The sequence below is a fragment of the Mytilus galloprovincialis genome, chromosome 4 (genome assembly GCF_965363235.1).
Source record: "Mytilus galloprovincialis chromosome 4, xbMytGall1.hap1.1, whole genome shotgun sequence".
Taxonomy (NCBI): domain Eukaryota; kingdom Metazoa; phylum Mollusca; class Bivalvia; order Mytilida; family Mytilidae; genus Mytilus; species Mytilus galloprovincialis.
The window spans coordinates 96,699,912-96,988,269 of NC_134841.1; the positions used below are offsets into that span (position 1 = coordinate 96,699,912).

At 32.0% G+C, this 288,358-nt stretch overlaps 5 protein-coding genes and 1 long non-coding RNA gene across 18 annotated transcripts; 5 read left to right on the forward strand and 1 right to left on the reverse strand.

Moving 5' to 3' along the window:
- The first annotated feature begins 7,440 nt into the window (after positions 1-7,440).
- Positions 7,441-43,201, forward strand: LOC143073528 (anoctamin-8-like). Of its 8 annotated transcripts, none has more exons than XM_076249151.1 (15): positions 7,441-7,606; positions 8,549-8,578; positions 20,438-20,687; positions 23,991-24,223; positions 25,189-25,305; positions 26,920-27,047; positions 29,860-30,021; positions 30,423-30,711; positions 31,378-31,433; positions 34,468-34,542; positions 35,578-35,907; positions 36,401-36,598; positions 37,096-37,227; positions 39,693-39,803; positions 40,091-43,201. In XM_076249151.1, exons 1-15 carry the CDS (start codon positions 7,510-7,512, stop codon positions 40,907-40,909), a joined length of 3,027 nt encoding a protein of 1,008 aa, XP_076105266.1. In that variant the 5' UTR covers positions 7,441-7,509; the 3' UTR covers positions 40,910-43,201. The 8 variants fall into 8 exon arrangements, with proteins under 8 accessions (XP_076105266.1, XP_076105267.1, XP_076105270.1 ...); XM_076249155.1 differs by lacking the exon at positions 8,549-8,578 and adding an exon at positions 15,494-15,533 and having other exon boundaries at positions 7,494-7,606; XM_076249156.1 differs by lacking the exon at positions 8,549-8,578 and adding an exon at positions 15,494-15,528 and having other exon boundaries at positions 7,494-7,606.
- A 3,218-nt stretch (positions 43,202-46,419) lies between these two features.
- On the reverse strand, positions 46,420-179,174 carry LOC143073530 (transient receptor potential cation channel subfamily M member 3-like). Of its 6 annotated transcripts, none has more exons than XM_076249161.1 (27): positions 179,019-179,174; positions 138,716-138,808; positions 107,182-107,261; positions 97,703-97,868; positions 96,512-96,728; positions 94,270-94,394; positions 92,368-92,539; positions 84,514-84,697; positions 81,821-81,944; positions 80,768-80,837; positions 78,782-78,882; positions 77,220-77,354; positions 75,905-75,955; positions 75,461-75,592; positions 73,710-73,724; positions 72,433-72,609; positions 71,975-72,072; positions 71,454-71,682; positions 70,074-70,235; positions 67,652-67,882; positions 67,127-67,255; positions 56,625-56,873; positions 55,206-55,380; positions 53,360-53,486; positions 52,897-53,087; positions 52,126-52,258; positions 46,420-50,888 (listed from the first exon to the last, which is right to left on the reverse strand). In XM_076249161.1, the coding sequence occupies exons 2-27, from the start codon at positions 138,791-138,793 to the stop codon at positions 49,487-49,489; spliced, it is 4,953 nt and encodes a 1,650-aa protein (XP_076105276.1). In that variant the 5' UTR covers positions 138,794-138,808; positions 179,019-179,174; the 3' UTR covers positions 46,420-49,486. The 6 variants fall into 6 exon arrangements, with proteins under 6 accessions (XP_076105276.1, XP_076105278.1, XP_076105277.1 ...); XM_076249163.1 differs by lacking the exon at positions 179,019-179,174 and adding an exon at positions 158,635-158,653; XM_076249162.1 differs by lacking the exon at positions 179,019-179,174 and adding an exon at positions 152,170-152,261.
- Positions 58,299-61,041, forward strand: LOC143073531 (putative G-protein coupled receptor 139). The gene is made up of 2 exons (XM_076249166.1): positions 58,299-58,539; positions 59,709-61,041. The coding sequence occupies exon 2, from the start codon at positions 59,792-59,794 to the stop codon at positions 60,986-60,988; it is 1,197 nt and encodes a 398-aa protein (XP_076105281.1). The 5' UTR covers positions 58,299-58,539; positions 59,709-59,791; the 3' UTR covers positions 60,989-61,041.
- An 8,440-nt stretch (positions 179,175-187,614) lies between the features above and the next one.
- On the forward strand, positions 187,615-201,782 carry LOC143073532 (uncharacterized). Its single transcript, XM_076249167.1, has 5 exons — positions 187,615-188,019; positions 192,254-192,541; positions 194,543-194,842; positions 195,805-195,910; positions 199,105-201,782. The coding sequence occupies exons 1-5, from the start codon at positions 187,959-187,961 to the stop codon at positions 199,178-199,180; spliced, it is 831 nt and encodes a 276-aa protein (XP_076105282.1). The 5' UTR covers positions 187,615-187,958; the 3' UTR covers positions 199,181-201,782.
- Positions 201,783-204,210: 2,428 nt separating this feature from the next.
- Positions 204,211-208,133, forward strand: LOC143073533 (uncharacterized). Its single transcript, XM_076249168.1, has 3 exons — positions 204,211-204,590; positions 205,800-205,946; positions 206,197-208,133. The coding sequence occupies exons 1-3, from the start codon at positions 204,371-204,373 to the stop codon at positions 206,652-206,654; spliced, it is 825 nt and encodes a 274-aa protein (XP_076105283.1). The 5' UTR covers positions 204,211-204,370; the 3' UTR covers positions 206,655-208,133.
- A 1,932-nt stretch (positions 208,134-210,065) lies between these two features.
- LOC143073534 (uncharacterized) lies at positions 210,066-219,628 on the forward strand. Its single transcript, XR_012977522.1, has 3 exons — positions 210,066-210,308; positions 211,201-211,347; positions 219,452-219,628. It is a non-coding gene; the product is annotated as an uncharacterized LOC143073534 (long non-coding RNA).
- Positions 219,629-288,358: the final 68,730 nt, after the last annotated feature.

The window sequence follows — 288,358 nt, forward strand, 5'->3', positions numbered from 1 at the left end:
CGTAACTACAATCCCCTTCCCTTTCATGAATGTGACCTACCGAATTATTTACCGGATTTGTTATCACATAAGCAACACGACGGGTGCCACATGTGGAGCAGGATCTGCCTACCCTTCCGGAGCACCTGAGATCACCCCTAGTTTTTTGGGGGGTTCGTGTTGTTTATTCTTTAGTTTTCTTTGTTGTGTCATGTGTGCTGTTTTCTGTTCGTCTTTTTCATTTTAGCCATGGCGTTGTCAGTTTGTTTTAGATTTATGAGTTTGACTGTCCCTTTGGTATCTTTCGTCCCTCTTTTATAAAATATGTACGAACCTGACATGTGAAATTACATTTCAGTAATAACTGAAGCTAATACCCACAATCAAAGAAGGAATCAACAGTTCAGTAGCCTCAGCTTCGGTTCTGCATGAAAAATACTGATATTGTTCTATTGAAATTTGCCGTTTTTAAATTTTGGAAATCATTTTAATTTAAGGAATATCTCCTTCATACAAAGCTCTGATATCTTGCCATGATTTTGCAAAACCTTGGGTCTTTTTGGTTTGACCAGCTCTTAATTCAATGTTATATACATTACGGGTTTTCAAGTATTTCCTCTTCGGCATCAACATTTGTTTTAAAACTGTGTTCTGAGACTACTAGAACACAGAGATTGGTCACGTTGAACGCATCTATCCCATCGAACCTGATATTAATGATACAACAGTTAAGTCTGCCTCATAGATTGAATTAATCAGGCAAAGTTGGCTTTAGAAGTTGGCTTTAGATGAATTTGGCTATCTATTTTATGTATTTTTGACATATAGCTCTTCAACTGTTTCGGTACTTATACATCTTCGGATTTCAAATGTTTGGCTTTGAGCGTTTCTGATGAAGGTAAATCCAGAAAAGCGCTTCAGACGCAAGAAATTATTAAACGTGTTGTTTTCAATTTTTGATTTACATCTAGAAATTGACAATGAGGGTAGATTGAAAACAACACTTTACGACAAAATATAAGGTTTCAGCTTCGCAATTGTGAAATTTCGATTTCTTTGTAGCAACATTCCAGGAGCGTCTGCATATCATATTGAATATGTATCTCCAAGTTGATACGATATTCAAGGGGTTGTATTTCCTATCATGATTTTCTTGATAGAGAGTTGCTGTTCACAAGAAAGCTGTCAAACCAGAAGTTTCAAGTGGTGAAGTAAATTTTACGGACGCAATCTTGAATTGATTTCCCAAGAATGACTTGTATACGTAAACACTCTAAAGACAAAGCACAGAAGCAAATATGAAATACAAGAAACCAAAATATGACCATAGCACAATAAAACAATGGCGGGATGTAAAAATACTAAGTCATGCCAAATAACTCATCATAGATACCAGAATTACAATTTTGTATTTGCACCAGACACGCGTTTCGTCTACAAAAGATTCATCAGTGACGCTCGAATAAAAAAGAGTAAAAAAGCCCAAATAACTGAAATACGAAGTTGAAGAGCATTGAGAACCAAATATTCCTAAAAGTTTTGCCAAATACAGTTTAGGTAATATATTCCTAAGGTCAAGGATGTAACTAAAAATCGACTAAACAATACAGATAGACAAATAAAAAAGACACTATAAAATTTAATTAAGATGATAAACAACGTCAGTACCTTCAACCGTTACTTCAAGACTGTATTAATTTTGATACGGAATAATTATTAACAAGGTCTTGGTCGTTTCTCCAATTTCTAGTTCTGGAGCTATATCAATGGAACCCAATCAAAAGAGATTGGATTGTAAATGGAAAGAACAACATTTTGACCATTGAAATATTTGGCCTCATGCATCATTGAAATTACATTTATTGTCGAAATGTGCATATGGGGCGGTAAAATTGGTACCGTTATTACTAGCACTGGTCGATATTTCTATTGCTGGACTGTTAGACATCAGTCATTTAGCCAGAACTTAGATTCGGTATTGGTATGAACTTATTTAATTTTTTTATTGAAATTTGCTTTTATATTTTGAAATATTTTCAATAAAGTAGTGTATTTCCTTCATGTAAAGCTCTGATTTCTGTTCCAGATTTGGCAACACCTTTGGTCCTTTTTGGTTTACTATCAGCTCTTCCAAGTTTGTTGGGTTTGGTTTTTTTTTGTCTTGTTTTTTTTTTTTTAAGATTTGGATCATTTTAAAATATCATAATAACCAGTATCTATAAAGAAAGCAATAGAAAATCTTCGAGATTATTGCAATGACAGATATCTTCTTTCAATGATTATATAGTCATAGGTATTTATTTGTTGATTGGTAAATTTCCTTTTTTTCAACCGTTACGTGTTCTGTGTTAAATTCAAATCCGAAAACCACAAATAACTTCTCTCGCTCAGCTCTCCATTCATTCATCGTCATGCGATGGTTGATGTGATTAATGCATGTGTCTCCGGCAACAACAAAACAAGTAAATCATTTCACTTACTCTTAATTATTGTTTTTGAATCTGCCAAATTATTCTCCTATTTATCTATTCTGGAATCAGGATCTATTTGAAACTTAACGGACCATATATTTGACACTTGAATGTCTGTTTCTTAGCCATATGTGATTTATCTGGTTCTTTTGGGTACTTGTTACACAAACACGATTTTACTCGAACATTCATAGATAACACGTCATAAAAGATATGCAGTAGAATACTAATAATCTTTTGCTCTGTTCTGATATCATAGATCTTGGAACGATATATCCGGTTATACTCCGAATACTGGTATCAAAACTGAAGCCTATCAATCCCTCTTTGTGTTCGTGTTCCATCAACATATATCGCTTACGAATTCATATTATACGTCCATGATTATAAAGTATCGGTTGTCTGCAAAGCATTCCAATGTAACCCCTTTCTTGGTTCTTATGGTCGGTAAACTTAAGTCCATAAAAGTCTGCAGATGTCATTCTAACAAACTTACTAAAATTAAATGCATATGGTAGGAAGGATTTGCGATCTCACGTATTGGTGGTTGAATCAATAACATTCTTCAGCTCTATCCAATGATATGATTTAAAATCAAATCGACGTGTTACGGCTTACAACGCAATGGCGTTTCATTAGTCTTATGTCCGATGTTTCATGTTATCTTTGTTTTTACCATTAAGATTGGAATTTTCCTTAAACATAGGTATATAATATGTAATTATATATAGCCCCATTCATTTGGCATGTGTATGCTGCTAATTTTTGTCCCGAATTCTTTTACAAACTCATACTTCGAAACTCATGATGAACATAATAATGTTTGTTTTCTATTCGTCACTTTTCTTCTCTTCTTACAATATTCGAACCTTTCAGTACTTTTATCATTTTTAAGTGTTATTGGTCCAAACCCATAGATTGAGCTGTACTCAACTATCCTTAATCTTAAACCGTTTCCCTAATTAATTCCTAACCCTTTACGTATAATACTATTGAACACCCCTTCGTACTTTGTTTGGCCTTTTAAATTTTTTTGAATTCGAGCGTCACTGATAAGTCTTTTGTAGACGAGACGCGCGTCATGCACAAATACAAAAGTTCAATCCTGTTATCTATGATGACTTAAAATACTTATTAACCATTCCCCTACTAATCGTAGGGGTCCCTAAAGTAAACGAAGGCAGTATTTTGGTATAGAAAAAAAAATCACAAAATACTGAACTCCGGAAAAAAAAACCCAAAAAAAACAGAAAGTCCCCAATCAAATGGCAGAATCAAAAGCTCAAACACATCAAATCGGAATTGATAACAACTGGCATATTCCTGACTTGGTACAGGCATATATATTCTTATGTAGAAAATAGTGGATTGAACCTGGTTTTATAGCTAGAAGTGTACACCGATCTCGGGGAACACTTGTAAATAATGTCGGTTAAATGCTCAGCCTTTTCTATGCCTGTTTCTGCAACTTATCATAGTCACCACCATACTTGAAGAATATTAAAAAGCTGGTGTATCCAGGTTTAAAATCTTTATAGAAAGCAAAGAAATGTTTTATTTAACAAAAGGTGGTAAACAAAGGCAATAGTAGTATACATCTGTTCAATAGTCATAAACCGATTTAACTGAAACAAATCTGGGTCACAAATCAAAACTGAGGGAAGCACATCAATAATAAGAGGGAAAAAAACAATCGAAACATTGAACTGCTACAAAAACCAACACACCAACATAAATAGAAACAGACTATTTGATAACAACTGCCATATTCCTGACTTAATACTGGACATTTTAAGAAAAAAGTAAACCTAGTTTTATAGTAGCCAAACCTCCCGCTTATGTGACAATGTTAAAACTACTGCTAAAATGATAACATTATAGGCTGTGACTATTATTCTAATATTACGGTATAATAGTCTCAGTTATAGGTGATGATGAATACAGTACAAATGAATTAAATGCAATTTTAACACTCAGGACTAAGAATTATATGAATAAATAATATAATACTACATTTTTCAACATGTAAATTTAGTGAAAAATTATTAAACGTCAGTGAAAGAATCCAGAATTTTCATAAATGGGGAGGGACACTGACTGCCTAAGCCTGAGGGGGGCCCTATCCGGCCAGTCAAGCCTCAGTGATTTCCTATATATATATAATGAACCACTTTTTTTCTTTTTTTTTTTATGCACCACAGGCACTTGTCTCAGAAAAAGAAATTCCTATATACCTTAATATAACACAGGCACTTCAATCTTGTCTCAAGAAAAAATTCCTATATACCTTAATATAACACTGGTTAAGTGCCTAGTTGTGAGATGCACTACATGTAACTAACTGTTTAAAATTGTGTTGTTTCAGTCATGACTTTTGCCATGTGTGCATTATATTTTTTTATTAAGTCGATTTGAAAATCTCACTAGAGATTGTGTTAATGTAGTTTATTGAATATCGACTCTAATTAAAACTTTGAATCTTGAATCTTGAAAAACCCCATTGCATTTGTAGCCGGAGGGGTTTTTACGTTGAATATTTCTGTGTCAACTTTTACATATTTTACCCCAGACCTTGTAAAGAGTAGGTATCGGAATCCTGAGTCTCTGATCCTTCACATGTGGCTTTGTACGACTTAAGATCACTTAACATTATATCAACAATATTATAAAGATAAAAGAATTCAAATGTAAATAAGTTAAAACTCACAGAAAAGTGACAAAGTATGGTGAGGTCTGTGCAAGACCACCAAGACTGACGATAGACATTTTGTTCTTTATATAACAATGTCATCTTACAGTTAGCGGTAAGGTTGCACCAACCATCAAGCTTTCTATATGTAAAGCTATAAAGCAGAGTGACTAGTGTCGACAAGCACTGTTACATAGCTTTTCTTTCACAAAGCACCTACCGTAAAAAGTCTATATAAGCTCTCTAAATGATTTAGCAAATTTACAACAAATGGAAGTTTTTAACGACATTGACTAGCTTTTTTTTTTTTTATTTTTATTCAATTCTTCAACATATATATACAACAGATATATTACATATTACACAAAAATATCACAAAGCAATGTTTTAAGTATAATCACATATATATAATCAGCACAATAATTAGAAATTAAATGTTATGACACCTTCGGTTTCTTGTACCAGAATATTATTTTTTAAAAAGTGTTTCTCAAAAACATTTCTCATACATTTTGCATCACACAAATATTCATACAGGTAAGTTATATAATGTTTTACAGTGTATTTAAATAGTCTAATAAGATCAACATTACTGTTTAAATTTTTAAGTAAATTCCTTCTTCTGAAGATACAATATCTCGCTACAGATAACATGAAATTGACAAAACTTACATTTACGCCTTTGATAGATCCAAATAAACCAAACATAAATACCTCTTCATACACTAAATTATCAATTTTGTCAGAATCAACATTATCAAATAAAACTGACAACTTCTGTTGCATAAACAGATGAAATTCTACTAATTCAGAACATAATAGAAATAAATGAGTGATATTTTCTACTTCCTTTTCACATACATCACATACATTGTAATTTATAAGTTTCATAGTCATAAGTTTAGAATTTGTGAAAATACAATAATGTGCTATTTTGAAATCTAGATCCATTAAAATAGATGGTTTCCAATAGAAATTAACGTTTTTCCATACTTTACAAAGATCATTCTCTTCAATCTCAAAAACTTCTGTCCACTTTTTATAGCAAATAGGATGCTGACATAGTTTACTAGTAAGTAACAAATACAGTTCTTTTGTCGAACACATAGAAAACTCTGACAATTTATCTTTGAAAATGACATTAATATTTATAGAGCGAGAAACATTTCTCCTATGAATATTTTTATGAATAATTTCTGTCCATTCTTTAGGCAATACAACTTTTAAAGTATTATATCTTTTTACAATACTGTTAATATCACAATGATTAGTTACATTTTGTATCATCTCAACTATAGCCATTTCTGGTAAAAACCCCTCTATAACTTCATAACATATATCTTTTACTTGAACAATTCCAGCATTTATAAAATCATACCATATAACAGTTTTTCCATCGAACAACACATTTGGATTACAAAATAAGGGTTGATCATATACATTTTCAGTGCTAAGATCAAATTCAATATCATCTTTTAAGGGATCAGCTTTACAGCCCTTGCACGGTCGGTGCAAATTTTCCAGTAGTAATCTCAGAACTAGTTTTACAAGAGCAAGATCAATAGAAAAGCTCTATAAGTAATTGATAAGTTGCAAATTTATCAAAATCTGTGAATATCTTCAACAAATTAAAGCACAATAAAGTAAATAGATATTATGACATGTAAAACAATCATTTTTATCAATAATTTATATCAACAGTAATATTTAAATGTTCAATTTCACAACAGTCTATTTTCAAAGGAAGTAATGTTGTTTTAAAAACTGGCTCTCCGCCACACATTGTTAAGAAATTATAAATATTCGGGTGTTAATTTTTTCCTGCATCTGGAAATTTTTCTACGACTCGATATGATTTGTATCAAAAGGTAACAATCAGAGGCAGATTTAGGGGGGGGGGGGGCAGGGGGCCCGCCTCCCCCTTTTTGGGAAAAAAATTTGGTTGCTTATATAGGGAATCACTGAAGTGTGACTGGAGCGGGCCCCCTCTTAGGTCAGTCAGTGGGCCCCCACTTATGAAAATTTCTGGATCCGCCACTGAAAATCTTCTTTAAGATAAAAAGAACTTCACTTATATTAGAAAGTTTGAAAGGGGCCCCCTTTTGAAAGATACTATACAAATCAGAGGCACTTGTCTCAGAATTTTTTCCCCCTTATATACCTTAATATAACAATTTGCCAGTTAAGTACCTTGTTTTATATTAAGTTATATATATTTTCTGAGACAAGTGCCTGTGACACAAATCCTCGGATTTACAGACTTTCAAATATTTATATTTCCCGCATTTTTACTACTGGTCATGTGACTGTTCAAAATGGTGGACTGAAGGAAAACGAAACTGAAAGTGTTGCAATGTGAAACAGATAAGAATGAGTGTTGCAACAAATATTAGTCAATCAAAGTGGCAGTGTGTTTCATCTAAGTCATCAAAGACTTGCACAAATGAAACAAAAGTGCAAAGACTACGTAAGTCTCATTTCGATAGTTTTATAATTTATTACATGATAATTAGGTTCGTCATAGCAAATAGACAGAAATAGCTGTTGTCACCTCAAAAACTACTCTGGATACAGACTTATCTGAGCAGTTAGGGGGATAAGGACAAGCTATCACTAAATATATTGCAGACTAAGTCTTTCAAGACTAATATCTTATTTTATACTTGGTGACCTATAGTTGTTAATGTCTGTGTCATTTTGGTCTTTTGTAGGTAGTTGTCTCATTGGCAATCATACCACATCTTATTTTTTATATTTGGTGTATTCTGAGACTTATAGATACATGTAACACAGAGATTGTTCACTAACATTTTCGAAATAAAACAATGTCTTCCTGCAAAGTTAACTACATTATTTTAACATAATGCAAAGACAGGTAATTTCAAAAAGACTGTAGGAGATGAATTTGAATTTCACAGCTGTGGAGAGTTGTCTCATTTGCAATCATACCACATCTTTTTTTTTGATATTTGGTCTGAACCTTTTCCATTAATAATACAATACAATACAATATCTTAAGAGAATCTATAAATTTAGATTATTTTTACATCTCTGCAGGAAGAAACAAAACAATTAATGCTCATTCAAATCCAATTGGTTTGTGTCCTGAGTATAAAGTAATTACGGAGACTATTCTCACATTCCTGGTTGGTAACAAAACACCATATCAGTCTTTTTCAAAATGTATTGATAAATATTTTTCCTGGTCACATTCAGTAATTAGTAGAATTAAACTTTTATGCAAATGTGTCCACCCGACAATACTGAAGTCAAAATCAGTTTCTATATAATTTTGAAATTAAGATTTTTTAACATGTACTGGCACAAATGCTTTTTGGTGTTGTTCTTTTCAGATTTTGTGTTATTATTCTTATGTGCATGTTTCATTGTATAATACACTTCCTTTTAGGTAATGGTTACCGAAAACTATCACAATCAGGTATGCCTACATCATATTATGTACATGTATATGAACACTTATAAACACATCTTTTGTGTACAACTCTCTCTGTGTATCTCTAAAGTGAAAATAACTGGAATATATGTGTATCTAAATAAACTTTTTCTATGAAGTTTAAGATTGGAATTACTAACATGATAAGCAGTGTTCAGAAATTTTGAAACTTCCAGTGAAAATTCACATATAGATCTAATTGTTTTGAATATTATGGTAGTGGGAGGAAAATGATACAATGATACAGGAATGATATAGTTTCTTTTGATTGATAATTTCCATGTGAAGGAGGTTTCAAGATTTTTGAGGGCTGTTGGTTCACCCGCATCAATAACATTAATATCATTACATCTGTATATATACCTGGTATGTGTATGATGTTTATGTGTTGCCTTATATTTGGATTAACACCAATGATGATTTTAGGGTTTATATTTAATACATGTAAATTGTGAATTGTAGGTTATACAGATGTAATCTAGGTTCCTCTTTGTGTATTCATTCATTCAAAATAATTTTGTTTAACTGTTTATATTTACTGACACTTTGAAATTTACATTAGAAATTATGGATAGTAATTCTCTTTTCATAAATTGGATCCGATGTCTGAAAAGTGAAACGCTGGTTTACCAATAAGTGTTATAACTACCTACATGACCTACATTTGTACCTATTTACAGTTTTGATACGACCACAAAAATTTTTTTGCGGTCGTATATTGGTATGACGTTGGCGACATTTACTAAAGTTATTGTGCGAAAACCAAGAAAAATGCTTATTTGGGCCCTTTTCTGCCCCAATGTTCAGGGTTGGCATTCTGTGGTCGTATAAAGCTGCGCCCTGCTGAGCATCTTGTTTTTTATTGGATAAGTAAATTTTCTTTTTTATTTTAACAAAGTGATTTTAACACAAATTTCTATCGTCGTCCGAAGACACATTGGTTTTCACACTATAACTTTAGTTTAAGAAAATAGAAATCTATGAAATTTTAACACAAGGTTTATAACCACAAAAGGAAGGTTGGGATTGATTTGGGGAATTTGGTCCCAACAGTTTAAGAATAAGGGGCCAGAAAAGGGCCCAAATAAGCATTTTTCTTGGTTTTCGCCAGAAAAGGAGTATTGTTTTGCAGATTGCTTCAAATAGGTATCACATGTATATAGATAATTCCCTTTTAAACTTTCTGAATTTACAGTACTTAATCAAAGACATTTAATATGTACTAAACTTTCATTAGTTTTAAAACGTAAAGTTATGTTTTTAGTGAGTCACTTAAGAAGAAAACGGTCAAGACAACAATAAATACCACAAGAATCTGTAGCTAACTATGATGAAATTGTGAAAAATCTGTTTGTTCCAGCACCACTAACAAAGACCGTCTTGATTCATCCACAATTTAGTCATTATGGTTTAAGTAACAAAAAAAAAACAAAATAATATAAAAATCATAATTAATTGACAGTAATTAAAGAATAACACTTAACATGATGTGTCAGTTATTTTATGTTTAATTAAACTATTTAAGATATTCATTCAAATTTGAGCAGATGCTCATATGAGCAATCTGATAAAATGCACATGTGAAACAAAAGCTCATATTATTGATAATATGTTTAACTTTGATATTTAAGTTACAGTATGATATATATGTGAATTACAATACTTGTCAAAAATATATTTATTAAGTAAACAATGGTTATTGCTTTGGGAAAGTACAGCGGGCGACTGCCAAACAGTGTCTATGCATTATCTCATGAACTGTTCAACCAAAAGCTTTTCAAATTTTGATATGTTGTTATTTAAAATTTCACTTAATTGCAAAAAGAAAGCAATGTTTACCCTTCACTCTTTGCAAGTACTTTGAGTTGAGTACAAATAAATTTCAAGACAAAAGTTTAAATGACATGTCTTCAATTACAGATCACCATTTCCAGACTTGAAAACTTATTTAGCGAAATTTACTAATTTAAGACAGAACCTGTATTTTGTGTAATCTGAGCACCTTCTACAGAAAAGTAAAATAACAAAAATACCGTACTCCAAGGAAAATTAAAAACAGACAGTTGCTTATCAAATGGCAAAAGCTCAAACACATCAAACAAATGAAAACAACTGTCATATTTCTGACTTGCTACAGGCATTTCCTTAAGTAGAAAATGTTTTTATATCTAGCTAGACTTCTCACTTATATGACAGTCCCATAGAATACCATTATATATTGACAACACTGTGTAAGTAAAACAGATAATAGGTAAAAATGTCAAAAATTGGGGAACAGCAGTCAGCATTGTATTATAATCATAATCAATTTAAAAACAAACAACTTCGTCAACAAAGTAAAACAAAATGGCATAGAGTAACACTCTAAAGACAAAGCACATATAATAAAAAATTTGAAAGACAAGAAGACTTTTTATACAATAGAAGAAACACAAGAGGGTATACATATGGTTTCCATTTTTAAATCCCAAAAGTGTTTTAAGCTGTTTCAAGAATAAGAACAAAATTTAATGTTACAACCATAAATATTTTGTTTTCTCTTTTGGTTATATTTTCTGCTTTTGTGGTTTGTATGAGAGAACTTTCAAAGAATGTGTGGACATCTTTCCTTGACTTTGATAAATATGGTTAAGATTAAAGGTATACGACTTTGATAAAAGTGGATAAGATTAAAGGTATATGACTTTGATAAATGTGGTTAAGATTAAAGGTATACGACTTTGATAAAAGGGGTTAAGATTAAAGGTATATGACTTTGATAAATATGGTTAAGATTAAAGGTCTAGACTTTGATAAAAGTGGTTAAGATTAAAGACTAAATTAAAGATTATATGACTTTGATAAATATGGATAAGATTAAAGGTATACAATTATAGGCAAAAGCGCAGATGTCTGGGTTTAGTTCAGGTATATCAAAGTTGAAAGCCAAAAAGTCCTTTCTTGTTACTGGTGAAAAAGGCCAAACATTTTTTCCCCAAACAATAATCCAAAGAATAGTTCTTGTTGAAATATACTGTTGTAATACTTTTCAAGTTCTTTTGATATAATCTGATACTTTATATCATTTCAATTTTAATTAAATCTCTGACTGAATGATTGATTGTTTTTTTGGTAAACCATCTAGGGGGGAAATATCTCAATACATAATCAAAAGGAAACTAATTGAAACAGAAATCTAATGAGTAGATCAACCAAACTGGGTTATTCTGGAATGAGTAGGTCAGGAAAACTGGGTCATGGAATGAGAAGGTCAGGCAAACTGGGTCATGGAATGAGTAGGTCAGGCAAACTGGGTCTTTCTGGGATGATCAGGTCAGGCAAACTGGGTCTTTCTGGGATAATAAGGTCTGTCAAACTGGGTCTTTCTGGGATGATCAGGTCAGGCAAACTGGGTCTTTCTGGGATGATAAGGTCAGGCAAACTGGGTCTTTCTGGGATGATCAGGTGACGGTCAGGCAAACTGGGTCTTTCTGGGATGATCAGGTCTGGCAAACTAAATCACCCTAGGATGAAGGGCCTGTTAGTGAAAATTTGATAATCTCTAAAAAGATGTATATTGCAATAATTGCATACTCATGTAAATTCCGAAATTTTTGCATGCAATTAGTACAGAAAATGTTGAACAAAAGTCTAAATTATTCAGAATACTTATTATATATATTAATTATTGTAATGTCACGAAATGCTGCATACAAATAATCACTTTTAATGCTATCAAAAATTTTGAATGAGATTTTTTTTCTCTCTTTAAACTGTTCCTGTCACAATTTTAAAGAATAATAAAAAAACATCTTCAATATTTTTAAATTTACAATACATTGTTTTGAACAACAAAGTACATCTAAAAACTCTTTTTAAAAGTGGTTGACTCTAGATTGAAAAATCTCATTTTGATTGGAATTAAGTACTGAACAGTTTTTCTGGCTTGAATTGTTTCACATTTTTCATGTTTGGACCTTTTATAGCTGACTCAATTATATCATGTATGGTAGTTTTTCTTCTTATTCATGTCATTGTTGAAGGCTGTACAGTGGCCCATAATTGATTATAGCTAAGTAAACATCCACTTCATTACTGAAATTGTATGTATTCATTTATAGTTTGTCGTTTCATTAGCAAACATAGTTTAACATACCACATTTCCTTATTTTTATATGACCGCAAAAATAAAAAAAAAATTTAGTCCTAGATTGGTATCACGTCGTGGTTGTTATCATCGTCAGCATCGTCGTCGTCATCAGCGTCGTCCGAAGACAGATGGTTTCCGGATAATAACTTTAGTATAAGTAAATAGAAATTAAAAAAGATTTAACCATTATAAATGATTATAACCCCAAAAAGAAGGTTAGGATTGATTTTGGGGGTTATGATCCCAAAGGGGCCCAAAACAGTTTCAGTTGTGTATAAGTATTTCAATTGCTCTGAAATTGTACCAAAATGTTTATTACCATAAGTAAAAGGTTGGGGTTTATTTTATGGGTTATGGGGCAAACAGTCTAGGAATTAAGGGCCAAAAAGGGGCCAAAAACAATAATTTTTCTAGTTTCCAGACAATAAATTGTGTTTAAGTGTATAAATCTCTCTGAAATTATACCACAAGTTTCCATACTACAAAGGGATGGTTATGAGGGGTTATGGCTCAAATCATTTAGCAAATAGGGGTAAAAAAGGGGGAAAACAAGGGTTTTTCTGGTTAAAGGACAATTTAGACAATTTAAAAGCAGTGTAAGGGAGGTAATCCAATTCCATTTAAAAAATACTGTTATATAAATATGTTTGATTACCTTCCTTCCACTGCTTGAAAATTATGTTAACTCCTTGTAATTTTTTCATAGCTTTTGAATGAAAAAAGATTCCAGATAATTGTATGATAATTGTATGATTAATCCAGAGTAAGTCACTGGCGTGACACAGGGCATGGTAAAAAATCATGTACGCTTTCAATACACTAGTAATTTTGGATGCATTCAACCTGTCAATCATAATTGTATTGTGTGCACAACGAGGTTTAAGCATGAATTGAGCGTACGAGAAGCGTACCTAAGCGGATATTGGGCGTCCAAGTAACGTATTTTAGCGTATGTCTGGCTTTTCTATTGTAGATGGAATGCATGCTTTGAAGGAAAAAAGTCTCTTGGACGTATTTGAGACGTGTTACGGTCGTATCTGGGACAATAATCCCTGCTTTCAACATGTGTGGGAGGTTTAATTATGGGGTGTTTGTTACAAACACACCCGCATACGTTTTAGTTAAAGTCGAACGAGCTTGAAGCGTATACAACAAACCCTAAACGTATCTGAAACTTATCTGTAGTGTTTCAACGCACTTGTAGCTTATGTATTATGTGCATGTAGCATACAGGTATACGCTTGGCAAACACTTGAGCTGAATGCTGCATAAAAATTTCTTGGAGTTATAGTTTAGGAACTTGTTGATTTCTTGTAATTATGGAAGTTGAAGGCTTGTATAACATTCAATCAGAAATATGTCTGCCAACTGGAACAAAAAACATAAAGATCAGATTCTCTTTTGTTGCCTTATTGCACAAAGTCCAAAAAATCTTTGCATAGGTTCATAACGACAACTGCAATCACATTTCAAAGTCATGGATGTCGACATTAGAATGAAACTAAAAAAATGAAACTGAAAAAAATGAAATTGTTATTGTAAAATATGAAGTGCCATGAAAGTGTTTGCTATCATTTAATTTAATTTAACAATTTATTTATTTAAACGATGATTGTCAACAGCCCAAGGGCTACTACTGATTATAGTATACCAGTATTCTGTGTCATTGTCTTCTATACTAAATACAAATGACCTTGTGTCTTTCGACTATTAAAAGTGCTTCAGTTTTTGCTGCAACTTCATGTACTAGGAATGAAGACAAAAATAAAATAATTTGACAAAATTGAACTGTTTTGTATGTTAAGTAATTTGTATCATTAATGATTTGCATAAAGAATTCATTTCAGTGTTCAATATTCCCGTATTTATTCTCTGTACCTGAATGAATTGATCAACATGTACTGTGTTATTGTTAGAACAGCTGTGTCAAGGAAGAATCTATGATTCATATTTCAATTTATTATTGAATAAAAACTTACTGTGTACATGTGTAGCTGTAAAGGATAATATCTTTCGTGTGCAATTTTCTAATTTTACAAAAACTTTCGTTGATGACCATGTTGAGTAACAAAAGTGAAAGTAAGATTGTTTACTAACATTTTATTTGATCAGTGTATTTAGTGATTGTATTATTGACTTTTGCCTCTGTAATTCCTATATGGTAATCTCCAATCTATAAGAGCTATAAATGTCCATGATAGAAGGTTGCATCTAAATTACTGGTTGAGAATGGGAAATAACTCTTGCTTATGTAAAATTAAGTAAAAGAAACAAAAAATTTCTAAAGATGTAAATTTGATTGTCTATATATTAGATATTTTTGACCTAATGAGGTGTTCTTTATTAATTTACATTTGATTTGCAATGTGAAAAAAAGATTTTTTGAAATTTACAAATTAAAGACATCTGCTAAAAAAGGTTTAGATTTCAAATGTGATTATCAAGTCTATCAAATAATGATTTTGAGATATACTGTTTTCGGTCAATTTATATATTAGTAATTATTATTATTTCAGCAGTCCTAATCTTCTGACTTTTATCTCTGATTATTTACTGCATTTCTCAGATATTGTTTATCAGATGCATCTAGGACTTTATCTTATGTTAGGCCTGCATGTCTTCTTTTGAATGAGCCTGATCTGCAAACTAGATAATCTGAACAATATACCGTATATTCTCTAAAATATAATGCATTTATATAAGTTAACACATAACACCATTTTTATACTTTAAACTTTTTTAAAGTGCAAAATGTTTGTTACTAATTTCAGAAATTGAACCTGGGTTTTCCTCATAGTTGAAGGCTGTAAGGTGACCTTTAGTTATTTACATGCACATCACTTGCACAGCATTTAGATTTTAATGAGAAGTTGTCTCTGGCAAGAATGCAACATCCCCTTATTTGTATACTGTTTTATTTTGAAATGCACTGCCTGATACATATGCACAGGCTATTGATATATCCTTTTCGGTATTACCGCAATCTCACAGCAATGTCACAGACAACAGTCCAAAAGTACACTATAATGGTATTGGTCAATATCTACTCAGTAAAATCTAGGGAACGGTATCAACTAACAATATATATATATTGTCTATGATATCAGCTAATGATTTATATACTGTAGACTCATTTATTTTCATGGGTACCAATTTTCTTGGTTTGAGAAAAACTTACACTTTCGTGAATGTTTTAATTTTGTGATTTTGCCAAAGACTGCATACAAGTCATTTGAAAATTTGCAACTCATTGAACATTTCAATGGCTAACCTAACTGTACCCATGAAATCTACGAAAATTGGTTTCGAACGAAAATGAATAAATCGACAGTATCTTTAGTATGCTACCTATGTTATACAGTCAATGAAAATAGAAAACTGTTTAAAAATCTGAATATCCTGTAAATGGCCAATTGACATCCAACTTTGGGAAAATATCTTCTACTCTTTGCTACTGAATTCTTATTAGTTTTTTTGTAACAAAATAGTACTTCATTTTTGAATCCTTTTCATACAAGACAATATTTTGTAAAATGGCTTTAATATCAAGATAAACCAATACCCAAGGACTAATAACAACGGTAGAGTTTGTTAATGAACAGAGGCAACTATCCATTAGAGTTCAACATTACTTTACTTGAGAAGTGATGGCACTATATATATTCATATATATTATACACTGCCCATTAGTATTAAGATGATGGAAAATGTATCTTGTAATTATTGATTATTTGTGTTCTCTAAATTTGATAAATGAATAAGATGTTCCAAAAGTTCTTCATACCGCTAAAGGATACTTCAATTTTTCTTGTTTTCCGATACTAATTAACATTTAAACACTGAATATGCTAAAGGATACTTCAATATTTCTTGTTTTCCAATACTAATTAACATTTAAACACTGAATATGCTATAAGTACTAAACAGAAAGCCTATTAGAAGGAGGATTACTGACAACAGAAAATGTCATTAATTTTACATTAATTGCATGGTAGCTAAAGACTGCCATGACATTTCAGCTCAGAACCAATACAGTTCTGCTTAGAATAGGTTAAAATAATTCATAATCAGTATTAATGTTTTCTGTCTAGCACTTGTTTTCAAATTTTACCGTGGAACTTTATTTTTCTTGTGGGTACTCGCTCAAATAAGGATATATTTTTTAAACCATCAGAAGATTGATGGCAATTCAAAATATATTCTTTGTATATGGTTGCTAGGATTATGGAAATATTTAGAAACTGTCTGAATTTTGATTGTCATTTTACAGATAGAACTACGTATCAATGATTTCACTTGAAAAGCACGAAGTAATTATGTGGTTAAGTTTATAATTGAAGAAATCTACAAAATAAATTCAAGGAAACTGAAAATGAAAAATAGTGGTAATTAATATTTCTTTTTCAATATATTTAATTCATGGAAACTTGACACATTGGTAAAAAACTATCAGTTATTATTAGTGAAATTTTGCTTTTAAACTTATGACATTTGGAAAAAGCAATTTGAGGCAAGACAAATATAGAAGCCATTGAACCTTAAATGACAAGAGAATTGAATAGTTTTCGGATCACTTTCACAGAAATATACCAATATAATAAATTGTGTAATTTGTTTGAATTTGCGGAAAAAATTGTAGTGCTTGAAAGATGGACATTTCAGAATTCCATACTATAGTATGACTGCTAAATATGGAGAAAGGATAATTGATATGGTTGGAACAATATTTACAAGTAAACGTTATTTATTTTAGAATTTTGAATGTTTGAATCAATTTATCTTTCATAGATAATAGCATTTGTATTCTTTCCTGAATAATAGCTATTTATGTGCCTTTTAATGACAGACATAATATATATGTTTTTCTATTTTTCTGTTTGCCTAACAATGTTTTTCCTTTAATTGTCTGCCTAAACAAATCCGTCAAATTTTATACATTTTTTGCTTTACTCTATATGTTTGAAATATTTTAGATTTTTTTTGTATAGATTTAAGTAGTCTGACAGTCTTTTCTTTTGTACTTGCTGTGGCCCAAGACTTTGGAAAGCAGTCCATATTTTAAAATTGTGACTGCAAAATTTAGTGTTGAAATTGTATTATATCCATTGTCAAGCAAATAAATTATACAGCAAGTCCAAAGAGACTGTCAGATGTCAGAGAAATCTTGGACTACAGTTAATTGACTTGAGTTCTTTAGAATTCATCAAAGGAGTAGGTCCAGTAAGACCCCTTTTTGGCCCCAAAATATAGAGGTTTTACAAAATTGTTAAAATGTAAACTTTTAGTTATTTATTGGACAGTAGAATGCTTCTGCTACATAAATATGGGCTGTTTTTGACAATGCAATGCACATATATCGGGTACTAGCACCATTAAGTCATGCTAAATTACTGAAATCTTCACAATTCTAGCATTTTAGTTAAATTTTAGACGGCTTTCGTGTGAAACGAAAGTGGCCGCATTTGTGTTCATCCTTAATATTGAAATGTAAGTTGTATTTTATGATAATACATAACATATATAAAGGTTGAGGATGAACACGGATGCGGCCACTTTCATTTTTGACAAAAAACATCTGAAAAGTGACATTTTTCGGCATATTTGGTATTTTTTTCATATTTGAGCTTGAATCGGGTTGTTTTTAATGACTAAATCAGTTACAATCTTTAACATAAACTAATTGATTCAAATGAAATCGACACTTAAGTGTTTAAAAAGTGGTCAAAATCTTTCGTAAGATAAACCTGAAATTTGAGGTCAAAATTGGTGCTTATCGGACCTACTCCTTTCCTTTCTTTAAAGTTCTAACGTTACAGGAATTTAATGGTTCAGCTTGAATTAAGTAAGTTATAACATGATCGAGGCTACCCAAATTGCACCTATTTTAAAGGTTTTTTTACCTATATTTATTTATGATCTAGACAAAAAATTCAATTCTGTGTTTATTTTGTATCATTATTTACTATATAGTTCCACCAATTTAATTTTGAATCTGTAGTGAATCATAGAAAATGGGTTTGAACTGACCTACAAACGATCCATGATTCTGTAAAGAGGAGTACGCAAATTGAATCCATGCTAAAATTCACATCCTAAAAAGTCAAAACAGATCTTGTTTTATTTCTTCAAATATTTAAAACATTTTGACATTAGTCCATGCTTACTATTTATTTTTTTTAAGACATGGATGCTTGTAACATATTGTATTTGCTATTTTTTAAAAGAAGACTTTTTTGTGGAGGTCACATGGTGATTTATCAGTACATTTTACTTATTCCAATGAACACTTAAGTTGATATAGACTGAAGGTTTTGGTATAATTCGATATATTTACCTATGTTGAAAGACCTGCATATTTTCAAATCATAAAAATACAAATTGTTTATTCTCTGGGGAAACTTTTCACTGCTATTTGATAAAAAGGTGCAATTTGGGTACTTTGTGTGCGTGGTTCAGTTGCTTATTTAAAATAAATTATTACAGTTTTACTTTCAAACATTTTCATTTTGTTATAGCAATTGGTTATTGCTAAACTATAATAACCAAACTTTCTTTACTTATTGAACACATGCTACAACTTAAATTTGGACAACAAAATGTTACTGGTTTCCCTGATAAATAGAAAAGACGAATAAAAGGATGCATGGATTTAAATAATTCAATTTTGTATGTATAATGTCTTATAGCCTTTATTTCTGAATAAAAGGCAATATGAATAATTTGAAACAATTTTATCACATAAAGATAAAAGAAGATGTGGTATGAGTACCAATGAGACAACTCTCCAAGTCACAATTTGTAAAAGTAAACCATTACCCTGCACATATATAAGACAGTTGTCATAGGTATTCTTTTATGTAAAAGTTTTTAAAATGAATTTTATTGAGAAAATGTATTATTTTAGAAATTATGAAATAATTGTATGACAAATATGAATTTAATTACTCAGGTACATTTTGACATATTGCCTGTATATTTTTGCTATGAGCAATGTTTTGTTATTTTAATTGCCAATTGTCATAAATTAATCTGAGCAATATTATGTTTTAATTAGAATTATAAATGTAATTAACTTGTATCTCTGTAATTGACATTATTCATAACCTTTGGACATTTTTGAACAATAGTATTAATACTTAAATTATCCCAATTATCAAAATTATCCATGTCTGTCATTTTATGAGTAGTTTATGGCATTCACCTAAATATCAGGGTCGAACAGATATTCATCAGTGTAGTCTCGATGGTATTATCCAGCCAACCAGGCTCAACTACTTCAGGACAAACCTGTACTGAAAAGACAGCTCAACACAACTGAAACTGTTCAAGCCAGACTTTATAAGTTCAACATTAACTTAGAAAATTTGGAACATTTTGGACTTCAAACTTAATGTGCTTTTGGACTAGTGACTAAATTATAACCTGAACATTTGGATTTTAATTATTTGTTTTGACATTTTCATCATTTAAATTAGATCTATTAGTATAATATAACTTACTGCTTAATTCTCCCTTGTAAATTAAGTTTACAACTAATCTCAGTATCCTCATAAAAGGGAACATTAGAGTTACGAGATTGTATAAAATAGAAATCTACCCATGATGCAACATTGTTTGTGATTTAATCTATTAAAAGATAGATTACCATATACCATTATTGTCCTGATGTGAGTTCTCTAACAAAATCATAAACTTTAATACAATGTATCTTTCAGCATACAAACTTTTTGGGAAAAAATTGCTGAAAACCAGTCGTCTAGTTGCTTCCACACAAGTTTTGACCAATAGTGCCATACCAACTGATGATTGTGATGTTGTTGTTACATTTCCCTCAGAACCAGACACTAATGTCCTCATGTGGTTATTGGACAAACTAAGGGAGAGAACTCCAGATATCATTGTACATGTAAGACATCACAGCAACACTAAGGGACCAGTTCTTCATTTGACAGCTACACATCAGAGGTAAATACTACATATATCATTAGTTCTTTGCTTTACAAAATACTTTGCATATAATTCTCTGTTTGGAAAGGTGGTTTCAGGTTAACATAATTATAAAATCTATTTTGCTTTTTGCACCTCGAGTTTCCAAATAATCTAGCAAATAAACCTTCAAATTGACAGGAATGGACATTAATGTCTTGTTCCATAAGACATGTCTGTATTTTTTTTCAAACAATAATTTCTGGACCTCCATATCTTTTTTTGCAAATGTGCAGTGTCTGTCCTTCCATCCTTACGTCCGTCCCTCAGTCCCTTGTTTATTAAGCACATCATTTCCTCAGATTACCTTTCATATGTTTGTCAAAGACACACAATTTATGTTACATTTATACTGTTTGTCCTGTCTGTCTACAACTGTTCCTGTACAAAAATCATAGCTTAACTGTTTAAGTGCTGTTCAAACTTGGTTCTAAAAAAAGTGCACAGAACCAATTTGTTCAATCTTTTTTTGTATGTAAATAACAGACTCATATTGGCAGAATGATATCTACAAACATTTTTAATTTCAATGATGTGTACACATTTCATACAACTTTCTTGAACAAGTGTACTTCCATAAATACTTTCACTTTCTATTTATTTTCACCATGGTAACGATGTGACTTAAAGACTTAATTTCCCAATTTTGTACTTCAGTGCAATTTTCTGTATTTTTTTTATCCTTATAATGGTGCCCTAGGCAGTGAGATATGTCAATCTCATTACATTTATAACTGCAGGAATCCCTTAAGTGTTTTTTGTTTTCATTGATTTCACACTTAACTTAGTTTAGAATGAAGGATTTTATTTTGGAAGCAATAAACAGTTACAAAGTTTTAGACTTGTGGTTTCACTCTGTGAATATATAAAAAAAGAAAAATATTGTGCAATAGAATTACTTCAACAGATCTATGCAAAGCAGAAAAACATCTAACAAAATACTCACACCAGAAGTGGCAGCCAGGGTATTTATAGCGACAAAAAGAAAATGTATAGATCTAAGAGTACTTATCACACTGGTGCTCTGAATGTTTTTTTTTATTATTAAAAAAACCCTTTATTTTATAAAGCCTATAATTATGCATAGAATGTAAATTTGTGCACTTAGTGAGAAGTTGATGAAAACGATCAGAAAGACTGCTCTTTCCCTTGCCAATAGATACTATTGAGCATAGAAATCTATGACCATGTTTGTTCTTCCTGGACACTGTGAAAGCTGCTTACATCAAACACAAAACACAAAGTTGATCACACATAAACCAGATGCTGCATATAATGATGTAATCAAGACAGTTTAAAAGCTCAGAATGGATATTGACGAGCTGGCTTTTAGATATGTCTATAATGGTTATTGACGAGCTAACTTTTAGATATGCCTATACATTATACATATTTTTTACATCAGATACTGTTCATTGCCCAATCAACACCAATATTCATACAGATTTTTGCTATTTATCTGACATGAATGTACATCACAAGTCCCATGATAGTTTATGGATACAACAAATTAGATGCCATTGTTCAAAAGTGAGTGTTGTATTGCCAAGGTCAAGAGTTGCAAAATTTATGGTCCAGTTTCTAAGATATCCTGGGATAAGGTTGATTAATATGAGTCTTAAAAAGAAGAGGCGAAACCAGGATTATGAAAAGGGAGGGGCAAAAGAGGCAAAGTTAAGAGTGGACTAACACTTTAAAAACTTATGCATGAACCAAATATGTAGGCTGTAGATCAATAAGAGGGGACTAAGCACACCTTGTCCCCATTAATCTGCCTAGGAAAGTCTAATTCAATTTTTTTTCTAAATAAAAAAAGGTACTTAGAGCAGCACAATATCTTCAATGTTCAATAGCAGATAAAACTAAATGATCATGTACTACAATAATATATTGATTAAATCAAGCAACAAACATGAAATCATCTTTTTTGTTGACAAATCAATTTGATGGCCTTTTCATAATGAATTGAAATAACAAATTCCACTGGAGGCTAATAATAATTGTGTTTTGTAAGGTTCTTTAACCATTTATCAGCTATAAAACAGTATGCTTGTAGTGTCTCCTATAATTGATCACCATTAAATCTGTACTGTAATATTCTTCATCCTGAAGAATCAATAAACAGTCTAATATCAGCTTCAGTTAACTTTGTATGGGAGTTAAACTGGGTTTATGTATTGTTGATGTAACACAATGTATACCAGGGGAATAAAAAGATTACATGTAATCACATGGGGTACTGAAATATATGGCATTCAACACTAAGGGAGACATTATATGTAATCGTTTGGTGTTAAAAGATATATTGGCATTCAATTGTAAAAGAGTCAGACTGTTTTATTGTTTTGTTAAGGGTAAACATATATTGAAAAACTGGCCATACTTCACAGCAGCTAGTCCTCATTTTTTGTCCATGACATGTTGGATCAACTGGTATTCTATGACTGTGTTGTAGATTAAAATGATATTTTATATTAAAGAATCTAAGTGACTACAAATACATTTATAAAAGAAAATAATTTAAAAAGATTGCTTGCTTTTGAGAAGAAAAATATTATTTTTCTAAATTCAATTCAAATTTTTATTGTCATTACAAAATAGCATCAAAAGAACTATTCAAAATGTATATGACTGTATGCCTCTTCTAACACTCATCATACAAGTGAGGTATAATGTCTTAGACTTAGATTATCCTTGGGCATTTTGTCTAGTCATTTCTAGTCTGCTCTATGGTCGGGTTGTTGTCTCTTTGACACATTCCCCATTTCCATTCTTAATTTTATTTTTATAATATAAAAAAATATTGATTAAACAGATTAGAATCATTGACTCAAAGCACTTAATGGTATATATGTATGTAAATACAAGTAAACAATTGGTATTTTACTATGTAGTGATGTTACACTATTGTTTCAGATAAGGGTGAGGGTTGATACCTATTAAAACAATTAAACCTACTGCATTAATGTATGCACCTGTCCTAAGTCATGAATCTGATGTCTTTTGTTGATGTGGTTCATAAGTGTTTCTAGTTTCTTTTTTTTAATATAGATTAGGGCATTGTTTTTTTTTCATTTGAAATGCTTTACACTAATCATTTTTGGTGCCCTTCCAAGCTTACTGTTCAGTGTGAGCCAGGGTTCCATGTTGAAGACCATATTTTGACCTATATTGATTTACTTTTACAAATTGTGACATGGATAGAGAGTTGTCTCATTGGCACTCATACCACATCTTCTTATATCTAGATATTCACAATCACAATTTTGTTTTTATTTGTAGTCTTTTGAAAGTTGCTGAGGAACTAGGGATCAGGAAGCCACTGAAGGAAGAATATGGAGGGGGAATGAAGGAATTTAACTATGAGGACCATGAATGTTTTTCTGGAGTTAGTGATTCTGAGTTCTTTAGTAGTCAGGAAAGACAGAGCATCATACATTACATGTTAAATAATTTAAGGGCCAATGAAGGGGAAAAGCTGGGAAATATAACATTTCTAGAAGGGCAGTCTATCAGTAAGTGAAAGAAAAGAAAACATATTGAGAGAGATAGTCCAAGGGAAAAAGATTTTCTAGAAAGAACGAGCTAAATAATTAGAATCTAAATCATTCCCTTAAAAATAGACAACTCTAGTTTCTATTATAAGGAGACTGTCATTATTAGAGATCTATGAATTAAGCTAAAAAAAGTTCCTTAAATCATCAAATAAGAATGTTTTACTTTTATCTCTTTTTTATACTGTTAATATGGACTTTTTAATGTAACAAGACACTGTGATACAACATTCTGGGTTGCGTTCAATATTGTAGCGGCTACATAGGGCTATGTAGATTTATGACTATTGAACTTGTACCTAGCCTAGCTGCTACATATATATTGATAGCAGCTAGGCTAGCTGCTCATTCAGTAGACAAAAATTCTAGGTAGCCTTACATAGCCGCTACAATATTGAAAGCAACCCTGTTGTTGGTGTTGTCAACATCCAGGTTCAGTCTGAGGTTAAAGTTTCTTCATAATACATCAATGACTTGGTCAAACCTTCACAGAATTTTATGGAACTATGACACATGCCTGTTTATGATTAAGTCTATGTTAGGTTATATCCAAATAAATATTTAGAAAAATATTGTTATGTTATTTAGACATCACTAAAGGAGTTTGGTAAAGGGTTTCAGTTTGCCTTAATTTAAAGTCCAATGTTTTGAGATTTAGAAATGTTTTGATTTGATGATTAGATATTGTAAGAAAGTGAACTTAAACATATATTTTTGTCAAACTTTTATTTCAAAGGTTTGACATTTACATTCCAAATAACACAAATAATTGATAGAAGTTACTTCAAGATTGAATAATAGGATCTCAAGAAAAATCAATATGTCAGAAAATATAAAGTTATACACTAACTACATGTACAGTATGTTAAAAAATCAAGATACATTATAATATAATAGTAAATTTTTGTTTGATTTTTTTATTTCAGTTCCACTTTTAGAAACAGAGCAAGTCATATCACAAGTCTTCCCACTACACAGTACAGATGATCTGATGGAATTAAGAGAAACATGGATGCAGAAATTCTTCAGCAAGCAACCTCTTGGTAAAGAAAAAGATATTCTGACTTATACAAGTCTGAAAATGTATTTTTGGAAATTAGTTTTATGATCCGTCCAAGTAACAAAAAGGAGCAATAAGTTTTATATAACTAAGTGGCTAAGTTTTGATAAATAACATGTGTACATGGATTTCTTTTGAAAGCTTAAGCAAGTCCTTTATTTTATGCAAATATTAAGGAAATGTAATGAATTATTATCTTACAGTACTCTAATTTGCTGACAACATTTTGTATGACTAATCTTAAGAAACTAGAAATTTAAAATTTGATAACCAAGCTGCACAAGTGCAAGCTTAGGAAGAACTGTGTTAAAACAAACATATTTTGAAGGAAGACTGACAAAAAATTTCTTAAAACTATTATCATCAGAACTCATTACAAACTAATAACATAATTTTAACCATACATTTAGGTGTCATACCACCAATTACTCCCTCAAATTTAGAACGTATGTGAAAGTAGGCCTACTCGGACAAAAAATAGTGCATTTGATGTCATTGTTCACCTAAACTAACCAACAAATTTGCAGAAATGAAACTTTCGTTGAAAGAGAAATATATTAAGACCATTTTGAGCCAAATTTTACCTGTCTAGGAGTTTGCATTTAAAATTGAGGATTAATGCGCTCCATGGTATACTAATTTAAGATTTCCAGAAAACCAGAGGTCATTTTTAGTGGTACCTCCTTTCGGGAGCTCTCTTCTTTCTTATATGATTTTGAATGTATGTTGAAAATTGGCATGCAGAAAGGTGACACCTGTACAATTCAGGATATACCTAGTTTCTATGAAGTTAAACTTAAGGTAAAATATTTAGAAAGCTGTGAAAATTGCAAACTTTGGTTGAACAGATAGGGACTTTTAATTGGTGGTATGACACATTTAGAAACACTTATTTTCAAAAATACATATAACACAGAAAGTGTAACGTGTGTAAAGCTATAAAAATAAAAAAATCTTAATCATGAAATGATAACCGACTAAAAATGAATTAATGCATAAATAAAATAATAACACTTCTTGTAATTGATATGCATCAGGCAATTTTTGCATAGATTTTTCACTCATATCATCAATATAAAATTTCTAAATTAATTTGTTTCTTGTTTGTACTATTTCCTATTTCCTATATCGTTTATTGATGTTTAAAAGATGGTTCTTGGAAACTAGATATTGATTTGATGTTGTTTAATATAAAACTAGATTCAGATCACATTTTAAACTGACATTTTTATTTCAATTGTGCATATTTATATAAAAAATCTATTTGAGTTTTATTTCAATAAGCATTTGAAATTTTCCTGTGTAGATGGATATGAATATAAGGAAATGATTGGAATATCAATGAGAGAATTATCCATAACAAAACTTAACAATAAACAGGAAAGAATATTAACATTACAGAAAACCTCTAAAGATTGAACTTTTAGATATACCTTATTTTACAGTAAAAATAATATTAACAAGGGAAGTATGATATTTTTCCTGTGACAACATTATGCATAGATTTATATTATAGAGATATTAAAACTCTAACTATTCAATTTACAGAATATTTATTTTAATTTCTATGTATATTTATTTTATTTTTTCACTACAGATAAGATATGTAATTATTTTGGAGTAAAGATTGCAATGTATTTTGCCTACCTTGGACATTACACTGTAGCCTTGTGTCTACCAGCACTCATTGGATTTCTTATCTGGTTCATTCAAGGGGAAGATGAGGTTTGTATCTAGCAGAAATAAATGTAAACTACAAATCTTATAGTTTTTTGGGTTTTTTTGTGGTGCCTTGGAAACATGAATATCAGTCAAATTGAAAGACTTTGTTGATATAATTATGAGACTTTGATACCTGAAAATTCTACAAGTTCTTGGAACTTGAATGATGCATAATTAATTATAATACATTACAGCATTATTTTAAAAAACATATCTAGTTCTATCATGTCTATCACTTTGTTTTGTGACATTTTTATAGTAGCTTTAAAACGTATCATTATCTGACATGCCCTAGTAAACTATTGCTGTCACTTTGCACCAAATGTTTTTTAACTTTTCATTTAAAAATATGGAGATGTGGTATGAATTCCAAATGGGACAAATATTCACCATACACCAAAGGACAAGGATTCGAACGACCATGGTTAACAGCTTGTTTCACATGTGCAGGCTTGCTTCTCTGGTGCTTTTTATGCATTACACATTTCCCTCACTAGGTAAAAAAGATGTGATATGATTGCCAACTATTAGACAACTTTTCACCAAAGACCCCCCCCCCCCTTAAAAAAAAAACAAAAAAAAACAAAAAAACCAAAAAAAACAATGATGATAGGATACTATTTCATCTTATTTGTATATATCTTGTATTCATATTGTTTTTTTTTTTTTTTTTTTGTTTTTTTTTTTTTTTTAAATTTGATCATACTTTATTGAAAGTTTGACATTTGTTAGTGGATACATCACATACCGGTACCTTATCCCGGCCTCGTTAACCATTAGTAGCATATACAAAATATAGTCAATTTGGTTAGTATTTGTTAGTTTTTTTAACTGTAATATATACATTTATAAATCATTGTAAATTATAATATATCCAACTAAAACATTATCAATACAGAATGATCAATAAATCTGAATAGATAAAAAAAAAATAAAATATAAAGAATAAATAAATAAAAATCACAGAAATTTGGAATTTTGGAAAAAGGAAAAAAAAAAAAAAAAAAAATATATTTTACTTACAGCATTCATAATGTATCTTGCAGGATTTATTTATTCAAATATTTGCGTACAGGCAATAACTAAGAGGTAGATACATGTAGTTATAAACATCGACTAAAACATCAAGCATATATATATATAAACCAACATATAACAGTATCAAATCATTAAACATAGGTGGTGATGTGGATAAGGAAAGAAATGTACATAAAAATAATTCCGGTACATGATGTACCAATTTTTTGATAATCAACCTAGTCTTCTAAAATTGGAAGAAAGGGGTCCCAGCAGATATTGGCCATATGAAAAGGTTTTCTTTTAAAAAATAAATTCTTTTCTAATGCCAGAGATTCTTTGAGGTAGTTTTTAAGTCCTGTAAAATTTACCTTTTTTTCACATAGTTTTGTTCTGTAAATATAGAATTTTGTCAGGAGTATTATTAAGTTTTTTATCATATTATTTCCGTTGTTACCTAAATTTCCAAATAAAATAATATCTATATTAAATGGAATCAATATTTGTGTTTGGTTATAAATCCAATCACCAAGTTCAATCCATAAATCTGAAATTTTATGGCATGTCCAAAATATGTGCTCAATATCTTCAATAGCTTCATTACAGAAAGTACATTTATCTGATTGTTTTATCTTAATTTTAAATAAAAATTCATTTGTGCCAATGATTCTGTGCACTATTCTGTACTGGAACCAATGAAGTTTAGAGCTTTTTGTGGTGTAGAAAGACATATTATGCACTTTTTTCCAATCAAAATTTTTATTTAATCTTAGAGACCATTTATCTTCACAACTAGGCCTTGTACTACTTTTTTCTAAGAAAACATTATACATATCTTTTGACCCTTTATTTGACAAAAAAAATGTTCTAATATTATTTGGTAGAATTGGTCCATGAACTTTATTAAGATTTTCTATAGAGATATTATGTTTAAGAGAATTTTGATATGATTTTATTGCTGATATAACTCCATTATAAACTAGAAAGTTAGATTTAATTTCATAAATATTTTTGCATTGCTCAAACGACATTAATTTACCCTCATTATCTACCAGATCATTAATCAATAAAATACCGTTATCAGCCCAGTCTTTATAGAACACACTTCTGCTACCTATTTTAATATTTCCATTATTCCAAAGTGAATCTGTTAAAAATTCTTCTTCATTTTTTGGTTTAAGTTTATTTAGCATTTCTGTCCATGCTTTAAAAATCTCTTTCCAAAAGGGGTTTTTACATTTGTTTGGTGGGCCTAGAAATACTAGTTTTTCAATATCAATATTTTCTGTGCTTTCTATAAGCTTTTTGAGTTTTGTATTGTTTTTTAAAAAAAAACCAAAAAAAAACAAAAAAACCAAAAAAAACAATGATGCAAAACTGTGTAACCTACAAGTCACTACACAGCCCTCAACAAGAGCAAGAACAAAACTCATACCCAATATGTATTAAGTAATAATAGAGCACAGAATAGCAAATTTAATATTGTACCTTTTATTTGGCTTGAATCAACAGATTGTGAATATACCCTGTTTTACACTTCACTGTGAATTTAAGATCTACACTGACCAAGGACATGTCTTGTGCCAAAATATCTGTCCTTTGATAGGATACTATTTCATCTTATTTGTATATATCTTGTATTCATATTGTTGTACAAATCTTTAGACTTATTTAAAACTTACAATTAATTGTACAACTTACAAAAAAACGATTAGTTACTTCCTAAATTTGCATAATTTCCTTTGCTTCTTTTCTGCCATGCTAAGCTAATGGTAGAATCTCTTTGTTTTGTTTTTAGGGAGCAGACGACTTGGATTTATTGATATTTGCCTTATTTAATGCTATATGGGCTACATTATACTTAGAACACTGGAAGAGGAGGAGTTCTAAGCTGGCCTATGAGTGGGGAACATTAGATAAAAAGGATGAGTTATTAGAAGATCCAAGACCATTGTTTACAGTAAGTAAAGCATGCACATTACAATTGTTTAAAGACTTTCTTGTTTTACTCCAAGGATGACAAGAAGTGAATTATTACAAGGACATAATTTTCTTGTTTAGAAAAAAAAACACAATTAGTTCGCATTCAGGCATGATGTTCATTTTAAAAAAAAAAGAGCGAAACAGCTGATACTTGAAAGCTTGAAAGAAATAATTTATCTATATTGCATATAAATTTGCATTGCAGGATAAAATCAATGAATACATTTATTTGTACTCTGACAAAAAAAAAAACTAGAGACAATATCTTTACAAGCTTCATTTTCCTTTCCTTATAATATATCTGTAGAAATACAGATATTGATATAATCTATTTATCTATGTATTGTATTAACATTATCCTATTTATATTTTTTAAAGGGAGACCTGAGAGAAAGTCCAGTTACGGGCAGACAAGAACCATATTACCCTCAGTGGAAGAGGAATTTATTTCGTTATTTTGTTTCCTTGCCTGTGGTCCTTCTCTGTTTACTGGTTGTCTTTGTGGTCATGTTACTGATCTTCCAGTTCCAGGAATGGATCAACAGGAAAGTAGCAGTAGACAGTTACCCAGGATTCCTCACTTTCGTTCCTAAGATTCTATTGGCTATATGTATAGGAATATCTGATGAGATATACAAGAAGATAGCCTTTTGGTTAAATGACATGGGTATAACAGATATTTATTTGTTTTGCAATATGTGTTTCTTAATTTTTTGTCCAGTAAAGTTGAGTAAAATTAGATTTGGCGATTTTAAGACTAATTTTGGAAGGTTTTTTGCCTATTTTATGTGCTTTCTATACAAATATTCACCCAATCTGTAATATTTCAGATAATAAAAGAGATAAGTGCATTATGTTTTTGATTTTCAGTTGTAGTTCAATGAGCCAAGGTTGTATGCAAAATTTTAGCAAAATCTGCAACATAGCCCATTTACTGTTTTCTGACCTTAACTGACACTATCTGATTCTATCTAACTGAAGATTAGATTATCTCACTAATGGTTAATTTATATGATCTAACTAATGTTCAACTAGAATTATCTAACTAATGTTTAACTGAAATAATCTAACTAATGTTTAACTAGAATTATCTAACTAATGTTTAACTGAAATAATCTAACTAATGGTTAACTAGAATTATCTAACAAATGGTAAACTGAAATAATCTAACTAATGTTTAACTAGAATTATCTAACAAATGGTTAACTGAAATAATCTAACAAATGGTAAACTAGAATTATCTAACAAATGGTAAACTGAGATTATTTATTAAAACTAATGATTATATGAAAGTATCTAACTATATCTAACTAATTGTTTATTTGTATTTAAGAAAACTACAGAATGGATGAAGCATATGAAAATCATCTCATCACAAAATTAGCAACTGTAAGTACAAAACTTAAAAAAAACAAAGGTGACCAAAACATTTCATGAATACAATACAGCAAACATTTACCTCTTTTGACTTACAAAAAAGGTTTGTAATAGAGTGGTATAAAATTAAGAGCAACCCATCAACAAATAGTAAAAACATATAAAGGCAATGAACTTTTCCAATATATCTTATTTACCACATCAAATATAGTCACTAAACAACAGTATTTGAATCAGATTTTAAATATGTAAGACTAAGATCAATGTCCGGTCTCTAATCGACTTCCGTTCTTCAAATTGACATCCAAATCTGACGTTATAATAAAATAACATTCTAAATTGACGTTCAATTTTATGCCTATCTAATTGATGTCCATTGTTTTGCTTCTCTAATAGACGTCCAATTTTTATACGCCCGTCAAAATTTTTGACGGGACGTATTATGGTATACAAATGTCCCGTGTCCGTCCGTCTGTCCGTCGTACCGTCTGTCCGTCTATCCGTCTGTCTGTCTGGCTTAAACATGTTGCACCGTCACTTGAGAACAACTTATCAAAATTTCATGAAACTTAATATAGTTGTTTTTTATAATAGTCAAATGATCTGTATACTTTTTGGTGAAAATAAGATTTAAACTTTTTGAGTTACGGCACTTTGTAACTAAAACAGGGGTGTGTTTTTTTTTCACATGTCGCACAGTATCTCAAAAACAATTCTTGATTATTGCTTAAAACTTTACACACTTCTTAGTTATATTAATCATAATATCTGTATACTTTTTGGTGATGATTCAAAATTTCATTCTTGAGTTATTGAGTATTTTGTAAAAAAGGGGGAGGGTTTTTTTACATGTCGCACTGTATCTCAAAAATCATTTATGATTATTACTTGAAACTGTACACACTTCTTTGTTATATTAATCTAAAGATCTGTATACTTTTTGGTTTGATTCAAAACTTTTTTTTAGTGATATTTAGTTTTTTGTAAAAAAAAAACAGGGTGGGGGGGTTTAACATGTCCCGCCGTGTCTCAAAAACAATAAATGGTTATTGCTTAAAACTTTCTCAGAAACTATTGATGATTATTGCATAAAACTTCCACAGAAGACATCGGGCGTATCATGCGCTCATGGCGCAGCTGTTTATTTTACATGTTGCGCCATATCTCAAAAACAATTTATGATTATTGCTTAAAACTTTACACATGTCTTTGTTATATTAATCTAAAGATCTGTATACTTTTTGGTGATGATTCAAAATTTCATTTTTGAGTTATTGAGTATTATGTAAAAAAGGGGGAGGGTTTTTTTTACATGTTGTGCCGTATCTCAAAAACAATTTATGATTATTGCTTAAAACTATACACACTTCTTTGTTATATCAATCTAAAGATCTGTAAACTTTTTGGTGATGATGCAAAATTTTATTTTTGAGTTATTGAGTATTTTGTCAAACAGGGGAGGGTTTTTTACATGTCGCTCCGTATCTCAAAAATAATTTATGATTATTGCTTAAAACTTTACACACTTCTTTGTTATATTATCTAAAGATCTGTATACTTTTTGGTTTTGATTCAAAATTTAAAAAAAAAAAAAAAAAAAACAGGGTGGGGGGTTTCACATGTCCCGCTGTGTCTCAAAAACAATATATGGTTATTGCTTAAAACTTTCTCAGAAACTGTTTATTAGGTTTTCTAGTCAACGTCCATTATGGACACAGAATACAAAACTGAACTGAAACAATAGCAGTGGAAACATTTAGACCTTAAAACATATTATGTGTGACAAATAACATCTAAAAAAAAATCAATAATTCATTACATACTAGAATAAGAATGTAAACAGGTTGGGATATCAATTTCAAAATTTTATAGTTTACTTAAAAATTAGGAGATGTGGTATGATTTCCAATGGGACAACTAACCACCAAAGTTCAATTAAAAGGGAATGTGATCAATTATTGGAAACCGTACGCCTTTTAACAATGATAGAAACCCATACCTCAAAGGCTACAAAAGGCCATGACATGAATAATGTACACAATTCAAATTAGAAAATTACCAGTCTTAATCATTAAAAAAAAAAAATTCCGAAAAACAGATATGTTTCACTCCAGGTGTAAAACTCAGAAATTTGTTGAAATATTTCTTACAGAGTCCAAGTTATAATACTTTCAAAACAATTGGCTGTACTTCTTTATATATTGTCTATTGTTGTAGACCGAATAATGTTCCTCTAAGATTTCGTTGGGTTGCTTTCTCATTTACGTACACTTACATGAATGTAATTTATTAATATGAATAGGAAATACACACTATTGTGTAAATCGATTGGATTAACTTTTTATAAAGATAAATATAAATATGCATTTTACCTATTTCGAGTTGAAAAAATCATTATGGAAAGTAGGTATAAAGGTTTGAATATTTAGTTGTCATTATTACCATACAAAACATGTACATGTATAAGTATAAGTTCAAGTCCAGTAATTTATTATTTATTGATATTGGACATCGATTAAAGACAACTACAATTAATCGGTCATTTTGGCATTACATGACGTCACATAAAACGTTGTTTAGGGTATCAAAATATTTGATGTCGATTTGTGAAACGGAAGTCGATTTGAGGAACGGACATTGATTAAAGCCGGACGCAGATCTGAGTCTAACATATATATAATCAGCAATCAATTTGGGTCCACACTATAAAATTAGATATTTTGTGTTCAGATGAAAGGGAAACCATATTATGTGGAAATGGTATGATACTTTTATATTGTGAAAAAATGAGCAAAGTTTAATCAAATATCAATTAATCTTATTATTTGTCATCTGTCGTTAATTTTGCAAAAATGTAAAGGGTGTCTAATTCTTCCTACTGTCCATTTGAAACAAAATTGTCAAATGACTCTTAATCAGAGTTATTGACTCTTGGTCATTCATTTAGCAAAAAAATAATTAAAAAAATGTATATGCTTGCCAGAATATCACACATAAAGAATTTGCTCCAATAAATTTATTGAATTAACAATATTTTCTGATATAGTTTCAGTTTGTGAATTCTTTTCTGTCACTGTTTTACATTGCCTTTTACCTACAAGACATGGACAGACTCAGAGATGTAAGTAACTTCTACTTTATTTGATTAAACACTTCCTTAAACTTCTACATGTTTAACAAGTGTTCATTTGAATGATATTTTTGCATGATTTTTACACGTTTTTTTTTTTTTTTTTAAAGAAATGTAATTTTAAAAAGATGTACTAGCATATGGATATAATTTACCAGTATATATTTTGTGATAAAGGTCTTCCGTGATGTTGGCTCATTAAATGAGTTGTTTTCAGGCTTTATATTATGTATAATAAATGATATTTTGTAATGTCACTTCTACTAAGAGAATGAAGGCTGAACTTTGGGGAAGTATTTCTGAAATGATAGATAAAACTAGTTTGCTGATGAACAAATTAAATGCTGTAGCTTTGGGAATACTTTTGATATAATTTGCAGTTTGGCATTTTGAACTGTTTTCCATTATAACATTAGCGCTAAACATCAGTTTTTACATCAGAAATATGAAAGTTTTTATTGTATGACTGAGTAGCAGAGGACACTCATAGAATTACGGTTTTGAGCTTTTTAATTTATCAGAATGAGTGCAGAATTTTTCTTTTTAACCTTTAAGGGAAATTTTAATTTTTTAGACCATTCTCTTGGTTATAAGATCTTTGTCTATATTCAACTTTTACCATTTATTTTGTTATTTTGCAAAGTTTTGTATGCTTAATATCTTTAACTTGAATACATTTTTACATCTGTATATATGGGTGGTAAAGGCAAGATTTCATTTTGAAGTGATTTTTTTATGTTTAACAGATAATAAAAAAAATCTTGTATTGTATCTATTGCTGTAGAAATCTCTAATACTTAAATGCAGAAATTATTGTGATATTTTTATTATTGCGAAAAAATGCTACTGGGTTATAATAGCAATAATATAAATTTGCATTATGAACTTTTTTATACGAACTAAACAGAATTTTTCTCAATATTGCACAAATTAAAATAGCATTTTAGTCTAAAATGACAAAAACAGAATCATAAATCCAGGCAATAATTTCTGAATTTACAGTATACAATGACTTACTTCTTGTAGCAATTGGCAGCTATTTTGATAACAAGACAGATATTGGGTAATATTAAAGAAGCTCTATTACCTTATCTACAATGGCAAGCCAGACTTTGTAAAGTTGGTTATGAAATGGTCAGTGAGCTGTCTCCTGGCAATTCTTCTAAGGGAGACAACTGTCAAGATGAGCCCTCAGAAGGATCAGAAATAAGAAAAAGGACTATCACCTTTCAGGATAGTTCAAAGGAAGAAAATACAGATATCCCAAAACGAAAACCAGGAGACAGAAGACACAGTATATATGTTAAAAGAAGTTTAAAGTTAACTCAGGCTGAGGTGGAAAGTGAAATGAAAAAGGTGAAAAAATATGTTATTTGTCTGATGTCTGTTATAAATAAAATACTGGAAACACTTTTATGGTTAATTGGAATTTCCCTTTTTTACATGAGGAGTAAGGCTTTAAAATTCCTGAAATGTCCAGGACATTAACAAAATACAAAGCAGGCAACTTTGAAAATGAGTCCAGAGATCAACAGACTACTCTATATACATGAAATAGGGAAATAATTTGCAAAAACGTTGTCATCTTACCACAAAATGTATCCTTGACAAACACTTTACTGTTCATTTGATAATATTGAAGAATGCCATAGCAATAACTAACAACAAACACAGTTAAAATCTAACTGCCTTTTCTACGGCCTATACCATTTATAAAACTAGAGGTTAGAATAACCTTGAATTCATTGTTCTTATATAAACTCAACCATCTTCTCAAATTTGTAAATTATCCAACAATAATAATAAACTTCTTTTGTGTGTGTCTGAATTGGTAATGTTTATTTTACAGTATGAAGACACCTTAGAAGACCATTTAGAGATGTTGATACAGTTTGGATATGTGACATTATTTTCCTCAGCGTTTCCTTTGGCAGCGTTGTGTGCTTTGTTAAACAATATCATAGAAATCCGTAGTGATGCATTCAAACTTTGTATGCATCATCAGAGACCATTTGGCAAGAGTGTAGAGAGTATTGGGACTTGGCAGGTAATTGTTTTTAATATAAACAAATCTGAAGTTGTCTAAAAGGACTATAAACAAAGTACATCAAAAAAAAAAAATCTTTGAATAAACCATCATAATTTCTACTTCAGACACATGTTTTATATTTGAAGTTATTTCCCCTTCCAAATTAAGTGTCAGATCCAGAATTACCTGTTTAATCTTCGAACCTTTCTGAGAGGCAAGTTTTTTTTATGCTTATGATTATAGCTTCTAGTTATTGACCCCAAGTTATGAATTTGAAGTGTTTGTAAAATAGCTGTCATTTTTTTGTAACAGTTCCAAACTTAAATGTCTTACAGTAAATAATAACTTACAGTTTATTTGTCTATATCTTTTAAATCTATCCATCAAAATAATGAATGTGTTGAGAAACCTTGAAATTTTTGTACAAAAAAGTTCAAAAACCCATTTATTTACATTCTTTATCATACATTTTATAAGACCTTTTATTGATTAACTGTCTATCAAAAATATTGAAGGATGCTTTGGAACTGATGGGAATAATAGCTGTTGGTGTAAACTGTGCTCTGATTGGTGTAAGTGGACAAATTGGTCGTCTGCTTCCAGTGACAGAACTGTCAACAACTATAATTATCATTGTTGTTTTAGAGGTATGGAGTAACTCTAGCTGTTTTTATACGACCGCAAAAATTTTAATTTTTCGTCGTATATTGCTATCACGTTGGCGTCGTCGTCCTGCGTCGTCTTGCGTCTTGCGTCGTCGTCGTCGTCGTCCGAATACTTTTAGTTTTCGCACTCTAACTTTAGTAAAAGTGAATAGAAATCTATGAAATTTTAACACAAGGTTTATAACCACAAAAGGAAGGTTGGGATTGATTTTGGGAGTTTTGGTCCCAAAATTTTAGGAATTAGGGGCCAAAAAGGGCCCAAATAAGCATTTTCTTGGTTTTCGCACTATAGTAAATAGAAATCTATGAAATTTTGACACAAGGTTTATGACCACAAAAGGAAGGTTGGGATTGATTTTGGGAGTTTTAGTTCAAACAGTTTAGGAATAAGGGGCCAAAAAAGGGCCCAAATAAGCATTATTCTTGGTTTTCGCACAATAACTTTAGTATAAGTAAATAGAAATCAATGAAATTTAAACACAAGGTTTATGACCACAAAAGGAAGGTTGGGATTGATTTTGGGAGTTGAGGTGTGAACAGTTTAGGAATTAGGGGCCAAAAAGGGGCCCAAGTAAGCATTATTCTTGGTTTTCGCACCATAACTTTGTATAAGTAAATAGAAATCTTTGAAATTTAAACACAAGGTTTATGACCATAAAAGGAAGGTTGGGTTTGATTTTGGGAGTTTTGGTCCCAACAGGTTTTTAGGAATAAGGGGCCCAAAGAGTCCAAAATTGAACTTTGTTTGATTTCATCAAAACTTGAATAGTTGGGGTTCTTTGATATGCCGGATCTAACTGTGTATGTAGATTCTTAATTTTTGGTCCTGTTTTCCAATTGGTCTACATTAAGGTCCAAAGGGTCCAAAATTAAACTTAGTTTGATTTTAACAAAAATTGAATCCTTGGGGTTCTTTGATATGCTGAATCTAAAAATGTACTTAGATTTTTGATTATTGGCCCAGTTTTCAAGTTGGTCCAAATCGGGGTCCAAAATTAAACTTTGTTTGATTTCATCAAAAATTGAATAATTGGGGTTCTTTGATATGCCAAATCTAACTGTGTATGTAGATTCTTAATTTTTAGTCCCGTTTTCAAATTGGTCTACATTAAATACCAAAGGGTCCAAAATTAAACTAAGTTTGATTTTAATAAAAATTGAATTCTTTGGCTTTTTTGATATGCTGAATTTAATCATGTACTTAGATTTTTGATTATGGGCCCAGTTTTCAAGTTGGTTCAAATCAGGATCCAAAATTATTATATTAAGTATTGTGCAATAGCAAGAAATTTTCAATTGCACAGTATTCAGCAATAGCAAGAAATCTTCAATTGCACAGTATTGTGCAATAGCAAAAAATGTTCAATTGCACAGTATTGTGCAATAGCAAGAAATCTTCAATTGCACAGTATTGTGCAATAGCAAATATTTTCAATTGCACAGTATTGTGCAATAGCAAGAAATATCTAATTGCACAATATTGTGCAATAGCAAGAAATTTTCAATTGATTGGAGTTATCTTTCTTTGTCCAGAATAGTAGTTGAATCAACTTAAATCATTGTTTTATACAATGCACAATGTATATTCACTTTTACTACCAACTGATAAATTAAAACACTCTTTACCATTCAGTGATAACAAGCACTTTTTGTTACATTTTAATATTTTATGATGTATTTAAATGAGTAGTTATTGTTGCAAACTCCATTAGAAATTTGAATTGAGATCAGTTTTGAAAAAAAGGGAAAGGGGGATGTGAAAAAAAAATGGTGGGGGGGGGGGGGGTTTAATTTTTCTCATTTCAGATTTCATAAATAAAAAGAAAATTTCTTCAAACATTTTTTTGAGAGGATTAATATTCAACAGCATAGTGATTGCTCAAAGTCAAAAAAATTATTTTAAGTTCATTAGACCACATTCATTCTGTGTCCAAAACCTATGCTGTGTCAACTATTTAATCACAATCCAAATTTAGAGCTGAATCCAGCTTGAATGTTGTGTCCATACTTGCCCCAACCGTTCAGGGTTCAACCTATGCGGTCGTATAAAGCTGCGCCCTGCGGAGCATCTGGTTTCTTTTAAGTTAAATTATATAAAAATGTCTATCAGGACAAATAATCATGAAAGACATTATTGGCCATGGCTATAAACTTTTTGTTAAGATATGGCAGTTCTGGGATACGGTTTTTAGACGAATCTGTCATGTGACTTCCATCACTATGTGACAAAAATGTATGCGTCGTCCCTTCCAACACATGCTGAGCAAACGGATGAAAAAGTTTGATTTAATACTGCACAAAAAATTTTGGATATTAAAATCTAATAAGATGGTCACCCTCCCTCAGTTGTACAGGAATCAAGACTTACCCAAATTACCGTACAAACTGAAATAGATGTGTATATGTGTTCTGACATGATTAACAAAATGAATATTTCTTTTTTTCAGCATGTCATTTTAGCATTAAAATTATTGATAGCCTACGCCATTCCTGATGTACCAGAAGCCATTGCTACCAAAAAAGCAAAATTAGAATTTCTTAGAAGGGAAGCACTCAAGGTTGGTGAAATAGTAATGCTATTTTAAATCTTTTACAATATTGCATTATTTTTTCTTATCCTAAATGTCTCAATTTATCAATCAGTTTGATTTAAATACATATTCTATGTTTATTGCATCTCAGCATATACAATGTAAATGAAAAAGTTAACATCAAAATTTTGTTTTGTAACTTGCATAGAAAAACTGTTGCCTGATAATATTTAAATGAATTGCTTTCAGGATAATATTTTGAATTTTATTTTGAATTTTATTTTGAATATAAAAATATTTGAATGTTATTTCAGAAATTAGAATCCCAAACTACCAACAGTGGTTCTGGAATAGTGCACAGTTTACCAAGACAGATATCCAAAAATAATATTACTCCGCTTGGGAGAATTGATTTTAAAAGCCAAGCCTCATCACCTCCTACTACATATACAAGTTTAAAAATTAATTTATCTAATAATCCATCTCAGAGAAATAAAACGGATAATAAATCTAATGCCTCTGTAGAAGACACAATGGATAAAACAGATCATTTGACATCAAATAAAATCTTTGCAAAAGTAAATCCAGTTCAAACTATGCCCAAAAAAGATCTGATACGATTTATCACTAATCCATATGCAGCGAGTGAAGGGAAGAAGAATCATATAAATGATTCAATGTCTAGGAGCAATGTTTCAGGTTTAAGAACTGGACATAAAGTTATCCCATCGACAGAAAGTCAACAAGGTGCAAACCAGAATACCAACCCCAGATATTTATCAAGGTCGTATTCCGTTGACAGTGACCACATTGAAAAGTACATCGATCGTAGTACAGGTACTATAAATAGACAACAATATATGCCTGATGAACAAATTCAAAAATTGATAGCCAATGCTGAGAGGAGGCGTTCAGGGACATATGTGTCATCTATGACAATACCTTTAAATTCTACAACACAGAGAAAAACGATCTTTTCTGTAGTAAAAACTGGTCAGTCATCTCATGTAGTTCCATCAGACAGACATTTAAAGCATGATCGGGAAGAACATAATAAAACAACAGATACAAAAGGTTATCATTCAGTTAGATCAGGAAGAATTGACAATGTAAACAAGGAATCCAGCTTATGATCAGTGGTATTAAAAGTCAAATCATATCTTTTTAAAGTACTGAATACATATATGTATATTTAAATACATATTTTTTATTCCATATATTTATTTATACATTCAATATATCCATTTTACATTTGAAAAAATATACATTTATATATTGTAATTGTGTTTTATGATATTGAGACTAACATTTTTTTTTATATATATGTTTTTGATTTGGAATTTTGGGTGTATGATTGTTAAAGCTTTTATCATTTTGTGTATGTGGTCAACAAAAAGTAATCTCAACCTTGCAGTCCCAAAGAAAATACAATTTTGAACTCTCAGGTATAGTCAAGGTTGACATATTAACAATCACTATCCAGTTAACAAGGTGTATTGCTATATATTAACAGTACAACATATACCCTGACTTAAATCAGCTGGGGATTTTACTCTAAATGTTTTTTTCATATAAATAAAGATATTATACTATATAGGCAAGACCATTCATCATTTGTGGGTAGCTTAGTGCTACAATTATGCTGAGGGGAATCCCAGTAGTGTTAATTACAAATTACAATAGAGTGGTATAATAAACAAAGGTTTTATACATACATTATGTGTTCGTTGCATTTTACAAAGATTCTGATTAAAACAGAGTTTTGCAGTAATTTCTGTAAATATGTTTGATGTGCAATACAAGAATCTCCGGTTTTTTATTAACTTTTTGTTGTGTGTTGTTTCTTACTTAAATCTTTAACTGAAACTTATTGAGTGTACTAACTTTTTATGTTGAAATCTGCTTGATATTATGTTATTGTTATATTGTTGTGATATTTTATGTTGAGCCATTAACGGTACATAAAGATTTTTTTTTTATATTTGAAGTTTTTTTGGTGATCTTTGTTATGTTGATTTTACAATTCTTGTAAATCCAAGTCTTCCTCATCAAACTTAATCTGAAGTTTGTCATGTGTCAAAAACTTTACCTATTTTGAATGACCATATTTTAATTTGAAAATAGACAGTGTTTGTTTTCCAATTGTAATAGTTAGAAGTCCCGGGATGATAGTTTTTGAGTTGTATCAAGAAAACCTGGAAAACAGATTTCATCCTGTTTATTTCGTATGATAATAAGTACAAGCAAATTTAAATTATAAACAGAGTTAACCCTAACCCAAACCGATAATTCTGTCTACTATCCCAAACAGCTAAGCCTGACCACTATCTCTAACAGCTAAGCCTGACTGCTATCCCTAACAGCTAAGCCTGACCGCTATCCCTAACAGCTTAGCCTGACCGCTATCCCTAACAGCTAAGCCTGACTGTTATCTCTAACAGCTAAACCTGACCGCTATCCCTAACAGCTAAGCCTGACTGTTATCCCTAACAGCTAAGCCTGACCACTATCCTTAACAGCTAAGCCTGACTGTTATCTCTAACAGCTAAGCCTGACCACTATCCATAACAGCTAAGCCTAACATCTATCCCTAACAGCTAAGCCTAACAGCTATCCCTAACAGCTAAGCCTGACTGCTATCCCTAACAGCTAAGCCTGACTGCTATCCCTAACAGCTAAGCTTGATCGCTAACTATAAGCCTTACCCTAACATCAACACTAAAGTATATTGTCAGTACAAGAACAGTAGAGTTCAATAACATTATCTAATTTGCCAACATACAGGTTAACATCTGTTCACGTGTCTGCCAATGTTCATTCATAACAATTTCCTCTGGGATTTTCTAGCTTTTTAATATTTTGCACATAGCTTTAAAGTCATGCAATGTGTTTTTGTTTTTATTTTGGTCAGTTACATGTACAACAAATTTTAACATTTTGGTATTTGATACTAAGATAGTTTACTTTTGTAAACTTATTTTCTTTTCTTTCTTTTCAGCCAATTTAATAGAGACACATTTTTGTAATTTTCTGATTTTGTTGGTTTGTTTTGATTTGTTTGATTCATTTTATAGAGAGAAAAAAACGACACAAAAATTAGTTTGTTTACAATATCCTCTGATGCTTATTCACACCAATCCATAATCTTTCATCAGTGTATTATTCTATCTGCTACAAGTTTTAATTTTATTTTACTTTTACACAATGAATGATATTAATAATTTAACAACATTCTAGATCATTTTAAAAACTAAAATTTCTTTTACTATGTTTTGCATTTATTTTTTTATTACTTTTGTTATGTAGTTTTATAATGTTGATCTTTTGTTTTATCTGTTTGTTATACATGCTTTTATTGTTATTCATGTTTGATTTGTTAAATAATGACATATATATATAAATTAATAAAATTAATAATATACATATCTTACTTTTCATATTGTTGCTGATATGTTTATGACAAATTCTATGGGTGGTCTCCCTTTATAAGATGAAAACCTCAATAAATTAAAAGGCTAAAGTTGTACCCTATATGTTTTATTATGGTTAAATTATTTTTTTGCAACCTTAGAATAATTATATAATTTCAATACCGTGCAGCCTTTTAAACCTATGAGGCACTCTTGTTATAGACGGTCATTTAAAATTTGTGTGAGGTCTGCTACTTTTGAAAACCTCACACACTAAGCTTGTATGTTTGCTATTGTTTCAACTGTGAAGAAGTTGGCATTAAGGAAAAAGTAGTAAATTACAACCAGGCAATAGCATAAGCAATTTGTGGAAGCACACCACTAATTCATGGCCTATTGCTTTCTATGTAAAATTCCTCAATTTCAAGCAGACACAGCTCTTTTGTTTTAAGTTCAAATAAAGTGACAATCATTGCATGTCAAAGCAACACTTATGAGTCATAAGCTAACTGTATTTGGTATATTGGGTCCTTGGACAGTATATGTTGGTGATGTAGGGTTCAACTGACCTTGATCTCATTTCACAAATCACTGATTAATGTTAAAAGTTACATGATTACCGGTGGTTCTGTTTCTCAGACACTATCAGTAGTATGACTATTAAGTTGTCTATGGAATGATTGCAAGGCATGCATTTGTCTGGCAGGTAACATCTGTCTTTGATCTAGTTTCCATGGATCATTGGTCAATGTTAGGTTATTGTGGTTTAGTGTGTTTTAACAGATTTCCACTTTATTATATTAACCCGCTCACCCTCGTGAAAACCTTTGTTAAGGCGACATTACCCATTAAACAAGGAATTATTTAAATATGAATAATGATAAATTCTGGACAGTTAATAAGAAATGTATGCTGCAAACTAAACAAAACTAAGGAGAATCAGGTATGCAGGCATTGCTACAATTCAGATTACTTTCCGTGATATTACAGTACATAGTAACTAACTCCATTTAACAATCATGGATGGCTAATCCTGCTAAATTTGGGTACTTTTCATCATCCATTATCAATTTTCAATCATCTCATCATTTGAAATATGAAAAATAATGGAGAATGTGTCTGTGGGACACAGTTGATGCCTCCGCTTACATATCATATATAAAGTTAAATAGGGACATAACCAAGACCAGTAAAAGTGATTCTACACAAATTTGTACTTGATCCGAGTTTTGTGGTAATATGTATTGTGTATAAGTTTCTTAATATTTGGTTGAGGAAAACCAAATATAGAGAAGAGAAACTAAAAGTTTAGCAATTTTCCATTTATAAAGGGACATAACTCTAGAGCGGTTAAAGTGATGTCACAAAAATTCAAACTTGATCTATGTTTTGTGGTTATGAGCATTGTTTAAGTTTCATAACATTTGGCTGAGGAAAACTAAAAATTCAGCAATTTTTCCATTTATCAATGGGTATAACTCTTGAATGGTTAAATTCAAACTTGATCTATGTTTTGTAGTAAAAAGCATTGTGTAAAATTTCATATTTGATAGAGGCAAACTAAAGTTAGAGAACGAAAACCAACTTTGTGTTGCACGTACATGGATCTGGCATGTGAGTAACTGCTAGTTTTCCTTTGTTTATGTTTACCATTGTCATTGAGTTTCTTTTGTTACCTATTCTAACATCAGAATCAGAATTAGTTTCTTTTGTTACCTATTCTAATATCAGAATCAGACTTAGTTTCTTTTGTTACCTATTCTAACATCAGAATCAGACTTAGTTTCTTTTGTTACCTATTCTAACATCAGAATCAGACTTAGTTTCTTTTGTTACCTATTCTAACATCAGAATCAGACTTAGTTTCTATTGTTACCTATTCTAATATCAGAATCAGACTTAGTTTCTTTTGTTACCTATTCTAACATCAGAATCAGACTTAGTTTCTTTTGTTACCTATTCTAACATCAGAATCAGACTTAGTTTCTATTGTTACCTATTCTAACATCAGAATCAGACTTAGTTTCTTTTGTTACCTATTCTAACATCAGAATCAGACTTAGTTTCTATTGTTACCTATTCTAACATCAGAATCAGACTTAGTTTCTTTTGTTACCTATTCTAACATCAGAATCAGACTTAGTTTCTATTGTTACCTATTCTAACATCAGAATCAGACTTAGTTTCTTTTGTTACCTATTCTAACATCAGAATCAGACTTAGTTTCTATTGTTACCTATTCTAACATCAGAATCAGACTTAGTTTCTTTTGTTACCTATTCTAACATCAGAATCAGACTTAGTTTCTATTGTTACCTATTCTAACATCAGAATCAGACTTAGTTTCTTTTGTTACCTATTCTAACATCAGAATCAGACTTAGTTTCTTTTGTTACCTATTCTAACATCAGAATCAGACTTAGTTTCTATTGTTACCTATTCTAACATCAGAATCAGACTTAGTTTCTTTTGTTACCTATTCTAACATCAGAATCAGACTTAGTTTCTATTGTTACCTATTCTAACATCAGAATCAGACTTAGTTTCTTTTGTTACCTATTCTAACATCAGAATCAGACTTAGTTTCTTTTGTTACCTATTCTAACATCAGAATCAGACTTAGTTTCTATTGTTACCTATTCTAACATCAGAATCAGACTTAGTTTCTTTTGTTACCTATTCTAACATCAGAATCAGACTTAGTTTCTATTGTTACCTATTCTAACATCAGAATCAGACTTAGTTTCTTTTGTTACCTATTCTAACATCAGAATCAGACTTAGTTTCTATTGTTACCTATTCTAACATCAGAATCAGACTTAGTTTCTATTGTTACCTATTCTAACATCAGAATTAGACTTTTTGTAAACTGAGTTTTACTGTACGTTTTGCTCTGTGTTGTTTATTTCACATAGCCTAGAGGTAAGGTTGGGAGGGTTGAGAACCACATGTCATGTTTGACCCCACCACATCTTTGCACCCGTTCCAAGTCAGTCTTGTGTCTTTTTATTTTTTTTAAATTTATTAGTTTGTTTCAGTCAGTTAAGGGTAGCATCCATTTTGCTGAACAAATATACATTATTGTTTAGGGCCCATCTGAAGCCCAATTCTTGGTGCAGCCTTTTCTCTGAGTTGAAGACCTATTGGTGACCTGTTGTCTGCTCTTTAGTCTGGTTCTTGTCTTATTGACTTATTCTTTAATCTACTGACAAAACAATAATAAAACAAGGTAATAATATTTCACACTTTTATTTGCTAATCCAGTTTGTTCGTTAGATGATAAATCTGATCAAAAATACTTGCATAAAAATTTCCTCCATTCTAAATAATCACAGGTATTTTTAATAAATAAAATCAGGGTAGCACTTTCATGAATATTTACATCATAATAATACATGTATACACAATTACCGGTATGCATAATCAGTATTTTAAACAATGCTGATTGGTCATTACAAGGTCAAACAAAATTAACAACAATGCTATAATGGTTAGGTACGAAGGTCATTTTCTGTTCATTCTCGATTAACAAACATGCTCCTGAGGTGTTCTTTTCCTGTTTTTCTGGGTTCTAATTCTGATATTTATCAAGAGATCAAATTCATGTGAGAGAATCCTTTTCTTATTACTGTACAGTAGTTCATAGTTTAGAAATAAAATCAAGGTGGTTATTAAATCAGATCTTAGTATTGTATAAATATCAAGACATAACTGGGTCAAGAAAATAGTTTAATATGTATAATTTGGAGAGCAAAATTGAAGTAATAATAAATACAATTTATATATCACAATTAAATTAATTTACTTTAGAATCAATTAACTCATTTATTCCCCAAAACTGGAATTAATGGATGAAGACATTTTTATTCAATGATGTAAAGAGCTTTCATTGGAGTTAAAAATTTGAAGAAAAAAAAAACTTTCTTGTATATTCAAAGACAAAAAATACAAATATAAATATAATTAATAATATGTATAGGTAAAAATCTATGATTACAAGAAGTTTATTTTTAAAGACCCTTAGTTCAACAGACAGCAGCAAAAAATATTACTAATGTACAGGATAAAAATTATTGACCAGTTACATATAGCTTTTTTAAAAATCTGGAAAAATATATATATGAAGATATAAATAGTGTAACAAAATAAAATCTTAGTGTTTGTATTTTTGAACACAATTTTATACAATTTCACAACAAATTGATCACTATACATGCACACATTTAACATGAATAAAATAAAATTAGGGTAATGAAATCTATTACCTATTGTATCACAAAGTGTAACAAACCCATTGTCTATTTTATTTATCACAGTTTATTAAATTGTCATGTGATTTATAAAACATATAATTATGTACTACAATGTATATGAAATCTCATAGAAACTGTTTCCTTTTAAATTTAATTTTACTTCAAAATCATAACTCGCACTTTGACTCTTTCTATCGATTCAACTCCTTCTTTTTAAATTCCAATACTTCATCTTTTTGTCAATAAAACTGGTGTTAAAGAACTGCCCTAAGCTCATTTGGTACAAAGCATGAAAGCACTTTGAGCTAAAAATGTGCTGTCTTTCAGTCAAAATGTTGCAATGACATCACAAAAAGATAAATCAAAATACATTTCACATCCTCTTTAAGTATTATGATACACCTTAATATTTTAACATTAAACTCATGTCACAAGTCTAAACTATATATCAATACACATTTTACGGTATTAAATTACTTTAAAATTTCTTTGCTCATCCAGCTGGTTTCTTCTGTTTCACAGTGAGACAGGAACAGAGACTCACATAATTGATTATTTGTTCCATGCTTGTCAAGGACATATTTAATTTTTTCACTTTGTTCATTTAGCATTCTGGTTGTTCACAAAGCATTCAATTTGTTCACAAAGCATTTAATCAGTTCACAAAGCATTCAATTAGTTCATAAAGCATTCAGATTGTTCACAAAGTATTCAGTTCTTTCACAAGCCATTTAGTTTGTTCACAAAGTATTCAATTATTTCATGAAGCATTCAGATTGTTCATAAAGCATTCAGTTTCAAATGAATCAACCACCTCTACTTCTAACTTTTTTAGAAATATCCCTAAGCCAAGTAATTTTGTTCCTTTTTGTTTTAATGAACAGAATTACCTGACATTCAAAATTACTGGCCAGCATCTAAATGAAATGCAAATCACATGATTTTTTTTAGGATATGTTCTCTTAAATATACAGATCACAAAATGTTAAATGAACCACCTGTAGTGGATGCATGAAGGCATTGTAAAACTAACTTGTGAAAAAAAACTCATAACCTTAGAATAAAATATTTCATGCATGTTCAGGAAAACAAATTTTAGTGCAACAAATTGTAATGACTTACCCAGAAATAAATAGTAACAACAATAATAGACAACACAATATTCTTTTTTCTTGTAACTGGTATAAGAACTTTATGTGAAGTACTACTTAATAGCCCTATATTAAAGTATGATATATTACCAAATGGTAGGATGGGTATAAATCATTTTATAATGGATACAGAAAACCAAGCCTTGTTAGTTTCAACTGCTTTCCTGAAGAAAAACTGAAATATTATGCCTTTAATAACATGCATAATACATTGAGATTCTCTATTTTTTGGCAAAAAATAAAACAAACAAATATTTAACTTCTTGGGCAATGAGATTCAGATAAAACAGCATCAGCAAAACTAATGTAAAGAAAAATGAACACAACAGGCTAAATAACTACTAAAACGAGGCAAGACTTTCTTGCATTGAGGACAAGCTCTTAGTACTGGGGGAAACTAACCTTCTGTCTATGGCATCCTGATTTGTGGTCATGATTTCAACAAACTTATGAACAGAATGACCAAGCTTATGTATTGCAATTTAATAATGTTTGATATACTAATATCTCAACAAAAATATCCCACCATTTAGGAATTAGATGATATTGAAAACAAGACTTTTTATGTAAAAGGAAAATAAACCCAAACAATCTGACCTATACTTTATCATACTTTTCTATCCCTCTTTACTGAAAGTTTAAACCAAACCAAAGCAATGGAGATGGGTAAAAAAATGATTATTGCATTATAACAAAAGAATGTATCTTATATTGTAATGCTGATACATAAAATATAGTTTAAACAAAATAACTAAACAAAACCAAAATATCCCTTGAATGTTAAACATATTCATTTACATTTTATACAAAACAAATAATTATTATATTACCATATGACTGTCTAATACAACATTAATTAATTAACATATCTGTCACAAATTAGCACCCTATATTCTCTAAGATTCTATATCTGAGGAGGAATCACCGATTGTTATATCTACTGGTTTTTGTAGTTTATCGACAACCCTTTCGACAACACTCTCAGTAGAGCTATGCAATTCCTCATTATCGTCTTCAAAATGACCGTTATGTTCTTCTTCGGTCATGTTTAGTTCTGTCACTACTAACTTGGCAATGTCACTAATGCTATCTGTCTCATCCAAAGAAATTTGACGGAGCCGATTTCGAATGACTTTCTCCATCTTACGATGTTCAGTTTCTTCAGCATTTTTCAGTTTCTTGAATTCTTTTTCTCTTGCTTCTTTATTGTACTTCTGATGATGCTGTTTATCTGGATCAAAAAATCCATCTGGAAAGAAAGCCCCACCAGACGTAGGGCTACCAGGCGGGCTACGGTCAATCATACAAGATGTATCTATTTCATCAGTAATCGTTGTATATTCGGCTGTATGAAACGAGGTAAGAATAGGTACTACTGATGTTGAAGTGCTGTAAGAACCTGATGTTGGATATGTAAATATTGAAGATGAATGTACAAATAATTTTTCGGGAGAAGTTGGTGGATGAATCTGCTCCTTTTCTTCATAATGTGGAATCTGCGCTACCGGAACTTCTGTCTGTTCCACCTCCACACAAGGCACATCTGATTGGTTGGATGTAGTCATTACCATACTAGAACTGAGATGTGCCGTAGAGTACAATGATGCATTGCCATTTGTGTCCACCTCAGAGTCTTGGCTGACTGCAACTTCAACTGTCGGAGGTGTAACCTTCTGTTGCATCAGTAAATCAGGAATTGGTGACGGTGATCCTTGAGGACTATACACATTAGCTTTCTCTACATTGACAGTGAGAGTGTCTGGTACATGTCTACGTTGATGAAGAGGTGAATGGGTTTCTGATGTTAGACTGATTATTGGAATGGAACTTCTCCTCACTTTTTGGCTCCACTGTCTTTCAGTAGAATGTCTTGGAGAGACCTGAGAAGATTGGACTGTATAGTCTGTATATTTACGAAGGAAGTCATCTTTGACTGGTCTCCTTGAATGTACTAGTAGAGGTGAAGGTAAACTACGAACTGCTTCTGTCACACTTAAAGATCTGTCACTACCCTGTCCAGTATCGGCTTTTACAGTTAAATCTTGATAAAATGTGAATTCACCAGGTGCAAGTGGCGTTTCATCTTCACTCTCTAAACGACAATGACTTCCTGAACTTGACATACTAACATTTCTTGAGCTCCTTGCTATATAGTTCCTAATTTGTTGTGTCATCTCTGAAGTGTGGATACATAGATCTTCTAGTTTACTTAATCTATAATCGACAGTCTGTAGAGATAACTTGATTGTATTCTCCTTCTGTGTAAAATCATCCATTCTCATTGCCATACCCTCAACCCTGTAATGCAAATAAATATTGCCATGAATATAAATAATATTTTGTATATTAATTAGCTATATTGAATAATATTACGAATAACAAATGTGTTCAGTTTTCTGATAGGATAATATTATGAATAACAAATGTGTCAATTTTTCTGATAGGATAACTACACAGAGATGTCAGTCAGATATATTTCAAACAGCAGTGGAATATTTGACAAATTTTACCCCTAATATGAACATAAACAATGTCATCATAACTATATGGCATGTTTAAGTCTACATAACAGTCAAATGACTTTAAAATGATGATTCTCTTATGATTGTGGCCTGTTACATGTATCTATTTCTCACATGATGAGATAATTCTCATATCAAACTGATCTGTACTTAGTGTCTTTCTTGTTGTTAGGGATTTGGGATGGATATATACCCTTTCTGTGTTTTTGTAGGATGTATTTCTATTTGTATTAATCTGATGAGTTGGACTTTTTTCAACTGATTTTTATAGTTTTTAATTGTTCTTGTGTTGTGTTGTTCCACCAGTGTCCCAGGTTAGGGGAGTGCTGAGTGATCACATACATGTTTAACCCTGCAATATTCTGTTTATGCCTGTCCGAAGCCAGGAGTTGTAGTTTAGTGGTTGTTGTTGATTCATGTCTGTCATATTTGTTTTAGTAAATTTTTTATTATGAATTAGGCTGTTCATTTTCTCAAATGCATTGTTTCATGTTTTTGTCAGGGCCTTTTAGTGCCAACTATATGGTATAGGGTTTTCTCATTATTGAAGGCTGTACAGTTACCTATAATTTCTAATATACATTTCAATTGAACGTTAATGTATAGTTGTATCATCGGCAATTATACCCCATTTCCATATTTTCATATTCTGTCCAAATTTCCAAAAATTCCATGAAGGTTCGAAAAAGTTATTAATGCCTAAAAGAACCTTTAACCTCAGACTGAACCTAAATGTTGATGCTGCCAACTGAAACTAGGATAAGTATAGCTCACTTTTGCAATAAAAACATTGCAGGCTCGATAATAGAGTTTTAAACAAATAGTTAATGCAATAACTGCTGCCACATTATTGTAGTCTTTTTGTTTTGTATTCTGAGACTTTCCTTCCAGGCGAGACCAAAAGTACATACAAATATAAGCAGTTATCATAAATGTAATGACATGAATTGTCTATTATTTCATTTCCTAAAATCAGACATAAAAAAAAATCCTTTTCAAATAACATTGCATACCTTTCATTGATGACTCTTATTCTTTCATCAGAGGATGATTGAAACTTCTGTTCTTTATCTCTGAAGAAGTCCTCCATGCTTTCTTCTTCAAAGTCATGTAACTTCTCTGTATCCTCAGGAGACAAGAACAACTCTGAAATAAATTCATAACTTTACTATCCATGAAATATCTTGGGAGGAAGCTGTTTAAAGTATTGTAATCGAAGAAATTAAAGTATTCTGTGATAAACTTAAGCTTTGGTTTTTTTTTTTTTTTTTGAGGGGGGGGGGGGGGGAAACCATTCAAATCTGTGTATCAGAATCTCAAAATTTAAGGCATATCATACAAGCCAATAGACCATTTAATGTAGTTAATTGACAAGAAAAGAGCTGGATAGAGCCAAAATTTATAAGTTTGCTGTGTATGACTCTGAAAAAGCTCAATATATATTCTATTTTCTCAGATGCATACTTGCCCTCCTGAAACTTAACAATTCAACAATTCCACATGAATCAAAATATCAAAAAGGTATATCCAGTTGGTTTTCATAAAGGCGTATTAAAATGATTTTAAAAATGACATATTAAATAAGTTTTCATAAATGCATGTTTACAAGTATATCAATTTTTGTGTATAAAAGACAAGAGGAAGGATTGCATATTTATATAAGCATCAAAATGATTTTACCAAGAATTATTTTTTTTTTAAGATTTGTATGTGTGGAAACCTTTACCTGCAGTAAGTTCTAAAGCTTTAATTTGAAATGTTTTAACCACAATGATTTCACTTACTCAGTCCATTGTCAAATAAATCTCTCTTTCCTTTGCATCGTCTCACTATAAACTTCAAAGACAGGAAAATATGACTAAACATAATCAATGGGGGAGGTAGTATGGGTCGAAGTTCATAGTTTAAGATCAGCTGATATCTTTGGAATTTCCATATAGCCTCTGAATGAGCATTGTTCCGAATAAAAGTTGCACTGTAAAAGAAGAAAGAATCAATAAAAGTTGCACTGTAAAAAAGAAATTAAAGGAGCATTAAAATTCAGATAAGTGACATAATCAGAATTAAAACATAAATTAGTATAAAGCACAAAATGTCAATATTGCTAACCATACCGGTTCCAGGAATTATCAGCTAAACAAAACTGAAATTTATGTTTCGCAGCAGTTGGCCATTCATTAAAATTTGCAATACACAAAAATATTTTGAAACTTTGAAGAGTTTTTCCTGTAATCTTATAATACTCACTTAAACCTGGCAATGAGGAGATTAACCAATAATATGTTGGCTACCAGCAGATAAGGTGTCATCAATAATGGAGCAACCCAAGAGGCATAGGAACAACCATCAGGATGACGATCAGGATCGTAACAAGCTGAAACAGACAAAGGTAATGTAATATACAGAATATAACCATCATTATAGTTCTCTTTAATATAATATGTTCAGACAAAGTTTCAGAAAACATTTTGCCTGTTCAAATCAGAGTCTAATTTTGGTAATAATAACCTTGAACAATTAATATGAAAACTTCAAAATCAACACTATAAACCAAGCTTCAACTTCTTTCTTATTTTTTTATATTGTGACCTCATTACAGAGTATGGTTGCTATATTATATAAAGTATTTGACTTGAGCTTGACTGAAACACTGAAAGGTTAAAAGCATTAAATTTCCTAAGGGCTATAATGAGAGTTCTTCAATACTTTTGAATGTTGTAGCTCATTTGTCACCAAGGGCAGTTCACAAAGGAGTATTAATTTATTTAAATATTCTTTCATATTTTTTTAAGTATGGGAAGTTGCAAATTACATAAGTATTTCATAAATATTGAAGTACTTTTCATCTTAAGCAGAAAGAGCATCAAACTAAAACAAATCATGCAAATGACAGTTTTCTCAGATGCTTTCAGTCAACTTTTACCGAGCTGTGATTTAGTATATATAATTTAACATGAAGAAATTCAAGTAGCTATTCAGGGAAAGATAAATTATATCTATAGCTGTTTGATAATTCATCAACTTATATACTCTAACATCCTACTCTATTTTTATAGATCAACCAAGAGTCCACGACAATATCAATTTCATGACAAACATCATTGATCATGCAAATCTGTCACGATTGTTTTTACTTTGACAATTCCTGTAGGATTTCTAAAGAGCACAGAAACAATATATGCCCTTTGAGGAACAACATGATCATAAGCTCTGCACTTAAAACTACATTCATCATTATTTGTTGGACATGATTTAATACCTGTCAACCTCTAAAAATGAAAATGCAGCATTGATGATGTAAATGTCAGGTCATTACATAAACGAACAGACATTTGTATTTTAGTATTTATTGCATTTTTTTATATTCTTTACATTTACCAGTTTCTTACAAATATTACCAATTGTGAAATATTTCCTGAAAATGAATTAAAATTTCAATTTAAGTTTTCATTTGAACTTCATTATATTCATTTAATAGTTAATTCTTGTTTCGAAACTAGGTTGACTCAAAATTTCAGATGAATCTAAGTTTTCTTGTGGTCCCCAACTTTTTTCCAAATGAATATATGTATTTCAAATCCTGATGATAATGATTTAAAAGGTTCAGGGATTTATGTCTCTCCAACAGATATGTTATAAAGAGACTCACTTTTTTTTTTAAATGATTTGAATAGGAAAATTAATATTTGCAAATGGCAAATTCCATAAATCTTGACATACATTTTAATTGTATATAGGCTTCCTTCCACCTTCTGGTGTACTCATAAAGAGTAAAGTAGTATTTGATGAAATCACTGTGTTTTTATGACCTGGAAGGTATTGAAAAACTTCCAGTGGGCCCTTAAATCCCAAGGGAATGACCCACACAAATCACATCAGTTGACTTGACAGATATAGGATTTAGTAGGTGTATATAAACTAATAATTAAAATTTTCAACATGGTAAAAATATTCTAAAGGCTTGTATGCAAACTTACACAAAACCACAATATCAAAAGTCCATGAAAATTGGAATCATAGAAAATAAAAGATATATGCAGACGTTTTAAAATGTGAATACTAAGAAATCTTTTTTCTTCAATACAATACTTACTGTCAATTTCATCAGCAAACAATTCTCCGTAAATCATCCAATAAGGATAAAAGAATACATTTCTAACAAGATGCCAGCGCCATTCCTCATTCTGGAAATGTATGGCTTGTCGTACTATACCAAAACTTATCAGAACTAGTGTCACAATGATGATGAAATATGACATGTCTCTCAACTGAAAAGTAAATAAACTTTTTATAAAACTTCTCTCATTGTTAATAAACAGTAATAATTAAAGAAATAAACAGTTTATAGTGCAGTAAGAACAACATTGGCATACACATTAAATTGAGAATGGAAATGAGGAATTTGTCAAAAGGACAACAACCCGACCAAAGAGCACGTTTGGTGTTGGTTTACCTGTACTGTAGATATGTGATGTTTTTACCTGTTAACCAACTTACTGACATTATTTGTTTGATAATTAAGAGGATATCAGATTTTGAAGACAGCTCTAAATCAACAATTAGTCTCTCAAGTTTCCTGAATAATTTGATTAAAACAAGGTAAAAGCAAATAATTTCAATGACTAAAATAGGTTATTACAAATATAGATGTAATATATAGGTCATACAAATATAGATGTAATATATAGGTTATTACAAATATAGATGTAATACATAGGTTATTACAAATATAGATGTAATACATAGGTTATTACAAATATAGCTGTAATACATAGGTTATTACAAATATAGCTGTAATATATAGGTTATTACAAATATAGATGTAATATATAGGTTATTACAAATATAGATGTAATATATAGGTTATTACAAATATAGCTGTAATATATAGGTTATTACAAATATAGATGTAATATGTGAGCTGAGGATAGAAACCAACCTTATACCAATCAATACATCTGTTAACCTATTTCAGGTTGAACTGTTTGTTATGAGAACCCTACATAAAACAGTTGAAAATTCATCTTCTATTATGTATTTGAAATTTGAAAATTTGAAATCAATCAGTATTATACATGCATACAGTTGATCTCTATCAATCAGCATTATACATGTACTTGCATACGGTTGATCTCTATTCAATGCAGCTTATATATAATTCATCATTTCAAAGCATAGTCATTATACATGATATCTAAATCTTTCAGATCATTTCATAACATTATATGAAAGTTTTTCTTCCCATTGATATCTATATCATTTAGAGGCTGGAAAAATCATTTTACTAATTGTCTTGTTATAGCTATTCAGGAAAATGTGTCCAGATGAGAAAGATCAAGAAATTGGTATAACTGGTATTTTACGAGTTTGCTAATAATTCTTAAAGGTACTTAGGTACTTCCTGACCGAGTTTACAAGTGTGGTGCTAATTTGACTCAATACTCTGATAATGATAAAAATCCTTATAACTTGTAGACAGTCAATATGTTATTAAGGTACTAATTTTACTCACCAGTTTGCTGATAATTTTAAGATAAGGTCCTAAGTACTTGTTGACTGACAGAATTTCTAATATCCTCATTATCCATAATACAATGTTAACTGTGTAGACAACCCTGGAGGATAGAAGGGTGTAAGGATGGAATCGTAACCCTACCCCAATCATAAAGAACCAGATGGCTATACTATCCCACACATTCCATAACTGGCTGTAATGCACTCTAAGTTTCATCAAAAACCTTGCCGGTTCAGCCGCTATGACCTGGAAAATAAAAATATGAGTTTAAATTCTTATTCAATCAATGATTGACTTGTTAATTAAAATTTTCTATTTCTCTAAATGTAAACCTACTCATTTTTGTAGGCAAATATCTTTCATGACAAAAGTTCAAACTTAAATTGTAAATGTGTTCATAGTACACAGATGCCGACTCATCATTTTTTTGGTTCAGTGGACAGTGAAATTGGGGTCAAGATTTGGCATTAAAATTAGAAAGATCATATCCTAGGGAACATGTGTACTAAGTTTCAAGTTCATTTGACTTCAAATTCATCAGAAAACATCTTGAACAAAACATTAACCTGAAGTAGGACAGACAGACGATTGAACAACCGAACGGACAAACGAAATGAACGCAGACTGGAAAATATAATGCCCATAGGTTGGGACTTAAAAAAGAAAACTGCAACACACATTTGCATTTTGAAAATATTGTGTCTATTGAAGAGTGTTAGATTTGGTTTTAATTTTTAAACAACATAAAGACGCAGGTTATTTTTAGAACGTAAACGTTAAATCAGAATTGGCATTTCAGTTCAAAAACATTTGACTCAACCATGATACTGGCAACGTCTAGTGGTAATATCAATGCTAGGGACATCTCTCTGATTGAGTCAGGTGTATCAATAGGAATCCACATCTTGATATTAGTGATGATTTCAAATACAAAGGTACATACTACAAGAAAACAAGGATCTAACATTACAAACCTGAGACAAGAACTACTCAACTATACATCTACTGTTACATGGTCCTGTATGTTAAATTTACATTTCAGTCAGTTTAAAACAAAAGAAATCTCCGTCATTAGGTCTATGGTGGATGGAACTGCAATCATACCACATCTTTTAATTTCTATATATAATTCGTGCTTGTCGACTTTAAACAATTAGTTAGTTCACTTTTATTACATTCTCAATGCAGTGTTCATAAAAGGTAACAAATTAATCAAGAATTTATATAAGATAATTAGGAAAGGTATTTGGCTTCCCTATCCTCTGATTATTATTAGCCCTATATTTGCATTTTATACAAAGATCATACTTAAGCAATTAGCAAATTGTTAGACTATACTCTCATATAATATCTTATTACCATGTAAAAAATGCATAAAGAACTTTATATGACAAAACAAACCATGGAGGTGTTAACTGTAAATATTAAGATATTCTAGAGGGAGAAATTCATTCAAAAGAATTGTCCCTCTAAAGATTAATAATTAATCAATAAATAAAAACATTTAAAACAAAGCCAATCCCAAACGCACTATAGAAATGGACACAGCTAATTCTTCCATTAATAAAACAAACAAATGTCATCAAACCATTTCACAGCAATTGATTATAAAATCCATGTGGCTCTTTCCATAACAGATTTATATATATGGAGCTAATAACTTAAATTATCATTTTGCATAGTTATCTTTAGTTAATCAACTCGAAAACAACCTGTTCTATAAAAATAAATGAAACATCTTCCGATTTTTCCAGTTCGCTTGTCAAAAACAATAACTTTTATTGGAAACTATAGTAAGCAACTAGACAGTTTAATTGCTAATTGCTAAATGTGAAATCAATGTTATTTTACAATACACTTGTACTGACTCTTACAATATGAAAAGGGGAGCAACTTGTATAGCATAAAAAAGGTAAGGAGTTATTTAATAATAATGAAAACATTGTTTTATCAAATATGTATAAATTTTCTTGAAACTGTTAGATAATTATATTTTTACTGACAATTCAATCATTTTCTAAAATATGTTAAATACAAGACAATAATTATTTTTTTCTATTCATTTCACCTTTTTTTTCAATTAATTATTTTTATTTAAATTAAATTACTTTATTTATTATTGTATTCTATTTTCTTTTTCTTTTTTTTGAAAGAGAGGGGGTAAGGGGTTTAAGGGTTATATAAAGGGCTAATATTTAATGAAAAACAAATCATCCTTTGTTCATATATAAGCCATACATCAATTCTTTCCATTACTGTAGATGTAATTTTATCTAGCTCTTTCATTATTGCCAATATTGAAAGATTTTATTACCTTTGAGGGAGCAAAGCTACACATCTTTAACAACAAACTTACGGAACAATGCCATTTATAGTACAAACATCTTAGAGAAGTTTCTTTCAATTCAAACAAAGATTGGATCAAAACATTAACAAAACTTCCAAGCTTTAATTCAATTTTCAAAAAGTCTGTTTGTGGTATTATGTAAATTATTAATAGTGGCTCTAATATGAGAGACCTTGCTGAAGCACAAGATGTAAACAGGGTCAGGTCATACATGTGTTGGTCTTTTGTCATATTTTCATTTTTTTGTCATACCTGGAAGTTTAAAAAAAAACTTTATATATACATTTAGAGCAATCTTATAAATGTTCTCTAAAAACTCTAACATAAGACAGTTTACAGTTCACTTCAAGTAAAACAATCCTTAATTGCCAAATTTTAATTATCAAATGCTGAAACCAAATGATGGCCCAAAAGTTTAAAAATGTCTAAAATAATCCATCTTCAATACAGAAATGTGATATTCTATATGATGCAGCAAAATTTGTAATTTTTAGACCTGAAGTGCAAAATCAATACCAGCTTTTGTTTTTTGTTTCAATAGACACATTGTTCATTTCAAAAAGACTGATTGATTAAATTGAAAATCATAATAAAAACATACCTGACTAAAAAACTACAGCATTTAACCATTAAATATTTCTATAATGTTGTAAATACCCCCCCCCCCCCCCACCACTCCTCCCAATAAGAATCTTTAATGAACAACATGAATTATATAAATAGTTCTATTTCAGAAATGAAGGAAACAATCAACATTGAATATATTCATGAATTTCAACAAGAAACCAGGAAATAAAGACAAAAGACTCCTACCAAGATGAACACAGTTTATCCATCACCCAATAGTTCTCACTTAATCATAGCTGAAAACATCAAGCTGCTTAGAGACCCTGGCATCACAATGTCATCTAGAAATATGACGAAAGGACCAAGCCTGGCTGAAATACTAGAAACATTTGATAGTTATAATACAGCAATGTATCTTATCAAATGGGTGATGCCTTTGATTATTTTTACGGGAACTGTTGGAAATATATTCAGCTTTATCGTAATGTTACGTAGGGAGATGAGACAGACTCCAACGTTTTTTTACTTAGCAATGCTAGCCATTGCAGATACTTTGGTACTGTTTGTCAGTGCCTTTAAGACTTGGCTAAGGACAGTATCTGGTTTTGAGCTTAGCCACATTAATGCCTTCAGCTGTAAGCTCACTATGTTCCTGGTACATTTTAGTATCCAGTTTTCAGCCTGGTTGATAGTGGCAGTAACAATTGAAAGGTTTTTAGCAGTCTGGTTTCCTCTGAAGGCCAACTCCATGTGTAACTTGTCCAGAGCTAGATTCATCACATTTATGACAGCTATGATCTTTATACTAGTAAATATTCATATATTTTGGACAGCTCAGTTGTTTCCAACAAAACAATCACTAGATGGTTCTAATTTCGTGTGTGCTGCTTATGCATATGAAAACTTTGTATGCAGAATATTCCCATGGATAAATCTAATTCTCTATTCTTTTCTACCATGTTTGACACTTCTTATTTTCAATATTCTGATAATAATTTGCTTGATGAAGACAAAACATATACCAAATACCATGACCAAAGATGACTGTCAGATACGAAACACACACAGGAAGTTAGCTATTACTTTAATTTTCATATCGTTTGCTTGGATTATTACAACTACACCACGGCCATTATATGGGCTTTTTGCTCCAAAACCAAAATCATATGAGGACATGGCAGACACACTTATGTGGAGAGTTATATGTTATCAACTTATGTATATTAATCATGCAGTTAACTTTTTTTTGTACTGCCTCTCTGGAGAAAAATTTCGCATCCAGTTCAAGAAGTTTTTATGCCAACTGTGTCGCAGGAGAAAACCACCAAAGGCTAGACTAACATTTAAATCTAGTGGCAGTAACTCAACTGGACAAGATGGTTACAGTTCAATTCCATTAGTGTCAGTTCCTGTTATAGAAATCTCAATGTTTGATTTAGAAAACTAGGACTGGATTTTGTTTCATATTTTTAAAGAATAAAATGCTTATATTATTATGAATTGACTGACATTCTACTTATGATATCAATTTTCATACATATAAATAATAGATTATTCTAGTTATCAATATACTGTTAATTCAGAAATTATTGCAAGGATTTTATTAATGCAAACAGTTTGTACTGGTTAGTACTGCAATAATTAGAACTTGCACTAAGTTGCATTCTGATATCTGTTAATTCATCTGTATGCAGAATTTCCTGATATCTCATTAAATGATCATGATGATCTTGCACAATTGTCCATTCTGAATAAATTGCAATAATAAATGCACACAATGATTTCAGAATTTACAGTATATAAAAATTTATAAGAACTGTTGTTTCATTAGATTTTTCCCTTTTTTTAGACAATTCCCTTTCTATTATTTCTCTCTTACTAATTTATATGTTTATTGATTGCCTTCCTCCTGCAGATGTCAGTATAATTTTAATCTCCTAGTTATAGCAGTAAAATTATTAAGAAGAAAAAACATAATTAGGAAGGGACATGTAGCAAGTCTACTGTTTCATCAGAAGATACAAAGCTTGTTATTAGCAAAACCTTCAGAAGACAACAGGTCTCTTTAACTAATTGTTATTTTTTATGAATAAAATAACATATTTGACAGGCTATATGTCAATGAGAAAAAAAAACCTGAAAACAAAAAGTACTACAGTCAACTATTAAATGCCACATCATGAATCTGATATAACAAATTTCTGTGCCTTAAAAAGAAAAGAGTATTCAGCAGAAAAAATCTGGAAAATTCACAGGACTATTTTTTTCACAACAGTATAATACCATTACAATCAAAGGAAACCTAATACAAGTGGCCCTTGAAAACAAAAGTAACATATTTTCCCACTGTTTAGTAACTTGGTCAAATTGATAAAACTTAAACCATGGAAATGTATTTGAGGGAAGTGGTGTTATTTCAGTCAATTATATATTGATAGATTTCCTAATGCTAATTGGTTTAATATTACAATGCAGTTGTTGCACAGTGGGATACAAAAAAGAAATCTGTGATGCCATAATGACGTACACATGATTCAAAGCAAACATAATTTTCCTGAAAAAAGGATTTAGAATCACGTTCCTTATCCCACTCACACTATAACAACATAAAGGACACTTTATAACAGCCAAGCTGTAAAGTTGTCTATTACGCCATTATTGATTGGATAACGACAAGAATAATAGGCACTTTTATATATTGTTTATCTACTACTTCATTGCCTCGGCTACAATAATGGTTTACTATTATGTCCTTACAGAAAAAAAAACAGAATTCATTTTACTCTTATCTGCTCGCAATAAACTTTCTTTTGACAAACAAAACATAAGCTCTCTTAAACGCAATGCATTGAAAACAAGAGTGAATAGTCCAAAAATAACCTACAATTATTTTTAAATATTTCATTTAAAGATACTGGTACATTAATGAGACATCACCCAACAATAGGGAAAAAACAACAATATACAAGTATTAAGGTTACCAGAAAATAGCTTTTGTCCAATGTTTGTGTTGACACTTTAGTTTACATGAATTTATATATGGTGAACCAACACCTTCAGTAGCAATCCTATGGTTGGGTAATAGCGGGTGGATACAGCAAGATATTCACAGTTGTCTTTCACTAGATGAGTAAAATAAACGACAATAAAGACAATAACAACAATAAAGACAACAACACCCATCAATTATTGCATGGTAAAAATTTAATGAGGTCTACATGTTTCAGCAACAAGCGTGGCATCTTCAGGACTTTAGAATGCAGTAAAGATTCTAAGCAGGTTATATTAAATAATATTTAGAAGAAGGGGATACACATGTGTACACAAAGTATAGTATGTAGATATAGTGAAGTCAATGTCATCCAAAATTTAACCCCAAAAAATATTCAGATGAAGAAATAAATAAGAAATAAGAAACATAAATCATGTGAGCAAGATTCTGTGAAAGTTTCACCAAATTCTGTCCAATAATAAGGTTGAAAATGTGGAAACAAAAGTAGGACAAAAGGATAATTGAATAAGATACAGGTACTTGTGTTTGAAAGGTTCCCATAAACATTAAATATATCTACATACAACAAACAACCATTTTAATGGACCTTTCTCCTGATATTTATTTATCCAAATCAAAGCATTAAATATAGAAATTCAATTTTAAAATATTTTCTATACATTTATCACTTTACAGCGTTTTAAAATCATTGATTTGTTGGCATTCTGATGGTACAAAAAATACTTAACATTCATATACAAACTTTAAATGGACAGATATTTAAATCAAATAAATAAATGGTGTCATCATCAGCTCTTTGATCAATACCAGTAAATAAATAACAAGTACAAATGTTTTAATGATAATAGTTTAAAAGATTATTCTATTGAATTAGATCTTGAAATCTTAAAAGTTGCATTTAAAATTTTAATTTCACTATTGACATAAAAAACAGATAAATTAATAATACAGGATATTGGTACTACATAAATAATCTCAGATGCTAACCATGGATTTATTCCAAAAGGGCAATTGTTCTCAAAGTACAAATTCTCAAAGAAAGTCAAATACATAAAACATGTAATACTTAAAATTGAGAATGAAAATGGGGGAATGTGTCAAACAGACAACAACCCAAACATAGGGCAGAAAACAGCCAAAGGCCACCAATGAGTCTTAAACACAGCAAGAAAATCTGGCACCCAGAGGAGGGCTTCAGCTGACCCCTTATCAAAATGTGTAATAGTTCAATGAAGATGGATGTCACACTAAACTTTAAAACAAATACATGAATTAAAATTAAAGAACATACAAGATTAACAAAGACCAGAGGCTCCTGACTTTTTTTTAATTATAATAAGACTAACATACTAGGTGAGCTAAAAATAGTATGCATGTGAATGCTTCATTTTGTAGTTCAGCCAAAAAAATATACAAAATCAGTCATTATCTGGTGGTAGAAGAAATACTTTCTAAAGCTGTAAGAATATTTCAAAATGAAAAAAAAAAATCTTTTCTGTCCTAGTTCTAAACTATACACATACACAACAGCTTATGGTAATCCTTTTACTTCCTTGGATTATCAAAAAACTGACAATTCATGAAAGGTTTCTTAATCAAGCACAATTATGGGTTGGCAATGATTTCCAATACATTTTTAATATCTACTTCTTCCTGCTTGTGCATCATAAACCAGCTGTTTTATTGAGTAGGATGATTCTGCTCTGATTACAGATTCATGTCTAATAACTAACAGGAACAAAAGCGATTGACTATCCTCTCAGGATGTTATAAACATAAATATTGTTCCAGGAAGAATTATCTTTCATAGTGAAAGGGAACTATAGAAAAGATTGATATAAAAGTTTATGTAATGACTGATTATACATCTTGCAGCAAATCTTTAGTTTTTATTTATGCCATAAAAAATACAAGAAAAGTCACTGTATGAAGTCACAATAAACAGCTGTGCCATGAACATTCGTCACTTTTTCAGATAATAAAGTTCATATCTTCTCAATATCAAATCAGAAATTCACGAAAAAACTAAAGGGTGATGATCTTAATAGATGTAAACCAGTCACCAAAGTGTCATGATAGCTGCTCAAAGCATTGTCTGAAAACTTGAAATTCCCCCATCTTTATGAATAAATCACATAACTCCGAAAACGTAAAATCTAAAATTTATAAAAATTAAAAGGGAGCTTACTTTAATAGATATAAACAATTCAACAAAGTTTGATGAAAACTGATGAAAGTGTTTTCGAGTTACTGTTCAAAAACAGGAAAATCCCTCTTTTATGAAAATAAACTGTAATCACAGAGATATGTCTCACCTTTTTGTAATTTTGTAAACGTTAAAATCCATATGGCAAAACAATTTACACAGGTTAGGCAAATATTCAGTCATTGAACCATGACTGAGTTACATGGCTAAACAATCTCCATGAAAATGAAATGTGTCTATTCTAATACAACTGCATACCAAATACCATTGACTTATTATAAGTCATTCCCAAACCTAAATACAAATATTAACTTGTAAACTATGTAAAATTTTCAAAGTCAATGAACCATGAAGAGGGGGTGGGGCTATATAATCTCCATGGAAACAATACTTGCAAATGCCAATAAATTTGCATACCTGATATCATTGACTTAACATAAGCAGTTCATCTTAAACTGATCTAATCACAAACTAATGCATTTAAATTAAAATAAGTTTCAAAGTCATTAGACTGTGACTGACGGGTGAGCCCAATTATCTCCATGGAAATGAGATATGCCAATGCTTATACAACTGCATACCAAATATCATTGACCTACCACTTGTGGTTTCCCATAAACTGACCTAATCACAAACTAAAACACGCCGGAAACAGCATACCTTGTCTCGCTTTTTGACTCCGTCAAGGCGAGACAAAAACCCACCAAAACTTGAAAACTCAAAATCTAAAATTTATAAAAAAACGAAAGGGAGCTCAGGTCAATAGATTTCATGTGAATTGGTTCAAGCATTTTTGAGTAATTGTCCTACATGTTGACGAGGGAAGGACGGTCAACAGTTTACCATAATACGCTAGTAAACGGGCATAACTTGAAACTTATTGAATTATTAAGAGAAGGTAAGGCCACACCAGTTTAATTCCTTGTTCGCAGGACCCATACTAAACTCCAAAAGATATAAATTAATTGATTTCAGAAAAGCTAGACACATTGTACATTGCTTTCCTACGTTAAAAAAAGTCAAGAAAATGAGGACAAGGACAATAGACGTATGCCAGAAGGAAACTTTAGACCATGAGCTGTCTAAATATATAATAAGCACTATGGACCATTATTTGTCTTCTTACAATGTTTTTTTATTGTCCTTTTGGTATCGTTAGATTCATTGTTGATTGCATCTTTTTAAATATGGAAATCAGAATTTAATGTAAAACACCCCTGTAAATTAACTCACATGAATGAAATGATGAATATTTGTAAATGACGATCCATGCCATATATTCCAGCTTTAATAGAAGTTTGATTCAGATTTTCTACCTTATTACAATGAAGAGAATTATGAATAGAAATCTATATAGCATGGCTTCTGTCATGTATGGATCAAAATGTACTGAATAATGTTTTGCTTAAGGTCTGCCAGGTAAGTGTAACTTTTAGTTTGAAAACCTTTGGTTCCTTATAGTTCCTTTAGAGAACAAACTTGAACACTTATCAGAATCAAAAACTAACTTTGAAAACCATTTAATTTGTCAAACAGAATGAAATGAGATCAAACTTGATTAATTATTGAAAGTAAGTCGTGAATTGAAAAGTTATTGAAAGGAAAAAATTGATTGATGTCGTTTGTTTTTTCTTATTGGGTTAGTGTTTCATTGATTCACATCTCCTTCCTTTAAGATGACAGATTTAAAGTGAGAACTGTTGTTCAGACTTGGCTTAAGGTGAAGGTGATTATATTATATTATATTATATTCATATATTATCAACTTTATGTCTTTGTAGACATATGGTATCTACACATTGTTGCTATTGTCCTCGACAGATTGAAACAATTATCTTCAAATTATAGACCCGGAACAATGAAAATGAGGACAAGGACAAAGGACATTTGATAGAAAGAAACTTTAGACCATGAGCTGTCTAAATATATAATAATCATTGTGGACCGCTGTTTGTCTTTTTGCTATAGTATGGTCTGTATAGACCCAACTATATCAATGATTTCCAGACTTTTACTAAGACATCATACTAAGTTATCTCCACATTATCACTGGAATGGTCATGCATTGAATATAAAATTTAATATTTACAATTACAACATGGGGTACTATAAAATACTTCTCTTCAGAAATGTGTAGCAAGTACCTTCACACCTACATTCCACCTCACTCCCATAATTATTTTTTGTAGATATATTGTGACCATATCTTTCCTTTCATGAACCTTCTAAAATTAGTTTTCTTTACAAACAACCACAAATCCACAAGAGTTATCTACCATTCCATGTACATATATTCTCAGAGGATTCTTCACACAAACTTTGATATTCAGTAGAAAAGGAAAGATAACTCTATAGTATTTACAAACCTGTCTAAATTTCTCAAATGCCAGGGTCAAAACATAACATATCATGAAATATTCCTGCCAATTTGGTAGTGGATAAGTCTTCACTAATACTGTGTACATAAAGCAAAGAAGGAAAAACACATACAGGATCTGAAATAGAACAGAAATGTTTGTTTAAAATCTCATGTCAATGTTATCTACACTCAATATTATAGTGGTTTTATTCCAAAGAACACATATGAAGCAAGTGCATGTCTGCTTTTCTATGGAATTTTGTTTTTCTTTGCTTGGAAAAATACAAAAAGAAGAGGACTACTCCAAACCTATATTTCGTTGTATGTAGTTTTTCTTTGTCAAATAGATGTAAAAAAAATACAAGATTACTCATCCCAGAAAATCTTGAGTTGAATACCCCAAAAGAAAGATTGGCTTTTAAAGATCTTACATGTAGTACTTCTAATTAATGTAGTATACAATATCAAAATAAATATGTATCTTGAAAACCAGCTTATAGGCTATTTCAGAAGGCTAAATTCTAACACTTACAGTGTAAAACCAGAATTTGGTTATAGGTGCATTGTAAAATTCATATATTTTCTTCCCAAGTCGAAGGGAACTTTTCTTTTTCCTGAGAACAAAGTGAGAGTATTCTTGATTAATGCTATTATCAGTCATCAGAGAATTTTGTCGAGACAGATTCCCATTGGCTGGTTTGTCTAGTACAGTTTTTGCAATGGACTCTTTACTGGACCCAATATTCATATCGTCCGAAAACATCTAAAAATAGAAAGAAATCAAAATAATTTAAAAAGCAATCATACCACACCTCCTTTACACTTGTATATATAATTAAACTATCAAGTTGAATAAAAGAATAAACAACCAATAAAGCAACCCAACAAAAAAAATATTCAAAAGACATTGATAAAACAACATACAGATTTTAACATTAGTTAGGTGTCTATACACAATATTAAGCTTCAGATCAGCCTGTCTATAAAACACAATATTCTCTAAATAAAATAAATATGTCATTATTACAAAAGTATAATTCATACACAAACATTTGAGTCCTTTGCTTAAATTCTAAAATTTATAATGAACCTTTAATACAGGTTTTAAATATGCATTAACATTATAATTCTATTGTGACTCTAAGTCTAAGTCAGTACTGGTGAACTTTCTTGCAAAGACATTTTTACAATATTAAATTTTATGATAAAAGTCTTTATCTTTTGTAGGTAAAAGGGAAACAACTGGCTTTAGCATAATGGGACAGTATAACTAAACAAGCAAACTGCAAAATTATACAATTGTTATCATTCCCATTTCATTCCCCCCCCCCCCCCCCCACAAAGCTGATTAGAGGTCAGAAGTTCCGCAGAAAAATATTGTAAATATAAAAGTGTTAAGGGATAATATAATCACACTTCGTAAACATCTAGAGAAAATAGGTATATTAAAATAGTTTTAAATATTGTATGGCTTTGAAACATGTAATTTAAAAAGATGATAGTTATCTTAACTGCTACTTCAATGTTCAAACAGACTTAAAAGTTGATTTTTATCAATTCAGCCAATTAAAGGCATTGCAATGCTATTTTTTATTTTTCACCAGAAACACATATTAAGGTTTTTCTTTGTCAACACTGTATTTCATTCACACGAATATCCCTATTGAGGCATTTTGATAAATTTGTGACATATTCCATGAAAAAAATGTGTAAAAGGTCCATGCACAGCATATTTAATACATGTACATGCTGAATTACTTACATCCCAACTCTAAAAAGTAAAGGCTTATATTGTGAGAATCTAATGTGTCAAAACTCTACAAAGTAAAGGCTTATATTGTGAGAATCTAACTGCCAAACACACACACACACACAAGCAAAATAATTAATTCATCCTTATAGTTAAAATCACCAATTTATTTTAAAATCATTTCAGGAATTCTGAATTATGTTATCATTTGATCTTGTCTTAAAATATTTGAAGTGGATTTAATGAACATTTATGGTATTTATCTGAAGCATTCTTCCTTTTTCTTCATACTTTGAGTTTCATGTTTTCGGTATTTTATCAGATGATAAAGAGCATTACAATAAACTCCTTACTAATTATTGTCCTAATACACTGACACAAATATTATTAAGAGTCACTAGTGTAAGCAAGTTCTGAACAGGAGAAGGAAAATGAGAACTCTTCTTCAAGGTCAGACAATGTTAGATAAAGTACTGAAAATTTAGAAATTTTGTGATGTTTTTTTTATTTGGAAAAATGTGAAAGGGTTATAATTACAAAAATTTAAACTCGCATTCTGATTTTTTTTTTTTTTTTTATATAAACAGGATATTTCTCAATATTGGTAAAATGAAAATAGCATTTTAGTATGAAATGGCAAGATCATCATACCTGCTAACTGTCACTATTAATGGGGGATTTCCCCCATGGAGGCTCCCAAATGGAATTTGAAAGAGCAATTTTGTCCACAATTTTAAACAAAACAATGGATTTTACAATGGCTATAGGCTTTTAAAAGTATGAAGAAGCCAAAAAACAACATTAAAATATGTTTGAAGGCCCCCTTTAAGGTTTTGTTGGATTATAAGACCCATCTTGCACATAAAACCCCCATGGGCATTTTGAAAAGTTGGCAGGTATGGATCATTAAAATAAAAGCACACAATAATTTCAGAATTTACAGTACACCGTATAACGGTTTATTTTTGCGGTTGGAAAATTTCGCGATTTTCATTGAATAAGGTGTACAAAATATTTTGGCGGTTATTATTTTGGCAGATTCAAAATTGTATCAATACCTTTGCATGTACACTTCTTATTTGGCAGAATTTATTTTGCGATTTTGTTCTATCTGCGAAAATTTACACCCCACGAAAATAACGTGCTATACAGTATTATACTCATGTCTCCAATCCTTTTGATATATGAATTACAGTTGACTTACATCCTGCTCATCATTGATAGAGAATGACACCTCAGCATCACTAGCTTCTGATTCAAGTTCATCTAAATGTTCTTCCATTGTTTGAGGCATAAGTTGTAATTCTTCTCTACTCTTGAAATCCAACCATAAAATGGCAGGAGGAAACAGGACACCCATGATCACCTGAAAATAAACAACCATCGAAACATTTCATTCAGATAGAAAAAAAGTGTGTCAATTTATACCCTATGATGCAAAAAAATTTAAATTACCAAGTGAGAATCGTTAAAACAAGCATTGGACAATTAAATTATTATTCTGAAGAAACTAAAGTAAGATATATAAATGCTAGATTGATACATTATAAGCTTGTCAGGAAAACATAATAATATTTGTGTAGTTGCTTGAGAAAGGAAATGCAGAAATAAGTTGCCACATAATCATTACTTATATATTTTAAAATATACTGAATATTCCCCAATTGTGGCCTAGCTTTCAGCATATATCTCTGTCCGTTATTGTGGCCTACCTTTAAGCATATAGCTCTGTCCCTAATTGTGGCCTTCCTTGAAGCATATAGCTCTGTCCCTAATTGTGGCCTATATTTAGGTGTATAGCTCCCCTATAGCTCATGTCCTTATCGTGGCATAAATGTAAGCATTAAACCCTGTTCTTATCTTGGCCTACCTTTAAGCTTATAAATCTTGACCTAATCTTGGCCTATGGTAAAACTTATAGCTCTCACCCATATCTTGGCCTATCATAAAACTTATAGCTCCCACCCTTATCTTGGCCTATCGTAAAAATCATAGCTCCCACACTTATCTTGGCCTACCTTTAAGCTTATAAACCTTGACATAATCTTGGCCTATCTTAAAACTTATAGCTCCCACCCTTATCTTGGCCTACCTTTAAGCTTATAAACCTTGAGCTAATCTTGGTCCATTGTAAAACTTATAGCTCCCACCCTTATCTTGGCCTACCTTATAGCTCATGTCCTTATCGTGGAATAAATTTAAGGTGGTACCCAACACTTTCACTAAAATTAATTTGGCTCGTTTAATTTTCATAAAATTTTGTAAAAGTATTTACTTTAACCCTTTAACTAAAAAAATAAAAATTTCAAAAATTTTGAACCAACCGTTTTGTCAGAAAAATTACAATGGTTATACAGCAGTTTGACAAATACCAATTTTGATAATTGAGAAGCTTAATGTTCCTTTTACAAAACAACGTAATTTAAATGTTTAGCTGACTTTACAGAGTTATCTCCCTGTAGTGTTAGGTACCACCTTAAGCATTAAACCCTATTTTTATCTTGGTCTACCTTTAAGCTTATAAACCTTGACCTACTCTTGGCCTACCTTTAAGCTTATAAACCATGACCTAATCTTGGCCTACCTTTAAGCTGCTATTCTTCCTCATCTGTAAACCACCCATCCACATTTCATTCAGAAGCTGTTGACAACATGTATGAGCAATAAAAGCTCTATGGTTAGCGGCCACAGCAAGACTTAGGCATGTCTGATCACTGAAATTCTTCAGTTCATAGGTCAATAACTGCTGAGTATAGTCATCATCAATCTTGTAGCAATGTTCCAACAGTTCTAGTGATAACTTTCGGAATTCTCTGTAAAATATTAAGTAACTATGATATAACATTCTTGACTACATTGGGTGTGAGAAAAAAATTTAACTTATTACTTGTCATCTTCACTGCAATAAAATCAGTAAACAAGGTTTATTTAAGAAAGTTAAATAATATCAGAATTTTGAGATATCCGTGTTAAAATTTTTGCCATTTTTCATCTGACAGTCAAAATTATAAATTTCATTTATACATTGTTTTAAAGAATAAAAAAGATGATTTAATTTAATTTTTTATATTATATCTCTAAATACCAGTTGCTTGTTTAACGTACTCAGCGTATGATCCAAGTTCAGTAGAAATATCTACTTCTAAATCGTCCTGGTCAGCTTCAATTGCCATGGCTTTGTATAGTTTAGCTGCCATTAGAGACTGAAATTAAACATATAAATATATATAGGTAGGCCAAGATAAAGGTGGGAGCTATAAGTTTTACGATGACAAGAATATATATATATACATATCAATGTTATCACTTACATTGGGAAACATTAACAAAATAAATTCATGATTTTGAAACTATATACAGTTCTGCCCTCAACAATAAGTAAAATCAATTTTATATATTGCAGTTATAAAAGGGTCCAATATGAAAAAAATGTTAAATATTTAAAGAAGAATACCAATTTTCTAATTTCTGCCAAAGCAACAAGCATAAAAGTAAATATGACAAACAGTTCAAGTTGCCAAGTTCATTTATTTCAAATACTATATAAATGTTGTATTACATACTTTAGCCATAGCCTCTTCCCCATGCTGCCACATAGACAGCGCCATCTGTTGTCTCTTCATGAGGACAGCCCAGATCATCAAATCATGGAATGGATATGGGAACAACTCCTGTGCTTCCTTCGTATTGATGATAACCGGTAACATTGTTACAAGGTTTCCCATGTTACCCACAGTACCCTGAAATAGAATGGTCAGGAATATCATTATATCTGGAGAGTAATCGCCATTGATTCATCTGCTATCATAACATAACCTTGTCAAAGGTCAGTAGACAGTTTACAGTTGTTATAGACAGGTTTACTAAAACCACTGCTCATTTTACTGTTAAATTACAAATGTTATTGGTTATCAACTAAAAATCATTCAGTACTATTGCAATTTGTTTCATATTCAACTAAACGTATAATTAATTAATAACAAGCACTTTTTCGACCTTGGAAATTATTTTTAAAAATAATAAAAGAGAATACTTTTTTGCGATGTTTTCTGTTTTACTGTTAATAAAAACTTTCACATTCCATGACAATCTATGATTTTTCCATATTTCGTACTCAGATGAAGTTTAATGAAAGAGTTAGAAAATGTCATTATAAAAGCAGTATATAAATTAATGCAAAATATGTAAATTACATTTTGTTTTCAATATATCTTATATTTTTCCATCTGTTATTTTTTTTTATCTGAAAATTGTATCGAGCAAATACAGAAAAAATTTTCAAGAACAAAACAAGGAACCATTATCAAACAAAACGAGTGCAATTAATGAAAACTGTATTTTAGAATTATTAGTTGAAGTGAACTTTTTGTGTCGAAACAATTCATGATATGGCAATAATTGAAAGTTACATGCAACAAGTCCACTCGTTTGGGAACAGGATAATATGCATGATAAAAGTGTATGTAAAGTATGCATAAAAACCTTTAACTGGTTTGCACAAACTGTCTGCTATGCAAACTTATTTGTAAAATTAGCATATTCTATCAACATCTTATTCAATGTAAAAAATGAAATTTCTTACAAATAAATATTTCTGAAAGCTATTTAAAAAGAGATAGCTGAAAACATGCCTTCTTTTTTCAGTTATGCATAGTGTTATGAAGTCTTAGTCAAGCATGTTTTGTCATCTTTATATGCAAGCAATTTGCTCAAGTTTGAGCTACTTCAAAAGTTATACAGGAAAGATTTTTCCACAGAATAAAATTGTTTTAGCAACTATTGAAGAATTAGTTTAAAATCTACATAGCTCTCTCAGCTATGCACTTGACACACTACTTACAGCAATTGAATGGAGCTGAAATATTTACTTAACATTCATTAATTATTCTACATATATCATTATAACTTAAACGGAATGATCTCTCACACTTAAATAATTACCATACAATTAACATCTGCTTCTGAACTGTAGAAATCATGACTTATGCACAGACTTATTCTTATAATTGTTAATCCAGCAAAAAAAGTGTTTAACCATATCTATTGTTTGAAAGTTTGAAAGTTAATATGGAATACTTCAACATAACATGGATTAACCCAACTCAAACAACATAATCAAGAGGGGCAGTAGAAGAAGGTGTCATCCTTCTTAGAAAAAAACCAGACTCCCCTATCAGTGGCTGATCCAGAAATTTACATAAGTGGGGGCCCACTGACTGACCTAAGAGGGGGCCCGCTCCAGTCATGCATCAATGATTCCCTATATAAGCAACCAAATTTTTTTCCAAAAAGGGGGGGGGGGGCCTGGCGCCCCCCCCCCCTAAATCCGCCTCTGCCTATTCCCTCAAAAAAATTAAAGCATCCTTTATAGCTTGATATCAACCAGATGCTCCGCAGGGCGCAGCTTTATACGACCTCAGAGGTCGAACCCTGAACAGTAGGGGCAAGTATGGACACAACATTTAAGATTGATACAGCTCTGAATTTGGATTGTGATTAAATAGTTGACACAACATAAGTTTCTAACACAAAATGAATGTGGTCTAAGAACTTAAACTTAAAAACTTAAAAATGAATTGGACATTTACCTATTATGGTCCAATATCCAAAATCTAAAATCATGGTTAGATTCAGCATATCATAGTACCCTAAGAATTCAATTTTTGTTGAAATCAAACAAAGTTTAATTTTGGACCCCAATTTGGACCAACATGAAAACTGGGCTCATAATCAAAAATCTAACTACAAGTTTAGATTCAGCATATCAAAGAACCCCAAGAATTCAATTTTTGTTAAAATCAAACAAATTTTAATTTTGGACCCTTTTGGCCCCTAATTCCAAAACTGTTGGGACCAAAACTCCCAAAATCAATCCCAACCTTCCTTTTGTGGTCATAGATTTCTTATTAACTTATACTAAAGTTATTGTGCAAAAACCAAGAAAAATGCTTATTTGGGACCTTTTTTTGCCCCCTAATTCCTAAACTGTTGGGACCAAAACTCCCAAAATCAATCTCAATCTTCCTTTTGTGGTCTTAAACCTTATCTTAAAATTTCATATATTTCTGTTTACTTATACTAAAGTTATTGTGCGAAAACCAAGAAAAATGCTTATTTGGGCGTATTTGGTCCCTAATTCCTAAACTGTTACGACCAAAACTCCCAAAATCAATCCCAACCTACCTTTTATGGTCATAAACCTTTTGTTTAAATTTCATAGATTTCTATTTACTTATACTAAAGTTATAGTGCGAAAACCAAATGTCTTCGGACGACAACTACGAAGACAATGTCATACCAATATACGACCAAAAAATTTTCAATTTTTGCGGTTGTATAAAAACAATCCCATTAAGTGTAGATCCTTAATTGCCACAAAAATAAATGCCCAATTCCAACAACCCCAGATAGATCCTTCTGCTCCTCTATCATAATAAATCATACTTTCTTTTAGTTAAGGGAACCTCTAAATATTTTCCTATCGAATTTGAGCATTGGAGACTAGCCTACTGAAAATCTGTCCACTGTGAGAATTAATAATCAACCATTGATTTAAATAATATACTATCTGTATTCTGTATGTAACCTTACATTTCTTTTAATAGCATTATATTTCTGTCTGAATCTCTTCCTACAATATGTGGATCTGAAGGCACCATCCATCAAATGATTTATAACCAAACCAATATCTAACAGTGTGTAGTGATAATTGGAGGGGACGTGCTACAAAATAACACAGATGTCAAATGGTCATAACAATCATACTTCATAATTAGGATAAAATTAACTAAGAATTACAGATGATTTGTTATAAAAGTAAACTCTTGACAAAAGAAATTAATTTGCTGTGGTTTAAATTTTCAAGTTATAGGATTGCATTTATTTGCAACACAAATTTTTCATTTTTTCAATGCATAACAACTGAAGAAATTCATTTACTGATTCAAATGTAGAATTGAATTTTGGTCAAATCTTACATTTTAAAGGTTATCATAGTGAATATATAACATTTTAAATACTTGCGGATGAACTCACCTTTTTTATATCTCTGACTAGATATCGTAGCGTATTCGAAGGACCTTGTCTCTGTAATATATAATACAGTCAAAAATTATTTCCATTATATACAGAATAAACAGAATTCTTAAAAAGAAAATAGGAAATAAAGGTCATCATACAGCTTTCATGTTGGGATACCGCTTACATGTTTAACCCTGTCACATTCTGTATGTATGTGCCTATTCCAAGTCAGGAGCCTGTAATTCAGTGGTTGTCGTTTGTTTATGTGTTACATATTTGTTTTTCGTTCAACTTTTGTACATAAATTAGGATATAGTTTTCTTGTTTAAATTGTCTTTTTAAAAGGCTGACTATGCGGTATGGGCTTTGCTCATTGTTGGAGGCCATACGGTGACCAATAGTTGTTAATTTCTGTGTTATTTTGGTCTCTTGTGGAGAGTTGTCTTCTTTTTTTACATTCAACCAAACCCATACTGCTTAGTAAGTCATAACAGGCCATCATATGACAGATTTAAATAATGCAAAAGAGAAAACTAACAGTCTGGTTTATGTACAAAATGAATAAGAAATAAGATAAACAGCAACAACCACAGAATTAAAGGCTCCAGACTTGGGACAGGTTGTTATAGAATGTGGCAGGGTTAGACACGAAGGTCTTATCAATATTCACATCTGTAATTTAAGCATGTTTTAAACAGGTTACATTGTTTGTAAACAAATTCTTTAGTGTAATTAACAATAAACAATAACAAGACAGGATGTCTCTCTACAAAATATATTAAAGAGAACTAATTTTATTGTCTTGTTAATGCTACTTTAGATGGCAGATCTAAAATTTGTTTACAGGGTACAACTTTAAAACTTTCAGACCAAAATATATCTTAACATTCCTAAATACAGAGTGGAAAAATATGTGAAGACTCTATACTCATTTTAGAAATTTAACGTATCATCAACAAAGAAGAAAAAGTGACTGGCCCACAGATCTAAAAATAGCTTACACAATACATTCTAAACATAAAGTTCTACACCAAATGTTAAAATATTCTTGAGTATAAAAGCCGAGTTATATGCGGCTAAAGTAATAGATATAATTGTTGAGGAAATGGACGAATGTAGATATCGAGCATTTGAATTGGAGTCAAAGTAGGATGTAATAGCAGACTCAGTCTCGTCAGAAGCTCAGTAAATAATCTATCAAGTCTTAGACTTGAATATATATTGAATTTAGGAATCCAGAAATGATTGTTTGCAGATTAGACAAAAAATTTAGCTATTACATAAAATATCAGATATATTTCTACGATGCATTTAGAAAAATGCCACTTACAGTGTTGTACAACTCCTCTAATCTGGCTATTGTTAGGAAAGTGTTCATGCTAACTCCATTCTCTAATAACAGCTTTACAAAGTCAACTCTGTCATTAATTAGAGCATCCATCATAGCTTGTTCTAGAGACCCTTCCTATAAATACAAATATAAGGTCATTAATTAGAGCATCCATCATGGCTTGTTCTAGAGAACCTTCCTACAAATACACATATAAGGTTATTAATTAGAGCATTCATCATGGCTTGTTCTAGAGAACCTTCCTACAAATACAAATATAAGGTCATTAATCAGAGCATCCATCATAGCTTGTTCTAAGGAACCTTCCTACAAATACAAATATAAGGTCATTAATTAGAGCATCCATCATGGCTTGTTCTAGAGAACCTTCCTACAAATACATATAAGGTCATTACATAGAACACCCATCATGGTTTGTCCCAAGGAACATTTCTACAAATATAAGGTCATTTGTTAAAATATTCATAACTGGCTGGTTATAGATTATCTGTTGATTTCTGATTTCTTTAAAATTTCTAAGTGATAAATACAGAACAAATAATTAATTCAACAGCGAGGTTAAGGATGACCAGGATATAGGCAAGAAATTTGGAGTGCCACTAGAGAGTATGATATGTTAGGTAGGAGCAGAAATTTTGGTTTTAACAGACAACCTACAGACTCAGGCGCCAACAGGCAGAGAAAGTGGCATGTGTCAAACATGAGAAATCAGTCTTAATATCCCCATTCTAATTTGACCTTGCTGCTAATCCTGCAAAGTCAACCAGATACCCAATATAGCAAGGATTTAAATATCTGACCAGAGTAGTCCAAAGATATTCATATTTCTATACCAAATGCAACCCATGGGATTGGTTTCCACCATGTTTTGTCCCAAGAACCTTTTAAAAATCAAAGTGCTTGTAAGCAACCAATTCATTTTGCAGTGCAGACTAAAGATTGACAGTGCATCCTATTGAGCCATCTTTTTACATTAATAAAGAAGTATAACATTCTGATGACCTTATAACATATGTCAGTACTTTGAGGGAGTATGATGATAAATGTTGTTAGGCATAAATATACAACTTAACAACCACATAATGTTGTTTTTTTAAAGATACAGATGTAATTCAAATATATCTTTTGGTTAGGCAGCAGCTTATATTACATTCTATACAAAACAATATACATAAAATGACCATTTGTAGTCAATTAAGCCAAGTTTGACATGTTTATGACCTCTTAGTGACATAATAATTAATATCATTGCACTGAAATAGCCAAGATATAAGTTCATGCTCATTAGAAACAAAATTTACTAATTAATTTGAGATAGATTTAAAGAATTTCTTATTAATTGTATATATACAAGGGTAATGAATATATTAACTCTCCTACTTATTACGACTTTAATAGTTGGACATTCACACTATTTTTGACACTTGATTGCTTAACAAGACACAGATGATCTATCTAAAACAAATGCCATGTAAGAATTGATGAGTTAAGGTTTCAATTTTACAACAACCTATGGAAACTTTCTAAACAGTTGAACTCACCGGCCATTCTTGTCCATATACAAAGATATGGCTACGTGCAATGTCTACCCGGTCCCAAGTTAATGCCAGACTTAACTGGTCTGGAGCACTGGCATTGGTTCCTGAAAAAATAACAGTAAACATTTGAAGTTTAAGGGACGACATCAAAATCAAATAGTTTGGGGGTGGGGGGTCAACATTGCTGCAAGTTTTGTTAATCTGAAATCGATTTTACATATATCCTATTGGTCAATCAATTTTTCCCAAATTAAGTTAAGAGGGGGGTGTGGGGGTCAGTGAAAAAACTATGTGAATTAAGTTTTTTATCCTGCATTGAACTTTTGATATCGTCCCTAATACCAAGAGCATTCAAATCTCTTAATCAACTAGATACACATCTACCTTTACAAAAAGTTTTAATTTCTGAATTCAAACATCCATTTTGAGAACATTACAGACTTTCCATTAATTAACAAATAACAATACCAAACAAGAATGTGTCCATAGTACAGGGATGCCCCTCACACACACTATCATTTTCTATGTTCAGTGGACCAAACTCTAATTTGGCATAAAAGTTAGAAAGATCATATCATAGAGAACATGTGTACAAAATTTCAAGTAAATTGGAATTCAACTTCATTAAAAACTACCGTGAACAAATTCTGTGACATAATTTCTCCAGATGACTTATTTGCAATGGTGCAATGAATAACAAGAATCCAGCAGAACTGTTAACAACATGTATTTAACTTAATAATTAAATTTGAAACGAAACTTTGATTATAACAAATCTCCAACTTTAAGTTGCTGTAATTGAATGATGTAATAAGACTTAGAATGCAATATGTCCTCTCTGCAGTTGGCGTTTAGACAGCTTTAAAAATATCAATTCATTGATTTATAATTCATCACATTAAATCTATCCCATCAATTCAGAGTTCTCCAAAACCATACGTCAATTTATTCACACTCTAGTAGACAACTGTATTGCATTTTAATCAAAATCCCACAAAAATACTCATGTGAATTGAATCTGTCAACTAAAATTGGGCATTTTTGGCATGCACTAATAAATCTTCACATATCAAAGTATAGTATAACAGATAAGTGTAGAATATAACACCATTGTAAACAGCAACGACACGTCCAATTGTTACAATGCTGAATGACATAAGCTTTAATTGTACCACTTTATTTCTATAGTGAGAAATAAGAAATCTAATAATAGCCTTGGTTTTGAGTATTCTTATCAGGCAAATAAAAACACTGTAAATGCTATTTTACTGTTCAATAGTTCAGAAATAATGGCAATGCATTTATTGATGCAATAAAAGCAAGATTGAAAATTGTATACATAGAGACTCATAATTTTACTTTTGGTACTGATGCATGTACTTTTATATCACTGAATTCCCTTACATTACATATATATGTTTTTCACAAAGACTTCAAGCAATTAATCTCAAAATTTTATTTATCCTCAGATATTTACTTTTAATAAGAGCATGCATTTATTTCTTGAAATCAAATATTTTGCAACTTTGTTATAGGGTTACGATTTAGTTTTAATACATGGGTTGCTGCCTCATTGACAACTACAACATATGTCTCTCATCTAACTAATATAAAATCACAACAGTTAGTTGTAAACTTGATTTTCGTATAAAACTAGAAATCTACTGGTAGTCTATTTCATCCTTACCAACCTTCCATTCAATCCTATACAAGAAGGCAAGATATGCTCTTATCATTATTGTACTGTTCCCTTTCAAATCTTGGTATTTTTCTACCTTTAAGGCTAGGTAGGGTTTTTTAAGACCTGACCAAATCTTTGACAAATAACTTCTTCTTATAGATTTTGACACCACAATCATTTTTGTTTGTTAAATCAGGTGCACTTTCTGTGGCGATTGATAGTAACAGAGAGGTGAGCTGGGGTACTTTAATCTACTGCTGTATTTTTGTATGTACTATCAAATCATAAATTATATAAAATATACCAACCTTTAAGTAAAGCTGTTAGAATTGCTAAATCAATGTCTTGAGCACCTTCTCCCATTCTAAATATTGTAATCTAAAAAATCAATAACTATATTTATGCAATAAATAAACACAGCATTGTATACAATACACAATGAAATAAATACTAACTTTCAGTTAATATTAGATCTAGCCTTCCCTACTCATTTTTTATGTTTGCTTTTTTATACATTATCACACCTTTGTTATGGAGGGTTTTATCAATTGTACAATTCATATACATCTATCTGCATCAGATTTCTCTTTCAAATTTTTTGGGGCTATAAAAACTTGTTTAAGAACAAACTAAATAGGTGTGTTATAAACCCTTTTATAAAATCTAGTAACTAGGAGTCTTGCTTAGGGGATGCATTTAAATCATTGCCTTTTGGACCTTTGCAACATATGTAGAAATCTACAATGAAAAAAAATGCTTTCTCTTTATTTTTTGCTCCTTTATAGTAGGAGGTAATAAATCAACTGCACAGTATAAAGCACATAGACTGAAGAAAAATATAAAGTATCTGACCCAGTATGTCATAACACAATGAGTATTCTTTAGATTAAAAGCTTACAAATGACAGGAACATAACAAATTGAATGACTTGTGGTATCTTGGAGACTTCCTTTTGGTACTTATTAGTTTTAAAATACAGATGAATATTACATCAATGAATAAGTTTTAATATTGATTTTTGCCCTAGACAAGTATAATGTCTTTGAAGTTCTCATTCTTATCATGGTTTACCAGATGATTAACTATCTCAGATCTATTTATAACCCATGTTCCAAATTAATGGTTTCATTCAATATTGTGACTAACAAGCTTTTTTGTTGTTTAATTAAAATCTGAAATTTTTACAATTATCACTTTTTGTGTAAATTTCATTGTTCATGATTAAGAGGTAGCCACTTCAAATGTTCAAGTGTTCACTTAACTTAACCTGACCTAAATGCAAGGTTTCTTAAACAAATACCACCATCAGTGTTTAACATTTAAATGACTTTATAATTCCAATCAAACTACCCTTTACTTACTAATTCTTTCTTTTTTACACATAACATCAGCTCTATAAATAACTTCTCAGCTTGTTCCTGATTGTATAGGAATGTTTTCTGTATTGTCAGTATCAGCTGGTCACGTAAACTTTCTGGCATAGTTCTGTAATAACAGTTCATGTAATAAGATAGGATAATTACTTTGTATATTTTGTATAAATCCATAACAGCAGCAATATCATACAAGAGGAAAATTGTTTCTTAAAGGTTACAATGGATAATTAGTGAATGCAAATTTTCACATTAACACCACTTAGGTATGTCACTTATACCCTACAATAAGATGTATACCTTATACTTTGTTTAAATGTTTCTGTTTCCCATCAACTTTGACACAGAAGAAGTTTAATGAAGGTCTGTTTTAATGGAAGGGATAATAAATGAATCCAAAGATATAAGGGAGTAAAAAGTTTGAATTGAGGGGCCTCACTGCTTGTCTATAAAGTACCATCTCAATGATCTAGCCCATCAATGCTACTAGTCTTGTAGCTAGGTGTTAACGTCCCAACTTTAGTGGTTTTGAAATACTTAAATCTATATATATATAGTAACAACTTAGATCATTCATATTTCATGTTCTTCAATGAACAATTGTGTAAGTTGATAGCTTAGAAAAATGAGGAGGGGGCTTATCTGGGTCAGTCTACACCTGTCATGTACATGTACTTGGTGGCATCATTGCAACAAAGTCATGCTTACCATCAAACTACATGAGGCTTCTTTGTAGAGGGTAACAAAATACATTATTGAGGGTGTTAAATGTCCTTAATGCTACAAGTCCAACAGACTGTGAAGTTAGGATTAGGTACGGTAAACTACCCTCCTTTAAGAGTAGACTATTCAGACAGATTACCAATCTATCTGTCTGTAGGACTAGGCTACTTCAACAGGAGGGTAGTCCTGTAAACCAACTTATTTTCACGGATACTTTATTTCACGTTTTACCCTTTCTAGTCCCCTTCGTGGTTATTTAATTTCGCGATTTTCTAATTAACTTGATGTAGTTTGATAAGGAAAGATCCAAGTTTTACATATTCACATCGATTTATTTTCGCGTTATTTTTCTACTCACAAAAGTCGGGAAAATAAATCGCTCGTGAAAATAAGTTGGTTTACAGTATACCTTACCTAAAAATAACTTCAAGCTAACCAAGGATATTACCTTTGCCTAATCACACAATGGAATAGGCTGAAAATTAAGACAGGTGGTTAGATTGTGGAGATGACCAATCAGAATCAAGACATGGCTCAAATGATATGTCCCCAATCTGCATGAAACCAGACATAGGCATTCATCCTGTCAAACTAGCACCCTAATTCTAAGAGTATATTATGAAAACATAAAAAGGTAACGGACAAACAACAAACACAAAAAGATGACAGCAACTCACACTTTGAGCAAGGTGAGCTATTGATGAACAGCAGTGGTATAGTGTACATAGTGCATCTGCACCAATATCAATACAAATTATGAAACAATAGACAAATTTGGAGTTCAAGTATAACGTCATGAACAATAGATTCTTATTGTAACACAATGACATGAGCATCGTTTATACATCAGAAATGCATGAAAGTCATCTATAATAAAACTTTCATATGCATAGGAAAATGCATTTGCTTTATGTTACATGCAGTAAAGTCATGATCATACTTTGGGAACTGAGTTCAGGGTTCAGAGGTCAGGGTTGCAATAATGAATATGCAAACAGCCTCCATGAATGGCATACATGTGTTTTATACATTTCTTAATTTTTCCATTACTCATATTTTGAAGACAGGTCTATTTCAAGTACATGTATATTTAATGAACATTTCCTGTAATTTAAGTACTGTTATTCAAATGAACACATTATAAAAAGCCTGGGGAGGGATTACCATAGAAGCTTAGTCAACAATAACCTTTAATGTTTACATCTAACAAGGACAGCTGACTGATAGCTTAACACTATTTGTTATGTACCTTACAGAGGTATAACTTGTCAATCATCGTTAGTTATCAGACTGTGACATCTATGACAACAGCAGAATTAATAATGAGCTTTTTATGATGTTATAAACTGTCACTTAGGCTTATGTTTATGCATGTCCTACACTTATTGCAATAAAGATGAAAGACTTCTGTATCTAGAGAAATTAAATTTGTATTCAAATAGTACTATGCTATTGTCATTAAGTACTGGTAGGGAAATTCCCTGAAAGCACCCAACTTTTGGTATGGGCTACTCTCTGCAGATGAGTCACAATATCAAATAAACAATTTAATTAATGTTTACTGTAAGTTCAGAAATATAAGTTCAGAAATTGTTGAGTGCAATTAATATTGGGAATTTGTGTTTTATACTAAAATGTGATTTCACTATTTGCGATATTGAAAAATCCTGTTTACTTCATATAAAAAATTCAAAATGCAAGTTTAAATTATTGTGATTATAACCCTGTCGCATTTTTCGCAATAAGTACTGAATTTACAATATTAAGTTTGTGCTTGACTTGTCTACATGAGTAGGAATTATTTCAGAGAAGACTTTTCAACTTCATTTATCTATGCACATATAGGACATAGATGATGCCACTGCTTGTAAATACGTTTTTAAGGGGCATAACTCTAGAACTCTGGTACACCACTAGCTAAAATAAGAGGAGAAGATAATGTTGCTTTAATGTCTTACCCATCCTCCAGAGTATACTTGTGTGTAAATGCCAACAGATCAGCTGCTCTGCCACTCCCATCACACACAACCACAGGTACCGGGGGTGAGTCTGTAACATACTCTAACACAGAACGTATTGTGTTGGCGCCTCCTTCCAATACTACACATATCACTGGGACACCTCGACCTTTTACACCACTAGCTGAAGCAGAAAAGGAAAACAATGTTACTTTTTAATACTTTGCCTTCATACGAAAAAGTAAAATAAAACAATCAGAAAAAATTAAAATCAATATAACAGGTATACCACATTGTGACAAGCTATGGTCTAAGAAACAGAAAAACATTTTTTGAGCAAAATGACTTTTCAAATACTCGGTATATGCCAAAATTGTTAATTCCTTGTTCAAGTAAGTGGTCATCCCTTTTGGTAGCTTGACTATGTATGTTTTACTGCTAGATTATTACTTTTGAAACATAAGGTCTAATTAACCAAGGAGGGATGTTTTTGAGCATTTCACTGATTCCTGTTGTTAGCTGGACTATGAACATTTCATTGCTTTCTTATCACTTTTAAAATATGAGGTCTAGATAGGCAAGGGGATTGGGGGTAGGGTGTTATGAGAGGCTGAATTAATCTACCCATTCTCTCGAAATCACTCCCAAATCATTGTCCCACTTACATTAATGTCTAACGACAACTTAAGGAACTTTGTTTAGTATCAAGACTGAAATGAAGCACTTTCTGTAAACTATTTTAGCTTCAAAATAAATTCATCAGACTTCCTGCTGTTATTTTTTAGCATCAATAATTCAAGTTGATCTTTCAACATCCAAAACAACATTGATACAATTTGTCCATGGTATTGATAAATGAATTATATTACAATAAGATGTACTGTAATAGATTCTAATTAACTACAAAGCAATAACAGCATTTTGATTGCATAATTTTTCCATATCTATGAAATTCAAACATGAAACATGCAACATTAAGTCTGCAAAACATGTTTGAATTCCAATAATTAGGTTATTTTCCCACATACAACATCAGGAAAAGAAAATATCAATCAGTATCTCTCCCATTAAAGGATAAATACACACTTTGACATTGTAAATGACAAAAATCAATGTAAAGTTTGTAAAACATTTATTTGAAAAAATGAAGTGACGAATCTATGGTCCATTAGAAATTTCGTTTTTGTTTTATTACTATTATTTATGCTCGTCAAATTACAACTGATGATGACCTGTCAATAACACCTGAATAATTGTTCAAATAACATCTAATTAATTGGAAGTTTGCCTTTGAGGCAACACTTAACATGTTAAGAAGTCAATAAATATATTTATTGGCCTTGCAAATTAATTTGTTTTATTGGTGTCATGGTACTAAATAAAACAATCAGTAGGTGGTTTTTTCATATAAACAAAACAAATTACAGAAGCTATAATAGGAATACATATTTGGTCAAATATTCATAATTTAATATTTTAAACAATAGTGGATATACTGGAATGTTATTGTCTGTAAATTGCGTTGTAACTACATTTACACCAAGATGTCATTAAATGCAATTAACATGTCCTACATTTATCATGCTTTTTCATAAACATGTATCACGAGAGTTATGACGTCAGTTTTTACCTATTGTATCTAGGGTTGACGTCAGTGAGGGACATAGCCTTACACTCAGAAATATCTTTGAAATAAAAGTTAAATAGTATGATTGTGGTCTGCTTTCTATATTAGAATAGTTGAATTAGACCAGACACTTATGGTGCCGTGACCAGGATCATAAATGTCTGGGCAAAATCAACTATCATAATGAAGACTGCAGATGTCAACCGAAATGCAATACCTCAAACAAGACTTTTAACTCCCGCAATATTTTCAAAAACAACAAGGTCCTTGTCCTTAATTATTGAAAATATCTATTTTTCAGCATGAACTATAATATCTTGGTTTAAATGAGATACACCCAATTGGTCAAATGGCCTAATGGGTGTTTCTTATAGGTATGTTGAAAGTCTATGAGAAAAAAAAAAAAAAAATGTAGGTATCTTAAAATTTTGGAAAATGTAATAATTAGAGATCTGACTTATAAAAAAAAAACAAAATTTAATAAATTGATATTCATCACTAAAAATTAATAGTTCATCATATGATTTTTAAGTGACCTTATCAGAAGGATACATACAGCTTATTTTTAAAGATGAGACACAGATAACAAACATAATGTGGAAAAACAACTAATTATGTGATGATATCTAAAGAAAATGTATTGACACATTTTTTTTTTTTTTATGTAAAATGAATATTTTTGATGGCACAGCAAAGTCAACTGTTTAATATATCAAATTTCAAAGTTTTGGTAATCTATGAAATTCCATCTAAATTAATACTAAACAAATTGTCACTAAATACTGCATGGCTCATCTTCATCCTTCTATTGGATTTTTCTCATCAATATCATTAATATTTCAAAGCAAGGACTTTAGGGCCTGTAGGTTGCTGTTCCTTTCTGTGGTATTTATTTTTTCATACAATGTTTTGTTTTAAATCAGGCAGTTAGTTTTATTAATTGAACTTTTTTACATTTTTAATATATAGGCCTTTTATAGCAATTTTTTACATTGTTGAAGGCCATACGGCTGCCAAAAATTGCTTACATCCACTTCATTTGAACTTAAGTGGGTAATGTCCTTTGAAGAATAACAATCTTCTAGAGTGGTTTCCCCCAAAACATTTTTTTAATGAAATATCTGTTCTGAGTGATTAAAGAGTAAATTAGGTAAAGGTAATCTTGTAGTGTCTACCTACCGTCAAGACAGGCATAAATAACTAATAAATAGAAATGTCACTGCATACAGATACATCAATCATCAAAAGTGAAAAGATACAAATTAATAAACTTATAATGGAGCACTTTCAATATTATACATTAGTGTAGGCCTACATTTCACATGTTAAATGTAAATGAAATTGTTTTACAACTTTTTTTTTGTCTTGAGCAAAAACTACTACAAAATCTTGTGACATAGGTATGCATCTGTTTTTCTGTTTGGTTTATATGTAATGCATTATTATATTAAGTACAAATATTCCAATCTAAAACCTGTTAATTAATTCACACAGCTGGCAGATCAGACAGGATAGAAATAATGAAAAATAAATACAGCCCTAAACATCCCCAGAATCAATAACGGATTTTATTTCTTTTTGCGAAAATCGGTTAAAAATATAAGTTCTACTTGGTGCTAAGCATTAGACAACAACAGTAAAATGAAGAAGATTGGATGCAAGGCTTGAGCATTGCTATGCCTACAAGTGTTTAATTCCTAAATCATGTTGTGACCTTAAACTTTTGACTCTGACCTTCAAAATAAACTACCCTTCAATAGCATTTTATGGTAAAGTATTTGACATTTAATTGCTTGTCATTTTGTGACCTTGACCTGATCCTCCCAATGATTGGCATTGGTTTTTTATCTACTGTAGTGAGTATTTGGCAGGAGTTGAATTATAACTAGCCTACAAATTTTTACTTCGGGCCTATCACCATTTTGACCTTTGAAAAAATAAAGCACCATCTCTCAGAAATGCATAGTAATTAATTATGTTGGATAAAGAACGGATGCTCTAAGGTGCATTTAAACAAGAACCTATAAACAGAGATACACACAAATGAATGACGGGGTTATCTACCCCTTACCAATTTCACTTCATTGAAATGATTAATAAATGTTTACTAAAACATCATATTTTTATAATTTTCTCATGAATGGTACCAGCTGCTGTATCAAAAGTTAAAAAGTTTCATACTGAATGTTTCTTGAACGTTAACATTATGATTTGCATAAAGATTTGTAAGATAATGAAACATTTATATATATTCCCTAACAGCATTAGATAATGAAACATTTATATATATTCCCTAACAGCATTAGATAATGAAACATTTATATATATTCCCTAACAGCATTAGATAATGAAACATTTATATATATTCCCTAACAGCATTAGATAATGAAACATTTATATATATTCCCTAACAGCATTAGATAATGAAACATTTATATATATTCCCTAACAGCATTAGATAATGAAACATTTATATATATTCCCTAACAGCATTACAGATCAATTACAATGCACTTTATATTGATGATTTCTGTGTTTATTTCATAATTACTGCCATTAATAAGATAAACATCTGAGGAACGTGAATTCTCACTTGATTAATGTTGAATTTGTCCTGTGTTAAATATCTGAAATTTTAATTGAAATGCCAGTTATGGTATAAATTCCTTAACGGACTGTAATGACTAATTGAAGGTACTTCATACATTTCACCATGCATTGCCAATTTTTAGATCTTGAGATGGATTGTAAAATGAGGTAATTAATGTTAGGTTCAGATGAACCAAGATGATCATGTACATGCAATGCCAAACCATTAGTATTGGCACTCTCTAGGACTGTAGGGTCAACAAATGAATAGCAATGCATGTTTAGTGCTATACTAATAAAAATATAATCAATGTGAGTTTTGATAAAAAGGACATTCAAAGATCTAACTACATTTTAAAGTTTGCTAAAAAGCAATAAAATCATGAATCATTTCTGAATTGATGAGCTTTATAAACAACATCACTTTAGATTGAGGATGTGACATCTGACTGATAATAATAGAAGAGCATTACTTAAAACTGATAGTTTTAATAATTTTGATAACTTTTTAAAAGTTTCAACTAATTTTTGGTTACGAAATAAAAAATACTCAAATCCCAGTTTTAATGATTTACTTTGATACATAGCATAGAAATTTAAAATAAATTACTACAGACACTGTCAAAGGGTATGATTCAAAGAATCAAATAATGAGTTTTAAGTAATGTCCCTTTTATTCCTGATCATTAGTTCACATACAGATGTATCACATCATGGTACAGTTTTATATTCCCTATAAGGTATCATAAACTTCAAGATCAAAGGCTAATAGTTAGATGAAACTAACAATTTGATTACCTTGCTTGGGTGAAGATTTCAATAAAAAACATCACATGTGACAGATTATTATCAGAAGGATAGGAAAATAAACATAATATTGTAGTGGGAGGGGATAGTTTCTGCTGATGTTGACATTTTAACATGGTATGATTCTTTAAAATGCTTTCATGGAGAGCAAAAACATTGGACAGTCACACTACACTTTGTGCACCTTATACATGACAAATTCATTAGTTATGTTTTATAAATATTACATAATAATTATTCTAATGACATTGTCCTCAAGGAGATAATAAAGTACACTATTTTCCTGTTAATTTTATTTATATAACTTATATAACTGCATTTTAAGAAGCGGCGGCCGCTTCAAGCCACTTACATATTAATCAATTTCATGGTGGTTAAATCTATTTTCATTTAACAAGATATTTTTTTTAACTTCGTTGCAAATACAAATAAACAGCTGCACCAAGAGTGCAAGTGTTCTTCTTTGTAATTGACTGGCTTCAAGAAGATCTTATGAAAAAAATTTATAAACTAGCTTATCTAAGTTTCAGCTGATTTGTCCTTTGCCTGACCTGTTGTTATTTTTTCTCTTATTTTTTTTTTTTATCAATTCACAGTTCTTCATTAGTCAAATTTTAATCATATCACAAATTTACTTGCTATCCTCTGAATATTGTGATGTCACAAAAAATGCAACCATGTTTGTTTGATTTTTTGTCACGCAGAAAAAAACATACTTTTTTGCAGATCATTGGTAAAAAGAGTATTAAGTGTGTCTATAAATCGCTAGAGAATCATAATCCACCAACTAATCTCATGCAATATGGTATTTCTTCACTCTCAACAGTTAATTTTGTGTCAAGTGGAGAAATATTGTATCACAATCGATGCAGAAATAGAATCTAGATGTTACTTTTATTCTAAACATAAAGTCTTAATGGTGTTTCTGCCCCTACTTTTATTCATAAGACAAGTTTACAAAATACACGGGGATAACATTTTGTCCTTAAAAAGCAGTTTTCATGGGGTCTGTAACAAAGCCAAAATTAAAGAACTATAAAAACATAAGGTAAAATGCAACTTCAGCTATGAATGTTTTTTACAACCATTATTTAATACTTAATGTTTCTTTTCAGTATTAAGACAAAAATCATCTAATTTAAGAGACAAGTTAAAGGTTCAGAGTCAGGTTAATACCAACATCAATCAAACAAACATATGGACTATATTTAGAACATAAGTTACCAAAAATATGTATGTCCTAGAAAAAGACCATCTGTTGACATATACAAAACTTTAACATTTAAAGCTGTGATAAAAAGGTGATCAAAGATGTGTTTCTGAAAATAAATAAAGTGTAAGTGATATTTCCTTGAAATGAATGTGGGAGGTAGAAAGAGAAGTTTTACTTAGGGACATGGATCTGGGGCCATTTATATCGGTATATCAATTTGATGAATGCTAAATTACTGTACAAAATTAAGTTGGTTGTGGGAGTATTTTGGAGGTCCCTTCATATCCTCCTACACCCTTTTTAGTGGAATAACCTTAAGTACGCCTGTAATCTGCATTACAAAATTACTGAATTTCTTTATCAAACTAAATATCACAATAAACTTCCTAAGAACCTGTTTTAATTCTGATATACAATCATGTTCCACTGATTCAGCCAGTGATGTCAAAAAGAGACAAAAGATACCAACAGAATATTCAAACTCACATGTTGTAAACAAAACGTTCTGGAGACCTGAATTTAAACACCTGATAAACATTGTAAAACAGACAGGTTTAATTTGTATTGACCTAGATCTCATTTTGAATATACATTTCCTTTCCATTTGATGTTAATTTCAAGTTTTGTTTATGTTACTTTTAAAAACAATTTGATCTTTATGTATAATTATTTCGAATATTAAATATCGATAGTTAGGATAAAAGATCAAACACTCAAACGTTTAGTATCAAACAGTTTAGTGTATATATGATACTTTCATACATGTTTCATATAGTAAAATTTGTAAAAATGAAATTGACACCATCTAACTCCTGTAAAACATGTTTAGTTTATGTTACTTGTTTTATAATGTGTTTGATTGCATATCCTGTGATCATAAAATGTTATATGGAAATTTTCAAGGAGGTTTTACTATTTTCAATTTAAGTACCAACAATGACTCAAAATAAACTAGTGATTTCTTATATTATTGCTTTGACCTCAATTTATTGAAATACATTTTGTAGTCCAATGGACCAATGTACTTTAACATACATGTCATAGTCCTTTTCAAAATATTATGAGATAAAAAAAATCTGAATTTAGATGAAATTAAATCAAAAGAAGCCCATGAAAAACACGCTTGAAAAATCATTGAACAAAAATGAGTCCATAGTATACGAATACCCCACTCGTACTATCAACTTCCATGTTCAATGGACCGTGAAATTGGGTAAAAAATCTAATTTGGCAATAAAATTAGAAAGATCATACCATAGGGAACATGTGTACTAAGTTTCAAGTTGATTGAACTTCAACTTCATCAAAAACTACCTTGACCAAAAACTTTAACCTGAAACTCGCACTTTCATTTTCTATGTTCAGTGGACCGTGTGAAATTGGGGTCAATAGTCTAATTTGGCTTTCAAATAAAAAGGATCATGTGTACTAAGTTTGAAGTTGATTGGACTTCAGCTTAATCAAAAACTACCTTGACCAAAAACTTTCACCTGAAGCGGGACAGACGGACGAACGGAGAGACAACCAGAAAACATAATGCCCCTCTACTTTAGTAGGTGGTAGGTGGGGCATTACAATCAAATTAATTTGCATAGTGCGAATCTATCATTTCATTTACCAATTGAAATTTTTTGTTGTGCAATATATTTCTCCAGTCTCTTTCTAAAGATGACTTCTCCACCATATTTTCCAACAGTTCCATTGTCCACCAACAGGAAGTAAGAATGTGATCTGTTAAGAACTGCATAATTGGACTTATTTGCAGAAACACAATGGTAAGGAACAGTTAGCTGCAAATAGAATTCCAATAAATCTAGAAAACATGATATTTATTAGGCAAACAAATTGTATTATCACTATTTAGTGTATTTTTCCTTTGATCTATTTTGTGATAATTTTGTATATCATGCTCCTCACTTAAGATAGCAAATTAAATGCAAGAAAGTAAGGGCACACATCAGCAAAAAGTCATAAATATATTATAAATGGTCTTTCAGACTCCGGTATGTTTTTCTGTCAAATCTCATTTCAGGGCTATAGACCTTTAATGAAATTGTAGCTGAGAAAACCCTTCTTTTATCTACATTTATCTGTTATATGAAAATATAAATAAGTGAAATTGGGTTAATGATATATTATGAAGCTTGGACAGGTTAAAAAAATGATGTAGTATTCATATTTTCATAACATGACTGAATAATTTAACATGCTTGATTATTTATATTTTATTATGACTGTTTTCATTGGAGTTTGAAAATGGTGTGGAATATGAGTTTTCATCAAACAAGAAGTAGCTAGGGAATACTTTTTATTGAAAATTGATGCAGGAAAATTGTAAGAACAAAATAGAAGTTCTATGTTGTCTAAATTATATTAACAATGTTGAAATTAATATGACAGATTAAACTTAAATCATAATAAGTATAATTTCTATGAGCCTGTCTGATTCAAGACGACTAGAAGGATACTATCATTGGTATTTATTTCCCATGATAGAAATTTCTTATAATTTGTGAGAATGCATATTTGTTCAAGCTTTTTTTTAAATGTAAAAAAAAAAATATGGGACACCATGCTATTTTCCAAGCTACAAGTCGTGCAAAATTGTATAAATTGGCAAAGATTGTTCATGAAAAGCACTTATTTTGCAAATAAAAAGAAATCTATGAGATAAAATTTTAAAATAAAATACCAGAATATAAGTTAATAAAAATAAAATTCTGTCACCAACCTTTTTTTCTTGCTACAAGTAAAACATTTACTATTTATATTATCTCCCCTTAAATGGCTAAGTGCACCATTTCATTAGATCAAACACAAATATTTGATATTTGATAAATGAGGTTGACTAATGAAACAATTCACTTATTTTACTTTATTCCAATAAACAATCTAACCCATTAATTGCCAGTCTGTGTCAAAATTTGCAGACTTGAGCAAAGAACTACACCTATTGTGAACTGCTAGTTTACAATCAAAGATGGTGGTATACTGTTAATCTACCTTAATAATTGTAAAAGGAACCATTTAATGTCATTAGCTAACTCCAATTTGTTGATCTGTTGTGGATAATAACAATTGCAGTGGTATAATTCAATATTAATATATTCAAACTTAATAATTAATTTCAAAGTCATCAAGTAGGCCTCTTTTTTTTTGTTTCTACTTTTCCATATTTTGACTGATTTTTATTTTGTGATCTTTCTTGCACAGAGAGTATACAGATTCACTTTTTCTAATCTCAAAATAGTTTCTTAAGATTTTAACAATTCATAACTGTTTATACTTAAACCATGCATATTGATTTTACATATTTTTTGTGTTGCATATAAATTTATGCTTTTTATGGCAAACAGAATGATAAAACAGTCCATAAATAAAGCGAGGACTGTCTGTATAAAAATAGTGCTTAAAACTTTCTAATATAGTATTTGTTTAATATATGATTTCTGTTAGCATGTCTTTAGTAAATAAATGTGCATCAATTTGTCTACATATGAAAACTGACAATAAAACCTACATCTTTGCCGACTAAATCTTCTTTATTCTCTACAATTCCCCACGGTGCTAGTCCAATAGCTACGACTTTGTTCTTAGTTTTGGTTGTTCTATCACTAATAGCTTCTCCGACATGTCTTGTAACACCTAAAATCAAATCAACAAATCTAAGTATTTTATGCATAAACATTTATCTCAAATATGTTATGAATATTAGCATCTAATATTTAACTTTCAAATGATATTGGATTTGAGTACTTTAAGGGTATTGTTAAGTATTTTATTTACTGGGATAGTACTTAAGTTATCCTAGTTAAAATTCATAGGTTCAAGAGATTTAGTTCCAAATTCATATGCTTGATGGATATTATTTATCAAATCAGACATAACACTTTCAAATCTCACAAGGAAAATTCTCTATTTCATAACTTTGAATGTCTTCACATGCATATTAATTATTTCATGACAGCCAGTACAATCAATCACGTTTTTCTAATAAAGTACTTTTATAAAATAAGAACAAAAATTCAAGAAAATTATTAGAACGTCAAAACTTATTGATTGGGATGATGCAATAAGCAGACAGATATTTGTATAACTGACAATAAAAAACTCGCAATTCAATTTAAAATAGATTTATCTAGGCTATAATTAGACTTCCAAGTGATCTTATCGGGGAGATTAATTTTCATTATATAATTGATTAACATCCGTGTTACTGTGGTATTCAATTATCTGTCTAAATATGACTCTTTTAGAGAAATGCTCCACATGAACCTAATTTCACTTTGCTGAGAAAAATAATACTGGAGAGTATGTCTTTATTTCTACCAATATTTTGTCTTGTTTGTTTGTTTTAGGTGGGTTTTTTTTCTTCATTAAAATAAATCATTTTTAAAATCCAATTACCAAAAATTATTGATTGTTCTTGGTTGCTAAACATTCAGGTTATCAAATATTTAAACAGTGGCAAACAAAATTGATTATGTAGCCCCAAAATTCCTCTTTTGTAGATCAAGAGCGACTTTTGCAGACAAAACTAATTTTTCCTTTGTTTGAGACCATACATTTATCCTTTGGTTGTGATCATAGATTTTTGTGTAAACCCCTCGGATTGTCTCGAAATGTTTGATCATTTATACAGGTAGTTATCTATGGTTTTGAAACAGTCTCTCAATGAAAAGGGTAGTATGTGTCATTATATATTTCAACAATCAAAGTTCATTTGTAGATCAGATAGTTAAAATGTAGACAAGATTGCAGAAAGAAATCATTTATAAAATACACCATATTTGCCTTTTGACAAAACATGATTACTAGTTATGATTGGAAAATGTAATAAATATTAAGTATCATAGATTTTCCCATGTTTGTAATCAGAGATTTTCCCATTGTTTGTAATCATAAGATTTTCTCATTGTTTGTAATCATAGATTTTCCCATGTTTGTAATCATAGATTTTCTCATTGCTTGTTATCATATAATTTTCTTTTATTTGTGATACCAGGCCTCACAGTCATAAAACTTTCGAGCATGATTTTTGTACTCAGACTGGAAAATCAACCAATCAAATTGCTGGATTTCATGTTTCGAGCACAAATTTTGTGCTCCAAGCACTGAGTAAAGTTTTATGCCTTCAGATTTTCTATATATTTGGGATCATAGATATTCCCATTGTTTGTAATCATAGATTTCTCATTGTTTGTTATCATAGATTTTCTCTTGCTTGTTATCATATAATTTTCTTTATGTTTGTGATACCAGATTTTCTCTATGTTTGGGATCATAGATATTCCCATTGTTTGGGATCATAGATTTTATTTTGATTGTGATCATAGATTTTCCCTATGTTTATGATAATCTGTTTTCCCTATGTTAGTGATCATATATGTGCCTCCTTAAATAAAATTGGTAAGTCAAAGTTGACCTGAGATGGATTTGGCTATTTCAATATTTTTTGGGGGTGGTTATAAAGATTTCACATTTTCAGGCGTGTAATATGTCCAGTGTTCTATTCTATTTTTTTTCATGTTTTATGCTTTTAAATTTGAATGTCTTCCTTAATCAAATGAAGAAATTTTATACTGTACTGGATAGAATGCTCACTTTATCCAATTTGTACTATTTTGGTTATATTGTTGGTTTGGTGTCTACATAACCTCAATTTAGGGTAATTTTAGATAATTCAAGTCACATATGGCCTTCTCTCAGAGGTTGATGCTTCAAAAACTGGATCCCTACCTGTAATTGAACTGAATCCCTACCTGTATTTGTGCCTCCTGTAATGATCCAAGCACCTGTAGTTCTGGCAGCTTTCAACAATCCTTTACGGAATACTCGCTTTAACTTGGGTTGGAGGTCAAAGTTCAATATTCCTCCATGAACTGTAATCAGTAACTTTGGTAATGCTAGTCCCCAGTGTTTCTGTAACAACTGTAAAACTTGATCTGGTTTACTGTCGAAGCTACTCAATCTAACATACTAAAATGATAAACAAATATATTACACATAATATTAGTACATGATGGATGGATACCCCATATCCTTTGTTTTTCTATGTTCTGATTTTGTGTCATGGATGGATACCCAATATCCTTTGTTTTTTTATATGTTCTGATTGTGTGTCATGGATGGATACCCCGTATCCTTTGTTTTTCTATGTTCTGATTGTGTGTCATGGATGGATACCCCATATCCTTTGTTTTTCTATGTTCTACTTTTGTGTCATGGATGGATACCCCATATCCTTTGTTTTTCTATGTTCTGATTTTGTGTCATGGATGGATACCCCATATCCTTTGTTTTTCTATGTTCTGATTTTGTGTCATGGATGGATACCCCATATCCTTTGTTTTTCTATGTTCTGATTTTGTGTCATGGATGGATACCCCATATCCTTTGTTTTTCCATGATCTGATTGTGTGTCATGGATGGATACCCCATATCCTTTGTTTTTCTATGTTCTGATTGTGTGTCATGGATGGATACCCCATATCCTTTGTTTTTCTATGTTCTACTTTTGTGTCATGGATGGATACCCTATATCCTTTGTTTTTCTATGTTCTGATTTTGTGTCATGGATGGATACCCCATATCCTTTGTTTTTATATGTTCTGATTTTGTGTCATGGATGGATACCCCATATCCTTTGTTTTTCTATGTTCTGATTGTGTGTCATGGATGGATACCCCATATCCTTTGTTTTTCTATGTTCTACTTTTGTGTCATGGATGGATACCCCATATCCTTTGTTTTTCTATGTTCTGATTTTGTGTCATGGATGGATACCCCATATCCTGTGTTTTTCTATGTTCTGATTTTGTGTCATGGATGGATACCCCATATCCTTTGTTTTTTCTTTTATGATGTAGTACATTTAAAAATTATTTTTTCTTTTCTCTATTGTCTTTTCCTGTACATATTGCCACTTTTCATACTCTTTATTTTTAACTTACCTGTGCCTTGCTGGGATGAGGTGCTCCCTGAAATTCTATTGTACCATAGGCATCTGTTGGTTTGGATTCCGTATGTGCGTATGGGTGCCATCTTTCTGGTCCGGGAGGTACCTCTAACTGTTTAGGGACTGTGTCATGCCAATTCTCTAGTCTTCCACAACAACACCTAGCAAATCAAAATATTTTATTTTAGAACAAGTTCTATTTCCAAATATATTTTTTCAGTTTTATAGTACATGTATTATAATATAATACACAGTTTTCTACATGTAAAGTATATACACATCATTCCCAATCCCAACACCCCTCTGGTTTACACACAGTAGTGGCTAAAGGTAGTGAGACGATGATGATGGGGGGAAACAACCTTGACTACCCATGAGGGTCTTGCAGGGTCAGATGGGTGCCAGAGATATATTACATGGTTCACAGTTCTAACAAGTTACAGCAACTAATTAGTGTTAATGTCCATATATGGTCATCGGTTTAAAATGATTTTCTGAATTAATTTCTGAAGTGAATTTTCTGAATAAGACTGCTATACTTGGATGATAAGTTTCCAATCAAAGCAGCAAAGCTACTGTTCAAAGATGTTTGCTCACCTATCTAATTGTTGAAGATGCAAACAATATTTGTTTTAATGGACATTTTACAATACAAATAAAACTGTCAAAAGGCCTACTCCCTAAATGGAAAAGACATAACAGATTCATAACTTGATAGAACCAAACACAAGTTACTGTAAATCATCACTCGGATTTGTAATACCAAGTTTATGTTTATTGTATCATAAACTTTTTTTTGGGTTGATCTCAGTTCCTTTATATACAATTAATTCTCTCTTTAAAAATTCCAATTATCTGAGATATAAAAGTAACATTTTTACAGCAACAATCTTCAGATCGTCTTTTCCTTAATCAAGCAAGTTAATAAATAACAAGGCACATCCACAAGACTATCACAAACTTGATTGTATTTTTCTAGGTTTTTTCTTTAAGAAAACTCAATGAAAATAAACCTGATTCAATTTGGTTATGAATCTTGTGATATTTCTATAATTCTAGTACGAGGAAGCACATTTGAATAATTTAAGTCAACATTAAAGAAATTTTGCATAATTTAAATTATCAAGCTAAAAATCCATAAGTGCTAGTGCATCAGGATATTAATATTTCAATTCTCAAACTAAATTTGTCTATAAATTTTACATCATAGAGAAAAAATGGGTTAAAGATAGTCATCAATAATCATTTACCAATAAGTGTCTTCAGAAACACATACATAGAATTTATTTTTATTATTTCCCCTTTTCATATTTGTTTGTGTTTGTTTACTTATTATAAAAGAAGTAGAATGTGTCTTAGGACACGAATGCCTTCCCTTAAGCTTGCTTTTCAAACGAAAATGGGACAGACAGAAGGACAGTCAAGGGTAACACTTAATGTACCCTTCACCGTGCAACGAGGACATAAAAATATCATTCAGGGCATTATCCTATCTCGAGGGCATATAAATATCAATGAGGGCATTATCCTATCTCAGAGGACAGTGCTCTGCCAAAAAGTTATACATGTATCTAGTGAGAAAAATCATCCCAATTTTCAGCACATTCAATAGTTCAGTCAGTGAGAAACAAGTATTGGCCACTTATAGGTGCGAGTGTCATCTGCATATAATGGGTAAAACTTGAAGAAGGAATTTCCATTACATATTCTTTTAGCTTAGTAATTAACTGTTATCAGGATGGGTAAAAAAGAACAATAACCTTTCATTAGCTATTATTAGGAGATAAGTGAACTCATCAGATAATACAGATCTCAAGAGATAGTCAAGGCTCCAATGGTTTTACTGAGCAGAATGATATCAACTTTATTTGCAATATACAAAACATTCAGGAGATAACTGTATTGTATTTTAAGCTCTGACGGCATCAATTGGGGATTTGATGGTCGCAAATTAAGTTTACTTGTGACGCGTTAGCGGAGACAGTAAATGGGTATTTGCAACCATCAAATCCCCAATTGATGCCGTCGGAGCTTAAAATACAATATTGTCATCTCCATTCTATTGAAACTGACAGAAAACAACGTTAAAACATGTAATTAAAATCTGTCATATGCCGTCTGCGCTTGCACGTACATCCCATAGCATCAATTGTCAATTGATGCCATGTAAAAAAGTGACGTTATCCAATCAAAATGAACGTTACAAACATTGTTGCATTAGAATTCAAAACTGATGCATTGAGTTCAATATTTTGTCTGATTCCACTGTGTCCCAAATACACCATTAATTCAATTTGAAAGGAGAGAAGAAGAGTTAAAGTATACCAGTGCATAAAGTAATACAAGAAAGCATTTCTCAAATAAACTATTAATAGAATGGATTTTAAATTCTTAAAAGTAAACAGGAGCCTGAATTTAAGTGGTTGTTGTTTAAAAAATAGTTGATGCAAGCTATACTTTATTGTAGTTTTAAGATGGGTAGGCATTATAATCGTAATTATTTTTGCCCGAGCAATAGTGAGGGCTAAAATAACAATATAATGCCTACACATGTTAAAGCTACAATAAAGTATAACTTGCATCTTTTGGATTCTGATAAGGACAATTAAGGTAATTTGTATGTCCAATGTGTATAAGTGTACAGTGTTTGAGAAGGCTCTTCCATGAACCTCCCTTTTTGTTTGTAAACAAGCAAATGACTTGCATTTGTTTTACATTTGTCATTTAGGGGTCCTTTTATAGCTCATTGTTGTAGGTGGTATGGAGACCTATAGTTGTTAATTACTGTGTCATTTGGTCTCTTGTGGAGAATTGTCTCATTGGCAATCATACCATATCAAAAGTTCCAATAAATATGATGAAATTTAATTTAAAACCAATTAACACAATAGGCTTGTCCTTTCAAATTCCTAACAAAACCCATGTACTTCTTCTATTCTATTGTTAAAGCATCATTTTACAGTATAAATGTAGATCAACTTTTGATTTCTAGGAAATAACCCTAAAATGATGCCTAGACACAATCAATAGTATGATACATGAGTTAAATCAAGTTATTGTTCTAGATATCATGTTATATTTGGTTATCTGTAAGCTTGTATTATCTACACTAAGGGGATTGAGACATTTATTGAATGTAAATTCATTGTAAATATTTAGTATGTTTTGTCTTGAAAATAAAAATATCAAACACAATGGATTAATAACTAAGTAAAACAGAGAAATCTTAGCATCAATTCAGAATAAAAACTTCCATTTTTATTCTGATGATTTTAAAAAGTGTTGTCCATAACTGCTGCTATCTTTGAACAAGATGAAAAGCTATACATCAGAATTATGAATCACCTGAAGTCTATAGAATAAAATTTGTCAGCATGGTTTTCTGTGGTGTATTCTTAACACTTAGCTAGATTATAGCTGCAGACAGAATATGTAATATATCTTGATTCTCAACACTTACATCTTATCTGACGATGTGCATTTGTAAGAAAAAAACCATTTTTTAAAGTATCAAGTATCTGACGGAAGCCCACAGGACTTAATGCACCAACACCATTCAAGATAATGTCTATTTTCTGTTAGTTTTAAAGCATTACCATATGTAGTTTATTGATTGCTATTTTTCCTTCTCAATATTCAACACACAACAATGAGGTTTTTTCAAAACTAAGAAGAATGGATTTGCACATGAACTCATATTTAAAATACAAGTAATATCAAAGAAATGCAATTATTTATTTCTACAAATGAAATTATTTTTCCTGCCACAGTGAAAATAATTACAGGAACTATGTTAAGCCTTTGCTAAGCAATATAATCATCACAGCGAGAGTCATCATCCTGGCGTCAGAACCTAGGTATGATTAAGTTACTAAGTTACAAATGGCCAGCTGATTGCACCAAACAAAACAGTTGTAATTGGCTTTGAACTAAGCTTTCAGTAACTGCAAGTACTCTTATTTCAGTGCTTGATGTCATTTGCTTTTAAGTTAGTTGCCTGGTATCAATCTTTTAGGTAAAGCAAGTTGCTACTGATTTTTATATTTTGTTCTTATGTTGTATTGTTACAACACTCTCCCAAGTTAAGGGAGGGTTTGACTCTAACAAACATGTTTAATCCTGCCACATTCTCCATGTGCCTGTCCAATGTCAAGAGCCTGTACTTCAGTGGTGGTCATTGGTTAATATCCATTATATTTGGTTACGGTGAATTGTTTTGTTATAAATTAAGTTGTTATCTTTCTTGATGGAAAAGTTTCACTGTCACATTTTTCATGTCATGGTCATTTTATAGCCGACTATATGGTATGGGGTTTTCCCTCATTGCTGAAGGTCGTAGGGTTGCCTTAATATTGCTTACATCAACTTCATTTGAACTCTGGTAGATGATTGTCTCATTGGTTATCATACCACACCTCATTATTTTTGAATTGGTGAAAAAATTGTACATATTTATTTTCCTTTTCTTATTATTCAAATCATTTATAGAGGTCAAGGTAATCTCAATTTAGTGGGGTTCTATTTAATTAATTATGATAAATCAATTGAGAACAAATGATTTCTTTTTTATTTATAATTGCTTAGATCTAAACCTTTACTCAAGTTTTTTAAAACTAGTTCCACTCATGAGTTACATGAAGGTCAAGATGATGAAGGTCAAGATGACCTAATCTCAGAGTTCATCCTCATCATTGAATATGATGTATCAACAGTCATAAAGATCATTCCCACCATGATTTACAGTTACTTAGATCTGGACCTCAATGCAAATTTCATCAAAGTCAGTCAAGCGTAAAAAAAAGGTCAATGTCACATATTCATAATGCTGAAGCACAAGATTTATGAAATGACAAAAACATAATTCTTCTATGAAGTTTAGTTGCTTAGATCCTGATTTTTCATATTAAGAACCCAAAATAGAGAAGGAATGAACTTATAAATTGACACAAGGAGGGTATTCTGGGGATAATGAATTGTTATGATTACTGTCCCACAGATTTCCATTCTCAAACAAACCATGCATTTTATTATTAATGTCATCTCCAATCATGTGAAATTAATATATAAAATATTTTAATTAACTGCAGAAATGATGTAAAAATCCATGCAGAAGAAAATAGATATATTACCAATTCAGAATTACCAACCATCAATATCACTAGAGATGAAAAGAATCAAGGACACAATAAAAGTCGGATATCAAAGGCTAAAAAAATTCCTTGATTTTGTAAAATCCTTTTAATTGAAAAATCAAAAAGCTAATAACACAATGGTTACAAGAAATTTATTCTGCTTCTAGCTTATTTTATTTACGCAAGTTATAGAAGCCGAGGTTTATTTTTAATGAAATCATATTTCAATATCATAAATCAAATCAAATGAAGGGAATTTTATTTTTACGTTTTACGGTTTTATGTTTGAGAGTGAAAAGTGAGAATGATAAGATTAAAAGATCAAGTAAAACTCAACATCTGAAATCTGTTTCTTCTTCCACAAATCAAACATGGAGCAGCCACAAAAATATATAATGATTTTAGGTTATCGTTTTTGTCCTTTCACTCTAATATAATAATATATCTATAGCTGCTTGTAATATTTTACTGCAAGAATAACAAATTGTATGTGAAGAAGTAGGATTATATATTGAGACACAGGTAAATATTTATAATCAATAACGTCAACAATATAAATACAGGAAAAAATGATGGTCCTATTAACCTTTTATGTGAACTATAAATCGAAATCAATTTCTGAAATGATTGGGCCTTTCACAGGATTTTCCTCCCACAAGAACCGGAAAAATTCTCTGTTTTACCTAATTTTCAGGTAATTAGCAAATTCCTTCCCATATTTGTTGGGGTCAGACAGGAAATTTACTGTAAATACTACTTTAAGATTGAATTACTATCACTCTGATTAACAGCTGTATTTACAAATAGCCTTTCTAGACAATTGATTTCTCTCCATTTTCTTTTTCAATTACAGTGACTTGACTGATAGTGTTGCTATCCAACAATTGCAATTCATTCAAAATTTTGACCAAATTGCAATTTGTTTTATTAAACCAAATTGTTCAACTGGTCAGAAATTTGAACAAATTGTTCAGTCAAAATGTGATAGTGCAAGGTGATAAAATAAATCATACTTACAATCCTATAAGACTTTAACTCCACTGTGTTGATGTTATTTTTAAATTAGTTTATCAATCTGTATATGTATATATAGCTATTACCATACTAAAGGTGAACTGTTTTATTTGTAATTGCTATAAAAATGTCCAAACTAAGCTTTTATATAGTTTTTCTTTCAAAATGTATTCTATATTCATAAGAATCACACAGTATATGAATAAAAACATCATATTCAGTAAAATAATTTGTAAAATTGCAATATATTTGTAGGAAGGGGAGATAATCTTTTTTGGTTTCAAAAAGTCTTTATTCAAAAGAATAGTATTTTAGGTTATTTTCCCAAGGAAACTTATCAATAGCATATTGTTATTTCACATATAGTTTACTGAATATATGATGTATTATTTTAAATGATATATGATTCTTATAAATATAAAATCCTTTTCGAAAGAAAAACTATATAAAAGCTTAGTTTGGACATTTTTATAGCAATTCAAAATAAAATAGTTGACCTTTAGTATGGTAATGGCTATAATATAACATATATGATATAATATATCAATACAGTGGAGTTAAAGGCTTATAGGATTGTAAGTATATTTTATTTTATCACCTTGCACTTTCACATTTTGACTGAACAATTTGTTCAAATTTTTGACCAGCTGAACAATTTGGATTAATAAAACAAATTGCAATTTGGTCAAAATTTTGAATGAGTTGCAATTGGTATAATCATATTATATCATATATGTTATATTATAGCCATTACCATACTAAAGGTCAACTATTTTATTTTGAATTGCTATAAAAATGTCCAAACTAAGTTTTTATATAGTTTTTCTTTCGAAAAGGATTTTATATTTATAAGAATCATATATCATTTAAAATAATACATCATATATTCAGTAAACTATATGTGAAATAACAATATGCTATTGATAAGTTTCCTTTGGGAAATAACCTAAAATACTATTCTTTTGAATAAAGACTTTTTGAAACCAAAAAAGATTATCTCCCCTTCCTACAAATATATTGCAATTTTACAAATTATTTTACTGAATATGATGTTTTTATTCATATACTGTGTGATTCTTATGAATATAGAATACATTTTGAAAGAAAAACTATATAAAAGCTTAGTTTGGACATTTTTATAGCAATTACAAATAAAACAGTTCACCTTTAGTATGGTAATAGCTATATATAACTATACAGATTGATAAACTAATTTAAAAATAACATCAACACAGTGGAGTTAAAGTCTTATAGGATTGTAAGTATGATTTATTTTATCACCTTGCACTTTCACATTTTGACTGAACAATTTGTTCAAATTTCTGACCAGTTGAACAATTTGGTTTAATAAAACAAATTGCAATTTGGTCAAAATTTTGAATGAATTGCAATTGTTGGATAGCAACACTATCAGTCAAGTCACTGTAATAAAATTTCTCTGCTAGATTATCGTTGTTTTGTTTTGTTTTTTTTTAATTATTTACTTGTCATTTGTTTTTATCAATTACAAAACAAATAAAAGAATTGCAAGTCTTTTTTTTAGTCCTAATAAAATGCTTGGCCGAGCGCAGCCTTTTACCACCGCAGAGGTCGACCCTGAACAGTTGGTGCAAGTTTGGACACAACTTTCAAGACTGATACTGTCTGTATTTGAAATGTGATCACATTTTTGATAATATAGGATTCTGACACAAAATAAGAGTGCATTTGTTTCTAACCCGAAATTTTGTCATCGATAACTATCGTTTAGTAAACGTTAAGCTGCTAGAAACAAATACATCGTTTAATAAACTTTATTGACCCCACGTTGTCAGACAAAAATAGATTACACTCACTTACTGTAAAACAAACAGGTAAAAGTGCGGGAAATAAATAACCAGGACTTTGCGAAAAAAACACGTGCTCGTAATTATTTAAACGATAGATGCAGAAACAAATTTATCGTTTACACGTCTCAACGATAAACGATCAACGACTACGCGACTATTTTGCGCGTACATCGTTTATGTGAACGATGTCAACGTTGACCAAAAAATGTAAGAAACAAATGGATTAAACGACTACGCGCGTAGTCGTTTACATCGTTTAGGTTAGAAACAAATGCGCTCTTAATGTGGTAATCTTAAAAGTTTGACATTAGTTGAAATATTTGTAATTAATTTTCAATTGAAGATTCTTGCTATTGTGCAATACTGTGCAATTGGATATTTCTTGCTATTGCTCAATACTATGCAATTAGGGATGTCTTGCTATTGCGCAGTATTGTGCTATAGCACTAAAACTTAAACTAAAGTCATGACAAAGTTTCTTCATTCAATGTCCTCACAAAAAAAAAATAAGAGAGATAACTTGCTGATAAAAATGTCAGTTATTTGGACAGGGATCGTTGTGTTCATGAAAAATGAGTGTCATTAATCTATCTTATCCTGCACTGCCATAAGTGTTGAATTTGTCTCACTTTATTTTTCAATGTTTATATATGTATTTAGAAACTTTTACCTATGTTCAGTTATTTTTATTGGTAGCTTTTTACTGTAAATTTTTAGTGTTTTTATTTTTTCCTGAAGTCACTTTTTTATTGTTATTTGATATCTAAAATCCTACTAGAGAGCAGATATACACAAATTACTAAAATACAATAGATAACCATGAAATGAACCTGAAATCTACAATGAAAACAATTTCTTCACTTCTTCACAAACTGGTGTATTACAATATATTCCCATATGACCATTTTTCTCCTAAAGTTTTTTGTATAGCTCATTAACCATATGGTCCTTACTAAGTTTATCATTGAGAACTATTTTATCCATAGAAATCATCCCAAGAGTGTTGTTAGAAAATGTTTTATCATCTACAGTGTCAGTTTAACTAAAATCTGACAACTTTATCAGTTCCTTCTGATGTGTATTTTGTTGCCTATTTTTAAACCAAGACTTTTATAACCTTCTTATGAGTAACATTATTTTGATGAGCTAATTCATAGTTTTAGTAGTTGGTAAAAAATTCTTTAAACATTTTTGGCAGCTTTAATATCAGTCAAAAATTATACAATCACTGATCAGAATGAGTCTTAAGTAATCATAGAATTTAGCTGAGGACCATCTTCACATGCAGGATTTTAACGCTGCCTTGAAGACCCATTGGTGACCTTCAGCTGTTGTCTGCTCTTTGGTTGGGTTGTTGTCTCTTTGACATATTTCCTATTTCCATTCTCAATTTTATTTAAGTTGCTGATTTAGTCCTAAATACTGATATGTTGCTCCTTAATATAATTACATACATATACATATGGTAAACAGCATGAAAACCATATCTCATAACTTACTTTGCTGAATCTTTGGGACTGGGAATAAACTTGGTGCATTCACGCTTTAAAAAAGTTCTTTCAACCCATGATTTCTGGCCCTGAAAATAGAAAGGTTTAAAACTCATTCAATTGTTATTACAAATGTGATATATATTTGACAAGGAACTGCTTTTTTGCTAAGTCATATACAGCTCCCTTTGAGTAATGACAAACTTTGAGATTCTAGTGGATACAGCAACTACAAGAACATGTAATGGTTTCTGTGATGAGTCAATTTTAAATCTTATATGTATGCAGTTTATTTCCTTGAGATAAAACCCATATAGACAATTTGATATAGTAATCCCCTAGAGATAGAAAAACACAACAGAAGCATTTGCAGCATAAATTTCAATCCATATCAAGTTAATTTCTAATGTTTCTTTGTTGTAATCTGTTTGTTTTTGAGATGATTATTGATAAACTTCACTGAGATTATCGAAGTTTCAGCTTTTATAAAACTTTGATTATTGGGTTGCTGGTAGCTAGTAAATTTAATGGCAATGTATCCACATATGTAATAACTCTACCAAGGGAACTTTTATTAACAATTCCCATGTTTCATTTTGAATGAAAAATCAGCAAATTTAAGGAAAGATTTTTAAACAACTATTTCTGCCTGATTTACCGAAATTGAATTAAAATAATTTAAAATAGATCAAAATCTGGATTTACATCTTACTTAATTTTTGCTTTTGGATTGCTGAATCATTGAAACTTGTGCCATATACATGCACACTTGTCTTCATAATGCAATCTAAAAGTTACAATGGGCTCTTCAATTTTTGGAGTTCACAGAAAGATGCTTTTTAAATCAATTAAAATCCTTATATGTTGCCTCTTTTATGGCTGGTTTTAAAGCTTAAGATATCATCTGAGATCAAATGAATGTCTCTACCCCTCCAAACACATACACACATACAAACTGAATGTAAGCAGTAACATGAAGTTATGAGTTTCAATTTTCTGTCTGAAAGATACATAAGCAACCTTGAATCATCAGAATTGAATAACAAACCAGACAATTTGTTCGTAAGTCATACTAAATAACTAATAATGGTTAATGTAACTTTATATATAGCAGTAGGTAATTATCTAAGGAAACAATGACATTTTGACCACAATTATATGTGCTATAAACCATTGACCACATAGTTTAACCTTATCACAGTAGAACTGAAACCTTATAATTTAGAAATGTCTTATCTCTAAAATACCAATATACCAGAATACTATATTAGACACTGCTTTGCATAGTCAACTGAAGTAATGTCAGAACTTTTGTCTGACAGGTGATTTAGGCCACGGTTTTTTTATTTGTTGGTTTACGGATCCGCCGACCCGATTTTGCCGATTTTCAGAATAAAAATAAAATTGACTTTTCATGCTTTTTTATTCCCGCCGACCCTTATAAATGCATTATCCCTGAAAAATAATTAAAATTTTCCTTTATTATGAAATGAAATGCATTAATCATTAACAAAGTTGATAACACTTTCTGTTGTGAAAAATAAAACTTCCAATTTACGTTTCTAAAAATAGACAAATCAATTATAACTGACCTTGAAATGTCTTTTGCGCAAATAATTTTGCGGAACGAAACCTGTGTTTAAAACCAATTACAAATTAGTTCGTTTCCCTTATTTGTCATCAGTCCGTAAGATGCATCATCTCAGAGAAATAGACTTGTCCAAATGTGGACAGGTGGAATACATCAATTAAAGTACTGAATATCAACAAATCATTTGAAATTTTCTTGTTTCATAGATAACAAAAAATATCGATCATTGGGATAAAAACCGGATTGCATGACAACTGATTAACCCGATATTGTCGTTTTTCCAGTGGACGAGTCTATTACGTTTTTCGACACGTGTGTTGAAACTTATTTTTGTACGACGTTTTTATATTTTTTTTCTTTATCAGTTTTTGTGCTTGAAGATCATTATTCACCAAGTTTTCTGAGAGCTACGCGAATCTGTTTTTCTTGTTTGTGAAATGACGATTTAATTTCGTGATTGTCCGTGCAACCCCCCCTTTTTTACAGGAAATTATTAAACGATGTCATGCGATGTTCATGATCACTGATCAATAATATTTCATCGAACTTAATGTTAAGAAATGATGACAAAACAGCATATAAGATAAACATTTTGTTAGTAAGGTGAAATATATATTTATTTTGCATATTTTTTCTGTTTTGAAAGATATTTTTTTTCTTTTTTTTTCCGACCGACGACTTTTTTATGCGAAAAATCCGTAAACCAACAAATTAAAAAACCGTGGCCTTACAGTCATTTTGACAGATTTATGACCAATCCTTTTGACAAACTTGGACAAAAATGGACCTTTTTCATATATGGTCATATTTCAGGAAAATATCTATTCACATTTACTTTTCATTTCCTCTTCATATGCCAGTTATATATGATATGTCACACAACAGATTAGAAACTTCCATAAGCCTGTGTCAGTTATAAATTGTATGTGTCATAAAACATAAGAAAAAACTCTCTATAATCCAGTTATAATATTACTTGTGTCATTACAACAAAAAAGAAACATACTTTCATAAAAAAAATATCATTAAGAAACAAAACCATTTGAATTCCGATGACCTCTCAGCTTTGTTTTTTCGTGATTGAAATTATTTGTTTTAATAAAAATCTCTTAGTTAGTGTCTGCAACATACAAAATTACAATAATTATCTTTCAACCTTTTTTTTTTTCATTTCATTGCCTCAAATACAGCCTAAGTTTCCTCATTCAGCTCAATATTTTTTTATGATCTTTTCACCAACAGAGTGTAATAAAAGGTTTTAAAGTATTCAAGAATGAGCTCAAACATGAAACTTACCATAAATTAGGAACTGAGGGATAAATGATGACAGGGTGACCTACTTTTAAAAAGAGGCTGTTACATTAACTTGCCAAGAAGATATATGATTGTAGGTTGCATAATATATCTTTATGAATAAACTTATTTATAAAAGAAGTCAATGACGCCCAATATATAGGTCAGAGTGACTTACTTTTTTTTGTTGGAAATATTTTAATTCAATAGATCAAAGCTTAAAATATAAGTCAGAATTTCTACCAATTTGGTAGGCTGAAATAATCCTTTTTACACAACAATACAACGCAATAATAATCCTACATCATTAATCTATATTAGTTTCTTCTTTTTTTTCTAACTGACAATGGAAGTTAATATAGCATAATCAGTTATTTTGTACATACATTAAGCTGTTACTTTTTAACTTTGAATTGTTACATTTTTCATTTCAGGCACTCTTATAGCTGACTATGCAATATGAGTTTTGCTCATTGTTGAAGGACGTAAGGTGACCTATAGTCATTTAGTCTCTTGTGGTGCCTGATTGGCAATTATACCACATCTTCCTATTTTTACAGTCATAATTACCTACTTTGGATTGAGCACAGTTATTCTCCTCTATGTGCATTCTTACATCAAGTTATTGGGTTGTAGGTCCCTTAATATATGAACTTTATTTTAATCAACACTATTTCTTTGCATTTTGATACTGTTTTGAATATTTAAGTTACCCATGTGCATCTAATTACCAGGAAATACTATTTAAGGGAGTATCTAAAAAGATTAATACAGTTTTTGTCAGTGGTCTGACAACTGTTACAGAAAATTACAAGAGAAACTGTCAGAAACCATGTAATAAAATTATATAAGATAGGACGTGATCATAATATTTCATAAGATATGATTGTTCTCGTAGTGTACTAAAACTCTTAAAACATAAAATATCACTTCATGCACTGGATAAAAATCTAGCGCCTAAAGGCAACTTATACATTTTCATATTCATGATATTGTCAAATTTCACACACTATAATATGAGGCAGGTGTTACATGTAAAAGAGGACCAAGTCCGTATAAGTAGCAATCTAAAATAGCATTTTTCTAGGGTTTGTTTTATTAAAAAAAATGAAGTTTGAATCTTAATACTAAACACATCAATTATTTATACCTTGTGAAATGACACCAAAAATTTATGTGATCGAAAAAAAAAAGTAATGTGCATACTTATTTCAAGCTTATGGTTAAAATCAGCCAAAAATGCATCTTTTGTGATATGTTATGGTGTGAAATCCTGAAAGTAACACTTAATGTTAGCAAGGCTATTACCTCCACTACAAATATTGTATACCCTTCATGGCATCATATTTTTGGTTAAATATACAAAAAATTGCAAATTTGTATGTGACTATCAGTCAAGACAAAAAGAAAACTTGGACTAGATTAATGTGCATATGAGATAGCTGAAAATAGTATACAGAAATTTTAAGATTTGGAATTCACTAGTATATTGATTTTTCAACTGTATTATAGAGGACATGGTGAGTGTCCTTTAATACTTTCTTAAACTATAAAGGAGTGGTTGTTATTGAAAAAGATAGTTAATTCAGATTTGCAATCAGAAACAGAACTCCAAATTCAATGGTAGATATGGTCAGATAATGGTCAAATATCATATCTTTATCATTCTGAATATATTGATTATACAGTGAAACCTGTGTTGGGACAAGAAAAAATGTCCGCTTTAGCAGGGTGTCAGATTAAGCAGGGAGTTGGAATATTCAGTTGTGTTTTTTTTTTGCAAGGATAGGAGTATTTTGGACCAAAATAAGGAATTGGTTAAAGCAGGATGCTGCAATACTCAGGTGTGGGATTTAAGACAGGTAACACTGTAACTATGAATATCGGATTTAAGACAGGTTACACTGTAACTATGAACATCCAGACTGTAATCTCTCCTCTTAACTGTATCAGGCAAAATCAAATTCTATTTTGCCTTCCCCTAACTTTAACTCTTTTAAACTACAGAAAAGTTCTTTTTATTCGAAGCTTGTTGTAGGATGTAATCATTGGTTATAAACACTTGTCAGCTATGTTTTTGAGGGGGAGTGTGATAAAATACAGGAACTTATGACATCAGCTAGACAGTAAACATGAAACAAGAACATGTAAAATCTTTTGTAAAGTGCACAGCAAAGTCATATCTAGTAAGCAGTGGAGACTGACTGTCTCAATTAAAAATTATATAATTTCTTCACAAGTAAGGATGCTTCTATGGAAAATGTATGGTGCAATCTATTTCAAATCAACCAAAAAACAAACTGGAAACACCACCAGCAAAACATATTTGATAAGATTTCTTCCAAAGATACAATAATGATAATTTTCCATTATGTAAAACTAATTATAACAAGCTTTGGAGTATTCCAAATTCAATTTGTAGGAAGATGGTATAAATTGAATATTCTGAAAGAAACAATATGTATTACATCATATGGTGTTGTTACAGAGATTGGAACCATCAAACTATTGATACTGTCAAGATTGTGACACATCCTAAAACCAAACAAATCACTAGATTGTGACACATCCTAAAACCAAAGAAATCACTATGTTAATCATACAATTTGACAACTAAATAAGTTAACAGTTGATTTAGAAATTTTCTTGCCATTATTATACAATTTGATTCCCAGTCTAGTGTGGACTTTTATATATTTAACAATTTTCACTGACCTATTTAATGTTAAATTGCTTAATTAATCTGTAAAGTTATTGGAAACTGCTTTGTTGAAACAAAATTACAGTAAATAAATACTTAACTCTCATAAATTTCAAGACATAAAACAAAAACATATGATCATTGATGGCCCCTCTATTCTATTTTAGCAACAGTGAAGCCATGTTTGTTGGTGGAACAAATTCTGCATACACTTTACAAATGCACTTAAAGCAAGGGTCTGGAAATATTTTTTGAGGACTTTACAATTGGTCAAAAAAATCTTTTCTTACTGTTAAATTTTTACCAAAAGTCACAACATAAATGAGTCTGCATCAACAGTTTTTACAGCAAGAACTACTGGTATGTGAAATTTCCCACCAGATTTAGTACAAGTTTTTTAAAGAGTAATTTGCAGAATGCATCTGAGCAATGATAATTCTAAAGACTTGAAATTGAAATTTCCCCAAGAATCAATCAAACAACTTCAGATTTTGAGAAAAGAAATATAAATCATAAGTTCTTATGTGATTAAGTAAAGAAGACCTACGATTTAGAAAAGGGATTTCTTCTGACTGTCTAAAGGTGGACGCTGTAACACATACATATTGCAAAGTAAATAAGATAATGCCTTGTGAAAAATAATTTTCTTTTTTCTAGAAAATTAAATAAAAAGGTTTTTAGTTTTAAAATTATGGTCTTTGCTAAAAATTTGATTGTCTCAACATGATTAATATATTCTCTTGTCAGTTGTCAACACAGGTTAAAGTAATAAGCTGTTATTAATCTGATATCTCCTGAGGCTTTTAAACAGTAACGGAGGGCCCTGTAAATTACTGTCCAATACAGAGTGGCAGTTTTATTACTAAAATAAAAAATTCAAATTCAAGATGGACAACCACTCTCTTAAAATGGGCTTATGGGTTCAAAAAATGAAAACATCTTATCTTGGTAAATTTTCAAAATTGGGCTTTAATGGGCTTTGAAATTATCCCATCTTGGTAAATTTTTTAATTAATTTTTACAGAAATTAGGAATTTCTTTTCGCAATTTGTAATTTTAATTGGTCATGACTGGCAAATATGATTTTTCTGGAACCTCTGATCCTATGGAATATTCAGTTCAGTTCAAATTTGTTAACCTGCAACCCAATAGTTTCAAAGGAAAATATATCTAAAAAAGTGATAACCCACAATGTTGACACAGAATAATGGCAAAAGCAAAAGCTCACATAAACATTTTGATCCTGGTAAGCTAAAATTACAGGGTTAAAAAAAAAGAAAATTAAGAAAACACCTTCATCTTTAATAAAATCTTCAGGGACACAATTAATCTTTGAACAAATTTCTTGAATGAATTTTTATATGTATATATCCCAATGCACCCCAAGAGAATTCCTGCCAACTCTGATAAATTTATTGTTTCTACTACTTTATATATCTTTCCCGGTTTTTTTTTCATACAGTTAACAAAAAGAATAAAATTATTCCCTCAAGTTTAAAGACAGAGGATTAAAAAATTTCTTTCAACAAGTTCCTTTTTTCAGAAAAAACCTACTTTTCTTCTCTACATGGAATTTATATAATGCTCTTTGAAAGAGAAATGCTTGGCTTCATAAAGAGATTACAAAGCTTTGAAAAATTTGAAAAAAAATAAGACAGCCTTTCAAGAATAAAAAATATCAAACTACTTTTCAGAACATCAACAAATCAACAAATCAATTTTTCTTCAATTCTAGCATAAACCATTATTATTCGTTAGTTTTAAAAATCTATTAAGGCTATCAAGGCAAGTAAATTGTTAAGATATATAATAAAATATTTACCACTGCATCCGACTCTTTTTTCCGTCGTAAATTGACAAAATCCTCTAAAATAGATGTTATACTTGTCCGTGACCGGTTGGCCAATTTACTTTCTACTTTGAGCATCATTTAATAACAATTGTCTTTTTTCTTCAAACAAAACTCTGGCCCAGATAAATTTAAATAAAATGTGTTAAATAATAACACCACGATAATTAGAATCCTCAATACATTAGGTCTCTAAGTAAGAACTATTGAGAGACACTGGACGGCCTAATTGCCTTGTCAATAAATAAATTTATCAAGAAACGAACAGATCTACTTCACACTGTGACAGTCGAATCCCATATAAACCATTTTTCTTGAAAAGATTTCATGAGCTGTCACTCAATCGTAACAGTGACAATCAAACAACACCAAATGTCATACATGGAAATTTACTAATCATTATGCATGTTACAATACAATGTCCTTTGTATATACCGTCAGATGTTGAAGCCTGCAAGCTATCGTTAGGGATATAAGTCTTTAAAATGCCAATAGATGAATCCTAGAACTTAAGTATCTTTTTTCAATTTAACAGGTAAAAAAATCACTGGGTTCATTTTTTTTTAATTAATCAATTTTTCTATAAGCCCATCTTTATTCTATGTAAACTTTCAAGAAAAAGCCTTATATACAGACAAAATGATAACGAGTTTGATATTCTTATCATAAAGTTTAAATTGTTACATGTTATGCACAAAACATACAGTTTGAACTACATATGTAATATAGGTTTGAATGTGTTAATTGATGCAAGTTTATCAAGGACTTAAAAAGCACCTAATTATATTTTAAAAAACAAAATTGACTTTAATGTGTGACAGGTTGACATTATTATGATAAATCAAGGTTCTCTATGATACTGTTGATGTGCATCCAAAGTACTGCACCTGATAATTAAACCTCTATCCAGCCTCGACTTCAAACAACAATTTTAAACTTTAATGATGTATAACTCAAAAACCTAAATAAATGTTTTGAAATCACCATTTTCATTAAAAAATCAATTTAAAAAAATTCAAACTGTACAAAGAAGTTTATTAAGTTCTTTTTTATATTGACAAAGTATCTCAACACATGAGAAACTGGCAGTATAAGTCACTCTTAAAACTAAAATCAAAGGTTAAATACGGGTATGAAACATATCAGAAGGGTCTTTACTTTATTCTGCGTTCATACAGCTAAGAAATAAGAAGTCTCAACGAAGCCGTAATCTGAGTAGTAACTTATGATTATGTATACCTTATGGCTTATTTGATTAAAAAAACCTTGTTAGCCTTAACTATCAGACTAATATTGTGATATTCCAATATATGGATGACCAGATCAAGGCCAGCTGTTATCAGGGAGAATGGTTCTGTCATATATATATTTATAAATGATATTCATATAGAATAAAACCATTTCACATCTAAATTTTCCTCAAGTTGGTACTTTCTAATCAACTTGAAAGTATTAGCCATTTTATGGGTTATATGTATATCATTCAAACCGTGGGAATAAACACAAATTATCATGATATAATATATGGACATTTTATTGATATAAATGTAAATGACATTTACTCCATAACAGAGTTCTTGTTAAGTGTCAGTCACTCAGGATCATCTAAATGATAAAATATAAAAAAAAGTTTTTCAACAGATTCCAAAGTGAACCCCTTGAGAGAATTATTAATTATGATAAGAATAACAATCAATCTGGAAGTAGATCTATATTACCAGTTTGACATTTGAACCTAAAAGTTTAAACCCTGAAGTAACATTACAAATCTATACACAGTACCAACATATAACTAGTAGAAAGGTCTTTCCTGTAAAAGTGATGTTTTCGTAATGTACTTTGTATGACCTTTCGTTTGATATACGACAAGCATACCTTCTGAAACTTTTCGCTTTTTACACTTAATGACCTCATCCGCCTACATTTTTGAGATCAGAAGTATGATATATGTAACACAGGGTAGATGAGCTTTCATTTGATATGCGACAACGCCATGTTCTAGAAAGTTTGATTTTTGCACTTAATAACACCATACAACTAATTTTTGGAGGTCGGGAATTTGATATTTCAAATGTACACATCATGACCTTTCATTTGATATACAACAACTCTATCGTAAAAGAAAATTTATTTTTTGCACTCAATGACCCCATCCAACCAATTTTTGGGGACGTCAATTTGAAATTTGAAATGTACGCTTTATGTTCTTTCATTTGATATGCGACAACCTTACCCTCTGAGAATTTTTGCACTAAATGACCCCACCCTTCCACCTGGGATGAAAAAGAGGTTTAACTTTTTCATTTTTAAGTAGAGTTTATTGAGACCTTCAATTTGATATATCAGATGACCCAATTTGACAAAGTGCCAAAAATGATGCAATATCAACTATATAAATAGAAGTTATGAAACTTACAAAGTCAATGCAAAACATGAAAATTTCAAATTGATTTTTTGGTGTTTTTTTACATGGAATGTTTTTGGTCTTTGGTCAAACATATAACTATGTTAACCTCTTCAATTTCTTAAACATTTTAAGTGGTAAGCTGTTGTTGATTCAGAAATACATGCCGGCGCTCGCAAAATTTCAAACTGCATTATCTCTAAAACGATAATAGATATCTCAAATCTGTTAAATGATAAATGATCTTCAGTTAAAGGACAACATTATAGAAAAAGAATTGGGACAATTTCAAAGTTCACCAAGGTTACAATTAATCATCAAATATATGATGCAATACCAAACTTTAGAACCGGAAGTCGTAGAGACATGGGACTATCACCATTCAACTCAGGACCACTTGACCTTTCAAATATCACAAGGTCATAGTATAATGTAAAGGTCAAGGTGAAATTTCATCATGACCTGACATTGACCTCAAATTGAAGGTCTTGAATTACTGATCATCTTTGCAGTTTATAGTAGGTTGAAATCTGTGACCTTTAAAAAGATATACACAAAATACTATACTTTTAACAATTATTCCGTTGTAACTTTTGAACAGACGGTCGGACATTTTTGGGCTTATTATATAAAATGTAGAGCTCGTGGAGAGGAACATTTTATATTCTGTATGTATGCAGCAAAGTCTTATCGTTTTCCTAATATGTAAGCTTGAAATTGCAGCGTAATTTTATTGTGCACTCAGTGACCTTTGACCTTGAGTGCATATTAAAGGTCACATGAATTAAAGATTATTGGTGAAGGTCCCAAGTCTCTACGACTTCCGGTTCTGGAAATACAATTTTTCTAAAATTGTACACAATTTTTCAAGGGGAATAACTCCTTATAAGGATTAATAACAAAATGATTGTATATGTTCATTAACATTGCCATCTGTTCCTGTACATGTTGCTGTTTTCAAATCAATTCTATCTCTTATACTTTTTTAGAAAAATGCAAAGGAAAGAAATTGTTTCAAGGGGATAATAACTCTCATAGGGGACAATGAAATCCTATTCAACCTCATATGGTAATAAATCATGATGAGATCTACCTATTGTCCAAATAATGTCATGATATCTTTAAAAACAACGAGGGGGTGCCGTGTTAAAAAAAATCAATAAAAGGGAGATAACTTCTAAAGAGGATGATGAAATCCTTAACAGGGTCATTTGGTAAAACTGCATGATGAGGTCTATCAATGGTCCATATTTGGTCTTGGTAACTTTAACAGAAAGAAGGGGTGGGCATGTCAAAAAAATGTTGGAAGAAAAAAAGAAAAAAAAGAAAAAAAAACGTTAGAAAAAAACAATAAGGTCTTTCCTCGCGGAGAGGAAAGACCTTAACAATGTAAATGGAAAAAGGAGTGTAGACTACTTATTACAAATCAAACTTGTTCCACATCTATACACAGTACCAACATATAACAATGTAAATGGAAAGAGGAGTGTAGACTACTTATTACAAATCAAACTTGTTCCACATCTATACACACTTACCAACATATAACAATGTAAATGGAAAGAGGAGTGTAGACTACTTATTACCAATCAAACTTGTTCCACATCTATACACAGTACCAACATATAACAATGTAAATGGAAAGAGGAGTGTAGGCTACTTATTACAAATCAAACTTGTTCCACATCTATACACTGTACCAACATATAACAATAGAAAAAGGAGTGTAGACTACTTATTACAAATCAAACTTGTTCCACATCTATACACGGTACCAACATATAACAATGAAAATGGAAAGAGGAGTGTACACTACTTATTACAAATCAAACTTGTTCCACATCTATACACGGTACCAACATATAACAATGTAAATGGAAAGAGGAGTGTAGGCTACTTATTACAAATAAAACTTGTTCCACATCTATACACAGTACCAACATATAACAATGTAAATGGAAAGAGGAGTGTACACTACTTATTACAAATCAAACTTGTTCCACATCTATACACTGTACCAACATATAACAATGTAAATGGAACGAGGAGTGTACACTACTTATTACAAATCAAACTTACAAATCAAACTTGTTCCACATCTATACACACTGTACCAACATATAACAATGTAAATGGAAAGAAGAGTGTACACTACTTATTACAAACCAAACTTGTTCCACATCTATACACAGTACCAACATATAACAATGTAAATGGAGAGGAGTGTAGACTACTTATTACAAATCAAACTTGTTCCACATCTATACACTGTACCAACATATAACAATGGAAATGGAAAGAGGAGTGTAGACTACTTATTACAAATCAAACTTGTTCCACATCTATACACTGTACCAACATATAACAATGGAAATGGAAAGAGGAGTGTACACTACTTATTACAAATCAAACTTGTTCCACATCTATACACAGTACCAACATATAACAATGTAAATGGAAAGAGGAGTGTAGACTACTTATTACAAATCAAACTTGTTCCACATCTATACACTGTACCAACATATAACAATGTAAATGGAAAGAGGAGTGTAGACTACTTATTACAAATCAAACTTGTTCCACATCTATACACAGTACCAACATATAACAATGTAAATGGAAAGAGGAGTGTACACTTCTTATTACAAATCAAACTTGTTCCACATCTATACACGGTACCAACATATAACAATGTAAATGGAAAGAGGAGTGTAGACTACTTATTACAAACCAAACTTGTTACACATCTATACACAGTACCAACATATAACAATGTAAATGGAAAGAGGAGTGTACACTACTTATTACAAATCAAACTTGTTCCACATCTATACACCGTACCAACATATAACAATGTAAATGGAAAGAGGAGTGTAGGCTACTTATTACAAATCAAACTTGTTCCACATCTATACACTGTACCAACATATAACAATAGAAAAAGGAGTGTAGACTACTTATTACAAACCAAACTTGTTCCACATCTATACACTGTACCAACATATAACAATGTAAATGGAAAGAGGAGTGTACACTACTTATTACAAATCAAACTTGTTCCACATCTATACACAGTATCAACATATAACAATGTAAATGGAAAGAGGAGTGTAGACTACTTATTACCAATCAAACTTGTTCCACATCTATACACCGTACCAACATATAACAATGTAAATGGAAAGAGGAGTGTAGGCTACTTATTACAAATCAAACTTGTTCCACATCTATACACGGTACCAACATATAACAATGAAAATGGAAAGAGGAGTGTAGACTACTTATTACAAATCAAACTTGTTCCACATCTATACACGGTACCAACATATAACAATGTAAATGGAAAGAGGAGTGTAGACTACTTATTACAAATCAAACTTGTTCCACATCTATACACAGTACCAACATATAACAATGTAAATGGAAAGAGGAGTGTAGACTACTTATTACAAACCAAACTTGTTCCACATCTATACACAGTACCAACATATAACAATAGAAAAAGGAGTGTAGACTACTTATTACAATTTACATTTTTTCATTTGAAAATTGGACCTCTTTAGCTAACTATTTACTAGTAATAGCCCTGCCATAAAAAAACATGCAACAAATTTACCTCTAGGCAAAAGACCTGCAACAAAATAACCTCTACAGAAAAGACCTGCAACAAAATAACCTCTACAGAAAAGACCTGCAATAAAATAACCTCTACAGAAAAGACCTGCAACAAAATAACCTCTACCAAAAGACCTGCAATAAAATAACCTCTACCCAAAAGACCTGCAACAAAATAACCTCTTCCGAAAGACCTGCAATAAAATAACCTCTACCCAAAAGACCTGCAATAAAATAACCTCTACCCAAAAGACCTGAAACAAAATAACCTCTACCAAAAGACCTGCAACAAAATAACCTCTACACAAAAGACCTGTAACAAAATAACCTCTACCCAAAAGACCTGCAATAAAATAACCTCTACCCAAAAGACCTGCAACAAAATAACCTCTACCCAAAAGACCTGCAACAAAATAACCTCTACACAAAAGACCTGCAACAAAATAACCTCTACAGAAAAGACCTGCAACAAAATAACCTCTACAGAAAAGACCTGCAACAAAATAACCTCTACAGAAAAGACCTGCAACAAAATAACCTCTACCCAAAAGACCTGCAACAAAATAACCTCTACCAAAAGACCTGCAAACAAAATAACCTCTTCACAAAAGACCTGCAACAAAATAACCTCTACAGAAAAGACTTGCAACAAAATAACCTCTACAGAAAAGACCTGCAACAAAATAACCTCTACCCAAAAGTCCTGCAATAAAATAACCTCCAACCAAAAGACCTGCAACAAAATAACCTCTACACAAAAGACCTGCAACAAAATAACCTCTACCCAAAAGACCTGCAATAAAATAACCTCTACCCAAAAAAACCTGCAACAAAATAACCTCTACCCAAAAGACCTGCAACAAAATAACCTCTACAGAAAAGACATGCAATAAAATAACCTCTACACAAAAGACCTGCAACAAAATAACCTCTACAGAAAAGACCTAAAACAAAATAATCTCTACACAAAAGGACTGCAACAAAATAACTTCTACACACAACAGACCTGCAACTATAAAAGATGATAGAGGACAATGAATTCAGTGAAAGACACATTTATACACAAAAAGATCAGGGTATGATAGGCCGGTATGTCAAACAGGTTTTTATCTAATCCTGCAACTTAACATTATTTGTTTAAATCTTTCCCAGCCATTTGTTCTTGAATAAAATGGACATTGCTTAACCTTTAATTCAAAAGAGTAGCAAAACTGACCTGTGTTTGAATGTAACTGCTTGGTTACAATAGAAGCACAATAACAAGATACAATGTACTATATATTATACTATACATATATCACTTAAGGTTATCTGTAAACCTTATTTGTATGGTAAAATGCTTGATTACAGGATAAATGGCTATGTTTGCTGTAAAAAACAAAGACCTCATGTGTTATTAGGTCTAGTAATCAAGTATTGATATAAAAGTATTAATAATAACATATGATGGCATTACTTTATAATTAACAAACATCTTTCTTAGCCTGTATCCAATTCTTAAAGACCAATCGAGTATACCACATCTCGATAAAAGGTAACCTTTACTGTTGTATTCAAAAAGAGAAAAGAATCATAGACAACTATTGCAATTCTTTGTTAAGAATGGTGTAAGTCATGATAAATTCAAGCTAATGAAATATAGCTCCATACAATGGAATCATCAACACATCAATACAACAGAGTTGGACAATGGCGATGAAAGGAAAAGTGCAGAATGTAATAAACATGTAATTCATGGTTATCTGGTGGCTGTCACAATTTATTTCAGTGGTAAATCAGTGATCTGAAAACTTTGATAGGAAACATGCACGGAAGACATTTAAGGTTCCAATAAAGTTTTCAATAAAAAGCAATTATTTCAAATAATGTGGTAAATATCCTGACTGATAGGCTTTAGAATTAATCCAACATATTAGTAATGATGGAAACTATTAATTAAATCCTTTATTTAACAATAAAATGGTGGTTAATAGATATATCAATATTAGAAAAAGGTCAGAGAATTACACAGGTATATGGAAGATGTAAGCAGAAGAAAAAGGTCAGAGAATTACACATGTATGGAAGCTGTTAGCAGTTCGAAAAAGGTTGGCTAGAATTACACATATACAGAATATGTAAGCAGCTAATTAAGGAAAAGGTCAGAGAAGTACACATGTACAAAAGGTGCAAGCAGAAGCCAAAGGTCAGAAAATTACACATGTATGGAAGCTGCTAGCAGCTAGAAAAGGATAGCCTAACATACACATACAGAAGATGTAAGTTGTAGGAAAAGGTCAGCATACGTCACTGATGTAGCCCAGTAAATAAGCAATAAACAAATTGTTGCCTTTCCATCAGATGAGAATAAGAAATGTATCTGTGTCTTAAAAAAGCAGAAATAAAATGACAATGCAGCTTCAGACAAAATTTTGATATTTCAAACTCATTGGAATAAAGCAAAAGGGTTCAACTCATTTTATTGCCCCAAACTTTATTGTAATGATATAGCATATAACTTGTCCAGGGTCTATAGCTACTATTAGAACCTCTTCAGACATAAACCTAATCACACAACTAGGCATGAACGAACATTGTTGAACTGTCTAGCCACTGGGGCCTTCCAATAGAAAGCACAACAACTTTGATTTAAAAAAAGGTAAAACATGTATTATGCATTCTGGAATGTTCATAAATATGTATAGCAGCTTTCAGCGATGTAACACTCATAAAGCCATAGATTCACTGTTAATCCACATGACAAACATTTTCACTAAAATAGTTTTGAAACAGTATAATTTGAGACTTTCAGTATGCATTTCTGTTTCAAGATATTTAAAATGTGATTCCTCTTTAGAGTAATTAAGGATTGGCTTGGTAATGAATTGGATCTGTTCCATTAAATTACATCAGTAGTTTTTAGTCAGATAAATCTTCAACAATTCTAAAGAGATTAAATTTCCGTCCCTAAAGATCGTCACTTAAATTGCTCATGAATCATTGTATAATACAAAAAAATTTTCAGACAACATCTGAATGCAAAGTTTGACATATATATGTAAGTCCATGAATAAACAATAGGACAAACAACGTCAAAGGAAAATAAAACAAACCTTGGATAGCTATCATTCTGTAGATGATTTTGTCAACAGATTGTTTTTACTTGCAAGGTAGAGTGTGACTGTCACTGTGCTTTGAGGGTTATATACATTTATACAAGAGGGTAATCTTTCTTTACTGGTTCCAACCTAAAAGAGGGACAAAAGATACCAGATACTTAGCTTTGCTGGGCAAACAATTAACATATAATGGGCAACAGCGTTAGAGTTGCAAAATTGTCCTAAGGTAGTAATAGTTCTTCTACACTGGGGATCTATTTAATTTCGTGGATATCTGATATTGTTCATTTTCCCAAATTCTAAAGACTTTGGACAGAAGCCTATAAAAAATGTATAAATTTGTGGTTTACCTATACCCATTCAATCCTCAAAATTTATATCCAACTTATAATGAATCTTGAAGATATATCATGATTTTTTATCAGCACTTTGCAACCACATGTTGTTTAGAGAGTTATCAGTGTTCCATTATTTTAAGGAATTTAAGTGTGTGTATAGTTGTAAGTGCTGTAGTGCTGTTTGGAGATATTAAGTCAATAAAAAAGTGGTGTTTAGAGATTATCACTATTTTTCTGTTGTCTAGTTGTAAGTGATGTAGTGTTGTTTGGAGATTATGTCATTACAATAGTGTTGTTTTGAGATTATATCAGTACAAAAGTGATAGAGATTATCACTGTTTTTCTTTTTCCTTTGTCTAGCTGTAAGTGCTGTAGTGTTGCTTGGAGATTTTGACAGTACTGTTGTTTAGAGATTATTACTGATTTTCTGTTATTTTCAGGAGTTTATAGTAGTTAGTGTTGTAGTGTTGTTTCTGTTTGCTGTACAAAATGACTTTACCAACTACCAAATATCCTGACCCAAATAACTTCAATATGTTTAAGTTAAATTTTAATGTTTACATAAAAAAAAAGAAAGAAAGAAACACGACCAGACAATCAAACAAAATAAATGACATTGAATTCATATATAAGACATCTTAAAGACTGACAGCAATGATTATCCTTATTATTCTAATTAATTACCAGACTGTCTACAGCTGCCAAATAAATTACTGAATTCAAGTTTATAAACTGTTGGAGACTGAATAAGTAGTCTGGATGATCCCTTTATAAGAATAATTCCTCACTACTGTTTGGCTATTTCTAAATCAGGTTACAATTATATGAACTTTTGACTTTGATATCTGAGCTTAATGCACTGTTATGATTATACTTGTTTTAGATGTAAAAGTATGCCATTAAAAGTAACATTTTTTGTTTTGGTAGGAACAATGCACATATATTCTTTAAATTTTTTTTTATTATCTTGCTGTGCCCAATGTTTTCTTAAAGGTAATATAGTTGAAAAATGCATAAAATTAAAGTCTTCTTCATTTTGGTGAAATATCCACATATCATGAAGTAATTTCTAATCTTGCAGTTATTTATGCATAGGCCAATTAAAATTAATTGATAGATTTTCATCCCCGCCCGCCCCGATTTTTTTTATTTTTGAAAAAATTACGATTTCCGGATTTCGTTCATTTCCGTTACAGGTAACCGTCGATAATTTCGTTTCATGTAAAACTTCCAGTTTCAAATTTCGGTTATCCTATTTCTTAGAGTATTCTTACTGAATGATTAAGTCGATATATTCTGCTGATCTATGATGACAACATCATTTACTAAGAATAGAGATTGATTTCGAGAAGGGCGTGAAATATTCGGGTTATGAGTAATACGCTGTGTCCAAGAATGCAAATCGCCGTATGTCAGAAATGACACAAATGTTTGTGAGTAAAACACCTTGGATTTGTTTTATTTATACAATGACTTTGTGTCAAGAAATTTGGACTGTGAATGAAACCCAAAAGCGTAAAAATCGTGGAACACATTTGACTGGAATAAAGAATTTGACATAAGCATGAACTTTTTAGATTGGTGTCAGACCGTATATTGAGTTCAGAAAATCAACAAACATACGCATTTTTAAGTTATTAATTTCTAGAAAACTCTTAGATTTAACTTTAGCCATGCCTTTCGATTATTTTGTAGAAAAACAGCAAACATCCTCTGTGCCAATACCCACGATAGAGTCATTAAACAACTTTATGTTCTACATTGTATTAATTATATTTGCATCTTGCATATTTAAAAGGACCAACCCTATTATTTCAACACTGTTTGAGTTTTCATTTTATTCTGTACTTATCGTACTCATGTTGCATACCAATGCACTTGCTTCATTTTATAAGGACAACAAAACATTGCTTAGAAAGCAAAATACACTTGATGTAGGTAGTCCAACTGAAAAGAGCATTTCTCCACATTTCTGATGTTTACTATAAAATAGGTTTCTAAAGCGGCAATTACATGTAGAATAGTGGTTGCTATAAATCAGAGTATATATTTAAGAATTTGAAAAAGCGGCACCAGCATATGGAGTATATGTGTCTCAATTGATACATTACTTTAGAGCTTAAGCTCAACGTACATTGATTTTGTTGAACGAGGAATACTGCTTTCTCAAAAGTTGATAAGACAGGACTAAGAATCAATCAAATTAAGGTCATCGCTCAAGCAATTTTATGGTCGCCATTATGAGCTGATTGGCCATCATTACAAAAGTGTGTCAGAAATCATATCTCAGTGATATTTTTCCTCAGTCATAACAACCTTCCGTCATTACAGAACTGAACAAAGAAATAACATGACGGGTGCTGTATACAGTGCAGGAAATGCTTACCCTTCCAGAGCACATGATTTCACACCTGGTTTTTAGTGGAGTTGTTGTTTCCTACTTATTATTTGTAACTGTTGATGTAAATGTCTTTTGGTTTCATGAGTCTTTGGTTACTCATTGGTTTTGATTGTTATTGTCTTACACACGATACCTTATGGATGTATTTACATGATATAAGCTTATTATTACACTTGCATATACGAATAACACGTGACAAGAAGGTTTCATATGAAATAAAATTTAAAAAATAAAATCCTCCCACCCGCCCCATTTTTTTCAAAAATTTGGATGAAAATCTACTAATCAATTTTAGTTGGCCATATATATGCCTCATCTTCTGAAGAAATTTTAATTAACAGTATTTGTAAAAAAAGTATCAATTGTAGTGCCACAAATGAGCCTTAATAAATGCCCCTTCACCTCCTATGTACTTGTCTATTTGATTTATAATCTATTGTCTAATTTGTTCTCCTCCTGATCATGCATGTAATACTTGCCACAGGACATTAAGTAACAATAGACAGTTGTTTAACTTGATGTGACTATAGTTAGTTAGTAACATGATTGAATGGGTAGATTTGTCTCTATAAATCAATAACCAATCTTACACAAAACTTGTAATGTTTCAAGGTTAGGCTGCCTTTTTACAGCCAATAATAAAATACACAAAAATTGTAATGTTTCAAGGTTAGGCTGCCTTTTTACAGCCAATGTTCCCCAACAGCACTGCTAAATCAAATTAGTTACATTTTTGACAAGATATATTTAGTGACACATGACCTTGTCCCGCTTGAAGGTTACAGGTCAATGGATTGATAAGTCAGTGTATAAAAAACTAAGAGAGAATGGAAACAGTCAACATGTCAAAGTGACAACAACCACACCAAATAACAGAAAACATGCAAAGGCCACCAATGGATCTTCAACGCTGCGAGCAATTCCTACATCTGGAGATTGGTAGGTTCTAAAACTGTTTAACCTGTTATACAAATAACAAAAATGAAATGAATTAGTTTCTACAGGCTAAATCACTAGATCAGAGGAAATGTTTTGGGTAAGGAAACATTGCAAAGAACCAGGGCATAAATATTTTGAAGGCCAGACTCATTGCCAGTAAAATAATTTCTTCAGATATATTAGGCAAGTGGTTACCTATTGTATCTGAAATACTACTTTCTAGTTAATACTTTTATCAATAAAAATCAATAAGGTAGCAGTCAAAATGAGTTCCAGTCATTGATATTTCACTGCTAAGACCAATTTCTCTCCACAATGGTGAAGGAAACCATGCATAAAATTCAGAATGGAAATGGGGAATGTGTCAAAGAGACAACAACCCGACCATAGAGCAGACAACAACCGCAGGGCACCAATGGGTTTACAATGGCGAATGCAGCAAGAAACTCCCGCAACTGGAGGAGTCCTTCAGCTGGCCCCTAAACAAATATGTATACTAGTTCAGTCAGTGATAATTCAAGGTCAATTCAAAAAGATTTCATTGCCATTTGAGTAATTGAAATGTTATCCACAAATAAGGAAGGAATACTGAAATATATCAAATATGCTATTTGCCAAATCTTTTAAATGTTGCATATATTAAAACACCATTTCAAGTAAAAGAAGTTTATATTATGATCTAAATATCAACATTTTAATCATTCATAAGGTGACAATTTTATCTTTTTTTAGACATTTAAAGACACTTTTTTATTGTAAATATACCTTAGGCTATCTGAAATCATCTTATTGTCATATAATATTACATTTACAGCCAATTAATTCAAACACCAATAACTTGTCATTTCAGCCAAAAAAAGACATCTTAATGAATATAAATGAGTGATAAATTTCCACTATATATCATCCAAGTTTGATTGACAGCTGTCCATTGTTGTCCCCTAACAAGGTCTAAAGAAAACAAGAGTACAGAATCATAGAATGAAGAATCATGACTGCTGAATTCAGATTTTGGCAAAAAATATAGCTCAGTAAATAACAAGGAAACTCCCTGAATACTTTCTAGGAAGTTTTTTTGAACATCTCAAAATCAATTTTTTTTAAAAAAAAAAGAGCATCGAATATGGTGAAATTTGTACAATGACTATGACCACATGAACAGTGTCTTATGTATGTGCTTCATATGTGTCTTATGGTGACCCTGTTGAAAAAGTTGGCATTGATTGTATATTGATATTCAATTTTAAAAAATTTTAACATTAAAAATACAACTTATATTTTCAGTATTCTCTAAATATCTCAAGTTGATCTTTTCATTGTATCTTTCACTTATTTTTTTCATATCAAATTCTAAGACTGGAGGTGACATCAAGAAAACAATATATTTCATCAGTTAAATACTAAAAGGAAATGAAAATGGGTCTTCTTTTATAATCCTAATATAAAGATATTTTTCTTCTGTTGTTGTCATAATAATCTACTTTCAAATAAATAGCCAGAAAAATTGCAGGAAAAAACAAGTCTGACACAAACAAGACAAATAAAACAAATTTTTTTTTGTACATAAATTAGGATGTTAGTTTTCTCATTTAAATTGTTTTACATTTGTCATTTCTTAGCCTTTCATAGCTGACTATGCGGTATCAGCTTTTCCCATTGTTGAAAGCCGTACAGTGACCTATAGTTGTTAATTTCTGTGTAATTTAGTCTCTTGTGAAGAGTTATCTCGTAGGCAATCACACCACATCTCCTTTTTTATAAGACAAACACAAATAGGACAAATGCTGGCCATCAGACATTCTGGTAAAACTTTGGCAACATGAGAGAAAATGTCTGATGTAACAATGCCAAAGTGATCATTGTATGACTTCAAAGGTTCAACATTCATAGATTGGGATATAGCCATTGAGTATATTGCATTAGCATATAATACATGAGAAAGTATTCAGCTACCACTAGGCCTTGACTTTAGAACCATAAGCTTGACTTCTTATTTAATCAACTGTCGTTACAAGTCTACCGTATTATTACGGGATTTCTTTATGCAATTTAACAAACGAAAAGAAACAAGAACTTCATATGTGTAAATTTGATCAAAATTCTTCGAAGCAACAGTCTGCCAATCCCTGATATGTCATTAAGACACTAAATCAATGGGTAATACTTTGTAATGAGCTTTCTTTAACCACAGCTAGTCTTTAGAATGAAAATCTCGGACAATCTGATTGTATATGCCATGCCTAATTAAGAACTTCCATAAGTCAAATATATCTAATTCCAAGTTAGATTGTAATTTCCTAAATAAATTTTGCTATCAATAATACCAAATAGTACTGAAAAAAGTTTTCAAAATAAAGCAGTATTTGGCCTTAATTTGACATTTATTTTATTACTGGATGGATAGGCATAATAATGACTAATATGGAATATCATGTATTAATTGACAACCTTAATTTAACTATAACCTGCCTTCTGAACATGCTCAATTGTTGATCTTTCATAGATTTTGCAATAGAAGAATGAAGCCATTTTTAGGCACGGAAATTGGAGATTTATCGTTATTTTTGCCAAATTTTCCAAGTTCAAAGCCGATAATTACATCACATATATATGGAGTGAAACCAAACATAAACTAAATCTGTAACACATCATAGTAGACTCACAAACTGACACCAAAAAAGTGGTTAAAAAAGATAAGTGTCCATATCTAAATTCTACAAGAGCTACAGTGGTGGATCCAGCCATTTTAAAAAGGGGGGGTTCCCAACCCAGGACAAAGGGAGGGTTCCAACTATATGTCCCCATTCAAATGCATTGATCGGCCAAAAAAAGGGGAGTTCCAAATAAATTTGAAATATAATATAAAGCATGCCTTTGGGGTTGCAGCAGCTTTACATGCCCTTTCGTCTTTCATTGAAAATACAGATTGTTTCATTTGTCATCAAGTTCCAAATCCCACTAGACTGAATAAACAATATTGTCTATATTCAGGCACTTTTTTGTCATGTTCCTAGCTATTTATGTCTTTGACTTTCCAGTGTTAGGTTTAAGTGAATACAGATTCAGGTTAATCCCAAAAGCGAACTGATCATGGATGAATTCATTTCATTAAGACCAAATAATACTATCAACCACTGTTCACCAATCAAACCCCTGAATACTGTTTATTCAGAAATTATTGTAATGTTTTTATTAATGCGAAAAACAGTATTAGGTTGACAAAAATAAAAACTTCTATTTATCATTTCAGTACATTTTTCTTTACAGAGTTTTTGCAAATGCATTAATTAAATCTCACATATTTTAACCATTAATTAGTAATTTAAATTAATAAATGTATGCATTAATATCTGTTGTAATTAGTTTTTTGGTTGCTGTTTAATTGATGCTGTCTGGAATATTGTAATTTCATAACTTCCGGGTCCATTTCCTGTCAGAAAAAAATAGAAAATATCTCATTGCGCATGGTTTTGAACCAAGTTACCTGAATATTCTTATCCGATTTCCAAATTTATTCCTATTGCCAATATTCAATTACATAATAAAATTAACATTAAACATATAGGATAACTACCTAATGATAAGAAATATTTCTGGCTGTTCACAAATGAGCATTTACCAACTCTCATGTGCCTAGGAAATTACATTATTATAGGTTTAGAAATAAGATCCAGATGTAAACAAATATATGAAATAGTAATACATTTTATTGTTATAAAATTTAATATAATAGTTATATAAAACACATGTTGTGTTAGGCTCTGATCCTGTCCATAACCTTATAGTATGGTACATGTATTAGTTTTCTGTTTTGCTTTTTCAAATCATATTGTGTTAATTGTAAAATGATGCCCTTTATGGGTAACCCGGTTCTTGATTAGATTAACAAGCAATAGCCTTTCAAAAAGGGCTAGTCGACTCTTAGCTGATGAAAATGGAAAGTGCTCTCTCTTTGTAGATTTATTCATTTACTAGAATAGCCACGTGCATCAATCAACAAATTTTACCACACGCGTGAGGTCACACGTTATGAAGTAGTAAATATCGTTTAACGTTGTTGTTTACGAAACTCCAGAAGATTCGACTATTTATAGATAAAAGTTACCTGTGTACCAATATCATGAATATGCATGATTAATGACCAGGCAAAATCTAATTGCTAAAATAGAGAGGACAAATCCGATACTCTACAGGACTGAAGGACATTTACTAGGTTTGAATTGTCCTAACCAATCAATAAACTTTGATTATTCACTTCTCGTAATATCTTCCAATCAGGTAGCAAGAAAAATTCACGCACTGACTGTCCATTGTTCAATTCTTAATATCGACTCCTAGGAATCGATATTAACATTCTTATAGGGAAGGGTTTGGTGTTTTGAAATAATATTACAATAGCAGATATATTCGTTTAGCTTATATCCGATTAGTGTATACTGTATTCGTATTTCTCAACTGTGGACAATATTATTATACAATAAAAGTATTCTTTAATCATTCTGTCCTATTTCAATCCAAATATCTAATTTCTTTCAAATAACAGTAAAAATATTCCTACAAAATTTAGACAAAATAGATCTGCTATATGATTGTTTATACAATACAACTATCCACCACAGATGTAAAACAATGTGTGTAATTACTGTACACCCTCTGATACAACTATCCACCACAGATGTAAAACAATGTGTGTAATTACTGTACACCCTCTGATACAACTATCCACCACAGATGTAAAACAATGTGTGTAATTACTGTACACCCTCTGATACAACTATCCACTACAGATGTAAAACAATGTGTGTAATTACTGTACACCCTCTGATACAACTATCCACTACAGATGTAAAAAATCAAAGTGCTGGATAGCACCTGTGGAAAGTTTGCAACTGTAGATTGTAATATTTCAAAAAGATAGTGTGTAGATTGCATGGCTACCTTTTTTTCCTACTTAAAAAAGAAAAAACTTTATCAAGAAATAATTGTAACAGGATGCTGCTACGAAGTCTCCCAAGCAAAGCTCTCAAAATTAGTCATTCCCACGGGTCGCCTGACATTAAGCAAAGTCCAATACAAATTGGTCCGGTCTAGTAAAGTGATATTCATGATTTTGGGGTGGGGATCTAGACAGTTTACAAGTTCTCAAACAGGCAAGAGGTAGGGTAAGAGTGGCCCTAGGGGACTAGCCTTTTATTTCATCTGATTTCTTTTATTATTCCGTACAAGAATATATGTTGTTTCAGTGTGGGGATTTCAACAGTTTTCAAGTTTTCGAAAAGGGAGTGGATCTTGACTGTTTACAAGTTCTCAAAACAGGATGGGGTGGGGTTACACCGAGGGACTTAATTATATTTCACTTTATTCGTTTTATTGTCCAATACACGAATATTTATGATTAAGGGTTGGGGATCTCAACCGTTTACAAGTTCTCAAACATGAGGGGTTGGGGATGACTCAGAGGTACTCCCACTATATTTCATTGGTTTTGTTTTGTTGCCCCATAAAATAGAATATATATGGTTTAGGGGTGATCATCTCGACCGTATAAGTTTTCCAAAAAAAGTTGGTTGGGTCACCCCTGTGGACTTCTTCTATATTTCATTTTGATTTATTTTATTTTCTCATACAAAAATATATATGGTTTGTGGGTGTGGATCTCAGCCGTTTACAAGTTCTCAAACAACAAGGGGGTGGGAGTGACCCCTAGGGACTCGCCTTCTTTTGAATTTGATTTGTTTTATTGTCCAGTACAAGAATATATATGGTTAAGGGGAGGGGATCTTAACCATTTCCAAGTTGTCAAACAACAGGGGATGGGGCTGACCCAAAGGGACTCCCACTTTATTTCATTGAATTTGTTTTGTTGCCCTATACAAAAATAGATATGGTTTAGGGGTGGGGATCTCGACCGTTTACAAGTTCTCAGACATGAGGGGGTGGGGCTGACCCAAAAGGACTCCCACTTTATTTCATTTGATTTGTTTTGTTGCCCTATACAAAAATATATATGGTTTAGGGGTGGGGATCTCAACCGTTTACAAGTTCTCAGAGATGAGGGGGTGGGGCTGACCCAAAGGGACTCCCACTTTATTTCATTGAATTTGTTTTGTTGCCCTATACAAAAATATATATGGTTTAGGGGTTGGGATCTCGACCATTTACAAGTTCTCGGACATGAGGGGGTGGGGCTGACCCAAAGGGACACCCACTTTATTTCATTTGATTTGTTTTGTTGCCCTATACAAAAATATATATGGTTTAGGGGTGGGGATCTCGACCGTTTACAAGTTCTCAGACATGAGGGGGTGGGGCTGACCCAAAGGGACTCCCACTTTATTTCATTGAATTTGTTTTGTTGCCCTATACAAAAATATATATGGTTTAGGGGTGGGGATCTAGACAGTTTCTAAGTTCCCAGACATGAGGGGTTGGGGCTGACCCAAAGGGACACCCACTTTATTTCATTTGATTTGTTTTGTTGCCACATACAAAAATACGTATGGTTTATGGGTGGGGTGACTGACCCCTCTGGAGTTCCTCTATATTTCATTTGATTTATTTCATTGTCCCATACAATAATATATATGGTATATTGGTTGAAGTCTCAACTGTTAATAAGTTATATATATACATATATATGGTTTAGGGGTGGGGATCTTGACAGTTTCTAAGTTCCCAGACATGAGGGGTTGGGGCTGACCCAAAGGGACACCCACTTTATTTCATCTGATTTGTTTTATTGTAACATATAAAGAACATATAATGTTTAGGAGTGGGGATCTGACTGTTTTTAAGTATTCAAATATGAGGGGTTAGGTGGGGTGACACCATGGACTCAACCTAAATTTAATTAATTTGATTTGTTTTATGGTCTTATGATCATTACTGAAAACCATGTGTGTCTGTCACTTACTGTTTTCTTCAAGTTTATAATTTATTATTGTTATTGAAAATTAAAACAAGAGGCTGTCACAACGACAGCAAACCGGATTTATTAACATTTATTTGTGTCCTGGCAATATCACAAGAACCATTACTGATGAATGGTGAAAGTGAAAATCGTCAATATCAAATTTGACCTCCATTTTGTCATCAGTATCAACATATTAAAATTTGAAAAGCTTAGATTGAATGGTTCATGAGTAAATGCAACAACCTGAATGGAAACGCCATTTTACGATCTTTCAAGAACCATAACTCCTGAACGGTAAAAGTCAAAATCGTCATTATTGAACTTGACCTCTATTTTGTCATCCGTAACAACATATTAAAATTTCAAAAGCTTTGGTTGAATGGTTCATGAGAAAATGCACGGACACGACGGGAAACACCATTTTTCAATCTTTCAAGAACCATAACTCCTGAACGGTAAAAGTCAAAATCGTCATTATTGAACTTGACCTCCATTTTGTCATCAGTAACAGCATATTAAAATTTCGGAAGCTTTGGTAGAACATTTCATGCATAAATGCACGGACACGACTGGAAACTCCATTTTTCAATCTTTCAAGAACCATAACTCCTGAACGGTAAAAGTCAAATTCGTCATTATTGAACTTGACCTCCATTCTTTCATAAGTAACAACATATTAAAATTTGGGAAGCTTTGGTAGAACAGTTCATGCGTAAATGCACGGACAACTCCATTTTTCAATCTTTCAAGAACCATAACTCCTGAACGGTAAAAGTCAAAATCGCCATTATTGAACTTGACCTTCGAATAGTTGTCAGTAATAACATATTAAAATTTTAAAAGCTTTGGTTGAACGGTTCATGAGTTAATGCACGGACAACATTTGATTGCCGCCCGCCCGCCCGCCCGACTGCCCGACCGCCCGCCTGCCGTACATCCCCAAATCAATAACCGACATTTTTGTCACAAAAATCCGGTTAAAAAAAATCCCTTAGGGTTCTCTAGTAAATTCCTCCCTTCTGTTGGCCCCTCAAATTACAACTAAATAGACCCCAAGGAGAAAAATAATAAGAAATGAGCAAAAACTTTGTTTAGGAGTCTTAATAGCAATTAGTATAATTACGATTTTTGTTATAGTCCGATTTCTTATGCCGAATATGTAAAAGGCCGAGTTTATTATAGTCCGAGTTTGTTGTGGGCCGAGATCAGATGAGATACCATGATACTTCCGATACTCTCGGGCTTTTACATATTGAATAGAAATTTGTAAAAATCGTAGTATAAAGCGACGACAAATGTTCATTCATGAAATATTTTAAACACGCTATTAATTTTCTCTTCAATCGGAGGAAGGTAGGAAACCTTTGAAACCGGGATTGTAGTACTCCCGTTTGGAGGCACACATATATGGATCTGACGCATGTCTGAAGAATACCGATAAAATCATAACGTAGAAACTGCTGTCTCGTGTGTGCATTGATTTTACTTTCCGCGTAGCGCAGATCCGCGAAGTAGTTTTTGTTCGTCTTTCAAATGAAGTTGAATTATTTGATTTAACGATGAAAATTCAGTGCATTTTTTATTCAAGCTGTATGCTATTAAAATAGAAGAGCTCAAAATTTCAAAAGCATCTTTCTATTATTAGTTTTCAAACACCAGTACTACATTATCTAGAAGTAGGACACACTTCCTAAAGTAAGTTAGGCTGTCTCTTTTCCGGTTAGGCCGATGCCTTAAGAAAGTTTATTGCTATAGCAAGCTATAGCAAACTTTCCAAAAATGTGTGTAAGTACTGTACACCCTCTGATACAAGTATCCACTACAGATGTAAAACAATGTGTGTAATTACTGTACACCCTCTGATAAAGATACAACTATCTATCACATATGTAAAACAATGTGTGTAATTACTGTACACCCTCTGATAAAGGAAAAACTGATAACATCGCTATAAAAGGCCCCAGGAGAACAAATGTGAAACAATTTAAAAGAACAAACCATCAGCCTGATTCTCAGCATTCTTTTATCCACAATAACATATTAGCAATCAAATGGAGACAACTCTATCTTGTCTCTAACTATCAATAACACTAGAACACACCCGTATATCGCGGGTCCGTGACTGAATTAAAGTATATATCTATGCGCAAGCCTTATTTTAGTATTAGTATTGTCATCTGATAAAGTCATGCTGATTATAAGATATACAGTTTTTTTTTCAAATTTCTGTTTGAACCCGTCGAACTGGAACTTATCAATTATTGATAATATTAATTATTTGGAAAACAAAAGGTCCTGGAATGGAGAATTTTTTAATCAACAGCATTGTCCTATATTAGTTATAAATATTGAATTCTTTGATTCGCTGTTTTACGTCATGCCCGCTAACAAATTGAAAACTCTACCTATACGCCTTATTTTAGTCCAGATTTTTAGTATTCGTATTGTTATCTTAGAAAGTCTAACTGATTAATATACTACAATAGGTAACAATTTGACAATTTTAAGTAGTGTCAACCCTGTGATTATGACCTGTGTAATACTATATAGTATATTTATCCTGAATACACCGTTTGGTGGTGCGCCTGTCAGATGCGGAACGTACAGATAAGGTAATCGGTAACAGATGAATATACTATTGGTATCGGTAACGGACTCGACCCGGAACTTCTTAATTATGGGCAGTATTAATTACGTGGAAAACAAAAGGGCCTGGAGTGGTGTAATTTTTAATCTACACCTTTGTACTATATTAGTTATATATAAAGTTGAATTCTTTGATTCGTCGTTTTTACGTAATGACGGCTGACAAATTGGACCTCGTAATTTTAGTATTATAGATATTAGCAATCAAATGGAGACATCTCTATCTTGTCTCTAACTATTGGTCATTTAAGTAAATTTTAACTTTAGAATGATCTAATTCTACCCTTTATTTATGTTATCTATAAACAATCATATCACGAAAGGCTAAAGAATTTTCAAATACACAAACATTGTATTCTGTTATTCCTTAATTATAATTAATGTAGAAGTAACAATTTTGTTGATTTCTTATCACAACACACAAGTATCCAACAAAATACACAAAATGTACAAATTTCAATTACTTGTCGACATGAGATGATATTCATGAAAATTCTGATACACTATATGATTTCCTGTTTGGTTCCGTTACTTTTCAAGCAACCTTTATACTACATTTTATGTTTGAATTTTTAAACTAAGTTACCGTGACTTGACTGTTGGTGTTGCTCTCCACCTATTGCAACTTATTCCAAATTCTGACCAAATTGAAATTTGTTTTATAAAACAAACATGTTTAACTGGTCAGAATTTTGAACAAACTGTTCAGGCAAGTTGTTAAAGTGCCAGGTGATAAGATAAAGATAAAAATAGAATGAAATTCAAAACAGTGTGGCTGTGGCCATTGATTGACACATTAAATTCATCCATTGACTGGGACAATTTAGGTGAACGTTTGTATGTAACGACCACTGCTCACTATGTACTATTTAAAGAAACTTAAACTATGGGGTCACTAAAGGTTCTCAACACCTTAATAAAGTAATTCGAAAAATTAATCAGAAATAACACGATGTTTTGATTTATATCAATTATATAAATCAAAACATAAAGGTTATTCCTAATTAATTTTTCGAATTATTTTATAATTAAAGGCGTTAAGAAACCTTTGGTGACCCCACAGTTTAAATGTCTATAGTTGGTACGTCGTGAACAGTGGTCGTTACAGACAAACGTTCACGTAAATTGTCCCAGTCAATGGACGAATTTAATGTGTCAATCAATGGCCACAGCCACACTGTTTTGAATTTCATTCTAAATGCAGACTTGTGCATTCCCTGAAATTAATTAATTATCAAGTTCTAGCTATGTGTTCCCCAATCCACCCAAAATTGCACCCTTATAACTAACAAATTAGTCCATAATATCAGATATTAAAAGAGACAACTTGGATCTATGGTAAACCATACATAGTCACGATATTGAAGTTTGTATATAATACAGCAGTCTGTACCAAAATCTTATGTAGATACAGAAGTCTTTACCAAAATCTTATGTAGGTACAGCAGTCTGTACCAAAATCTTTTGTAGGTACAGCAGTCTGTACCAAAATCTTATGTAAGTACAGCAGTCTGTACCAAAAATTTTTCCTACTACTTATTAAGTAAAAAAAACATATGTAAAATTAAATTTAGGGATAGAAGAATTTAGTAGAGTCAATTGACACACGATTGGACAATGACAGCCATCATTCAATCTACAGATTCAACTACCCTACATGTTACTTTGCAAGTTTGTTAGGCTGCTTAGGTGTTCCAATGAGCCATTATTGGTACAATATGACAGCCAGATGACAACTTAACACCTGGTACCTACCTGATATACACTTGATTGACGTACAAGGGATACTTGTTCAGGAGCGTCTTTATGGGTTGATGTTCGGAATAACGCCATGCCAGGCTAACATATCTGAAATTATAAATAACTTGATTAAAAATAAATCACTAAACAAACATAATAAAACATTGCACCATTCATACCGCTAGTCACGATTGTCTGTACTATGATGTTAGACAGTTCTACCATGTTTTTATACAAACAGTTTTGACTATGTAGACATAAAAATTCAACCTATGTGCTTATACATGTATATATAACAAACAGATACATTAAGTAAAATAGGTGGAGAATATTTTCATAAGAGAAGAATTTGTCATCAAATGACCTAGTCAATATACCGACGATATGCTTTGTTCATTCCCAATAAGAACATCAGGTATTGGAAATACATCCAATGGTTCCAAATGAAATACAATAATCTATTAAAAATCGGAATCATTCTTGTTAAATTTTTGATACTATTTTCATGTTTATAAGTCTGACCATAATTATCAGCTGAAGATCATTCAGTAGCAATCTGTTTATCCATATACTATAACAAAATGAGTCAATGATAATAACACTTTTTTTAAAGTTTAATTCGTTTATTTGTTGCATTAACTCAGATACCCAGTGGAATAACCTGTGAGTCAATACCATTAGAAAGTCATTACGGTGAAAAATCAATAGTTTGATTATTTCTGTAAGCATATGTACAGTGATTATTAAGTTATTCCAAAATCACAATCTAACCTTTTGATTTATACAGAATACAGTCAAAAGTATTCCTCACTTGTAATTTATCACTATTTTCACTATAATAAATATATTTATTTTATACTTAGTAGTAAATACAGATAAATTGTATGTGTAATACAATCAATGGCAAGCGTGCTGTATCAGCCACCCGGGTTCCAAAGCTTTATCACACCTTTAATCTGTATGACGTCACGTCATCGATTGCAGTCACTATTGCAAAGGCTTTATCAAAACCCTTATTTGTATGACGTCATGTCACACAAAAAAAACATCTACTTGAGATATATGTATATAATAAAGTGTATATGATATGGCTTTTTCAATATCACACACCGTATCAACCCTCAACCAATATAATCCCTAGAGCAGAGCTCTTGGGATTATATTGGTGTCTCGGGTTGATACGGATGCGATATTGAAAAAGCCATATGATATTCTCTATATAAATTCAACAATAAGTGTCTTCAATATGATTTTTTTTTTAAATAATTATCATAGGTACCAGCATTATAATTTAATACACCAGACGCACATTTTGTCTACATAAAACTCATCAGTGACGCTCAGATCAAAATAGTTTAAAGTGTTTTATAGGAAATATATATACATGGCAAAGAAAAAAAGTTGACACTGAACATACAAATGAACTTGGGTCTTAATTTCATTAAAGATCAAGGAAATTGCATCAGAAGCTTGTAACCGGTTATTTAAATGATAGTTTAAAAATTTAATTTTAGATGTAAAGACTCTTCTGATTGGCTGATGTTGTTTTGTTTATCAGCCCATATACATAATTTAGTCATGTGACTGTGATGCAATCAACCTTTTTTCGTGGTTTACTCCGGTTTAAAATGGAATTTAGAATTAAATTGTAATGAATTACTGTGATATTTATCTGTCCATTTGAAATAACATAAAAAATGTGGTGCACACTTTAAAATAACCCACTACATGGTTTATTCAGTGTGCACCACATTTTTTATGTTATTTCTTCATAGACAGAAAAAATATTACAGTCATTTCTTAATCAATAAAACTGTAACCAGTTATTTAAATGATAGTTTATTGATAAAAACATTACAAATAAACTGTTATCAGATAGCGAATGTTGAAATCCAAATAGCAATACTCTAACATCTTACACAAGTTATGCAAATATTCAAAGTCAATGAACCATGACTGAGTTACATGGCTAAACACTCTCCATGTTAATGAAGTGTGCCAATGCAAATACAACTGCATACCAAATACCATTGACTTATTATAAGTCGTTCCCAAACCTAAATACAAACATTAACTTGTAAACTATGTAAAAGTTTCAAAGTCAATGAACTATGAAGAAAGGGGTGGGGCTATATAATCTCCATGGAAACAATACATGCAAATGCCAATAAATTTGCTTACCAAATATCATTGACTTAACATAAGCCGTTCATTTTAAGCTGATCTAATCACAAACTAATACATGTAAACTAAGATAAGTTTCAAAGTCATTAGACTGTGACTGAGGGGCAAGGCCAAATATTCTCCATGGAAATGAGATGTGCCAAAGCTTATACAACTGAATACCAATTAACATTGGCCTACCACTAATGATTCCCCTTTAACTGACCTAATCACAAACTAATACATGATAACTTAGAAAAATTTTCAAAGTCAATAGACCATGACTAAGGGGGTGGAGCCAATTTATCTCCATGGAAACGAGATATGCCAATGGTTATACAACTGCATACCAAATATCATTGACCTACCACTTGTAATTCCCCATAAACTGACCTAATCACAAACTAAAAGATGTAAAATAAGCAAAAGTTTTGAAGTCAATAGACCATGACTGAGGGGCAGGGCCAAATAATCTCCATGGAAATGAGATGTGCCAATGCTTATACAACTGAATACCAAATATCATTGACCTACCACTTGCCGTTCACCATAAACTAGACCTAATCACAAACTAATACATTGTTGACGCCATCGCCATCGCTGCCGACACCGGAAACAGCATACCTATGTCTCTCTTTTCGGCTCTGTCAAGGCGAGACAAAAATCAACAAAAAATACAGCAAATCAGTATAAGTTTTTTTTAATAATCATTTTTAGTGTTTTTCTTATAGTTCTTAGCATTATAATTTTTTGAAGTAGTCAGATCTTTTCACCATCATTGGGATGTACAGGAAATACATGTGAAGGTAGATACATATTTTAAGATGGACAAGGGTAAAACTTATTGCCCCCTCCACTATGGTGGGGGTATAAAAAAAAAAGCTGCATAATACTTAGCCTTTAATTCTTTTTACTATTTGTAAATAATTATTGGATTAGGAATTTTTTTTTTTAGGAATTTTGAGGGCCTCAGGGAAGATTAGTTTATTGTAACTAACTTAGTGTACCCTCTTTTAATAAAAAATGTATTATTATTTTATTATTATCATTACTATCATTCTTGATGTTTGCACCTTTATGTAAGGTCTTCTCAATTTACAATTTTTTTGCATTAGTTGTTTATATAAAAAAAGAAAATGTGGTATGATTGCCAATGAGACAACTCTCCACAAGAGACTGAATGACACAGATATTAATAACTATGTTTCACTGTCTAGCCTTCGACAAGAGCAAAATCCATACAACAATAACTCTGACTGCTATAATAGGCCCTGAAATGACAAATGTAAAACAATGTTGTAAGAATAAAATCTGTTCCAATTTGCTTAGTGACTTTAATTTAAGTTTTAATTTTTGCTGCATTTTATTCAATTTTTTTTACCTTTCCATTTTAACTTTTCAGATCCAGCTTCTTATGTACCGAGAATTGTTTTATTCTTGTTTCATATATACAGTGATATGAGAAACAAAGTGAGATTAGTTCACAAAGCAACATTTAAAATAAATTATACATAAACTCCTATGGGCATCTGTTTTCATTATTTGCTGTATTTGAAGAAAAACAATACAAAATTAAAAACCAATTGTTCAGAGAACCATTGATGGTCTTTTCACCAGTTAAGACCTTTTTTTATATGAAAATATTGTAATTTGGTTTTAAATGTCAATTTTAGCTTCAAATGACAGCTTATTAAACGCTTATTCCAAAAATATATGGTTTCTATACAAAAAGATATAAATAATGGAGATCATTTTTTACTTCCGGTTTAAAATATGTTACTTCCGGTATTTTTTTATTGCTGATTTGACACTGATTCCAAAAATATATGGTTCTATATACTTTGTCATTAATTAAGTACAAAATATAGCTACTTCCAGTTTACAAAAATCACTTCCGGTTGTCTTTTTCTAGATCACATTGCTTGCAACCTAATTTTAAAAGTCCCATGTCTTGATCATGTATACATATGAGGTAAAAGCAAAGGTCAAAATCTAGAACGTTACATTTACCTATGACCTTGAGCTCAATTTCGAGGTCATCAACCAAGGACCTCAAATCAAAAGACTCTAGGCCTCTACTATATATTGTTATTGAGTTGTATTACCTTACAACTAATATTAGATATAAAAGGGGGCAAAACTGGCATCAAATGTCTACATACTCTTTCGACTAAAATTTACGTGTTATGACATGTCGCAACTAACAATTTAGCAAAAATAATTTGTCGATAAGTTATACGGCTTTTGAAAATAAGTGAAAATAAGCCAAAATCAAAATTTAGAATATGACCTTGACCTAATTTTCATTTTTTTGGACCAAGGATCTCAAATCAAAAGACCCTAGGTCTCTATCACTTATGGTTTACCAGTTAGAAATGCATATTCTTATATCAAACATAAAAGGGGGGATAACTTTCATATGGAATCTAAAGACGGCTTCGGTCAAAATAACGCAGAACATCCTGAGGATATAACGAGCAATTTGGAAAAATAAATTTGTTGGTTTCTTATACGGTTGAGAAGCCTTAGAGCTAACAAGAAATCAGTTTTCGGGGAGATAACTCTTATTTGGGAAAGTATTCGGTTAAGCAGAGTTGGTTTCAAAAGCGTATAAACTGTTCGATATCATATTCCAAAAATCTAAGCGACATCTTGCAAAACAAAAAAACAGCGAAGGAAAAAAATTAGGCAGAATTAAGAAAAAAAAAAATAATAATAATCAGAAGAAATCCAATAGGTCTTTCCACGGAAAAGTGGAAAGACCTAATAATAATATCCTGTCTTTATTGTAAATTTGTTTTCATTATTTTTATTTCCCAGAACCTTTTCTTACAAACAAATAATCAATATAGTGCCCTTATGGAATAAATGCCAACCATAGAATAGTTACATTTCGAAGAGTGACAATTTTTCCAAAGTTTTTCCATTGTATCAATGTACCAATATCTTGTAATGCCAAAACTCAGATCAATTAGATAAATCTCAAATTCTCCAGAGATTATTCCTACAGATGATAAAAAGGAAAAAATAAACTACTTTGTCACAACACATTTCAGAACTCAAATGGAAAACAAAATAATTGTGCGTTTTGCTTTTACTAGAATAATTAGTTTCAAAATAGTCTAATAATAATCTTATTATATAATTTAACAGCATGAACACAGATCTTGCTAACTGGATGCTCTGAAGAGCCAGTGTTGATCATCTGGATCAATGTGTACCTTCCCAATGTCCACTCTCCAACAATATACACTAGAATATAAATCAATGCTAAAAACTTTTTTTTCTTGAGTTGCTGATAACTTTTTCTGTTCACTGGAGCTCTTTCTCTTCTGTCTAGTTTATAAGGAAATGTAATAAACAGCTGCGCCATGAGCGCATGATAGGCCAGTCGCTTTTTCAAAAAGTAGCATTCCATAACTCCTTAATGTCATATCAGAAATTTATAAAAGAGCTAAATAGAAATTAAGCACTCACCAATTTTTTATGATAACTGCTTGAAGTACTTTTGAGTTATTGTCAGAAACCAGAAAAATCCCCCCTTTTAAATGAAAAAAATACCTCATAACTCAGAAAGGTAAAATCTAAAATTTATATAAACGTCAAATCATTGCAAAAGATATAAATAATTTATCAAAGTTGAATGAAAACCACCCTTTTTCAATGAATTACACCACATAACTTGATAACATAAAACTGACAGACAGACAATGGTATAGAATATTATCGCTATTTTGTGCATTTTTCCTTTGATCTTATTTGTGGATATTTTCTTATCATGCTACTCGCTGGAGATGGAAAATTATCGAAAGAAACTAAGGACAGGACGCAAGTGGTGTTGCTAATGAAATTGACATGAAATTGACAACGTCATCATAGGTAAAATAGTGATAAACAGATTATTATTGGTCATCGATAAACAAATTTCGCCGTCCTGGCTCAAGCGTGAAAAACCAATCTCGTTGAGATGATCAACGATATCTATAAATATGTCCTGTATTAATGAACATATAACAAGAATGTGTCCCAAGTACATGAATGCCCCATTCGCATTATCATTTTCTATGTTCGATGGACCGTGAAAATGGGATAAAATCTCTAATTTGCCATTAAAATTAGAAAGATCATATAATAGGGAACATGTTTACTAAGTTTCAAGTTGATCGGACTTCAACTTCATCAAAACCTACCTCGACCAAAAACTTTAACCTGAAATGGGACGAACAGACGGACAGACAGACGAAAGAACAGACAGACGCACAGACCAGAAAACATAATCCCCATAAATGGAGCATAAAAATAGGAAAAGTCCTCATGTAAGGGTTATAACAGTCTTCTCTGTGACAAAGTTTTCGATCAACAGGCTAGGAGCTTAATTTTAGGAATTTTTTATAAATAAGATTTTGTTAACATGTTGAAATGATTTTTAAAGGCCTGAAAGCAATATTACATGCCTGCCCGCTGCTAGGCCTGTGGTTAAGAATGAAGACTGAGGAGTCAACTGGTAAAAATTTGATCATCCTAAAATTACCATGGTCAAAATAGACAATATGCAATAATATAATAACAAACATACCTAACTCCAAGGATTCTAAACCATAAAACAGACAACAAATGAATGCAGACACCAAGTGGAGAAAGCTTTATAAAATTTATGAGGCACAGAGATGCTGAAATCTATTTGAAGTTTGTCAGTCCTTGTGGCTTTAGCAAATTTTCTGAGTAATGTATATCATAAAACACTCCATAATTTTCCAGTCAGGACTCACAAGACTGACAGGGAAAGATGAATTTCAACAGCTTACACTTAGGAGTCTCAAGGCATGTGAAGGTCAAGGCTGCACGAAAGGCAAAAATAGCTTTTCATCCTGTTAATGAATAAATACTAGCCAGTTCATTGAACAATACCTTTAAATAAGAAAGATACCATTTCCTACTTTTTTTTACAGTCCAATTTAATATCTAATTTCCAAAAGAATACATGTACACTTTATAGTAGAAATGACTTTCTTTAACAAAGTTTTAACTAACAGAGATTATCTATGTTTACCGCTAGCACTATACTGCAGTCAAGTCAAAACTGGTTCAGAGTAGTGAAAATACTATAAATATGAGCAGACTAAATCATCTGTACATTGTACATCATTGTTTGAATAAAAAAAAATATCCTGATAAATATAACTGAAAAAATATTATTGTTCAAATAAAAAGAGTACTGTTAAAATAAACATGTAGATCCACAAGTACAAACGTACTTACAGTTTTGGTTTTTTTATTCCTGTAACGATAAAAGAACAATACACCTACTTCAATTCACATTTTGCAATGCAATATATATGTATAAGTGAAGCAGTTGTTTATGTCCTTCAACACTTGTTCTAGGTTGTTTTCATCATCAACAAAACAATTATACACAGTAGCATACTCAACAAAACACAAATTATGAAAAGAAAATTCCATAAATGGCAACATTGTCATTGATATGACCATTTACACAATTCACAAGGTACATAAAATCGTGGGTGGAAGGAATAACTGTTGGGACTAATCTAGAAGAACCAATATATTTTACATTCTCAAAATTAATATCCTTTTATGACACCTCCAAGACAATAAAACAAATTCAATGGTGTAAATATCAAGTAATACATCTATTATTTACAGTAACATCATTACTAAACTGAGATTCCCGTATTCTTTTCTTAAACAATAAAGCTTCAAAGTTCTATTACGATCTATAACATTCATCTACGTCATCTCAAGTAGAGTTTCAAAATAAAACGTAGAAAAACTCAATACCCCCATTCTGAACCAGGTCAATAACGATCTAACAGTACCCAGGTCTATAAATACAATAGTGTTGACATAATTAACCTACTAACTGCCAGGTATTATGATCTATAAATAATAACTATCTTTTCCTACTAAACAGGCAAACATAACTGCTAAGTGTTGCCCTCATACTCAATTAAACCTTTAAATGCTTGTCTTAATAAAATTATCTCATTTCATGCATATTTTTGGATTTTTACATCTTCTGTTTAAGGTGTAATTGGAATCTAGGGCTGATCAAGGCAACCATATATTCCCGTTTAAAAGCATTCAGCTCCTTGTTGAAGGCCATACATTGACCGATAATGGTTTACTTTTATAACTTGTTATTTGGATAGAGAGTTGTCTCATTGGCACTCACACTACATCTTCCTATATGTATTGTCAAAAAATGTGAACGACCCCCTGTCATGGAATAGAAGTTCATTCATAATATAAGGTTTAAAAGGAAGAAATATTCTGGAATATTATTTCCACAGGAATAAATATAACAGTATATGTTCCTAACTTAATAAATGGTATAGAATATTAGTTCCAACAGGAATAGGTATTATGACACAGTTTATAACAAAGTTTCCAGTGGAACTTCTGTTAGGCGGAACAAATAGACACTCCTCCACCCTGGATCAGTCATTGGAAATGTGACTTTGACATGAAGATCACCAATAACAAGTGCATGTTGTAATTTTCAAATCCTGAACTAATATGTAGTTTCCAATTCAAAACCCAAAAAATCCTACCTTTTTTATAAAATACACAAGTGATAAATCTAATGAAAATTTGTAAGGGTTCCTCGGAACCCAGTGTCTCGTCTACTTTTGCTGCAAATCACAGGCTCAACAAAAATGAGGAAAAAAATCAATAAAAATATTCCTCTTGATTACTTTTGATTGTAAGAAGCTTCTGACCAAGTTTGGTAAAAATCCAGGATAGATGAATCTAATAAATGTTTTAAAAACTTGAACTGCAGACTGTATGTAATGTTAACTGGAAGAAAAACTAAGTCCATTTATAAGTAAAATACAGATACACAGGTACAAAAAATTAACAAAATTTCTTTCTAGATACTAGCTTTTGATCATAAACAAGCTTCTGTCCAAATTTGGTACAAATCTAAAATAGTATAAGAAAGTTATTATTTTTTTTCAAAATTTAATCACAGAGTGAATGTGTTGTTTCCTGGCAGAAAATCTAAGTCCATTTAAAAGTAAAATACGGAAAAAATGGATTTATCTTTATACAAAATTTTCTTCTGGATACTATCTTATGGTCATAAACAAGCTTCTGTCCAAGGTTGGTACAAACCCAGGAAAGTTAAAGAAAGTTTTTTTTAACCACAGAGTGAATGTGTTGTTTCCTGGCAGAAAATCTAAGTCCATTTAAAAGTAAAACACAGAAAAAATGGATTTATTTTTTTACAAAATTTCCTTCTTGATACTATCTTATGATCATAAACAAGCTTCTGTCCAAGTTTGGTAGAAATCCAGTATAGTTTAAGAAAGTTATTAAAATTTCAAAAACTTTACCAGAGTGAATATTTGTCGCCGCCACCGCCGCCGACACTGATGATGACGGAATGTACCAAGTTTGGTAGAAATCCATTACAGTTTAAGAATGTTATTCAAATTTTAAAAACTTTAACCACAGAGTGAATGTAATGCTTCCCTGCAGAAAAACTAAGTCCATTTATAAGTAAAATACGGAAAAAAAAGAATTTTATTACTACAAAATTTACTTCTTGATACTATCTTATGATCATAAACAAGCTTCTGTCCAAGTTTGGTAGAAATCCAGTATAGTTTAAGAAAGTTATTAAAATTTCAAAAACTTTACCAGAGTGAATATTTGTCGCCGCCACCGCCGCCGACACTGATGATGACGGAATGTAGCATTGCTTAATCTTGCTTTTTCGACTACAGTTGATGGCTCGACAATAAATACATGGTGTATATATATCACGGTGAGGAACAGTGTTCAAATAAACCACAGTAATCTATATCCATCAATATATCAAAGTAAAAGAAAGCTTATAATCACACTAATGATATTCAGGTGTCCTGTTGGGCTTATGTATTTTTGAGTGGTTAGATCAGGTTTTTTCACCTGTGACCAGATTTTATTCATTTAATAAGAAATGTAAACAAACAAAATCTTCGAAGCTTGAAAAAAAAACACATGTCAACAATGCATTATTTTGAATAAACTAGATATCATTGAGATGGGAGCCATCTCTGTGGGCCCCGCTGTGAATAATGTGCATTAAAAAATTGTATCTTTACCATAGGACATGGGTTTGTCACCTGAAATCAAAGTTTTTGACCTTGACCTTTGACCTAGGAAGTTGTAAATAAATTATGACACACCCTTTGGTGTTGGTTTATAAACATGTCAAGTATAAACTTTGAAATGATAACGGTTCTCAAGATATAGAGCGGACACGATCTTTACCATAGGACATGGGGTTGTCAACTGAAACCAAAGTTTTTGACCTTGACCTTTGACCTAGGAAGTTGCACATAAATTATGACACACCCTTTGGTGTTGGTTTATATACATGTCAAGTATAAACTTTGAAATGATAACGGTTCTCAAGATATAGAGCGGACACAATCTTTACCATAGGACATGCAGTTGTCAACTGAAACCAAAGTTTTTGACCTTGAACTTTGCCCTAGGCAGTCGTTCATAAATTATGACACACCCTCTGGTGTTGGTACATATACATGTCAAGTATAAACTTTGAAATCATAACGGTTCTCAAGATATAGAGCGGACACGATCTTCACCACAGGACACAGGGTTGTCAACTGAAACCAAAGTTTTTGACCTTGACCTTTGACCTAGGAAGTTTTACATACATCATGACACACCCTCTGGTGTTGGTTAAAATGGATGTCAAGTATAAACTTTGAAATCATAACGGTTCTCAAGATATAGAGCGGACACGATCTTCACCACAGGACACAGGGTTGTCAACTGAAACCAAAGTTTTTGACCTTGACCTTTGACCTAGGAAGTTTTACATACATCATGACACACCCTCTGGTGTTGGTTAAAATGGATGTCAAGTATAAACTTTGAAATCATAACGGTTTTTAAGATATAGAGCGGACACAAAGTTAAAGTGTTACGGACGGACGGACGGACAGACGGACGGACGGACAGACGGACGGACGGACAGACGGACGGACGGACGGACAGACTGATCACTATAGGGCGACCCGCCTTAGTCGGCGGGGCCCTAATTAGAGAAGTCAAACTGTAGTGCTATCTTTAATCCAAAAAATCAAATACAGCCCTTTTTAGACACATGCAAATTTATTTAAGAATTTTAGATGGGGTAATATTTTTGTATACCATACTTAGTATTCAGGCTCTAAATATAACTTATTTATAGAAATGTATTTATAGAATCTATATTTTTTTATGGTTCCAGGAATGGAAAAGAGAGTTACTTACTATTCAGTCTATTGTAAGGATGAATTTGATCTGGCTTATCTGTTACATATGTACATGTAATAAGACGACAATACTCATATTAGCTTTCTAAAATCATCTATTGATTTTACAAAGTCAAACACATCAACATGATCAAAGCAGTCAGCCTCATGTTTTAAAATGCTTTAAAATAAAGATAAAAGAGAGAGGTATCATACTTACATTTGATACTACTGATGTTTTCTATGTAATACAAGGCTATATAGTTTCTAGTTTTGATATTCTATAATTCCCACTTGCACCTTCCCCCTAATCAATAGGAACAGGGATCATTATATTTTCCATATTACATGTATTTCAATGCAGTTTTATCATAATTTATTAAGGAAGATTTTTTAATCCCTATACTCAACTGCCAAATTTTAATTGCCTCTTATACTAGTTCAGCCCACTTCATGGATATTTGGAGAATTCTTGAGGTCATGATTAGCATTAAAGAATGCAATAGAATGAATACTATTAGGAGTATTAAATAAGGTAGGTCTTTTAACTTCCTGGTTCAAATTTAAAATAAAATTTGGACACGTTACTCAGACAATCATCCACCCTGTATATTTAAGAATCACTTAAAATTTAACAAAAATTGAAAGTTTCATAAATACCCTTTGAATATACTACAGATTTAAGTATCTTTACCTACATAATTTTATACTCATACAATATTCCATTTCAAGCTACAAATGTGGGTAACTGGACTGGTAACCTTATAACTGGGATTCTATTACACTATAATACATGTATGTAGTTAAACTGTATCCAATTCATCAAAAAGATCTATTTCTTTTAAATATCTTTGAAGCTCACCTTGATAAACATACAAAGTGCACACACATCTCATAAAATTTGGTATCTCATTTTTAATTAGAAAAAATTTCAGTGCCATTTAAGTTTTTGACAAAAAACAAACATGTAAAAAAAATGTGGAATGTGTGCATTGGACACAGACGGTGCCCCTGCTGGCATATCATATAAAGTTATAAAGGGACATAACTAAGCAACGGTAAAAAGCAATGCTACCCAAAAGGTGGATATTCACAAAGGGCTAAAACTGGCCCTAAGATTTTGATGGGTTTTTTTTTATTAAATCCTACCAAAATTCTACAAATATCACATAGAATACTTATGATAAGACTATTTAGACAAAAACAAATATTTTTGGAGCCTTCTGAAGCTATGACTCCTTAAATAAACCATAATATTTGTTTTCTAAAGTAAATAATTTTTATTGTTTTTGGTATATATAACCTTGGCCCCCATCCACAATTAAAAAAACTTATATACCAATGAATTCTATATAAAAAATAGATCGTAGGTGGTGGCCAAGGTTTTCCTTAAGCTTTTAGGTCAGCGATTTTTAAATTTAAAAAGCACGACACCACCAAATTTCAAACTTGATCTGTATTTTGAGGTACTAACTACTAAGCATTATGTATAAGTTTCATAACATTTGGTTGAGGTAAACTTAAGTTGGAGAATGGAAACACTAGAGGTATCCACAAAGGTATAAGAATGAAATAATTGTACAATATTACAATATTGCTGTATTCTGCTTTTTTATCAAACATTGATATAAATAAATAGTTCAGATATCTCTACCATATAACTCAGATCATGTGGCTGTTAATAAGACGTGAGGATGCAAGATAATACCAATTAGGGAAACTTTTGATATATGGTCAGCAATTTTCAAATGCAGAATCCAGTATATATTTAAAGGTGAGATTAACAGCATTTTGTGCATGTTGAACAATTGACAAACAAGACTGGTTATTGTGATTTAAAAAAATGCAGCAATACAAATAATGTAAGCAAACTTCAAATTCCATTTTATATGTTTGTGCATGGCTTGTCCTTTGCAATCATAACAGATAGCAAAAATTTCTAAATTTAAAGTCAATTTGATGACAAACATTATAGACATTCTGTTGTTATTAATATGTGCATTATATTAAATGACTATTATGTTGTAAGAATACCTTGAAGTGATAAGTTACATCCAACTCTTCTTACTTTTGTAGCATTAGTTGTCTACCATACAATTTACAGAAATTTGTAAGCTTGTATATGCATCCAATATTTGTTTACTCAACATTTTACACCACAAATATCCATATCACTCAAATATGCAACAGGAAGTTACTTTGTACTTACATGTACTACCTGTTTATAAGTCCTTCCTCTTATATATAAGTCAGTCTCTACTTACATGTACTAGATATAAGAAGATGCGATCATGTTGTTTGAGTGCCAATGAGACAACTCTCCATCCAAGTCACAATTTGATTTAAGTAAAGAATTATAGGTCAAAGTACGGTCTTCAACATTGGCTGACACTGATCAGCAAGCTATAAGGGTCCCCAAAAATGAACAACTATGTACTTACATGTTCTACTTGTTAATTAGTCCTTACTAGATAAGTCAGTCTACTATATAGTATATGTCACCAAAGTGAAGGTTACTTTACTGAACACCACTTTCATCAACATTTTGTCATGACATTTGGAGTATTCAAAACACTTTTACAATATGATATGATATTGACAACAGTAACAAACTTATTAAAACAATGACATCCATCAACTACAGCACTATCAATCAATAAAATCCACAGAATTCAATTAAAATACATTTCTGAATTATTAAAAGACACATATACAGAAATATGTTGCTTACCAAAAGATTGATTGTTTTTTATTAATGTCCAGCAGCAAATATTTCATGCATGTTTAGGATAAAGTTTAAACAAACCAGAAGACAAATTCTGTAGTAAAATAAAACATGATATGTGTGGATAAAAATATAGTTGACAAGATGCAAATGTGAACCAGGTGCTCCGCAGGGCGCAGCTTTATACGACCGCAGAGGTCGAACCCTGAACAGTTGGGGCAAGTATGGACAAAACATTCAAGCGTGATACAGCTCTGAATTTGGATTGTGATCAAATTTTTGACATTACATGGGTTTTTTTTACACAAAACAAATGTCAAGATTTTACAAATCAATTAAAGATTTCTTCTTCAAACTTTTTAAATCTAAAATTAAATAGTTGACACAGCATAGGTTTCTGACACAGAATGAATGTGGTCTAATGAACTTAAAAGTTTTTTTTTGCCTTTGAGCAATTCACTATGCTGTTGAATATTAATCCTCTCAAAAAAATGTTTGAAGAAATTTTCTTTTTATTTATGAAATCTGAAATGAGAAAAATTTAAACCCCCCCCCCCTTTTTTTTCACATCCCTGTTTCCCTTTTTCCAAAACTGATATCAATTCAAATTTCTAATGGAGTTTGCAACAATAACTACTCTTTTAAATACATCATAAAATATTAAAATGTAAAATAAAGTGCTTGTTATCACTGAATGGTAAAGATTGGTTGGTAGTAAAAGTGAATATACATTGTTTATTGTATAAAACAATAAAAATCAAAGTGCTGGATAGCACCTCTGGAAAGTTTGCAACTATATATATGTGTATTATTTCAAATAGGTCATGTAGGTTATAGACGTGTATTATTTCAAATATGTATTTAATCACAGTTTTGATTTTTCAAACTAAACTATTGTCTTGCCAGTAATTTCCAAAATTCACTTTTTAGGCCCCATTTATGGGCATTATGTTTTCTAGTCTGTGCGTCCGTTCGTCCGTCCATTCATCTGTCTGTCTCATTCAGGTTAAAGTTTTTGGTCGAGGTAGTTTTTGATGAAGTTGAAGTCCAATCAATTTGAAACTTAGTACACACTAGAAAACACCCGTGATATCTTGGGTCTGTGACTGAATTAAAGTATATAACTATGCGTAAGCCTTATTTTAGTATTGGGATTGTCATCTGATAAAGTCATGCAGTATATAAGATGCACAGTTTTCTCTGCTTTCAAAATCTTTCTGTTTGAATCCGTCAACTTGGATCTTATCAATTATTGGTAATATTAATTACTGCTGACAAATTGGACCTCGTTATTTTAGTATTACAGATGTTCCCTATGATTTAATCTTTCTAAATTAAATGCCAAATTACAGTTTTTACTCCATTTTCACGGTCCACTGAACATAGAAAATGGTAGTGCAGATGGGGCATGCGTGTATTATGGACACATTCTTGTTTATACTTCTAAATCTTAAGACCGTTTTAATTTCACCTGATAAATGTATAACCGAAGAAAGCTACAAGTCAAACTTATATATAAGGGTATATATACTTGATAGGGTATACTGAAAATTTCACCCCTTTACACCTAGAATGGTGAAAGTGACGCCAACAAAATTCAAGCTTGACTTGTGTTTTGTGGTTATAAGCATTGTGTATATAAAGTTTCATAAAATTTGGTTCAGGCAAACTAAAGAAAACAGAAATCAAGTTTGGGATGTATGGATGTACGTACAAGTAAGGGACGTACATACTTATAGAACTTGAAAAACAAGGATACAACTCATTATGGTGGGGGCATAACAATAGTAGTATGACCTCAGGAATAAAAAGTTTATATACACTAGATTCCTACAATGTTGATCTGAGGTGCTTATAACCCTACAACACGTTTTAGTTTCTGCTGTGTAATCACCATTGAGGCAATGTTATTTGAATTTTTTGTTTTGAGCCATTTATTTGAATTTTTTGTTTTGAGCCATTTATTTGATATACTAGTAATCATTGCATCAGTCTTAGGACGACACATTGTTAATTATACATGTAGGTCAATCTTAAAGAATTTTACTGCCCCAGGAATAAAGTGTGAGGATAAAAAGTTCTGGATCCGCTACTGCATTGTTAAGCACTAAGAAAGTCAGTTTGCTAGTACAATGTACATGGCCCGTGACAAATGTTATTAAATCATTTTTTAGAGCACTTGTCTTTAGCTTGATCTCGGTCTTGATACACTGAACTATAATATTCTAAGAAGTAGATGATGACTCGGTTGTTTTTAAATTATACTGATGCTATGATACTTATTGTCATTAAAACGTTTTTTCTGATGTCTGTTGTCAGTTTGATGCACTTGAGCATGCTGAACAAGTGAAGGTCCTCATATCCACATTGGAATGTGAAACAGTTAGTATTCAAATGATGTTTGCTGGGAACAGTATATCTAACATTATAATATATATGTTCCTGATGTTTGGCATCAAAACTGTCAGATCGATGTCAGTTTTGACAAAAACAATGCACTTTTCTATTAAAGCCAATATTTACCTTATTTACATGTTCTTGACGTGAGACATAAGCCATATAATTATCGATTATTTTATATTCTATCACCTGTGTATTGTTAAATAAGGGAGCTACCATTTGATTTTTATGGGGGGGCTAGGATGAAATTTGAAAAAAATAGGCAGGACAGGAGTTTTGAGTAAAAAAAAAAGGCAGGATGAGACACTTTGCAAAAAAAAAAGGCAGGATGACAATTTAGGTAAAAAAAGTCAGGATAAACTAATAAAAAAAAAGGCAGGACCGAATAGAGTGAAAAATAAAAAGACAGGACAGAGATTACAACTAAAAAAAAATGCAGGACAAAATTTTTCATCCTAGCCCCCCCATAAAAATCAAATGGTAGCTCCCTAAATCAAACCATTATCACTTGTCAATTATCCCACAACTTGGTCAAATATTAACTTGTTCTCGCAAACCGGACTCTTTCGATATTCTCGGGCTTTTACTTATTCAATAATAAACAGTTGTAAATATCGTGCATAGTAAAAAATAGTGCGGCAAAATGTTCATTCATGAAATATTCATGAATGAAACGCTGCCTCGCGTAGATTTCTTTTGATTTTCTTCAGCCAATGGCCGATCTGCAAAGTAGTTTTGTGATACTTATTTGCAAAATGAAGTTAAATTCATCTGAATTGTCGGTTAACATTTATTCCTTTTTTATTCAAGCTGTAATCTTTTAAAAAGAGTAGCAACTCAAAATATCCAAGAACCAGAATTCGAACACTAGTACTACATTATCTTGGAGCAGAACATTGCGATAGTCTGTCTCACTCGAAGTTGAGGCCGACGCCTATGGAAAGTAGCTATAGCAAGCTATAGCAAACTTTCCAAAAACTTCATCAGCAACATTTTATATTGGCAAATTTCCAATGAAGTTATTTACATAAAGTTATTGGCAAATAAAAATAGAAAATGACATCATAGTCATGTCTGGCAAATGTCCAACATACATTATCTAAAAACATTTTAGATAAGATAAGGAAAAAAAGCTTCATCAGCAACATTTTATATTGGCAAATTTCCAATGAAGTTATTTACATAAAGTTATTGGCAAATAAAAATAGAAAATGACATCATAGTCATGTCTGGCAAATTTCCAACATATATTATCAACTACTATTCTATACAAAGAAAGATAACTCCAATTGAAAATTAATTGCTATTGCACAATATTTTGCAATTAGATATTTCTTGCTATTGTGCAATACTGTGCAATTGAAAATTTCTTGCTATTGCACAATACTTGATATGGAATCCTGATTTGGACCAACTTGAAAACTGGGCCCATAATCAAAAATCAAAGTACATATCTAGATAAAGCATATCAAATAAGCCCAAGAATTTAATTTTTGTTATAATCAAACTTAGTTTAATTTTGGACCCTTTGGACCTTAATGTAGACCAATTTGAAAACTGGACCAAAAATTAAGAATCTACATACACAGTTAGATTTGGAATATCAAAGAACCCATTTATTCAATTTTTGATGAAATCAAACAAAGTTTAATTTTGGACCCCCATTTGGACCAACTTGAAAACTAGGCCAATAATTAAAAATCTAAGTACATTTTTAAATTCAGCATATCAAAGAACCCCAAGGATTCAATTTTTGTTAAAATCAAACTTAGTTTAATTTTGCACCCTTTGGACCTTAATAAACAGTAGACCAATTTGAAAACGGGACCAAAAATTAAGAATCTACATACATAGTTAGATTCGGAATATCAAAGAACCCCAATTATTTAATTTTTGATGAAATCACACAAAGTTCAATTTTGGACCCTTTGGGCCCCTTATTCCTAAACTGTTAGGACCAAAACTCCCAAAATCAAACCCAACCTTCCTTTTATGGTCATAAACCTTGTGTTTAAATTTCATAGATTTCTATTTACTTACACTAAAGTTATGGTGCAAAAACCAAAAATAATGCTTATTTGGGCCCCTTTTTGGCCCCTAATTCATAAACTATTGAGACCTCAACTCCAAAAATCAATCCCAACCTTCCTTTTGTGGTCATAAACCTTGTGTTAAAATTTCATTGATTTCTATTTACTTATACTAAAGTTATTGTGCGAAAACCAAGAATAATGCTTATTTGGGCCCTTTTTTGGCCCTTAATTCCTAAACTGTTGGAACCAAAACTCCCAAAATCAATCCCAACCTTCCTTTTGTGGTCATAAACCTTGTGTCAAAATTTCATAGATTTCTATTCACTTAAACTAAAGTTATAGTGCGAAAACCAAGAAAATGCTTATTTGGGCCCTTTTTGGCCCCTAATTCCTAAAATGTTGGGACCAAAACTCCCAAAATCAATCCCAACCTTCCTTTTGTGGTCATAAACCTTGTGTTAAAATTTCATTGATTTCTATTCACTTTTACTAAAGTTAGAGTGTGAAAACTAAAAGTATTGGGACGACGACAACGACGACGCAGACGACGACGCCAACGTGATAGCAATATACGACCAAAAAATTAAAATTTTTGCGGTCGTATAAAAACCAAGACAGTAGCTAGATGGTCTCCATAAAAATGCAGCACGTTTTTCACCCAATTCAATGAATGACCATCCATACTTTATACATGGCTAGTTAGGCTCAGATTGCCTATCCTAGTAAAAGATGAAAATGTGATTTCATAAACACTTCAATGGAAACCATTATCACCATTAATGCCATCAAGCCTGTCCACAATGAGAATTATTTCAAGAGGTCATTAAATGACCATATGTGAGTATATGAGTAAAGTTTAGTAAAGTTTGCTAAAGTTTAGCTTTAAAATGACTATTAGTCACTAGATAAATCACAATCATGAACATTTGCGGAACTGAATTTTGGTCTTATTTTTTTAGGCATTTGGTATGATAAATTTCAATGCTTACATTGCACATACATTCAATTTTGTACAGCTCCAACACACCTTTTTGCCACCTGATCTCAACTGTTCCCTTATTGCTCATATGTGGTTCCATCCCTATTATCTGATGCTTTTAATTTACATCATTATATTCTATTTAAAGACCGGGGATGACCTAGAAAATTTTACACCCCTTCAGCAATTAAACCTATTTGGATATGGGCGGTCTTTAGATAGATAAGAAATGGAATAAACAGCTGATGATGATACATGTTATGTAAACAATAACACATGTTGAATAGACAAGAAATAAATGTAAATAAAATATTTTACTGTACACATTATTTACATCATGTACATGTATATCATAACCTTACTTGCTGTTTTAGTAGAAATCAAATGATCAATTGCAACAATACACCACAACTAATACAAAATCCACTTTTAGTACATGTACATTAAGTCCAGACACAAACAAATTATTGTGTTGACAATAAAAACTATAATCTTCTTATTTTAAAAACAACAGGACATCAATTTAAACATGAATGAATGAAATCTACTGCAATCAATATCAATCAGCGTATTGATGATTTAATTTCCTGTTTATTGTTTATTAACTTTACAGTTTTATAAGTACTTCACAGTTGGTTACATCTATAAACAACTAAGAGTTTAATAGCAACTCCAGTTTTCTCATAGAACTGGTCCTGAATTAGACTGAGATTGCTTTGACATCATACAGACTTTTTGGGAATTTATTGATGTTGGAACAGGAAAGTCTAAAGTTTATTTTTCCATAAATTGTATGCCCCCTGAGTCCCCCTCGTAGCTTTTATGTGCTTGAATTAACAATAAGTTTTTTTTTTCTTTGCAACTACATGTAATTTCAAATTCATGCTGCTGATCTGGTGACATTTGTGACTTCTTCAAATTCAGATGTTTATAATTTTCGGAATAGTTGGGCCAAAATTCATAAGGTTAATCTGACCTTACCATTACTAAAACAACAAGGATACAGTTCCAGATCCAGGATTTTGAAAAAGGGGGAGGGTCTGCTTGCAAGCTAATGTTTGAATGCTTGGAGTGATAACTTGTAAAATGTATATGCATTTATCATACATGTATATGAATCTACATAAAAAGGGGGGGTGTCATCTGTCCCACCCCATCATTAAATCCACCTCTGAAAGATAATACTATGTAAAAATACATATATAACTAGCGCTCTTACCATTACAAATAACAATGTCTGTAATTGTATCTACAATCCAATCACAAATCTGAATCCTTCATCCCACTACAAAAATATTTGATGGCAAAAACAACACTTGTACTTTTAATTCATTTTAACTACACTTGTTGCAGTTCAAATGACTTTTACTACCTACTTGCCTATATGGTGACACAACCTTAGGCTGAGTAAATGATTTGATCTGTAACTGACAATGGTTTATAGTAATCATATGATCTCATTGATATTTCATCAAATGAAGACTTGTGAAGACAATTATCCCATCAGCAAATTACTTTCTAAAATCACAGGTAGAATTACATGGGTCAGGCAATGTTCTAGTTCATCATTATTCCCAGACTACAAACTACCAGGAAAGTAATCGTACTACAATTATATTCTACTCAACATCAAAACATGATAGATATATCTACGATGAAAGGAGACTTAAGGTAAAAATCACTAAGACAGCAATGTAGCAACAAATAGTAACCAAAAGTAACATTTCTCTGAGTTCTATTCATGATCAGATATATACATGCATATACAAAAGTCAAATCATCCAAATGCCAGACGCTCAGGTAGTTTTTTGCACGTCTTTAAAAATACAGAGATTTGGAAAATGAGAAACCATGCTTGACAATGACTTGCCTGTTTTTACTGAAAATGTTCCAACCTCTTTCCTGTAAAAGAAAAACCAGTAAGGACAAGTCAAATGAATTTCCGTTTCCCTATTAGAAAATAAAGTGACATCACCAAAATTCAAACTTGATTTGTGTTTTGTGGTTGCAAGAATTGTGTATAAGTTTCATAACATTTGGTTGAGGCAAACTAAAGTTAGACAACAGTAACTAACTTTGGATGGTATGTATGTAGGGTCAGAAATAAATACGTACAGACTGACAACTAAATGCCCCTTTGGCTAAGACAGAGGCATAAGCTACAGTACTAGTTGGGCATAAAAAAATGCCGAAGGCCCTTATTTCGTTCACATATATAGAAACAGTTAAGAGCTATTGATTTGATACTTTTCCCATTCAGCTGTTCTCAATGGATTGAAAATTTTTTGATGGAGCAGAAAGAGAGGACAGCTGTGTGTTATTTATGTTTTAACAGGATTTACAAAAGTTTACTGTAATAGATATGTCAACAATGATAAAACACATTAAATGCAGAATTTTCCTGGAAAAACTAAGATATCAAAGTACAAATGTTAGTGATGTGTGCTAACTAGGACGTAAACTACATTTGGGTCAACACATTTTACAGTACTTACTTATTAAATGTTTTGTTTCCTTTTTTTTTCTAATCCTAAACAGGAATGAAATATTTGCCACCGGACCAGGAAGTATTATGTGAAAATGTAGGCCATGCTTACAAATAATTACATAATCAAACAATTCAAGTAGGGACTACACAATTATAATTATGAATGAGACAGATAAGCAGGAAATATAACTCTTTATCGGGTTAACAATTGTAAGATTTAAAAGCAAAATAATATTTCACAAAAACCTTTTTAAATAACAAAATATATAATGCACATCTTTAGACATTGTAATATATTGCTAAATAAAAAAATAATTTAATATCTACTGATCTGCTGAGATATACCTATCTGGTAATTCACAACCATATGACACCCTTATGCATATAATACTTTTGTCATCAGTTTCCTTGAATGTCCAGAGCAGGAGATTAATGATCTAAATATAAATATTTGGTCCTCTTGAGATTTCACAAAATGTCAATACAATCATGCTGTCTGCAGTTATGTTATAAATTCATTCTACATTTCATGAAGGACTTCTATTAAAGCTTTTTTAAATTACAACTGATTATGAATTATTTCCCTTGTTAACTTGGGAAGTATACTGGTAAAATACTGGTTCATTGCAGTGAAGAGCAACGCTGAGAAGCAAATACAAAACAAGAGGCTGTCAAGAGCCTGAATCGCTCACCTTGATTTTTTGGCATTTATCTTTCGTTTAAGAGTTTATAAAGTGTCACATTTCATTGTAGTTTGTTTTTTTTGGTTAAATGTATATTAATAAGTGTTAGAAAACATGATAATCAAATTGTGTAAAATTTTCCTTAAAGGGCAATAACTCTTTAAGGGGTCAATTGACAATTTTGGTTATATGAACTTATTTGTAGATCTTACTTTGCTGAACATATTTACTGTTTACAGCTTATCTTTATCATTATCACTATTCAAGATAACCAAAAACTGCAATATTTCCTTGAAATTACCGAAATAGTGGCAGCAACCCAACAATGGGTTATTAGATTCATCTAAAAATTTCAGGGCTTATAGAACTTTACCTTATAAACACTTTTACCCCTTGTCAGATTTGTTTTAACTGCTTTGGTTTTTGAAATATAAGCCAAAAACTGCATTTTACCCCTATGTTCTATTTTTAGCCATGTCTGCCATATTTTTTGACGAAACAAAAAATAAAACACAAACTTTTATTCTTGACACCCTAATAATCATTCAGCTTAAGTTTGGTTGGAATTGGTTCAGTAGTTTCAGAGAAGATGTTTGAAATAGTTTACACAAGATGGACACGACTACAGACAACGATGAATGCCAAGTCATGGCTAATAATGTGTTACTTTATTGACAGACATTTCCAGATAATGTTGAAAGGAAAATGACCATTAATAATTGTTATATAGATATAAATCAAAGCTATATAGGGTTTTAATGCTCTCAAAAAGTTTTTTGGCTTTCCAGATTATTGATCTCAAGTGAAGAGGGTTCTGTTTAGGGAAACCTAATCAATACTTAGTTTTTTACAAAGGCATACCCTTATTATAAGAAATTAATCCAGTGTTCTCTCAAGGATCTTTTAGCATCATGGTAATGTGATGCTATATTTCTGAATGTGATGCTATCTGAATTGATATTCTTATAGATTGTGTATGGATGTGATGCTATAACTTTTAGAAACAATATGGTATTTCAAATTTCTTTGCTTACCAGGATGCTTTAAGAAATATCTGGGGAGAATCCTGTTTAAACCCTGAAGTGTGACAATGAAGCGAAGGCAATGTAGCTTCGTCAGTTGAACAAATATTTCTTGCAATGAATTATCATACAACATGTACAATGTATCCATATATATACATCCACATTTCAAATAGTAGAATAGAGAATGGAAACAGAGAATGCCTCAAACAGACAACAACTTGACCAAAGAGAAGAAATCAGCTCAAGGACACTAGTGTTACACGTTATTACTGAGAAACTGGATATAGGAAGATGTGGTGTGAGTGCCAATGAGACAACTCTCCATCCAAATAACAATTTTAAAAAAAGTAAACCATTATAGGTCAATGTAGGGCCTTCAACACGGAGCCTTGCCTTACACCGAACAACAAGCTATAAAGGGTCCCAAAATTACTAGTGTAAAACCATTCAAACGGGAAAACCAACGGTCTAATCTATATAAAATAAAACAAGAGTGCAAACGCTGAAATGTCTCGCCTTCTATACTAATCATTGATATTATGTTGATAGTCCTAAGTATAAAGCTTTATTACAACTGTCTCATAAACTTAACATTAACCAAGATAACTAAACACAGACCAATGAACCATGAAAATGAGGTCAAGGTCAGATGAACCATGCCAGGCAGACATGTACAGCTAACAATGCTTCTATACAACATATATACTTGACCTATTACTTATAGTTTAAGAAAAATAGACCAAAACACAAAAAATTAACACTGTGCAATGAACCGTGAAAATGAGGTCATGGTCAAAAGAAACCTGCGCTACTGACATAAAGATCATAAAATATTTCCATACACAAAATATAGTTGACCTATGGCATATAGTATTAGATAAATAGACCAAAACTCAAAAACTTAACTTTGACCACTGAACCATGAAAATGAGGTCAAGGTCACATGACATCTGCTCGCTAGACATGTACACCTTACAATCATTCCTTACAACAAATATAGTAGACCTATTGCATATAGTATGAAAAAAACAGACCAAAACACAAAAATTTAACTATAACCACTGAACCATGAAAATGAGGTCAAGGTCAGATGACACCTGCCAGTTGGACATGTACACCTTACAGTCCTTCCATACACCGAATATACAAGCCCTATTGCTTATAGTGTCTGAGATACGGACTTGACCACCAAAACTTAACCTTGTTCACTGATCCATGAAATGAGGTCGAGGTCAAGTGAAAACTGTCTGACAGACATGAGGACCTTGCAAGGTACGCACATATCAAATATAGTTATCCTATTACTTATAATAAGAGAGAATTCAACATTACAAAAAATCTGAACTTTTTTTTCAAGTGGTCACTGAACCATGAAAATGAGGTCAAGGACATTGGACATGTGACTGACGGAAACTTCGTAACATGAGGCATCTATATACAAAGTATGAAGCATCCAGGTCTTCCACCTTCTAAAATATAAAGAAGTTAAGAAGTTAGCTAACACCGCCGCTGCCGCCGCCGCCGCTGGATCACTATCCCTATGTCGAGCTTTCTGCAACAAAAGTTGCAGGCTCGACAAAAAACGAGAAACTCGAAACACGTACAAATTACATAAACAAACGACAACTACTGTACATCAGATTCCTGACTTAGGACAGATGCAAACATTTGCAGCGGGATCAAACTTTTTAATGGATCCAAACCTTCTCCCCTTTTCTGAAACAATAACATACATGTATATGTATATATAATTAAATATTATGCAAATTGTTGGTAAACCTATCGGTAAGTGTAAATAATATTTAAAGTAATTAAAATGGTTGTCTCAAGAAAACTGATAAGGCCGACCCAAAAAGTAAGTGTAAAAATTATTATTTAATTTACCATGAAAATAAAGAATCAAGATATTTGATCATTTTGATTTCAGACGATACACTTTAAAAGTATCAATATTAACTTTAGAATAGGCATTTCCAGGCATAAAACATAGGGTACATGTAGGCAGAGAAACAGTATTAACCCTTATTAAAATTTAGTCTCATCGCCTTCTGCAACTTTTGATGCAGTGAGGCAAAATCTAATTATTAGTTTTAACATAATCAAAGAGCAGATTGCTCTGAGGGATCGTTTGCCATTGTTTTCATTGATACATGTATTTATTATTTTCAAAAATAATTCAACTGCATGTGTAAAATGCTCGTAAAATGTAATTTACGTAATCTGAATAGTTATTCAACTTTAAAAATAGCCAATCCTCGATACAAGTGTATGAACAATGTACTTATTGTGTTTTATTTTTGTACTATCAATTCCAGCAGTCACTGATGACAGAGAGTGAGAGAAGGTATTTCACTTCGTACCTTATCACCTATTTCCCTACGTTTTTAATATAATATGACGTCTATCGACAGAACGAGTTATTGTTTATCGACGCATCGTCGATTGACGGAAGTTACTTACAGAAGGGAGACAACTTGAAGGGATAATATGGAAGACTCCATTTTGGCTGAAGGGGTGTTTAGTTACACCTTTACGTTGTGGACTACATTTAGTTTAATTTCAATGATGCATATGATTCAAAATTATGCAACAACAATAACCCTCAATAGCAGACAGACATAGAAAGGATCTTGTGAGTTTTAAATTAAGCAATGGAGTTGGGAATCTAGAGCAACCATTCAATCTGATACCCCTTCAAGTCAAGACCAGATGCTCCGCAGGGCGCAGCTTTATACGACCGCAGAGGTTGAACCCTGAACGGTTGGGGCAAGTATGGACACAACATTCAAGCTGGATTCAGCTCTAAATTTGGATTGTGATTAAATAGTTGACACAGCATAGGTTTCTGACACAGAATGAATGTGGTCTAATGAACTTAAAATGCTTTTTTTTTCCTTTGAGCAATTCACTATGCTAATGAATATTAATTCTCTCAAAAAAATGTTTGAAGAAATTTTCTTTTTATTTATGAAATCTGAAATGAGAAAAATTCAACCCCCCCCCCCCCCCCCCCTCATTTTTTTTTCACATCCCCCTTTCCCTTTTTCCAAAACTGATCTCAATTCAAATTTCTAATGGAGTTTGCAACAATAACTACTCATTTAAATACATCCTAAAATAGTAAAATGCAACAAAAGGTGCTTGTTATCACTGAATGGTAAAGATTGTTTTAATGTATCAGTTGGTAGTAAAAGTGAATATACATTGTATATTGTATAAAACAATGATTTAAGTTGATTCAACTACTATTCTGGACAAAGAAAGATAACTCCAATCAATTGAAAATTTCTTGCTATTGCACAATATTGTGCAATTAGATATTTCTTGTTATTGCGCAATACTGTGCAATTGAAAATATTTGCTATTGCACAATACTGTGCAATTGAAGATTTCTTGCTATTGCACAATACTGTGCAATTGAAGATTTCTTGCTATTGCTGAATACTGTGCAATTGAAAATTTCTTGCTATTGCACAATACTGTGCAATTGAAAATTTCTTGCTATTGCACAATACTGTGCAATTGAAGATTTCTTGCTATTGCTGAATACTGTGCAATTGAAAATCTCTTGCTATTGCACAATACTTAATATAATAATTTTGGATCCTGATTTGAACCAACTTGAAAACTTGGCCCATAATCAAAAATCTAAGTACATGTTTAGATTCAGCATATCAAAAAAGCTCAAGAATTCAATTTTTGTTAATATCAAACTTAGTTTAATTTTGGACCCTTTGGACTTTAATGTAGACCAATTTGAAAACGGGACTAAAAATTAAGAATCTACATACACAGTAAGATTTGGTATATCAAAGAACCCCAATTATTCAATTTTTGATGAAATCAAACAAAGTTTAATTTGGACCCGATTTGGACCAACTTGAAAACTGGGCCAATAATCAAAAATCTAAGTACATTTTTAGATTCAGCATATCAAAGAACCCCAAGGATTTAATTTTTGTCAAAATCAAACTAAGTTTAATTTTGGACCCTTTTGACCTTAATGTAGACCAATTTGAAAATGGGACCAAAAATTAAGAATCTACATACACAGTTCGATTCGGCATATCAAAGAACCCCAATTATTCAATTTTTGATGAAATCAAACTAAGTTCAATTTTGGACCCTTTTGGCCCCTTATTCCTAAACTGTTGGGACCAAAACTCCCAAAATCAAACCGATCCTTCCTTTAGTGGTCATAAACCTTGTGTTTAAATTTCATAGATTTCTATTTGCTTAAACTAAAGTTATGGTGCGAAAACCAAGAATAATGCTTACTTGGGCCCCTTTTTGGCCCCTAATTCCTACACTGTTCAGACCTCAACTCCCAAAATCAATACCAACCTTCCTTTTGTGGTCATAAACCTTGTGTTTAAATTTCATTGATTTCTATTTACTTAAACTAAAGTTATTGTGCGAAAACCAAGAATAATGCTTATTTGGGCCCTTTTTTGGCCCCTAATTCCTAAACTGTTAGAACCAAAACTCCCAAAATCAATCCCAACCTTCCTTTTGTGGTCATAAACCTTGTGTCAAAATTTCATAGATTTCTATTTACTTAAACTTAAGTTATTGTGCGAAAACCAAGAAAATGCTTATTTGGGCCCTTTTTGGCCCCCAATTCCTAAAATGTTGGGATCAAAACTCCCAAAATCAATCCCAACCTTCCTTTTGTGGTCATAAACCTTGTGTTAAAATTTCATATATTTCTATTCACTTTTACTAAAGTTAGAGTGCGAAAACTAAAAGTATTCGGACGACGACGACAACGCAAACGTGATAGCAATATACCACGAAAAATTAAAATTTTTGCGGTCGTATAAAAACTATATGCATGCGCATAATTACCAAACAAACCCAAGAATTGTGATTTGTAGCAATGACGTATATTAAATGTTAATTAAATGACCTCCACTTCTTTATGGAAGTACAATATCAAATATCAGTTTCATGACGGTGACTTATAAGAAAACTCCACTCCAGTTCTTGTATGACAGAAATAGATTTATCGATCGGAATTCAGAGAACTCTAGCCTGTTGTCAAAACTGGGGAATTCCCTCTGATGTGTTTCTAAATTTATAAAAACACTAAATATAAACACTGCTTCTGATTTTCCGATATATTAAAAACATGCATACAAATCAAGGGAAATATCGAAACATGAAGATTATGAGAAGAACATTATTGGACAGTTGTTTAAATTCAATCCTTTTGTTTTTTATACCATTTAAAGCAAGACAATCTCAGGAATCTGAGATGTTCCTTGATGTTTAGAATAAAACTGTTAACGTGAGGGCATGGCCCTGAGTCAATGGTATAAGTCTACAGACTGCTTAAAAGCAATCGTATCCAAAAAAAAGAAGATGTGGTATGACTGCCAATGAGACAACTGTCCACAAGAGACGAAAATGACACAGAAATTAACAACTATAGGTCACTGTACGGCCTTCGACAATGAGCAAAGCCCATACCGCATAGTCAGCTGTAAAAGGCCCCGAAAAGACAATGTAAAACAATTCAAACGAGAAAACTAACGGCCTTATTTATGTAAGTTCATCTGAGGATATTTCACCTACTATTATGACTATCAACATTATCTTTAATCTATCAAATTACTCCAATCCAAATGAAAAACACAGATGTTGTAAAATCAAAAAAGATTTAATTAAAAAAATTAGAAAATACAGATATATATGTATTTACATTTTATATATTACCATAAACTAACCTTAAAAGACTTACCCTTTGTTGATAACTGTTCACAAGTTTTTAAGCCATATAGAAGATAAAATCTGTCTGAAACAACTATGAAGGTGGTTTGTCTGAGATTTTTCCTTTTTTGAGGACAAATAATACTGAAATGTCACGATTTTTTGTATGAGGAAAAGAGATATAAATTGTATCATTTTAAGTTCTGATGGGCCTAAGAACATGAGTGATTCTAAATGATCATTCCTTTGTTGTTCTGTACTGTAACACACCTTTATAAAATCTCATTCATATATATTCTTCAATGAATTTAAACGATGGGAAAATTTCTTTACAAATGTGTAATACCTGACTACTATTATAGTTGTACTGTGAGTGTACAGTACTTCAGATAGAGACTATTCAAACTAGTGGAAAGTTTTCTTACAATTTCTTGTGTACATTGTTTGTAATTCATCATGACTTGTGGAAATTATTTAACTTATTCAGACAAAATAAAACAACACCAAAATACGTTCCATTTTGAAGAAAAAATATAATAAATGAATTGTGTCCCAACCCCTTATGGAACTACATATTTATGATAAATGCTTATACTTGTTACAATCATCAGAGCAAACATTGGCTTACTGGAGGGGAGGGGGTGTCTATGAGTGGCTAAGTCATCATGAGGAACTCTGCAGCATTTTGAGATGCATCCATGTAATCAAACCTTAGGCATTCACCCCATTGACTAATAGTGGAAATTTCACTGGTAGAATGATTAACTTAAATCTTAAAGGCAACATCGAAATATGTTTAAAAAATGGTATTTTAGGGAAATTAAGAAGGCAAAAAAACAACCTAACATTAACTATCTAGCATTTTGATACAACGTTAACTGCAGTAGCAAGATAGGGAAAATAAATAGGGAATGTGTCAATGGGACACAGATGATGTCGCTGCTTGTTTATAACATTATAAAGTGACATGTATTGTAACTAAAGAACATTACCCAAATTCATAGAAAGCATTGTGTATAACAATCGGTGGTGAGGCAAACTTGAGTTGAGAATGGAAAATAAAAAAAATCAGCGAATTATACATTGGTAAAGGGGAATAACACTAGGGCCATATGGACACAACATTCAAGCTGGATTCAGCTCTAAATTTGGATTGTGATTAAATAGTTGACACAGCATAGGTTTCTGACACAGAATGAATGTGGTCTAATGAACTTAAAATGCTTTTTTTTTCCTTTGAGCAATTCACTATGCTAATGAATATTAATTCTCTCAAAAAAATGTTTGAAGAAATTTTCTTTTTATTTATGAAATCTGAAATGAGAAAAATTCAACCCCCCCCCCCCTCATTTTTTTTTCACATCCCCCTTTCCCTTTTTCCAAAACTGATCTCAATTCAAATTTCTAATGGAGTTTGCAACAATAACTACTCATTTAAATACATCCTAAAATAGTAAAATGCAACAAAAGGTGCTTGTTATCACTGAATGGTAAAGATTGTTTTAATGTATCAGTTGGTAGTAAAAGTGAATATACATTGTATATTGTATAAAACAATGATTTAAGTTGATTCAACTACTATTCTGGACAAAGAAAGATAACTCCAATCAATTGAAAATTTCTTGCTATTGCACAATATTGTGCAATTAGATATTTCTTGTTATTGCGCAATACTGTGCAATTGAAAATATTTGCTATTGCACAATACTGTGCAATTGAAGATTTCTTGCTATTGCACAATACTGTGCAATTGAAGATTTCTTGCTATTGCTGAATACTGTGCAATTGAAAATTTCTTGCTATTGCACAATACTGTGCAATTGAAAATTTCTTGCTATTGCACAATACTGTGCAATTGAAGATTTCTTGCTATTGCTGAATACTGTGCAATTGAAAATCTCTTGCTATTGCACAATACTTAATATAATAATTTTGGATCCTGATTTGAACCAACTTGAAAACTTGGCCCATAATCAAAAATCTAAGTACATGTTTAGATTCAGCATATCAAAAAAGCTCAAGAATTCAATTTTTGTTAATATCAAACTTAGTTTAATTTTGGACCCTTTGGACTTTAATGTAGACCAATTTGAAAACGGGACTAAAAATTAAGAATCTACATACACAGTAAGATTTGGTATATCAAAGAACCCCAATTATTCAATTTTTGATGAAATCAAACAAAGTTTAATTTGGACCCGATTTGGACCAACTTGAAAACTGGGCCAATAATCAAAAATCTAAGTACATTTTTAGATTCAGCATATCAAAGAACCCCAAGGATTTAATTTTTGTCAAAATCAAACTAAGTTTAATTTTGGACCCTTTTGACCTTAATGTAGACCAATTTGAAAATGGGACCAAAAATTAAGAATCTACATACACAGTTCGATTCGGCATATCAAAGAACCCCAATTATTCAATTTTTGATGAAATCAAACTAAGTTCAATTTTGGACCCTTTTGGCCCCTTATTCCTAAACTGTTGGGACCAAAACTCCCAAAATCAAACCGATCCTTCCTTTAGTGGTCATAAACCTTGTGTTTAAATTTCATAGATTTCTATTTGCTTAAACTAAAGTTATGGTGCGAAAACCAAGAATAATGCTTACTTGGGCCCCTTTTTGGCCCCTAATTCCTACACTGTTCAGACCTCAACTCCCAAAATCAATACCAACCTTCCTTTTGTGGTCATAAACCTTGTGTTTAAATTTCATTGATTTCTATTTACTTAAACTAAAGTTATTGTGCGAAAACCAAGAATAATGCTTATTTGGGCCCTTTTTTGGCCCCTAATTCCTAAACTGTTAGAACCAAAACTCCCAAAATCAATCCCAACCTTCCTTTTGTGGTCATAAACCTTGTGTCAAAATTTCATAGATTTCTATTTACTTAAACTTAAGTTATTGTGCGAAAACCAAGAAAATGCTTATTTGGGCCCTTTTTGGCCCCCAATTCCTAAAATGTTGGGATCAAAACTCCCAAAATCAATACCAACCTTCCTTTTGTGGTCATAAACCTTGTGTTAAAATTTCATAGATTTCTATTCACTTTTACTAAAGTTAGAGTGCGAAAACTAAAAGTATTCGGACGACGACGACAACGCAAACGTGATAGCAATATACCACGAAAAATTAAAATTTTTGCGGTCGTATAAAAACTATATGCATGCGCATAATTACCAAACAAACCCAAGAATTGTGATTTGTAGCAATGACGTATATTAAATGTTAATTAAATGACCTCCACTTCTTTATGGAAGTACAATATCAAATATCAGTTTCATGACGGTGACTTATAAGAAAACTCCACTCCAGTTCTTGTATGACAGAAATAGATTTATCGATCGGAATTCAGAGAACTCTAGCCTGTTGTCAAAACTGGGGAATTCCCTCTGATGTGTTTCTAAATTTATAAAAACACTAAATATAAACACTGCTTCTGATTTTCCGATATATTAAAAACATGCATACAAATCAAGGGAAATATCGAAACATGAAGATTATGAGAAGAACATTATTGGACAGTTGTTTAAATTCAATCCTTTTGTTTTTTATACCATTTAAAGCAAGACAATCTCAGGAATCTGAGATGTTCCTTGATGTTTAGAATAAAACTGTTAACGTGAGGGCATGGCCCTGAGTCAATGGTATAAGTCTACAGACTGCTTAAAAGCAATCGTATCCAAAAAAAAGAAGATGTGGTATGACTGCCAATGAGACAACTGTCCACAAGAGACGAAAATGACACAGAAATTAACAACTATAGGTCACTGTACGGCCTTCGACAATGAGCAAAGCCCATACCGCATAGTCAGCTGTAAAAGGCCCCGAAAAGACAATGTAAAACAATTCAAACGAGAAAACTAACGGCCTTATTTATGTAAGTTCATCTGAGGATATTTCACCTACTATTATGACTATCAACATTATCTTTAATCTATCAAATTACTCCAATCCAAATGAAAAACACAGATGTTGTAAAATCAAAAAAGATTTAATTAAAAAAATTAGAAAATACAGATATATATGTATTTACATTTTATATATTACCATAAACTAACCTTAAAAGACTTACCCTTTGTTGATAACTGTTCACAAGTTTTTAAGCCATATAGAAGATAAAATCTGTCTGAAACAACTATGAAGGTGGTTTGTCTGAGATTTTTCCTTTTTTGAGGACAAATAATACTGAAATGTCACGATTTTTTGTATGAGGAAAAGAGATATAAATTGTATCATTTTAAGTTCTGATGGGCCTAAGAACATGAGTGATTCTAAATGATCATTCCTTTGTTGTTCTGTACTGTAACACACCTTTATAAAATCTCATTCATATATATTCTTCAATGAATTTAAACGATGGGAAAATTTCTTTACAAATGTGTAATACCTGACTACTATTATAGTTGTACTGTGAGTGTACAGTACTTCAGATAGAGACTATTCAAACTAGTGGAAAGTTTTCTTACAATTTCTTGTGTACATTGTTTGTAATTCATCATGACTTGTGGAAATTATTTAACTTATTCAGACAAAATAAAACAACACCAAAATACGTTCCATTTTGAAGAAAAAATATAATAAATGAATTGTGTCCCAACCCCTTATGGAACTACATATTTATGATAAATGCTTATACTTGTTACAATCATCAGAGCAAACATTGGCTTACTGGAGGGGAGGGGGTGTCTATGAGTGGCTAAGTCATCATGAGGAACTCTGCAGCATTTTGAGATGCATCCATGTAATCAAACCTTAGGCATTCACCCCATTGACTAATAGTGGAAATTTCACTGGTAGAATGATTAACTTAAATCTTAAAGGCAACATCGAAATATGTTTAAAAAATGGTATTTTAGGGAAATTAAGAAGGCAAAAAAACAACCTAACATTAACTATCTAGCATTTTGATACAACGTTAACTGCAGTAGCAAGATAGGGAAAATAAATAGGGAATGTGTCAATGGGACACAGATGATGTCGCTGCTTGTTTATAACATTATAAAGTGACATGTATTGTAACTAAAGAACATTACCCAAATTCATAGAAAGCATTGTGTATAACAATCGGTGGTGAGGCAAACTTGAGTTGAGAATGGAAAATAAAAAAAATCAGCGAATTATACATTGGTAAAGGGGAATAACACTAGGGCCATATGGACACAACATTCAAGCTGGATTCAGCTCTAAATTTGGATTGTGATTAAATAGTTGACACAGCATAGGTTTCTGACACAGAATGAATGTGGTCTAATGAACTTAAAATGCTTTTTTTTTCCTTTGAGCAATTCACTATGCTAATGAATATTAATTCTCTCAAAAAAATGTTTGAAGAAATTTTCTTTTTATTTATGAAATCTGAAATGAGAAAAATTCAACCCCCCCCCCTCATTTTTTTTTCACATCCCCCTTTCCCTTTTTCCAAAACTGATCTCAATTCAAATTTCTAATGGAGTTTGCAACAATAACTACTCAGAAAAAAGCTGCCTACTCAAATTCTTTAATTGTCCTAATTTGAAGAAGTTTTTTTTTTTTTTTCAGATAAGCATGACGACTAATAAACATTCGATACTTCAATTTCTTTAAAAAAAAAAACTAGAGGCTCTCAAGAGCCTGTGTTGCTCACCTGTTAATGTGTTTACAGATGTTGGCCATCTTCGTTGGTAGGCGGGGTCATTAGACACTTTTTTTTTAAAAAGATACCCTAGTATTATGATTGTGGCCAAGTTTGGTTAAATTTGGCCAAGTAGTTTTAGAAATGATTTTTATACAAGTTACAAAAATGACGAAAAGTTGTTCAATATTGACTATAAAGGGCAATAACTCCTTAAGGGGTCCTTTAACAATTTTGATCATGTTGACTTATTTGTAGATCTTACTTTGCTGAACATTATTGCTGTTTACAGTTTATCTCTATCTATAATAGTATTCAAGATAATAACCAAAAACTGCAAAATTTCCTTAAAATCACCAATTTTAGGGCAGCAACCCGACAACAGGTTGTCCGATTCAATTGAAAATTTGTGAGGGGATATATCTTATTCTGATGGACATTAAAATCTTGAAAGATTTGCCCTAAATGTCTTAGTTTCAAAGATATAAAGCAAAAACTGCATTTTACCACTATGTTCTAATTTTAGCCATGTCGGCCATTTTATTTGGTAGGCTGGGTCATCGGACACATTTTATAAACTGTAAACCACAATGATAATTGTGGCCAAGTTTGGTTAAATTTGGCAAAGTAGTTTCAGAGAAGAAGATTTTTAGAAAAGTAACAAAAAATGACGAAAAGTTGTTAAAAATTTACTATAAAGGGCAATTACTCCTTAAGGGGTCGACTGACCATTTTGGTCATGTGACTTATTTGTAGGTCTTACTTTGCTGAACATTATTGCTGTTTACAGTTTATCTCTATCTATAATAGTATTCAAGATAATAACAAAAAACTGCAAAATTTCCTTAAAATAACCATTTCACAGGCAGCAACCCAACAACAGGTTGTCCGATTCGTCTGAAAATTTCAGGGCAGATAGATCTTGACCTGATCAACAATTTTACACCCCGTCAGATTTGCTCTAAATGCTTTGGTTTTTGAGTTATAAGCCAAAAACTGCATTTTACCCCTATGTTCTATTTTTAGCCATGGCGGCCATCTTGGTAGGTTTGACGGGTCACGCCACACATTTTTTAAACTAGATACCCAAAGGATGATTGTGGCCAAGTTTGGTAGAATTTGGCCAAGTAGTTTCAGAGGAGAAGACTTTTGTAAAAGTTTACGGACGACGGACGCCAAGTGATGAGAAAAGCTCACTTGACCTTTCAGGTCAGGTGAGCTAAAAAGAAAATGCCTACCAACCTTCCCACGGTCTCAACCTTGGGTAGGGTTTGGGCAAACCAAAATATTTTTAATTGTGGCCTAGAACAGTAAAAGTGACACTAACAAAATTCCATCTTTATCTGTGTTTTGTGGAAATAAGTATAACTGTATTGTGTATACGTTTCATCACATTAAAGTTAAAAGAGCAGATCCCAATTAAGGGAGGTACATGTATATATAGATTTGCAACAGACAAGGGTAAAACTTAATGCCAGCTCTGCTACAGCGATGGCATAAAAAACTAGAGGCTCTAAAGAGCCTGTGTCGCTCACCTTGGTCTATGTGAATATTAAAGGAAGCAGATGGATTCATGACAAAATTGTGTTTTGGTGATGGTGATGTGTCAGATTTGCTCTAAATGCTTTGGGTTTTGAGTTATAAGCCAAAACTGCATTTTACCCCATGTTCTATTTTTAGCCATGGCGGCCATCTTGGTTGGATGGCCGGGTCACCGGACACATTTTTCAAACTACTAACCCAAAAGATGATTGTGGCCAAGTTTGGATTAATTTGGCCAAGTAGTTTCAGAGGAGAAGATATTTGTAAAAGATTACTAAGATTTACGAAAAATGGTTAAAAATTGACTATAAAGGGCAATAACTCCTAAAGGGGTCAACTGACCATTTCAGTCATGTTGACTTATTTGTAAATCTTACTTTTGTGAACATTATTGCTGTTTATAGTTTATCTCTATCTATAATAATATTCAAGATAATAACCAAAAAGAGCAAAATTTCCTTAAAATTACTAATTCAGGGCCAGCAACCCAACAACGGGTTATCCGATTCATCTGAAAATTTCAGGGCAGATAGATCTTGAACTAATAAACAATTTTCTCCCCATGTCAGATTTGCTCTAAATGCTTTGGGTTTTGAGTTATAAGCCAAAAACTGCATTTTACCCCATGTTCTATTTATAGCCATGGCGGCCATCTTGGTTTGATGGCCGGGTCACCGGACACATTTTTCAAACTACTAACCCAAAAGATGATTGTGGCCAAGTTTGGATTAATTTGGCCCAGTAGTTTCAGAGGAGAAGATTTTTGTAAAATATTACTAAGATTTATGAAAAATGGTTAAAAATTGACTATAAGGGCAATAACTCCTAAAGGGGTCAACTGACCATTTCAGTCATGTTGACTTATTTGTAAATCTTACTTTGCTGAACATTATTGCTGTTTACTGTTTATCTCTATCTATAATAATATTCAAGATAATAACCAAAAACAGCAAAATTTCCTTAAAATTGCTAATTCAGGGGCAGCAACCCAACAACGGGTTATCAGATTCATCTGAAAATTTCAGGGCAGATAGATCTTCACCTGTTTAACAATTCTACACCTGTCAGATTTGCTCTAAATGCTTTGGTTTTTGAGTTATAAGCCAAAAACTGCATTTTACCCCTATGTTCTATTTTTAGCCATGGCGGCCATCTTGGATGGTTGGCCGAGTCACCGGACACATTTTTTAAACTAGATACTCCAATGATGATTGTGGCCAAGTTTGGTTTAATTTGGCCCAGTAGTTTCAGAGGAGAAGATTTTTGTAAAAGTTAACGACGACGACGGACGACGACGGACGCCAGACGCCAAGTGATGAGAAAAGCTCACTTGGCCTTTTAGGCCAGGTGAGCTAAAAATACAAAGGACCAGCTATTTTCAGAATTCAATGACAAGATTCATTTATTCATGTATGTCAGTTAAATTAATGATTAACCTCTAAGCCACAAATCATTGTGGTAAAAAGTTCTTTTACCTCCCATTTTGGTTTAAGACAGAGACATGTACATGTAGCCTGCAATGTAATAAAAATGTAGATAACCCATTCTGCAATTTTTCAGTCTGAAATCATTATCAACCATGTGTTAACACAGTAAACCAATATGTAATCTTTAAAAAAAAAAATGCAACACATGAATCATGTATACATTGTTCATGGAGAAATTGATTTGTTCATAAGTCGGAATGTTAACATACTATTTATCTTCAGCTCCAAATCGAACCCAAATCTGACATGTTTTATTATTCAATAATCAATATTGAACTGGATTGTACTGAGAGAAAAAATCATGTGATAAAAAAATGTCTTATTAAGCAATCCCTGAACCTTGAAAATGAGGTCAAGGACAATGCAGGATATATGGCAGATTGAAACCTCATAACAGAAGGCTTTTGTATACAAGATATTTTAGTAGCCAGGTCTTGTACCTTCAAAAGCATAAAACTTTATACAAGTAGCTGACACCTTGGTTGCTGGATTAGCATCATTATCTCTCATTCTGTAAGGAGTCAAAAATCAGTACAGCTTCACGTTTATTTTCCTTTTTATCTGATAATTGTACATTAGTACATGATTGAGTAATTTATACAGCTTTCACATCTTAAACAATTACCACAAGTATCAGCTGTCACAATATTACATGTCATTTGTAACTTCTCATAATTGTCACAAAAGACAACTGTCTAACATGTAATTAAAAAATCAACTGGTATATAAATTAAAGTTAAGTGTGCTGTTTGGTTGTCACTCTGATAAAAATTAAACCAAGTTCAAATGGTACACATGGTACAATGGAATAAATATAAACATAAATGAAAATATAGCAAATCAACTGACTGATTATGTAAACTCATAATGAAGCTATGCATCATGAAATTTTAAAAAATTGCTTGGACCCCTTATATTTAAATCTAAATGTATTTAATTGCAATTTTTTTGTAAATATATTTCATTCAAACATAGGCAGTGTCAGTCCATGGCTTTTTGGCAAATCTTATTTTCACAGTTTTCAAATGATTCTTCAAATTAAAAAAAAAAGTTGAACCTGTTTTACATGTACAATGAACAAATGTACATACATTGTACTTGAATGGCTAGCTAAGATTTATTATAACTGTTTAAACAAGTGTACATGTACTTATGTAGTTAAACATGTTTAACCATTTTGTAAAAGAAAAGCCTTTTTTTATCAAAATCTTCATAAATGTTCTGCTATTGAATCTTTGACTTCCTGTACACTAGTTCACAAGTATTTTCCAGCATACATGACCTCACATTACAATTTCTAATTCTTAAAGAACAACATTTGATACAACACATCCACAGCATCATTAAACAACTGTTTAGGAAAAGTTTAATCAACACATTTAGCCAGCACTTTCAGAGCAGAATTTTCTATAAAAATTAATAGAGGACCACAGACGACAGGGATGGACAGCAAGTGATGAGAAAAGCTCACATTGTGGCCAAGTTTGGTTGAATTTGGCCCTGTGGTTTTTAATGTACAGGAACGGACATTTCACTTGATGAATATAAAAAATTTACATTGCTAATGAATAAATGTACATGTATTTCTAATTGATTGATAAGAAAGGATCAATTCAGGTCTATACTACTGTTAACTAGCCAGAACCAGTTGAATTACTAAAAAATATCAAATAAAAGATTTTATTTTATTTTTTTTCTTACTTTTTAAAAATATTTTAATTTCTTAATAAAAGAATCACAGGAAATTTTGCCCAAACATCCTATATGTATTTAAAAATCGAGACAAAATTAGTTTCAGACGCTAAAATGTCTGAATGTACCATGATGTCAGAGCTCAAATGCTATGTGCATTTCTTAATTCTTCCCAAATGTCCTATACCCAATGCAACATGTTTATAAAAATCAACTCATAATGATAATATTTTCAGCGTTTCAACAAGAAACCTTTTTTTCTTTGCCTATATCTAAACTGGATAAGACTAGTAGTAGCATGCTGGTATGGACTATAATATTGTGTAAATAATATAATGAAGTTGGAGGGATATGCTACTCAATTTGGGATCTTGTATCACCGTCAAAGGTGTTGAAAATTGAGTGTTGGTGAAATTAGATATCTTATCGGAAAATGGCTTTTGTTCAGTCTCTGAATTCCAAATGTCTGAAAGAAAAAAATAGTTGGAAATGAGATTCTTACCAGTTACAACTGTTCTGAGAGTGAATTTCGCAGTGCTGAATTCCACTTTATAACCACTTGAACAAAATACCATAGGTTTCTCCATGGAATACAAAATATCGATAAAGTATCTTTCTTTCAACCAATTTTTTGTGTTTCAATCCACGTTTTAAAAAGGTGAAGGTCGTTATTGAAATATTGTAAATCGCAAAACGAATTCGGAAACCGGTTCCGATTCTTCTTCATCATCTTTCAGTTTCTGGCGATATAAAAAAAAATAATTTGCAAAATAACCAGAATGATAGACGAAATAAATCAAAGCGCTGTAAGCGGTGAAGGCAGTTAACCAAAAACCAAGGCAATCTTAGTTTAACCTGAGACTACTATAACACATGTGTTATAGTAGTCTCAGGTTTAACTATACAAATCCTTGCTTCAACCGACTAAACATTCATATATATAGTACATTTATGTTTATCTAATTATCAATTACTAGGGAAAATAATTTATATGTTAACAAGGTTTCAAAAGCAAATTGCCAATGCGTATATCAATGTAAATTTTTTATGGTGAGTCTGCAGTGGTACAAGTTCGCAATAACTGCAGTTGTACTAGTTGGTAGTAAAATGATTTTGAATGACTGTTACTGAGTAGTACCGACCAATTGCTCTAACGGCTCAACTATGCTTTTCGTTTTTATATAGATTAGACCGTTGGTTTTCCCGTTTGAATGGTTTTACACTGGTAATTTTTGGGTCCCTATATAACTTTCTGTTCGGTGTGAGCCTATGCTCCATGTTGAAGGCCGTACATTGGCGGCTTGGCCTATAATGGTTTACTTTTATATATTGTTACTTGGATGGAGAGTTGTATCATAATATTGACACTCATACCGCATCTTCCTATATCTATTGACACATCTGTGTCATCTCTGCTATCATTCACTAAAATATCGTCATTTGAGCTTTATAGACCAGCAACAGATTGTAATTTAGGTTGGAGTGGTCGGTCCGACATCTCTGCTTGATCTGGATTCGTTACTTTGTTCTCTCTGCCTCTACATCAACCCCTACAATCACGCAAAATGTGCTTAGAACACAAATGACAGTAACTGTTAATATCACAAAAACAGAAACAAATACAAACTATCAAACATATCAATTGCTTTTATTTTGATTCTTCATCTTAGAGTTAAAGTCATGTCTTCAACTGCAAATGTACCCCATGCAAGCAGAGTACAGCATCCACGCAGCTTGCATTATCACTTTAAATTGTATCAAGAAAATGTTCCACTGTTAAATATGTTGCAAAATTCCTTATTTTCTGTAAAACTGAAAAAAAAGGTTCGAGTAGAACTTATTCATTGTTTCTTCGCAACTTATATCATAGAAACTTATTTAACTTCATTTAAATTTATAATAATATATTTGAACAAAATCCATAGAGCTGTGGTTTTTGTTCCGAAACTTATTTCACATTTGGTCAAAAAAATATCTCTGGAACAAAGTTTACAGTGGCAGTGCTGGAACATATTTCCTTATAAAACATATATTCAGGTCATAAATTTTCCGTGATATAAACTCTGCTGGAACATATATCGGAACAAATGTCACGCCGGAACGAACTTTTTTGTTACAAAATCTTAACCGGAAGATGGGATTTCTCAATATTGAATGCTGAAACTTTTAAAGACCAATACGGACTGGTTTACACGGTTTTGAGCACTCCTGTAATTAAGGTACCCTTTTAAAAAAAATGTGTGGAATGTAACTGTTAAAAGAGGACCAAATGTTTTCTGGATGAGTATCTGATATCAGATATGTGCAGTTTGTACTTCCCTTTTCACGAATGTGATCTACTTAATTAGAATATTACCGGATTTGTAATAACATAAGCAACACGACGGGTGCCACATATGAAGCAGGATTTGCTTACCCTTCCGGGGCACCTGAGTTCTCCTTCAGTTTTTGGTGGGTTCGTGTTGCTTAAATAAAAGTCTTTCGTTTTCTAGTGTGGTTTGTCTTGTGTATTATTATTTGTCTGCTCGTTTTTTCTTTCAAGTTTAGCCATGGCGTTTTCAATTTATTTTGTTTAAACATATTTAATTTTAGTGAATTGGGAAACAAGTTTTGCAACTTATATTAATCTCTTTCCACTTTGCGGGTACGAGTGCTGCCTTGTAGCGGCATAAGCCTGCTCTTTTTCGATTTATTTTCGATCTATGAGTTTGACTTAATAACAATAATATTCCAAAAACAAATTAATTGTACAATTTTTAACATATATTTATACAAATACTAACACATTACGCTAAGCCCTGAAAAAACCCGAATGTTAATTTTAATGTGTATGACCTTTGGGACTCTAACTTGAAAAAAAAAGAGACGAAATATATCATAGGAACATTCAAATTAATAAGTTAAAAAATAAACTGACAATGAAATATTTTTCTTCTTTTACAGTGTTTCGGTGAGATAAAAAAAAATCTTTACCAAATATAGGTAAAAAGCATACCCAAAAATGATGTCTGAACTTCAACAATTTGATAGTTTTCTAAAAAAAAAAAGAAAAAAAAGAGGAAAATATAACAATATATAAGAAAAGAAAAAACCACGAAGTAAGAAGCAAAAGTATCGGAAAGCGTCAGTGGTTTCTACGGGATTTGACCCGTTCAATCTCAATCCATTTGAAAATTTGTACTGTTAAATAGTTACGAAGTAACCACTCGACTACGCCGACACAATATTCAAATTGTCAATATATATTACTTATATCGACCTACCTGTGTAAGATCAAATGACTCGGGGAAATTAACCCATTTTAAATGCTTAAAAAAAAAAGAAAAGCAATACGCGAATCAAAAAAAAAAGTTGCTGAATTTTTGTTTGCTTTTGAATTGAAATAATTGTCTGTGAACAGAATATAATGGTTTACTTTTATAAATTTTGGATGGAGTATAGTCTCAGTGGCACTCATACCACATATTCCTATATCTATGCAGTGGCAAGAGACAAAATCACGAGTATTTTGAAAATGTACCATAACCTTAGTATGACTAGAAATCATAGAACACCCATGACAGTAACAGGAAACAAGGAGGAATATCACATAAAACATAAACAAATACAAACTATCATACATATACAAAAAACAAATTAATTGTATAATTCTACATACATTACCAAACATTATAAGTTATATGGTTCGCTACTGACCCTTTACGGATCCATAGAGGGTTAGTTAAATTTATAGAGGGTCACCACTTTATGGGTTTAAACCAATCAAAACGTAAAAAGCATAACAAAAGGGTGTCTGAACTTTCAACAATCTAATAGTTTTCGAAAATATCAGTACTTTGTGTACTTTGGATATATCGGAGTTAAAGTATCACACGATTGTTGACGTGTTTGTTATAGCAGAAAAATAGAATTCAATTTTATTATATGTATCTGATTATAATATCTGACCAAAAAACACTAAAACGTTTTATTGGCCAATGAACCATGAAAATGAATTCACTCTTCAAGACAAACATGTTCACCATACAATTATCCCATGAAGCTAGTATAGGCTCATAGTGGCCCTACTTTTGCTTAAAGTATTTGAGAAATAGACAGCCGAGAATAATAAAAGTTGTGCATTAAACCCTGAAAATGAGGTCAAGGTACCATACACCAAATACATTACCCTATATTGCTTATTGTATCTGATAAATACATAAAACCACTTTTGACTCATCAGATCGACACTGATATGAAAAAATAAAAAGACACAGAAGGCACAAGTACCGATCTAAGACTAAGGTAACTATCGTAAAATTATCCGGCATGGCGGACTTCCAATGGGGACTAACTGTGCGCCATTTTTTGCGGACCTGTCTCTGTATTGTCATGAGTTACAATATGCAAAGACCCATCGAAACAAAATCTGATACAAAATTTAAATAATACTTTTAGATATTTGAATGATATATTGGCTCTCAATAATGGCGACTTCAGAATGTCAACTAAAGAGATTTACCCCGTTGAACTGACTTTAAATAAAGCTTATATACTAACAATGATCTGCCCTCTATATCGTCACGCCTCATGTTGCGGGAATTTTCTCATTGTTTTGTAGACCCTTTGTGGCATTCGGCTGTTTTCTTCTCTGTGGACGGGTTGTTGTCTCTCAAGTTGACACATTCCCCATTTTCATTTTCAATTTGAATTTATATTTTCCGACAATGTACATATACTGTATATTTCCATAGATACCTCTTGCATACAAATAAAATAGTATTGTAGCACTATGGTTCAATCTTTCAGTATTGTTTCATTTAACTTTATTTCGATCAAATCTGTAAATGAAATTGAAAATGTGGAAATACATTTGAATAACTGATTGAACTATCTCCCTTTGAGTACTGGTTTTATTTGGTATTTGGAGGCATACAACTACTTTGTTTTTAAAATTGTTTATAAATGGTTCCAGAGGCGGATCCAGAACTTTTCCTAAGGGGGCGCTGACTGAAATAAGGGGGCCCGCTCCAGTCAAGCTATACAGTGATTCTCTATATAATCAACCAATGTTTTCCCACGAAAGCGGGGGGGGGGGGGGACTGGATCCGCCTACGGGTTCACCCTATTCTTTATATACCTATTCTGATTCATCTTCTACTGAACTTACCTGTAAATTATGCAAAATATTTGAAGTCAATACTAGTTAACTATGATTAAAATGGGAATGGGGGATGGGGGGGGGGCAGTTTTCGCGGTTCACATATCATGGAAATGTGATAGTGCGAGCGCTGCGTAGAGTCGAACATAAATTCTTGTTTTACTGCCTTTTCAGTTTATTGACTTCTAGTTATTATAACTGTAACTTCAATAAAACATCTACATGAATTTTGTACTGGGTTATATTGCCTATTTAGGCTATATTGACAGATAATGTACTCCGCCCTTATATATATTTGTCAAATCTCAAGTTTTCTTCACTGAGCCTCTGTCACAAACAGAAACTGGGTTATGTGTTGGCCTGAAACCACACACACACAATAATCAATACGACTAGTCTGCACCGACTCTGACTCTGGGACTAACTCTTGCAACAAAAGACGACCGTCTCTGGTTAGCTCGATGTATACTTTAATAAGTTCAGCATGGAATACAATTGTACAGAGTTGGAACTGCTCAGTGTAATACTGAATCCAATCTACCATATGGAAATGAGAATCTAGTTTTCATAACAAACCAAAAATTACTTGAAAAGCTATGACAAATATTACTCTAAATGAGTGACAAATTCAATTAACGGATTCCAGAAAAAAATAGCACATATATAGATAATAATTAATAATTAAACATACAGCCTTAATAATGGAATTAAACATACGAATAATAGATGAAGTAAAATGTCGCTAATTGAAAAACTACTTGAAACATGAAATTAAATAAGCTTAATCTTTTAACTTAAAACCTTTCACAATAAAACAATGACCACAATCTGTAAGTGAAATATTGCAAATATAAGAAAAACACTGATTTTACGAAATTATGTTATAAATGTCCAAAAAGTCTCAAATGCTGTCTATCTTTCCACTGAGACATCGCTGTCAATCCTATAAAAATACCTTTTTTTTTTCTAACTGTACTCGCAATGCGACTTTTATAATTTTGTCATAACAATCCTTATTATGCAATACGACTTTTTAGCATATAAATAACCATAAGGAATTCAAATAATTTGTATATATATGAGTAAAATATCTAAACATAGAAATCTCAAACGTTGTGTCTTTTTTTTTTAGCTATTCTAGATATGTGGTGGATTCAAATGCTTTACAAGCTCCGATATATTTATGTTTGGGAACATCTTTTAGTCGAACCCAATGGTAACCTGCTCATTACAACAGTACTTCAATATATCCATAGCCTATCATAATTTATGTCAAAATAAAACTGGCAGAACGCGTTATCCGCAATCAATTATTTGTTGCAGCCACTGGATTAAAATTTTCTTTAAATGTCAAAATAAACTTGACATGTGACAGTTTGCACATATAACTTTCGTTTGATATTCCATGGGATTACTGATTAATTATTTCAGCCAAGGATTTGTGTAGTGTCACTATTCTTGTTTCAGCATATTCAATATATTTGTATCATGATTTCAGCATATTCAATATTATATTTGTATCATGATTTCAGTATATTCAATATATTTGTTTCATGATTTCAGCGTATTCAATATATTTGCATCATGATTTCAACGTATTCAATATATTTGTATCATGATTTCAGCGTATTCAATATATTTGTATCATGATTTCAGTGTATTCAATATATTTGTATCATGATTTCAGCATATTCAATATATTTGTATCATGATTTCGGCATATTCAATATTATATTTGTATCATGATTTCAGTATATTCAATATATTTGTATCATGATTTCAATATATTCAATATATTTGTATCATGACTGCAGCGTATTCAATATATTTGTATCATGATTTCAGCGTATTCAATATATTTGTATCATGATTTCAGCATATTCAATATATTTGTATCATGATTTCAGCATATTCAATATTATATTTGTATCATGATTTCAGCGTATTCAATATATTTGTATCATGATTTCAGCATATTCAATATATTTGTATCATGATTTCAGCATATTCAATATATTTGTATCATGATTTCAGCATATTCAATATATTTGTATCATGATTTCCAATTAACACATTACAGGTCCAAAATAGAAAATTATAATTCTATAGCCAGACTTTTTGTGTAATGTTATCGATCAAACACGTAAAGAAAAACATAATAAATATAGTTCGAGAGGGAACCCTATTAACGCATATACATGTCCTTAATTCAAAAAATTAACATATACACAACCTGATTGTGATTAGACCATTACATGAAAAAACTTTATCTTCGGAAGAAATAGTAACTGTTAAAAATTTCGGCAATTTATGACTGTGCATATGTAACACAATGATTATGACTAAAATGTGTCAAAACATAACATTCTGGGACAGATCCAACCATTTTCAAAACGGAGTGTCTATTCGTCCGGCTAGCCGGACGAATAGTTAAAAATCTCTATTCGTCCGGCCATCCGTCTGCGGATGCGCAAATATTCAATATCATTAAAAGTGTCATGTGACGTGGAAAGTGTCCCGGATGAGGTGTCGGATAACCGTGACATGCGGTGTCGGATAACACACGCGCGAAGTATGCAATTAATGGACGTGTTGAGAATTGGAGATCGTGATTCATATTTAAAGATGTCATAGAGAAAACCAGAGATAATGTGATTGCTTTGAACAAATGTCTATAGGAGTGATTCTAGAACAATATCGTATACATGTTAACTGTGAGGAATAAAAAGCATGAAATTAAAGTCGGAAATTGCCATGATGATTTACCCCCATTTACGTTATGGAGTCAAAACGCATTCTGAAAAAATACTATATCAAACTTGCTTGGATGCATTATTTTTTAGTTTTACTACAACGCAGATCTATGAACATACTGGGAATAAGACATCAGGGTTTAAGTATCCCCTCCTTTTTCTGTTGTATCTAATATGCATTTTTATTCTAAAAAAAAATCTTATCGAAAACACAATCCTACTTTTGGGTACAGGTTGCACGTGCCTGCCCTTCTCAAATTACATATGAATTAAAAATCGCAGAATAATTTAAATGAAGAATCGTGCATAATCATATGAGGACCTTACTTTAACCAAACTTCACAGAAACTATAAATTAAGGATCTTTTGAAATCATAGATGAAGCCAATAATGATTGGCCCGACTATTTACCTTACAGGAAATTCATAGGCAGAACAACAAAAGGGGGAAATCGTTTTGCCCCCCCCCCCCGCACCCCCCAAATACCCAAGTTCCTTTGAAATATTAGAATAAAAAAATCTGAATCAAATATATATTTTTTTTTGTTTTTTTTTTTTTGTTTTTTTTTTGTTTTTTTTATAAGAAGGCGTTTTTTTTTCATAAAACGAGGTTAGACAATATATTTTAAACAACCCGTGCTTCATTCAAAACCTTCAAAACACGATGTTATATCTTCGTCATTATATATTTGGCCGGACAAATAGCGAAAAACCGTAATAAAAATGCTATTTGTCCGGCTTGCCGGATGAATAGACATTTTTTACTATTCGTCCGGCTAGCCGGACGAATAGCCATTGCCTTTTCAAAAGGGGGTCCGAACCCATGATAAAAGGGATAGGTGTTGCAACTACAATTAAAAGCATTGATCGTCAGGAAAAATGGGGGGTTCAAACCCTCTGAACCCTCTCCCTGGATCCGCCACTGCAACTATTGTATCAAGTAAGACATAAAAAATGTGAATTTTCAGTGCAAATCGATTGTAGTTTACAGATTTCAGCGATATCGTTATTAATACACATTAATTTTCTTCCATTGATAAGTTTACGATCGATATTCACGATGGTGTCAGTTTGCGTTAATTTGCTCTCATTCATAGGATATTTTAAGCTCGAATCAATACAGTTCTATCCAATATAAACTGGATGTTGATTTATATATAACACGGGACGATATATAACTGTCTTGTAAATTAATAAGTTTTCTGTTACATGTAAATGTCATTTTACATAGCCTGTAGTGTTTTATATTGGTCAGATGTCATCAAAAACACATCAATTGTCATGTATAAAATACAAGTACAATAACGTGCACATGCAAATGTGCAAGTGTTAAGTGTGTATAGATTGATGCGCATAGAGAAAAAATACAGCGATCACCCGAAAAAAACTGGATTAGGGTTACCGCCCCTGATTTGTGGATTACCCGTGTGTTATGTAGTACAGATAAAGTAAACTAAGCGGCCGGTCGATATCAAATATAAACACAGTGAGGAAGAATAGTTTGACGTCACTAAGTAAATGTAGCTTTCTTATCACTCAATAATACGAAGATGTTTTACCAATACCATATTTTTGTAACATTTGGAATCTTGGCTATATCTCTGGTTTCAGGTAAGCTATTTTTATACATCAAATGGCTGTATAAATATTTTTTATGAATTACAGGTAGATAATACTCCTTTTTATATATTAAAGGGTCAAAGCTTTCAATATCTGATAAATGACCTTGAATAATAAGTTAAATATATACATAATCAATAATCATTATAAAATGGTAGCACCGCTGATTTGAATATTAAACGTTTGCAAGCCGAATGATTGATTTGTATGAACTACGTTATGAAGAACAGTTTAAATTACTTAAGAAATTCAATATTTGGTTTTCCCCTTTAGAAAACTTATCAACCGATACATGTATTGTATACAGCCCATAACAAGATCATATTTCGTCATTTAAATTTTTCTCTTTAGGCAACCTGTTGTACGGTATATACATTACTTTATAGAGAAAATCTTCTCGTTAAACCTCTATAAATTCATGTGTGTACGTATACAATAGACCCTCATAACAAGTCAAATAAGAAAACTTCAAAAGGATTTAGCGTTCATTTTACCGTTCTAAAAATGTAAATTCACACAACATCGACAAACGACTGATTTTCGGATTAAGTTTTTACCGTTGATAAAAAATGCGGCTTGTATTTTCACCGGCACATAGTATACATATACATTTATTTATATTGATCAATTTACATTCCACACACGTACATACGTAGTCATTAATTAATCTCTTAATTACACATCATATAATATTCTGTCTGACAGCACTCGTCAGGTTTGTTCAGTGGAAAAAAGTAGAATCAATCCACTCGCTACAATTAGCGAGACAGAGGAAAATATTCTGATCAGAACAAAACGTCAAATATAGTGATTAACGGCATCGTGTCTTTAGCTTTCTATTTTGAGAAACTTCTGAAAAAATGATCAGCTATCGAAACATCTGGAGAAGCAATGACTTTTACCTCCTCATAATTTTACCAGTTTGTAACCTTATGCGAAAATGCTGAGGTTATTTACATGATGAAATGTAGTTAGCGCTCGAGTTTATGTCATGTGGCTTGAGAAAAAAATAAAGATTCACATCAGATGGACCACAATGTTACATGACAAATGCACGCACCCAACATAGCTAAACGACAGGCGTAAGATATCACAGTAAGATTCAAACTCATACAAGTCAAGACAAACTGACAACGCCATGGCAAAAACTATAACGAAAAAAAAAAACAGCTTAAGGTACATCATAAGTAAATGTTTTTTGAGACAGAATTTTCTTATATTTTGCTAAAATGTAGATTTTACTATGCTTTTTTAAAAAATATAATAAAAAGTGTGGGTCACCGTGCTATTTTTCAAGCTATGAGTCGTTAAAAACTGCCTAAATTTGGTTAGTTTGTTCATGAAAAAGCACATAAGAGTGCATAAAAAGAATTTTGAAATAAATTGTGAAAAGAAAGGTTTCATAATATGTTTAAGAAAATAGAAAAAAAGATGGTGTCACCGAATTCGTTTTCTTGCCACAAGTAAAAATTTAAAAATTTCCCTATTAGCCCAGTATAAATTTTGTACTTAAAAAGTTATCTCCCCTTAAATGGCTATTTTAAAAAAAAATAGTTTTAAAAACCAGAAAAATTGATATTTGTTAAAATATTTTGAATAATATAATAAATTAACAAGTTTTCTATATATTAATACTGTGATTGTACAATCAAAGATGGCGGTATACCATGAACCTACATTTTAATTTACAGTTTACAAAAACAACATAGAAAAAGGACCAATCATCACAAACCCGACTTACAAGAGATAATAATACATGCATACACAGGTTATATCTTAAAATATAGTAAAGCAAAAAGGGCGTACACCTTATACAGCCTTTCGTCTACAATGGTTTTAGCTGATAAACCAACATGTATTTTGAATTATAGTATGTGACCTTGTTTTAACAGTATTTTACACAAAACAACTGATAATAAACGACTTTGCTTTATCAACAGACATATGTGTCTTAAAGACTTTTTACTGGTTAAACTATTTAAGTTTACCTTTTTGTTGACGTATTAAATTTTCAAACCCCTAGTGGAACTAGTGCACAGTTTGAAAATACAAATTTAATTTTTATTCTTCTTTTTCGTCTTTGGCTCGTTTGCGTATTCTCTAGTGCTAGAAAACAGACAAAACGCAACACAATAAAACCTGTTGAACACGGCAATGAAATAAAATAATCTAGCACACTATTTAGAACACAGATCCCTGATTTTAATTTTGTTATACTCATACGGAAGAACGAGTGACTATGAATCTGAATTAAACAGATTAATGATATAAAGACACCATTATTGGAAACCGGCACGGTTTAACATTTATAGGCATTGTGTATATTCAAACACACAATTCTGAAAACGATGTAAGATGGACATCTGATCACCAACCAAAGACTAGAGTCGGGACTTACACCATACACAATTCTGACAACGATGTAAGATGGACATCTGATCACCAACCAAAGACTAGAGTGAGGACTTACACCATAAACAATTCTGACAACGATGTAAGATGGACATATGATCACAAACCAAAGACTAGAGTGAGGACTTCGCGGATTATTCAATGTGAAGAGTCAAAAATTAATTTTATGATTCAATAAATTCAAAATAAATAATAGTCATTCATTAAGTAATCAGTATGACGAGATATTCTAAATATATCCAACCTACATTATATTTTATAATGACGTCATTATTGGAATGCCACACTATGCAGAAGCAGGGATATCCTTCACTGGTTATTTAAATATTCTCAGAGTTCGTGCACTAATTATAAATTGTTAAATTTAAACATAATTATGTTTGCTGTAGATGATTCAAACATCAACATGCAAAACTTTAATTTGTAGGTCAACAACTTTCAAAGTAAACAAAGTTCGTGGAGATACATGAGATTGGGTAGAGAACCGATTTTTTTCATTTTTTTCTGTAAAATTCTGTTTTGTGAATCTTCCTCCAAATCAGGAGTGCCTCAATTCATGAGTAATCATCCACTAAAATAAAACTTTAAAATGTGACATTTAGTATATGATTAGTAGTCTTCCATTAAAACTAAATTGTGTGTAACAACAAATAAATCATTGTAATGGTAAAAAAAAAAAAATAAAACAAAAAGTTGCATTTTATAGTTTAAACCTTTATACGTAAACATTCACCCTTACTTCGAGAACTTTTAATACTTTGATAAATACTCTATTACCCAAAGAGATCCCGCGAGGTTTAAATCTGGCCGTGTGATATTACGGGATTTCGCCGAGTTGCCGATCTCTTGTATTATATGTCTCTGTTTAAACCTATTCATTCATAAAAGTTACAAATATTTCAAAATGTAGGATCTGGAAACGGCAAGCTTCACACAATTTACATCAATCATATTATTTTTATTAGTACCTGTATCCCTGTGATGAGAGTTGTAACTGGGAACTTTATCAGTGGAAATTTAAAATTAAATGGATTTTTCAGTCCTAACTTTCTTAAGAAAAAAAAACAAAAATCTTAGAGTACTGTCACAAAAAATGGAAAATGGCATAGCCTGCAGTTCAGTGGTACACAATTAAGATTTCAGAAAACATTTTAGTTGTTGTTAAATGACAGAAATCAGTTGAATTTTACATAAATAACTATCAACTTAAATCGAATGTGTAGATTTAGAAGATGCAGATCTCTTGGTCCAAATTGAATCCTAAACTAAGGAAACAAAAATAGATTTAACCCCGCCGCATTTTTGCGCCTGTCCCAAGTCAGGAGCCTCTGGCCTTTGTTAGTCTTGTATTGTTTTAACTTTTAGTTTCTTGTGTATAATTTGGAGTTTAGTATGGTGTTCATTATCACTGAACCAGTATATATTTGTTTAGGGGCCAGCTGAAGGACGCCTCCGGGTGCGAGAATTTCTCGTTGCATTGAAGGCCTGTTGGTGACCTTCTGCTGTTGTCTGCTCTATGGTCGGGTTGTTGTCTCTTTGGCACATTCCCCATTTCCATTCTCAATTTTAAACAACAACAATTGACTTCAATATTGTCAACCTTTCTACATGTTCTAGCTGTTGTTTTTTTTCATTCTTTATATGAAGACTATCAAAAGATAGCCCCCCCACCAAAAAAAAAAAAAAAAGAGAGACAAGGGCCGTCTTTCCCCTAAGAGCTATTCAGCTCTTTGATTATTGATATATTGTTTACTGATATATTTTTTTATTGATATATTGCTTACTGATATATTGTTTATTGTTGTCTTTTCAGGAGTTGAAATTGAAGGTAAAAAGGGAAAGCGCACGTTTTTAGAAGGTGCAGGCATCAATTTGACATGTAGTCATTCCACAATCACTGATATGAGTAATAAACTGACGTTCTCAATTCCAAGTGTAACTGACACAAATTATACCAGAATTAGAAGTTTTGATAGCAATTCTAGATTAAGTACACTAGTTATAAGTAAAGACAAAGTTGTGGAAGGGGACACCGGAACGTACACCTGTAAATTTGATGGGTCATCAGATGAACGATCCGTATCCATTGAAGTGTTCCGAGGTAAGCTGTGTATATTTATTTTCTCAAAATTTAGAGAAGTATCGAAAATGAATTCTGTAATATTGTTGTTTTAAGATTTATCTCCATTAAGATAAATTTAGATATATCTTAGTGTGTATTTAAAATGTGAATTAACTGTCACCATTATTGTTGAAATGTGAAGTAACTGTCACCATTATTGTTGAAATGTGAAGTAACTGTCACCATTATTGTTGAAATGTTAAGGGGTATACATATAAACCAGGAGAAGATATTTATATGCGTGATCAGGTATATTATCTGCCACTTATTTGTTACAGATAACATATTTGATATGCCTTGGTGTTTATTAATAGCGACAACTGCATTCATCTCACATATGATAAAACGCCTGTAGATTTGAGTTGATCACATAGCACACCACTTGTGTTTTTTGTGTATAATACTAGCTATTTCTCATATAGAATATTTAAAAGTCTCGAAATGCACCAAATCTCCTCACCGGTCTAGTATATAGAGAATAATACATGAGGAAATCCGTATCACATGCCGTATCGTCCAGAGATACCAATGTTAGCCCGAGGGGTGATATTGGTCGAGGTTCAGTAACCGCGATTACTCTCAAATCGTACTTTTGTGTTGATACAATTTGTAAAACTTTTTTGTTATTTCATGTTAACGTATGTAGTGTTATATCTCGTTTCTCGATTTATAATATATACAAACTTTGATAAGTCTTTGGTATGACTATACATGTTCACATTTGTTCTCGTACTATTAAAAACAAAATTATTTATTTTGTAAAAAAGAATCCGTTCCCCTACTGTATACCTTACAACAAAACTATTTTTATTTACCTGTGTTCATTATTCTGTTTGGCGGCATATCTATGCAATGTTTTGTCAACTTGTTTGTCTTTTCGTCGTCTATATATATATGTAATAGAGTGTTCTTATTCCATAACGCTGCCAGTTTCTCTGTGATATGCATGCAAGATTTAAATGTCCCCTTGATATCTACCGTCCGACTCTTTTTTATTTTTGTAAAATCATATTCATTTGTTTCTGTAACAAATACCTAATAAGTTGGAAATTGTTATCATAATTTTTTTAAGATAATATCAGATTATTACATGGCATCTTTCATATCGCATGTATTATCAGCCCTAGGTTCAATATCAGCCCAAGAGCCGCATGGCTCGAGGGCTGATATTGACCGAGGGCTGATAATAAATGCGATATGAAAAATGACATGTTATGATCTTTTTATCATATGCTTCAACAGTAGAGAAAAATGACAGATTCATATATTGATCCTTTTACGTGGTTCCCGAAATTTAAAGAGTAAAAAAGTTCACGGCCGTCGGGCCAAAAAAAATTTGATACGTTCAATATGAAAATCTTTCTATCATATGCGTCAACAGAGAGAGAAAAAAACACATTTTAATATGGACGAATCGACAAAAAAGTAATTCAACAATATACATAATGATCATTGTTTGGAAAAGTCAACTTTTTAAAGAAACTTTCTAAATTATGTTTCAGAAACACTTAAAAAATGCATTTATTAAATAATTGTTTGGGGTTTTTTTTTTTGTTTTTTTTATTATTATTTTAAACAATATACTTTCCAGTATCCAAATAATTGTTTTGTACACTACTTTGTAATGTTTTTCACTGAAAACGTAGCATTGAGGTGTATTTTCCGGAATTAGCCGAGTATTACCGGAATGCCATGTGATAACGTTACGGAAAGGCATGTGATAACAATCGAAGCATGTGATAAACTTTTCATATCAGCCCGCTAAGCACCAATTCGAAAAATATGGAATTTACGTCAATTTAATGCTATTATCATACGGTAAAATTTATATGTTATTTAGTCTAAGTATATGATAATACATCATATTTTTCTGTAAAAAATATATAATACTCTAGAATTTATAAGTCTTTTAAAAAATAATTCAAGATTTTATTTCTGTATAAAATAATCATACACTGTTTTGTTTTAATATATTTCCAGATACGAAAGAAAAAGATCAAAATAATTTCAAGACGACCTCTAGTGTTTACACAGAAGGAGAAACACTTACACTGGTATGTCCAATATTAAGTGCATTGATGGCTAACGTCACGTGGTCAAGAGACGTAACTCCTGTATTGGATATGGTTGAGCGGGCAAGTTATTCTGTGCATGGTACAACAACAACAAATGGCAAACTAACAATAACAGATCTTATACCAGAAGACCGAGGACATTATATGTGTACAGCTAAATGGTACTCAGGAGAAGCTACATTCAAACACTTAGTTCGGGTGAAAAGTAAGTCAATAGATATAAGATGTGGCATGAGTGCCAATTATGACAACTCTGGACGTCCAAGTCACAATTTGTAAAAGTAAACCATTATAGGTAAAAGTATGGCCTTTAACACGCAGCCTTGAATCACACAGAACAGCAAACAATAAAGCGCCCCAAAAATGACTAGTGTAAAACAATCCAAACGGGAAACCCAACGGTATAATCTATATAAAAAACGAGAAACACATATGAACCAATTCAACAAACGACAACCACTGAACAACAGGTTCCCGACTAAGGACATACAAATGCAGCGGGTTTAAACAAATTTGTTTTATTGAATTCTTTTTTTTTCAATTTTTATCATAAACTATGGATTTTTTTTTTCGAGTAATTGGCCTACAAGTGAAGTTCCGATTGTTTTGTGGAAATAGGATTTTTTTTCCTTTTTAGTTATAGATAATTTTCGAGTATTTGATACACGGATTTTTAATTTACAGCAACGTTGTTTGATTGGATGATAAGAGGAACAAATCCTCAATAACAGTAAAAAAAAAAAAACAGAAAGAAAATTATAGAAAACAATTTTAACCCATTTTTATTTTTTTTTTCAAACATTTAAACTTGCGCATTACCTGTGAAAGAGACTATCATGTTAAGCATATGCTTTCTTTCAATTTGTATGTAAGTATTTTAAAGTTTTAAGAAAATATGCATATTAATAAAGTATGCATTTCATATGAAACAAAATCCGTGAATATTCATTACACTTGTGATACTGATTGTAACGACTTTGTCAATGCATTTTCCACGTGTATGAATTGAAAGCTAATTTGGAGAAAAACTTAATGATATGTGGATTGTCGGTGGCATAACGTCCAGTGACAAATATTTCGGCATGTTCAGGACGATAAAAATTAATGAAAAATATTTTTTTTATGATGACTGTTTACCATATTTCATGTAATTTGTTTTACTTCCAGGTCGACTCGCACCTTTATGGCCAGCCATCGGTATTATAGTGGAAGTTTTAGCTTTATTTTTGATTATTATTCTTTGTGGCAGGAAGAAAAAGGACTCAGCACCATTGTAAGTTATCTATAAGTAGCCTTCACATGTAAATCATGCTATTTATGGTTTGACTTTCATTCCATTTTATTATACCCCTGCTTCGCTTTGAAAAGGGGGGTATACTGTTTTACCTCTGTCTGTCCGTTCGTCCGCCAGTCCATCCGTCCGTCCGCCCCATGAATATTTTCGTCGCATTTTTCTCAGGAACTACAATGCCAGGATTTCTGAAATTTTGTTTCAGTGTTTATATCTGTCAGCTATACCGTGTGATGCATTTTCAGATTCATCACTCGACAACTGCCTGTTTACTGAAAACTTGTATCATTTTACACATGATGGCCAAGTTAAAAATTTTCGTCGCATTTTTCTCAGGAACTACAATGCCAGGATTTCTGAAATTTGGTTTCAGGGTTTATATAAGTTAGCTATAGTGTGTGACGCGTTTTCAGATTCATCACTTGACAACTTCCTGTTTACCGAACACTTATATTTTTTTACACTATTGACATTATCCACTTGCGGCGGGGGGTGGGGTATCATCAGTGAGCAGTAGATCACAGTTACACTTGTTTTTATCTACTCTTCATCGTCTGTATTAAATATGTTTCACTGAAGAGACACGCATCTAGTGCATTAAAAATGGTACTGTTTACGTTATAAAAAAACGCGATTCACGTAAAAGTTTGATTGCCGACTGTCTGGATCAAACGTGTTTCTTGAAAAATATCCTTGGCTGACGTCCGTCTGCCTATCTTGTGAACTACTATAAAAGTTTATGACTGGATGTTAGAGTGAAATCCGTAAACAAAACATGGAATTATCCGACTTTGACTTGCATGGGGTAACAAGTTTCTGTCTTAAAATTGGGAAAGATCTATTGCCAAGAAGATAAACATGCATAATAATTATACCCCCGCTTTAAAAAAGGGGGGGGTATACTGTTTTACCTCTGTCTGTCAGTCCGTCCGTCCATCAGTCCGTCCGTCCGTCAGTCAGTCAGTCCGTCCCATGAAACTTTCGTCACATTTTTCTCAGGAACTACACATCCACCCTTTCTGTAATTTGGTATCAACATTTATATATGTCAGCCACACCGTGTGATGCGTTTTCAGATTCATCACTTGACAACTTCCTGTTTACCGAACACTTGTCTGATTTTACACATGATAGCCAAGTTGAAAATTTTCGTCACATTTTTCTCAGGAACTACAATACAAGGATTTCTGAAATTTGGTTTCAGGATTTATATAAGTCAGCTATACCGTGTGATGCGTTTTCAGATTCATCACTCGACAACTTCCTGTTTACCGAACACTTGTATGATTTTACACATGATAGCCAAGTTGAAAATTTTCGTCACATTTTTCTCAGGAACTACAATACAAGGATTTCTGAAATTTGGTTTCAGGATTTATATAAGTCAGCTATACCGTGTGATGCGTTTTCAGATTCATCACTCGACTACTTCCTGTTTACCGAACACTTGTATGATTTTACACATGATTACCAAGTTAAAAATTTTCGTCACATTTTTCTCAGGAACTACAATACAAGGATTTCTGAAATTTGGTTTCAGAATTTTTATAAGTCAGCTATACCGTGTGATGCGTTTTCAGATTCATCACTCGACAACTTCCTGTTTACCGAACACTTGCATATTTTTACACTATTAATATTATCCACTTGCGGCGGGGGTATCATCAGTGAGCAGTAGCTCGCAGTTTCACTTGTTATCACGTTTTTGCTCACCTGGCCCAAAGGGCCAGTTGAGCTTTCCCATCACTTTGCGTCCGGCGTCCGTCGTCATTCGTCGTCGTCGTCGTCGTCGTCGCCCGTCGTCGTTAACTTTTACAAAAATCTTCTCTGAAACCACTGGGCCAAAACATCATTGGGGTATCTAGCTTAAAAAATGTGTCCGGTGACCCGGCCAACCAACCAAAATGGCCGCCACGGCTAAAAATAGAACATAGGGGTAAAATGTAGATCTCTGAAACCAAAGCATTTAGAGCAAATCTGAAATGGGGTAAAATTGTTTATCAGGGGTTGAAGTCATAAAAACTTTGCTCAGTGCTTGGACCACAAAAATCATGCTCGAAACATGAAATCCAGCATTTTGATTAGTTGATTTTCGAGTACAAGTACGAAAAAATGACTCGAGAGTTTTGTGACCACAAGGCCTGGTCAAGATCTATCTGCTCTGATTTTTTCAGATGAATCGGAGAACCTGTTAATGAGTTGGTTGCCTCTAAATTGGTAATTTTAAGGAAATTTTGCTGTTTTTGGTTATTATCTTGAATATTATTATAGATAGAGGTAAACTGTGAACAGCAATAATGTTCAGCAAAGTCAGATCTACAAATAAGTCAAATGACCAAAATGGTCAGTTCACCCTTCAGCAGTTATTGCCTTTTATATTAAATTTTACCAATTTTTATTAAATTTTTGTCATCTTTTACTCTCTTTTTTCTCCTCTGAAACTACTAAGACAAAATGTAACCAAACTTGTCCACAATCATCATAAGAGTATCTTGTTAAAAAAATGTGTCTGATGACCCTGCTCACAAACCAAGATGGCAGACATGGCTAAAAATAGTACATAGGATAAAATGCAGTTTTTGGTTTATCTCTGAAACGGAAGCATTTAGAGCAAATCAGACTGGTGGCAAAAATGTTCATCAGATTTAGATATATCTGCCCTGAAATTTTCAGACAAATAAGACAACCAGTTGTTGGGTTGCTGGCTCTGAGTTAGTAATTTTATGGAAATTTTGCAGTTTTTTGCTATTATCTTAGATATTATTATAGTATCTAATGATATCTTATACTTTAAATTATGATTTTAACTTATTTTACATGATTTCCAAAGCATCAGTAAATACAGGTGAGCGACACAGGCTCTTTAGAGCCTCTAGTTTAAGATAATATAAATAAACCATTGTGTGCTCCGTATGATTTGTTTTCTTTATAGTTCAAAATCAGACAAAATTGAAATTATGTTTTATAAAATATATTTAGAAGAACATTACCTGCATCATGCCTTTTGCAATCGTTTATCAATGCTCTTCAACTTTGTACTTCATTTTGCCTTTTTAACATTTGTTTATTAATAGAGCGTCACTGATGAGTCTAAATGTAGACGAAACGCGCGTCTGACGTAAATATAAAATTTCAATCCTGATATCTATGATGAGTTTATTTATTCTCTTTTTCAGAGCTCCACCTCCATCTACCTCTGGGAGTAACGAGAAAGGAGGAAATCGACGAAAATACGTCACAACATCAACGTGAATTAATCTATGTTTTTAATGACAAAATAATGGGAGGTTTTTTAAAGAATGGGGATTCAGCTTTTTACTTTTATAATATGGTAACAAAGCCATCATTAAAGAAACTGTACTATTATTATAATATACTTCAATACTGTTATTTATTACAAAGCAATAATTATAGAGCCACTGAGATTTTCTTTAAATAGTTTGAGTTTAATATGCATGTAATGAGAATGAGGTTTTCTTTAAATGGTATGAGTTTAATATGCATGTAATGAGAACGAAATTTTGTTTAAATGGTATGAGTTTAACATATATACTTGTAATGTGAACGTTATCATTGGAATTGTGTAGATATGAGAAACAAGCTTTTGGTAAGCGATATTACACTGTTGATAAATACACCCACGAGAACGGTGTCTGATGTATTTATCCTCTCATATCCCCCTTTTTTTTTATTCAAAGACTTAATTGAGGTACTAAAAGGGATATGAATGTTACAAAATAAACTTCTCCAGATAATTAAGAGCCGACGAGGACAAAAGCCATCAACATGGTCATGCAGCATGTAAATATTTCCACAAAACGAAACAGAAAACACTTCATATTGTTCTTCCATTAAGAGTGAAATAAGTAACTTGTAACACTAAATGTAGCTCTGATAATATCTCAGGGTTTCTATTGGATGTGTTATTCATTTAAACAGCTATGTTGTTACAAAGGAAATCCTAGCAGAAAGATCAACATTATTGGATTTTTTATTGAATTACATTCTTTTACTTTACAATTTGCCCGTGTGAATATTGCTTCTATTCCAATACACCGAATGCATATTGATTGGGAAAAGAGTTAACTATTAGTGGACTGGAAAACAGTTATTTTACATTTGCCTGTACAAATTGATTTAGGCTCTGTTGTATATATATATATATATATGTGTTTGTAGTGAGAGAAGAAACAGCTATTGCATGACATAGTTTGTGATTCGGCTGATTGAGAGTGAAATATTAATTTGACTTCTTGTATTATGCTTAATGTTGTACCGCTGATTTTCATCTTTGTTAGAAGTTAAGGTTTCTCTGTCTGTAATGTAAGAAAGCAATGTATAAATTTCATCTCAAATAACTCTTTTATATCAAGAGAACATTTTCATCGTTATAAAAATTTAAAAAAAAAGGATTACCAAAAATATTCAAGAAATATACGAAATTGTTGTCCAACTTTTTAAAACATGATTGGTTTCTATCATAAATAGTACTGTAAGAATAGTAATATATAATAGTGATTGAGTGGCATTTCTTATTTGATTTTTTTTTAATATACTCTTGACATTTTAATTACTTTTTTGAAGGAAAAAATCCCGCTGCTACTGTTGTAACTTAAACATCGATTGTTTACATGATCACCGTTGTGTTTACTTGTTGTATCCAAGTTCCATTAAGGGAACAGACGTAGAGTATATGTAAACAAGAATGCGCGATATAAACAAATATATAGGTATAGACTTAAAGTTTCTTGTATACTAAAAAAAAAAAATCAACATAACACACATGTTTGTTTACAATGCAAGGTTTGTTTTCATAGTGTCGAGTCAGATATGGTCTACATAATGCAGACCTAAATGTGAAAACGTTATGTAATGTGAATTTTATACCTAAGTTATCGTTCCTATTGTGGAATTTCTACCTGTTAACAATGCTGTTACTAAGTATTTTGTTTATGTCTCTATTGTACATGCTCTGTTAACAATGCTGTTACTTAAGTATTTTGTTTATGTCTCTATTGTACATGCTCTGACTGAGAATGAAAGAACATCGTAAAGTTTATCTGATGTAGTTGAGATATTTTATTAATCTTATTTATTCATTTGCACTTCATTTTTTATTTTTAAGTATGAAACATACTGGAACTTTTTTATGACTGAAATCCCCCGACAAGAGACTCAAATTTCTACTTGCATATCAGACAAGAGTAGCTTAACTGACTTACTAGTAATGCATTTTTATTTTGTGACGGGAAATCTTTTTTTTTTTATAAATTAGAGTTATCTCCCTTTTATCAGAAAAAATAATATGTTGTTACAAAAACCTCTCTGTTTCTAAGCGACATACATGGTACGAGTTGTGATTATTTAATCTAAAATAGACAGCAAATAAAAGTTAAAATATTATAATATATAACAAGTTATCTAGACTACTTTATTGGAATGTGTTTTTATAAATAAAAATAGACGGTAACATATTTGAAAATGTTAAGTACAGAGATGTTCCTTACACATTTTGATGTCCCAAGACAATTTGCTAAAACGTTAAAGTTTACAGATGATGTCCTTCTATTATTAAAGGTCAAAAAGGGAAATATTGAGGTAAATTATAGAACAACTGGTTTCAAGTTTTATATGCAGAGTTTGTTGAAACATTTTTACATTTGTCATTAATTTTTTTTTTGTGTATTTCAATATCCAAGAAATGATGCAACATGTTTTAGCTTTACTGTTAGAAATTTTATTATGAATAGTTGTTTTAATTGTAAGAAATGTTTGTATATGCATTTTACCCGTTTTGATTGCAAAATAGACTAATACTGTTTTTATTTCTCAAAATAAAAAGTAATTTTATTTATTTGTTTTTTTGCAATTTTGAGATGAAATATGTATAATCGTAGACATATACTATTAAAATTGACTCTGAGCATATTTCATAGAAGTAATAACAAAATTAAGCATATATATCATAAAAGTAATAACAACCATACTTCGAAGGATAGACGGCCCATCGCTACATGAATATAAGTCACAAAAATATAACAAATAATCTACAAAACACTATACATGAAATTGACTATCACTCCTTCCATATCAGGAACTCCAGAGGTCTCCCATTACAGAATTCAGAAAGGCTTATTCAGTAGTTCATATAACTTTGTCCCTTTTTCACGATCAAATGGAAAAAGGAGATGAAAGTGAAAGAAAAAAAAGCCATGTAAAAATGTATAATATAAAGTTTACTAGTACGGCCTGCCACAATGCGGAAAATCCATACCGCTAACAAAGTAATCTTTTAAAAAAAGCCAAGAATTGACAAATGTAATGCACAAAAAAAAGAAACGAAAAACGAAAAAAAAAACCAAACGACAGTGAGTCATAAGTGATGAGATAATGCGACTTTGTGGCTACGGCTAATAGAACTGTGTTCATCTGTGTCGACTACAATAGGGCATAGATGTAATGGGTATAACATCTATGAATAGGGGTAAAAGAACTTTTGGCCAGCCCGCTAACCTGTTCGTCAAGTGTTTCATTTTCGAAACATTCTAAATTAATAGGAATGCATGGAACCCTAATCACAAAGTTCGCCATCTTCTGAAACATTCTGAATAGGCCATTCAATTTAAAGTACGCCATCTTCGGAATAATTCTAATTCAGACTGAATAGTAACCTTATCACAAAGTTCGCCATCTTCGAAAACATTATGTATAGGACCCACATGACAAAGTTCGCCATTTTGGGAAAAGTTCTGAACAGGACTGAATAGGAACCACATTACAAAGTTCGCCATCGAATGAAACATTATGTATAGGAGTCTATAGGAGCATCATTACAAAGTTCGCCATCTTAAGAAAAATTCTGAATAGGACTGAATAGGAACCTCATTACAAAGTTCGCCATCCTATGAAACATTCTGAATAGGACACTCATGACAAAGTTCGCCATCATGGGCTTATGAAACATTCTGAATAGGACACTCATGACAAAGTTCGCCATCTTATGAAACATTCGAATTGTACGTGTTAGGACCCTAATCATCTTCGGGAACATTCTGACTAGTACTACGTCATCTTTTTAAAAAATTGGTTTACAATATCCTTATTCACCAATTTCTCCATTTTCGGGAATATTCTGACCAGTACTACGTCATCTTTAAAAAATGGTTAACAATATCCTTATTCATCAATTTCTCCATCTTCGGGAATATTCTGACCAGTATTACGTCATCTTTAAAAAACGGTTAACAATATCCTTATTCACAAATTTCTCCGGAGACAATTTGTATTGGACCTCTGTTTGCCAAGTTCGCCATAATCGGAAACCTTATGAATATTATTTTTATTTGCCATCTCCAGAAACATTCTGAACATTACCATGAGTTTAACAATTTCGACAATCTGATTCGGACCTTTGTTCGTAAAGCTCGACATCTTCGGAAACATTCTGATAAGTGCCAAGTTCTCAATCTATTGAAACAATTTGAAAAGGAACCCTGCTTTCCAAGTTCGATACCAATGAAAAACAACAGCAATTATAACCAACAACATCTGAATTACAAATGTAATCCCTAGCTTGGACGACATTTCTTTTGAAAAAGGAAGAACATCTTAATAGTTATGTTGTTTAGATTTCGATCAGCACTGCTTTGTTACGCCGTTCAAATAATCGGACTTTACATCATTAAACAATAAATCTCAAGAAAAATAGCAATGGTACATATTTTTATCTGTACTGTTCTGCACTATTGATAGCTTCCTCCTTGTGGTATTCAATTCACCAGAAAGACAACCGAAACAGTCTAAAGTAAAAACATTTTTTTTCTCAAACATCCCAACTGACGATTAGGAGTATCACCAAAATCTAGTTACGTTTATATTTAAGAAATCCTAAATTTCAGTTCGCGCAATGAAGCATGTTTTTTTTTTACCTATTGCGCTGTTCTGCACTATTGTAGTTTAGTTTATAAAAAAGAAAAAAATGTGGACAGCGGATGGAATAGTTCTATTCTATTTCTAAATATTATTCTATACACGATTTCAACGAATACACTACCAGCAAATCGATGTATTTATGGTAATATTTTTATTTTTTGGGGGCTAAATTGGTGATCATTGGTGGATTATAATTCTTCACATTTTCAATGCTTTGTTTAAATCAGATGTGCAGTGAATCGTCTGACGGTTTGTTTTACAACGATAAAAGCATATCATTGGATTGTGTGGCGTTTCGTCTTACAAAGGTTAAAAGCGTATCTCTGAATTGTTATTTATTATCAAAATTCATTAATTGTTTTAAAGTAATATTACAACGACTTCTTAAATGTAATAACCCAGTGAACCTATATATTTGGAACGGCAACATTAGAATTGATTACGATTTGGAAATCTTCAAACATTGAGGCCTAAATAAGAGATTATCTTTCTTCCACATACACATTAGTCATGGGATGCTGTAGCCGTGCTTCCGGTTGGTCCAAGATAGGACTTCTCTGTGCCGTTTGTGCATTTGGGCTCCAGGCAGCTGGCTATGTAACAAATAATTGGATGGTATACAATACAGTACTTGATCTTAATGATCTACGTGTTGGGTTGTGGTGGTTTACCAACTGTTCGGCTGAAATAAGTTGTTTTTCGGTGCTTACACCGGATTCCTATAAATCTTGTAAGTATGAAATTTCACATTTTTTAAATGAATCAAAAGTAAAAGAGTATAACAAACATACTGAACACCAAGGCAAATTCAAAAGGGTAAGTACAAAAAAATCCTGACAAAATCAAACGCTATCAATCAACGGTACAAGTGAAAAACAACTGCCATATTCCAGACTTGATGCAGACATTTTCCGAAGAAAATAGTCTTTTAAACTTGTAATTCCTGATTTTATAGCTAGCGGAACCTCCCAACTGTATAACAGTTGTTTATAATATTGTTATATTGACAATATTGGAAAAGCAACCCAAATTTTGTTAAGAATTTTTTTAATTTTCTGCGAATATCTTTCACAACTTTTGATCTTGAATATATGTAAATATATTTGAATTGTTCGTATCCGATAGAACCTTACCCATAAAAAAGTTTGAATTTCTTTTTGAAAGAAGTAAAATAACAAAAATACTGAACTCAGAGGAAAATAAAATCGGAAAGTCCACAATCACATGGCAAAATCAAATGAAAAAACATACCAAAAGCGAATAGACAACTGTCATATTCCTGACTTGGTACAGGCATTTTCAAATGTAGAAAATGGCGGATTTAACCTGGTTTTATAGCGCTAAACTTCTCACTTTGCACGACAGTCTCATCAAATTCCGTTATATTTACAATGATGCGTGACTTTTTAAACAGATATAATAAATAAAATAGTCAAAATATGGGTACAGCAGTCATCATCGTTTTACTATTTTAAAAGAAACAGTTTCGCATGTCTGACATCAGAAAATTTATACGTCACATATTTTTGTCGTTCAATGTTTATACAAACAATTTTAAAATTTCACATGTGCAATGTTAGCAACAGGGTTACAAAAATCAAAAGTATGTTAGAATTAATATCAGAAATAGACCGATATTTAAAATAGTCTAAAAGTTCTATAGAATTTATTTTAATCAAAAAATGGTTCATTCCAATACGTGATTAAATAATTTTGACGTTTGTGGTTCCACGTATTTTCTAATTTGTAATAGAAATATGACATAATGACATATATTATATATATAGTGTTGTATCTTGAAACACTCTCTTTTGTTAAAATTGTCTCTCTTGGAACCACATCCTATCTCCATAATTCTATATCTATATATTTCTTTAAACCAATTAAATACACATGAAATTGAAAGAAAAAAGTTATAATTAATATCATACTTTTACAGTAACATTCACATTGACTGTAGGATTTGAAGGTGGATGTGCTGGATTGCTACTGGTAGCGATGATCATGTATTGGTGTTATGTAGCGGCAGATTGTAGTAGAAGGCGTGGAATGGCAGCTGCCATTATTATATTTCTTGTCTTAGCAGGTAAATCATTCTGTTCCCCATACATCTTTTCGTAATATGTATGTATTTATTGGTGATTAAGTAGGTTAAGGCTTATGTCTGCCTGGCATATTGTAAAGTTACCAGTCTGTCTGTAAACATTGTTTACCTCTAGATATATATACTTGTTAATATTAAATGTCTTTATAATTAATTATTAGTTATTATTGACAATAGCTCCAAAGCTATGCACAAATTGTATCTCTTACGTAAGTTGTTCTTTCTGTTTCAGTGTGTAGTTCAGCAGCTGGATTGGTACTGTGGATCTTGCAAATAGATTTTCCTTACTACGTTGCATGGTCAGCTGGACTTTCTGTTGTAGCTACTACATTTGCACTCATAGCAATGCTTTGTTTAGTTCCAGATCTAAAGGAATATCCATACGAAAAGTTACGCAAGAGGCCATCAGACAGAAAACGCCCTCTTCCTCTTGAAAAACAGACGATGTACACGAATCATGGTTCGGACAAAAAGAAGGGGAGCTCACTTGGCACTGATTATACCCAACGTAATTCATATGCAGACGTGAAAAGCAGTCGGGACTTTGGATACGATTATGGTGCACGTGACCCATACACGAAAAATAAGAATTTCATTGAAAATGACGACAGATTTTCACTTCACGTTGTTACACCATCAAGGCCCCCGAGAGCGGACTTCTTCACAAGTAAAGGAATGCATAAATATTGACCTCTCAGTAAATAAAGTTGATTTGTTATTAAACGATGTTTTGAACAAAAACAATTATGTAAAGATACAATTGCTGTAATGATGAAAATTGAAATTTGACTAACATCTCCGAATTAATTGTTATGTTTAAAATTTGACGTTTTATAGGTTGACTATATGAACATTCAAACATGTTTAAATAAAATAAAGACGTCAAATAAACTTTCATTGCAAATATTTCAGCCGTAATAAGGGGCGTAGCTACCTAAGGCTCGACTAGGCACGTGCCTATACATAAATTTGCCGATTATACCCCTTTTGGAAAAAAAAAAAAAAAAAAAAGTAAACATTTTAATTCTAATCCGTATTATTGCCAAATTAGGGAACTTGACTCCAGAAATAGCAGACAAAATTTACAACCTGTACCGTTCGGATTTAGGTGAAAAAAAACAATTTGAAGATGAGATAGCATGATGGGAAAGCCCGTTGGCGTATTGAAGACAACAGAACAGATAGACTTTTTGGTGTCCTTAACGTAACAAACGCCGATCTGTACCCTTCAGTGTATAGGATTATTTGGATTTTATTGACAATGCCTGTTTCATCGGCAACTAGTGAAAGATCCTTCAGCGCGATGAGACGCGTCAAATCCTACCTGAGATCGACAATGGGAGACGAGCGACTTTCAAACCTATCTCTTCTTCATATCCACCGACACCTCAATGTTGATGTTGATGCGAGTATAACTGATTTTATCGGCAGAAAAAAAACGTCCACTTGACTTTGAGTAAATGTATCATTGTCTTTGTGTATAAAACTGTATCTAAAAGTTCTTCATAAATGTTCAGAAATATTAAATTTGTTTAACCAATTTTTGCCCAAATTTGAGTTAAAAGATTCGTTCAAAAAAGTTGAAAATCTTTTCCTTTGACCCTCTGTGGGCCTTAATCTAAAACTAATCTGATCTACAGTGGGAATATTGTAAATATTTGTTTTTTTTTTTCAGAATTTTGTTTGTACTACGTTAATTCAGGTGTTAATGTAATATTATTCATAATTCTTCGAACTTTTCTTCATGAATATTATCATGATAAAAACCAGTAAATATGATATTTTTGTACACAAAATTATGCAACTAAAATGATGAAAACCGTTTTCCGTAGGGGAGCCCCCCAGAACCCCCTACCATGGCTCCGCCCTGGACCTGCAGGGGGGCCTAGAACGGCCCCAGAACCACCTACCATGGCTCCGCCCTGGACCTGCAGGGGGCCTAGAACGGCCCATAGACCCCCTGCCGATTTGTGCCTACAGTTGATCTGGAACCTAGCTACGCCCCTGGTAATCCATCAGCTGTCACTGTTTATTTTATGATCTCTATTGGTCAGTAGCGATTAATATATATGTTAAGTTTGACACTGGTATCATTGAAAGTCATACCAGAATGACCTCTAGTAGATGTCTGTTTTATCTACTGTCTAAATAAAGTATAAATCAACATGTTATGTGTTTATGATTATATACTATTCCTGTTAATGTAGATTGGAGGTCTAAATTAAAATCCATATTTGTTTTTGGAATAATTTGTCAAAATATAGTTTATATTATGGCTTTCTCAAATATACTACTATAACAAAAAGTATCGGTCACGGGAATTTTATTTCAGCTATCCAAACAAACAAACAGAATTGTCAGATTTTGTTTATGGTACTATTAGAAAACATAGTTTTGTGTGATAGAAAGAAAACGAACTGTAAACTGGTTTGTGTGATAGAAAGAAAACGAACTGTAAACTGGTTTGTGTGATAGAAAGAAAACGAACTGTAAACTGGTTTGTGTGATAGAAAGAAAACGAACTGTAAACTGTGAACAGAACTCTTACAATAGGCTTTCAAAATACAAACAAACAAACAAACAAACAAACGGTGACCTATAATAGTTGTTAATTTCTGTGTCATTTGGTCTCTTGTGAAGAGTGTCTCATTGGCAATCATAATATATCTTCTTTTCTATATAAACAAAAACAAAAAATTGGGTACGGCACATTGTTTTCTTGCTACAAAACAAAACACATTAATTCACAACACATAAAAATTATGCTATCTGAGTAATATCCCCTTATATGGCAAAGTTAGAAATTGATTCGAACACAATACATTCTGTATTTGTAAAAATCAGTAGCAAAAATATAAAACACATCTTTTTCTACATATAATGAAAAGTCTAAACAAATGAATGACATACATATACTTCTCTAAAAACATGCACTTTTCATTAACGACTAGATCTGCTATCTTACAATCCAAGATGGCAAAATCTGTACTTTGTGTTCATTCTTGTCAGTTTGAACTTTGTTGTAAGTCCTACGAGTTTCTTCTTTTATTTCTAATCTTATTGATTTGACTCTTTCAGTTTTATATAAGTATTTAAGATGTTGATCGATGTAAAACAGCAATCGATCCATCCATTTATTCTTGTGAGTTTGGCTATAAGGTTTTATATCATTTGGTTGCGAAAAACTGAAGTTACAGTGCGGACACGTCACATTTAGCATTTTTGTTTCATTTATAAAGGAACATGAATCAAGAACCGCAAATTTAATCTTGATCATGTGTTTAGTGGTAATAAGCTCCATAACATTTTGAGTGAGGCATTAAAGTTGAAATCACGATGGGAAATTAAAATTTCAACAATTTTAATTTATAAAAAAAACTCATGTACATTAAAAGTCAGTGAGGCCACCCAATTTTGAACTTGGTCTATATTTTGTTTTGGTAATCATTACATGTATAAGTTTTATCATACATGCATTTAGTTGGGGAAAACTAAAATCAAAGAACGGACACCAATTTAGACATGAAAAATTATCTTAAATGGCGTTATCAGAGACTCTATCTTACCGGTATTTATTTCACTGGCAAATGATTTCAAATGTCACTGATACATCCCGATGAATTAAGTTATCAAGTAGATGTTGGAAAAATCCAACGACATAATGGTGAAGGCAGTATGGTTTGGTCATCAAGCTATTTCATGTAATGTTGGGATCATTAATTGGTCTTACAGTTTCAGTTTCAACATGACTCTGCAATAGTAAATTTACCCTGACAACAATTTTGTATATAAAAATGCACTTAAAACTATTTATTAACAAATCAATTCTGTAGCCAAATAAGTAAGATATTCTTATATCATTGATTGTTATTGAATAGTTAATTGTTTTACTTTCCTTTAAATGTGTCAGTCATAATTCATCCGTATTATATCTTATTTCACCTTTATAATTTATTTCAATAGATATTTAGGTCAAATTCACCCTAGACTCCTTAAATCCTAACACATGTATGGAAACATTCTTTTTGTTTCAATTAAGCTATGACAAAACACATTTCATTAGTGAAGTCATTGTCTTACTGGGGCTGTCATGACTATTTGATAAGAATCGAAGACTCATAAACAAAGTGATGGCATGTTGTGGTGATGCTTCCGGTTGGGCTAAAGTTGGTTTCATCTGCATATTCCTTGCGTTTGGATTGCAGTCAGCTGCTTTTCTGACAAACTACTGGATGGTGTATAACACAGCTAAAGATCTGTTTGATATTAGAGTTGGGTTACTCTGGTACACAAATTGTACGTCTGCTTGTGCTACTTCTACAACTCCAAGTAGTTACCATTCGTGTAAGTAGAATTTGTGATTATTTTTCTTCATTCAGACCGAAGAGGGAGGATAGGAGGGTCCTGATCCCGAAATCCCGAGGTTAAAAACAAGCTTAAAAAAAATAAATCCCGACATCCCGGCCGAAATTCGAAAAAAGAATTCCCGGATCCCGAAAGGGTCAATCCTGAAATCCTGAGCTTAAAAACACCCGATCCCGGAGTCCCGGTTAAGGTCATATCCACCCTCACTAAAGCATTGGTGACGATGTTCAATCCGTAGATAAGGTGAACGAAAGAATAGATTTCTTACATTCTTAAACAGATTAATAGGTCTAAGTTTTATTGATGCTTTATTTGTTTCATAATGTTAAAAAATACTGTTCCTTTTAAAAATTATTTTATTATGCTTTAAGTTTTGTTGCTGATCTTTTTTATTTGTTTTCTAATCACCGCAAAATTTGCTCATATAAAGGAGGTATGTGAGAATAAACCAAAATTGACAGAATTTTTTCAATCTTTTCGATAATGTAGTTTTATTGTGACTGGGTAAACATTATAATAATAAAAATGATAGGTAACTTATCGTTTTTTCAAGCTACAGGTTTTAAAAAATGAAACATCGTGTATTTTGAAAATGAAGGGTAAACTAAATGATTGAACAGTAAAAAATAAATACGAGAAGATAACTCTTATGAAAATGTTTTCAAAATATACATATAAAAAAAAAGATAGAGTCCCCGTACTTCTTCCGCTGCTATAACATACAACAGAAAAAAATATATTGTCTATTTCTTTAGAAATTGTACAACTTCAGTTTGACCTCCCTTTTATACGCTCATTTTAAAAAAGGGATAATCAAGCAATATATTCTGTTTGTACAAATATTAGTTGTTGTTTTTTAATTTATTTTCAGTATTCTTCACCCTGACCAAGATATTTGAAGGTGTAACTATCGGACTATTTTTCATCATTGTTGTGATTTACGCCTTCTACGTGCTAGCAGACAGAAGCAGAACAAGGGCAACAGCCATATCTTTGATAATCATACTAGTCACATCGGGTAAATACATATTGATACAACGAATAGATTATTATGATTACTAGCAATCAAGCCGGTTTCCGAAATCTTTTTAACTACATATATAGCGATCACATTGAAAATTTGGTGGTCCGTTTTTGTTGTTGTTTCATTTGGAATCGCCACCTATGAAATAATGCGTATGAAAATAATTACAGATTATTTAGTTTTGTGTTGTCAAAAACTGTTTCGGTGTTTTGGATAAATTTTCATACTTATTAGGATAGGATTCTAGCATCGTAGTAAAATCTTTGAATAATGTTTTAATCGGTACTAAAATTATTCTTAATTTTGATAAATGAAAATGATAGATTAACTCTACGCAAATATGTATTGCTAAACAGTTAAGAGCTCTCACAATGTAGGTGTAGTTTGGCTATGCATCAGGTCGTACATTTTACATTGCGATGACCTTGAGGTCATTCCGATGTATTCCTAGATTTCCATTATATAAATTAGTTTTGGGTTTGTAACTGATCTATAAACATGATAAATACGAGAACATAAACGAGTGCAAAATAACTTCAGTGATATTGTTGGCTTTTTTCAAAACTACCTCTACCCTTTTTTATTGGGAAAATATGCGTCGTTTTCATCAAATTGGGAAATTTAAAATAAACCACAAATTTGACTGAAACTTCAATTTACAGACCACTCTTCAAGAGTCAACCCCTACTTTGAAATAAGAACCCTTTTTGTCAGTGATTATACATAAATAGACCCTCAAATCTGCACATAAAGTCATTTTAGGTATGAAAAATGTTTAAATGAGCGTTTTTCAGTTTGTATTCTGGCACAATTACTACTGAGACTGCACTGTTTTGGGAAAAAGTTGTCTTTTTGGGAATAATTTTGAGCCATTTTTTTTTTCAAATTGGGATTCTTCTCCAGGGGAAAAAGCCTTTATTCTCCACTAATTTAAGGCAAACAATATCACTGATAACGTTCCTTATCGTTTGATATAAATTAGGTTGGTCCCCTCCGTAAAACATTCAGTATGCCTTCGGAATATGCAAATATTAACGGTCGGTATGAGCTAATGATGGCCTTGAACTTGAACGTTTTGGTTCCCGGTTTGACGACGTCCACATACGGTACCAGTTGAAATGGCGTTAAACGTCAGACTGAAGTAATTTCTTGATCATTTCGTGGAAACATCCCAAACTCATTAATTCTTGATTTTATAATAGGGGGAAACATAATTATATTAAAGCAAAGGCTTTGTATAGGGCATCGGCAAAATAGCAAATATGATATTTGATAATACAATTAATTTAAAAATAATTGTATTATATGTCTCTGATATAACTGAGCTAATTCTATAGAAATATATTGCATCATCATAAATTTGATAAAAAAAATAATATACAAATATAGACAACCGCATAGCTCCAAAAAATATTGCTTTTAAAATACTAGCTAGCTATTTGAATTGTATACCATATCTTTAAATAAAATAGTTTTCAACTTGGCTTCCGCTTACCAGGGACTTACTATTCTAACGGGACTTGTCTCTATTAGTTTTTTAATTAATTTTAATTAATTTATTATCATGTATACATAATGATAAAATGTCCCTCTGCTAACTTAATATATTCTATTTTTCCAGCGCCGGCAAAATGACACTAAATTAATGGTGCCGGTAAAATAGTTATTTCTATAAAAATAGGCTATTTTGCCGGTTTGAACTAAGATATTTCACACAGTGCCGGCAAAATAGTAACTGCCTTTTATTTAACAACAAAGAAATATAGATTACATGTCGACTGCTTTCCTCATTCAATAATTTTCGTGAAATGTACGAGCTTATCATAGATAGCCGATAGAGCAACAATATAATTTATAGGTCAATAAATGAGGGGGGTTAGGACGGGTCCTGATCCCGAAACCCGGGCTTAAAAACACGAAATCCCGAGGTCCCGAATTTAAATAAATTAAAATCCCGACATCCCGAAATTCGGAAAAAAGAAATCCCGGATCCCGAAATCCTGAGCTTAAAAAAAAAACGATCCCGATAAGGCCTCCTATCCCTTCCTCTTAAATCTCATAAAGGCTGGAAAAAAAACTTTATTGGTGGTACACCATCAGGCTTTTGTTTGATATACATGAGTGTGTGTGTGGGGGGGGGGGGGGTGCTAAATCGCTGTTGTTTTGAAACTCTCTACCTTTAAGCTTTCATTTCTTGAATTACACATTCCAAGCCCCCCCCCCCCCCCTTTCCATTTTTTTAATCCCACATCCCTACTTTTATCTATCCCTGTCCGGTAAACAAAAAAATGTATGCCCTCCTTTCAACTGGTGTATTGTAGGTTTTTTTCAGTCCCAAAATTTTTAAAATATGAAGCCTATTCTTGTTTTGAAGCATCCCACCTGGACAATTATAAAGTACATGCCATTCTTTCAACTTCCAAACTTTTTTACAGTGCTTTATTTTTTTGTATGCTATAAATCAATAATCATTTACAGTAATGACATGAGCGTATGATACGCCCGTCACATTTACACAGATTACTCTGACGTCCAACGGTTGTTTTGCCAGACAAGCTTGGGCCGTGGGATCACGTCTTGCAGAGTAATCTCGGACTACAAAGTTTCATGAGAACTGCTGAAAGCATTTTTTAGTTTTTGTCCGAATCTAGAGAAATCCCTTTTTCTGACAAGTATATGACTCTGTAACTCAGAAACGTGAAATCTGAAATTTATAAAAATCAAAAGGGAGCTCTTGTCAATAGATATAAACAATTCACCAAAATCTCGCAAGTTGGTGAAAGCATTCTTTTTAATGAAAAAAAAAACTCAACTTGGAAACGTAAAATATATTTATCAAATAAAACAAAAGGGAGTTCACGTCAATAGATAAAAAACAAAGTTTTATGAAAATTGGTAAATGGGTTTGTCAAGAATTTCAATAACGGCCGGGAAACAGACTAGATATAAATACATCTCTTCAATGAATACTGATAGAAATATTTTTGTTTACAACATAAATTAATAATATGAAAATGTTTTGTAGTTAGATATATAAGTAAAAAACCATTGATAATATCAATGCACACGCACCGAAAAATTGTGTCAAAGTATGCGGAAGAGAAGAATATCTCAAAGAACGTTTTACGAAGACCGGTAACTCTGTAATTGTTTTTGCGGGAAAATATGAATGCCTACTCGGCGTATCTAATCTTTTAGAAAAATCGATTTTTTACAGAAAAGTATCAACTACTATTATTAGAATAGTAGAATAGAATGATATTCAAATGGATGTAAATTATGCATACATGTATCTGTTATTTTAATATAATATATAACAGCAAATCAGTGTATACATACGGTGAAGTTGAATTTCCTGTCATTTATTCATTATCCACGCATGCACTTGTCTCAGAAAAAAATATATCTCTTTACATTAACCTCAGTTTCAGGTATAAAGAGATATGTGATTTTTTTTTCTGATACAAGTGCTTTTGACCATCCACAAGAACTTGTGGTCATACAATGCTCAGTACTTCAGTACTTTATAGATTCACGGTTTGTTTGTGACGTGTTTACAATTAATCCGTTGAAAGTGCACCAACTGAAATTTAGTCTTGGAGAACACCCTTCATCTAGTAGTTGCAATTGACTTTCAACTAGATTCCAGTTACTGTTAGTACTCATATTTCGGTATTACTCATATTTCTCTATTGCTTTTTTTTAATTTTTGTTGCGTCGTACCTCAATCTATATGGAATTAATCTATTTAAACTGGTACAACCCTGCTATATATTTATTGGTTGACGTCCATTGTTGTCTGTCATATTTATTTTCATTTATTGTTTTTATTTTTATAAATCAGACCAATACGTTGGTTTTTCGTTTGAATTGTTTCACATTTTTCATTATAGTTGACTACATGATTTGGGTTTCGCTATTACTAAAAGCCGTACAGTGACTTTTAACTGCTTACTGAGCCAATACAATCAGGCTACTTACATCCACAACAAATCGGTTCTGGTGATTCGCTTGCAATTTCATTTTCAATCATATCACATATTCCGGTTATTTGTATATGGGGAAATAAATGGTAACAATCCATTGTGTCCCTAGTATGAAATACCTGATTTCTTGACGTGTTTTGTTAAATCACGGTAGGCATAGTGTCCGGCTAGGATCGTGGTTTTTCGAGTGATTTGGTCCATTTTTTTCGAGTGTAGTTCGGGCTTTTTCGAGTGACAAAACATGCGATAAGTTCAATTAACGGACATTTCGTAATCATAACAGTTTTTAACATTACTACCCATCTTATATTGAATACTTTATATGTTTTGATCAACAAAGAAGTTCAATGTCCTTGTATTTAATTTAAAAAATCAGTGTTTGTTATTGTCCGGGTTTTTTCGAGAGCAAGTGTGAAATCGTCCGGGTTTTTAGACAAATGGTCCGGGTTTTTTACAGAAAATTTGAAGGTATTCTAGGCTTTAAAATTGTCTTTTTTCTAGTTTATAACTATAATTAAGTGAACGACAATATCATATATTCCCAATAAGTCATCAAAAACATATCAAAATGAATCTTTTTTCAATTAAAAGCAAATATTCTGTTTGGAGAGCGTTATACAACTATTTTCCAGTGTTTATTTAGAAATAACTTGATCCTTAAAAAAAATAAATGTCTATAACATTATGCAGGGAACTCACATTCATTTTAACTTCATTTCATGCTACTTATGATTTTACAGTTAATAATATTTCTTGTGGTGAACTCCGGAGATTAATAAAAGAAACCTATTATTAAAAGAAACATAATAAAAACACACACACTTAATCCATCCCATTTTTATTGCCATTGAACACAAAATTTGAATAAAATTTCAGATAAAGTCAACAATGAAATGAATAGTTCATTAGCCTAAATATGATCCTTTGAGCGTTTTACAATAAAAGTGTGAATTTCAGACCTAAAAAAAAAATGAAAAATCAACATGTCTAAAATTTTATTTCAAGAGTTATTTTGAATACCTCTACTATAGCCCTGTTTGTATTTAAAACGTGCAATCTTAAATACTCTCAGTTTAAAATAATATTATTTTCATAGTTTATGTACTGTTGCGTAGGAAAGATTTGTCCACTACAAAACTGCTTCTAAACGCACATCTTATTGCATTTTAATGTCACCTATAGACATTCCAGTTTGTATTACTTTATATACTAGAAAGATCTCATTTTTTTCTGAATTGGAGAACTATTTGTATCGATATAACTTAGACAGTACTTCATATATGAAGGTTCAACTCATGTTACGTAGTGGACATTTTGATGAGTTTCGTAGTTGACAAAACCGTTTCGTAGTGAACAAAAAAATTCGTAGTTTACATCAACCCTATTCTATGATAATAATTAAAACATACTGAAAATTACAAGGTTTTGTCAGGGACACACCTTCTAAAATTAAAAATTATTTGTAAAAAGCTGTTTATTAAAATATATTGGCTCTAACATACTTTTGAATAGTTAAAGAACTTATATGAAGTAAAAAACAACATTTATTTCTATTTTTTTACAATATTTTAGAGTATGAATGTTGAACAGTTGGTCTAGGGACATGCCGTTTTTTTTTTTTTTTTAACCATTCAGGAATCAATATCTTATTAGCCATCTAAAAAAAGTATGTTTCTATGTTAAATCTAATTCAATGAACTGACTGCACAAAAAAAAATATTGGTTGAGATAAAACACATTTTTTTAAAGTGGTTGGGACAAGAAATCACGTGTCCTTCCATTATTACCGAACTGAACAAAGAAATAACACGACGGGTGCCGTATACGGTGCAGCAAATGCTTACCCTTCCAAGCTCCTTCGGAGCACATGATTTTACTCCCGGTTTTATTGGAGTTCGTGTTGTTTCTTATTATTATTTATAACTGTTGATGTAAATGTCCTTTGGTTTTGTGAGTCTTTGTTTACTCCTTGGTTTTGATTGTTATTGTCTTATTGAAAAAAAACGCCCCTTTAGCAAAGATAGACAAATAAAATGTGTATATTATATGCTAGATTGTCCAATGCTTCGAACGACACCAGGAACAGAATTGTAATGTCTTGATTAATATTCTTATTTTCCAATTTTTAGACACTTTTCTTTCATGGAAAGGAAGTTATCATGGTGTTTAGTTGCTGTATGACCAATTATTATATTTGCATAATCAGACTCCTCCTCACAGATGTAGCATTTAGTCATTTTCGATTTCCATTTCTTAAACAATAAAATAAATAATACAAGATACAAGACAAATAGATAATGAAATATCTAAGATGTATACTCTTTTAAGAACAAACATACATCTCATCTTATACAATATATTTATGTACGTCTCAATTAGAATTGTCTATGCTTATGTTCCGGACCATATGAGTATTAGTACCATACGCGTATGGTCACGACCATTTGCGTATACTCATATGGTCAAACTGTACGCGTATGGTCGGACCATATGATAAATATAGGAAGATGTGGTATATATGAGTGTCAATGAGACAACTCTCCATCCAAATAACAATTTATAAAAGTAAACCATTATAGGTCAAGGTACGGCCTGCAACACGGGGCCTTTGCTCACACCAAACAACAAGCTATCAAGGGCCCTCAAAATAACTAGTTCAAAACCATTCAAACGGGAAACTAACGGTTTAGGGGTGGGGTGGGCTAGACAAAAAAGAAAATTTTAAACGAACGATATATTTATTTTACTTGGCGAAAAAAGTAATAAAGTGGCGAAAAATATATTGATTTGGCGAAAGAGGTGGCGAAAAAAAATAATTGCCAAAGGGGAAACCCAATGTGGGACCATATAGGTATACAATAGAAACGATTCAATAATACAATAAACTTATCTATAACAATGACGTCACGGTTACATGAAATGTATTAATTTTATAGTTCAAAGGCTACCCAAAATAGCACAAGTTACAAAGTTGAAACTCATTGTCTTTCAATTTATTGTCTTAATATGTGTGTATCTGTTTTCTGTAAGTCTGTAGTATCAATTATTAGACTCTTTATCATATCGACCTTTTTGTCAGTTAGTAAAACAGTTGAACTCTTGTTTAACAGTTCATTAAGACATTTTTGGAAGTTATCTTCAAAGTCGACATTTTGCTGTTCAGTAATAGTTATCCCATGAGATCCAAATACTTATATGGTCCGGAACACTCACTTTAGATTGTTCACATTACGGATATATACTGTACATGCAATTTATAAGATACAAATGAACGATACTTGTTTCGTGATAAAATGCAAGTATTGATACACCATGTGCCTTGAAAGTACTTAATTTGAATCTTTATTTTATTGTTTTTAAACGTAAACACATAAAATTTTTAGCTATAAGAAATGTGTATAATCACTCGATAAAAAAGGACACACTCGAAAAAGCCCGGACTGCTCTCGAAAAAACCCGGACATGAAAAACTGAATTTAGTCTCAAAATGTCGTTTTCAATGCAATAACAATAGTTTTTGTAAAGTGTCTGTATATCTTAGGATATATAGATTCTATGTATGCATTTCCGTCGACATTTGCATTGGTATGTGTAAGATAATGGCTTTATTCGGTATTTTGGAATAAAAGCATTTTAAGGCTAAATTTAACTTTTTAAACGAAAAGCAATGTCAGAATGATACTATCTTTATACCTAAAATACTAATATATCATTTATAACCTTGTATATCAAACTTAAGCTTCTATATCACGTCTTGTTAGAAAAGAAGTCTGTTTGTTTACATTTTTGATCATATTCACTCGAAAAAAAAGTGGTCACACTCGAAAAAGCCCGATCAAATCACTCGAAAAACCACGATCCTAGCCGGACACTATACTTACCGTGAAATCATTACTTGTAAATTGTTGTTGTGTTCAATCAATTAAAATTGAGAATGGAAATGGGGAATGTGTCAAAGAGATTTATTTTTTTTTATTAATTTGCTTTTTTGATCTACTTGGACATGCCAATATACTGACTAGGGTTGAAATACTGAAAGTTACAGTGTGTCATTGATATCTCTAAGAAATTATCACCTTTATGAAGATTAATACATATTTGTTGTATTACAGTATTATTTCCGATTGCTGGAATTGTATTATGGATCCTGCAGATAGATTTTCCATATTTCCTAGCGTGGTCGGCTGGAATGTCCATGATAGCAACAGGATTAGCATTTTTTTCAATGCTATGCTTGATTCCAGATTTAAAAGAATATCCATACTACAACAAAATGGCGATCGTTCCAACGGACAATTTCTTTGATGATATGCAGTATCGGAAATACGATACTAAAAAGAACACGTATGTGGACAAAGACAAGATTGAAAGAGAACCGAAACGAAAACCTCACTTGAAAGATCCATATTCGATGAAAGATTCCTACATGGATGATGAAATAGATAGAAAAGCCCTAATGGTAACTCCATCTAGACCACCTAGATATGATTTTCTGAAGCAAAATCCCTTGTCAACAAAATACTAATATCAGTTACTGTATATACTATGTTTAAGTGCAAATTACAATTTTTACAGACTTTTTGTACAAGTTATTAGTATTGCGATATCCGCCTTCTTTCACCGCCGTTCTTTTCCCAAAATATACCTTTAAAACGGACTGTCTCCTTTAAGGAATAAAGCTGCAAATGACGAATAACTCGGCAGATTCGATATATGAAATATATCAAACCACTTAGCACCCAATTCATCGTTTAACAACTTTGTATAAGTACAAGACTGTAGGATGTAGTCCTTTTAACATAGTAATGATAAGACAACAAATCAATGCAAATTGACTTGTTTCTTCCAATATGCTAAGAGTTTATGAAAACTCTGATATTGTATTTAAAAGTATACAAATTATAAATTGTACATGCATGATTACGATTTGACGAAACATATGAATATACGAGTGCCTGTGTTTTAATCTGAGAACATTGATGTACTTTTGTATTATCATTACATATATGTGTAAAATGTCAATCAGTTCTTTGGTCTTACTTTTCAGTTTATCATCAAATGCAAAGATTCTTATAAGTCGTCCCTCTACAGATTAGACACATTGCTAAGTTCTACTAAAGAAAGACATTTTAAAATGTATATTATATCTTTAACTTTTATGACGCTTGTGATGTATTGTGCTATATTGTTAATTTCATATATGCTATCAACCCTATTGACGTATAATTGCATTGAATAAACATATTATAAGACTATCATTTGACTTTCACGATTCGTTTCTGTTAACAATGGCCGACATTGCTAAAATAGAACATAGGCTGTATCATCTTGAAAATCGGTATGAATAGGGAAGTTCTGTTTGGGCAGAAATATTGAGAATGTTGAGATCTACCTGCTATTCAACATGCAACATTCTAATTGTCAAATCTGTCAGACGTGTTCTTATAGGAGTTATTGACCTTAAATGTATTTTTTATTTACATCTTTGCGTATTATTTGGAAAAATATAACAGCTAAAAAGAAACATTGTAGAAAAAAATATCAGCAGGACAAGATATTTACTTGAAAAATTATTATAGATATGTAGAAACTTTAAATAGCAAATATGATCAGCAAAACTAGATCTGCAACAGCTATCCGCAGCCATAACTCATATATAAAGTCGACTAGTTGATGGGGTTGTTGCCGTTTAATTTAAGGTAGCTGAATACAAAGATTTTTTCAATCCCAATCAGACAACTTTAAACTGGTGTAATTCATTTCATCCTTATTTATATTTTATAAACGAGGTACCAAAAGAAAGAAAAAAGATTAATCTTTCATATTGTGATAATTTCATTATGACGTAATTATTACATAAATAATTATTATGTAATTAGTTGCTATATTGTGATGTCCACACTTGAATGAATTTAGCGTCTTTGTTCGTCATAGCATCACAAAATATTCTGTCTATAAATTCTTGTACAACACAGCTTGACCTCCAAAACTGTGTCTTGGAAACAGGCAATACATACAGAATGTGGCGGGGTTAAACATGTTAGCGGGATAACAACAATCCCCTAACCTGGGACAGTGGTGTAACAGTACAAAGCGCTCAGTCCTCCACAAAGATGAAACAGTAGTGTAGCAGTACAATATAAGAACAGAATTAGATTAGAATGAAATTCAAAACAGTGTAGCTGTGGCCATTGATTGACACATTAAAATCATCCATTGACTGGGACAATTTACGTGAACGTTTGTCTGTAACGACCACTGTTCACGAGGTACCTACGATAGACATTTAAACTGTGGGGTCACCAAAGGTTTCTTAACGCCTTTAATTATAAAATAATTCGAAAAATTAATCAGGAATAACCTTTGTGTTTTGATTTATATAATTGTAATAAATCAAAATGTCGTGTTTTTTCTGATTAATTTTTCGAATTACTTTATTTAGGTGTTGAGAACCTTTGGTGACCCCATAGTTTAAGTGTCTTTAAAAAGTACATAGTGAGCATTGGTCGTTACATACAAACGTTCACCTAAATTGTCCCAGTCAATGGATGCTTTTAATGTGTCAATCAATGGCCACAGCTACACTGTTTTGAATTTCATTCTAACTCAAACGATCGGTACAAGACACACAAAAGACAACTATAACATTAAGACAATAGACTCAAAGCATCGAACTAAGAGTATTTGCAATTACTGGAAGTTTGTTCAAAGCTACCTGCAACTAGTACTGAAATATCATCCCCCCAGACTGAAGTATCATCAGTACACAACCAACTGTTTTATTAAAAAAAATCTAAAGAAACGTCCACTATACGTTATCCTTACATATAGATCCATATACAATGAAAGATTTTGAAAAGTGGTAGTCCATGTAGTCCAAAGGTTTTGAGTCCCAAGTCAGGAGCCTGTAAGTCAGTGGTTGTCGTTTGTTACTGTATTACTTATTTGTTTTTCGTTCACTTTATTTTGTACATTAATTAGGCTGTTTTAGTTTTCTCCTTTGAATGGTTTTACATTTGTGATTTCTGGTTCTTTTATAGCCGATTATGTGGTATTAGCTTTGCTTATTGTTGAGGGCTGTATGGTGACCTATGGCTGTTATTTTTTGTGTCATCATCAAGTTGGTCTCTTTGAAGAGTTGTCTCATTACCAATCATACCAGTCCACATCTTTGTTTTATATCAACCCCTGTCATATTCTTTATGAACCTGTTTAGTGGTTGTCGTTGGTTCATGTCTCAACTCATATTTGATTTTTTTGTATATTGTTTTGTTTTGTGTAGTTGGGCCGTTAGTTTTTTTTTAATTTTAATTGTTTCACATTTCATGGCATTTAATAAACGGCTTTACAATATCTAGTTTTGTCATTGTTGAAGGCATTAAGGTTGTCAATAATTGCTTACATCCACTATTTGGATAGTTGGCTTATGAGCAATAATATCGCATCTCTTGACTTTTACATTATATACCCGATCTCGTGTTTTCCTGAACATGCATGAAATATTTGTCACTGGGCGTTAAAAATTAGCATCAATTCAAAATTGTGTTAAATAATCCTTGACACTGCAGAGAGAAAGAGGTGTATTTTTTGCTTAGAATTTAGACATAAAAATAAAAAAAAATCTTAATTAATTATTGGTAAGATACTGACAGAACACTCAGTCAAATTATGATAATCTCTGTTAAAAAGAGACTGCCAATATCAATGAATTATAAATGGTGGTTCACCATACCTAACCACGATTAAGTTCCACATGTTACCTGTCAAATGTTTCATACCAAATTCGAGAATGGAACCATTTTTTTTTTTAATTTCACAATGGAAGGGCTTATCTCAATGCAACAACATATATACCAAAAATCACTGACCTAGAAATGACGCCTTTATTACAAATTTTAACAATTTTAACAATTTCATAAGCTCTTGTTCTCATAGGCTATTTCAATTTATTTCACAGTTATGAATTTAAGTAATGTTTACAATTTTTTATCGGATTGTTATCTCATAAACATTAATCGTCATCTCAGTATTTTCCAATTTACAACAAATAAAAATTTACAATTTAAAACGTTTTTTACTTGCAAATTTATACAAGAAGACAATTGCCAGACTGAGAAATATAGCAATAACAGCAACAAATAAATGACCAAACAAATACATGTAGTGTTCAGAATTAACATTAATTATCTATATAGAATGAAATTCAAAACAGTGTGGCTGTGGCCATTGATTGACACATTAAATTCATCCATTGACTGGGATAATTTAGGTGAACGTTTGTATGTAACGACCACTGCTCAGTATGTACTTTTTAAAGACACTTAAACTATGGGGTCACTAAAGGTTCTCAACACCTCAATAAAGTAATTCGAAAAATTAATCAGAAATAACACGATGTTTTGATTTATATCAATTATATAAATCAAAACATAAAGGTTATTCCTGATTAATTTTTCGAATTATTTTATAATTAAAGGCGTTAAGAAACCTTTGGCGACCCCACAGTTTAAATGTCTATAGTTGGTACGTCGTGAACAGTGGTCGTACAGACAAACGTTCACGTAAATTGTCCCAGTCAATGGATGAATTTAATGTGTCAATCAATGGCCACAGCCACACTGTTTTGAATTTCATTCTAAAACTATGTGAAGTTAAAAGACACCAAACACAAAAAGTAATACATTTTGTACTAGTACATTAGTATTGAGAATCAACTAAAAAAATCAATTTGACCATAGAATCTGCATAAAGTTTTTCGTGACCACTGCACTGCATCAACATTTCCGCCATTGTAAACCCTAAACCGAAACCACAAACCACCCTTGGACATGGTTTGAATAGTTTCTTGAACCAGTTTGGGTTTGAGAATAACAAACAGCAAACCAGTTTAGGTTCGAAACTAGTTTCAAACTGGTTCTCATCAACAAATGGAAAGTTTAACAAACTAAAACTGGTTTTGCACTAACAAATACGCCTTAAATTTTGTTTATACAATGTGTGCAGAAAGGGATAAATTGACAAAGAATTAGAGAAATCAGAGATAAACGTCGTAATGTAGCCAAACAACAGTAAGTAAAATATATTGAGATTCTAAAATATAAAGAATAGAGAAAGAATAATGAGTAAAATAAATAAAATCTAGGGAAGAGTGACATACAAATTTAAAGAACATAGAAATAAACAACACCCCCAATCTAGACGCTCATGGTATACACGAGATTCTGGATGGAGACGCATAATATAGCATAACATATAAGGACAGGAGAGAGTGATGCATTGCTAAAAAAAGAGAGAAAAAATATTATTGTTTAAGAATACAGACATGAAACATCCCTGTGTGTTGAAACAGTAACGGATTGCGATGTTCTCAAATTGGTGATAAATGTTTACATGTGGACAATTGCAGTTCCTCTGTACGTATGTAGAAAGCAACTAAACGGAATAAAATGAATCAAAATTTAAGATAACCAAATATAGCTGTATTCGCTCCTTTCCATTTACTTCTTTAGAATGATTTGTAAAAAAAAACTTATCATGAAGTAATAGAAAAATAGAATACTTCTTTGAACAGACACATTAATTCATGCATATTCCAGTGGCCATATTCACGCTATATTGAAGTGACACACCCTTCAATAAAATGCAAAGAAAATCAAAATAAAAATGCTCTTACTAGAAGGATACTGTTGCACCGTGTTGTCATTTTTTTTTTACTCAAGAACATCTCATTCTTAACCTTTTCAATGGGAAAATATAAAGGTAGCAAAACTATTGTCATGGCTAAATAACTATTAACTGACACAATTTTAATTGTCCAACTCATTAACAGACTTTATTCCCATATTTTCCCCTAAAACGTGTTATTATTCACGTTATTTTACAATTATGAAATATTTTCTAATGCCATTTTTTTTTAGAACCAAAGTACTATTTTGTGTCCTTTAACCCTTTCCCTTTCATGCATTTTAGACCTTTACTTATCGAAAATACATTATTGAAGTTTAAATGAATACGGCATTCGCATCAATGGTCATACACATGTCATGTTGGACTCAAAAAAGAAAGATAATTGGTAAAATATTTCAATAAATTAAGTTTGAAGATAATTCGTCATTTTTTGGTCACGTGGTATATTTCCAAAAGTCACGTGACTGTTGGAGAAAAAGTGAAAAAATACGAAATCCTTTGGCAAAAAGTCGTGCAGAGACATATTGGTGGGCTAATAGGGTCAGGTTTTGGTGGAAACACAATGCCTCGAGTCTGTTGAAGCCATATAAGTTATCATAGTGGTATAAATAGACGCATAACGTGCTATAGGCCTTGAAATATCGATGTCCGTAACATTCAAAATAATTGATTTTAGACGCTCTTTTTGTCCGATTTCAAACTTGGACCCTAGTTATTTGTCTAATTCGTTTTCAATCAATCAGCAACCTAAACTTTGTTTTTACAAGGGAAAATTCATTGAATTACCAATGCTAGCTTGATCTGGGACACCCTTGACCGAGCCCGATGGAGCAAAGGGGGTAAAAAAAAAGGGGGGGGGGCAATTTTGCACACACATTCTTTTAAAAAAAAATTCGTAGGTTTCCTTTTTGAAATTGAAAGTAAAGTTAAGTTAAGTTACATTTAATATAGGAAATTATTAAATCAAGTTACATTTAATATAGGAAATTATTAAGTTAAGTTACATTTAATATAGGAAATTATTAAGTTAAGTTACATTTAATATAGGAAATTATTAAGTTAAGTAACATTTAATCAGAGACATATATACATGTACATGTGTATATATATGTCTCTGATTTAATATAGGAAATTATTCAGTTCTCCAACTCCGGCAGTGAGATTCAATCTTAGTGCCTTGGGATAGATCAGCGTACCCCTGCGTCACTGGCATTGTAATGAATTTATTGAAATTTAAGTACTTAAGTCTACTACTACGGAAGAAATTAAAAAAAAATAATATAAAGTTCCTCACCCAGTTTGTTTTCTTTTTGGAATTATGCGTTCAGATGATAATTTTTTGTTGCCAAATGCATGATTTTTACGCAAATCTAGGAGGAATCCACTCTTTAAACTGTCATTTTTTCATCATTGGAAATATACATGTTCCTTTATTCAAACAAAAGTGTTTTTAACTTTAGTATACCGCAACACTTACGAAACCATGTTTCGTTACATCTATTTCAACTCTGCAAAAAAAAATTCAGAATATTTTAGCGGTTTTTGTCTCTTTTCTCATAATATCTTTAAGAAATGACTTCAGATTTTTAGCGTATTTCAAGTTTGTGATTGCGCTGCTACACTAAAAATTACATTTGCAAAACTAGTGTACAAGTTAAAACTATTAGTTTAATACTATTCTTCAAAAACTCACTGCACAGTTATTGAAAAAAGTCATAAATCCTTTTAAAAGAGCAGTTTTCTTTGCACTTCTTTTTGAGAATATTCCTAAAAATTCGAAGAAAAATAAATGGTTTTTACAGAAAAAATACACATCAGTGAGAGGCGACTTGTTTATTAACTAATAACGATAGAGGGTTGATGCACATTAAATCGCATTGCTGGTTATCTGAGGATTAATTTGAGCCCTTAACCACATCTTTACGTCAGCAAATGGCGATTAAACAAGTCTAAATGTCCAAAAACATCTTAAAATTAGTTTCACCGGTAAGCTGTACCGGTATGAAAGGGAGAGGGTTAAAAGATATCTAAAATGGTTGTTTCGCCTTTTATTAAAAAAATTTGCTATGCGTATAAGCATAAATACTGCATACCTGCGCGACGCCTTTTAGTTTTACTGAAAACTGCGCAGACTATGAAATATTTTTACAGGGGGAAAATGTTCTATGATATATATATCATTTTGTCAGTCACTTTTCTTTTTTTATTTGGTTCTTATAATTTGCCAAAAAATCTGTATATTTAACAGAGTTTAACATTAAATAGTGCATTTACTCTTAACAGACGTATAACCAACCCGATTAACAGACCAACCGCCCATATAGCCGCATACTCAATATAGATTAACCAACCAAACTCTCGGCTAGCCGAGTGTCGGCCGTGAAACATAAATAATGTGGCGGGGTTAAACATGTTAGCTGGATCCCAACCCTCCTCTAACCTGGGACAGTGGTATAACAGTACAACATAAAAACGAACTATAAAAATCAGTTGAAAAAGATGGACAAACATATAATTGGACGTGGCCGGGTACTTGTACATCACAACAACAGAAAGACACTAGGAACATTAGTTTGAAATAATTCTAAATTAAAATTTCATTAAAATTTTTAATATTTCTTATGTTATTAACATATTCATTCCAAATAGGAATAGGTGGCAGCAGTCCTTTTTCGCCAACTACTGTTTTTCGTGGGCCCGGTATCCGATTTGCGCCAACTTTTGATTTCCAAATGTATCAATTGCGCCAATATTCGGAACTTATTTCCGCCAATTTACCTGTACACATATTTATCTTTAATATTAATGATTAATATTTATTCTTATTTTTGGCTTAAAAAGTATCATACATTCGTAGATATTTCACCACGAATATGAGTATCTGGAGAGAAATGACTTAAAATGATGATAAGACAGCCCATGTACAGAGAGAGAAGAAAACTTATTGCTTTGTTGAATATTTAATACAAGGTATGCCAAAAGAGATTTAAATTGGGAAGTACCCAGACAGCAACATATCCCGTTTAAACTTCCGGTGTCCTATAGTTATTCTTCCCCATGCCAATTTTTCCGGGGGGGACTCGGGATCAGTCCAATTCCCCCCCCCCGGAAAAATTGGCATGTTCCAAATCCCCACCCCCCCCCTTTTCAGCGTAATGAGGGGAAAATTTGGATCAGTCCTATTTTTCCCCCTTAGAAGCACGATAGGTTGATTTTCCCCCCAAGTAATATTACGTCGCCGACGTCAGTTAGAATTCTTATCGATTTCAAAATAGTAACTCATTTTTGTTCAGTTTAGCAGTACCAAACCCTCATCATACTAATATAAAAAAAGAAGATTGGGTATGATGCCAATGAGACAACTGTCCACAAGAGACCAAAATAAAATGACACAGATATACATGTACATTTGATATCAGATGATTTACATATACGAAGCATATGTTGAGTAGTGTGGTGATCACATCTATTCTCATTCGGGATCCCTTGGTATCATTTAACTAAACGAATACGCTCAGTCAAAAGCCACTTACGGTCAGTGAGTAGAATTTTTAGATAAGTTAAAATATATACCAGTCTTAAAATTTGTACAGCGGTATTAATATAAGATTGTACTATACGAAGATCACGGATGTTATACAAACGTGTTTATATTTTATATAGCTTATGTGGTAAAGTGTTCTAGAACGCTAGTTCAAATCCTTTAAATATTAACTGTGGGGAAAAAACTGGCATGGGGAAAAGTGGCTATATGTATACGTATTGCCAAATTTCCGCGGGGGGAAGAATAGCAATGATCCAAATTTTGGCAAACACCAGTTTTTCCTCCGGGGAAAAAACTGGCAGGGGGGAAGAATGACTATATAACACTGGTTCCAAGTCCGAATAAAGGAGGAGGAAAGTCATATTTCTTCTAAATGGTGCAATCGTATATTTTGTTTTTGGCGCAAATGAAACCATGTAATTTTGAAACAGGTGGCGCAAACGTAGAATTGGAGAGAAAAAGTTGTGGTGCAAAAGGACGCATTTTGGCGCAAAACGGATCTCTTCCGAATAGGTAACATAAAAAATGTTGGCATTCGAGGAAGACACCATACAGGGGCCCTGCATGTTATTCGTGACCCATGTTTCTAATTGGGACAACATCAAAGAGAGAAAAGAACTTGCTTCTTGCAAGACACTCGCCGTGAAAAAGAATATGACAAGCTTTTGTTTAAAGTTTTTTTTTAAATTTCCGACATGGGGTATTTACCTCATTTGTCTCCATGTAGTTACGGCACAGGAATCATCAATTTAATGCGTCTAATTAGATATATTTTCATCTCAGTGATATTGAACGGAATATGTTGCCCTTCTTACGTAATATAAGTTACGTTTATTTGAAAACAGTCAAATGAATGCTCAAAAGTAAAAATAGAAGTCCCAGATCCGATTGAAAACAATTATCTGCCAAATTTTATTGATTTTGTAACGTTTAAAATATGACAGACTTTTTACCCAAGATCATCAGCACCACATCAGGACTCGGCAACACAATGACAGGACCCACTATCACAGTATCAGGACATGTATAAACTGAGAAAATGCAAAATTTTAATAAATTGCACAGGTTTTTCACAAAATAATGTTGGCGTGTAGATTTGTGTATAGAAAGCGGACTCCAGGATCTTTTTTATTTTATTTTTTCAGTTCTCGATTTTCTGAAAATGGGCACTTTTATGTTACGCTTACTGAAACATTTTAGAGGGTCACATTTTTAATTGTTGACCTCACGATGAACCAATAAGAAACAAATTTAAAAAAAATCTCGACTGTTTCCTTCGATTTTTTTTTATACGAAAAAAAAAGCAAAAATCACCATTTTCGTCTTTGATTACATATTTTCAATGATCACCAACTGCATCAGTGAGAACCGAATCACCGGCACAGAACGTTCTATCGCAGGACAACCTTACCCACCGGGAAAATGCCACAAATGTAAATTTTATAAATAGATTGATATTTTCCACTCGTATATTACACGTTTTGAAAAAAATAATCCCGAAAGAGATTTCAACGAGACTGAAACATCAGAAGAAAACATCCTTAAGTTGCATCTCCGCCACCGGCTACAGTTTTTTTTTTTGCAATCCTAAAAAAAAAAGAGCAATAATTTCATCAAAAAGATAAAGTTGAGTGCACCCATTTTAATGTTCGGGCGTGTTTGAGTTGACTATTTTGTCTTGAAAACGTTTAAAGCAAAATTGTTTGATACATCATCTCGCTTCAGACTCTATTAGTTTTACATATCAAGTTAGGCTTCAGGTTAAAAATTTATAGTACTAAAACAAATATGTAAGTCATAACAACATAGTAGGTGTGTTCGAATAACAATTTTTTACTGAATGTACTTGTCGATAGACTTTTTAAGTGGATCTTGAAAAAAGCAGGACTTAAAAAAACCTTTATTTGTATGATTTATCTATAGGGTTATTAGTCATCAACCTCTGATTTTTTTTGGTCTGCCCTTCCACGATATATTCAATTGGATTTTTTTTAAATGTTTTTTGAACTTTCAAAAATTACACCTGACAACCGATTAGAAAAAAAAAAAAAAAAAATCAATCAATAATTAGTCATTCCTAATAATAGCTACCAATTTTTACAATTGTACAAATTGGCTGGCGTAATTGGGAGAAATTTTTTTGACGAAGTCGAATCCTGACTGATAAAAAGATTAATGCACAACTGTTACCGTGAGAAAATATAAACATAAGAATTTATTAAAAATTCCATTGTATACATAAATAAATAATCTATTTGCACATTTTTCTGAGTAAAAAAAGGACATTGAGCATTTGTTTCTTTTGAAACAACTCTGTGATTAAATATCAAAGTTTAAACAAACGCTATAACTGTTTTATCTTTACGAAACTTTTTATTATATTTCGTGTTGCTGTAGACAAAATAATTGAGGTCTGGGCTGGCATGTCAGTAACTACTAGTAGTCCTTTGTTAATTTATGTATCATTGTCATTTTGTCCAGTTTCTTTCGCTACCTATTCTGCCATCGGACTTCTTTTTATCTGTGTTTTACTGTGCGCATTGCTGTGTGTTTCTTTATTCTACATCGGCTTGAGGTATAGGGGAAGGGTTGATATATCACAAAACATATTTAACCCCGCCGCATTTTGCGCATGTACCAAGTCAAGAGCCTCTGGCCTTTCACGGTTTTTAATTTTAGTTCATTTATATGTTTTGAAGTTAAGTATTAAGTTCCATTTTTACTGAACCAGAGGCGGATATAGGGGGGGGGGGGGCAGGGGGCCTTGACCCCTTTAACTTGGTAAAATTTGGTTGATTATATAGGGAATCACCGAAGCATGACCGAAGCGGACCCCCTTTTAGGCAATCAGTGGGCACCCACTTATGAAAATTTCTGGATCCGCTACTGTGAACAATAGATTGGAAAGAGTGTCGTCAAGTCACCAAAGATGCTCTTTCCTCGTTTTGTAAAAAGTGGTGTAAACGGGAAAAACCTGATTAAAAATCTCTTGATTCATATTTAAATAAATGTATGAATGTGGTAGATAAGAGAATATCACATTTTGAAAATAATTTAGAAGTAAATAATAGAGCACATAATACACCTATTTCCAGAATAAGAAATAAACCACAAGAACTTTCAAAGCAGTTTGTGTTTGTACCGGCCGACAAAGCAGCCAACAATGTGGTGGTGATAGTCCGTAAATACTACACGGACGTTCTTTAGAATGAAATTTTAAATTCATCTACATTCAAGTCCAATCGCTCCACAGAGAGTCATCTAGTAAACAAACATATCACAACCACATCAAAGCTTAAGGCTTCTTCTGAACATTTGAAGGTCCCTTCTATGTATTGGCTACCTAAACTACACAAAAAAACATTTAAATATCGTTTCATCTAGGCCTCTAGTAAGTGTTCTACAACTAATCTGTCAGTGCTCTTAATTGGTTCATTAACTACTATTAAAGAGCTTATCATAAACTATTGTAACAAAACATATGAACATAGTGGTATAAGCCATTTTTGGAGTGTTAAATTTTTTTTGGATGTTTTAGATATTACGTGCTTTTGATGGTCCTTTTGATTCTGATTGATTTTTCTACTCTTTACAGTACACTTCCGCACTATCTTATTAAACAAAAGTTTTCCTATTTAATTAAATGGTCGTTTGGTAAAGCTGAATGCAAATATATTTGCTGCAACTCATTTAAAGCCTTCTTCTCCAATGAGAAAGGTAAATATGCTAGATATACTTACTGGAGGTGTGATGAGATGATTGAAGCTGTTAATTTTCTACTTGATAATATTTATGTACGTTTCGGCAGGTTATCGACAGGTTGTAGGTATCCCCATGGGCACTAATTGTGCTCCTTTAATAGCAGACTTGTTTTTGTACTGTAACGAATCACAGTTTATGACTAACTCAGTAAAAACCCGTCGAAATTGCATTTAATTGATAAATTCAACAACACCTACCGTTATCTTGATGATATTTTTTCGTTAAATAATCAAGAATGTTCTCAATATACTGCTGAAATTTACCCCAAGGAACTTACTTTAAATAAATCAAATTTATTCTGTACTAACTGTCCTTTCTTAGATTTAGATATTTCGGTTTTAAACGGGAAATTCCATACTAAAATTTACGACAAAAGAGACGATTTTTCGTTCCCTATTGTTAATTTTCCATTTTTAGAGGTGATGTTCCTTTGACACCATCTTACGGTGTGTATATTTCACAGCTCGTTCGCTATGCCCGTGTCTGTTGTGACGTTTTTGATTTTAACGAACGCAATCTATGTTTTACTGGTAAATTATTAAACAAGGGATATCGTTACCATAAATTACTTAAAACCTTTACTAAATTTTTCCATAGATATAAAGATTTGGTTTTGAAGTTTGGTTGTACCTGTAGAAAGCTTATTTCAAACGGGATAGCACATCCTCATTTTTACGGAAATGTTGTTAACCGTGCCCGGAAATTAAGAAATGATCCATGTAAACTTGTCGCTCCTTTAAATAAACTTATTCTAAAAGGCTACCTATTCAACACTGAAATAAGATCATTGAATATTATTTTTATTGGTATAAATATTGATTTTGTTATCAGTAAATTAAGCTAACTAAATATTACTAGTATGTTATATACATATGCATATTCATGGATCTACAATCTGTCGAATCCTGTAACTTGGCATTGCACAAGGTCATGTTTCTGGCTGTTTATGACGTCTTTACACTAAACCCATTGGATGTTGGATGTGTACGGATTGATAGTTTAGTCTTAGATGCATGATTTTTTATTAGTTGTTAGTGGCTTTGAGCTAGCTGTCAGATAACTGCGAGTACTCTCAGATCTTTTTTTGTGTCTTTTTGTGTCGGGATGTATAAGTACCCGGCCACGTCCACTTGTATGTTTGTCCATCTGATGAGTTAAGCCTTTTTCAACTGATTTTTATAGTTTGTTCTTATGTACTGTTATACCACTGTCCCAGGTTAGGGGGAGGATTGGGATCCCGCTAACATGTTTAACCCCGCCACATTATTTAGGTATGTGCCTGTCCAAAGTCAGGAGCCTGTAATTCAGTGGTTGTCGTTTGTTTATGTGTTGCATATTTGTTTTTCGTTTATTTTTTTTTTATATAAATAAGGCCGTTAGTTTTCTCGTTTGAATTGTTTTACATTTTCTTATCGGGGCCTTTTATATCTGACTATGCGGTATGGGCTTTGCTCATTGTTGAAGACCGTACGGTGACCTATAGTTGTTAATGTCTGTGTCATTTTGGTCTCTTGTGGACAGTTGTCTCATTGGCAATCATGCCACATCTTCTTTTTTATATTGCACATTTTTATTCAGGGGTCAGCTGAGGTTCACCTCCGGGTGTCAGATTTTTTCTTAGCGTTGAAGATCCATCGGTGGCCTTTTAAGTTAGTGGGAGATATTATGGACATTATTGTGCAAATCGTGAAACAAGCATGAAATTTGGTATAAAGGTTAACTAAATGATACTTATAAAAAATCCGCTGCTGGCCAGAAAAAAAAATCATTTTTTCAAGATGGCCACCACACATTTTGAAAATGGCGTCATATCAAATTAGCCATTATTTGTTAATCCTTTGAAAGGTGTGTTTTATGTAAAATCCATTATAAGTTTTGATAAAAAGCAAATGACAGTTCATAAATAACCATTAGACAATACATTAATGAAACTATAGGTGACTTCCGGTTTCAAAATGTCGGCAAAAGAGTAAAAAATTTCGATTTTTTTTACTTTCAAGCAATTTTACAAGGGATTTTAATCCTTGAAAGATGTGTAATGTATAATCCAATGTAAGTTATGATAAAACGTTAAAAACAGCTCCTTAGTACGACAAAACAACACTTAAATGAAGAAAAATAGTGGTTTCCGGTTCCTAATTAGAGGCAAAAAACGTAGAAAATATTTTAATAATTTTCATCAACTTAACAAATAATTACACAAGCATGAAATACAAGCATGAAATTTGGTATAAAGGTGGACTAAATGATAAGTAAAAGAAATCAGGTGCTGGCCATCAAATATTTCCATTTTTTCAAGATGGCCACCGATAATTTTGCAAATGGAGTCATATCCAGTTGAAATCCTTGAAAGTTGTGTTATAGGTATAATCCAATGTAAGTTTTTATTAAGCGTTAATAACAGTTCCTAAAGTACGAAAAAACAACACATAAATGACAAAAAAGAGTGATTTCCGGTTTCAAAATGGCGGCCAAATTTTTTTAATTTTTGTTAAGATTAAATGCCTAATTTTGATAGAAAGACAGGTTCGTTATCTTATAATTATCTGACAGTAGCCAATAACAAAACTCGTACAAGGAAGGACAGAACGGTAGCATTTACAGTCACCAACACAACTGGAATTTTCGCCTCCGAATTTCAAAAGTTCCCGACAGGAGGATGCAACTTTAACGGCAGCCGTAGAAGTCCTTTTTGGTTCCCAACTGTCATCCATTTTTTTCTTTCATCCAACCCCAGTGTTCATGAATTGGTACATAAATCAGGCTGAGCCCAAACTTATCCGCCTTGATACGCTGCTCTTTGGATGTGCTCCGGAAAAAAAACTCTTGTAGGCGGAACGACATCACAATGCCGCTGCTACCTGGGTAAACATTTACATCGTGCCTCGTTAACAGCAAGTAGTGATGTTGTTCTGTCAGATATGATGCAAACAAATGCTTCATTTATGTCCATGTATGTGTCCTTATACTTCAGTAAAGAAATAAGTACGTCCCGTACATGTTGAAATACTTCCCATGTCATCCAAACTGACTTATTCCCTTAGTGTCACATCCACTGAATGAATGAAAGGAAGAGTACACGAGGACAAAACGCATTTGATATATCACGTACAGGAAGCCATCAAAAGTCTTCACTCCTGCCAAAACCTTTTCTCAGTTTGTTCCACCACATTTTTGGAGTGCTGCAATTCTTAATACTACTACATCTGTGTCGGTGCTACCTTAAATAACCGTCTTACAACAATTTTCATAATCATGCCGATCATGGACAAACATTCGTATATCTGCTTCTCCATGCTTACAAGGGGTAGCTGGAAAGTATCCTTATTAGTCTATATAAAAGCATTTCTGTCGGCAAAAAATTCGTTTCGTTGTCATCTTCATAGAGAAAACTACTCCAGAACCCAACTTTTGTCTTTTTAGTAAATCTAACACAATGTCTACTCTTGAATACTTATCGATGAAAGATTTTATTTAAGATCGTATGACACAAGTGCAAAATCATCCAATATTGTTGCCCTACAAGGTGGCCTGGAATTAACCATTGCTGCCCCATCAACGGTAAATGCGTCAGAATTTGGATCTGCAAATTGCAAAATGTTTCAAGTGTATCCATTTGCACCGATTTCATACCACTGTTTAAAATGACATCCGAAGACAAAAACGGAGGAGCAGTTTGTCTTTATGGATTAAGAAATATTCCAAATCAGTTTGTCCACAGCGACAAGAAATAAAAGTCTAGAAAAGATATCTACAAAACGTTTACAGTTTTATTTTACCGACATAATAGGAAGTTGTTCTTTTTGACCTGGTTATAGGAAACCGGTTCTCCTTCGTTTTGTATTTGCTTTAAACGATCTTCAAATTATTTGCCTTTGATCTTTTAAGAGAAATCCTTTGTGTTCATTAAGTCGTTCATCTATTATAAAATGCCTCAAACCACTAGATCTTGCAAATTTATCTGATAGTCTACTGACTTCTGGTCCAGCTACACAGGCACTTGTTTCTATCCATACGAAGGTCGACTATCCATAAAAATAGAAGAAGGTGGCTAACGAAATTTTTTTTAGGTCACGACAGTCTCCGCTTGGGACGCTTTTTCTACCCTTCAACTTAATGCTAAAAATCCCTACCTTATATGAATCGATTCAGTGAATATTTTCCTTTAACACTAAACTAATTTCATAATCCCCACAGTGTTCCTCTTCACGGTAATCTAGTCTCAATTCACTAAACCATGTTCAAAAGTTCAACTACCATCTTTCCAATGTATCTACTTCCGGTTGACATCGCAGTAAATTTATTTTGTTTTCATTGACTCAGTTTCTTTCCCCTAATTCTGATACGTTTTTTACCTCCAAAATAAAAGATCGATGAAATTCTTTAGAGTTACCATATACATTCGGAATTCTCTAGTATTATCGAATTCATTCAAATTAGTTTCTGACTTTCTGATTTTTTTAATAACAACAATAAATGTACTTATTTCGGTGAAATTTCATCTTTAAAAATATATTGATAATGAAAATAATAAACTGGTAATTTTACAGAATCATTTCGTTTTTAAAAAGATAGCATTCTGCCCACAACCGGAAGTAGATACATTGGAAAGATGGTAGTTGAACTTTTGGACATGGTTTAGTGAATTGAGAGTAGATTACCGTGAAGAGGAACACTGTGGGGATTATTAAATTAGTTTAGTGTTAAAGGAAAATATTCACTGAATCGATTCATATAAGGTAGGGATTTTTAGCATTAAGTTGAAGGGTAGAAAAAGCGTCCCAAGCGGAGACTGTCGTGACCTAAAAAAAATTTCGTTAGCCACCTTCTTCTATTTATAAGGATAGTCGACCTTCGTATGGATAGAAACAAGTGCCTGTGTCCAGCTACCATTAATACGTCTAAATGGGGTCTTCGGTTAAACCTATGACAACACATCGCCCTTTACAATTGTATGATTTTGAGTTTTTTGTCTGATCAATTGTTTTATAAGAAAAATATTTGCTGGTCTTACGTACATTGAAATTATCATTTTCAAAATCAATTGCCACCTGTGGGTGACGTAAGAGAAGGGAAGCCATATCTTGAAAAAGGTCGGTAGCGATCGAGAATATGTTACACGATCAAGACCTAAATGAATACGGTATCATGCTTTATATGGACTGTTTGTACAAAATCTGACTCATGAAATGAGCATACTACCAAATTCACAAGAAGTTTTTATTTTATAATTGAACGCCAGGAATTGAACTGTGGTAGAGATGACTATATTTTCTTACACCAGTCTATCAAATCATTTAACGTCACAGAGTCATGACATGATTATAACTTCTGTGTTTACCTTTCTTAAGCCGATATATACAATCCAAGCTAAAACACATAGAGTTATCTGATGCGCGTGTCTAGTGCTAGGTACATTTGAACATACATACAAGAATATGCCGTTCTAGGTGTTGCAATAATGGTTTTAGTGAGGACATATGTCTATCTACTTTCACGTAATATATCACCCAGAATTTTATAACAAGTCATTTCAATGTGAAATCCACCTCAAATGACGATAAACTTATCTTCTTTGTACAAAGCAGGCGATTCCCACTGATTATCCATTACCAAAAGTGACTGATCTGCCGTTAATATTGATGTTTTTTTTCGTATTAACCACATTTTCCGTCTTATCCATCAAGTGCCTGATCAGGGACTAAACTTAACGCTCGCCCGGGCGCCCGAGGCGACCAGATTTTCGGCTGGGCGAATATATTTAGTCATCATGGTCGCCCAGCTGGCGACTGTAAAAAAATATAAGTAAATCCCATTTGTACCCTTTCCCCCCGAAATATTAACAAAGACTGTTCCCAAAAGGAAACCTGTTTGTCTTATCAAAGCGATATAGAAATATAGAGTATTTCCGAAAACCAGTAGGTTATTTCTAATAACTGAACCCAGTCGAATAGCTATGTTTTCAATCCGGAGTCACGATGTTGCATATATATACCTTCTTCTTTCCGCATGTTTTCTTAGTTCTGCTAAATTTTCTACGATAATTTCATTATTGAACAGTGTTTTCTATTTTACTGTTCAATAAGCATCGTGAAAGGGATGTTTTCTTATTGTCCTGCGATTCATTGCAAGCCTGTGTTAGACGGTAACTTGTCCCTGAATCGCTTTTTACAAAAATATTTAATAAAAAACGAAATTTAAAATCTCGTAAATAAAAATCCCAATATCTAGTTTGATATCCAATCTTCATTAAAAACTTATTGAAAAATATATTTTGATCAACACTATTAGAGGATGGCTTGGATTGAGATAATATTTAATGTTCAAAGAAAAAGCCATATTGTCTAAAGGTCAACAGAAAGTTGAAAATTTGAAGGGAGATAATTTTGTTAGGAAACAACCTAAAATAAATATTGTCAAATCTTATGATGCATTTCTGGTGGCAATAATTCAAATATTATAATGGTTACCATAGAAAACATTTTCAAGACTACAAGTAGGATTTCACAATAAGGCTTCATTAGAAAAACTGTTTTGTTTCATACCATGAACATACATTTAAAGAAGAATCAAAGAAGTTTGTATTTGAACATATATGAAGACTACTTCCTGTTTTACTTCTTGTATGAATGATCCTCCTTACGTGGGAGCACTTAACAAATGTACAAGTTTGTTAACATAAACATCAAAATGATTTGCTTTGCTTCATGGTATGATAATTTGATAAAAAAAAAAATCTAACTGGAACCAACATCAAGAACATATTAATTTCTGAATAAGGTTTAAATACAACTAATGTTCTCCAGCTGAGCCTATAGCTACAGTGGCGGATCCAGAGGGGGGTTCCGGGGGTGCGCACCCCCCCTTTATTTTTGCCGATCAATGCATTTGTATCGGGACATATGTTTTGCACCCCCCCCTTTTGCCCTGGGTTAGCACCCCCCCCCTTTCGAAAATTCCTGCATCCGCCCCTGAGCTAGCAATATTCAAGGTAACTTACACAAAGTATCCTTACAATCCCGGTTATTACGCTAAAGTGCCCTTTCAGAAAACTAGCACCCTTCTGCCCTGAGATTTAAGCTGGAACACTGTTAGTAAGTATATACTAAGTAATTTTCAGTTTTGTTTTATTTTAGTATAAAGATTAGTGGGCTCCTAAAATTTTAAGCGGGCCCCTGAAAAAAATATCTTAGGGGCCCAGCTGGCCCCTAGAGAAAAACAGTTAAGTTTAGTCCCTGACTGATCATTGCAATTGAATGGGCTTGTTTTTAAACAGTGGCATCATAGATTTTACACTAACTTGCTTTTTAAAGTAATGAGATGAACTACGGTTTGCCCTGGTAGTGCATACAAATGACTCATTATGTCTACAAGTAATAGCTTTTCTAAAAAGCTTGCCGTATTTTAGCTGATTATATTGAGATCAGTGGTTTGTGAGTAGTTTATTTTTATTGGAATATTGCACTTCAAGAAATATGAAAACATGCGCTTTTTTGTCATTTTTGGTGTATTATTGGTCTACCCGTGTTATAATGGAAGGAGATTTTATAAAATTGAGAATGGAAATGGGGAATGATATTATAATAAAATGTATTTTGTGTCTATAATCAACTTGATAAAAATAGCATATAACCTACAAGTACTTTTGAGGATTACTACTTGACAAAATGGACAACAACAGAAGGAAGTGGCGGATCCAGAGGGGGATGTATAAGGCGTACACCCCATTCCCCCCCCCCCTTTTGCTCAATTGTTTTTTTAAATGATTAATCATACTATGTGAACTTTGCGATTTCCTGTGTACTCTATTTTTTTATATTTATGTGACAATTCTTTACTTATAAAGATATTTTTGGCTGGAATTTACTGATTGTCAAAGTAATGTGATTCGCTATGGTAGAGTTGACCAGTGCTTCGAAAAACGTCACTCAGTTGTTTTGAAATTCAAATTACAGTAACACATTGCTAAGTCTGAGGATGACAATCATGACACCTTCAAAGCGACATAGGATTGAGCAAGAACGTATTGACTTCTATTTAACTATTCCACCGAACAGGAAGTAATACTCTATAGACTATAACACTCTCATGAAAAAATTCTGAGGCAATATTATTTACCTACGAGAACATGTTTAACCCCAAATGCCATTGTCATTATTGATTGAATATATAAAAGTGCTGCTTTGCGTTGAAGACTAAACTCCAACCTTTAATAATTTACTTTTATAAATTGTGACTTGGATAGACAGTTGTCTTTGGTACTTACATACATGTATATGAGATCCAGTTATATCTATCTACAAGATTGAGCACACATTTTTTTTGTAATAAATTTAAAAGATAATTATTTCTATAATATCTGATAATATGTATCAGTTATTTGTGATTTTTCATTTGATGTGTACTCTCTGGTAATGTCAGTTTCAGCATGATCAGTTGATTGGTTGTGATAGAAAAAATGGGGCAGTTTACAATTGTCATGTGCAGGTACACCACATGTGGATCTTCTTTCCCCTCTCATTTATAAAATTGTGCATGATATCTATCACAGAAACGCACCAGAATTTTGGTAAATGAAACACTTGTCATATTAAATTAAAGTCAGGGGTGGAATTAAGAGGGTTTTTCAGGGGGCCTGGGCCATCCCTTTTGTAGGAAAATTTTGTTTTTTTATAGGGAATCACTGAAGCATGACTGGAGTTGGCCCCTTCTTAGGCAGTCAGTGGGCTCTCGCTTATGAAAATTTCTGGATCCACCACTAAAAGTTTGAGTATAGTTAGATAAGAATTTATGACATATTATGTTGAAATTTGCACAGATAATGAATGAAAAATAGAGTAAATTAAAAAATAGGCACTATTATTAAAAGCTTTCCTTGCTTATTCACAAGGACATATAATATCCTCCATGCTATTCCGATCTTAGTTTCTATTCATACATACATGTAGTCTGGTGCAGTTCCAAGTAGTTTTCTTTTTTCTGTTTCTTGAGAAGTATTTCTTTTACCTGTTCAGTCACTGTAAAGTGTTACAATTCCTATTTAAACGCAACACATAAATAGTGACCAAAAAGGTACAGCTATCACATGAGAGAAGCTAGAAAATAGTAAAATGTATACATTTTAAACATTTTTGTAGGACCATGAAAATGGGGTATATAGATAGATATGCATAAAGAGACCATAGAACAAATAAGCAAACAAATTCAAAGGAGATGTACAAGTACATGTAACATGAATTATTATTATTAAAAAAAAGTCATGGCATGGCCAGAGACCCCAAACTTGACAGCATTTGGTGTTGAACAGGTAAAATGTTTGCATTGACAATAAATATAGCCTTTGTTTCACCCAGGTCGCCTTTCCCTAAATCAGCTATATTAAAGGTAACCACATATTTCTGGGCCGGGTTGAAAAATAAATGAAAATGACTTTGAAAAAAGCTTATAGAAAGACACCAAATTTGGGAGACATCTATTAAAATGTTTGAAATAATAAGAAAGTTGACAAGAAATAAGCTTTTTCAGATAATATAGAGACTATTGCAGTCAGCCGCCTGAAATGTTTGCTTATACACTTTGCTTTCCTATAATGATTTAAAATCAGTGTGATAGTTTTCATGAAGAACACTGAGCGTACAGGTATTATGACGAGATAAATGTTGTGTAACATGTATCTACCCAAATAAGTAAAATATGAAAATTCTTGCCTCCAAAACCAGTGATTGATCTCCTGATTTATATCTCATCACTCTATGCAGATGCTGTGTGAAAAAAAATTGACTAAACAGTATGCTTCTATCCATTGAGTTGATTTATTATTAATTATTTTGCTTTGAATACACCTTATTGCTACAATATGAATATGTCCACCATGACAAACTGTACATGTACATCACAAATATTCCATGTAAAATTTTGATGTTTTAATACAAAATATATGATGCCACAATGGAAAAGTAATTGTTGTACATGTATGACGTTAATGGTTTAAGAACGGACAGATTCTTAGGTCAGGTGGGACAATAAGGGGGAAGGGGCGACTTCTCCAGTCATGCTTCAGTGATTCCCTAGATAATCAACCAAATAGTAATGTTTGTTACGAAAAAATATACTAAGTGTAAAACCTGATGATGTGAATAAATTGAAATCAGACATATCAAATAAAATTTTCAGTGCTTTTGATATATCAATGGGCAATCTGATGAGTTAAGACTTTTTTGACTGATTTTTATAGTTCGTTCTTATGTTGTACTGTTATACATGTACCACTGTCCAAGGTTTGGGGGGGATCAGAATCCCGCTAACATGTTTACCACGCCACATTATTTATGTATGTGTCTGTCCCAAGTCAGGAGCCTACAACTCAGTGGTTGTTGTTTGTTTATGTGTTACATATTTGTTTTCGTTCATTTTTTTATATAAATAAGGCCGTTGGTTTTCTGGTTTGAATTGTTTTACATGTCTGATCATATCAGGGCCTTTATAGCTGACTATGTTGTATAGATTTTGATCATCATTGACCTATAGTTGTTCATGCCTGTGTCATTTTGGTCTCTTGTAGACAGTTGTCTCATGGGCAATCATACCACATCTTCTTTTTTTATAATGACTGCTGATCACCACTGTGTTCATACTGGGACTATTATGGTCCAACAACCAGTGGCGGATCCAGAAATTTTCATGAGTGCAGGCCCACCAAATTTCCCAAAAAAGGATTGCATGCCCCCTGGCCCCCTTCTAAATCAGTCTCCTGACAGCTACAAAGAATAAATTATCAGGTACGAGTACATCAAAGATCATTAAACTATCTACCCCACATGCAAACATCTATTTGGGAGTTCACTGTATTGCAAGTTTTTTTGGGGGGTTCGAAGGATCGTATAAATCATTGCATTGGGGGTCATTGTCAAAATATAGAGCTAAAGCAAGTTAACTCGTACCAACGGAAACTCGTACCATGTTAACTCGTACCAAAAAAGTTAACTCGTATCAACTTAAAGTCGTACCACTGGGAAGTCGTACCATTAAAAATATATTAAAAAATACGAATGTTTTGTGGTGTTTTTTCTTTCTAAAATTAATAAAAAAAAAAGTTGAATTACTGTAATTTTATACTAGATTTTAATGAAAACTTGGACAAAAATACGTTTTTTTTTTAATTAAGATACTAATATTTATAAATGGTCTTAATTACAATGTACCTTAATACCCTGCTAATTTATATATGATATTCCTTTGATTGTGTGATCAAATTAACACTTTCCTTTGATTGTGTGATTATTGGTTGATTATTAACTAATCAACTTGTTTTCAGGTTTTCAGATTTCAGGTCTCATTTACTTTCCTGTGAAGGTCTCACACATTAAATGAACATGACATTACATAAAATCTTAAAAGAAGTTGTCATATTTTGATAACAATACATAGAAGTACTTAATGATCGTGACTGGCTATTTTTGCCCTTACCTCGTTCGTTTATCGTAACAACTAAAAAAACAACCTTCACTGGCTATGCAACCCCTGCTCGGTCGGTAATGATATATATATGGAAGATTTTAACGACCTAAGATTTTAACGACCTTGACTGGCTATACAGCCCTTGCACGGTCTATACAGCCCTTGCACGGTCGGCTTGGTAATCATACCTTGTGCAAAATATCATATATAAAAAAAAATAATACTTTTAACATGTTGGTCATAAACAATTTACAACCTTTAAAACACACTAAATTAATTCTTTCAGTGAATAAAATTCCTTCGAGAAACAAAAGAAAAGTACCCAAATCTATTCAATGTAACTGATTTGGAATGATTAAAAATTAAATCCAATGGTTATCAGTATAAGTTTAAAAAAGAATGATTCAAGGGAGACAACAAATCAAATCTGCCAAGGTATTGTCTATATCTAATACACATGGAACATTAGCTACAGATTGGTCATTTTACTTTCAAATTATATACATATTACAGACTTAAAAGGTATTGATAAAAATAAGGCAGTGTCTGCGCGTACCCGCATGCGTGTACGAATAGTCATATTGCCAGTCTTGGCTGCGCGTACCCACATCCGATTTTCTATTAAAATGCCATCGGATCGGGAATGAAACGTGAAATATATACGGAAATTATCGATAATATAGGGATTTCCATTTTCGTGTAGAACGAGTGAAGAGTATGAAAAATAATATTTTCAAATTGTATTTATTAAATAATGATACATAATAAACATTGCAAAAATTAAATGCACAATGATGGAAAATGAAACTGTGCATTCCCTGTAAAAGAAAACATGATAGAAATTAATACTATTATAAAATTTAAATGAAAATTTGAAGAATAAAATTTTAATAATTTAAAAAAATACCCATATGATATTTTAAAATAATCTTTTAGTAAAATGTAAAACAGAAACTGAAATTTTAAAATATATAAAAATTCTAAAATTTAAGCTTGAGTTTATAAAAATTAAAGAAGCAAGTAATGATATCAATTTAAACCAATTATAAAAGATTCATGTAACTAATTAAGGTTTTGTCCATCTTTAGTTACGCCAAGTTTAATGTGGAAAGGACATTCCATTTGGAAAGTACTGAAATTAGACATATCCTTAATATCACGAACGATTTACAATACAAAAACTATAAGTAATCGACATTATAAAAAAACTTAAATGAAACGCGTGGCAAATTCGATTAAAAACTACAATTTAAAACAAATACCTTGTATTAGGCCTTTTTCTTGTCGAATTTGTTTGGAATTGCTTCCCACCATGAATGCAGGAAAAATTTATTCTGTTGTACTTTAAATCTTCTTTAATTTTTGTGCTCCCGGTTCTTCTTTCTTTTCTCTGCGGCTTCTATAAATTCTTATATACACTTGTATGAAATATATATGTGTATATTTATGAAAATTCTGAGTAGTTTTAATCAATTTATTCACTAATTGCAACAAATTCCGTATATATTTCACGTTTCATTCCCGATCCGACGGCATTTTATTATAAAACCAGATGTGGGTACGCGCAGCCAAGGACGTATAACTAACATATCTAATATACGTCCTTGGCGCAGCCTAGAACGGCAATTTGACTATTCGTACCCACATGCGGGTACGCGCAGACACTGCCTAAAAATAACAGTATATTTTCATAATTAAACACCAATCAAATGTATTTAAATAAGTTGGTACGAGTTAGCAGTGGTACGAGTTTACATTGGTACGAGTTATTTTTTAGTGGTACGAGTTGACGTTGGTACGAGTTTACATTGGTACGGGTTAACTATAATTCCTAAAGATAAATTATATTATTTGCAACAGCTGACACTATATATATATATATATAGTGCACTGAAACCCTTGCAAATAACAATACAGTGTCAGTGGTGCTTGGTGTAGGCTTCTTTGCACATAAGAAACCATATTGCTCACCTTGTAATTTTTGTATTCTTCTAATAAGTATCGTCGCCTCGGGTTTGTTTATTTACACCAGAAATCAATGAAGCGATGAATGCTGGAAACGGTAAATTCCATGATTCTAATATTTTCTAATCAATATGTCCAAGCAATGAAAAATAAATCGTTATTATTTTTATACATAGAGCATACGTTTTATGTATTTACTACTTAAAATCTAAGCTTACGAAGAAATCTAACACAAAAGTATCTCAATGCTCGTCGATCTCAATCATTTAACCGTTTTAATACGCAGTTTAAAGTGTAAATTATACGCATTACTGTTCTATTTTTAGAGAATAGCAATAATACATAAATGTACAGTTTCTTAACAAAATAGCAACATAATTACATGATTAAATCACCACATTGTCACAAGATTATATAATCTGCACCAAATTGACAGTTTGTCGTGAGTTATCATCATAACTAATCACTATAGCAAATGAACACTTTATCATAATATGTACATATAACCTAGTATCATGATTTCAATCCGACCCCACTTACGGACGCGTTGAACATATAATGCATGCCACTCATTAATAGCCAATCAGACGTTAAAAAGACCTTCATTTCCCAAAAAATCATTCCGGAAACATCCGCGAAGCAGTATTTATAACCAATGAAATAACAGAAATATCGTTAACAGATTTACCCGAACCTGACGTTTAGCCTCTGACTAATCAGACCGTATGACGACCATGGTCATACGGTAATAAAGAGTTTGCGCATGCGCAAAATTATCAATTCGTGTCATAAACTTGAAGAATGTTATTAAACCAAATCATAATATCATTGAAAATCCCAAATCACTTATTTTATAGTAAATAGTTGAAATATTTTTTAATGAATTTTGTTAATTTTTTCGCGCATGCGGAAACCCTGTATATGTTAAATACTCATGTCTAGTGAATTATTCACATGTAAGGAAGGTAGCTACCAAACCTGACAGCTGTTTTTCACTAAAAGAAGGTAAACGAAATGTTTTCCAGAAAAAAATCAGTATTTTCAAATTGAAAAAACAGTCATTTTAGAAAACGACGGTGGCCATCTTGAAAAAATGATTTTTTTTAATGGCCAGCAGTTGTTTCTTTAAAAGTACATAATAATGATGCTTTGTGGTAATTTTCATGCTTGTATCATCATTTGCACAATTCCCTCGATTTTGCCTGCTAATATCTTCCACTAAGTTACTTTAACTAACCTATTATGAGCCAGTATATTGCAACTTCTGATAAAACAATAGTGTTTTTTATAAGCCAAGGGGGAAGGATATATTTTGAAATTGAGAATGGAAATTGGGAATATGTCAAAGAGACAACAACCCGACCAAAGAACAGATAACAGCCAAAGGACACCGATGGATCTTCACAGGATGGAGCAACTAAAGTGCATATATGCTTTATTCAATTCTTTATAAATTACGGTCACAATTAACTCGGTATCCCGGTAGAAGCCGCAATATCTTAATAGATAGTGGTAATAAAAACAAAATCAGTCTTTTCAAGTTTAAGGTACTTACACCTGTAAGAAATCACACAAAACAAAAAAAAAAAAACAAAAAACTGGTGTAAATTTATGATATTTCGAAGCACTTCTCAAATATATTAATCTCGTGATTTTAGTTTTGGTTTTTTTCTGGAAAAAGTAACCGGCTTAGAGGACTCTTGAGCCCGGCGCCCCGTTTGTGGGAAAAAAAATAGGAATTACTGAAGCAAGACTGGGCCGGGCTTCTTCTTATGTAGTCATTGGGCTCCCCTTATGCAAATTTCCTGATCCCCACTGCCGGCTTCTTTCCGTATTCTTCGCTCATTTTTTTTAATCATAAGTTCGTTATTTTTTTTTATCTTTAAAACTACATTTAATTGTGAATTGTATTTAAGACATTGTTCTTTTCATTTACTGCAGTTATTCATGTTTTTTTTCTGTAATCGGTATATTTTTATCCAATTCTTTTGTTTAATTTCCAGTTTATATTTTAGCACTCCGGTATTCTATTCTTCATTACGTTTGCCTTTTTCTGTATTTTTTTTTTAATTATTTTTGCCAATTAAATTATTCTCTCTTAGGCTCTGTCTATTAGGCAAACCCCCTGAGTCACGCTTCATTGCTTCACATGCATTCTGGGTTTTATTGGCTTCTATTGGCGGGAATTTCTACTGATATTCAACTCTTGCGGATCATGGATCCAGTTTGATATAAAACACGTTAAGCTGAACGGCTTTTTAGGCATTTGTTTTGAAAGTTTCGTCTATAAGGTAGGTTTTATTCTTTCTTTAAATTTATAAATAAAATATGGCCTATTTTTGTTAAGCAATATAAATATCATATTTAAAAAAAAATGTTACACGGGATCGAAATGTCAATTTCATGCAGTTTGGTGACTGACTGTCGAAAACTCCTGTAATCACTTTATAAAAATACATGTATGAATAAAGATAAGAAGAGAATATTTCATTATATGCATGATGCTATTGTATTTAGTCGCTGGTTCAACCAAAGAATTGACTGAACTTTGGATTCTCAAATCGAGTAGACCATAGACACAGTGTGGGAACGGAACTGTACGGTTTTCTACTAATTTGGTCATTCGGGAGACTGTCAAGCGGTGCTCCGACATTTGCAAAATAACAAGTTGCTTGATGGAAACTTTGACGAAACTCTTATGTTCCTATATAACGTTTCTGCTTCAAGTTTTGATAGCTAAAACATTCTTTATATAAATATGTACCAATAAAATAATAATAAAGGTATATGCATCAAAACGTTTTCCTTAGAATGGTGGAGCTCCGTGTAAAACGATCAAAACTGTCGCACAACAGCGATAAAAAATGTCAAATAAACATCGAAAAATCAATGTTTGCTACCTGAATTTTCACATGTACCTTTTCTGATATATAGTCTTACCTGTCTAAAAGTTTCAAAGCCATTGTCCCAGTAGAAATCTAAATATATTCATTTTCTCCATGTCGGATATTTTTATTGACTACAATCGCTTGCAAGTTTACTGTAATATCACTCGGAGCCTTCCTGTACAATCGCTTGGAGCTTTCTTTAGAATTGGTTGGCCAAATTTATTAAATACATTGCATATGCATTGCATTGGTTGTTTCTTGCTGTCCTATCAAATTCATCTATGGTATTTGAAGTGAAAATAAGCATAAAACCAGTCATTTTGATAATTAAGATTCTATCAAGGAACCCTTTTAAGGTAACTATATCAGAGACAAAAACAAATTGTGTACAATAGATATAAAAAAGAAGGTGTGGTATGATTGCCAAAGAGACAACTCTCCACAAGAGACCAAAATGACACAGAAATTACAAACTATAGGTCACCGTACGGTCGTCAACAAAGAACAAAGCCCATACCGCATAGTCAGCTATAAAATACCCCGAAATAACAATGTTAAACGAGAAAACTAACGGCTTATTATGTACAAAAAATGAACGAAAAACAAATATGTAACGCATAAATACACAACCACTGGATAAGTATACAAGACGGAAAGAAAAGGACAGTACGAAATATGTTAAGAATCTAATCTAAAATAAAAATGAAAATAATCCTCGTATAAAATAAATATTTATATATACCGAAAAGGTGACTAGATTCTCTGGAAGGGTAATTAGCATATTTTGAATTTTACTTAATATATTATTTACCAGCAATTTAAAAAAAAATAATAAATACATATATTATATTTGAACAATACAACAAAGAATTTTTCATCACTGGATCGGGATATTGTAACTTGATATGTACTATAGTTTGTTTGATTTTCCATTGAAAAAGTGTGAGGGTATCGACACATACACCACAGTTCCATATCAACCCTCTGATTGGTTTACCAGAAGATTGAAAATGGTCATGTGGTGTATGTTAGATACCTCACACTTTTAGCCAGAACTACAATGTAACACATTTGCTTTCCTGTGATATCAGTTGTAAACTTTGACACATGTCATTTACCAAATAAAAAAGTGATTGGCTATGTGTAGATATACCATAGGATGAACTAAATTTCACTCGAAAGCAAAGCTTTCTCATGACATTTAGCTCCTCCTATGGTGTATCTACACATACCCAACACCTTTTAATTTGGTAACTATAACAAAGAATTCGAATGTGGAATGGTGGTAGCTAACCACTGATCCAAGAAAAGACACGTATATGTCAATAAACATGATATTAAAATAAGAAGATGTGGTATAATTTCAAATGAGATGTTTGTTTATTACAAGCTATAGCTACTGGTAGAAAAAGCTCCAGTAAAATTAAATTTCATCAAGGATGGGAGAGGACTTGTTATCTGAAAGACAGAGAAAACACAAAATCCTTCAACATGATTTTTTTTTTATATCAATGTCACGATTCAGGAACTTTTCAATATTCCGAACTATAGCATCCGACAAACGAACGAAACAGTTGTTTTATTTAGTAAGAACAACATTTTTATCAAACCACATTTATATCTTCAATATAAAAATAAGGAGATGTGTTATGATTGTCAAAGTTAAAAAAATAAATAGATGTAAGCAATTATAGTCGGCTATAAAAGGTGCCGACATAAAAAATAAGAATCAATACCTTTCGAATTTAACCGACGGCCTAATTCATAATAAAACAATTAACGAAAAACATATATGACAGACATGAACCAACGACAACCCCTGTACGATCTCTTGACAAAAATATCATGGAAAACATAAACTGATCATGATTGTGGCAGAAGAGATAGTAGTAAGCATTATCTACTTAAGAGTTATAATTAGTCATATGCCACTAGAAACTATTACAGAAAAATGCAATAAGTGTGTAGGAAAAAGTAATACCTTTGACTAGCTTGCTTGCTAGCTGGACCGTGAAGTCATAACAAGGTAAAGTAGGTTACCCTCCTTTCGGGGTAGTCTAGTTGGCCAAACGATGAAAAGAAAAGCTCCAAGCGATTGTACAGGAAGGCTCCTAGTGATATTACAGTAAACATGCAAGCGATTGTACAGTCAATAAAAATATCCGACATGGAGAAAATGAATATATTTAGATTTCTACTGGGACAATGGCTTTGAAACTTTCAGACAGGTAAGACTATATATCAAAAAAGGTACATGTGAAAATTCAGGTAGCAAACATTGATTTTTCGATGTTTATTTGACATTTTTGATCGCTGTTGTGTGACGATTTTGACCGTTTTACACGGAGCTCCACCATTCTTAGGAAAACGTTTGGATGCATATATCTTTCTTATTATTTTATTGGTTCATATTTACATAAAGAATGTTTTAGCTATCAAAACTTGAAGCAAATACGTTATATAGGAACATAAGAGTTCATCAAAGTTTCCATCAAGCAACTTATTATTTTGCAAATGTCAGTCTCCCGAATGACCAAATTAGTAGAAAACCGTACAGTTCCGTTCCCACACTGTGATAGATGTAATATCTATGAGTAGACTGATATGCAAGTGTGAATCAATTTTGAAATAACATGCCATTGAAAAGAAAATTGTTTTATGTAATAGGGTTAATTTGAGTTTTAGCCTATGAAATAGGAATTTTTGTAGTAGAAAGTGTCAGTTTATTATTGCAATGTCTTAAAGCAGTGACTGGGTAATATGGTCACTACAGGGCTTTTTCCACATGGCTGTAAAACACTTGCTAAAGTGGGGTATTGGTTTGGCTGTGCAAGATAAGATCTTATAATGTAAAAAGATAATTGAATATTGTTTGTATTGGTATAAATATTGATTATGTTATCAGTAAATTAAAACAGGGTTGTCTCTAAGATTTGGAGTAGCAGCTGGTTAATTATAAAAAGTAGGAGGGCAAAGCCGTTCGCGGTGACGAGCTTGCTCATCAAGCTACGGCCAGGGGTCAAGGGACCCCAGAAAATTTTGAAAAAATGGTGCAAAATCCTGCACTTTGGGAGTCTCCTGGACCCTCATTCACTCCTCTCAAAACTCATTTTTTACTGATGATAATGTAAATTGTTTATTAAAATTTGTAACATGGGTCAACTTTTCTGTAAAATTGATCACATTTATTTGAATATCCAGACTTTCAACATACAGCTATATATTTGAAGATGTTTGAGAATAGCAATATCATGGTGATGAAATGTATGAAATGTTATTTATCAAGACAGAAACCATTAGACAAATCATGATTCTCTCAAAGTTGAAAAATACAAAACAAGAAGAAGAAAAAAAGAAATTTTTCGAAAAAGTTAATTTTTTTGGAATTTTAGATTTTCTATGTGTTTATGATTGTGGCCCATGCACATTCACTCCATTCAATGCAGTAAGTCTAGTAAGAAAAAAACTCTGAGATTTCAACAATGAACTTTAACGCAAAATTAGGACCTATATCATGTATATATTTTTTTCAGTGTGCCTATTTTAAGAAAACAATTCAAACAAGTTTCACAAAATCGACCACAGTAAAAAAAAAAAATGACACTTCAAAACACTTTAATTAAATCTAAATGAAATCGTTGTCTGATTCACTATCTGTATCACAGTCTGAAAGTTCTTCATGAGAATTGTGCAAACCATAAGCCTTGCTTTAACGTCTATCTAGTCCTATTTATTTAGTCGTCATTTCTTTATTATAACTCGCAGCGTCGTAGAAAGCTTCAACATGTAAAAAAGGCCAAAACACTGATTCACTTGGATAACTTGATGTATCTCTTGTTCACTATTAAAATCACGGAACAAAAACTTGTAACTGAGAAATATTGATCTCTGTATGTTTTTTTCAAAAAGTCAGGTCATACTTGCCGCAAGAGTAGCCGGGTCCACATGCGAAAGTTGCCGGGGGTAATCCCTGGCCCCTGGGCCCTAAAGACCACCCTGTAAAAGCAAATTAAATATTACTAGTACATTGTATGTTATATCATAGAAGTATTATATTGACAGATCTACAACAATTAATAAGTATTTATTTATAATCCGGTTAGCCCTGTAGAAAAGATATGAAAACTGTCTAATTAGTAAGTACGCTGTCGTCAATTTCTTTTGTGACTATCTGTGATGCCGCAGTCATAGATTGACCAGAGATGCTGCTCATCAATCACATGGTTTTTATCGAGACAGCTTAGGCAGCAACCATTTGATTTTCTGGGGGGGGGGGGGGCTATGGTTTTTTTTTCTGGACAAATTTTTTTTTCGCCTGCGGCGAAAAACAATCTATTTTTTTCGCGACAAGTCGAAAACAATTTTTTTCTTTCAATTTTAGCATTACATATAGTGGCAGCTGATGGTGAAACAAACAATTTTTTTTTCTTAGAATCAAAAACAAATTATTTTTTTCTCCAAAAACTGGAAACAAACTTTTTTTCCAAAAAAACCCATAGCCACCCCCCCCCCCCCCCAGAAAATCAAATGGTTGCTGCCTTAAGGATTATGTACCCTTGTTTTTATTCAATGATAAACCTATGGAAATTTTTTAGAAAATCCACAGCCATTATCCTTGTACTCCCATATTTGGGAATTTGATGACTGATATAGGATTATTGCATGCAGTGCTAGCATTGATTTCCTTAAAACAAGTTTGTTAATGTAGTTATTGGTTAAAACAAATATAAATATGGACCAAATCAAGTACACCTTTTAGGGTGCACTCGACTTCAGTGACCCAGCAAGAGATGTTTTGGAATTTACAGGTTGCTTAGAACTTTAGAAACAATAAACACTAGCACATCATAGAAAAGCAAGTGAGTAATCTATGTTTCAAGTTTTATAACAAAAATCTCTGTATTAAAGGGAAATTCCGCGATTTTTTACTTATCATCTAATTATGTTCATCTTAACATAAAAAACACATTTGCAAAGTTTTAAATTTATATTCCTTATATAATAACGGAGAAAATCAAGTATTTGTAACTTTTTTGGTTGAATTCTCGAGTGGGTCGTGACGTATTAGCCCGATTTATTGAATTCTGGGAAAAAATAAAATCTGTTTAACTCTTATAGCTTATCGACAATATACGTAATTAAAAGCGCACAGCTGACGAATGGTCGTAGTTATTAACCACAATATAAGAATGAACGAAAATGAATATGTATATACCGTTTTGTATTGATTGAATTAAACTCCTATAAAATTATCTCTAGTATATGTTTTTGATTAAATTTAATTAATTATTGTTGAGATTTTTTTCATAAAATATTTATTGAACATTTTTACTGATATTGAACTGAAAATATTTCAGTTCTATTTACCGTTATTGTTTTGATAATCATTTCAATGCAACTAATGTGTGAGCAGAGTGTGTATATTATTTTGTAAAGGTCACTGTATATTTCTCGGCTTGAGGTCAATTCGTTTACCTTGTAGCCATTTAGCCGCAGGTGTGAGTTCAAGCGTACACAGGTATAAATGTTGTTATATATGGCCATATGACAGAATGGTTCAATGTAAAGTCAGGATTAAAGCAAGGGTGCATTTTATCACCTCTTTTGTTCAATATTTTTATTAATGGTCTTATTGATGAGGTCAAGAGGTTAAATGTTGGCATAAAACTTGATGATGATATTGTTTCTGTACTTGTATATGCAGATGACATTGTATTTATGTGTGATAATGAAAAAGATTTACAAAAAATATTAGACATTTTAAGTCAATGGTGTAACACTAATGATCTTGTTGTAAATTTAAGCAAGTCAAAAATTGTTCATTTTAGACCCCAGTCAGTACAAAGAACAAAGTTTCAATTTATGTTTAATGATAATAGCATAGATATTGTAGAAAAATATACATATCTGGGACTAGTGTTAAATGAATATTTGAATTATATAGATATGGCAAAAGCTGTTGCTAAGTCTGCCAGTAGGGCATTAGGTTTGTTAATTGCCAAAAGTAAAGCTAATGGTGGTTTTGAGTTTTCAATTTTTACAAAACTTTTTGATACACTGGTTATGTCAGTTATTGAATATGGTGCCTCAATATGGGGAGCTAGGGAGTTTACATGTATTAATGCAATTAAAAATAGAGCCATGAGATTTTTTATGGGTGTTGGTAAATATACCCCAAATTTATCATTATATGGAGATACGGGCTGGATGCCATGTATTATTAAACAATGGTCATGTATTTTTAGAAATTGGTCAAGATTTTTGAAAATGAATGATACCAGACTTAATAAAAAAGTGTTTTTATGGGCAAATAGAATATGTAACAGTAAAATTAAAAACTGGAATTTTAGAGTTCATAGTAAATTTAGAGAACTTAATATTGAAAATTTTTGTAATATAAACTGTACTTTTAGTAAAAATGATATTAAGAATATTGAAAGTAATGTTTTTGATATGTACAAGAGAAAATGGTGTAATGATTTAAACACAAATGATCGCAGTAAACTGCGTACATATAGATTATTTAAACTAGAATATTATAAAGAACATTATTTAAGTGTTCATATGCCAGGAAAATATAAAAGCGCCTTTGCTAAATTTCGATGTGGTGTGGCGCCGATTAGAATAGAAACAGGCAGATATGAAGGGGTTTTAAGTGAAAATAGATTTTGTTTTAATGATTCATGTATACAACAGAAACTCATTGAAGATGAGAAACATGTTTTACTTAAATGCCCTTTATATTCACAGGCAAGACAAGAGGTTTTTACTAGAGCAGTTTCTTTTAATATTGATTTTTTAGACTTAAATGATGATGAAAAATTTATATTTTTATTTACAAATAAAAATTTATGCTTTTATTCGGCCAAAATCTGCCATGATATTTTAATTCAAAGGAAGAATGTTTTATATAGATAAAAAATGTTTTATATTTTTATCGAGCTGTCCTTTTTTATGTAAAAGTCTCTCATAACTCTTTTGAGAGTGGCTCTCGAATGTTTTTAAGATTGTTTTGTACTTTTAATTAAAACATGTTGTATATATATATTGGGTTCATGTTTGTATTGTACATGTAGAGAGGTGAGACTATAATAAAATATTTGATTTGATTTGATTTGATTTGTTATTTGGAAAGGATAAACAGAAAGGATTAGAAAGAGTATGCTGTCACGATGTTAATACACTAAGATTTAATACACGATGAGAATAAAGATACAATAATTAAATTGTGTAAATTAATTGAAAATAAAATTCAGATTCGTAATTCCGAAAGTGTATAAAAATAAAAGGAAACAAATTTTGATTACTTTCTTAGCGGCAATTGGCGTAAAGATTCAAATATGAAGCAAAAAATAGTAGTTTTAATCTTTAATAAAAACTAAATGCAATATTACCCAATTTGATATACCATTGTACATCTGTTTGATATCATTGACTTTACCGGAATTTCTTAACTTGTATTCAAATCTGGCTGCGTTTAAATGCTAATAAAACTATTGCAATTTTAAAGTTTTTAATTGACAAAAAAATACAACATACAACATGGATGATTTTTTTTAGTTTCTTTTTAACATTTTATTCTTACATAATTAAATTCATTTGACAATCATTTACACGAACTTTTTGTGAAAAGAATACCAATTATCTAAGCTAAGGCATTATTTCTTTTGAGGATTTTTGAGGATTTTTTTTTTAAATTCTATGATAATATTTGTGCAATGTTGAACATGATAGCCGTCATTAATCCAAATAAGTAATACAGTAGTTGTAATAAAAGTTATATTTTAGTCATGCATAACTGATATTGACGAATTTAGAATAGTTCGTCCATACATCGTTGTTCTTGAAACAATCATTATTAGTATACATGTAAGTTTAATGACGTATAAGAGCCATTGAGGATGAGCTCCAGAGAAATCAGACTAGAAGCGTTTCGTTCGTTTGTTTGTTGGCCCGAAAGGAGAGGAAATGCAACCGCTGGTACAGATAAACGACAGAATTACCATACAAGCATTTATAGTCAACACAATCAGAAAGAGTTCCCATCGTTAGACGGGGAATATGAAGGCTTCCAAGAATGAACAAGTGACATGTCTAACTCTGAACAGTTAGAAAACGGACTATCGACATCGACCGCTTGTTCTTGATATTTGAAACTGTATGCATATATAGGTAAACGGACAGAAAGTCACAGGACAAAAAGTCACAGGACATAAAGTCACAAATTTGGTAGGACAAAAAGTCACAAGACAAAAAGTCACAAATAATTTGTTGACAATTGTTTGAATATATAAGAGAAATATCTTGAAATATTTACTTTTTAATACATATATTCATATTTAAGTTTAGGAAATGTGTCATTATACTTGAAAAATCAAGATTTATTTAATTTTAATCATGCAAAAGATATATTTCTTGGCACCATGAAGCAATTAAGTACCAAGCCATTTTGACAATTTGTTTTTTTTTTAACAATTATTTGATCATCTTTGATATTTTTTGGATAAATTTTGTTAACAAAGTTGGTTTATATACAATAGTTCAAGAAAAATACAAAAATATTTTTCTAGAAATAAGCAGTTTTTATTCAAAGAAAATAATCAGAAAAAATGAATTGTGACTTTTTGTCCTGTGACTTTTTGTCCGTGACTTTTTGTCTGTGACTTTTTGTCCTGTGACTTTCTGTCCTACATTCCATATATATACGTATACGTTTATGATATAGTGATGAGTTCTTGCGTCTGACAAAAACTAAATTCCTTCATGGTTATATCTTGCCATATTGGTTTGTAAGGTGATTACTCAAAATCGTTATTTGAAAATCCTGTTTGTGAGATGTAGATTCATTTCAATACAGAAATTTCGTCTCTATATTTCACAAGTGTATAACACGGAGAAGCTCTGAAGGTCCATTACTCCCATTTTGATTGGGTGTGAACCATCGATGTTTACAGCAATATCAAAGAATAAGATGATGATGGTAGAAAGAACTATGGGCGTCATGTGGCAAATATTACATGCATATCGAACAATGAGTTGTCAATCTGTATGAAAAGATTTCCAATACAACCATATATATTATTGAGAAGGAATGTTTACATGCTATACTCTCGTACTAGTATTACAGGGTTCTTGTGGCGTTCACCTTAGACACATATCTTTTTAACGATGTTTAAAAAAAAGACAGAACCAATTTAATGTCATATTTCCCTATTTTTCAAATATAACTATTCTGACAAGAATACCCCTATTTAGCGGACAAGTAATTTATTCTTTTTTCTGTTATTGAATACCAAGAAAGAAAATAAATCCCGAAATTAATTTGAAACTTTGATACTCAAAAGTTTCCCAGCAAAATATTCACATCCCCTGGGGATAATTAGTGTTCGTCCAGTGGCATATATAACAATTGTGATGACGAATTCCTTCCTTTGTTCGAAAACAATCTTATTGAAATATAAATCTGTGATTTTACTATAGGTCCACAGCTTCAATAAACCAAAGCAAAAGTTATACATCGACCTGTATTTAAATCAAATTGGTTCTCTTCTTCTTCTGGAATACAATAGTCTATCGACATTCGATGATTACATACTGTTGGCATACGTGGACTAGTATATTTACAACACATTTACCCCTATTTTTTCAAAATATATGTTTTTTTCTTATGTTCAATGTATACATGTATATATTTTAAATTGCGCTATAGTTCCGTAACTTTCTATCCAGTCGCATAAACGAATCGTCGGCAAGTGCGTACATTTTTTTAAATCAATATTTCTGGTCTGTTCCAATCTGTCCTTCACTATTGACAATGAGTATATATTACATTTTCCCAAATTCACCCCTGGAAAAAATATTTAAATAGATTTTAATTTCATCAAATCTTATTTTTTTTAGTATTATTTATACTTTTATGAATTATATTCTTTACACCAGAAATGTTATTTATAAACAAGCGTATGAGTTTAGTAATGACAAGTAAGACAGAGTTGTATATTATACATCTGATAGTTCAAAATGGAAAGTTATAAGTTATAAGTTATCAGCCGTGTACACTGATCAATACCTGCAGAAGTGAAACGATGCATGAACTTGCAAGCCCGACAGGAAATCGCTTGAATACCTGGACGTGTCACCTCACACCCCTTACAATACCTTTGGAAGTAATACCTTTAGCCATGCTGGTGATCAGATGGAGAAGATCAAAATATATTTGAAAAAAGTTTATTACTTTTAAAGAATTTTGAACAAATTAGATTTTCGAAAACAATTTTCACGGAACACTTATTTATGATTTCAACTTTGACTTTTCACCTCATTCCAATATCAACAGTTTAAAAACAACAGACCATGGTAATTTAAAAAAAAATAAGAATATTTTCCGTATCAAGTTAGTTATATCGACACGCAATTACGACTACATCGGTTACTGTAGTTTTGTTTCTTTGTGGTTTATAGACATATCGTTTTTATTAATCGGGAAAGAAGACAAAATGGCGGAGCGCAGAGAATTGATACTCTAAATTTAAAATCGATGGTGATTGCTTATCTAGCGGAATAAAACTTTAATATTTATGAATTTGAGCATTTTTGTCGAGCCTTCGACTTTAGTCGAAAAAGCGAGACTAAGCGATCCTACATTCCGTCGTCGTCGGCGTCGTCGGCGGCGTCAACAAATATTCACTCTGTGGTTAAAGTTTTTGAAATTTTAATAACTTTCTTAAACTATACTGGATTTCTACCAAAGTTTGACAGAAGCTTGTTTATGATCATAAGATAATATCCAGAAGTAAATTTTGTAAAAATAAAATTCCATTTTTTCCATATTTTACTATAATTGGACTTAGTTTTTTCTGCGGGGAAACAAAACATTCACTCTGTGGTTAAAGTTTTTTGAATTTTAATAACTTTCTCAAACTATCCTGGGTTTGTACCAAACTTGGACAGAAGCTTGTTTATGATCATAAGATAATATCCAGAAGTAAATTTTGTAAAAATGAAATTCCATTTTTTCCGTATTTTACTTACAAATGGACTTAGTTTTTTTCTGCGGGGAACCATTACATTCACTCTGTGGTTAAAGTTTTTAGAATTTTAATAACTTTCTTAAACTATCCTGGGTTTGTACCAAACTTGGACAGAAGGTTGTTTATGATCATAAGATAGTATCCAGAAGTAAATTTTGTAAATAAATAAATCCATTTTTTCCATATTTTACTTTTAAATGGACTTAGTTTTTCTGCGGGGAATCATTACATTCACTCTGTGGTTAAAGTTTTTAAAATTTTAATAACTTTCTTAAACTATCCTGGGTTTGTACCAAACTTGGACGAAGCTTATTTATGATCATAAGATTGTATCCAGAAGTAAAGTTTGTAAATAAATAAATCCATTTTTTCTGTAATTTACTTTTAAATGGACTTAGTTTTTCTGCGGGGAACCATTACATTCACTCTGTGGTTAAAGTTTTTAAAATTTTAATAACTTTCTTAATTAAACTATACTGGGTTTGTACCAAACTTGGACAGAAGCTTATTTATGATCATATTAGATTGTATCCAGAAGTAAAGTTTGTAAAAAGATTACTCCGTTTTTTCTGTAATTTACTTTTAAATGGACTTAGATTTTCTTACAATCATAAAATAGTAACAAGAGGAATATTTTTATTGATTTTTTTCCTCATTATTGTTGAGCCTGCAATTTACAGCAAAAATAGGCGAGACACTGGGTTCCGCGGAACCCTTACAAATTTTTATACAGAATGAACATAATATCAATTTTCGATTTTTTTGCGAAGTTTCCCTTTAATGTTTAAAATCTCAAATGAGAATTTGCCAAATGCCCTTAATATGTCTGCAATGTTATAACATGGAGAATTAAGAATGTACCGGTATTGTAACGTCATTTCCAATATTCACAAGTAGTTTCTGATTGTCAATTTAGATATTTACTTGTTTACCTGAATTTTTTATTCAAACATTTTAAACATTTTTGTTAGATATATTTCAAATTAAGAATTTAAAAGAAATCAATTTTTAAATTTAAACAAAAACTTGTGGTTTAGTTCATGCACACTAGAATTTATATCTGAAAAGTTTTGTTTTGGACTAAGCAAATAACAAATTATCAATTCATTTCAGAAGTACATTTTGCTTGCATGGTATGATCTTCACTAACATTTAACATAGTTTGTTTCGGAGTTACTGAGGTAGTTCTCGTTGGTGTGTTTCTTGGTTTTTTTCTATGGAGGAATCAGTGGTTTCTATGTCTTTAGGAGATGGTTTTGTCATTTGTCATTTAAATGGAATTGTCAATGTAATTCTGAAATGATATTTTATTGACCTTGAAAAAGAAAACATATTAGTGGAGTCATGGAAGGTGCATGAACATTTGAACTGTGAATTTATAATATTTAAACTTATGAAATTTAAATAGTTTTTTGGAAATTAATTGTATAAAATTGTGTATTTACAATTAATAGTTTTTTGAGTAATCAATTTTTCAAATTTAATTACCAACCGAGTCAATCTTTTTAGCCAAAATTTTGAGAAAATGGGTGGTCATTTTCCCCCCACATACCCTCAAAGTCAACTTTATTACAGATTTCAATACATTCCAAATATTTCTATCGATTTTACATTTACTGTTATATTTTATATTTAGTGATGATAGACTATTATTGTTTTTATAACATTGCAATGGCATACTGATTTTTAATAATATTGTGTTTCTGTTATGTATATTTTTTTCAATTCGTCCCTTTATTTGTCAATCCATATATATATATATATAAACTCGTCTAAACATCAGCCCAATATATATATAAATCCTTAAATTATTTCACAACTTACTTTTGTTTACTCGACTTCTATTAATTTTACATTAAATAATTTAGCTTTTCAACTATCGATTTAAATAGAGCCTGAATTGACACTTTTGAATATACACAATATGCAGGAAATAAAAATTTCTAATATAATAACTCATGTATAAAACAAACGGATCTGCAAAATGCAACTTTTCTAAAGTAATAACATTCCTTTTCTACTTTTATCAATATTAAGATATGTGCAGTAACCATGATAACTGAAATATCCTTTCAACCATAAATCATTTAAAATGTTATTTCCCATACTGTTTACTAAAAAAATATAATTTAGGTCTCATAATCAGTTAAAACAAATATTTTATTATACCCCCGCTTTCAAAAAAGGGGGGTATACTGTTTTACCTCTGTCTGTCAGTCCGTCCGTCCGTCCGTCCGTCCGTCCGTCCGTCCGTCAGTCAGTCCGTCCCATGAAACTTTCGTCACATTTTTCTCAGGAACTACAATACAAGGATTTCTGAAATTTGGTTTCAGGGTTTATCTAAGTCAGCTATACCGTGTGATGCGTTTTCAGATTGATCACTTGACAACTTCCTGTTCACTGACCACTTGTATGATTTTACACATGATAGCCAAGTTGAAAATTTTCGTCACATTTTTCTTAGGAACTACAATACAAGGATTTCTGAAATTTGGTTTCGAGATTTATATAAGGCAGTGTGATGTGTTTTCAGATTCATCACTTGACAACTTCCTGTTTACCGAACACTTGCATATTTTTACACTATTAATATTATCCACTTGCGGCGGGGGTATCATCAGTGAGCAGTAGCTCACAGTTTCACTTGTTTTTTTTTTATCCTAAAACAGTTGTATTTTCATCAAATTAATGTAAAAGATTTGAAAACATTCCATTGTAAGATTTGAATTTTCAAAAATATTTCAATGATTCTGTGCACTATATGTTTCAAAAAAATGTTTCCTTACAACTGTTTATTTGAACTCCAGTTTATTATTAAAACAATTACTGTTAAGTTTCATTATGTTAATACACTGAGTGACAATAGTTACCAATAGTATATAACACCATCATAAAACAAAATCATCAAAATTATGGTTCCTGAAATATTTTGAATAAATCCGTTCATTCCTTCTTAATTTGTATTTTTAGTACCAGGGAGGACAACATAATTAATTCATTTGCTTTAATAAACCTCCATTAACAATCTTATTTTAGACTTTCAAATCCTAAGTAAAGTTATTTAATTATAACTTTAAACTTTTTTTGAAATAATAAAACTATTACAGTTTTTAAATAAACTTTTCAATTAACTACTAAGAAAATCAAAGTGAATCATTTTTCAGATAATTACATCAATTCCCTTTCTGAATTTCAACATTTTCTATAAAAACTTATGTGATAACTTGAAACCAGCTTACCAATGTTACCATTTCTTAGAAAAGGCGCTAAAGGGACGAAACTCACAAGGCAAAATTGACACCAAAATTAAAATGAAAATAATAATAAATGCACTGAGCAATATATTTTTGATTTTATTTTTAAAAAACAAAACATTTCTGTCATATTTGATTAGTTTGTCAAAATGGCCTTGGGAGTCTAGGCAGATACACTAAATGAAATAAACAGCCCAACAAACATGATGTTTTTTTTTGGTGTAATATAAATGTGTGTAATGCCTACTGACGAGTCCAAATCACACATTCACATTATACTTTTATTTTATATTACTACAAAAGCTATTATATTGATTTGCATACGATGGAGAAGAATTCATAACAACATACAAACAAACAAAAGTGAATATGTACTACAGTGCAGTGAGTTTTTCTTTTGGTATGCAATCCCATATAGTTGAATCTATGAAAACCCAGTTAACATTACGCCTTATAAATAAAACAAGACATCACTAAGAAGGGAGCCCTACTCTGAATAATGTGTGGTAAAGAATTTTTATCTCTACCCTTAGACATGTGGTTGTCAACTGAAACCAAGGTTTTTTTAACTACAACCTTTGACCTACAAAGTTGTATATAAATTATGATCCCGTCCCTGGTGTTGGGTTAATATACATGTCAAATATAAACTTTGAAACATAACAGATCTCTAGATACAGTGCCAACTGAAAGTTTTTGACTTTGTCTCTGCCAACAAATTTTCAGACAAATCCGACAACTCGTTGTTGGGTTGCAACCCCTGAATTGGTAATTTTAAGAAAATTTTGCAGTTTTTGGTTATTATCTTGAATATTTTTATAGATATAGATAAACTGCAAACAGCAATAATGTTCAGCAAAGTAAAATCTACGAATAAGTCAACATTACCAAAATTGTCAGTCGAACCATTAAGGAGTTATTGCCCTTTATATTAAATTTTTAACAATTTTTTCGTAAATATTGTAATCTTTTACAAAAATCTTCTCTGAAACTACTGAGACAAATTTAACAAAATTTGGCCATAATCATCATTAGGGTATCTAATTTTAAGAATGTGTTAGATGATCCTGCCTCCCAACCAACATGGCCAAACATAGAACATAGGGGTAAAATGCAGTTTTTGGACTATATCTCTGACACCAAAGCATTTAGAGCAACTTTGATTGGTGGCAAAAATGTTCATCAGATTAAGATTTCTCTGCCCCGAAACTGAGCTAGTGATTTTACGGAAATCAGTTTGCAGTTTTTTTTTTTATTATTTTAGGTATCATTACAGTATCTAATAATATCTAATACTATTAATTTTGTTTTAACCTAATTTTACATGATTTACAAAGCATCAGTAAATACAGTAAAATTAACTATTTTGTTTAAAATTGTGGACAAAATTGCTATTTCAAAATTTCCATTTGGGAGCTTTCGTGGGGGGAAATCCCCCGCAAATAGCGACAGTTGGCAGGTATGTGCATCTTTAGGTACATGGTGTTTGTTTCTATATGTATTTTTAAAATCAAGGAAAGTTTGTTTTTCCTTTAATAGAAAATGAAAAGGCATATGGGGTGTAAAAGCATATTCTTGTATCATTTCTATACATAATATAGCTTCCGCGCTTCATACAAAATGTACTTCGGTCAACGCTTTTACACCCAATAAATTTACAAAAAGAAGCATTCAATTCTTAAGTACATGTGTATATACGTTGATATTTTTTTTTTTTATTGAATTTTGATTTGCCAATACACGCATGTTTTACGGTGTAGGTCAGAGGTCAAAGGTCAACTGACACGTGTTTCTAGAGCTTTTTGATCGATTATATCGTTTTTTTTTTTATCTCAAGTTGTTCCTAGCACCTGACCATCTATGAAGGGGTGCATTTAGTTGGTCTTGATGTATTCAGAATAATGTATACATAGGAAATGTATGATGTTGAATTATATATGCATTGTAATAATAATGATATATTGAATTTGTGATTATTTATAATTATTTATAAAACAATCGAGCTTGACAGTCTGTCGGCTAACTATTAAGCTCAAATCGAATAAATGCAAAAATTCATTGGGCTGATAGAATGAGTATTAAGCATATAAACTGTTAAAAGTTGGAACCTTTTAATAAATTCAGTCCACAGAAAGCAGTCAAATGCATGAAAAAAAAACTGACACTTTTAATGAAAATTTTAATACTTTTAGATATTCAGATAACCACAAGTATGTATTGTTATCAGATATAAATGTGACACATGTGTTTTCCAAAATCTGTTGTAGATTTTTTTTATTATTATAGTAAATAGTATTATTCACATTGATTAGTTAAAATAATAAAGCATGCAAATTAAGATTTTAAATTGCACACTTGCAAATTTTGATAATGTACGCTAGATATATTAAACATAAACCTTCTATAGATTAGTTTTGTTTCTTAATTTCTTCCACCAATAAGAACGAAATTACGATCACAACACATCTGGACTCTGAACATGAAAACACAGATTCCACCAGTTTCAACATGTTGTCAAAATGTTAAAATCAATTGTCATTACAATTGACTTGCATTTTTAACCGGATTTTTGTGACAAAAATGTCGGTTATTGATTTGGGGATGTACGGCGGGCGGGTGGTCGGTCGGGCGGGCGGCAATCAAATGTCCGTGCATTAACTCATGAACCGTTCAACCAAAGCTTTTAAAATTTTAATATGTTGTTACTGACAACTAAATGAAGGTCAAGTTCAATAATGGCGATTTTGATTTTTACCGTTCAGGAGTTATGGGTCTTGAAAGATTGAAAAATGGAGTTTCCAGTCGTGTCCGTGCATTTACGCATGAACTGTTCTACCTAAGCTTCCCAAATTTTAATATGTTGTTACTGATGACAAAATGGAGGTCAAGTTCAATAATGGCGATTTTGACTTTTACCGTTCAGGAGTTATGGTTCTTGAAAGATTGAAAAATGGAGTTTCCAGTTGTGTCCGTGCATTTACGCATGAACTGTTCTACCTAAGCTTCCCAAATTTTAATATGTTGTTACTGATGACAAAATGGAGGTCAAGTTCAATAATGACGATTTTGACTTTTACCGTTCAGGAGTTGTGGTTCTTGAAAGATTGAAAAATGGTGTTTCCAGTCGTGTCCGTGCATTTACGCATGAACTGTTTTACCAAAGCTTCCCAAATTTTAATATGTTGTTACTGATGACAAAATAGAGGTCAAGTTCAATAATGACGATTTTGACTTTTACTGTTCAGGAGTTACGGTTCTTGAAAGATTGAAAAATGGTGTTTCCAGTCGTGTCCGTGCATTTTCTCATGAACCATTCAACCAAAGCTTTTGAAATTTTTATATGTTGTTACTGATGGCAAATTAGAGGTCAAGTTCAATAATGACGATTTTGACTTTTACCGTTCAGGAGTTATGGTTCTTGAAAGATTGTGAAATGGCGTTTCCATTCACGTTGTTGCATTTACTCATGAACCATTCAATCTAAGCTTTTCAAATTTTAAGATGTTGATACTGATGACAAAATGAAGGTCAAATTTGATATTGACGATTTTCACTTTCACCTTTCATCAGTAATGGTTCTTGTGATATTGCCAGGACACAAATAAATATTAATAAATCCGGTTTGCTGTCGTTGTGACAGCCTCTTGTTTAAAAGTTTTATTGGGGTTTTCAGCTATGCTAAGTTGGATATTGAAATCGGAGGTGAACATAAAATCAGTAATGGACAGCAATGAAATCATATTACAACCTCTTATGCTTCCAACAAAATTTTTGCTCGAAAATGAAAACATCGCCAGAAAAAAATAATATTTTTCACCTGAATCATGACAGACATTGATAGTTTCTTTTACTTAAAAAAGGGATAGTGCAAATTGAAATTGTACAGTTTGCAATACAGACGTGCACATTGTTTCATCAATCGTTCATGATGGCTGCGTAGATTGATTTCACCAAAATGCGTCGGACTAAAACATTCTACAAAACAACATCCTGGGGGGAATTATAGTCATGCATGTTCAACTGTCATTTGCTTTTTTTACCGCTGCTGCACTCGCATCATGTAACACAGATAAGCACAAGATTGAAACCTAAGATGCACAGCTGTTAAACATCAGAACGAATGAGAAACATCAAAGAAATGCACAATGAAAAATGGCAACAACACATCATTTCATAGATTTTTTTGAAAAGTTTATGGATTAAAAGAAAAATAAGGACTGTCTAGAAGATTTATTAAAGTCATAAGAAACGAGTGACCAGTGAAAAATAATGTTCTTCCAATTCTTGAACCAATGCATACAAACATCATAAAATTAGTCTTCTGTGCACGAATTTATCATTTTTTTTCATGTAAATTTCGTATAATCGTTATTTTTTTTTCAATCGCTCAGTGTTGTTGTGAAAATGTGGCAGGTAATTAAAGTTCGTGTTTTGAAGCCGAAGTTTAACGATTGTCACCTGTTTGTCAACAATCGACAAAAAAGCATGGAAATCGAGTACGTGTTTAACATGTAAATTCAAATAATAGTTTATTTTAAGGCCATCCTTGCGTATTGTGATCACCGGATTTTTACGAGATGGGTCACACTGAGGTCACTTTGCATACGGAAAATATGTCGGGGAAAATTGCTTCCTGGAAGGAAGCAATTAGAATAAAGTAAACTTCTTCTAAATATGAATAAATTAAAGAATTTTCTTCAGAAAAAAGTATATGTACATCAGACTATTAAGTTATGTTTAAATCTGTTTATCGTTTTGATATAGTCATTTCGGGCCTTTTATGGTTTGCAGTTTGGTGTGAGCCAACGCTATGTGATAAAGACCGTACTACGACTTGGATGGAGAGCTGTCTCATTGGCACTCATATCGCATCTTCTGATTTATATATGTATTCAGTTTTTATCTTTACTTGATCACAACTTCATGGTGAATTTTTTAGACTGATCACATCGTCACATTCCAATAACGAACAGTACATTTTGGGTCAAAACAGTATACTTAATAATGATCAAACAAAGTCATCTTTAACAAGAAGTAATTGTAACAGGATGCTGTTACGAAGTCTCCCAAACAAAGCTCCCATAACTCGCCATTCATATGGTCCCATATTCATTTGATTTGTTTTATTGTCCCATACAAGAATATATATGGTTTAGGGGTGGTGATGTTGCCGTTTACAAGTTTTCAAACAAGAGGGGGTGAGGTGACCCCTCGAGACTTCCCTTTTATTTCATTTGATTAGTTTTATTGTCCCATACAAGAATATATATGGTTTAGGGGTGGGGATGTTGATGGTTTACAAGTTTTCAAACAAGAGGGGGCGGGGTGACCCCCTCAGGACTTCCCTTCTATTTCATTTCATTTGTTTTATTGTCCCCCCACAAGAATATATATGGTTTAGGGGTGGGGATGTTGACAGTTTACAAGTTTTCAAACAAAATTGGGGTGGGGTGACCCCCTCGGGACTTCCCTTTTATTTCATTTCAATTGTTTTATTGTCCCCTACAAGAATATATATGCTTTAGGGGTGGGGATCTGGACCGTTTACAAGATAATAGCACATTCTCAAATTGAACAGGGTGGGGATAACCCCCGGGGACTTCCCTTTAATTTAATTTGATTTGTTTTATCGTCCCATTCAAGAATATATATGGTTTAGGGGCGGGGATCTGGACCGTTTACAAGATAAAAGCATATTCTCAAATTGAAGGGGCGGGGATCTGGACCGTTTACAAGATAAAAGCATATTCTCAAATTGAAGGGGTGGGGATGACCACCCAGGGACTCCCCCTATATTTTATGTGATTTATTTTAATGTCCTTTAATCATTTCTGAAGACTGCATGTGTTTATCACTTACATTTTTCCAGTTATATTCATTTGAAAATTTTAGAAAATAAAATTCATTTGAAAATTTAGGGTTCTATAGTAAACCCCTCCCTCCTTTCTACCCCCCAAAACACCCCTTAATAGACCCCAATGCACAAACGAAAGATTGATGGCTCACCTAGACATATTAGTCTACAATTCTATGAAACCCTAAGTAAATCTGACAAGCGGTTTTGGAGAAACGCTGCGTACAAGTTCATTTTTAAATTGGCGGAAGAAGAAGAGGAAGAAGAGGAAGAATAATAAGAACTGAGCAAAAACAATAAGTCTCCAAACTTTGTTCACATCTATACACCTTGTTTAATTACCTGTACATAAGATTTGTTCACATTTGTAAACTCTATGTCATTTAAAAATGTTTATTACGTAGAATCGAATGAAACGTTTTCGGACAACTTTTCTAGCAGCAAGGGAACGACCATTTGACCCTAAATAGGGGGGATGGAAATATTCCGAACCCCAATTGGATAAAGAAAACAATTCTGGTTCTACAGATGATAAAAAATATTCTGAATCAAGAGTTTCCCCACACATTATAGTGTTAAATGTTGAAGAAAAAAAATTGATTACCAGCATCGAAAAAAACCGGAATAAAACGTTTGCGCAGCAAAATTCTGACTCAGATAAATAAACAAAATGCCCCCCCCCTTTTTTTGAAGTTAAGTGGTTGCTTCTTTATGAAAGCCATTTTGATGATTTGCAGTAGTTTAAAGATACTAAAGATGTCTCGATTAAGCACTAGAAAACGTAGGCTGCAACAGCGTGCTTACAGACGAAGAAGGATATATTAGGGATCACCATATTTCTATCTTTTCTGTTTGTTCAAATGGTATTTCTTCTCCAAGAAGTATTTGGAAAAGGAAGAGGGTAATGTTTTTTTTTTTAAGTGTAATTTCACGGATCCGAGATACTAGACAAACAATACATTTACCTCACACTTTTTAAGTAATGCATTTATGAGTGAATCGTTGTTTGAGTAAAGACCAGTGGCAAATATTTCTGTGTAAGTCAAGTCGATTCGGAAAGACCTTAATTTTCAAATGAATTATGTGTTTGGCAATGATGCTGATTTGAGTCTTGATAAGGGCTTAATAAAGCTACGTTAAGTTTTATTTCTAAACAAAACAAATAAATATATCAAGTTGAGACAAATATTTCTGTAAAGAACTTCATAATTGCTATAAATATCAATTTTATTAAAAAAAATCGTTTCTTCCTTAAATATGCATGGTGAAACTAATGTTTTAAATGCCTAGTTTTGTGTACACTTAATCTACACAAGGCCTACATCGAGTATCGACTGCATGTAGACAAAACATGATTTACACTACATGTAAACATTGAGTTTTATCAATGGGAACGTAATTTTGTTTAGTTTACGTGTGAGTTACACTTACACAACACCGAGTTTAGGTCAATGTGAACACGGCCTTGGACGCGTTTTTATGGACTGACCTTCATCAGGAACGGCCAAAGCCGAATATTTGAAAACAAAGAATATATGAGAACCGAAACAGATAAAGAGCTAAATTACCTAAAACGGCGTTAAAAATAACCAAAAGCACTTGAACCAGAATTTAAAGTTCCTGTTTATGTGAAACGAATTTTTCACAGTAAACCATATGACAGACAGGGTCCCTCGAAATCACCAACTTGAATATAACTATTGTGCCATATTACCTGTCTGGTTTGTAAGTTGTTTATGTACAGTTTTTTAATTGTTGGAACAAGGTCCTATATATCCAAAGTACACAAAGTACTGATATTTTCGAAAACTATAGAATTGTTGAAAATTCAGACAACATTTTTGGTTGTGCTATAAACGTTTTGATTGCCGTAAAGTGGTGGCACCCTATGGATTTTACTAACCCTCTATGGATCCGTAGAGGGTCAGAAGCGAACCATATAACTTATAATGTTTTGTAATATATGTAAAAATTATACTATTAATTTGTTATACCCCCGCTTTAAAAAAGGGGGGTATACTGTTTTACCTCTGTCTGTCCGTCCGTCCGTCCGTCCATCAGTCCGTCAGTCAGTCCGTCCCATGAAACTTTCGTCACATTTTTCTCAGGAACTACACATCCACCCTTTCTGTAATTTGGTATCAACATTTATATATGTCAGCCATACCGTGTGATGCGTTTTCAGATTCATCACTTGACAACTTCCTGTTTACCGAACACTTGTCTGATTTTACACATGATAGCCAAGTTGAAAATTTTCGTCACATTTTTCTCAGGAACTACAATACAAGGATTTCTGAAATTTGGTTTCAGGATTTATATAAGTCAGCTACACCGTGTGATGCGTTTTCAGATTCATCACTCGACAACTTCCTGTTTACCGAACACTTGCATATTTTTACACTATTAATATTATCCACTTGCGGCGGGGGTATCATCAGTGAGCAGTAGCTCGCAGTTTCACTTGTTTTTGGTATAGGAACAAGGTCCTATATATCTAAAGTACACAAAGTACTGATATTTTCGAAAACTATAGAACTGTTGAAAATTCAGACAACATTTTTGGTTATGCTATTAACGTTTTGATTGCCGTAAAGTGGTGACACCCTATGGATTTTACTAACCCTCTATGGATCCGTTGGGGGTCAGTAGCGAACCATATAACTTATAATGTTTTGTAATATATGTAAAAATTATACAATTGATTTGTTTTGGTATATGGACAATAGTTTGTATTTATTTATGTTTTACTAGAACACACTGACCCGTGATATCGCGGGTCCGTGACTGAATTAAAGTATATAACTATGCGTAAGCCTTATTAGCTCACCTGGCCTGAAGGGCCAAGTGAGCTTTTCCCATCACTTTGCGTCCGGCGTCCGTCGTCGTCCGTTGTCCGTCGTCGTTAACTTTTACAATAATCTTCTCCTCTGAAACTACTGGGCCAAATTGAACCAAACTTGGCCACAATCATCATTGGGGTATCTAATTTAAAAATTTGTGGCGTGACCCGGTCAACCAACCAAGATGGCCGCCACGGCTAAAAATAGAACAAGGGGTAAAATGCAAGTTTTTGGCTTATAACTCAAAAACCAAAGCATTAAGAGGAAATCTGACAGGGGTAAATATGTTTATCAGGTCAAGATCTATCTGCCCTGAAATTTTCAGATGAATCGGTCAACCCGTTGTTGGGTTGCTACCCCTGAATTGGTTATTTTGAGGAAATTTTGCTGTTTTTGGTTATTATCTTGAATATTATTATAGATAGAGATAAACTGTAAACAGCAATGATGTTCGGCAAAGTTAGATTTACAAATAAGTCAACATGACCGAAATGGTCAGTTGACCCCTTAAGGAGTTATTGCCCTTTATAGTCAATTTTTAACCATTTTTCATAATCTAAGTAATCTTTTACAAAAATCTTCTCCTCTGAAACTAATGGCCAAATTAATCCAAAGTTGGCCACAATCATCTTTGGGGTATCTAGTTTAAAAAATATGTGGCGTGACCCGGTCAACCAACCAAGATGGCCGCCACGGCTAAAAATAGAACATAGGGGTAAAATGTAGTTTTTTGCTTATAACTCTGAAACCAAATCATTTAGAGGAAATCTGACAAGGAGTTAAATTGTTAATCAAGTCAATATATATCTGCCCTGAAATATTCAAATGAATTGGACAACCTGTTGTTGGGTTGCTGCCCTCCAATTGGTTATTTTTAAAGAAATTTTGCTGTTTTTGGTTATTATCTTGAATACTATTATAGATAGCGATAAACTGTAAACAGCGATAATGCTCATCAAAGTAAGATCTACAAATAAGTCCACATGACCTAAATGGTCAATTGACCCCTTAAGGAGTTATCGCCCTTTATAGTCAATTTTTAACAATTTTCATTAATTTGGTAAATTTATGTAAATTTTTACCAAATATTTTTCTCTGTTACTAATGGGCAAAGTTCATTATAGATATAATTGTAAGAAGCAAGAATGTTCAGTAAAGTAAGAACTTCAAACACATCACCATCACCAAAATACAATTTTGTCATGAATCCATTTGTGTCCTTTGTTTAATATGCACATAGACCAAGGTGAGCGACACAGGCTCTTTAGAGCCTCTAGTTTTAGAATTGCTATTGTCATCTGATTAAGTCATTAAGATGCACTGTAACTTGTCAATTATAATAAGTAATATTAAGTATTTGGAAAACAAAAGGGCCTGGAATGAAGTATTTTTTAATCAACAGCATTGTCCTATATTAGTTATAGATAAAGTTGGATCCTTTAATTGGCTGTTTTACGTCATGCTAGCTATCAAATTGTAAACTGTACCTATACGCCTTATTTTAAGTCCAGATTTTTAGTATTCATATTCACGGTGGGTATGGTTGTCCTGCGAGAGAACGTTCTGTGCTGGTGATTTGGTCATGGCAGGTGCTGGTGGGTCCTGATTCTGTGCTGGTGGGTTTGTTTACATTGTATCAGAACGGCAATAAAACGACTGTTTTGTTACTTAATTTTTCTCTGATGCGTCATAAGTACCATGCAAAGTATATTACAACAATATTATATTGCAAAAGTCGTGCAAGTTCGTTAAACGGAATTGTCCTGACGCTGTGCTGGTGATAAGAAAAACGGTCCTGGTTCTGTGCCTTTATATTTTAGTTAAAAGTGGCATATATTCAAGATCATTGATGCTGTACTGTTATTGACTAATTACTGTTGTCTGCTTTCTTGAAATTGACATTGTTGTGAATCTGTTTACTGTTATTATGGTGAAAAAATACCCCTATTTTTTTATTATTTTTTTTTTAAATTAACTGTAATCTTATTTATTGGCCTGTTAATGGAACCCTTCTTGCCCCCTTTTAAGATAAGAAAATATGTTTACGATTTTCGGGATTACGATCATTTTGCAAGATCACCAAAATACGTTGTAATTTTTACAATACTTATATAAAGTAGATGATGTGTATGTTTGTTGTCAATGGACAAATTTCCATAAGAAACCAAAGGAAGTATGTGTTAACAACCATACGTCATCGTACGACCTTCAACAATAACCCATAAAATAAAAATGTAAAAGGTTTTGCATAAAAATGGAGAGCAAAAATATAGATTTTTTTTTTTTTTTACATAAATCAGGCCGTCTTATCGGGGCCTTTTATAGCTGACTATGCGGTATGGTATGGGCTTTGCTCATTGTTGAAGGCCGTACGGTGACCTATAATTGTTATTGTATGTGTCATTATGGTCTTTTGTGGATAGTTGTCTCATTTGCAATCATACCACATCTTCTTTTTTATAAAACAATACAAATCTACACACACACAAAACTGGCTTAATTTCAACTGGTTATCAACCCGAATCGCTATAAGATCATATATAAGCTCACCTGTGTCGAGGGGTCGTGTGAGGTTCATGTATTGTCTTGGTGTCCGCAATTACAAAAAGATCTTTTCTGAAATTACTTGACCAAATGTTACCAAATGATTAACCTAGGAAAAACAATATTCATCAACAAACATGACCACTGTCTGTTAAAATGTATTCGAGTTTTTAGTTACAGCCGATTCCATTGAGTATGTAGGCAAAGGTAGTATCTTTGGTTAGCTTGCTTGTTAGCTAAACCGTGAAGTCATTGTTAGGTAAGGTATACTTCCCTCCTTTCGAAGTAGCCTGGTCCTACAGACAGAAAGATGTGTCATTTGTCGGACTAGTCTACTCTTAAAGTAGGGTAGTTTACATAACCTAACAATGACTTTCTTTTCTGTTCAGCAAGCAAGATAACCAAAGATATTCCCTTTGTCTACACACTCATTGAAAGCAGCTTTAATATAGCAAAAGTTCAAGCAATTAGGGCAAAACTTACCGAGTAAAAAAAATCAAAATGCTGATGTCTATCTACCTTGCACATTTCAGAAAATTCAGATCAGATAACGAAACTGGGTCCAGCAACATTTATAAGCAATTTAAGATTTTGACCCCGCAGTTTCCATTCACCACAAATATTCTCGTTACAACGAATCATTTTAAATACAAAAATACCAGTTGCAGCCTTTTGTTTATCTATTAATATATGTATACGGATAAAGTTATGAAAGGCAGCAGGGTCACCAGGGTGAGGAGTCCATGTCATCTGAAATAAATGCTAAGCATAGATCTAGAAAGCGACAGATAATCATGACATTAAAAAACTCTCTTCTTTTCGATTTTTTTCGAACAAATTGACACATAAAATGGATTATATAGTATTGTGGAATTTTTAACTTGTGTTCAATTCATTGGTTACACCTTTTACTAGGATAACAATCCTGTCAAGTATGAGCTGGGTAAAATATTTCAGAAAAGAAGATGGAAATGTGGAAGTTTCCGTGCGTCAGGTGCAACAGCATACGAACAGCTAACATGCCTCGTCAGGGTGGAAGCTAAAAAGTCCACGAAAATTTGATTTAAAACCTTTATTCGTTCCAACAAAGTTATTGAGATTTTGTTGAGGATTTAACCATCTACGACAACAAGAATTTTTTTTTTAGAATTTACAGCTCTTCTATAAATATATGCAAAGCAAACCATTGATCAGATTGCTTGCTATGATTGTTTGGATGTTTTTAAACGACAGTAAGTAGTCTGTTTACTATATACTAGAATTTGTTTGGACAATAAACATTAACTTCAATTCCTGTCAGTTAGTATTTATCCAATCAAATCCCAGTATTTATTGAAACTCCGCCTACCTATTGTTTGAAAACATCCAAGCAAACAAGTCAATCAAAGTTTTTTTTTTTGCATGCTTTTATAGAAGAGCTACATACTATATAATGCAAATAAGCGTTTAAGTCTTTCGCCAAAAAATACTATCAATTTCTTTTTGTCCTATGTAAACTTCCGTACCATTTCCTTCCATTCATGATCATTAAATTGAACTGTAAACTGTAAAATATTTCTTGGTACCTTCTTAATTCCTTTATAAGTCTTATGTAAACATAATTATGACAATAACTGTTGTGAGCACAAGATTCACTGCACACTTTTAAAGTTCTGCTTCATCAAACATTAAAATGTGAACTTCAGTTTCGAGGACTTTTTTAATCGACACGATAGGGATTTTTGTATATGAGAACATGGTTTATCTATTAGTTGAAAATGCGGCTTTGAACTAGCTTTCAGTACCTGCGAGCATTCGTTGTTCAATAATGTGTGTCTTTGTGTTATTACTCAGGGGCGTAGCTGAGTTGAAATAAAGTGCAAGCATATATCAAAATTTTTTGAACCATTTTATGATGAAAATGATAAATACCCTATCTGTTTCTTACTATACCATATTTCAAGAAACGATAGTAACATCCTAGTGGGTTTCGTAATTTGGAAACCCGGGAACAGATAAGACACAAAATGACAAGCAAAAACTTTCAACATTGAAAACTAACTACAGATGAAAAACACGGACCCCGAAAAAATGTGGCGACCTCCGGTGCTCCGAAGGTAAGCAGGTCCTGCTTCTTGCAAGACACCCGTGGTGTTTCTCACGAGGGTCATTTTAAAATCAAATGAGAGGTTTCTACGACAACGGTAGAAGGTCATTTGTAACACAGATACCCTAGGTGAATCAATAGTCTTTTGGACGAAATGACAATGGGAATACGAAATCGAACGGCTACTTTTAAGTCTTGACTTATAAGTAATGGAAATAAATCTAAGATGTTTTCAAGGTGATTTTATTGAGCCTGTATTGTAGTTGCAAGTACAGACACCGCCAGACACAATAATCCGGAAAGACTAAAGACTATCCGAAATTCAATTTCAGGATTTTTTTTTTTTTTGAAAAACATGTGCAAGCAAATGATTTTTTGCGTAAAGGCAGCTACGCGCCTGTTATTTTATGTGATAAATTGTTGTGTTGGTACACCACTGTAACAATGAAGGAGGAAATGAGGAGGGTTGGTTGGGTGGAAGTGGGGAGGGGTATGCGGAGCGCTAACAAACATGTCTATGCGGCATGGGCTTTGATCATTGTTGAAGCATCAATGTTAGGGGCATTTAATATCATAATAAAACTATTCTTATTTTAGATACTATATATTGTTATCTGATACTGGACGAAAGATGTTGCCCTTTTATGTAATTGTGTATAAATACAAGTTACGATCATTTGAAAACACATATTAAACAGCCAAATGGATGCACAAGAGCTAAAATAGGCGTCATAGATCCTATTGACAACAATAATTATTATCTGCCCAATTTTATTGATTTTGTAACATTTGTTTCAAATATGACCAACTTCTTATCCAAAATCACCAGCACCGTATCAGGACCCACCAGCACAATGACAGGACCCACCAGCACAGTATCAGGACATGAATAAATTGAGAAAATGCTAAATTTTAATAAATTGCAGTTTTTTTCACAAAATAGTTTTGTCGTGTGGATTGCGGTATAGAAAGCGGACTCTATGAGCATTTTTGTTTTATTTTTTCAGTTCTAGATTTTCTGAAAATGAGCATTTTTGTGTTACGCTTACTGAAACAGTTTAGAGGGTCAACTTTTTAATGGTTTATATATGAACTCATAAGAAACAAAATTGAAAAATCTCAACTGTTTTCTTCCATTTTTTATGAGTGAAAACGTCAAAAATCATCATTTTCGTCTTTGTTTACATTTTTTCATTGATCACCAGCACCCGTCAGGACCGAATCACCAGCACAGAACGTTCTCTCGCAGGACAACCATAGCCACCGTGATATTGTCATCTTAGAAAGTCACACTGATTAAAATACTACAATAGGGAACAATGTGACAATGATTGAATTTAGTAGTGTCAACCCCGTGATTATGACCCTAGTATATAGCAAAATCCTAAATACACCGTTTGGTGGTGCACCTGCCAGATGCGGAACGTGTAGAGAAGGTAATTTATGACCCCTTCTGTGGCCATTTGTGTACGAACTTTTCAAACTTCAATTGTATCAAAACTACAGATAAATGTATAATAAAGATAGGCCATTTTGTACATATACCAAGGGGAAACTTGATGCAAAGCATTATTATTTACTATTTCATTGCATTAAATAGAAAAAGAGTACTTTGTGGCGAATAAACCAAGATTTTTATAGAAAATCCACAGCCTTTAATACAGAGAATTTTGTTATAAAATTTGAAACATAGATTACTTATTTGCTTTTCTATAATGTGCTAGTGCTTATTATTTACAAAAAGTTATAGCTAACCTGTAAATTACAAAAAGCCTCGTGCTGAGTCACTAAAGATGAGCGCACCTTAAAAGGTGTACTCGATTTTGTCCATATTTTTATCTGTTTTTACCAATAACTACATTAATAAACTTGTTTTAAGGAAAATCAATGCTAGCACTGCATGCAATAATCCTATATCTATCAGTTATTAAATTGCCAAATATGAGAGTACAAGGATAAAGGCTGTGGATTTTCTATAAAATTTCCATATGTTTAGCATTGAATCAACACAGGGGTACATAATTCTTAATTATGTGGAAAACAAAAGGGTCTGGAGTGGTATAATTTTTAATCAACACCATTGTCCAATATCAGCTTTATATAAAGTTGAATTCTTTGATTTGTCGTTTTTACCCGATGACGGCTGATAAATTGGACCTCGTTATTTTAGTATTATAGATAGATATTCCTCCTTGTTTCATGTTACTGTCATGGTTGTTCTAGGATCTTATAGTCATACTAAGGTTATGGAACATTTTAAAAATACTCTTGATTTATTCTCTTGTCCCTAGATATATATAGGAAGATGTGCCAATGAGACAACTCTCCATCTAAATCACAATTTATGAAGGTATACCATTATAGGTCAAGGTACATTCTTCAATATACGGAGCCTTGGTTCACACCGAAAAGCAAGCTATAAAGGGCCCCAACAGCAATACATTTTAATAGATAACGTAAATATAGCTGTAGTAAGGTCTGTTTTGTCAAAAGAATATGGTAGGGCTTTAAAGAGAAAAAAAAACACGAAGTATGGAGCAAAAGTGCTGGAAAGCGTCAGTGGTTTCTACGGGATTCGACCCGTTATATCTCAATCAATTTGAAAATATGTACTGTTTAAATAGTTACGAAGTAACCACTCGACTACGCCGACACCGTATTAAAAATGGTCAATATTTAATACTTATATCAACCTACCTGTGTAAAATCACGTGACGCAGGTATTTAACCCGTTAAATTCTTTAAAAAAGAAAAGCAATACGTGAACTTAAGATCGCTGAATGGCTGACTGGTCACACAAACAATTGTTGCTGATTTTTTGTTTGCTTTTGAATTGAAATAATTTTCGGTGCATAGAATAAGATGTCGGTAATGTTAAAAAAGCAATATTATGTTCGATGATGAATAGAAAAGTGTATATATGACTCAGATCGACGTTCGTTCCTCAAATCGACGTCCCAATCAAACGTCACAATAAAATATCCACAAATTGACGGCTAATTTTATGTCTATCTAATCGACGTCCAATTTTAGGCTGACATAATCGACGTCTAATTTGTATATAGCTTCCCTAATCGACGTCCGTTTTGGACACAAACTACAAAATTGAACTAAACTAATATCAGATGAGACTTAAGACTTTTAACATATCATGTATGCATGAAAAAGGAAATATATTTTTTAAATGTATGTCTACTATGCCGGTATTCTTTTTTTTTTTTTTTTTTGTATAGTATGTAAACAGGTTGAGATATCAATTTTAAAATTTTAGAGATTGCATAAAAATAAGGAGACGTAATAAAAAACGGTAATATACTTACAAATGGGATAACTAACAGGGGCGTAGCTAGGTATTCAGTCAAGTGTAGGCACCAATCGGCAGGGGGTCTAGGCCCCCAGCAGGTCCAGGGCATGGCCCTGGTAGGGGGTTCAGGGGGCGAAACCGCCCGACTGAAAACTGTTTTCAGCGTTTTAGCTGCAAAATTTTATGTACAAAAATATTAAATTTACTGGTTATTTAATCATGATAATTATAATATACATGATGAAAAGTTCGAAGAATTATGTATAATGTACCATAACACCTGACTGATGAATTAAATAACGCAGTACAATTTGTGATATAAAAAAATATTTACAATATGCATTGCCCAGCGTAGATCAGCGTATCCCTTTGATTAAGCAGTTTTGGTATTATCATATCCTATTCCGTGCTGATTGATATATACGTTTAACTAAATTAATAGTACGTACATATTGACGATCCTTCATAAAAAAAATAGGTACGTAAACACTACTATATAATAGAACTATCCTTTTTGGCTAGACATCAACCATCACTCTTTTTTGAATCTTAAACCTTCACCCTAGCCACACAAACATGTATACAGACATAGTCGATGCCTAACAAAATTCAAGAAATTCGTATTTCTTTATATCCTCAGACTGTAAAATCCCTACCTGCTTAGGAATTTTGAATAATTGTGGCCATTGCACGCAGATTTGAAAGTACTCAAAATTACTGGAAGCCATTTGATTAATTGATTTTTTTACATCCAGTGTCAAATATTTATGCAAGTTCAGGACCGTTGAAAAAAATTGACAAAATTACAATAAATACAACTTGGAGCTAGGTCCTGTGATAGGTGTCCTCCAGGACGAAGGTCTGGAAATTTAAAAATGCCATGCATTGGAAAATGAGGGATTATTGGATAGGAGCAGGAATTTTGCCTTTCAGCAGACCAACTACGAACACCTCAAAGAGTTGCATTCTCTCTACAACTAGGCACCGGATTTAATGTCCCCATTCTGAACAGACGTGACTGCGTATTTATACATCCTGCACAGCCAAACGGAAGACCAACATTGGCAAGTCGGGTGAAGACAAAGTGGAATGATAGTTGAAAACTAACAACAACTAATTATAAAACTCATGTGTCTAGGTTGAGGTTCATTCAAGTTTTTGTTGATAGTCTAGAAGTGAATTGATCTAAACCAAATTAAGTTCTAGTTTATAGTTTCTATATAAGGTAAAATCGTAAAAACATTCAATTCTATCCAATATTCCATTCACTAAGGACGAGAGACTAGTGTACACATGACATTCGGTAATTAAAGAGTTTTGACAACTTCATCTACAGATAACGTTGTTTATTATTTTTTTAATGAAAAAAAGAAATATTTGTGAAAAATTATGTGTAGGCACGTGCCTAAAATGCCTAACGGCAGCTACGCCCCTGGACTAATACAATCCACAAGAGTTCAAACAAAGTGTATATGAGCAATTGTAGCCTATTTATAGGCAATCGTACGGCTTTCAACAATGATAAAACCCATACCGTAAAGTCGCCTTTAAAAGGCAACGACATGAATAATGTAAACAATTCAAATTAGAAAACTAACAGTCTTATCTATAAGACTAAGTAATATATTACCATTCCGGACCATATGAGATCATTCCCCAGTTCCTGGTGGGGTTCGTGTTGCTTATTCGTTAGTTTTCTATGTTGTCTGTCTTTTTCTATTTAAGCTATTGCGTTGCCAGTCTATTTTCAATCTGTGAGTCTGAATGTCCATCTAGTATCTTTCAACCCTCTTTTATAACAAAACAATTTCGAGAAACAAAAATGAAAGACATAAACCAACGAAAACCACTAGACAACAGGAACATAAAGAATGAGACAGGATTAAACCTGTGTGTGGGTACTTATAGTTAACCCTCTCATAACCTGGAACAGTGGTGTAACAGCACAACATTAAACATAATGCCTATTTCTTGCGTATATATGTTTCACTACAGGTGTAAACAGAGTCCAATTTATAATACTCTCAAAACAATTGGCTATAAAATTAAGAATGAAAATGTGGAATGTGTCAAAGAGACAACAACCCGACCATAGAGCAGACAACAGCCGAAAGCCACCAATGGGTTTTCAATGCAGCGAGAAACTCCCGCACCCGGAGGAGACCTTCAGCTGATGTTTCAACGTCGATGCCATAATCTTGAACCCTACAAAACATGTACATGTATAAGTGAAAGTCCAGTTATCAGACGTCGTTTTGTCAATACATGACGTAAAAATCAAAATTGGACGTCGATTTGTGAGGGTGAAATCCGTCGATTTCAGGAACGGACGTTGATTAGAGGCCGGACGTCGATCTGAGTCTAACATATATACAGCTCAGTACTATTTGACTCAAGCTTATGAACATTTGTAGCGAAAAATTTACCAGCGAACAATTCACATGTATAACTAAAATCCAGAGTTTCACATAAGACAATCTAGTTTTTTTTCAATCAAGATAACTGCTAGGGAACAGTTACAGAGACCTAACGAACAATAGACTTTTTCATATTACCGAATCTTGACCCCGGGTTCTTCAATTAAATCAAAGAGCTGATTGCTCTTAGGTGGAAGAAGATGTATAAAGGTAACTTGAATTACCATAAATGCAGCCCCCCACCAACCTAGTCTGCTCTGTCGCATGAATGCTTTCAACGTATTTTTTTCTTCCAAAAATAATAATCTTTAATGATACTTATAACTCAACCAACACTCACTTTACTCAACATAAAAATCTGTTGATTAAAATTTTCTATAACTAAATTCGTCTCAGCATGGTCAACTTGGTGAATGGCAACCTACGGACTATATGGACGAACGAACTCAGGGCGAACTGACCAAGGGCGAACTAACCCAATACTCAATTCACGTATGTGTACTACCAAATCTACTTTAAAAACATCCAGTTATAAGTAAAGAAATAACGTTCTTGTAAGATAAGATGAAATCTAATAATTTACATAAATTAAAGGGTAGATATCAATAAATTTAAATATGAGAAATTATAATACTAACGATAATGATTGTTTTTTCAAGCCTAACTAATAAAAGAGGAACCAAGATACAAGAGAACATATAAAAAAGAAGAAGTGGTATGATTGATTGCCAATGAGACAATTGTTAACAAGAGACCAAAATGACACAGAAATTAACAACTATAGGTCACCGTACGGCCTTCAACAATGAGCAAAGCCCATACCGCCAGGGCCGTAACTAGGGTTCGAATTCAGGGGAGGCAGGGATTTTTGGGCCGCCGATTGAGCCCCCTTGGGATAGGGGGCGCAGCCCTCCACCGGTTTTTTCCTCTCAGTCATTGGCGAAAAATTACCCGTTTCCCTTCGATTTCCTTACTTTAAGAAACATCAGTATTGCTTGAACCTGGAAGCAACTTTTATGCAAAAACAAGCTGAGATTGCTGTTCGGGGTTAGCCAAGGCTAGCTCCGTCTTGAAGGCTGTACTTTGACCTATAATTGTTAACATTAAATACATTGTGACCGTGGATTTTTTCCCAAATGATATGGCTAAAATTACCCGTTTTCCTTCGATTTCCTTACTTTAAGAAAGATCAGTTTTGCTGGATCCTTGGGGCAATTTTCATGCAAACAATTATTATCTGTGTTTTCTGTATTTAAAGATATTTTTTTTAAAAAACTGGTTATCAACATTATAAAACATTTTGTTTTTTTAAGGCACTGGCTACGGTTACATGGAAATGTAACAATAATAAAAATATTATTGTTACATTGGGGACTAAATGCCGGAATGCATGGTTGGATAAGGAACCGATTAATTACGAATGTAACAATAATTATTGAGGCTACGGTTACATTGCGTTATTGTTACATGAAAAACAGCAATGTTCGATGGGACTAGTAATATGTACTAAATAATAAAAGTTGAAGACATTATCTTATATTTACAATACATACAAGTATAACATACAATTTTTTGATTTTTTTATAGTACGTCCTCCATGGATTCTGAAATCGGACTCGGACATCTCTTAAACTGAGTTCTACTATGCGTAGTGTTGTGCGTTTGTTTTTTCTGCATTGGCTAAAGGTATAGGGGAGGGTTGAGATCTCATAAACATGTTTAACCCCGCCGCACTTTTGCGCCTTTCTCAAGTCAGGAGCCTTTGCATGGCCTTTGTTAGTCTTGTATGATTTTTTAATGTTAGTTTCTTGTGTATAATTCGGAGTTTAGTATGACGTCCGTTATCATTGAACTAGTATACATATTTGTTTAGGGCCAGCTGAAGGACGCCTCCGACGGGTGCGGGAGTTTCTCGCTACATTGAAGACCCATTGGTGACCTTCGGCTGTTTTCTGCTCTATGTTCGGGTTGTTGTCGCTTTGACACATTCCCCATTTCCATTCTCAATTTTATACATGTACTAGTATACAGAAGTTCACAGTGTTAGTTCACAGTTAGCAAACTTTGCTTTTGATGTATCAATTTTTGGTAAGTGCGTTTGTATAGCTGTTTGAAATTTGTGTCTTGATATTGTTTCAGTTTCGTTTTAAACGCATCCCATGCAAGTTTTAAATTTTTCACTCAAACAAAATTGGTAATAGGGAATCTCTTCATCTTTTGTTCAAAGTATAATGACAGTAATACGACTAGGTGTGCAGTTAAATACTTAAAAGTGAACAGTTTTCTCAGCCCGAGTTTTCAACAACAAACCATTGAACTATATTTTTCGCCTTTGGCACTTCTAATTTGAAGTAGTATCTTTAAGAACATCAAATCCATTAATACCTAAAACTATTTAAACACCATTTGTTGAATAATAATATTTTTTATTTATCATTATAAAAAGTATTATTTAGTAGACATAAATGAATTAAGCAACAAAACTATATAGAAGATTTAAGTTTAATAAATCTAGCGTACATTGCTGTTTTTCATGTAACAATAACGCAATGTAACCGTAGCCTCAATAATTATTGTTACATTCGTAATTAATCGGTTCCTTACCCAACTTTGCATTCCGGCAATTAGTCTCCAATGTAACAATAATATTTTTATTATTGTTACATTTCCATGTAACCGTAGCCAGTGCCTTTTTTTAAAACGCAAGATACTTTTTTTTTTTATCGAGGATCTTGAATTTCAATATTGTTGAAAGCTGAACAGACATGTCATGATATAAACTACAACCAGGGACTTTCTATACTAGTCTAGTATATATACTTAGTATAGAAAGTCCCTGCTACAACGAATGGGAGTGTTTACCTACTAATGCATTAACCATAATGTTCTCTTACGATCGGGAAACTTAAAAAAACTATCCAAAAGCTGATTCAGCCGGTAACGAATTTCCGATATCTTAAAAAATTCACAATACAAAAGGAACTTCCTCTGCTTAAATAATTGAGCCCCAAAATAAATGTGAATAGTTACGTTTTTTTTCAAAATTATCGAAATCAAAGTTTCATATGTGTTCTAATACGAATACTGACCCCTCAATACTGAATAACAGACGGACGGCCACACGAAAAAAAAGAAGAATAAAACAAATACTGAAACGATCAAAAATCCGAAAAATGACAGAAATATCACGTATCATGATAACACTGTTAAAACTGTTAACTTGTGTTGTTTATAATATAAATTCAAGTTCTTCGTGTACATATTGTCAATACTTTATTTTTTTTACTTCAAAAAAAAAAAAAAAAAAAAAAAAATTGGTGTAGAAAATTCAGGGGAGGCAGTTGCCTCCTCCCCTGCCTCATAGGTAGTTACGGCCCTGACCGCATAGTCAGCTATAAAAGGCCCCGAAATTACAATGTAAAACAATTCAAACGAGAAAACTAACGGCCTTATTTATGTACAAAAAATGAACGAAAAACAAATATGTAACACATAAACAAACGACAACCACTGAATTACAGGCTCCTGACTTGCGACAGGCACATATATACATAATGTGGCGGGGTTAAACATGTTAGCGGGATCCCAACCCTCCCCCTAACCTGGGACAGTGGTATAACAGTACAACATAAGAATTTTATAATCGACAATCAATTTAATAATAAAATGATGCAGATGCTTAGATCATGTGAGTGTAAACATCGGTGTCAAGATATGACACGGAAGTTGTTATAAAATAGTAAAGCACAGAAAGGGATACGGCAACACTCCTGGTTAATGTTCAATGATTTTACAGCCGGCAGTATAGGATTACAGAAGACGTGAAAGTCTTCTTCCACCAAAAACTGAAATTGACACAAAGAAATTAGAGGGGTAGGCCAATTTCAGTTAATTTTGGACATATTTATAGAGATTGTGACGGGCAACTGTAGGTGTTGTAAAGTAGACATTGTCGCTTCGTTTAGGAAAATACCCAAACTGGTTATTGTTAAAAAATCTGAAGTTTCGGTTAAAAAACGGAAATTGTGAAATTGACAAAATAAAATTGTGGGGGGTAGGCCAATTTAAGTTTATTTTGCACCAATTCAAAGAGAGTGTGAAGGTTAACGACTTTGAAGATGTTGTAGGAGACATTGTCCACAGTCGCATCGTTTAGGTAAATCTACAGTGTGGTTTATGTTCGAAAATCTGAAGTAACGGTTTAAAAACCTAAATTTACGAAGTTAACAAAATGATGAGGGGGGTTAATTTTGAACCATAGATAGAGATTGTGACGGGCAAGTACTATGAAGGTGTTGAAGAGGAGACATTGGCGCATTGTTTTAAAAAAAATCCAGAATTGTTTATGCTTAACAATCTGAATTTACGTTTAATAATCTGAACTTGTGAAATTGAGAAAATGAGATTCAGGGGGTATCAAATTTAAGTTAATTTTGGACTCATTTCAAGAGATTGTGACGGGCAACGACTATATAGATGTTGGAGAGGAAAACATTGTCGCATCGTTTAAGAAAATCTCCAAAGTGGTTTATGTTCGAAAATCAGAAGTTACGGTTAAAACATTGAAACTGTGAAATAGATAAAATGAGATTAATGGAGTAGGCCAATTTAAGTTTATTTTGGACCTATTTATAGAGCTTGTGACAAGCAAGCCCATACAGGTGTTGAAGTTGAGATATTGGCGCATCGTTTAAGAAACCTCCAGAGTGGTTTATGTTTGAAAATCTGAAGTTACAGTGATAAACTGAAACTGTGAAATAGACAAAATGAAATTGGTGGTGGGGGAGGGATAGGCCAATTTAAGTTAATTTTTGACCCATTAATAGATATTGTGACAGGTAACGGTCCGGTTATTAAGGTGTTGTAGAAGAGACACTGGCGCATTGTTTAAGCCCTAGTCAAACTAGACAACGATCGCACCTCGCTCCCTGCTGTCTTCAATTAATTCAGGTCGTGGTGAGGTCGCGGTATAAGCGGCATGAATGTTTTAATTTTCGTTGTCTGCACGATGATACTACGTCCTCATTACGCTTCTACAACGACCCTGCTACGATTATAGCACTTTCTCAGCACGCTTTTTCTACGATTATCATGATCTTACTGACGTTACGCACGGTAATGCGTTCGGATTAAAATTACGCTATTATATGATTTTAGAACAGCAACCATTTGCCTATAAAGAAATAAAATCACCATCATCCATATATCTACAGAAAGGCCCGGACATGTTTTTCTTATTTTAAGTTAATTCTATAAATTTTTGCACCATACATTTATTTTATTGAACTCACAAATCTTACTTTTGCGTTAAAAATTGCATGTCCGGCGTAACATTTCAGATTAAATAAAATGCATTTCTCTATGTTCCGTTGTAATTTTGCACATAAAATCTGCGAAATTTAGTATATCAGCTTCCTACTAGATTTATATTATAACATCATACCCGTTTTTTGGTATTGGCTGAAATTTGAAGCAAGCCTTCAACGAAATATTCAGCAGAGGAACCTGTCTTAATGAGTTTTGAGGAAAGTTTATCAAAATTTCAGTTTTATTATTATCCCTATAAAATAATCAAATCATATTAAAACTATACTCAATAGAAAGTTCAGAAATAGATAAACATTTTCAAAGTTTCAAATGTAAAAAAAAACTTTTTCTTGAAGCAGAATTTTTAAAAATCAAATGTCTAGCCACAATGTCCAAACGTTATTTTTGTCCAATCCTTAGGTGAAACATGTTGTATAAATACTAAATGTGCATTTATAATACAAAACTAACATATTTATAAGATACAAACTATAAGTTCATACAAATGGCTAAATGAGTCGGGTGTTTTCACAAACATTATGACCTTACATTTTTTTTCGGAAAGCATTCCCTATGTCTAGCCATTATGTCCAATGGTGTCATTTTGACGTTTCTGCACAGTGGCGTCTTTTATACAAATACACACTAGTTACGAACTGTTTAGGCAGTTAAAATGATGCCGGGAAATGTTCATTCCAAAATGGTCTTCTGAGTCAAAATAACACTCAGATTAGAAAAACATACACACATAAGGAATAAACCCTTTATAGACACACGGGAAAAGGGGGGATGGGCCGAGGGATAATTTCTTATGGACAAAAGTTTTCACGCAAATCTAAAACACCTTTATAGATTAGAAACCGATTAGAATCCGAGTTACAATGGTCTTATAAATTTTAAACAACTATATAAATACGTATTTGTAAAATGAAACCATCAGTGCTAAAAAGATAGAGAAATAGTCGGAAAACTCAGACACAGACACATACTGATACTAGTATTGGACAAAAGTGAGTTCAACAACAAAAAAATCATTTCAACTAAAATGATTATAAAAAGAAATATTGCTAAATTATT

Excerpts from the sequence above, each read along its gene's own strand:
- LOC143073531 (XM_076249166.1), top strand. The coding sequence starts at position 59,792 with ATGAACACAGTTTATCCATCACCCAATAGTTCTCACTTAATCATAGCT.
- LOC143073528 (XM_076249151.1), top strand. The coding sequence starts at position 7,510 with ATGAGTGTTGCAACAAATATTAGTCAATCAAAGTGGCAGTGTGTTTCA. Across the intron at positions 27,048-29,859 it reads TCATTCAAGGGGAAGATGAG|GGAGCAGACGACTTGGATTT; the intron begins GTTTGTATCTAG and ends TTTTGTTTTTAG. Across the intron at positions 34,543-35,577 it reads ACATGGACAGACTCAGAGAT|CAATTGGCAGCTATTTTGAT; the intron begins GTAAGTAACTTC and ends TACTTCTTGTAG.
- LOC143073530 (XM_076249159.1), bottom strand. The coding sequence starts at position 114,687 with ATGATGCTCAAAGTAGAAAGTAAATTGGCCAACCGGTCACGGACAAGT. Across the intron at positions 78,883-80,767 it reads TCTAACAGCTTTACTTAAAG|GAACCAATGCCAGTGCTCCA; the intron begins GTTGGTATATTT and ends TTATTTTTTCAG. Across the intron at positions 53,487-55,205 it reads GTTTGCTGATGAAATTGACA|CTTGTTACGATCCTGATCGT; the intron begins GTAAGTATTGTA and ends TGTCTGTTTCAG.
- LOC143073532 (XM_076249167.1), top strand. The coding sequence starts at position 187,959 with ATGTTTTACCAATACCATATTTTTGTAACATTTGGAATCTTGGCTATA. Across the intron at positions 188,020-192,253 it reads GGCTATATCTCTGGTTTCAG|GAGTTGAAATTGAAGGTAAA; the intron begins GTAAGCTATTTT and ends TTGTCTTTTCAG. Across the intron at positions 195,911-199,104 it reads AAAAAGGACTCAGCACCATT|AGCTCCACCTCCATCTACCT; the intron begins GTAAGTTATCTA and ends TCTCTTTTTCAG.
- LOC143073533 (XM_076249168.1), top strand. The coding sequence starts at position 204,371 with ATGGGATGCTGTAGCCGTGCTTCCGGTTGGTCCAAGATAGGACTTCTC. Across the intron at positions 204,591-205,799 it reads ACCGGATTCCTATAAATCTT|TAACATTCACATTGACTGTA; the intron begins GTAAGTATGAAA and ends ATACTTTTACAG. Across the intron at positions 205,947-206,196 it reads TATATTTCTTGTCTTAGCAG|TGTGTAGTTCAGCAGCTGGA; the intron begins GTAAATCATTCT and ends TTTCTGTTTCAG.